Below are 253551 nucleotides of genomic sequence, written 5' to 3'. Positions count from 1 at the left end.
TAGCCTTGAAGCTTTCTACTTCTACTTGACATCAAAAGTCTTCGGTATCAATACCTTTCTAGAACTAAAGCTTGCAAAGAATATAATCTCTCCAAACAGTTGCAATAGGCTAATTGCTGCTGGGAATTTTATATACATAAAAGTACAGAATTGTAAAGAGATCATTTTAAGCTTTACCAGTAATGAACATCTAGGAACAGAGATTCGGGCACAAAAGTTCTTTGCATATAAATGATTTAACACGTTGAAAATATATTTCATATTAAACAAAAAAGTTTGAAAGTTCCTTTGTATCTGCATTAATAATGTAAAGTTATTTATCGCTTTGTGTGTCACAATTAAAACCATTGAAAAGTGAGAAAAATGTAAAAACAAGGCACACGATGAGATAATGAATACAGTTGTTTAAAATTTATTTGCTTTATTAATTTCCCTCATTTTGATTAGAATGACGCACTAGTCCATAGAAATTTCTTCCATGTTTTTACCCGTTTTGTGTTTAAAGGCAAATCGATATAAAAGCAGAGTAAGTACCTTGCCCGTGTGCTGGACATGTCTTTATAAATTGAGACCGCTTCCTGAAGCCGGAAAAATTTTATTATATTCATGGTCTGCTTCCAGTCAAGGGGTGGGGACTTGGGCACTGCCTCCTGGTTCTTGTCCTCTCCCTGGCCTGCTGCGGTCTCGTCCCACTTCTCGCACATGCGCAGTGCAGCTTTCTCCCTCTGCGTACATGCAGGTTCAGAGCATAGGGCTCTACATGGTACTTATTGTGGTTTTATATTTATTTGCCGGGTGACAGGTTCCCTTTAAAGTGTAACTTTAAATTTGTGATAATTGTTACAATATAAAACTTAGAATTTTACATTATTATTATATATCAGAAGTAGGTGGAGAATATATTGTAGTGATTTGTTATTTCTACAATGGGGCCCTTGCATGCAGATTTTATACATATATTTATTTTACTCTTCTGTTATACACCATTCTGGTAGAAGGATCGTCAAAACGTTCCATCCGAGAGAAGTTTGATCCCAGAAATTGGGGGACGGGCCGTCGGACGATCCGACTGATTCGACTGAACGCTGGATTTAACTTTCAAATTGTGTTGCAAGACAATGCACTTACATGCACCAGGAAGAAGAAGGTGAGCTCTGTCAGACTTGAGCGGGGACGCGACACATGCAGGATGTCTATTTTTCTTCTTCACCTTTGTTGAATATACCGGTGTCCCTACAGTGGATCATAGCCTTCGGCAGTCCTAGGAAACATCACTTTGAGGCACTAAAAGCTGCTATGTGCTCAGCATAACAGATAATAGTGAGAGAACACCCTCAACGCCCACTTAACCACTCACCAATGATCTAGAGAGGCTGCCCTATGAGGGCTTGACCCCAACTATTTTACTATCTGACAAGTGTAAACCCCACCTACATCAGCTTTCATCTCATATTGAAAGATAAGAAGTTGATAACATTTCTTAACTTCGTACTGATTGTCACTGGACAGTCCACTCACCTTAGAGCTGAATCATTGTTAAAATAATGAAAGGAAAATGTTTTGGTTGTGCTCACTTACTTATCAAATTGTAGGTGCCCCTGGTATTGAAGGGAAATGCTCGAGTGCTCGTCTCGAATAACGAGCCCCATTGAAGTCAATGGGAGACTCGAGCATTTTTTTAATAAAACTGAACAGTAAAAGAACAGTGCAAAAAAATTTTTTTCAGATGTTTGCAGATGTTTTCCTTGTAAGAACACACTGACATAACACTATTCTTCACTTTGCAGGTGTTCGCGCGTGTCTCCCGCTAAGTTAGGAGATGTGCACGAACATCTGGAATGTGAAGAATATTGTTCTTTCAATGTGTTCTGCCCTTAAATGTTCGTGTTTTCACTGTTTTTAATGTTTTAATTCTATTCTTCACTTTGCAGGTGTCTTCCGATAGGTTCGGAGATACGCGCGCACAGCTGCAAAGTGAAGAATAGAATTAAAACATTAAAAACTGTGAATACAGGACCATTTAAGTGCAGAACACATTGAAAGAACAATATTCTTCACATTCCAGATGTTCTGAACATCTCCTAACTTAGCGGGAGACACGCGCGAACACCTGGAAAGTGAAGAATAGTGTTATTTCAATGTGTTCTTACAAGTAAAACATCTGCAAACATGTGTAATATTTTTTTTTTACAATAAAAATACTTTTATTCAATTTATTTTATTAATTTACTGCTCGATCTCGAGCCGGCGAGATACTCGTCCGAGTAACGAGCCGGTCCGAGTATGCTAATATTCGACCGAGCAGTATACTCGGACAAGTATACTCGCTCATCTCTAATAAGGACCATATATTGTAAGTATTGTATATATATATATATATATATATATATATATTGTATTTTATTCTTATATATAAAATCATGCCTCATCTTTTGGCAATGACCACTTGGTGCTGTTCATCTGGTTCTTACCTCTTACATCCATTCCTCATGTGAAAGCAAGGCTTGGCTGGTAGTGGAGATGAGCGCGATGTTTATACGTTCGACATGCGTAGTTGGAGAACTTCGACCTCACAATCCTCATACCAGCTGTGCTCCAACTACTCCAAGAAAAACTATATTTGCCTTACAATATATGACCCTTATTAGTGATGAAAAAAACAAAAACAAAAAGAAACAGTAACACCTGCTGGGGGGGGGGGGGGGGAACAAGTTCATACGAATGGCAGGGGAGGTGGGGGGTTTTGAGCTGAGGCCAACCCTGAACTTCTAATGACCTTTACGGTTCAGATCCACCCAACAATAGTCGTTATCCATCTTTACTAGAACCTTATTGATTTTATCTATATACGACATGGCAATCCAAAATCAGCCCTTGTGGAAGTCCATATAATATCTAAACAAATATAAAATGTTTATAGATTGTGAGAATATACATGTCATGCAGCACCAATTATTTATAACAATTTGTTGAATGATTCTGCGTGGGCCTCGCGGAGAGATTTTATTTTGTTATATTTATTGTCTTTTGTATTGTATTTCATGTCATTTTAAATGTGATGTTAAAAACAATTTATATTTAGATTGTAAATTTATTGCAGATGCAATGTAATTTACCAATATAATTTTTTATAATAAACGGATGTCATTCGGAAGTGATAGAGTTGCTGTTGCTACAATTATTATTTGATCATTGGAATATTCTCTGGCTAAGTATATAGTCAATATTTAGCCTCTATTTTTCCAGGCTCCACAACTGCGACTTGGCTCCCATTTACCTGGGTAAGAGCTAAGCTTGCAGTTATGGTGTTCAGCCCCTAGAGCAGGAATAGAGAAGTGTGACTTCAGCTCCATACACTATTTCCCTAGGTAAATTGTTGGACTTCCTCTACAATCTATTCTTAACAAAGCAGCCAAGCCTATTTTTAAAGAGGACTTGTCACCCTCACAAGGAACCCCACCAAATATGCCCCCCACAATCCTCTCCCCAGCCCCTTTCTATATATGCCAAATTTATTTTAACAGATTTACCAAATAAGAGGTCAGATCCTCGTATCCCCTGCGCTAGCAGTCGGCTTTATTCATGGGGGGGGGGGGCGGCTGACACTTCCCCAACATGCCCATGTCAGCAGGCATGGCTCATGCGGCCGCGCCGTGCTTATTGACAGTGCCAGCCGAATAAATATATCATTCATCTGACAGGGGCGTGGTGGGGGAGTGCCGGCCGCCCCACTCCTGAAATAAGCCGACTGCCAGGCAGGGGATACGAGGATCCGACCTCTTATTTGGTAAGAGGTCATATCTGTTACAACCAAATTTACCAACATAAATCAAAATAAATTTGGCATATATAAAAAGGGGCTGGGGAGCGTATTTTGGTGGGGGCCTTTTTGGGGATGGCAGGTCCTCTTTAAGACCAAACGCGACATGGATGCCACTAGTCTGTATCAGTCACTGCACTGGTTGCCCATTTGCTTACAAATACAGTTTAAAAATCTCCTTCATCCACAAAAATATGCACAATGGCACAACTCTCTACCTCTCCTCTCTCGTTTTGGATTTTCACCCAAACTGTGCTGCTCTTTGATCTTAAACGAATCTTTCACTCACATCTCCAGGATTTCTCCCAGGCTGGACTAATTCTGGACTAATGCCCTTCCCTAGACTACAAATGAATACCCAACCTCTAAAGATTCAAATGTGCTCACATATATTTAGGCAGGTCTATCAGATTCCTTAACTGCTTGAAACATGAACTCTCTTTTTACTAATCCATTGTTAAATATTATTGATGAACAATATTCTAATTTGGGTGTGAAAATAAACTCAAGAGTTGATCAAACACAATATGGTCAATGAGATACAAATGTGAGGATTAAAATACAAATGGAGAGTAAGTGTGTACTAATCATGAGTGTAAGATCAGGACCATACATGGGCAGCATTGGTGTTGTATGTACATTCTTGACATATAGCTAAAGACCTATGGAAGGAAGCAACCTTCCCCCAACCACATCCTATCACATGGCATTAGTTATCCTTTACCATATAATGGTCTCTGTGTTAGCTGGTCATAAAGGAATGTTACCATATATGGTTATGGACAAGGCCAATGGAGGAGTTTGGCTCACAATGTAACTCTATAGGACTGTAGTCTTTATAAGTGACTCTGTCCAAGGGGGAGGAGAACATTGAGCATATCACACACACCAAGCTCGCTCACAAGCTGACATATGGAGGAGATTTAAGGACACAAGATGGAGATGAATCAAAGGGAAGAAAGACCAACACAAGATGATGAAACCTTCACCAGAACATAATTTCATGGACTGACTGACTTTACCACATGACTAATAATCTGCACAAGTATTCTGTATTCTGCAACCTGGACGACAACAATAAACGTAACTTTTTATAATAATTATCCTGAGTCCTTCTATTTTTGGAAGAACAAGGACACGGGAAAGATTTTATATTCAATACGATAATTTATTACATTTGGCGAGCCAGCCTGCGACTTTGTTTTTTTTATATTCTCCTAACACTTGCAAAGGGGGGAATTCCAATTGACTCTCATGTTGGTGCAAGTGTCAGAGAAAAATAAACAAAGAAGAATCTAGAGGAGTGATGCACGTGATCTTTCCCAGACGTACTACAGACGGCGGCCTGAGGAGGACAATAGGTGCCAGGATTCCAAGGTTGTAAGTATGGAAATCATTGATTCTTTTACTAAGAAATGTAACTTAGAGTTTAAGTCTGTGCCTAGTGATCAGTCAGATCTAGAAACTGTTTGGTTAAGTTTATATGATGAATGTGGAAAGGAGAATAAAAAGATAGAAAGTAAACGTGTTTCTGTCAGAAAAGACAAAGAGAAATTGAGAAACATTCTGCAGATGGTAAAAGTCTATCATCAGGCAGTGCTGGACAGATCCATAGTCAGGAGCACAAGTTCTACTCTTAATACAGATAATGTGATCTATGAGGAGATGGATAGTGAAGGTAATACATGTGATGATGTAACTCAGCAGAATGACCAGGGACAGGTCTGTGTTCTCTCTGCTGGAGGCGACTCTGTGTCTATAGACATGGAAGAGTCTTTTCAGAGACAGATATTGGAGATGAAAGAATCGAGTTTAAAGTTAAAAATGCAGAAGCACTTATTAAATCTGAGCAAAGAGGTTCCCACATATGATGAAAAAATCCATGTGTGCAGGAATCATGAAATCTTTGAGAGTTTTGTGGAGAAATTTGATTTATCAACTGAACAGAAAAATCAGTTGTTTAAAATTTGGCTTCCTCTAAAGTTTATGAGACGATTAGAATCAGAAGATTTACTTGATGACGAGTCTAGGGAGTGGTCACATGACAGTGACGTAGACAGATTGAAGAAGTTACTCTGGTGCACTACAAGTGACGGCATGCCCTCATATGAGATTTTACGTGAGCTGAAAATTGGTAGAAAGGAATGTACCTTCTCATTCCTGTCAATGTTTGAGAGAATGTGTAAAGCGATTGGAATTTGTAATCCTCGCTCAATAGTGAGAGAATTTATTAAGAAATTTACATTTCTTAATGCTGCTGCACTTGTATTTGCTTCAGATAAACCTTCTTTATTAGATGCTACAAAATTTTTAGATAATATTAGAAAGTATCAGAGAAAGAACAAATCACAGGATCAGAGAGAGAGTATAGAGAGAATAGAGGCAGATGGTTACAGAAAGTCATACAAGAGAACCCTGCCTGAGCAAAAACAAGAAGAATATACTCCTAGAAGAAAGGTATATACTCCTAGGAGAAAGTGGGACAAAGTCTGTGAGGAACATAGAAGAGAAACACAAGAAGTATATACTCCAAGGAGAAAGTGGGATAAGATATATGAGGAGCGTAGAAATCTGCATGTAGCAAGGAAACCTTACAACATGATTACTGAATCTGCTCCACCTAGTAGTTCCCTGTTGCCTGTTGTAAGTAAAGAAGTTATTCAGTGTGAACATTCAAATTGTAAAGACAATGTAATCGGAGAAGAGAAAATGCCAGATGTACTGGAGAGATCATCAGACATATCCAAGGCTTTGGGAAACAAAGCTAAAAATATTCAGGAGAAGGAAGTCCCCAGAAGTGAAATATCCTCAGTCATTGAGAGCAAATTAGACAAAATACAATATTGTGAATTTATGCCTGAATCCACCAAATCCATGTATCATAGGAAGGACACATTGATGAGGATATTCAATGATATTCTAGAGGGAAAGATTTTTAGACATGGGTTGGGTATTGGCTGAGAAGATACCCCTGTATATTACTGACTACTATTGGTATAATGACTACGGCTTGTTAATGGATATGGTTTTAAGATAAGGAGTTTGTCGGAAAAAAAATATAGTTCTGGGATTTATGTGACAATAACCTTATCAGTGTATTGTGCACATTATTCTATTTTTTATATATGGGCCAAGTAGTGTCATATATGATGTTATATTGTGGCCTGAATAAGGTGATGTGATAGCAGTATCATGTTTTAGTTTGTAAAGTCTTAGTTAAGCATTTATTTCATCTAACACTCAATATGTAAAATGAATGTTGTATTGAATACATTTTTAACATTGTTCCTATTTTTTCTTCAAAAAAAGATACAGGAAAGAAGCAGCAATGCAGTAAAGATCTTCTGATGTTAATATGATAGAGAAATTGATTATGGTGATTGAATAAGAGAAATAATCAATTGAAGACAATTAGAGATAAAAATGATTGCAATGAATTAAACAATGTGTAACTTTTACATCATACAGAGATGCTGCTGCCTGGTTTACTCTTCTGCATGAGCATAAATAACACATACTAACATCTTGAGCTCTGGCCATACATATATGTCATTGTCTATGTGTGTCTGTGATTGTTGTATCCTGTGATCTGCAGATCTGTGACGTCTATTGTCAGGCCTGAGAATAAAAATGGTTTGTCTTTTATGTTATTTGTTGTCCAAAATGAAGTACTTCATGTCTAAAGTGAAATTGTGGTTAAATAATGGTAAATGGTAAATTTAAGACTTCATTAATGGACAATGAACAAGTCCATATACATCAGTATATGAGGAATGTGTGAAGACTCTGTATAATGATGGCAGCTGCAATGAAGGATGAATAACAGGAATATAACCTCTATGGTAGTAGGAAAAATGACGTGTGATGGAATATTTTTGAATTTGTTTTTCATCTATTTATGTATCAATTTATGGATTTAAGTTTTGGGGATTTTACTTTTATTTTATTTTAATTGGTTTTCTATGACTTACATAAATGAACACACACAACACTTACATTCTTATACATACACACAACGTTATATATGGACATTAAGGGAACATATGTGATGTATCTTTGTTTTTTTGGGGGGTATATTTGACAAAATATGTAATGACTGACCATCTATAATATTACAAGGATGCTTACCCGCTGAAATTCAGTAGGATTAGGTTTCAGCCAAGAAGGGTCTATGGCAGTGATGGCTATCCTATGGCACTGGTGCCAGAGGTGGCACTCAGAACCCTTTCTGTGGGCACTCAGGCCATCACCAGAGAGGACTCCAGGCATCTTCCTACAGTCCCAGACAGCCCAGGTCTTGCTGTGCACAGAGATATTTTAAAGTGACAGCGCTACCTGGGACTACTGGAGGAGTGGGAATGTGTGGACAGATCTGGATTTTCATTGTAGCTCCGACCATGACAATTCTTCCTGTTTATGGGACCCTGGAGGAAAGCTACAATGATCATCCAAATTTCTTCTAATTTCTGCTTTATTGGTGTCCTCAGGGTGGTGGTATCAATCACAAATAAAATTTTTGTGTTGGCACTTTGCGATAAATAAGTGGGTCTTGGTTGTAGTTTGGGCACTCGGTCTCTAAAAGGTTCGCCATCACTGGTCTATGGTATAATACATGGAGTAAGATCACTGACAATGCATAAGTTTATTATTCTGAGTAACTGAAGGTTCATTGGTTGACAGGGATGAATAATATATATGAAGGGTTATCCATACTAAATTCAGTTTGGAATTAAAGAATAAGGGTAGGATATTGCATTTGGGGACAATACAATATGCAATACAGTAAGAGAATGGTTTTCATTCAAAAGACAAAATGGTTGTTCCGAAAAAGAATGGAACATTGAAGTGTGATTAAATAAATATTTGGGTTATATGCATATTTGATTAAAGGTATTAGGGTAATCCTAAGGTATTCATTAAATAAATGGCTCTTGTTCTTGAATTCAACTAATAAGGAATCACATGATGTACCGAAAATCCAACAGGATTCCTAACATTTGTCAATATTAATGTGATGGTTATTGTTAATAATATTTGTTATTTTCAGTAGTAATTAATAACAATGTTATATTAATTAGTTATTAGTAACAACAATGAATGATATGGTTCACTGTGATCGTTATAAGTTAGGTATAATCACCGATTTTGGTGTAGATTTAGGGCAAAAGAAGATTACTTCAATCAAGTCTCCAAATAAATGGAAAAGACTTTGAGATTTATTATGGATCAAAGACTGATACTTACAATTTCAAGTGCTATAAATCCCATGAAGGTAAAGAATTGATGTGCAGATGTCTTAGGTAACAACATGAAGGTGCTAATGTTACACCTTATGGACTTATCTGATGGACTGTGTTATCACTAAATGAATGACAGCTGATTATTATAATGCATCCAGATGACAATAATTGGACTGAGATTGTTTTGGTCAAAGATGTCACCAAACCGGTGAGAAAAGGGTTATTGATACAACTGTGACTAAGGACTGTTATACTTTGACTAAGGTTACACTTTGCTACTGAAGGAGACATTGTCAATGTTAACCCTTGCATTGCCAGCACAGCTGTTTCAGTGAAGAAGCACTGATGACTCCCAGAGGGAACTCAAATTACAACAATTATTTTGAGTCAAGTATATTCCAAGGAGGTGACTGCTGTACGGATATCATAAGTACATGTTCCTTCTGAAGAGTTTGATTTTACATCTATATCTTTCTAAGACTTTGTGCTATATACTGGAAGAAACTAACAACAAGGAAATGTAATTAAAGGTTTTTGCACATAATAATCTATCAACATCTACATTCTAAAGACTGTAACTAATCCTACTACTGGACAAGAAGATGATGATGACCATAAGAAGATGACAAGAAGCTTCATCTAGTTTAGATTTAGTATAGTCTATCAATTTATTTGTATTTTGATCACAGTACACCATAACATTTATTAATATCATAATTTATAGTAATGAGTTAATATTGATTGATATTCTTATAAGGACAATTAATTATTACAGACATTCTAAACAAAAGAAAGATCATCCAATGGTTTATAATATATTTGAATATTGTTATTGTATTTTGAGGGATCAAACAGATGTATCTCACCCTCAAGAGGGGGAAATGTTAAATATTATTGATGAACAATATTCTAATTTGGGTGTGAAAATAAACTCAAGAGTTGATCAAACACAATATGGTCAATGAGATACAAATGTGAGGATTAAAATACAAATGGAGAGTAAGTGTGTACTAATCATGAGTGTAAGATCAGGACCATACATGGGCAGCATTGGTGTTGTATGTACATTCTTGACATATAGCTAAAGACCTATGGAAGGAAGCAACCTTCCCCCAACCACATCCTATCACATGGCATTAGTTATCCTTTACCATATAATGGTCTCTGTGTTAGCTGGTCATAAAGGAATGTTACCATATATGGTTATGGACAAGGCCAATGGAGGAGTTTGGCTCACAATGTAACTCTATAGGACTGTAGTCTTTATAAGTGACTCTGTCCAAGGGGGATGAGCATATCACACACACCAAGCTCGCTCACAAGCTGACATATGGAGGAGATTTAAGGACACAAGATGGAGATGAATCAAAGGGAAGAAAGACCAACACAAGATGATGAAACCTTCACCAGAACATAATTTCATGGACTTACTGACTTTACCACATGACTAATAATCTGCACAAGTATTCTGTATTCTGCAACCTGGACGACGACAATAAACGTAACTTTTTATAATAATTATCCTGAGTCCTTCTATTTTTGGAAGAACATATTAAAGGACACGGGAAAGATTTTATATTCAATACGATAATTTATTACATCCATACTGTGTCCTCCTCCCATCTTTTATCCAGAAAACACCAAATATACAACAAGTTCATAGCTTTTCTGCAGTCCCTTTTACCTTGGACTTTGTGTATAAGATGGTGGCTGATGACTAGTTCAAGCAGCAGAATCTTTATTAAATTATTTTGTTCTGTTTCCTTACAAAGAAGGACTGTACCATTATACAACCTCTCATACCTATTGTGTCAACCCCTTCATCCTCATGGACTCTAAGCTCTTATGTCTCCCCTTCATCTTCATAGACTGTAAGCTCTTGTGTCATCATCTCATCCTCATACACTGTAAGCTCTTGTGTCACCTCCTCATCCTCATAGACTGTAAGCTCTTGTGTCCCCCTCATCCTCATAGACTGTAAGATCTTGGTCACCCCCTCATCCTCATAGACTGTAAGCTCTTGTGTCACCCCCTCATCCTCATAGACTGAAAGCTCTTGTGTCACCCCCTCATCCTCATAGACTGTAAGCTCTTGTGTCACCCCTCATCCTCATAGACTGTAAGCTCTTGTGTCACCCCCTCATCCTCATAGACTGTAAGCTCTTGTGTCCCCCTCATCCTGATAGACTGTAAGATCTTGGTCACTCCCTCATCCTCTCTGACGAGTAGGATCAGGTATAAGGGAAGCCTTGGTGGTCAAATACACATAGCATATGTGTCCTGTCTTGCTATCATAGTTAGGCCCCCTACCTAATAGTACCGCACCTGGATAGTGCCAAGTCAAATGCTCAAATAGAATCCAAAATTGCCCTTTAAAGGAGAAGGGAAAAAGGCACTAATGTAATACACAAGTAGTTTAGTCTTAAAATGTCAAAAAACATAGACTGTAAGCTCTTGTGTCACCCCCTCATCCTCATAGACTGTAAGCTCTTGTGTCACCTCCTCATCCTCATAGACTGTTAGCTCTTGTGTCACCCCCTCATCCTCATAGACTGTATACTCTTGTGTCACCCCCTCATCCTCATAGACTGTAAGCTCTTGTGTCACCCCATCATCATTATAGACTGTAAGCTCTTGTGTCACTCCTTTATCCTCATAGACTGAAAGCTCTTGTGTCCCCCCCTCATCCTCATAGACCTTAACCTCTTGTGTCACCCCCTCATCCTCACAGACTGTAAGCTCTTGTGTCACCCCCTCATCCTCATAGACTGTAAGCTCTTGTGTCACCCCCTCATCCTCATAGACTGTAAGCTCTTGTGTCATCCCCTCATCCTCATAGACTGTTAGCTCTTGTGTCACCCCCTCATCCTCATAGACTGTAGTCTCTTGTGTCACCCCCTCATCCTCATAGACTGTAAGCTCTTGTGTCACCCCCTCATCCTCATAGACTGTAAGCTCTTGTGTCCCCATCATCCTCATAGACTGTAAGCTCTTGTGTCCCCATCATCCTCATAGACTGGATGCTCTTGTGTCATCCCCTCATCCTCATCCTGTTTGTACTGTTTAGTATTTAATTTGTATGTGTCCCTTATGATTTTTAAAGCGCTATGGAATATGATGGTTCTGTCTAAATAAAGATTATTATGTATTAGAGCCTAGAACCGGTGATTGGTGCATGGGGTGAAGTGTTTATTATATATTAGGTAATACTAACAATATAATGACAGCCTATCTTGATAATAGTTTGCAGACAACCCCTTTAAATGTGACTCTAGGAGCTTTCCCAGTCTGTCTACCCATAGCGCCTGATTCACGATCACTAAATATTAATCTTGTCCTTGTTTACCCCCCTCTTCAATGTAAATTATTTTTATTGTTTCGCTCCATTAGCTTTGCACCCGTTGTTGTTCATACGGTGGGTGCACCTTAGCTAATCCCGACATGATGCGAATGTAGAGCGCGTCTTCCTATTAAATGAAATGCATAACCTTCATACTCGACTTTAGAAGACTGTTTTGTATGTGAAACCGATATGTTAAGGCATCCGGTATCTGCATGGATTATTCGGAAAGGAACGCGCCGCAGCTTCCAGGAGATATGTTAATGTTATGCAGAGAAGCCTCTCCACACTTTCATTATACTTTCATTATAAGTACAAAGAAATCCTATGTTGTCTTTGCTTTACATTTCCTCTACTTGAAATGTACATAATGAATTTTAAGTGTCAGTAAATCAACATTGTTTGCCAATTATTGCGCTGAAAATGAAATTGTATATTTTGGCTTGCTGTTCCGTACAGACCAACTCAGAAGCATAAAAGATTGTTCCCCGATGCTTCCAGTCCGGAATATTATTCCGACTTTATTAAAGTCGACACAATATTCCACGTCCAAGGATCATATTTACTTTGTTCTGTTGAGGGGGGTTTTTAGATTTGGTTAAATGGCTTGATCTTGTCTCCGCCGAGAGGGGAGGGTTGTGAGAGGTTACATTATGTAATTATGGGACATCGGCATTCAGAATCTACAGAGGACAAAAGACTTTTAATACATTTAGAAAGTTTGAAAAATTCTAAATTACCGGAAACTCTCAAACTGATTTTTTTTATTTTTTTTGTGTTACTTTTATTACTTGTAAAGAGATGAATTGCGGAACGCTTGCATTTTGTATTTCTTCCACAATGGGTTTGTTTCGGATTACAATGAAATTGTATTTGCAAAAAAAGTACATGTGCTGTATTATTGTTCTGTATAGACTGCAGGGTACTGCCAGACAGCATGGTGGGAAATAGTCCTACTGAAATACACACAGGGAATGTGTTTGTTCTCATTGTGCATATTAACCCCTTTTGACATCTTGTTTCTGCTCTCTGTTGCAAGTATTTGTCGGGAAGATACCTGATGTATCTGAACAACACAGGTTAGAAGAATATTCTACTGTATGCTTATAATATTTCCTTTATTTATATAACACACACAGATTACGCAGCTCTGCACAGAACTTGCCAAACCAGTCCCTGTCCCATGGGGCTCACAATCTAATTAACCTCCCAGTAAGTTTTGGAGTGCGGGAGGAAACATAGGACCAGGGGAAAACCCACGCAAACACGGAGAGAACATACAAACTCTTTGCAGATGTTGACCTGGATAGGACTTGAATCCACGACCCAAGCACTGCAAGGCTGTAGTGCTAACAACTGGGCCACCGTACTGCCCATAGAATGGGCTAAAACGTTTCAACTAAACCCCCACTAAAAACAGGAGGGGGAGCCATCATTGGTTGCAGGTAGCGATTTGCTGATGTTCAGGGTGTCTCCCCAATTAAATGGTAAAAGATAGATAAAAGCAGCTCACCCCAGCCACCGGAAGGCTGTCCACCCAACACCCCAGAGCCAGAGATGGTTATAGCATCAAGAACCAAACATCTCCATCAGCTCATAAAAGGGCAACAAGGTGTCTAATGGTATCACAATGTTTTTCTTCTTTATTAGATTCTTTAAAATGCAGCATACATGAGATAGGGCATAGCAGACCCATGCGTTTTGCCTCTAGTGAGTCTTAGCCATGGTCACAATTTTTATATCATTCAGGTCAATAAAAAAGTGCTGGATTTCATATTATATGAATATGAAGCCTTGATTTTTCTAAGGTGGGTTAAGATTATAGAAAATATAAGACTATTGGGCACATGTATCATAAGTCTGGCTTTGTCAGTCTGTTTTTGGGGACTTTTCTTGGCATTTCTGCTGGTCTGCTTAGAGGGTTTTTTTCTTTTCTTTGATACATGTGGCATTTGGTCTTTAGTGAACTTCCGAATTTTTAAAACAAAAGTTGCAAAAAGTCTCCAAAACTCGCAATCAGTTCTAAGCTAATTTCTACGTCTGGTCTGAGGCAGCCGGAGATTTGTGCCAAAATTCGTGACTTTTGAAAGATCTGGATTTAGGTGATAACTCAGGGAACACTGAAAAAAAGACTAGACAATGGCAAACTTTGAAAGGAAACCGTAAAAAAAAGTCTCAAATGCTCCATGAAAAGTCTCAAAAATTAAGAAAAAGATTAGCCAAAAGTTTCATACATGTGCCCTTATGGGTCTTTATTGGATCCTTGTCTATTTATCCTTTCCCTATATGGATGTTCAGCCACACTTTTTTTGTACTATATATGGAAGTCAGGGTGAAAAATCTGTATCTCAAGTTGTGATGTCATGTAGGGTGATGGATCTGGTCTCAACACTAATTAAGGGTCCAGGGGCACACAAAGGTAAGTCTAGATGATAAGAAAGTGACTGGTCCAACATTGAAGGACTTCTTCAACCTTAAAGTAAAGTATCTGCCTGGTTGTGCAACTGATTTGAGTTAAATGTTGGGAGTGAAGTGTGAGATCCTGGTTTTACAACATCACATGCATCTGAAATTGTCAGATTTTTCTAGACTGAAGAGGAAAGCCAAAAGCAAAATATTAGTGCATAAAACAATTGGTCTTACATGATTTTTTTCCCTTGAAGACCAGCAATCTTCCCCATGAGTGGAAAAGACAACGATCATGGGTATTAGCTGGTTAAATACAGATGGTTAAAGACGCAGGCTGCATTTAAACTACCTATATCCAGAACCTAACCTGAGGAGTAACAATCTTCAAAATGGCAGCGCCCTGCACTGCCGGCAACTTTGCCCACACAATTTAAAAAGTTGTTGCCCGTGATCGGTACTGGGCAATAACTGTTGGGGGTTGAGCCCAACCTGGCAAAGGATTTTTAATGAAGTTTGGAGTTGGTTCTGGTGAACCCATAGCCCCAAAGTTCAGTAAGTACCTGAACTTTGCTGTTCGGGTCTACTCAATAGGCTGTGGCCAGCACATCCTGAAGGTTCTCCCATGGCTTTCTCCTGTAGTCAGAGCTTTACGTCAATAACTGTGACCCAATGGAGGCACATACAAAGATGCCTTTGCTTTATGGATTTTATTTGGAATAGTATCAGACTCCTTATGCTGACAATAATAAGTACAAAATGGACACTAGGCTGTTAAAATGGTGCGCCTCAGGTGGCTGCCCAATCCGCCTCTGCCATAGTCTGCCCCAAACTCCCTTACTAGTCTATTGGTCATCTTCCCACACTACAGACATAGCTGTCAATTACTTTTTTTTTAAAAGTTGCCCCTGCAGCTCAACATGACCCCCCCCCCCCCCCCAACAAGAAGCTATGATTCCACAAGCAATGCTGACATAATAGGTAAAACATGAAGGTTACAGATTAATTCGCTATATTTTGTGCTATATGGGCAGATAAAATTTAGGGCGATAACGAATGAGAATTTCATATTCAGTCTTTTTGACCATTTACATGTTACAGTTTAGTTTTTTCGCAGGATTGTCTAAAACCCCGAGTCTTCTTAATGGTGTCAAAAAAGTCTTCTTAACGCTGCACTTTTCATTGTTGTGTCTAGAATGACAAACAGGTATTCAGAAATATTTCCAAAAACAAGTATTATTTCAAATGTCACCGTCTGACCTAAACTGGAGAAAAACTCTGAATAAACCATGAAAGAAGGAAAGGAATATGTCAGCTTTCTGTCTCAGCAGGAGTCACTGAGTACAATTCTTACCAATAGACTGCAAATGCATTTCTGGTTTTAAAAGATGACATCTGTTACTATGGCCTCATCTCAATGACAACTGCCTGCTGAGTGGCAACCACAAGTAGCAGTCAGTACAGAACTGAAAGGGGTAGTTAAACGATTCCCAAACGTCTTAAAATAATTTTGTATTTGTATGGATATTCTAAATGAACACTAGGAGAGAAGGAGTTATAATTAGGGATGAGCGGAGCCTAATGTAAGCTTCCTGGGGTCTGGCTTAACTACCCCATGGGTAACACCCATGGTCAGTGCTGCAATTGATCACAGGTGTAAAAGGACATCTACCATCAGGGTGAAAGACTTTATGCAAATGAGCCTGGGGGGCTCCAGGCTCCATTAACACCTATATAGCCCGCAGCCCCTCTAAATGAACACTAGGGGAGACAGGGGTCATCAATAGGGATGAGTGGAGCCTAATGTAAGTTCCCTGGGGTCTGGCTTAACCACCCCGTGGGTAACACCCATGATCGGTACTACAATTGATCACAGGTGTCAAAGGACATCTACCATAAGGGTGGAAGGTTGTATGCAAATGAGCCTGTGGGGATCCAGGCTCCGTTAACACCTATAGAGCCTGCAGCTAATTTGCATTCAGTCCTTCACCCATGAAGTGGGGCTGAGAATGACATGTTTTTTCTGTTCTTAATCATCCATACCTAGTGATCTCTTGCCCATCCAGGTTCTAGTGTTGTCCTGGTTCTAAGAAGAGGCTGAAAATTCCTAGTCTACGGTTTATACTACAGAGATTTTAGCGAGTAAAACATGGGGGCAGTTTTGCAGAATTACATAAAAAGAGGGCAGTGTCGTAAGCCCATAAATTGGGAGACCAGACATGCCTGGGCATTGGCCACTCACACTGCCTTGGTGGGAGCTCGGTAGGAAATTTTCCGCACTATAACCACAAGTGATGTGGATGTTACATTTAGGGATCCAGACAGGTGAACGTGGGCACGAGCCATTCTGCTGAGTAAGCCGTATTTTAATTTAACAGACCTTTGAATTCTCAATTTCATTCTGAGCTCATAATTGTGTTTTTGTAGTGGAAATCTCAGGGTAACTCCACTCAGATACTGTTTATCTCTTTTTATTGAATTTTATCAGTTGATTTCACCGGTTTAATCTTTAACAATGACTGTCAGCGGTTACAAGCTTCACATTATTATTTTTTTTATCTCTTTGTTCACGGAGAGAAACCTCAAAGTTTCTGGTGTTTAAAGTTTAGGTTTAACAAAGGTGAATCTAAACTTCGACATTGGATTCGCTCAACCTTTTTTTTTTTTTTGCTGTGTTATTGAATTATTTTACCAATAGAATATTATTATCAGAACCAGGACCAGGACTGAAAATACTGTAAGATATTTTAATAGTTAAAATTAATCTTTTATCATATTTCCCTTTCATTTGACTATCTATACAGTTGCATGTTTCGTACCTTCGCCTTTCTCATAACACTACTCATCTCGGGATATCTCAAGCCAATCGAGTGTTAATAAAAATGTCTACATTTTTGGTTGGGTTCGGCATTCAGGTCCATATTGCTGGGTTGGCGGCTGAACTACCAATCTGGCAAATTGGGATATTTGTGGCCAAACAATGGGCCACATTTATCACTTTTGTGCGCCTAAGTGTAGTAGTTGCGCCTAAATTCGGGCGCACTGTTTTGCCAGAATTATCACAAGCTACAACCATCTGTGATAAGTATATTTTCTGCCTCTTATTAATCACTTTACTTTAACACAGTTTATGCGCAGTTTAGGCGCAGTTTAGGCGCAATGTTAGATTCGGGCACTTACATGTGAACCTGCTACAAGCTCCTCTCTGCTTCTCCCACAGCCCAGAATGAGAATAACACTCACAGCAGCACCCAGGTGTGTGACACCCTGCACCCAGTGACCTCCTCATCAGGGGCTTCTCCTGGAGGGGATCCCCCAGTGCTGGTCTCCTGCTGCACCTCTGTAATTCTGCACAATATCCCCCTCAGACACTGTGCAGAATTACATGGGGGACACTTGTTTGTAGTATCTGCAAACTTCTGCAAGCTTCTGCAAACTTGTGCAAACTTCTCTTGCTCTTGCTGTGAGCTCAGCGTTTTGCTGAATATTTTGTAAATAGAAGGTGATGAACTGTAAATAGAGTCTGCAGCTCCTGTCTGCAGAGTATCTCATGTATCTATTATATGTTCTAGTGTCTGGCTAAGCTTTGCTGCTAGAAATGAGCTCTTCTGCAAAGGGGCTCAGTGCTTTCTTCTCAGATAACGCCACCTTCGGGCTGGAGTGTTTTTGCGCCCGTTTTTGCGCCTAAATGCAAAGGTCGCACGTGATGAATATCATTAGGCGCAGCAAAACATCTGGAATTGAACGATAGATGAGGGAAAGGTTTTTATTTTAGCTGCGCGGCTAATTTGATGTTTAATCGCAAAAATGGCGCAAAAACGGTGCGCCTGAATGAAAAGGCGCAAAAACAACAGAAGAAATGAGTGATAAATGTGGCCCAATGATTTATATACTAGTTATATAATGTTTAAGCCAGTTTTACTACTTTAGGCCAGCTTTACTTTATCTACTTTGACAGCATATGCAGAACTGAGTGTGTATTTGCAAGGGGATTAGTAGGAATATTTTTAAGGGATTTGTCCAGCTGAAAGTTAAACATACACAGTAAAAAGCTGGAATAAACATTTCAATAATAGCCTTTGATATCTAATAGGCCTGGACATCCAATCAGTTCAGGAAACAACAAATTAATCCTCCTTCTTTCTTACTTATACACATTGGGTCACATTTACTTACCCGGTCCTGTCGCAATCCTCGATCCGGACTGTCTGATGAGGATGAAATCTACCTTTGTTGCTTCCCCACAGAGGTCCACCGGACTTCACCTTATTTTTGTGTCTTGCGACACAATTTGAATTTTAAATCCGTTGGGTCGTCCGACACCCATGCCCCCGATTTGTGTCACATGAAAGTTGGAGCGATTGCACCAAAACCTGATCCCGTGCGCCAAAAACCCCTGTTAAATGCGTCGGGAATTGGAAATTGTCAGGAAACCTGATGGAAATGGGGTCCGTGGACCCTTAGTAAATCTGACCCACTATGTAAGGCCCCATGCACACGACCGCCAGATCACAGCCCCATAGACGTCTATTGCACATGTTCACAGTATGGTGAGCATACTGTGTCTTACCGTACCAAGCCAGGTGTCCTTCGTGCATGCTATGTCCTATATTTTTCCATATCACTTAGCTTGGCTTTCTATGGATAATAAAGGTTTGAGGAGCACTCACCCCTCCTCTCTCCTACACCCACCCCGGGTTACAACCCGGTTGAACAAACATGCGTGTGCAAGGGGCCTTCAAATTGGCATAATATATTTGTTTATTCTCCATTCTAAAAAAGATAACATTACCTATCTTAAAGGGAACCTGTCATCCGGAGCCCCATGTGACATGTGATCAATGGAGGTGCTAGGTTTTGTATCAGCATCAATTTGATATTTAGCACCTACCCAGTAGATCCTCTTCTTACCATAATGAGCAGTCATCAAGAGGTTAATGCCCAATCACCTACATCAAAAACAACCACTCTTAACTGAAATAGTAAACAAGAAGAAAATGAACGCAGCGAAAGGTGTCGAGAACGAGCCCGTCTTATCTGAGACAATTATCTTTCCCTCCGCACAGATGTCACGTTTCACGTAATTTGAACATTAACAAAGTATTGCTTGTCGAACAAATTCTATTTCACGTCTCCTGAGCAGTGAACACCATATGTGGAGGACACAAGGGAGGCCTTTGATGGAAGGAAGTCACACACCCACCAGCCAGAGCGCTCACTTCAGTGTGAGATGCAATTTTATTCATTTACTCGGGGTTCTCATTTATTTACATTGTCATGCTATAGCCGAGAAGAATACAACACACGAGACAGTTTCATTATATCCGTCTCTGGTCTGCTAATCTTCTACTTCTTATCCCGTGTTATATCAAAATCAATCTCTAAGCTGCCTCACCGATAGGACGTGATTCAAGCCATAGCCATTTTCCTATGTAAAGTTAAGGTTTCAGTCACTCGGCGCTGTTCATTTTACAGATAATGACATTTCTCTTTCAGCAGTGATTTCTGTTGCAGGAAATTGCATCTTCTCTTAAGAATGGCTCGAGATAGCTCGTCTGCAGTCACAGACACATTTAATACAGTTTAACACAGGACGGCTACAAGTTCTATATTCAATCGGCTCTTAAAGGCAACTTTAAGGATATATTTTTTTGTCACTGGACCTGAGATTGTAAGTTTTCAAACTTCACTTTCTCTGGTTGTCCAATCTTATTGGGTAAGGAATATGCCAAATAACTACAATGCTGTAATGTCCTGACGCGATGCAAGGACATCGATATGGCGCTGTCTACAGCTGTGAATTTGACTATCATCCCACGTCACTAGGAATCCTGATAGTCAGGTATTGACGTAGAGTCTTATTTAAGTTAGCACTGGAAGAATTATTTTCTTTTTCCCACCCTTTGAAAACATATTTACATTTTTCTTTCTAAGAAACAGGATCGGATTAAGATAGGTGGGGGCCCCAGGGTGCAAACTGTGATGGGGACCCCCATTGAATGTAGCCCAGACATGGTACACATTACTATACTAAATTATTATTATAAACCTTCTCCTACTGTTAGCCTAGCTGCTGGCCTTGTTGGCACAATGTCAGTAGTATTGAATGCTAGTCTGAGTCACCATGTCAGTCCCATGTGCCACTGCTTCCCTGAGTGTTCTCTCTCCTCCTCTCACAGATCAGAACAAATGATCTGTGAGGAAGAAAACCTTAAACTGATTGCCTTCGACTTGGCTGGTAACCAGTTTAGCCAACCAAGGGGGCAGAGGTCAGGTGTCATTCGGCATGCAGCACAGCACCTGAAAAGCATGCTGCATGCAAAGTGCAATTTGAGTATGGGCTCAATGAGTTACTATCACAGCTTGAATGCGAGCCCACAAGCCACCGCACATCATTCACAGAGTTGTGCGGTGACTGTCAGTTTTCTTGTGGGGGTCATTCTGACTGTCGGATTGCTTGTGGGGGCCCCTGTATGAGTAAAGTGGTAGGGGCCTGGAGTGCGAGCCCCTGAAGCCCTTCCTATAATCCGACCCAGCCCAAAACCCTGGGAAAAGTATTTGCATATTCCTTACACAGCATAACCAAAATTATAAATGCATCCTTTTATATAAATTAATGCTTAACTCTTTCTCCTGGCAGGTTTAGATTTTATTTTGTACTGTTATTAAATGAATGGTCTCTTTAACATTTTTCATATTTTCTTTAAAATTATCTAATATATTGTGAAAAATGGACTTCTGCAAAGTTTTGCCTTTATAGAAATAAATATGTCACAGAAGAAATATTGAGTGCAATTTTGGATGTTTTAAAGGAAACCTACCATGTGGAATTTTCTATCAGAAGTAGATCTCATGTTAGGTTCCTCCTGCATCTGCCCTAATCTGTAATTTAATAATCCTGGAACTTGTTAAAGTACTTTATTTTAGTAATACATAAATTACCTGCAAGGCTCCGGGGACATGTACTAGCCTTAGCTCCCGGTGCCTGGCCAGGCTAGTAAACACCCCAGTCGCCTCTGCAGTTAATTTATATATTACTAAAATAAAGTTTTTTAACAAGTTAGGTTAGGTTCCAGGATTATCAAATTACAGATTTATTAAATTGCAGATAAGGGCAGAGGCAGCAGGAGAAATCTTCAATCAGATCTTCTGATTGTAGATTCCTCATCTAATGGTAGGATTCCTTTAACAAAATAATGGTTGGTAGAGAGCTTTGGGACTATATACAGTACCAACGGTGTCATTTAAGAAAGTGCAGATTGTAGTTACACTCTTAGGCCTATAAAGTGTTTTCTTCATATGACGAGATCATCAATACTTGGACAATTTATCTCAAGAACTTCAAGTTTTGACTTTGGACAGTTAATAGATCTTTATACTTAACTATACTATACTAAACATGGCAAAGGGTATCTCTTTAAGTGTATAGGAAAGAACATTCCAACATCGCCACATTTCCAAAAATAAAGGTGATCCTTTTCTCATTTTAAGAAAAATTGACCTAACCCAAACATATGTTATATCTGACAGTTGTTCTCTGAACCACTTGACCTTGAATGCACAGTTGACTGTGAGGTTTGTCACTTTGAATGATAATTGCATCAATTTAAACAAGCTCCCTTGATCTATGGTCTGGTTGTGGCAAATCGGTTGTTTGACGTTCAAACTATTCTAGGCATCAAATGAAAAAAAATTCTTCCAGATTTTGTTCTTCGACAAAAAAAGGTCTCAAGGTCTTCTTAATTTCAAAATCTTTGGAATATGGCCCGCTTCAGACTGGTCCTGTCAATAGTTATTTTACAACACCATTCTCTAGAGATTTCATGAAATTGTTCAAATTTGGGGAGATATTTTTCAGCAAAAGATAGTATCCCATGGATACGGGTATGTCGGTAATGTTTGACATGAGCATCTGAATAAAAAAAATTGCGCAAAGATCATTGGGTCAAGTTCAAAAAGAATCGCCTTGCCAGAATAAGTTTTCCATGGAAACTTTTATAGTCAAAATTTGTAAAAGAACAATCAATGATTCAGAAATTCCTATTTTCCCCAGAAAGACTGAGATAAAGAAGCAACCAACTGAATTTTGATACCAGCACTATAACATCCATAGCCACATGAAGAAAGTTTAAACCACTCTCCAAGTATAGTTCTTTTGATTTTTGATCTTTATCATTGAAGATTTACTGTTTTTCAAAAAGGGAATTGAGAACGGGAAGTAGCTTATCGAAAGTGCTTTTCTTATATAAAAATGTCCAGTAGCTTAAGCCATAGAAGGATTATTATTGTAACTACACAGTTCATATTTGATCTGAGAGATTTCAGAATGAAAACTACAAAAACCTTTGGTCATACTTAAAGAAAGGATTGGGCTATAAACACAATTTATTAGTTTGTATATGGATTTGGAAAAAAGCAAAAGTTCCCCATAAAAATACATAAAAAGCTAAAAATGTAAAACAAAAAAAAAACATTTATTATGGAAATAATTAATGTAGTCTACAGGGTGGAACAGTTTGTTTGTAAATCTAAAAGGCGCAACCTGGGGGGGCGTGGCCTGACTGTGGACGGAGATGGCCGCACACTAACTTCTCTCCTGCCAGAACCCTGCTGAGACGCCGCTACCTACACCAAATCCAGTCCGCTGGCCCTCAGTAAATGGGAGCGAAGAGAAGGGGGGGTACCCGGACCCCAGCAGCACCTCTCAGCCGGTCCACAGCCCGGGGAATTGGCCGTTTCCTAATGGCAGCGGCCGCTGCCACTCAGCCCGCAGCCGCGGTGAATACCCCACCAGCTCCAGACCCGGAACCAAGGGAAACCCCTTCAGATGAGCACCCGGGGGTCTCCTTACCTGCCGCGGAACCGCCGCCGACAAGCCGCGCAGACGAGGGGCCCGAGCCCGAGGCTCCCATGAAGGCTGCAACCCTTCAGCAACACGTGGCCAAGATGGCGGACGGCCGCATGGAAGTGAGCGCCGCGACACAAATACCCGGCGCGACGCATCCCACCGGCCAGCCGCCAGTAGCAGGAGAGGTGCAGGCACGGGGGGCCACGTCTGGCCAGACCATCACTGGACACCAGCACAGTGGGGGAGCGGAGGACCTCATCTCAGGGGAGGCGAGGGCCGATGCGGAGGCCCCGGTACATCACCATGTGGCCAAGATGGCGGCCGGTACAGGTACTGTCGGGCCAGGAGGGGGGGGCGGACTACCAGGGACCATCCATGTGGTGGCCCAGGTGCACAATACCCCACGAAGCTCATTGGGGAGCGGAGATCATGGGATACCCCATACGCAGACACCCAGGCCCTTTGAGTCTGACACCCCTGTCCGGGGTGGCAACACTTCTTGGGCTGAGCAGGTGGAACTACAACAGGAGAGAGAGGGGGGTCAGGAGAAGGAAGGGAAGGCGATCACATCTGCGCCCCATTCCCCGGTCCTGTGGCCGGATTCAGGGGAAGAATGGCCAGTTACCCCTGTGACCCATACTCCATGCCCTTCTCCAATGTGGTCAGCGTCACAGCCGTCACAAGTTAGGCCTCATCAGGCCGAAGCATTATCTGGTCATATTGCATCTAATACAGTCTTCTCTCAGGTGGGAGTCTTTGAGTCTCAGAGGAGCATGTTATCTCAAGAATTTGGAGCCCTGGCTGAATTACGTGCCCTCAGCTCCCACCTCCGCACCATCCCCACCAGGGACGATATGGAAAGTTATGTGGCCAGGTTAGAACAATCTTATACCGCTGAACTTCATGCAGTGAGGGCGGAAGTTCAGCAGTTGGAGAACCGGGTAACGTCTACTGAGGCCACTCAGAATGATCTTAGTGCCCGCTTGGAGTCACAAGCTTTGACCATTGCTTCCCATTCTTTTCAACTTCAATACTTGTCTGACCAAATGGATGACGCAGAAAACAGGGGAAGGCGCAATAATATCAGAGTCCGGGGCCTACCCGAGTCAGTAGAAAACCCGGAGCTCCATAATACCCTGCGCCAATTGTTTAATTCCATTTTGGAAGTACCGATAGCCACGCCGGTGGAGCTGGACAGAGCACATCGTGCGCTGCAACCCAAACCTGCAGCGCTTGAGCAGCCGAGAGACATTATTTGTAGAGTGCACCGATACCAGCTAAAGGAGGCAATTATGTCTAAGGCAAGATCAGCGGGTGATATCGTATTCCAGGGATCCCATGTTCAGCTCCTACCGGATTTATCAAAGCTGACACTTCTTAAGCGCAGAGCATTAAAACCCTTTCTGGAAGAACTACGACAACGAAGCATTCCCTACTCGTGGGGCTTTCCGTTTCGCCTTCAGATCCGCCAGGCGGAGCATAGATTCGTCATCCGGCACCCGGGGGAGATTCCAGCCGTGGCAGCGGCATTACATATCGAAATTCCCGACTTGCCGGAGTGGCCGGGCTTGCCGTTACCTCCCCTGCGTGGGGCTGCCCCCCCACCGGGAAGACCCCCGAGACGCCGGGCTAGGCGGGGCCGGGGTAGAGGGGGAGTACAGATGGGCCGCGATCCGGGGCCGTTGCCCCCTGAATAAGTATCATTTAACATAATCGTTTGTTTCAAGATATGTCTTCTTCCTCAGGGATAATGTAAAGGGCAGAGAGGTGGTCTGTGTGGACGAGCTTTGGATAGCCGATTAGGCTCCTAAGGTTGGAGTTCAGTATTACTGTCAGTGCCATACATTGACAGCAGGATCCTATGGGCCCATTAGTTGCTCACGGACCCATAGCCACCCTCTCTACCCTCCAAATGTTCATTATTGTCTTGATACTCGAATGCTGTTTTCTCTTCCTGTTTATATTGTTCTAACAGTACTGGATTTGGTATTTTGTTTTATAGCAGACTAAATGTGTAACAGGCGGTTGTCGGGTGGGGGGAGGGGGAGCCTTCCATAGTCAGCACACTACCCACCGGGGAATCCGTGGCCAGCAGGTCTGTCTGCGGTATTGTAAGTGTTGTCTCCCCACTGATTTGTGTGTGTTTGTTTGAGGTTCGTATAATTCGTTAGTCAGTGTCCTGTTTTAACGTATAGTCTCTCCCTTCTTATACCCTTACCCCTTCCCCTCTCCTTAACACTTGAGGGTCCTGTAAAAGCCGCTATTATCCTGGTTGGGCGGCGTGAGGTCACCAGGAAACCAGGAAGGCTATGGATTCTTTGCGCCTAGCCTCCCTCAACGTTAGGGGACTTAATGTCCCGCAGAAGAGGTCACAGATCTTATATGACATGCACAAACAGAAAGTTAACATCCTTTTCTTGCAGGAGACCCATTTCCGCTCCACTAGCATACCAGACATCCGAGATCGTTATTTTGCGCATTGGATCCACAGCGCCAACCCCGAAGCCAAATCAAAGGGAGTTTCGATTGCATTCCACAAGTCACTGCCTTTGGAAGTCTTGGCGACAAAGGTGGATGACTATGGTAGATATGTCTTTGCGAAGGTAAGAGCCTTCGGGCTGGTGTTCACTCTCGCCACCTGGTACCTCCCTAACAACGGCCCAATTCCTGCTTGCAGGACAATGCTGAGCTCACTGTCTGACTTCATGGAGGGACATCTAATAGTGGGGGCGACTTCAACTTCCCCTTAGACCCTTCAGTTGACACGTCAGGGGGGCGGGGTGTTGTTCCGCTCAACCACCTCCGTGGCTTGCGGAGAGACTTACACGCCCTACAGCTGGTCGACATTTGGCGGACATTACATCCCCGAGATCGGGACTATTCCTACTTTTCCCCTGCGCATGGCTCTTATAGCAGAATTGATTTTTTCCTTTTGAGCCACAACGCTCTTAAATGGGAACCCACGGCAACAATCGGGAACATCCTCTTCTCTGACCATGCCCCGGTCTTTTTGACTTTGTCCTTGCAGCGTCATAGCCGCGGTCCCTGGCGGTGGAGATTAAATGACAATCTCCTCAGGGACACTATTTGTGCAGAGGAGATCAGACAGCATTTGGCCTCTGCCAGCAGTGGCCCAGAGTGGAGCGAATCGACTCACTTTCCTCGGAGGTGGGATCAAATAAAGGGGGAATTGCGGGATATCTTTGTTCGGCATGGTACCCGCCTTAAAGCGGAAAATAATGCACGAATTGTGGCCCTCACAGAACAGATACAGACACTGGAGTTGCGACATAAGTCCTCCTTGTCCGCATCCAATTTGGCTGAGTTGGCAGGGGCTAGGGAATCCTTAAGGTCTCTTTTGGACCAAAAATACCTGCAGCAGCGGGCGCGGTTTCAGAGTTATCTGTATGACCACGCAGACAAATGCGGGAGACCTTTGTCCCGACTATTACACCCCCGCTCCCAGGCCTCCTACATCCCCAAGATCAAGGGTCCGGGGGGGGCTGAGGTTTTCCACCCGGATGAGATAAGCGACAGCTTCGCTTCCTTCTACACCTCGCTTTATGACATCAGGGGCACAAGGGGACCAACACCACCCTCTTCCCAAGCTTCCCCCATAGACTTGTATGTGGCGGAGACAGGCCTACCTGTTTTACCCATGGAGGTCACCGATTCCTTGGAGCAGGATATAGAGGCGGCAGAAGTCTCTGCGGTAATTAAGGACACACCCGCTGGTAAAAGTCCTGGGCCGGATGGGTTCACCCCGGCCTTCTTTAAACAATTCAGGGAAATGCTGTCCCCTATGCTTGCCAAGGTGTATGGTGCCATATCCGCGGAGTTGGGCTTCTCTCCTAGCAACATGGAAGCTCACATTAGTGTACTACCCAAACAGGGTAAGGACCCCTCGCTCCCAGCCAGTTACAGACCTATATCTCTCATAAATGTGGATGTGAAGCTATTCTCTAAGGTTTTGGCAGACAGATTGACTCCCCACATCCCGACAGTGATACACACTGATCAGGTCGGATTCATCCCGGGGAGGGAGGCACGGGATAACATAAACAAAACTATCCTCTTAATGTCCCACGCGCAGGCGCGCTCCATACCAGCATGCCTTCTTTCCGTGGATGCAGAGAAGGCCTTTGACAGGGTTCATTGGGGATTCATGGTGGCGGCTCTTAGACAGATCGGGTTGGGACCTAGGTTCCTGGGAAAAATCATGGCCCTATATTCTAACCCCACTGCAAGGGTGAGAGTTAATGGGAATCTTTCCGGGTCCTTCCCCATAAGGAATGGTACTAGACAGGGGTGCCCGCTATCCCCACTATTGTATGTCATAGTAATGGAACACCTAGCTACAGCTATCCGGAAAAACCCCAACATACACGGGATCACGATGGGATCCAGACAGTGCAAGGCTGCGCTGTACGCAGATGATCTGTTGCTGTATGTCTCTCAGCCTAGGATCTCCTTCCCGTCGCTCATACAAGAGTTCAAGAGATACAGTGCGGTTAGCGACTTTAAAATCAACTACACCAAGACAGAGGCACTCAACATATCACTTCCTGCGTCAGAGATTGACCACATTAAGGACAATTTTCCCTTTCAGTGGCGACAGACGTCTCTCAAATACTTAGGAGTTACGATACCGACAGACTTGTCAAAGTTATACTCCCTCAATTATTCTCCCCTTTTAGATCGCACCTTGAAGGACCTCCAAACTTATGATTGTAAACGCCTCTCGTGGTTCGGCAGGATTAATGCCCTAAAAATGGATGTGCTCCCACGCTTTTTATACATTTTTCAGGGCGTGCCGATTCTGCCTCCCGCAGGTTTCTTCCGCACCTTACGGTCAGCCATGCTGCGATTCATTTGGGGATCTAAGCGCCCCAGAATAGCCTGGAAGACTCTGATTAGACCTAAGTCAATGGGGGGGGCGGGCCTCCCTGACCTCAGACTGTACCACAGAGCCTCAGTACTTATCAGATTGCTCGATTGGACGTATAATACGGTTTCCAAACAATGGGTAGCCCTGGAACAAACATGTTCATCGTCACTCCTTAAATTGTTGCCTTGGGTTCCAGCTGGGACCTTTCCCGCTCCGGCACCTCAGGCAATCTTGCTTAGGGACACGCTACGCCTATGGAGATCGCTAATAGCGAAGAAATCCTTGTCCAGGGAGCTGGGCCCCCTCACCCCGGTCCTCCGGAATCCGGGATTCCAACCGGGAATGGCTAAACTATCCTTTCTGGGCTGGGGGGTATTGGAGGACCCACGGATGTACGACCTACTGCAGGGATCACCACTGCCTCTCCATAGGGATTTTACTCCGCGCCAGGGACATACAGGTAGTTCCTGGTTTGAGTACTCACAATTACGGTCATTCATAGTGGGGGCGGGCGACTCGGCAGCCTTTGCTGATTCCCTTACGGCCTTTGAGGGGTTATTCCGACTGGACGCAGCCCCACCACATGCTATTTCCCAAATCTACTCTATCCTAACGGGCGACTCTAAGACTTCAGAACTCCCATTTGTTAGGGGCTGGGAACGAGAGCTGGGAACCCCCCTGTCCCAGGAAGACTGGGACAAATCCTTTCTTTTTACGCACAAAATGTCTTCAGCTTGTTCAGCGCAGGAGAAGGGATATAAGATAGTCACGCGTTGGTACCGGGTGCCGACAGTGTTGCATCTAGCCTTCCCATCAGTCTCGGACATATGCTGGCGCTGTGGATCTGTTAGAGGAGATATGCTGCACGTCTGGTGGAGCTGTGAAGTCCTTAAACCCTTTTGGAACCAGGTGTTCAGCATGTATCAGCGAATCTCGGGCAAATCAGTGACCGCGTGTCCTGACGTGGCTCTCTTCTCGGTTCTTCCTGGCCAAATTGGAGCTCAAAAAAAGGACATACTGCGTTTTTGCTTAATTGCAGCCAGGGCGGTAATACCGCGCCATTGGCGGTCCACCAGCTGCCCCTCCCTCACTGAATGGGCTACAGAAATGTCTCACCTATTCCGCATGGAGGAACTAGCTATCTTGACACCGGAAGCTCATGAGAAGTTTCTTCATGTCTGGTCTCCATGGATGAGTTTTAGGGATTCCCAGGACTTCAAGGCCCTTTTTGAAGAGCAGTCCCCAGGTTAGACCTCCATATGACCCTGGTAGTGACGGGTGTACATAGCTTAACATTGGGAGACAGGGTCTCCATGGAGTCCCCCTCCCGTCATACAGAATGCTCTCCACAGGATCCCCCTCCTTGTGTTTCCTTCCCTTATAGTTTATGTCTAATCACCTGTCTTGTCGTGTTTTATGTTTTAGTTTAATACCATGTATATACCAGGCGAGCAATCCTCTGCATCCCATGGAACTAAATTGGGATCCCTTCCGGAAAGGAAGAGGTTGTCATATTAGCGGGGATAGGGATGCGAAGGCTAAATAGTAGGCACTTCTCAGAGTTCATCTGCGTAATCCGCTCCCTTATCCACCCGGAAGGCCTTCGCGTTCTTTTCAGAGCTCCACTGGAGTGTTAATATGTGACCTGGATATGTTCTTTTTTACCATATATTGTATGTTTTGCACTGCTTATTGTAGGCTTGGCCTAATGTTCTGTTTGTGATTCCTTTTGTTGTACAATGTTTAATGTTTAATAAAACTGATTCAACATAAAAGGCGCAACCTCGACAAATCTTAATTTTATAGTTATATTAGTTAGACATAGCAGTATGCATTAGAATATGTAACATACTATAATTATAGATCATTTCTTTTAAGCCAATGTGCATTTTAATTACAGTACAAGATCTCCAAACAGCGAGATTCCATTACAAACTGGGCCTTCTGGATCAAAAAGAATTTGTAATATCTATATCAGATTTTAAGTATTTTGTTACCCCAGTTCCCTTTCATAAGAATAGTAAACTTATTGAAAACTTTACTTATGTGGATATAAGAAAGTATAGAAGAAACTATAGTGTAAGTAACAAGTGTAGACATACGTATGTAATGCAATGAGGAAACAGGAAAGATGAACTGAAAGGACAGACAAAGACAGTGGTCCCTAAAACTAAAACCACTTCACTGCTGTTCCAACCTAATTTCCCAATCTACCCAAAGTGGTAGGTGACAACTGGTCAAAGGTCCCTTCCTACACTAAAGTACGAACATGGAAACAAACAAAAAAGACTAATTGACAGACACACATCACAACCCAAGGGACAATATAGTACAGAATGCATAGGCAAAGTGAAGGGCCAGAAAACAGGCAAAGGGTCAAGAAATCTAGAATACTGTTGTCCAGATAAATGTGAGCAAGCTCCAAATAAGGCTTATAGCAAGCACAGATGAAATGGCAGTCAAACCTTATATTAGATATACAGTGTCTTGCGAAAGTATTCGGTTCCTTTGAACTTTTCTACCTTTGGAACACAACAACAATTGGGACACAATTGTGAAGTGGAATGAAATTTATTGGATATTTTAAACTTTTGTAAAAAAAAATTATAAACTGAAATAGTGGGACTTGCAATATTATTCAGCTCCCTTAAGTGAATACTTTGTAGTGCCACCATTTCCTGCGATTACAGCTGTGGTCACTTGGGGTATCAGGTCTCTATAACTTTTGCGCAACGAGACACTGAAATTCTATCCCATTATCCCTTGAAAAGCAACTGGAGTTCAGTGATGTTGGATGAAGCATTTGTGAACAGCAGTTTTCAGCTCTTCCACAGATTCTTGATTGGATTCAGGTCTGGACTTTGACGTGGCCATTCTAACATTTGGATACGTTTTTTTGTGAACCTTCCAATGTAGATTCTGCTTTATGTTTGGGATCATTTTCTTGTTGAAAAATAAATCTTGTCCCAGTCTCCGTTCTTTTGCAGACTCCAACAGATTTCTTCCAGAATGGTTCTGTATTTGGCTCCATCCATTTTCCCATCAATTTTAACAATCTTTCCTCTCCCTGATGAAGAAAAGCCCAAACCATGATGCTGCCCCCAATATGTGTGACAGTGGGGTTGTTGTTTTCAACGTGATGATCTGTGTTGCCGTTACGCCAAATATATAATTTGGCATTGTGGTCAAAACGTTTTTTCTTTGGTTTCATCTGACCAGAGCATCTTCTACCACATGTTTGGTGGCTTTTGGCAAACTTTAATATAGACTTTTTATCTTTGAGAAATGGCTTCTTCTTGACCCTTTTCCATAAGGGTCAGATTTGTGCAATGCACAGACTCTCCCACTTCAGCTGTAGATCTCTACATTTCATTCAGAAGGATCATGGGCCTCTTGGCTGCAACTCCGATCAGTCTTCTTCTAGTTTGAGATGAAAGTTTAGAGGGATGACCGGGTCTTGGTGGATTTCAAGTGGTCTGATCCTCCTTCCATTTCAATATGATCACTTGCCCAGGGCTTCTTGGGATGTTTAAAGTATGTAAAATCTTATTGTATGCAAATCCGGCTGTAAACTTCTCCACAACATTATCACAGACCTGCCTGGTGTGTTCCTTGGTCTTCATTATGCAGAACCCTGTTGTGCAGAGCAGGGGTATTTGTACAGAGATTCTGCCCATCTTAGCTAACTACACTATTAGCAACCCAAAAAAAACTCAATAGGAGACAGATGGGTGCGGTTGAGAAGAAATAAAATAAACAATTGTTTAGACTAGTAAGGACAGAAAGTAACCTAGGAACAAAATCACACTCATAAGCGCGTCTGCAGACATACTTTACCGACAAAAGAAGGTGCTGAGGCCCATGCGGCCACAGATGTAATGGGCTTTACAGTTTTTTCACACCTGCCTCAAATTTGTCCCTAAATTTTTCAGCTTGTCCCTAAAGCAGTGTTTTTCTCTAAGAATCTTCAAACATTTTTGGTACAAAATTACACTAATCCTCTTTACTAATTTACACTAAAGCCCTTTCAAAATTTGGTGTTTTGTATTAAGTAAGTATTAAAGTGCAACATCCTTATTGAGCTTAATTAATCAACTTCCTATCCTTTCTGCTGGTTCAAACCTTGAGCCATCTCTGGAATGTAAGAGATAAAGTCAGCATAATGCAACAGGCAAAGTTCAGTAATTCAGGACTCTTGATCCCTACAAATTAGAAGGTGTTTCCGATTCATGGGCAACACGTAGGTAAAAAGTCGGTTTCCATTCTATTTGTTAGTCATATGAAAACAAAATATTGTAATAAGAAGCTTCTTTGAATTATTCAGAAATGTCTCCCATGTCATCCTATTTTACAGAGGCCATAAATGGGAGATAAAGCTATAGATCTCACGTGGAGCAGGACAACATTATCACATGAAAGGCCTGCTAATGTGGTCAGATCAATTAAGTATGCACGCAGTCCATCAGGCTATGACGTTTCCAGTCACTTATCTAGTACCTTTTACTGAGCCATGTTTTCATGGTAAAACATTAAAATGTCTAATTAATAATTACTTTCTCTTATCTTTTAATTATACATTTATAGCACTAAGGAAGTTAATCTGATTCATCAAAAACTTCAAATCAAAAAAAAAAGTTTCAGTCTCTTATTCCACCAGCTGGCTTTAATGAGATTAAATTAGAAATTCATTTTTTTTGTTTTATGATATGCCACCCATTAACTTATGTGCTTAATAGCTGAGTCCACCTTCTTCTTGGCTCAAATGCTTAGAAGTTTTTTTTAATAAATCAGATTTAATAGAATGCAGACGGTCTCTGACTTAAGAAGATGCCCACTTTGGCCTCCGGTGAAGCTGTCTAGATGCCAGTCTCTCACTATTCCTTAATCCTCGGTTGCAATGATCTTTAGACCCTTCACTTTTAAGCTTTATGTAGAGGGTCAGAGTTACCCCTGGGCCTACAGATCATCTCAGTCTGGGGCTAAAGTAAATTTCAGTTGTCGTGTCCAGATTGCTTCACTGGGAGGTCTAAATTGTAAGAGTTGCGAAAGTGGGGTTCAATGGGGCTCTAGTTTTAATCCTTGTTCCCATTACAACCAAAATTTGTTATAGGGATGAAAAATTTGTAGCTATCCAGAAGATCGGCATGTCCATTAGAGTTATTAGGGAGACCTTTATATACAGGAACTCTGTCACGTGGGATGAATATATCCAAATGGTGAAAACATATAATCAAGCACTAACCTTGTGGAAGGCAACCGGCCGTTTTCAAAACATGAAGCCCACCAGGACTGTAAGTGCACTTACCTTTTTTATTGGCAGACTATTTTTCACTCCATGTGAGTTTGTTTTACTGTATTATAGTCTGTTAAATTTTATTTATCATTTACATAATCTGTGCATTGTGTTTACATTGTGGAAATTGTATATACACGGTTTCTATGAATATGTTGAGGTTGACCATCTACAGCCCAACCATATATAGCTTCTTCAAATACTGATTTACATAAAAAAACATTAAAGACCTCAAATAGGACCTCAAATTCATTTTATTTATTTTTTCTTTGTATCTTATATGTCTGATGTTGTTGAGAACCGACAGAACTGTTCTTATCTGTAACACAGGGACTGTTTGAAAATAAAAATTATCATAACATACTTCTTGTCGTATGTTATGATAATTTATAAAATCTGTAGGTCCTTATGACAATATCACTACATCACATCTTGAAAACTACACACCCTGACACAAATATCAGGCTGTCAAGCCTACTGTTAGAAACGACACATAAGTCAATGATTTGAAATGAGGAGGTCTGGCTCACAGTTGATAATGATCTCAGACATTTAAAGGATTTAATGAAATTAATGGAGTTTTCCAATATTCTAAAAAACTATTCTAAAAACTTTGCCATTCATGACTATAGAAACGCATGTAGCTGTAATACCATATACTACCTATAGTTGGATGTGGAGCGTGGAAGAAAGTAGACATGTTTTTCAAACCCTTGAACAATGACTTCAGAGTTCTATGTACCAGTAAAAGTGACTGCACATGAAATCTATGAGGATATGTCTTCATGGACATTCCTTATTAAAAGCTATTTTGGGATTATTGGCATTTATTGGCTATAGACTGAATGAAACTCTTTAGATGCAGTAAATAGCATTCATGGGGTTGGGCACGAATAAGAAAGTAAGCAAAATAAACTTATAATGCTAAACTTTTCCTCTGCTGGCAGTTGGAGCCATAGGTGATGTGACTCACCAGCAGCCATTTTGGGGACTTCCTCTGGTGTCCCATGCCCTGTCGATGGTGGGTTAGTAGAGTAGTGCACTATTTACTGAATGCATGTCCTTGGCACGCCTCACCGAGTGACATAAGGGTGGTGACAGTGATGTCAAGCATATGGTAAAATAGAAGTCCACAGGACGCGGGACTTCACAAGAAACCTCAAAAGAAGCTGCGAGGAGGTTATGGGACCCTTGGCTCCAAAGGGCAGAAGTGGAAACTTTACCAGGTTGAATGCAATATGGGTGACCTTGTTAGTATTTTTACCTCTTAGTACCCCTTAGTCTCAGCACACAGCAGCAATAGTGTAAATAATGTGATTTATTCTCTGAATCGCAATTTTAATGCTGTAAGGAGGAGGAATCCCTATGGTAGAAAATAGTGGTGGTGTTATCCGAATCCTATGGATCTATCCATATAGTAGCCTATAGTATATGTATGTATATAACCAAAAATTGCAGGTGTGGCTTTTGAAAATTGTTTTACATGACTTAAAGGGGTGTTCCCATATAGGCATTTAAATATTATTGTTTGTATAATGAAAAGTTCTACATTTTCCAATATACTTCCTATTTTACACAGTTTTCTCGCAATCTATTCATGTGATGTCACACAGGTGCATGGATCGTTATATTCCTGGTCATGTGATGTCACACAGTTGCATGGCTTATTATATCCCTGGTCATATGATGGCACACAGGTACATTACAGAGAGTAATCAAAGCTGTGTGTTATATAACGAGCTGTGCACCTGTGAGACATTACATATTACAAGTCGTGCATGCACCTGTGTAACATCACATGACCAGGGATATAATGAGCCATCTGTCTTAAAAATATGACATAATAGGCCCGGGATGCTTTTCGTACACAAACCCTATTCATTCGATAAATCTGTCAATGACCAAAAGCCTCTTCCTCATCGTTCCTCTCCCCATGGTTTTGTGTGTGACAGCGCGAGCTACAATAATCCTGACTAATCTGAGCCATTGTCAGATCACACTATAAGGCTCCATTAGATAACCAGAGCTTCCTCCAGGTACCATCACCGAATAACTGAAGATTAGAGAAGAACACAATGGCCCCGTACTGCCTAGCTAATGTATCAGACATGGGATGTGCACCAAGAGGTGACGGAGGATAAAGTGATTATACATCTGTTGAACCTCTCAGAATGTAATACATAAGATGAAAACAGATAAAAGGAGTAATCCCTAAAGTTCTAGCGTTAGATACAGTATGGAGGAGTCAGAGGATGTAAACCTGTAAAGCATCATTATATAGAGATGCTGTAGTAGAACTGAATTTCTTCTGTGATCCCCCGATGCGCTGCGATAAAATACTGTAAAGCGAAGCCCTACGGAAAATAGTAAAATACAAATGGTACAAATTCAGTTCTAGTTCGATTTATAGGAAATTTCGTAAATCAAAGCCTAGACATTTGGGGTAATTGTTGGTAGGATTTAGAACATTCCATAATAATATTGTTTATCACTGGTTATTGATCTGATTACATAAATAGTGATTGCTGAATTGTCCTCCGATACTTTATTTTACTTCTTCAATTGAATACAAAAAATAAACTGGATATGGTATGATGTAGTATGTATACAGGGGCACAACTAAAAGGGGTATTCTCAGATATAGTGATATATATGATTAACTAGATATGTCAGAAATAGTGTTTAACAGACCCGAACCGCAAAGTTTGGATTTGCACTGAGCTTTGCAGGTTTGTATCCCCTAACCCAAACTTGAGCCAAAAGTTCCACAATCAGTGCTGGCGGCTTTTTAAATAGATTAATTTAAAGGGTTAACACCAGTGACTGGTATCGGTGATGTAAGCGGTCCAATTAGGTTTGAGTACCAGGCCAAACTTTTTTAAAGGTTAAGCCAAATTTGCCAAACAAGAATGGATCCAATCATCACTAGTCATACATATATAATTGATGAAGACTCCCTCCGTCCTGCAGCTGTTTCCACTGGAGGTCTTCTTTAAAGTGACATTCTCAAGTATATCATATCCATAGGATATGTCATAGATTCATTGGACATGCCGGTTGCACTTCAGGGACCCACATCTGCATTCTCTATTCAAGTCCATTGGAGTACCCAAAAAGCCAAGCAAATAAACAAATAGCAATTAGGCTTTTTTGGCAACCCCAAATATTTTAATGGAGAGTAGACACATATCCCGACTCTCCATTCAACCCGGCTGCAGGACGGAGGGAGTCCTCAACAATCATATATGTATGACTAGTGATGATAGGTGGTCAGCTCGAATACCGAACTTCTGGCTCAAGTTTGGGTTAGGGGATACAAACCCCTAACCCAAACTTGAGCCAGAAGTTTAGCGTTCGGGCTGACCACCACTAACTTCTGCAATCGGTGCTGGCAGCTTTTTAAATCCTGCAGCTGGGCTGAATGGAGAGTCGGCATATGTGTCTAATCTCCATTAAAATAATTGGGGTTTCCAAAAAAGCCTAATTACTATTTGTCTATTTGCTTGGCTTTTTGGGCACTCCAATGGACTTGAATAGAGACGTGGGTCCCAGGGGTGCGACCTACATGTCCAATGAATCTATGACATATCCTATGAATATGATATACTTGAGAATGTCACTTTAAAGAAGACCTCCAGTGGAAACACAATCATACAATAATAAATTATACCTGTCTTCTGCCCACCAAAACTAACCAATGATACAATCACACTTTAAGATCACCAGGAACATTACTCTAACATGAGCACCGTTACTGCCCATGGCCATGTTGTAAGGTAAAACTGACCATGAGTCCATAGGTCGCCAGAATATTTAACATTGACTTTTCTGCCACTTCTACTATGGATTGGAGGGGGATCCTATTGATCACAAAAAAAAAATTTGATGAGCAGACCAGTTCAGGTTTGGGGCTTTCGATTTCGGACCAACTTTGAACAAAAGTTTGGTTCTGGTACTGGTATCTGGTATATACTGCACTACTACATTGTGTATTGTGTATTGCCTACAAACCTGGAACAGTGTTCAATCAGCACACCGTTACAGATCACATAGAATGACAGGTCTTTAGTCTAGTAAAGACACCAGGCTCTCATGGGTGAAGCAACCACCCAACTAGATTCTGATAAACCATCTCATGCAATAAGCAAAACACATTGGGAGAGGTTTATCAGAATTGTCTGAGAGTAGAACTGTTCTAGTTGCCCAGGACAACCAATAAGAGCTCAGTTTTCATTTCCCCACAGCTGTTTATAAAATGAAAGCTGAGGTCTGATTGGTGACAAAACTACCAAGAGGCTCTGAATAACAACAAAACTGCTCAGTGGCCACGTAATAGGTAGACATTTTGCCAAAACAGCTAAATAAAGTTTTTGTAAAACAACTGGTTATCTCCCTCTTTATGTCTTTGAAACGGTTTAGCTTAAACAAAACAACACAATTGTATGATACTTATATTCTATATTAAAGAAAATGAACAGTGGCTGTCCAGATGGGACAACTTATATTGGGCTTCTGCAACCTGTCATTAGTGAAATTTGAGGTCCCTGGTGACAAGTTCCATTTTAATCGAATCATTTCAAAATTTGTTGAAGCCCCTACAAAGTGAATCTTGGATGATTTGCTCATCTCTACTTGCTTCCGATACCAATTTTTGTCATTTACCCAATATTGGAATTGGTCTCGTTGACCTCATCGATGGATAAAATATACAATCCTTATGACTGTATAATCTTCCTTTGTGCTTGATATTCAGTAACTTTACTGCAGAATTTTTATGTAGCACATGAACATAGAATCTCTGTATCTCTGGTACCTTTTGACCGGCGTCATGAATTACCACTGTTATGATCTATTGCATGACAAGGGTTGTGTAATGTGTGCTGGGCTCTCATAGGACACTTGCTGCTTGGCCTTCAATGTGTAAATAATGGTAGCACACTGACAGCAGCTCGATAAAAGGAGGAATTCTAATTACGGAGCTTTATAAGATGTTTTACAATACAAAGGGCATTTCATCTTTGGATGATAGAAATGTATCTGGTGACCCATACTTAATGGATTACAACAGTTGAAAGAAGGCGGCACCGGGGCATGGCACATCAAACCTACCTATTAATTAACCGCTCCAAATCGGAAAACTAGCAAAACATCATCTCCGCAAAGACAACACTCGATAAAGTAAATATGAAACATCTCGCTTTTATTTGTTTCTAACGGAAGCATTTACGGTAATGAACTATAATGAACTTATCGACTTTTTCTACATTTTCCAAAAATAGTCAAAAGCAAAATCAAAAAGGAGACATGAAAAAGAAAAATTCTTCCATATAATACTGTAATTATTTCTAATGTGTGTACTATAAAGCAGAGAAAGGCAACTTTAATGAGGCGGAGATCTACCGGGATACAGAAGGCACTTCTTATCTACTGAGATAAAAATGTGTTTTGTTTCACACATAAATGAAGCCACAAGCTGCGCTTTTTGACAAGGTGCTTAACATTTTTTAAATAATAGTTTTCTTCGTGAAGGATTTTTCCTCAATAATAACAATTAGTTATACATGGTGATTTCTTTTCGTTAATCATACTACAATACAACAATTAAACCTGCAGATATTTACTCCAACATCGAAAAAAAACTTTTATAGAAAATGTATTTCTTAGAGCAGAGAAATGAAATTTGTAGAAAGTTGCATGCTGGGATTCATACTTTTTATGTAAAAGCGCATTCAGACCAGAATTCAGTCACAATATGTGCTTCAATAAATTGGTTTAGTTGTCATGCCCTGCTTCTTATGTACTTTTTTACTTTTATTTCATACCCAAAATTTTTGTGTAATTTTTTAAAAAGTAACAGCTTAAATGAACATGGGACATTGTGCACCAAATTTGGTCAATCAGTATGTTGGCCATAAACATCTAAAAAGTAGTTAACATGTCATAAAATTAACACATTTAACAAATAAGCTAGAGGTCTTGTTGTAGTCTGTAGACTGGCTTAGTTTTATTCGTCTCTTTGGCTGTAGAAGTTTAAAACTGCGTAAACAATGCTCTTTACAAGCAATTTTGTGCTTAGAATTGGGATTGGTCTTTGGTCAAGCACCAAAGATCTGGAGATCTGGAGTCCAAGCACAACAAAATGCAGAAACAAATTTTTATTAGGACTTATGGACAAAATTCACTCATGAATTTTTGCGGTAAGTCCAAATAAAAAACAGTTTCTGAATATTGATGTGCTTGGATTACATTTTCTACATATGCTTTGGAGTTGAATCCCTAATCCTCAAGCACCCTCCCATTTATCTGATGTGCACTAATACCTATTGAAATTAGGGATCTGGAGTCCCTACTGTGGTGAGGGAAGAGCCTTAGAGAACTACTTGTAGTAGCACTTGTTGTGCTTATTGCTTTACAGTGACCCTTGTTTGGTATTGGACTATTCTTTGACTTATGATTTTGTACCTCACTACCATCTTGGTTTTACATAATTTAACTGACAATGTGTGTGTCTGTCTTTGTGCCTCTCTGTTTGTATGTTATCTTTTCTGTGAGCAGACCCAGAGTAGGGGCAATTGTACAGTTGCCACCTGTAATTCATTGCAGGACATTGCAAGTAGGCAGAGAGGAAGGTTCTGGGTAAGCTTAGAGCCTATATACTTTCTTTATCTTGAAAGAATATATCCTTACCTTTTACCTAGCTCATCATCTACCATCAACACCCACCTCTATCCCTATATATGTCACTGCAAAAGCACACTGTCACCACTAAGACTTTGTATACCAACAGTGGTGGGGGGTGATGGTAGGTGACAAGACCAGAAGAGATGGGAAGTTCTGTACTGTACCAGAGGTAAGGACTGAGTTAAAGGGGTTGTCCACTTTCAGCAAATATTTGATATTTTAAAAGCTTCTTTCTTTACTTCCAGTTGATAGAAATCTGTCCATGTGATGTGATGGACACACAGGTGCAGGAGCCGTTACTATCACACAGCTCCTTTTACTCTCTGTGATAATAAAGGTTGTGCACCTATATGTCCATCACATCACATTGACAGATTTCTATCTACTGGAAGTAAAGAAATAAGCTTTCTTTAGCAGGACAGCAAGCAGAGATCTTGAACACTGTAAGGAATTGATACAGAAAGTATATTGAAAACTTTTACTTACACAAACCATATCAAATATTTGCTGAAAGTGGACAACCCCTTTCTTATTTTAACACCACCAGAACCCAATAATAAAGAATGTATTGTACCTAGAGATGAGCGAACATACTCGTCCGAGCTTGATGCTCGATCGAGCATTAGCGTACTCGTAACTGCTCGTTGCTCGGACGAGTATTTCGCCCGCTCGAGAAAATGGCAGCTCCCGCCGTTTTGCTTTTTGGCGGCCAGAAACAGAGCCAATCACAAGCCAGGAGACTCTGCACTCCACCCAGCATGACGTGGTACCCTTACACGTAGATAGCAGTGGTTGGCTGGCCAGATCAGGTGACCCTGGGATAGACTAGCCGCTGCTCGGATCATTCTCTGTCTGGATGCCGCTAGGGAGAGAGCTGCTGCTGGTCAGGGAAAGCGTTAGGGTGTTCTATTAGCTTACTGTTAGGCAGGAGTGATTCTACAAGAACCCAACAGCCCTTCTTAGGGCTACAATAACGTTATAATTTTTTTTTTTTTTTATTTGCAGCTAGTACCATATTGTGAGGAATTTGCAGGGGGACTTGCTACCGTTGTGTTTAGCTCTTAGTGACACACATATCCACCTCAAACACCAAAGTGGGAAAATTTATTAGGGGTTTGAGTAGAATTAGGCACAGTCTGCCAGTTTCTTTTTATTTTACGTTTATTGTTTTAATAACTCAGTGTCATCTCATCTGGCATAGTAGTGTGCTGTAATGCTTGGCTAGAAAATAGCCATAGGAGAATACAAACGGCTTAATTACGCCTACAGTAGCGTTATATATATTTGATTTCTGGTTGATCTGCTGGTGGCTGTAGTTGTTGCAGTGCATCTACTAGCAAATTGTGAGCAATTTGGAGTCAGACTTGCGACCACTGTGTTTTAGTGACACACATATCCATCGCAAAGACCGAAGTGGGAAAATTTATTAGGGCCCGGGGTTGTATTTCAATTAGGCACAGTCTGCCATTTCCTTTTTTATTTTACGTTTATTTTTTTCATAACTCAGCGTCATCTCATCTGGCATAGCAGTGTGCTTTCATACTTGGCTATAAAATAGCCATAGCAATAGGATAGCATCGTTTGGTTTTAAAAACTAAAAAACACAAAAAAAAAACAAACAAAAAAAAAAAAAGTTAAAAAAAAAATTCAAGTTATAACTCTCATTTTCAAAATGTTTAACCCGAGGGCTAGGGGTAGAGGACGAGGGCGGGGACGTGGGCGTCCAACTACTGCAGGGGTCAGAGGCCGTGGTCCTGGGCGGGGTGAGACACCACCTGCTTATGAGGGAGCAGGGGAACGCCGCAGAGCTACACTCCCTAGGTTCATGTCTGAAGTTACTGGGACTCGTGGTAGAGCACTGTTGAGGCCAGAACAGTGCGAACAGGTGATGTCGTGGATTGCCGACAATGCTTCGAGCAATTTGTCCACCAGTCAGTCTTCCACGCAGTCCACCCATGTCACCGAAATCGGCACTCCTCCAGCTCCTGCACCTCAGCCTCCTCCCCCCCAGTCTGCCCCCTCCCAGCAAAATTTGCCATTTGAACCGGCATACTCTGAGGAACTGTTTTCTGGACCATTCCCACAGTCACAAACCACTTGTCCGGTTGCTGATGAGCAATTTTCCGATGCCCAGGTTTTCCACCAGTCGCAGTCTGTGGGTGATGATGACCTTGTTGACATACTGGAAGAAGTGTGTAAAGAGGTGTCCGACGATGAGGAGACACGGTTGTCAGACAGTGGGGAAGTTGTTGTCAGGGCAGGAAGTCCGAGGGGGAAGCAGACTGAGGGATCGGAGGATGATGAGGTGACAGACCCAAGCTGGGTTGAGAGGCCGGGTGAACACAGTGCTTCTGAGACGGAGGAGAGTCCTCGACCAGAACAGGTTGGAAGAGGCAGTGGAGGGGCCAGACGGAGAGGCAGGGCCAGAGCTGGTGCATCAGCGCCAAATGTGTCAACTAGTGAAGCTCCCGTGGCAAGGGCTCCTGCGGCGAGGGCTAGATTTTCAGAAGTCTGGAGGTTCTTTAAGGAAACACCGGATGACCGACGGACTGTGGTGTGCCACATTTGCCAAACCAGGATCAGCAGGGGTTCCACCACTAATAGCTTAACTACCACCAGTATGCGCAGGCATATGAATGCTAAACACCCCACTCAGTGGCAACAAGCGCGTTCACCTCCGGCCGTGCACACCACTGCTCCTTCCCCTGTGTCAGCTGATAGTCAGCCCCCTGCCCAGGACCCTGCCACAAAAACCCCATCGTCGCCTCCACGATCCTCCACAGCATCCACCAGCGTTCAGCTCTCCATACCCCAGACGCTGGAGCGGAAACGCAAATATAGTGCAACCCACCCGCACGCCCAAGCCCTTAATGTGCACATCTCCAGATTGCTAAGCCTGGAGATGCTGCCCTATAGGCTAGTAGAGACCGAGGCCTTTCGCAGCCTCATGGCGGCGGCCGCCCCTCGGTTTTTGGTCCCCAGCCGCCACTACTTTTCCCGATGTGCCGTCCCAGCCCTGCACCAGCACGTGTCAGACAACATAATCCGTGCCCTGACCAACGCCGTTTCTGACAAGGTCCACCTGACCACGGACACGTGGACGAGTGCTGCCGGGCAGGGCCACTATATATCGCTGACGGCACATTGGGTTAACTTGGTGGAGGCTGGGACCGAGTGTGACCCTGCGGCTGGTCATATACTGCCGACGCCGAGGATTGCGGGGCCTACCTCGGTCCAGGTGTTTCAGGCCTACTATGCCTCCTCCTCCTCCCACCCCTCCTCCACCTCCTCCTCCGAACGACCATCCGTGGGCATGGCGCCATCAGTCGGTAGCTCTAGGCACAGCAGCAGTGCCGTCACTAAGCGACAGCAGGCGGTGCTCAAACTGCTGAGCCTAGGCGATAAAAGGCACACCACCCAAGAACTATTACAGGGCATCACGGCGCAGACTGATCTGTGGCTGGCACCGCTGAACCTGAAGCCAGGCATGGTTGTGTGTGACAACGGCCGTAACCTGGTGGCGGCTCTGCAACTCGGCAGACTGACACATGTGCCATGCCTGGCCCATGTGTTAAATCTGATAGTTCAGCGTTTCCTCAAGACATACCCCAATCTGATTTGCTCACGAAGGTGCGCCGCATCTGTGCGCATTTCAGGAAGTCCAGCACAGATGCTGCCACTCTCAGGGCAGCGCAGCGCCGCCTCCAACTGCCCGCTCACCGACTGTTGTGCGACGTGCCCACGAGGTGGAATTCAACACTGACCATGTTATCCAGAGTTTACCAGCAGCGCCGAGCGATTGTAGACTGCCAGATGTCAACTTCCACCAGAACTGGTAGTCAGGTCAGTCAGCTTCCTCAAGTCTACAATGAGGAGTGGACGTGGATGTCTGATATCTGTCAGGTGCTGAGTAACTTTGAGGAGTCAACACAGATGGTCAGTGGCGATGCCGCCATCATCAGCCTCACCATCCCGCTGCTTGGCCTGTTGAAAAACTCTCTGGTCAGCATGAAGTCGGAAGCTTTGCGCTCCTCACAAGAGACGGGGGAAGAAGATTCCCTTGTTGATAGCCAAAGCACCCTTAGGTCTGTTTCTCAGCGCATATCGGAGGAGGTGGAGGTGGAGGAGGATGAGGAGGAAGAGGAGGAGAATGTTGGCGAGACACAAGAGGGGACCATTGTTGAGTCCTTCACTGTTGAGCGTGTATGGGCAGAAGAAGAGGAATTGGAGGAGTTGGAGGAGGAGGAAATGGACAGTCAGGCCAGTGAGGGGAGCGAATTCTTACGCGTTGGTACTCTGGCGCATATGGCAGATTTCATGCTAGGCTGCCTATCCCGTGACCCTCGCGTTCAAAGAATTTATTCCAGCACCGATTACTGGGTGTTCACTCTCCTGGACCCACGGTACAAGCAAAATCTTTCCACTCTCATCCCTGGAGAGGAAAGGAGTGTGAGAATGCATGAATACCAGCGGCCCTGGTGCACAAGCTGAAACACTATTTCCCTTCTGACAGCGCTAGCGGCAGAGTGCGTAGTTCTGCGGGACAAGTAGCGAGGGAGAGTAGGCGAGCAGGCAGCTTGTCCAGCACTGGCAAGGGTACGCTTTACAAGGCTTTTGCCAGCTTTATGTCACCCCAGCAAGACACTGTCACCTGTCCCCAGTCTCGGCAGAGTAGGGCTGATCTTTACAGAAAGATGGTGAGGGAGTACGTAGCTGACCATACCATCGTCCTAAATGATCACACAGCTCCCTACAACTACTGGGTTTCAAAGCTGGACATGTGGCACGAACTGGCGCTGTACGCCTTGGAGGTTCTTGCCTGCCCTGCTGCTAGCGTCTTGTCCGAGCGGGTTTTCAGTGCAGCTGGTGGCATCATCACCGATAAGTGTACACGCCTGTCGACTGACAGCGCTGACAGGCTGACGCTTATCAAGATGAATAAAGCATGGATTTCTCCTAATTTCCAATCTCCAGCAGGTGAAGGAAGCTCAACCTGAATAATTTATCCACTCCTCCTCCTCCTCCTCATTTTCCTCCTTCTCCTCCTCTTTGTACAGTAAAGCAGAGGAAACTGGCTATTTTTTGACAGGGCCCACTGGCTCTACCTATAGTACTTTATGCATTTAATTTTTCTGGAGGGCCACCGACCCGGTCCTCAGTTTTAAACAATTTTTGGGAGTGCCACATACAGGCACTCAATCTATTCAATTTTTCTGGAGCTCCACCTACCTGCTCCTCTGGTTTGAAAAATTTTTTGGACTGCCACATACAGGCGCTCAATCTATTCCATTTTTCTGGAGGGCCACCTACCTGCTCCTCTGGTTTGAAAACTTTTTTGGACTGCCACATACAGGCACTCAATCTATTCCATTTTTCTGGAGGGCCACCTACCTGCTCCTCTGGTTTAAAAACTTTTTTGGACTGCCACATACAGGCACTCAATCTATTCCATTTTTCTGGAGGGCCACCTACCTGCTCCTCTGGTTTAAAAACTTTTTTGGACTGCCACATACAGGCACTCAATCTATTCCATTTTTCTGGAGGGCCACCTACCTGCTCCTCTGGTTTAAAAACTTTTTTGGACTGCCACATACAGGCACTCAATCTATTCCATTTTTCTGGAGGGCCACCTACCTGCTCCTCTGGTTTGAAATATTTTTTGGACTGCCACATACAGGCACTATCCAAATTGAATTGTCTCCATAGCAGCCTCCACACGTTGTCTCCATTGCTACCTCCAAAAGTCGTCCATATAGCTGCCTCCATACATCGTCCCTTTATCAAACGAGGTTTGTCAGGCCGAAATTTGGGTTGTTTTCATGGATTCCACATCAAAGTTGTTAACTTTGTCGCCACCCTGCTGTGTTATCCACAAAATACACTGGCAAACTTTTACCATTTACGGATATTATTTCAGCGCTTCTTGCGCATCTGTTTACATTCCCCTCACCCGCCATATCCCAAACTTATAAGAACGCTACTACACTTGATCTTATACAAAAGGTTCTTAGAAGTGCTGTTTGGGGAGTAGCCTAGAGACAGGGGCTTGGATTGGCGAAAGCTCGCCTGGCAGCGGAGCGCCAGCTCCATGCCAAGAACCAACTAACATAGTTTTAACTGCAGCACCTTTAATCTACTACTAGTTCACTGCCTCCATACATGCCCGCCTTATCAAACGTGCTGTGTCAGGCAGAATTTTGGGTTGTTTTCATGGCTTCCACAACAAACTTGTTAACTTTGTCGCCACCCTGCTGTGTAATCCACAAAATATACTGGCAAACTTTTACCATTTACGGATATTATTTCAGCGCTTCTTGCGCATCTGTTTACATTCCCCTCACCCGCCATATCCTAAACTTATAAGAACGCTACTACACTTGATCTTATACAAAAGGTTCTTAGAAGTGCTGTTTGGGGAGTAGCCTAGAGACAGGGGCTTGGATTGGCGAAAGCTCGCCTGGCAGCGGAGCGCCAGCTCCATGCCAAGAAACAACTAACATAGTTTTAACTGCAGCACCTTTAATCTACTACTAGTTCACTGCCTCCATACATCGTCCCCTTATCAAACGAGCTGTGTCAGGCAGAATTTTGGATTGTTTTCATGGCTTCCATGTTAACTTTGTCGCCACCCTGCTGTGCAATCCACAAAATATACTGGCAAACTTTTATCATGTACCGATATTATTTGAGCGCTTCTTGCTCACCTCCTTTGGTTCCTCTCTGCTACCCATTGGTTTGAAGCCTGAGTCCATTTAGGGTATGTCGCCATGCCACTCTCTAGCCTTCCGCTGCTGCCGCTGCCTCTGCATGCCGTCCCCTATAGTGTCAGGGTCAATTATTGGATGTTTTAGATGCTATCTAGCTTCATTCTGTCACTCTGTCATGGCCATGCTGTTGCCCATAATTTTGGCATAATGGTGCATTTAAGCAGCCTCAGAGGCATCCATGCATGCTGCCCCTGCTGTTTCCTGTCCATTTCCGTGGTGTTTCCATCCTTTTCTGAGGTTCCCAGGTGTTTGGCCAAGCTTCCCTGTGCAGAGCCTTGGTCCCCTTGAAAAATGCTCGAGTCTCCCATTGACTTCAATGGGGCTCGTTACTCGAAACGAGCACTCGAGCATCGGGAAAAGTTCGTCTCGAATAACGAGTACCCGAGCATTTTAGTGCTCGCTCATCTCTAATTGTACCCTGTAAACCCCTTTCAGCTTTTCTACTACAGTGTTCAGCCATAGGTATTCCTTAGTAGAAATCAACATGACATTTGACTATGTAAATAAAAATCATCTTGTATACCACTGCTTAATTTTAATTTAAAAAATCTAATTTTAATTTTATTTTAATTTTAATAAATATTTTATTCTAAGTTTATGTATTGGTTTGTGTAATAAAAGTGATTGGGACAGATTTACTTACCCAGTCCGTTCGCGATCCAGCGGCGCGTTCTCTGCAGGGGATTCGCGTCCGGCCGGGATTCACTAAGGTAGTTCCTCCGCCGTCCACCAGGTGGCGCTGCTGCGCTGAAGTTCCCCGGAGGCGCGCTGGAATGCCCTGAAATTCACTGGCCTATGCCTGGTGAAGGTAGGTGTAATTTTCGCAACACATTTTTTGTCTTAAATGCAGCGTTTTTTCCGAATCCGTCGGGTTTTCGTTCGGCCACGCCCCCCGATTTCCGCCGCGTGCATGCCAGCGCCGATGCGCCACAATCCGATCACGTGCGCCAAAATCCCGGGGCAATTCAGGTACAATCAGCGCAAATCGGAAATATTCGGGTAACACGTCGGGAAAACGTGAATCGGGCCCTTAGTAAATGAGCCCCATTGTGTTTTAGTGTTCAAATATTGGGGCTCATTTACTAAGGGTCCGAATGCCGCACTTTCAACGGGTTTCCCAAATATTTCCGTTTTGCGCCGAATTGCCCCGGGATTTTGGTGCATGCAATTGGATTTTGGTACATCGGTGCCGGCTTGCACACAACAGAAATCAGATTCGGACAAACTGTGGAATTTAAAAAAGGAAATGTGTCGCAAGATCAAGCACTCACATGCACCAGGAAGAAGCAGGTGAACTCCGGTGGACCTCGGGGCAGAAGCAACGGATGCAGGAACTCGGGTTACGATCTTAGTGAATCGCGCCAAACTCGAATCCTCATCGGACAATGCACGGCGGAATCGCGATGGGCTCGTAAATCTGCCCCATTGTATTGTCTACTCTCTATTGGTACAATGTAAATTAAAAAAACGGAAAATTAATGTATTCTATTGTAGGTAATAGCTTAAAACTTACTTATCAACTTTCCACAATATTCATATATTTCACAGGAAACATTAATACATGGGATCAGGTTTCAGGCTGGACAAGTCAGCTGCTGGGAGCAGTGTCCATGAACTCCTTTATATCTGACCAGTTGAGATTAAAGGTTGCTGTTAAATTTTTCAGTCTTATGACATTTGTCTACAACCATTGCTATTACTATTCTGTGTATCTGAACTTTGCTACGTTTACTCAAATGCCTCTTGTATTTGTACTTTGCCGTCATCTAGGTTTTGACCCAATTCTGCAAACATTTGCTCATCTGTCATCTCTGTTGTTTGTCCCTCTTTGTTTCATCATCTTTCAAGGTCACCCAATCAGTGTAGGAATTGTCATCTAGAAGTCCTTGTCCTCTAGGGTTTGCAAGACTTGTTAGGTAAGTGTCGGGTTGTGGGTGGGTTCACGGTCTGCACCTCATTCTCTACCTTGACAAATGTTCTGCAAAATCAATACAAAAACAGCAAATATTGTGAGAATAAACCAAAAGAATAATACAAATTAAAAAAAACTGGAATATGATAAAAGCAAATAATATCTCTCAGTGGGGAGCACACTTCACATGATAAATGGCATATTTTGTTCTTTTCTCTGTACTGTGCACAGTTCCATTTGTCACTATTCATCACAGGGAGCAGATTTCTCAACACTCTAAATAAATAGTCTTTTCGTCAAGTGTGACTGTTTCAAAGGGGCTTTTTTTATAGCAATTATTCAATATCAATTCATAGATGTGCTTCAAACATATCTGCCGAATTCTCTGCACATCAGGCTTGTAGACCATTCACTTAGAGGAAATTAAATTTCTACCTTATTGTCAAAAAGTTTTTTTTTCTTTTCATTCAATTTTGAGGCTGCAAATTATCATAATTATTAGAATATTTCTATTACTTTAGGTAGAACATGCCTTTCTAATGACCTGAAAATGATATCAGGAAGATGCTAATGTTGAGTGTTTAGTGAAAGAGGGAACTTTTTTTCATGTAATCACCTCTCATTACAGTCACATATGTTCTAGGAGGAAAACGGGACCTGTACAAGGTGTTTAGTCATGTTGTCACCCACCTTTCCAGAACACCCTCCAACTGTTGGTTTTCCTTTGTACATCCCCTGTGAACCGGGAATGTATTAAAATGGCCGTCTATGCGGCCTACATATGCCCCCATGCATTCCAATGGGCAATACGCCCATCCATGGTACATGGTCGTATTGTCCACCGTACCAAAAGTGGGACGTTTAAAATTATAGAGCATTTCCAATTTTGCACAGTGTTTCCTTATATGCATATGGCTGTGCACCATATGCTGCTGTATATACATGCAGAATCAGAACCAGTGGGAGGGGCATTCTATCAGCCACCCAATAAACAGCCATCTATTATTTGCCAGCCCATTTTTTTTTAACGTATACAGTACGGATATGGTGCTGTACGTTGCCAAACAGTGGCAAAATGTCCCATATTTACAGCCTCAATACAGCCCTATAAAGACATAACAGAATAGAGCATATGGTCGTGTGCATGAGGATTTTAGTCTCCATCCCTGTATATCCTCCAATGGTCCTGGGGAAAAAAATCTTGACCCTTCTTTCCTGTCACTGTAATTACAATGTTTTCTTAAAACCTACCATAAGCCAGGTGAAGACTTTTCTGCAATCATGGCCTTTGGTTATTGGCATCTCCCACTACATATATGGTCCAAAAGGAAACTGTATAAAAACCTTTGTTCATGCTATCATCCCTATCATCGTGCCTGCGATTTTACTTTTTATGACTCCCTGTCAACCATAAATGAGCAATAGTGGGGAATAAAACAGCAGTGTGACAACGGATCTTTGTCCAGAAGTAGGGTGCATGCCTCAAAGAAGCTAGCTCCAAAGTGCTTGTAAGTCACAAACCTGGCTCCAAAGTGCTTGTAAGTCACAAACCTGGCTCCAAGGTGCTTGTAAGACACAAACCTGGCTCCAAGGTGCTTGTAAGACACAAACCTGGCTCCAAAGTGCTTGTAAGTCACAAACCTGGCTCCAAGGCGCTTGTAAGTCACAAACCTGGCTCCAAGGCGCTTGTAAGACACAAACCTGGCTCCAAGGCGCTTGTAAGTCACAAACCTGGCTCCAAGGCGCTTGTAAGACACAAACCTGGCTCCAAGGCGCTTGTAAGACACAAACCTGGCTCCAAGGCGCTTGTAAGACACAAACCTGGCTCCAAGGTGCTTGTAAGACACAAACCTGGCTCCAAGGTGCTTGTAAGACACAAACCTGGCTCCAAGGTGCTTGTAAGACACAAACCTGGCTCCAAGGCACTTTTAAGACACAAACATTGCTCCAAGGCGATTGTAAGAAACAAACCTTGCTCCAAGGTGCTTGAAAGTCACAAACCTGGCTCCGAGGCACTTGTAAGTCACAAACCTGGCTCCAAGGCGCTTGTAAGTCACAAACCTGGCTCCAAGGTGCTTGTAAGTCACAAACCTGGCTCCAAGGCGCTTGTAAGTCACAAACCTGGCTCCAAGGTGCTTGTAAGACACAAATGAATGATCCCCGAAGCAGCGCACCAATGCAGTATAAATGGTTTATTCTCCAACCATGAGAAAAATACGTTTCAGCCCCTCCATGGAGCCATTTTCAAAAATAGCTCCATGAAGGTGCTGAAACGTTACATGTTTCTCACTGTTGGTGAATAAACCATTTATACTTCATTCGAGTGCACCTTTTCTGCAATCACATCCCGTTATGACTGTCAATTCTAACCTGTGTATCTTCTAAAGAACCTGAGAGGAAGAGGAGAACTTTTCTTCTTACCCATCTTTCCAGTCATGACCTTTATCTGTCATCTCTTCTTGGTGAACCTGGAGAAAGATCTTTCTGCAATCTGAGCGTCCTGTTACTATCCTCTCCTGTATAACCTCTAATGATCCAAAGTGGGAAACTGGACAGAAACCTTTCTTCACCTCATCACCTTTCTTTCTAGTCACAGCTGTAATTGCCATCTTTTTTTTTTTTTTTCAAACTACTGTGTACCAAGAAGAAGACTTTTCTGCAATTTCAGCCAGTTGTTACTGTCAGGTCTCTGTCTTCTCATCCTCAAGTGAACTTAGAGGGAAGAGGCTGTGCAAAGGCGTTCCTCATGTTATCACCTTCCTTATCAGTCATAATAATAAGAGTCATTTCGCAACCAAACAGCTTCCAAACCTTAGACTCCAGCTGGTGCTTTAACATTTGAATCATGCTATCCCCCATTTAAACAATTAAGCAGAATATGTGATGTTTGTCACATTCAGTATTTGTGTACAATAGGTACTATAGATACCCTTTACCTTAAGGGTGGTTATTTTTTCATCAGACCAGCTCCTTGGGACAGTTCTATGTCTATTTTTGGAGCTCGGCTGCCCATCAGATTCATTACAGTGGCTTTGGCTCTTTTAATAAATGTTCTTATGGTCTAATTTTCTGTCTGGGATTTTTTTTCAAAAAGTCCCCAAAAAGTAGCAAAATGCTTAAAAAGTCACAGGACATAGACCATCAGGGGACTGGAGTAACTATGAGACTTTTTATGAGACTTTTTGCAAAAGTCCCAAGTCATGAATCTGGCTGTGCATAGTGTTGTTCTATGCACAGTAGTTGCACAGTAGTTCTATGTTCTGGGTCAACATCTGCTAAAAGTTTATATGTTCTCTCCATGTTTGCGTGGGTTTCCTCTAGGTCAGTGATGGCGAACCTTTTAGAGACCGGGTGCCCAAACTACAACCAAAACCCACTTATTTATTGCAAAGTGCCAGCACGGCAATTTAAGTAGTTATTTATTGCTCCCTGTTTTACCACAACTTTCAATCATATTGGCCTCTTGAGGACAACAAAACAGTTGAAAGAAGAAGGGCAAATTTTGACTAATGTTAGTCGCTATGGTCCGAAGAAATGTGAGGCATAGAGGAGCTCTAAAGATAATCCTCCATTTTCCACATGTTCTACCTCTGCCTGTAGTCCCAAGCAATCAAGAATGTGTTGCTTTAAAATAGCGCTGAGAGCAGCATTTCTCAAGTCTCCTGGGACTGCAGGATGATTCTTTGAATTCTATGTCGTGTGCTATATTGATGGCTTGGGTGCCCAAACAGAGGGCTCCGAGTGCCACCTCTGGCACCCATGCCATAGGTTCGCCACCACTGCTCTAGGTCGTCCAGTTTCCTCCCACATTCCAAAACATACAGGTAGGGTGAATAGATTGTGAGTCCCATGGGGACAGGAACCGATTTGGCTCTGTGCAGCGCTGCAGAATCTGTGTGCGCTATATAACAAAGGAAATATTATTATTATGTTTACACCAGAGTAATGAAGAGGTGGAAATAGTCCTGTGAGACATTTTAGCACTAAAAAGTTTCAAAAAACTTCAATGCGGCCACTTTGACACTTTTTCTACACCAAAAAAGCCCAGGAAAACTGATGATACATAACCCCCAAGGAGTCTATTTCTTAGATTTTTTGCCTCAAGTGTGCACTAGCATCACATTCACAAATTTTGCACTACATTACACAAGTTCTGGTTATAATACATATGATGCCCTGAAATGTGCACAATTCCTAGCACAAGGCAAAAAATTGTGAACATTTCCTCCATTATGCCACCTCCACACTAATTAGGCATGGAGGGGTGTGAAGGGGGTACGGCCAGCAGAAAAGTGGTTCGGCGTGGGCCGTTGTTGCCCCGTGCTTGTGCCCTGCCCATAGCCTGTGTCCATTCAAGTGCAGACTAGGGTGCAATTCTACGTCAGGTCAGGCACCATCATATGCTAAATGTGTCCCATAGAGTATGTATCACTCTGTATTTTAAAGAGTTCTTGTATATCTCAAGTTTTCATTTTTCAGACAATTTTTGTAGCTTTAAACATGAATTTTAATGCAATTTTTTTCTTATGAAACATAGTGCTGCACAATGTTTAGGGAGATGTGTATAACCTTATTGTGAAGGTCTTTTATGAAAGAATATTTCCATACTAAGTGCATCGCTGTATAGTCTCAATGCGCTTGCCTTTTGCTGTAGTGCTAGGGCAATTAGTTTAGCATATAATGATTCCTAAGGTGTCAATGAGTTTTATAAGGTAGCACAGCAGAGTACATGATTTTTCCCATCAAATGAGCAATAAAACTCTTAAAGAATGGACCATTTTGGGAATCTGAACAAAGGTCTAAGTAGGCTAGAACTACCATGGGTTGATCCATAACGAGTCTGCATTTTTGTTTCATGTAGTTCAGCCCCAACGACAGAAATAGTGTCACGCTGTTATCACCAAGGATTATAGAAGCAGCGAAGCAGAGATTGCTGCAAAGAGAGACCTTTGACATGTCTGAGTTGTCAGGTAGCCGAGTAATTGATCAGCACACTTGACTCTTGAATTTGTACGTCTTGTTACCGAGAAGTATGATGTCAGCTGATAGACAGCGCAGTGACATGTGAGGAGTTAATGTTTCTCTCCGCACTAATTGTCTCCATTTACATAGTTTGACAACAAATCTTTTTATATGCAACCTGCAATTAAGATTTATGACCCCAGTGGATGTTTGAACAGTTTTTCTTCAGCGATCCACACCGGGAGCTTAATGTTTTCAGAACTCCTGTGGTCTGTCTGCCAAGTATCAGCCACGATTAATGATGGGATTCCTTTAAGTGGTCATCTGTATATATATCTACCTTCTGTTGTGTGCGGTTGTCATAAGGAGATTGTATGACCCAAAGGACATTTACACCATGAAGTCGAATGAGAAGATAGAGTTGTCAGAAAAAAAGAGCAGGAGAAGACCTCTGACCAACTTGGAAGTCTGGTTCATCACACTCCTGGTTATGTTCCTATGTGTCTGTGTTGGGTTGTTGGTGTTTGCATGGGTTGTGGTTACAGAAGTGCCTCCAGGTAAGACCCCATCTACTGCTTCAATACTAATGTATTTGTTAAAGACTAAAGCTTATAATGATAATGTGTATTTGAAAGATATACTACACTAAGATAATGTAATTACCTACTGTAATCCAGGGGCCTAATTATAGCAGCTGCTATGGGGCACACAATGTCAGGGGCCCCGGCATCTAGGGTATTAGGTATGAATATGTTGTATGTGTGTGTTGTGTATATAATGTACTTGTATGTTTGTATATACACTGAATATCTGTACACAGTATAGTATGTATGTGTGTATTTGAAGTATGTATGTATATGTGATGTGTATATGCTGTATGCATGTATATAAGGTGTGTATATACTTTGTTAATGCAATTCACATGTGTGAATATATAAATATGTACATTTAAGGGAGAAGGGGGACCCATTCAGAAGTCTGCTATTAGGCCCTACATCTCCTAGTTACAGCCCCTGCTGTAATCTATATACATTAGATATGAGAGAAGTGAAAACCACTTGTTGGACCTTTTAGATCAGCATAAACTTATGCCTATTCTCCCCCCATGGCAAATATGGCTGAAAGATTAATTGAGAATAGTTGTTTTTGATCCTACATTGTTAACTGTATTTTCTTTAAAAAAAATTAAAAAATAAAAAAGTACTATGCCCCATTCACTTGCATGAAGGTTGATGGACCATTCAAGAGGTCGTAGTAGTAAGTCAAAGTTCATCATGTGGTATCATCTTTGTATTTCTTCATTGTTCTCTCACATATAAGTTGTAGATAAGATTCCACTTTATTGTCAATCTTGATGTTGCTGCTCACCCCTTCCCTCTCCATAGAGAAGCGAGTGGCCGGAGACGTTGTGCCACTAAATATAGTACATGTCCTATATATTTACGTTCACGGGCATAGTACGGTAAGACAGCATCTGCTCACCACACTGTGACCGGGTAACATAGGCATCAATGTGGACCGATATCCAGGCGGAAACTGTGGCCGGATATCTGCCCCCCACACATTAGTGTGCATGAGACCTTTTACTGTGTTTCTTTGTAGTCTCCCCATAATCTTTCTTATTTTCAGACATGCTCCAGAGGTTCAATGAGAAGAGCTTCAGTTTGGGCATCGGGCAACTCTTTTATAGACTAGGAGCCAATTGTTGGATAGGGCAGAACTGCTACTTCTGGGGCCCCAAGGAAATTTAGGTTTGGAGGAACCTTCTTATAGGTACAATAACTGGCAGGGCAAAAAGTATATTGTTCCCTGTTCTGCTGTATTCAAGTATTAAGGACATCAAAGCGAGGGCCCCTCCATCTTGTTTTTACCATTTAAAATGTATAAATCTGTTGTCTTTTGCCCCTTATACACCAGGATACATATGATAACTACTTTTTAAGCCATAGAAACAAAGATGAACCTAAATTCTCTGTTGCCTGAGGCTAGCTGTAGAATAGCGCCCCCTCCAACCCATCCAGAAGTAATATATTGGGTTATCTTTTTTCAGTAATTGGGTTTTCTATGCAGGTTTTCTTACACCCGTGCTGACATTGGGTTTGATGAGACTATTTTTAGGTGTCAGGTCCTGCTTTATAGGAAGTGACTGCGCCCCTGAGGCTACCCCCCATCTTGCCGTCGTTTGTGCTGTCTGGGGCAAGAGGCTCAACCTGAATCAGGGATGGTGCACCCCTGCATAAAAAAGCTATGCTCCTTGTATAAGCTATAATTTTTGAAGCTACATAGACTATGAACGATTCCATAAAAGTAATACCAGTCCATCTCTCATCATTCAATCTACAACAAAGAATTAGCTTTTAACGGTAAATGGAACTTCCACATTTGCTTTAATTGACAACATTAACATAGTTTTTGTTATTTCTTTCCATAAAGCATTGACCTTGTACATTTACAGAAAACCTCCTACATTTTGGTACCTTCAATAAGGACAAGGCTTTCTATCTCGAAATGTAGTGTATTGTCACTTTGTCATTGGATATAGTCTATGAAGTGGGCAAAGTAAAAAGTGCATTTATGCCATCACTTGTTAATACATGAATAAAACAAATTATAATATTACAATGAATGAATTCAGTGACTCTTCAAGAGTACACTTATACATAGACTTAGTGCATTTTTAATGCTACCAATTATTTAACCCCTTCATGACTGACGATCATTGGTGCCTAATAGTCCAAGTCATGCGCTTTTGTAAATGACAATATCTCTGGAAAAGCTTTACATATCATTGTTTTTGTTCATGGAATGTTATTGCAAATAATACGTTTTTTAAATAAATATTTGACATTATTTCATCACCCTTTCCCAGGTTTAGCTATGGATGCAGAGGGTGCATGTACTCCTGCAAAATAAAAGTGAGAGTCTTTCCTGCATACAGGCTGGAGGGGCGAACACTTCAAACAGCTATATCTCCTGAACCCTTGTGCCTAGAAACACAACTCTGGTGTCATATTAAACAGGAGAGTCTCCGCTTTCATATAATATGATTGTGTATGGATGATTAACAGAGCCGGAAATATCCACTCTTAAAGTTGCAATTAGAAATAGCAAGTTGTACATAAATATTAAAAATGTTAGTACAACTTTGAGGGTGGATATCTCTGCTTCTGTGAAGTATCCATAATATATATTAAAAGGTGAATTCTTCTGTTTAATCTGATACTAGAATTGTGTTTCTAGGTGACATGGGTTCAGGAGATATAGGCATTTGAAATTGGCCACTGTCATGACATTTATCATGCGCAAATAGGACATATCTATCCATATGGAAGATTTTAAGGGGTTAATGTAATAAATATAATAATATACTCTCATTTGGGTAATTAAAGACTGGTTATTACAGTACTGTAAAGTAAACCTGCACCACTGATCTTTCCGACAAATCTCAAACAGTAGCTTTTAGTGGAGATTAACCCCTTCCCGCTCAGCGGCGGATGTATCAGCCCCTGAGAGGATGCCGACTCAGCTCTGGATCGGAGCCGAACCGGCATCGGCAAACACGGGGTGACGGCTGTAGCATATAGCCGGCACCCCAGGGTAACACCTGCGATCGGAGTGGGCTCCGATCGCGGGTGTGTAACCCGTTAAATGCTGCGGTCAGCATGACCGCGGCATCTAACATGCCTCTGGGGGGTCTTTTTCCCATGATCGCCTCCCACCCCCTGAGCCGTTTTTGGGGGGTGCCGATCGCTGCTATGGCATCTCTGTGGTCCAATCGGGACCCCAGAGATGCCTGCAGGCACTGCTAATAAGATGGCGTCTGTGACGTCTTACTGGCATAGTGCCAGCCTATGCAAGTGCATAGGCTGACACTGCTAATACCCTGCAATACATGAGTATTGCAGAGTATTATCATGAACAAGCAATCAGATGATTGCTTGTTCATGTCCCATGGTGGAGAAAGTGAAAAAGTAAAAGAAAAAAAATGTTATTCAATAAAAAATAAAGTCATAAATCAATAAAAAAGCCCATAAGCCCCATAACATATAAAGAGACATAAAACCCCAAAAAGTTTTAAGAAAAACCCCACATATATAGTATCACCGCGTCCATAACAACCCGTAGAATAAAAGTAAATCATTATTGAACCCGTACGATGAACGCCATTAAAAAAACTGTTAAAAACCCACCAAAAATTATCATTTTTACTTATTCAATCTTACTAAAAATGCTATAAAAAGTGAAAAACATATGTACTCCAGAATGATACTGATGCAAAGTACAACATGTCCTGCAAACAACAAGCCATCAACCAGCTCCATAGCCCAAAAACTAAAAAGGTTATGCCACTTGGAATACGGCAATGCAAAAATGATAGATTTTTTCCCCACATTACGTTTTTATTTGACAAATTTAGTAAAATGTAAGAAAATATATTCATGTCTGGTATTCCCGTAATCGTATGGACCATAGAATAAAGATAACATGATTATTAGGCTATACGGTGAACATGGAAAAAAAAAGTCGAAAATCCAGTACAGAATTGATGCTTTTCTACTCCTGCCCTCAAAAACGAGTTCCTAAATTTTCAACAATAGGTGATACTGCCCCAAAATGGTAACGCTGGAAAAAGCATCTCATCCCGCAAAAAAAGTGCTAACACATGGCCCCAATAACAGAAAAGCGAAAATTTTATAGCCTACAAAAGGAGGCAACGAGAAAACTAAAATTCTGGCAGCTGCAGGGCTCCTTCCCTTCTGCGCCTCGCTGTGCCCCCATAACACAAGTAACAGCCACATGTGGGGGGTCTCTGTACTCAGGAGAAGTAACGGCCACATGTGGGGGGTCCCTGTACTCAGGAGAAGTAATGGCCACATGTGGGGGGTCTCTGTACTCAGGAGAAGTAACGGCCACATGTGGGGGTCTCTGTATTCTGGAGAAATTGCAGAACAAACTTTATTGTGGGTTTTCTCTTTTTATCCTTTGGAAATGTGTAAATTTTAGGGCTAAATGAACGTATAACTGACAAAATTTCTAAATTTCACCTCCATTTTGATTAAATTACAATGAAGATCTCAAGGGGTTAACGATCTTCCTAAAATCTGTTTCTGATAGTTTAAGGGGTGCAGATTTGAAAATTGGTTCCTTAAATAGGGGGTTTTTGAGGCTAAATATGTAAAATTTCATTTAAAAACGGTATTTATGCCTAAAATGGTAAATTCTGAAAATAAGGAAAATCGATATTCGATTTGTAAGCCGCGTGACATAAAAATAAATTATCCAGACATTTTAAAAATTATGAAAATGTAAAGTAGACATATGGGAAATGTTATTCAGCATCTTATTTACCTATGACATTACATTGACCTTATGGTCTCTATCTCTCACATGTGAGAGAGGAAGGTGCTTGGAAGATGTGATCTGTCCTTTCAGCATTCCTCTGTATAATGGTCAATATTAAGCCTACTGCTACTTACTGATCTGTATACAAACACTGTATACAACACAAACCAGGATACCTCTGTTTAGCCAGGATACATTGTTCAGCCAACAGCAATGTCTCCTAGCTCTTACAACCAATGGATCAGGCAGTTGGTCAACAACTTGTTCAATCCTCATCGACCTCCAACGTTTGCCATTCGAATAGAGTTGGGAGAACTCAACTCAAAAATGGGGAATTTTTTCAATTTCCATCAGATGTGTATTTGGGCACTTTAGACTAAAGACATTTAAAAAATACTTGAAAAGGACTGAACCCTCTCTTGGTCTATCTATACTTCCATGGACAATCCTTTGTTAGTTGGATGTTTTTTTGCATAGGCATCATGATAGTTACTATAAAATATAAAAAAAATTATTTGCATCAAATCAACATACTATATTCTCTATGTCACTAGTTTTTACTCTTTACCCATTTCTGGTCTTATACATTTCTATCATTGAAGAACAGAAGGATTTTTTTAAATTACAGAAATGATGTAGTTTTGGCAAAGTATACATATTTTGTATCCGGAAAGTCTGTGGATTTTTATTGTAGCATAAAGTTGTTTAGTTAAAGTATTTAATGTAACAACAGGTATTTTAATGTCTTTCCTTATTTTGAAAAAAAAAGTTAAAATAAAGATTTCAGAAAAATGTTTAAACAATTGACTTAAAGGGAACCTGCCATTCAAATTCACCCACCCAAAATAAATACTTAATTAAAAACTATGGTTAAAAAGCATTGGCCTTAACCTTTAATGGTTGCTTTCCATGGTTATAATCTTTAAAAAATCTGTTTGTAAACTTATACGCAACTCATTGGGGCAGATTTACTTACCTGGTCCATTCGCGATCCAGCGGCGCGTTCTCTGTCGAGGATTCGGGTCTTCCGGCAATTCACTAAGGTCGTGCGCCCGATGTCCACCAAGTATCGCTGCTGCGCTGAAGTCCACCGGAATTCGCTGGAGTTCACCGTCCTATCTTGGGTGCAGGTAAGCGCTGAGTCATTTTTTTAAAAAAATACAGCGGTTTTTCTGAATCCATCGGGTTTTCTGACGGCCACGCCTCCCGATTTCCGTCGCGTGCATGCCAGCGCTGATGCGCTACAATCCGATCGCGTGCACCAAAAACCCCGGATAATTCGGCACAAATTGGTAATTTTGGGGAAACCCCACGAAAAATAGCGATTTGGGCCCTTAGAAAATGACCCCCATTGTTTATTGCCCTGCCCTGGCTCCTTGTTCCTGATTGACAAGTTTTACTTATCAATGCCTTGTACAGTGGTAATATGACATCCCTATCACGAGAGTCCATATCACTTTTGATACATGACAAGATACTACTAGCTTTAGAGGCAGCTAATTGACATTGCATGCTGTTATTCAATTTATGATCTACTAGTACCCCCAGGTCCTTCTCAACCAGGGACTCTGCCAGATTTACTCCCCCAAGGACATATTTTGCCTTTGGATTATTGGCCCCCAGGTGCATAACCTTACATTTATCCACATTAAACCTCATTTGCCAAGTGGATGACAAAACACTCAGTTTGTCCAAGTCCCCCTGCAGCCTATATACATCCTCCATAGACAGTATCACACTACGCAGCTTGCACTACTACTCCCATCCTCCATATACTGTATTACACTACACAGCGTGTACTACTCCCATCCTCCATAGACTGTATTACACTACACAGCTTGGTGTCGTCTGCAAAAATAGACACAGTGCTATTAATTCCTACATCTATATAATTAATAAATATATTAAATAGTAGTGGGCCAAGCAAAGAACCCTGGGGTACACCACTCATAACTGGTGACCATTCCGAGTAGGAATCATTGACCACAACTCTCTGGATACGATCCTTCAGCCAGTTCTCAATCCAATTGCATATGATTTCTGCCAAACCAATAGACCTTATTTTATCCATTCATCTACAAACATATCCTGCTTCCCTTACATTCCCCTGCAGATACTCTAGGAAATTTTACTCAGTGTCTTGCTGGAACACTGAGAGATCGAGTGAGATAGATAGGGGTTGTGTGTGACACAGAACTGCTACATCATTTACCACTTCCTCAAGAAGGTAGTGGCTGAGAGGGAAACCAACCATTAGTGTTAGTAGTGCCCGTGAGGTGTGCATGAACTGTATACTGCAGCTTCTCATCTCTATGACTGAAACAGAGGGCATCAATTAAAGTGTCTTTCAGAAGAATGGTGGCTTTAATCCCATGGGTAGAGGCATCAGTGGAATATGTATTAAGACATCTGAAAGGTACTGAGTGTGGTTTCTAGGGAGGTTTGCTGGTGACAGGTTCTCTTTAAGCGTAAAATCATACAAAGAAAAGTTGACAAAAAAATCAGATTGTGGACATTTAGGCCTCTAACAGAATTAGAACTTAAAACATTTGCTTACATTGAAAAAACACAGTATTGTATGGTGCAAATGTGAGCATTGGGAACGCTATACATTTTTCACATCCTCATTAAGTTATTTGGATAAAAATGGGGAAAAAATGACACATACATACCCTGTTTCCCCAAAAATAAGACAGTGTCTTATATTAATTTTTGCTCCTTAAGAGGCACTAGGTCTTATTTTCAGGGGATGTCTTATTTGTCCATGAAGAAGAATTTACATTTATTGGTGAACAAAAAATCATCTTCTAAAACATCCTCATAGCTCTCCAAACACTGAATTATTGGAATATTTGGCCCTAACCTCTCATATTTAGCAATAGCACTTTCCTTAAATGACCACTTCATGTCCAGTAGTTGCTTGTAGCTTACTGGTCCTGCAACAGTCATTTATTTTATTCCGCAATTCTTCACCCATGTCACAACCTATTGCAGCATCTAAAAGATCTACTAATACTAATATACGGCTTGGGGGGAGATGTAGCAATGTCTGCCACTAGGTCTTATTTTCAGGGGAGGCCTTATATTTCTAAGATTGAGCAAAATTGTACTAGGTCTTATTTTCGGGGGATGTCTTATTTTAGGGGAAACAGGGTACATGTTTTCCTATAAATATAGTATATAATAGAATCCTAAGACTAAGTCAAAGCATTACAGAAGGTTTGGTAGCAAATTCTTTGTTCTTCACTTGCAACACAATAGTGGAGCCATTTATCTGAAAAATCTAATGGCTACTTTCTCATTGTCCAGAAAGCAATATCTCCCGCTTTAGACTGTTATGAAAGGTAGTCTTACATTTGTAACATATCACTCGTACATTCCGTTTCTGGCAGCTGGCTCCTATATAAACCAGTTCAAGGTTTCTGTGACACAATTCATCTATTTCTTGTACAGTCTGTACTAATGAACAGTATTGGAAACCATCATGAAACAGGCTGTGTAATGTATGGCCGTGCCATGCAGTCAGGTGCCAAAGGGAATAAAATACATGCTGTACATTTTACCCAACTGAACCATTTTTTAAATTTATATTTCTTTTTTGAGGCTGAAGCATTGGATTTAAATGGCTTGTCACAAATCTATGAAACTTTACCCATAAACGGGCATAGCATTGCCGTGACCACCATTTATGGTGACCACCTTATGTGTATAAAATGTTGGCTTGACATGTGATTTGTAGATGTCGAGTGTCAGAAGTGGTCCCATGACCCATGTCTCCGATCATGGGCTAACCCGTGCCCTCCCCCCGGTGTGCCCCGCTCTTCGGCACATCAACTTACCCGTCCTCGCTCCTGCTTCCGGGTACTCGGCCATGGAAGCACTCCCCCATTTCCTAGGGCATGCGCTCGCCGGCTTCACAGGATTTAAAGGGCCAGCGTGCTGTTAATTGGTGCTAGCCTTACCGAGAATTCTATTTAACCTAGCCTATCCCCACACACCCTGCCGGATCTTTGTGCCTCATAGCCTTAGAGAAAACTTTCCTGATGCCCTGTGCAATTATCATGATTTTAGGTTGTCACCTCGATTACGTTCCTGACCTCGCTCCTGTGCTACCCATCCTGACCTTCCGCTACTTCCCCGACTCTGATCCTATGCTGCTTGTCTCGACTTCCTGCCTGTCCCCGACTATGATCTTGCATTACAACTCTGTACTTTGCCTTGGCCGCCACCGCAGTCACATCTGTGGAACAAGCTGGTGGCACCATGCTGCAGCCAACCCGCTTTGCGGCGGTTTCTGGTGAAACTTAGGTGATGGCTTACGTTATCATCTGCGGTGGTCCAGAGGATCCACTACCACTGATCCTGACATCGAGAAGGAAAAAGGAACGGGAATGTCTGGCAGAGGTTATTTTCCTTTTCCCCTACAAACAAACACATGAATACTAGGTTGAATCGAGGTTACATGTCTCTGTTGACTTCATTAGGAATAACAAAGTAATCTGTCATGCTGAACTAGTGTTACAAAATTAGCTTCAAGTTATGCTTCAGCATTTGATTTATCAATAGGAGGATTTTTACAAATTGCTATACTGTTGGTAAATTAGAAATTAGAGTAGCTTCAAATAATGTGTGAACTAAATTTACTTTGATAAGAAGAACAAACATTTGTTTATTTTTGTGACAGATATTTTTTGCATAAAATTATAATATAAAGTGTCTTAAAAGGTGGTTATCTTTTAATTACTATAGTGTAAGGGTTCTAAATATTAAGCAAATTTTGTTGCTGTATAAATGTAATTTGAGACATTTCTCATTTTTTTGTTGGGGGAGTGCTGTGGTTTTAATATAGGTAATTAACCAATTTTGCATAATTTGTTGACATTAAAAAACTGACTGTAAAGTCTCTCCTGAACAACACTGTAAAAGAAGGTTGCTAAGGAGAGCATATTTAGCCTGTATTGTATGTGTCTATAGAGGATTAATATGCCTTACAGATGCATTGGTTGTCTCTTTAAAGGAAACCTACCATGAGGTAGGTTCCCCCTGCCTGCCCTAATCTGTAATTTAATAACCTAACCTAACTGGTTAAAAACGTTATTTTAGTAATATGTAAATTGACTGCAGAGGCTTTGGGGCATGTACTAGCCTGGATGGGCCCTGGGAGTTAAGGCGACTCCACGCCACAGTAGCCTCTGCAGGTAATTTACATATTACTAAAATAAAGTTTTGAACAAGTTAGGTTCCAGCATTATTAAACTACAGATTAGCGCAGAGGCAGCAGGAGGAATCTACCATCAGGTCTACTCCGACTCCTTTAACCTGCTCTCTCTGCTCTCCTACTGTGTGTAGAACCAGGCAAACCTATTATTAACTTTTTGCTACACTTTACATCCTACTTCTAGTTTGCTTTTACCATATTGTCCATAGAAAACATCTTATCCTCCTTGTGTTTCTCCATATCTAGCTGAAAGTGAAATTGAGAGTCAAAGTAAACAGGGAGAGATAAGTTGTATTATTTGGAAACTAAACTCTATGTTAGGTTAAGTGTTGCTAAGGAGAGACTTAAGGGACAGTTTTTTTTAACAAGGAAGGAACTTTCAAGAAAAAAGTATCTCAAATGACTATTACATTTTAAGATCTGTTATTTTCCATGATTTTGGGGCTCTATCTGTGCAAGAAATGAAAAGTAAAAATATATTGAAGTTTTGGATAAGCTGATTTATCTAATTCTATATATTAAGAGTGTTTGTCAATCTGTTTTTAGAAAAAATGCCTACACTCCCCGTTTATAGATTTTTTTTTTTTTTTTAATTTCAGAAATGAAAGTTGATAGACTTTGTAAATCAGGTTCTCTGCCTTTTTTCTGCTTACCCTCCTGTAGTGAGCAGTATATCTCAAAGCCCTTTGAGTTACCTCCACTTGGAAAATATTGAAAATATTTCCCTTAATGATTGAGATTTCTGGGGGAGGGGTGTTTAAGTCATTAGAGAGTTTAGTCATTAGACTCAGGTATTTTTATCTCACAGCTGTCAGTGGATACAGAACAAAAAGCTGATTCACACAAATTGCTATAAACATATGCACTTTTAATTTATGCAATTTTGTTGAAAGTTTAGTTATACTTTAGACATGATAGTCCATCACTATTTTAAAAATTTGTCAAGGTCTTGTAAAAAAATGTGGAGAAAAAAAAATTTGACTAGTCAAATGGAACTAACCATAAAATAGTTTCAATTTGGTAAAAGACTACAAATTTTCATGAAATAAATGTAATACTGAATGATGACATGCCAGCCACATGCCAGCTAGAAATCAATGGATTGCCACAGAAAGACATAAACCGGATATTTCTTTGTGATGCACATGAAACAAAGTAAAAAGTTTAAGAGAGATAACTGCTGTCTTTTGTAACGTAGAACTTAGGCTATATTCACACGACCGTATGGGGGGCGCATACACAGCCGATGTATATACGCCATATATACGTCCCCCATAGACGGCAATGGGCTCACGGTGCTCTACAGGAGCGGTACAGTGACATGTCCTATCTTTCTCCAGAATACATCGCTGTGGAGAGGGGTGGGGGTGAGCAGTGCATCTCCCCAGTGCCAATGTGTGTCCGCCGTGCTACGGTACAGCGATTGCACGTCATGTTAATGTAGCCTTAGAAATTTGAGTGGCTAGTCAAAGTTGAACCCATCTAAACTGGCGTTCCAATTTGTAAACATCCAAAATGTTTATTTTATGATGAAATATTTGCATATTTTGGCAGCCTTGTGCATATCCAGAAATACAGTGCAAGGAGGTACAACTTTATGGAGAACTTCAAGGATGAGGGTCAATAGTTCATACTGTAAGCAGAAGATGAAATCAACGTGAAGTGCGTAGAATGGAGTCATCATTGTAGCGTTAGGATAGAAACATAAGTCCGACTGCTGCATTATGTTCAGATTGTAGAAGAGAAAGAGTAAGTTAAGTGGAACACCACTTGGTGGACAGTTCATAATAATCAAGGTTAGAATGACATGGAAGGTTTTGGAGGTTAAAGAAAGGTAAGGAAAGTGCAGATTCTATATATATTCAGCATAGTACCACAGGACGTATCAAAGTAGTCACTTTATGTTCCATTTACGAATTCGAAAGGGTAGAATTAACCCAAAGGTCCTCATACAAAAAACATTGCTCTGATGGAAGATAATGGAATAAAAGTTTATCTATTTTCAGCACAACTCTGTTTGTGCTGCCATTTCTTTGAATCTATAATAGGAGGAGCTGAAACCTGGTCCTTTTAGTCTGTGCACCCACCGTACTGCTGTTGTTTTTGTTTTTTAAATGTTCGAACAATTGATCACATTGTAAGGGCTCTTACACATTGGTGTGCTGGGCCCCCATTGTGCATCCATTCCGTTTAGTCTCCAATTGTGTCTAAGTTTTGCTTCCGTGTTGTTTCCGCATAGGCAAAAAGGTTTAACATTGCTTTGAAAACCTAACGCCTTGTTTCTCAGCCTTATCAGTTTTTTTGCAGACTCATTGGGGCTTATTTACTATGGGTCCACGAATCTCACTTTTGTCGGGTTTTCCAAGGTTTTCGGGATTTGCGCCACTGTGACAGGTATTTAACTGGGGATTGTGTCACACGCAATCAGATTGTTGCACAATTGCACCGGCTTTCATGTGACAGAAATCGGGGGGGGCGGGCCGTCGGACGATCCGACTGATTCGGACTGAGCCTGGGATTTAAGATTCAAATTGTGCCACAAGACAATGCACTTACATGCACCAGGAAGGAGAAGGTGAACTCTGGAGAACCTGAGCAGGGAGGCGATGGATGCAGGATATCGGGCGCACGATCTTCATGAATCACGGCCGAGTGCATTCCGGTCGGACAATGCACTTTCGGGGATCGCGACAGGACAGGTAAGTAAATGTGCCTCATTGACTTCTTGAGATTCCATGATCTGCATCAGTGAAAAACAACGAATATGTTTTTAACATTTTTTCCCAGTACATGGCATCGAAAATTAAATACCACCATTTTGAATTGTAATTTGTTACGCAGAAAATAAGCCATCACACAGCTCTGTACATGGAAAAATGAAAAAGTTATAGATTTTTGAAGGTGGGGAGTGAAAAATGAAAATGCAAAAACGAAAAAGGGCTGCGGCGTTAAGGTGTTAAAATAGCCAATGTGAAAGAGTCCTTAGTCTTTTAATCTTGATCTGCAAATACCCCACTTTTTCCAACATTTATTGGTAGTCTAACCCTCCAACAAACTGATGACCGGTAGCGCAAGTTAGAACAAAAGGAATTCCTGAAACAAATAAATACAATTAATGTAAATAAATATAAAGATATTTATGCATCATTTTCATGTTGCAGTTTAAATATACAATATGGTACACCAAAACTGTTATAATTAAAAATAGTAAAAAATATAGTAATTAAGAAAACATAGAAATAAAGAAGCATTGTGGCTGCTCATTTCATATGTATCCATTATAGAAAAAAGAATAAAGGGGCTTGTGATAATGGAGCAGGTGACTATAATGGAAAGAAGCTAAAAGCCGAGCCTTGAAATAGCTTCTACTTTCTTCACACTGAGTTCATGTATAGAATTCGCAGAGGTTATCATGGCAGCACGCGTGTACACTACATGCTATGCATCAGCTTCTTACCTCCTTCTCTTCCATAATGAAAGATAATTATAGACATAGTAATGTCATGTCTGGTAACTGGAGTCATAAGCTCCTCTGATCTACTGTATAGAGATTTTTTTTCTAATTTTTTTCCCCTTTTTCTTTATTTTTTTTCTACTTCCAGATGTCACGCTCAGCAATAGCACAACATGGGGAACCTTTAAAATACTGTCAGGTGCAACATTCACATCGAGTTTGCAGGAGAAGAACTCAGACGACTTCAAAATTCTTGCTTTTGATGTACAAAAGATGGTGAGTGACATGAATGTCTTTTTAAGTGATAGTCACCGATTATTAGTTATTTTCTCCACTAGTGACCATAAGCACTCCATCCATATCAATGGGACAGGTAAAGCTACATTCATCCTCAGCCGTTACCAGGAATGCTCACAATGTATGTGCTGAGTGTATAAATAGATATATACTGACTGTATACTGTGAAAATCACAGGATATAAAAGTGCTATAGACTACCCATTTCCGCCCTGTTCCCTCCTACTTAGACCTATATGCTCAGCGGAGCCCTTTGCAAAGTACTGCATCCCTCTCCCATTGAGGGTAGCAAAGGGAGGTCCCCAGAGATGCAATTGTTTAAAAAATGACCACAAAAAAGAAGTATTGAGGGTACTACCCGTTTAGGGCTTTCAAGGGATGTCGAAAAACCTTCTGTTTAGGACACAGTCATTAGATTAGTGCGAAGCATGTAGGTGGTGCTCAGCTATGTATACATCATACATGATATGTCTTCACAAAGAAAAAACAAAAATGAGACAGAGGACTTCACCTCGGGTGATACCACTTATAAAAGCCCTGAAGAAAACCAAACCCCTAATTAGGAGGGCTCAACTAGTCGCCACTTGGATGTAAGCCAAATACCCCAGAAGGGGTGGCAAAAGAATCCACTGGTCCGCAATGTCAAACTTTGAAGGCAGGAGACGTATTGCTGAGCTGCCACTAGCCAACAACCCGAGAATCAGATAATAACAGGGGTTTGGTAATAGTATAAGCAATGAAACCAAAAAATGTGGAGCTACGGTCTATACAAAAGGAGTATCTACAGCGTCGGACTGGCCCGCCGGGGGACCGGTGAATCCCCCGGTGGGCCCTGACACCTGCCACCATGTCGGCGCCCTCCGTTTCTATCCATAGGAGGCACCTGCCGGCGATCGCAATAGAACTCAATGCGGCCGGGAACCGGCCGACTGAGTTCTATTACGGCTGCTAACACAGACCGGCACTGTTAGCTGCCGTCTGTGTGAGTGAGACATGGCCGGGAGAAATCCCCTGCGCACGCCGCACTTTGACCCTGGATGCGCGGCAGCGCGGTGACGTCATCACGCTGCCGCGCATCCTTTACCAGTCAGCGCGGGCGGCTCCAGCAGCAGCAAGAAGATGGGAGAAAGGACAGGACAATGGGTGTCAGCGATAGGTGAGTTGAAGAGGGCAGTATAGAAAATGCTGGGGACCGAGAGTGGGGGATCTCCTGTATATAAAATGCAAGGACAGGATAAAAAAATGCAGTGTGAGGGTCCTAGTATGGAAAGTGCAGATGGGGGGGGGGGGGACCTCATGTGAAATACAGAGGGACCACGGGAGGGGGAAGGGGCCCAATATAAAAAATCAGGATGGAAGTTACAAAGGGTGAGGGGGGAGTACTAAACATGCAGGGGAACAGGAGGTGGATTATTCCAGTATTATTCCAGTAAGGTAATACAGGTTGGAAGTAAAGGGGTGCAGTATCAAAAATACATGGTGATGGGTGGGGGCAAGGGGGGTATGGAAAATACAGGGGGACTGTGGGAGACAGGATGGAAAATGCAAAGTGGGGGAGCAATCCTGGGAGAGGGGACATTACTCCACTGAGGAAAATAGCTGTGGGAAGAGATGTGGAGGGGCAGTAAGGAACACACAGAGGAGGCACTATAGAAAATACTGAAGGAAGAGGGTGCCCAGGATTAAAAATACTGTGAGGAAGGGGGCACAGTATATAAATTGCAAAGGGGTGGGGACAATAAATAAAATGTATTTTATGTAAATAAACAATTAACCCCTTAGCGTTGCAGCGTTTTTACATTCAATTTTTTGCTCCCCACCCTCAAAAAGCTATTACTTTTTTTTTCTGTGTACAGAGTTGTGTGTGGGCTTATTTTCTGCATTACAAATTTTACTTATCAGAGATGTTATTTATTATTTAATGCCATGTACTGAGAAGCTGGAAAAAAATTCCAAATGTGGTGAAATTGGCAAAAAAAACGCATTTGTGTCACTTTCTTGTGGGCTCAGTTTTTACAACTTTAACTGTGCGCTCCAAATAACACATCTACTTTATTCTTTGGTTTGGTACGATCACGGTGATACCAAGTAAATATAGGATTTATTTTGTGTAAATACATTTTCAAAAATTCAAACAATGTATACAAAAGAAATAAATTTGTTTCGCCATCTTTGATGCTATTAACTTTTTCTTACTTTGGTGTACAGATTCAGAACTGATTTAGGCGTAATTTTTTGTGAGATGATCAGCTCATTTAATTTTCATTGCTACCATTTTGAGGATTGTGCAACCTTTTGATCACTTGTTCTTACAATTTTTATGTCATGTAATATGGTGTTTCTGATATTTGGACGCTATTTTCCGCTATGGGGTTCACTACTGGCAATAACCATTTTATATTTTGATAGATAGGTATACGGCGATACCTAACATGCTTGTGATTTTTACTGTTTATTTAATTTTGTATCAGTTCTATTTAAAGGGGGGTGATTTGAAATTTTAATTGTTATTTATTTTTTTTAGACCCTCTGGAGTCTGTATTTCCTTTTTGTATATACAGTATTGTAAAATATGGCATTTTTGCATAGAATTTATTACAATGTGCCATAATCTGCAGAAACCATACAGCCTTGGCAATCGATCGCTGCTCCCTCATGACGTCAGGGGGAGCGGCGATCTCAACCAAGATGGCAGCGCCCATGTAAATGTCAGCGGCAATCAAGGGGTAAACGTTGATAGCGATGGTTGTTTGCTGCAATATGCAGCACCCTGTAAGCCCTCTTCATAAATTCTTAACAGCTTGCTTACTGAAATATCCGTCAGTGAGTGTTAAGGAGCTGCACTGTTGCAGCAAGAAAAATGTTAGTGTAATCCATGTGATAAGGAGCATGAAAAGTCAGGGAGGGGGTGTAAAGTGAAGTTTGGCACACCCAATCCACTGTGATTAATGCCTCTACACTGCCTGAATTTGAGGAGCATTCAGCTCCCTGCCCCCTAACTTTGTCATGCTCCTTACCACATGGATTATACTAACGAACGGGTTGAATGTGTCAAAATACCTTTCATAATTTTGGGGGCTCTATGTTATAATACAATCAAATAATGTCAGGAAATTATGTATAAATTAATAAGTAGGTGATTGGAGGGCACCACATTTTAATTTATTAGGGGTACAGTATAATTTATTCAAGGGCTATAGAGTAATGATAAATTCAGGGTCGCAATATAATTTTTGATATATGCAGGCGGCATAGAGTGGTTTTATTATGGGGGTATATTTGATAATGGAGGGGGCAGTGTGGTCAATTTGGTTATGGGGATAAATATTATCTAGGAGCACAGTGTGGGACATTTCTGTTAGCCAGGTGACATTATAAGTAAGGGACTGTGGTTTTTTTACTTGCACAGTGTGGAGATGTGCTGCCAGAATCTGAAAACATCTGTTTGAAAATTCTGCAGCCGTAAGTCATGGTATTTCAGGACATAAAGTAGAAGAATAGAAGTCCTGTATTTTGTCAGTTAAAAGATCAAACTTCTGCCTCTTTCTGATTATTCCTGTAGTAACTGACTAGACTTTCTAGCATGAAAAAGCTCTTATCATGTATAGTGCTTTATCAATAGAGTCAGTAAGCCAAGTCTGACTGGGTGACTCATACAAAGCAGCTGCGGGATTTGCAGCGATTGATTACTTCTGCCTGTCATGGACAACACAGTGAATACAGTGTTCTCTAGGACCACTAAGTACAGGGATTTAACAAGATATGTTTCTGCATCAGTGTAGCTACAGCATTCTCAAGATATGTTTGGCTCATAATGCATCAAATCAAATGGTGGAATTAGTGTCATCCATGCAGACTTAGTTTACAAACCAAGAGCCATGCACTAGCAGAGAGGGGAGGAGAAAGCGGAACTTTATATCATATTCTGCTACTTCCCCCTCCAATGCCTACGCATTTCTAGACACCATGGATATAGGTCGTATTTCTATGTAGTAGTAGTAGGGTGGGCCCCCAGAATCATTTTCACCTGTGGGCCCCTGGTACCCCAGTCCGACCCTGAGTATCTACATTAAGGGCCTTGACTCAACTCCATATAAAACAATGAATTTATTGATAAAACATATATTATAGTGACATATATAAATCTAATTACTTGTAGTAAGCCCTTGTTAATGTGTTAAGGGATTAAACCCCCTTCTCCAAACCTTTGTCCTAAGGTTTGTTTTACATTACTTGGCTCCCTGCCAGCAGCTTGTGGTGAGTCCCGGGGGTAGAAGGCAGCTGCAGCCTGTGTCAGCCTCCTCTCCTTCACACATATCCAGCTCCTTCACCTCTCTTCAGAACCGCCACTAGGAAGCTCAGGGCTCCTAACTAGCAAATTTTGTGGGCCCCCAACAGAATGGTCATCCACCCCTGTGTACACAGTGTGTTCCCCGCACCTGGAAAAATACAAAGGTTTTCTTCTCCTTCTTTGGGGTCCCCTGAACACAGTGACACTACACTACCCCCTCATGGCGGTCCTGCCCCTTTTTACTTACAGTCATGTGTATTGAGCAGTCGGGGAGGGGGATGGTTTGGAGGAGAGGAAGAATGAATGAGGAGACAGACACACATTGCATGTTGATAAAAATTGTAATCAAACAGCATATAATACAGTATTTATACAATTCATTTTGGCCAAGCCTTCTATTTTACTGGGGCCGCCCATATTAGCAGTGAGTCCTTTATTTCCAAAAAGATTACTTTTATTCATAATTTTATTCTAAAAAATATAAATAAATGTCTGGTGGAAAATACTATAGAAACCTGGATTCCTGAGGTCATTAATCTTTCTTGTATACAATTTCACTTTACAGTTAAACGACATTTTTCAAGCCAGTCAACTCAACTTGGAGTATAGAACATCAGACATTTTGGAATTCAGGTAAGAACATCAGGTAGCATATTAGATGCTGAAACTACTCACAAACTATGCTAATTAGGGTTCCTACTGTCAAATGGCTGGTCCTGGGATAGTATAGACTGCTTGATACAAACCATTTCACTGTGGGAACTTAAGAAAAAATTCCACCAAGGTCATAATCAGTGAAGCAAAGCCTATTAAAGGATGCACGAAGTGTCAAATATTTTGTGAATTATGATATTATGGGGTGAATTTTGCATAGGGGATTTAATTTTTAAGGTACATATTTGACTTCATAATATTTAAACACTATTGTCTGATGTATATATTTAAAAAGGCCTCACATTAAAGATTAGAATGAGTCCTCTTTATAGTGTTGGGCTTTTCTCTACAACCATTAGAGTCATATCCATATTTCCGTGTCTGGGACTGATTCATTCAATCCATGGGACTGAATTAGCCCAGGCCCTTCTCTTTATCAGCAGAAGCTAATGGGGCGTGGAGAAGCCTTTGCTCCTACAGTCTGGAGGGGCTACTCTATGCCCTAGTAGCCTTAGCTACATTGATAGGTAGATTACTGATGGTAGGTTTCCCTTAAAGTGAACCTGTCATGAGGGACCTCTTTTTCACTAAAAACAGATGGCAAAAGCCCATCACAGCTGGACTGCAAAGATGTCTTTCTGCTTTTTCTGTGCAACTGCAATGCAATATATTTTTAACTTACTGTGTGCCATAACGGAATCCTGTTCTGAGTCCCAGGTGGGCTTTGGTTTGGATGTATTAAAAAAAAAACACAAATAGTCTGTGCTGCTCACTCACTTCTCAGCTCACAGCTCCCACCCTTGTGCTCCTGTAAAGCTCCTCCCTCCCCTACTGATGTCAGCTCTCCTGGCTGTGACCTCTGTCCATGTGTGAGTGAAGGATCAGGAGGGAGGAGCTGTACAAGAGCAGAACGGTGGGGACTGACAGCTGAGGAGTGAGCAGCACAGACAAGTCACATGTTTTTTTATTTTTTAATGCATCCAAACCAAAACAAACCTGGGGCTCAGTACGAGATTCTTTCAGGGTGCAAGGCAAGTTAAAACACACAATTATGTTGTAATGCAAATGCACAAAAAAGGCAGAAAAATATATTTGCACAGCAGCTGTAATGGGCTCCTGCAACCTGATGAGGTCCCCGGTGACAGGTTCCCTTTAAGCCTCTTACTGCAGCTATGTGTTCCCCCCTTTATAGTGTAGATGCCATTGACAACTATTGTTAGTTTTTGAGTTATTCTCATAGCTATCTAAACTGTACCCTGAAACGATAGACTTTTTCTACATTTCTCGATGGGACATTTATTACGCAGCGTTTGATTATAAAGACTCTCTGGTTGAAATTTTGCTGTGAAGAAACTTGTTTCTGTCATAAAAATGTAGGTTTCAAAGAAAACTTTTTGAATGGTTTGAGATTTTCGATGACCTCCATCAATTTGACACTATTAATCTTGGGAATTGTGCTGTACGCAAACGCTTTTGTTTGAGCATTACATCCCAGGAATCCAATTTGAGTAAAAATGTCAGCATAATAATCCACCCTTTACAGAGATAATGGGCTGGGAAAAAGTCAGAAATTGCAGAATAGCAGCAAACTATTTATTCAATAGGCAACGACACTGTAGGATTTAGCAAACATAAGTAATTTCGTTTCACTTCTCTAAATTAGAAGCTGCTTATATTTGTAAATGCAATGTTCTTTCCAGTTTCCTCGTTACAATGGAATTAATCCAGACCTGACTTAATTGCATTTATATTTTGCACAATTGACAATCATTATTTTCAGATGTTACCATTTACTAATAGTATTGGGCAAAACGTGAGAGGCTGTATTATACACCACTGTCTGGGAATTGTTCTGGCCTCATTATGGGTTACTGTATCTATCTGGATATTTGTAGATGTAGCAAAGTTTTGCTAACATCTCGTAGAAAGATATAACATAATCAAAACCACTGGAAAAGTTTTCTGCAACAATTTATTTTCCATGGGCCAGATTTATCACTTGTTTTTTCTTCTGTTTTTGCGCCTTTTCATACTCTTGTACTGTTTTTGCTCCCGTTTTGCGACTAAAAAACAAACTAGCACCGCAGCAAAAATAACCATGTTTCCCTCATTTATCTTTTCAATCCAGATGTTTTGCTGTGCCTAATAATATTCATTATTTGCAACTTTTCATTCAGGCGCCAAAACAGGCGCAAAAACACTCCCTTCCTAAGGGCTCATTCACATGGCCATCTGCGGGGACGTACATGCGGCCGCAAATTTGAGGCTCCATGTACGGCATAGAAGGCAATAGTGACACGGCGCAGATACGGTGCCACACATGTGTGGCACCGATCTGGGATGCACACCGCAAAAAGATAGAGCATGCTCTATCTTCCGGCGTGTGTGCGGCAGTGTGCCGCTATTCTCTATGGAGGGAGGAGGGGTCACCTCCTCCTCCTCTCCGCACGGCGGGCATACCGCATATGAATGTACCCCAAGGTGGCGTAATTTGAGAAGCAACACTGAGCTCTATTGCAGAGGAGCTTATCCCCAGCAGCAGACACTACAGACACTACGTGCAGCCTCTGTTTACAGTTCATGACCTTCTATTTACAAAACAATCTGCAGAAGCCTCAGCTCAGAGCAGGACAGAAGAGAAGATTGTAGGATTTTGCAGATACTACAGAGAAGTGTCCCCTGTGTAGCAGGATGACCACACTGGTAACCGAGGAGGAGACTGGCCAGAATTACAGGGGTGCAGCAGGAGATCAGCACTGGTTGATCCCCTCTAGGAGAAGCCACTGCTAAGGAGATCACTGGGTGCAAGGTGTCACACACCTGCGTGCTGCTTCGAGGGTCATACTCATGCTGGGATGTGGGAAAGTAGCAGAAAGGAGCTTGTAGGACGATCACATGTAAGTGCCCAAATCTAACATTGCACCTAAACTGCACCTAGATTGCCCCTTAAGTAAAGTGATTAATACGATGGTTGTAGCTTGTGATGATTCAGTCGCAACACTACACTTAAAGGCAGAAAAGTGATACATCTGGCCACATGCTTTCAAGTTACACTTTTCTACACATCTATCTACATATCTATTTATCATCTATCTCTCCTCTGTCATTTGCGGTTTCTTAAAGGTGTTGTCTGGAATCATAAAATGTTTGATATTTGGCTTGAATATAGTAGCCAGTGGAGATGTCACATGGACAGCCGTGCACCACACCTGAATGGGAACTATGGAGAAGATGAGAATGTGAGGTTTACAAGCCGCATATCATAAAAGGTGTAATCCCAGACAACCCCTTTAAGGCTTGTGTTATGTTGTTATGATATTTATTTGTACATTCCTGCACTAACATCCCATCTCTCTCATTCTCTAAAATCATAATAGATATATAGATATTCTCTACTTAAATGGATTGGAAACTTCACCTCATGTTTTGTAGTGTGCTTGTAAGGGCTCTCTTCACATTGACGTTGGTGCTTTGCTTTAGTCGTGCATCCGTTGCGTTTTGTCTCCATTTTGCCTCCTTGGAGCATCCTTTTTGTCTCCGAGTCTGCAAATAAAACTGAAGTTTTAACGAGGTTTTTCAGCCTCACCAGTGAAAAAAAAAACAGATGTTACATATGGACTTCATTTAGTCATTTTAAACCACAGTACAGTAGTCCGAAACGCGTCAGACTATGTGACTTTTTTTTTTACATGTTTTAATCTTTGTCTACAATTAATACTAGCTTTTATATATTAAATTTTGGCTTGAGTTTCCGTTTTTTTTTCCCGACTATAGACTTCTATTGCCTTCCGTGATCTGCATCCTTGAAAAAAATAGGACATGTTTCATAATATTTTCCAATAGATCATGGAAATAACCAGCCAGTGTGAAAACACCCATAGAAATCAATGGGTTTGTGAGGCTTCAATTGAAATCACTGAAGCACGGATGTGAAAAACAATGCCAATGTGAGAGAGACCTAAGTGTGGGGGCAGGGTATAAGGTCATAGAGGGTCATGTGATCTCTATCTGTCCATAAACAATCACCATGCCAGGACCTTGATCTTATATTCATCAATAAGGTCCTGGCAGGGCGATTGTTCATGGACAGTTAGAGATCACATGACCCTCCATCCGCGGCCATTTTATGGTCAAGAATGTCTGGCTGATGAGGTAAAAGACAGGAGGTGTCCCTTTACATATCAGTATAGTTCTGCAGAACAATTAATAGATGTATATTGGTAAATTATCTAGTATCCTGCCCCGCCCATAATTACACACACATTACAAAAACATGGGGTGCCCAACCCCTTTAACTATCCTTAGACCCTAATGGCCACATGTCCAGCATCTTCATTCACATCTTTCTCTCTCAGATATTAGTGAGGAGGCAATGCATTGTCATCCTAACCGGAACTAGAATCAACTTCAGGGTCAATTCTGACAGTAAGGCATGTGTCGGTAACTTTCTAAACTACTTTCTGCCTCCTTCTGTCATCCCCTTTCTCTGTTGATGAATGTATAGCCAGAAATATGGATTGTCTGAAGACAAAACCCCCTCATCATATGTAGGAAAGGGAGAGGATGGCATGTGACCCTAATGGTATACAATATTAAAGCATATTGTAACATCAGACTACACAAGGATTGCTGGTAGTCTGTTACCATAGAAACAAATACAATACATTTGCATGCACCTGTCTATACTAAACATTTCTGCTTGATACTTTAATTTTTTTCAGTTCTAGATGTATTGTATCAATTAAAAATGACTGTTTCAAAATCATGCCATCATGTCATATAACGAAATACTAATTAGATTTTGTCTCGCAGAAACGGTAGCGTCATCGTTATTTTCATTGCACAATTTACACGAGCTCTAACTCCTGCAAATATTCAGAAGACTCTGGTTGTAGGGATTCAGGAAAACCATTCACCAATCACTGCAAAGTATGAAATAGACATCTCCACTATAATGATCACAGGTAAAGAAAGTCTATGACTCCATTGTCTATTTAAGGGTAATTCTTCCGTCATCATCATTACTATGTTACTTAAATTAATTTAATTTTAATGTTTCTTCCAGGAATTAATATTGAAAGTACATACCCAGGATTGGCCATCAATTTCTGATTCGTTGTTGGCCGGTTTCAGTTGCAGTTACGGCTCTGGGCCACTACAACTGGTTCTGCTCTTTGTTTATGGTGGACCAAATATCGATAATAATTAAATATCAATTTCTTATTACGACTGATAATTCCTAGAAAACCTATTTAAGACTTTACCATACAGTACTATAATAATCTTTATTTATATAGCGCCATTATATTTCGTAGCCTTTTACAAATCATAAGGGAGATATACAAATATAATATTACATTACAGAGTACAAATAGTCATATGGAACAATAAACTAACAAAATCAATACAATGATCTGATAACATGTCTTTATAATATCAAGAATTTTAAGACCATCAATGGTCTATACCTAAACCAAACATATAATCTATCAATCACAGTCCCTGTATAGATGTACACCCAAAAATTTATACCAAACAACAATGTGTCATAGATCAATATTTATTAATTACAGACACCAAATGACATAAAAAATACCCCAAATAAAAACATCATATAAAAACATGCAAGTTATCAGATATATGCAGGGGAAACAGTTTGCTAATGTTAGGAGGCTAGAGGACCTTAGATGATGTCACACTGGTCACATGACATTATTGCTAAGTGCGAAAAAGGGATGAGAAGGAGCAGCTGGATTCAGCCTGAGGAGGCCACCCCCAATCTGACTCACTCTAGAGATCCCTAGATACCATGCAAGATTATAAATTTGATGTCAGGGAACCATTTTTAGCTAATAGAAGGGTGTCAGTTAGTTACTAGGGCTCTATGGGTACCTGCCACTAGCTGTGTTTGTGAAAAATGTTGTGACAGGTTCCCTTTAAAATACAGGAACATAGCCATGGGGAGCAAACTCAACCAACAAATACTGACAGTCATGTCTTAGTCATATTTTGTGTAAGTGATGAACTGTTGAAACACTTTGGTTGAGTTTGTTCCCCGAGACTAAGTTCCTGCATGTTAAATTTGAAGAATAGAATATTTTTTAGCTAAAAGAAAGGTGTCAAATAGTTACTAGGGCTCTATGGAAACCTGCCAAAATGTGGTGACAGGTTCCCTTTAAACTTGAAGAATAAAACAAGGGATTTTATAATAACCTTCAAACTTTTCCCTCTTTGCCTCGGAGGTTTCTCCATGCACTGACTTTACCCCTGCAGGTGAGCTGCATGCAAAACTAATGTTTTGTGTTGTTATTCTAATGTCACCATGTAAACTGATCCTAACTTGGCTTTTATTTCTCTTTATAAAAGGGTTGCTCCAAAAATCATCCTTACCCCCTATATGAAGGGTACCGGATAAATGTTGTCTTGTTTTCGGGTATCAGAATACTTGCAGTCCAAGTACTTTTATTCAATTGAAGTGGATGGAAGTGACAAATTTTTATTGTTTTGAATCAAATTAATGATATGGTTTTGTTTTTCCCTCAATGCATTTATTTTATATTTGTTTTGTATTTTGCAGATTTACCACCGCTTACTACAGCAAGTCCTACTACAGCTTCGAGACAGACGCCAGGCCCTACCACATCTACTAGACCAGCAACAAGCCCAACAACAACTAATAGACTCACAATTAGCCCTACTACAGCATCTAGACTGTCGACAAGCCCTACTACAGCTTATACTGGTCCAACCACTGCAGGTGATTAGTGAAACAGTATGTGTTAGGAAACTCTGTATATATTCAGACAGATTGAGGCACATTTACTAAGAACAGTACAAAATGCACTTAATGCATTTTGTCTGTGTATAGTGCAGGGGGCACCAGATTCAGGATTTCCGAAAGACATATTTCATGAAAATGACACTCTCTGCACTGCCTCCACTTTTTTGGTGCATCTTTAGTACAGTAGGACTTTACATGTTAACTTTACACGACCGAAACGCCACCTTCAGTGCAGAAATTTGTGTCACATAAAAACTACAAGCAGTTTGCACATAAAGGAATTTGCAAAGTTCACCAGAAACCTGGCACAAAGCGCTTAGTAAATGATGTGCCCCATTATTTTTATAGTAGCAGTTTCTCTTGTCAAAGCGGCATGTTTCTGCACAGTCTGTATTGATTGAACAGTGTTAGACTAAGCACTGGTATCTTGACATCTGGTACATCTGGTAACACCCAGATGTCAATTGATACATAATATTCTAGAGAAAATAATACACAAAAATACTTTTTGAAGGTCAGTCATACACAACCCCTATTTCCTGCTTGCCATTTGTGCACTAGTGTTCCTGGATCTACTAAGAAACTCTAGCTTCTAGTGATCTCTGCCAGATCAAACAAGTGTTGACCTGGTTGAGATTTCAGCTATAGTCTGTGATGGATTTCCACCTCCTGGTTCTCCCGTCGCTGCAGTGCTTTTGGTCTTCAGCACTGATGATGCAATCAGATTTGTCAAGGTCCATGGGGCCTGTTTCAGCCAGCCTGGATCACAGGAAATTACTAGAGACAAGTGGAACTGACTTCCCATGCTCCGTTGTGACCACTAATTGGCCAACGAAGGATCAAGGATCACGAAGGTTTTCTATGCTGAAGAATGGCACAGCTCAGGAACTGGAGCAGGGTAAGTACAGTCTCTTTTTTTGTATTGCCCTGACCATCACCGAACTGACCAAAATTCCTCAAAAAACACCTGACACACAACCCCTGCATTAAATTCCTTATGGATGAAATAGAAGTGAATCATAGATACAGTTGGGATTCAACACTTGGGGCGATCACTGATGGGCCTCTTAATGCTTTGGAATAGAATCATCACAGACTGAAGGGCTGATGATCTATGATGATCTATCCCAAAGAAATCTGAGCTCCAAATTCTTTTCTATTCCATAACTGATTAAATCGAGATATTTCGATAAACCTACATGCATCTTTAACAATTTCAAAATGATTTTATTCAATTATTAAACTAATAAAATTGATTCTTCTTTCAATAGAAGGCAATAAATTCTGTCGTCTAGGGCCGAATGATTATGATAAATGTAAGGTAGGAATGAGTAAGGATTCTCACATCACATGCCGACTATGAGATAAACACCGCTCCGGCAGAACGCCCCTTTAAATTTAAAGGATAATCAGTGTTAGGAGGATACATGACGGTGATGAATGTGCAGACATTTTAGGACTCCATGCTCCGCGCTCAGCCTGGCTCCAGTAATCTGGGAAATCTGGTATAAACAATATAAAAGTGCCTTATAAAAACTCTGATATTTACAGCGCGGAGCAGAGGAGGACAAAATTGCCCAATTCTTTAAAAAGATATGCTACAGTCACACTCATGCATACTTAGATATATCGCTATATAAAATTACTAACATTTATATGCCGCCGTACAGATATTTTAAACCCGATCCGGTGGCTCTTTGCTCTACCAAGTGGTAATATAATTTGACATTCCTTATCCGACTATAAATGGCTAAATGTGAGACTCGCTGCTCAGATATCATCATTTAGACTCGTCCTGTCACACAATTAAATTTATTTTAGAATTATTAGTGAATGCAGGATAAATGCACGCTCCTCTGCAGCTGAAGATCATTTCTGCCAGAATTGGAGTGACTAAACCAAAATGCTCTTTTTTTGGTATTAGAACCTAATTTTCCCTCCAGTATTTTCTTTTTTTAATGTGTCCATCTGGTTATCCGTTGTTTCTATCTTTGTTCTTAATTGTATCTTTGAGGTAATAATTTTTTTTTATTTGGTTTTTAATTATGCTTAAGGGGGTTGTGCAGGGTCAAATCATATTTGTCCGTTAACTTGATATGCTGCAAAATGCAACATGTAAAACCTAAAAGGATCCTGTCAATGCAATTTAGGAAACTGAAACATGCACTGATCCTTATGGACCTATGGTTTAATGGGGGAGATTCAGTAATGTGTCTCAGTGCAGAGGTGAGCACTTTTCAGGATCACTGGTAGTGGACCCTCTGTACCACCAAGGACGATGATGTAAGCCGACACCTGGGAGCAGAGTCTAGGTGGCACCCAGTTTTCAACAGAACCCACCGCAAATTGGGTTGGACATGCTGCAGCGTGGTACCACCAGGTTGCTCCACAGGCGCGACTTGTCCCCAGTGGCGGCCAAGGCGAAGAACAGAATTGTGAGACAGAATCGTGGTCGGGGCAGGAGGTCAGGACAGGCGGCACAGGATCAGAGTCAGGAGCAAGCCAAAAACTCAAGGCAGGGTCTGGAGTCAGGAACGGAACCGGAGTCACAAAGGGAATTCAGCAAACAGTTGCAAGGCATAGGGATATAGCTTTCTCAATGGCAATGAGGCACAAAGACACAGGAAGGGGCTAGGAATTTATCAGGGCCACCGCCAATTATCTGCATGCTGGCCCTTTAAATCTTACCGAGCCAGCGTGCACACGCCACGGAGACTACCTCTGGAGCCAGGGAAGGTGAGTAGAACAGCAGGTTGGCTCTGGGGGCAGGGAGAGGTACTCGGGTGCACCTGTGACCCGGGAAATAGGCCGCAGGAGCACCTGTGACAGAACCATTAATCTTGTGCTGCACCAGATTCATTATTGTGATGATGAAACCAGTCTGTCGAGTTCTACTTTTATACCTGCTTTAGCTGGTCTAAACTGTATGCCACATTTTTGCTCACGCTCTGTGATTTTTGTCTAATTTCCATATGGCCACGCTCCTTCCTCTGGAACCACTCCTTGTTCGCTAGGCCGTGGTCCTGTTTCCAGGCTAGTTGGAAAATGGCAAAAAAATGGTCTAGAAGCCTTCATAAATGTGTCATAAGGCATTTTAGACATTTTCTTTTGGCTGTAAACATAATTTTCGGTGCAGAAGAAATCATGTATTCCCCCCCAATGTCTCAAATCGCTCTTCAAACTCTCTATCAAACTTAGGTCTTATTTAGCTTACTAGACACTGGGGCTGATTTACTTACCCGGTCCATTCGCGATCCAGCGGCGCGTTCTCGGCAATGGATTCGCGTCCGGCCGGGATTCACTAAGGTAGTTCCTCCGACGTCCACCAGGTGTCGCTGCTGCGCTGAAGTCCGCCGAGGCCCGCCGGAATGCACTGAAGTTCACCGGCCTATTCCTGGTGAAGGTAAGTGCGAGTCCAGCGACACTTTTTTTTTTTCAAATTCGGCGGTTTTTCCGAATCCGTTGGGTTTTCGTTCGGCCACGCCCCCCCCCGATTTCCGTTGAGTGCATGCCAGCGCCGATGTGCCACAATCCGATCGCGTGTGCCAAAATCCCGGGGCAATACAGGGAAAATCCGCGTAAATCGGAAATATTCTGGTAACACGTTGGGAAAATGCGAATCGGGCCCTTAGTGAATGACCCCCATTATCTCTGGTGCTCCTGGTACATGCGTACTGTATCAGTACACCTTGGCCTCATTGCGCATGTGCCACTGGTCTAACCCATTTGAATTGAAGCCAGACTGTACTATGCTATCATAGAATGACTGCATGGGCATTGAGAGTAATGGATCCAGTAGGTTTCTTTCAGTGTGGAGTCACTAGGTCATAAGTCAAAAGTACTAGTGTAATTGACTAAAGAACTTGACTAGTATGAGCGATTCTCAGGCAAAGGCTTGAAATTATAGCCGAGGTCAATGCAACTCGCTTCCATGAACATATCAGGTGCATGTGCATTAAAGCAAGATTTTCTCACCCACTACAACAAAAGAGAAATTTTGGGACCCTACACCCCATTTTTATAAATGCATGCTACTGTTGTATGAGCCCTTAACCTATTGACAGGATCACTTTAAGGAGCTACATAAACCTGTGATCAGCTATATCAAATAGAATTTGGCCTTCCTGACTGTAGTTTTTGGCTTGATACATCCAGAGTTAAGTTCAGGGAGATGCCCTTTTTTAAAACAAAGAGAACCAAAACCTTTTATATGTTATTGGGAGCAACACAATTTTTTTTTCTTTTTGGGGGGGGATATTTATCAAGTTCTTTCTCATACTGCTCTAGTGCTTGCCCCTCACAAGCACGCTGGCTATATCTACAAGCTCCAGCCTCCTGAAATATTCGGCAGGCCTGGTTGTGCCTGATGTAGTATTGTGCTATAACTTGCAGCAGTTCCTAGCACTCCAAATGGTAGCAGATGTGATGTAAGAGCAAAACAGTCTTGGCCGTGAGCCTATCTCAAGGCTTGTGTGCTAAAAAAAATTGGATACAAGCCCCTCTAACATCTTCAAAGTTGGCCTTCTTGTGACACTAATGCCCTTTCTTGCTGATTTTTAGGAGGATCCTAGGATTACCCTACATAAACTTATTATGCAAGTCCCTCTTCCAAAAAAACCCTAGTTGAAAGACCACAGTAGCCTCACAACTAGGTTCCAATCCTGTACTGGGATCCATTACTTGGTTAGTGGTTGAACCAGCTGGTAGATCCTTTGGTACTTTATTGGGTCATTCCAACAGTGGTCATAGGGGGTCATTTACTAAGGGCCCGATTCGCGTTTTCCCGACTAGTTACCCGAATATTTCCGATTTGCGCCGATTTCCCCTGAATTGCACCGGGATTTTGGTGCACACGATCGGATGGTGGCGCATCGGCACTGGCATGCACGTGACGGAAATCGGGGGGAATCGGAAAAACCACCGCATTTAAAACAAAAAATCTGTTGCGGAGCTTGCACTTACCTTCACTCAGCCCGAGCCGGTGAACTCCAGCGCGTACCGATGCTTTTCAGTGCAGCAGCGCCACCTGGTGGACGGCGGAGGAACCAGTGCAGAGAACGCGCCGCTGGATCGTGAATGGACCGGGTAAGTAAATTTTCCCCACAATGTTAAACTTTTACTAACTTCCTAGAAACTCGAGAACTATCCTAAGGGTACTACAGATCATCAATATATATAAGTCCGCGAAAAAATGTTTTAAACAAAGTTGTCGGGTAAGTGGTAGACATGGATATTGTGTGCCAAGAGGTTACAAAAGAAAGAATGGATTTGTAATATTACCATGACATTTTCTGCTCCTAGATGTTTTTAGAATATTTATTCCAGTAATTACCTTTATAACATTTTTAACTAAAATCGGCGCTCAAGACAATGACTTACGTCGTTCAATAAAAGATCTAATCATGTATCCTGTTTGCTTCATATTTGTGCCGCATAGAGTGCCTCTTCAGAGTCGCTCTTCGCTAGGCAACCATTTAGTAACAGAACAAATAATCCGAATGTTTCGTATTTAATGGCTGAAAATTAAGCGCATGTTTTAATATAATTGTGTTTTCTCGTGGAGCTCGATATAATGATTCTGCGGCTTGGGCAACGATGACATAAATAGTTCAGATAAGATAAAGGGGGCTTTTAGTCCATCACTTTTATGGCCTCTTTGTTCTTAAAAAAGTCAATGCAGGATTGTTTTATGTAATTCTTAATCACTGTCTCTTCTGCGGTTTGAGTGTTTCGGTAGTAATAAAGCTGCATCGATATTATGCAGGTAGTTTTGTCCATGGGGATTTATTTAGTATTTTTTTTAAATATATTGTGCTTCTTACTTTTTATAGAAATATATATTTTTAAAAGAACTAACATTAACTTAGTTGATATTGTAATGGTTCTTCAGATTGTTAGAAGTCCCCTTAAAAAATGTTTTAATAATTTGTAATTTATTCAATAATTATTTATTTACATTGTTTACTTCTTTGAGCAAAAGGGGTGTGGCTTGCTTTAATATCAGAAACAGCGCCAACCTTGTCAATGGGATTTGTCAGGAAGAGCGGAGGTATTCCATGATTAAAGGGGTATTCCATGACTTTTTATTTATAATCTATGCTCAGGACAGGTTATTAACCACTCAAGGATGTAGGATGAGTATGCTCGTTCTGAATTTTCTCATTTAGACAAGCGTACAGGCAGGGGTTCAGCAGCCATGAGGCAATTTGAGTCTCTTTCCTCAGGCAGCACCACCTGCATCAAGATGGGGGGCAGAATCAGGGGTGTAGTAATCTGCTACAAAGCAGGTCTTGACACTTAAAAATAGTGTCTCTTTACACCTGTTGTCAGCATGGATACGACACTGCAATATTGCTACTGGATAGGGCAGAGGGGGTGCCATTATATAACCTGTCTCAGACAGCAGAGTTTAGGTTCACCCCTGCATACTAGTCATACAGATTGTGTAGGCACTGCAAATATACCAGTGTGACCTGTATCATACAGCCCCCGCTGCATCTGCCCTAATCTATCCCTGTTTATCCCCTCAAACGTCATTACAGCAGCTAAGGAAGCTGCTCGAGTGAAGTGACTTCCTTCTGTTGACATGACCGAAGCAGCCAACTGTGAATGTGCCATTCATCTCCCCGGCACTGACGGAGATAGGCACTGATGGCATTTGTCTATCTCCATCAGCTCTATAGAGATCTGTTGTACCATGAGCAAAATGGACCCCCATTCTCATGATCTGTGGGGTGCCATCAATGAGACCTCCACCGATCAGCAGATTAAGCCATATCCTATGACTAGACAACCCCTTTAACAGTGTTTATAGAATTTTAAATGGTTAATATATACAGATTGATTTTGAAAAAAATAAAACCGGAATTTCATCTATAGTTACTTATGTAAAATTCAATCTTGGATCCATAATTACATTTTTTTCATTGCATTATTTTCACAGCCCGATGTCCACCCTACCAGAAATTGTGTAATGATGCTATAACCTGCATACAAGACTCTCGCTATTGTGATGGATTGCCTGATTGCCCAGATGGGTCTGATGAATATAACAGCACATGTGGTAAGGAAATACAGCTGGAAACTGTGTCATTGAATTATGGGCTACATACAGATATCATTTTTTACCCCTCCAGATCCATATTAGGTGTAGGTGCTACATTTTCTGAATACTATTTATAACAATACTTATGATAAATTATATCGTTTCATTGCAACTGGATAATTCGTTCAAGGCTGTTAATGTAAGTGAATAATAATTGTGAACATATATGAATAATAATAGTCATTTAGGTTAAATTATGAAAACTGTAATTGTAATAATAGCAGATACTTCGAGCGTTCCTCCCATGCTTAGGCACTTTCACCTTTATTAATGGCCCCAGCTTGTGTGCTAGATAGGAAAATCAGATTATGACCCCTACTGAGAACAGAAATTTCTGTGGGAGGGTACAATCTGAATGCACAACTTCGGGATATGTTGGCTTAATATGTGCATGGAATAGATATGTAGTAATATGATTAGTATTCGTTTTATAAATATAGACGTTAGAGATGTGCAAATCATTTGATTTTCCGAAGTTTTGCTGAATTTTTCGAAAAATGTTGCTCCAGCTGTACTGGAAGTTTGTTTACTAGGCTCTCCAGTGCTTTTATAAAAAGGGCATATCTTGTGTCATCCTTTTTCTATCATTTTTTCTTTTACCCAAACCCTTAAGCTTACTCTAACCCTAATCCTTTGTAAATATAAACGGTTTGTTGGAGTACATCCAAACAATGGCAGAGACTGGCTGAAGGACCTCCATGTGTCTAATTCTTTTGTCCTCTAGGGAAAGCAAAACTGATTCAGCACACATTGGGGCACATATACTTACCCCTCCCATTGTGATCACCGAGTTGCGTTGTCCGACAAGGATTCGGAACTGCCGCGATTCACTAAGGTTGTGCGCCCAATTTCCTGCATGTGCTGCTTCCCCACTCAGGTCCGCTTAGTTCACCATCTTCTTCCCGGTGTATGTGAGTGCTTGATCTTGCGACACAAATTGATTTGTTAAATTCCGTGGTTTGTCCGAATCAGTCGGGTTGTCTGATGGCCACGCCCCCCAATTTGTGTCACGTGAAAGCCGGCCCCAATGCGCCAAAATCCGATCGTGTGCGCCAAAACCCCAGTGCAATTCAGGGCAAATCGGAAATATTCGGGAAACCGGACAGAAATGCGTCCGACGGACCCTTAGTAAATGTGCCCCATTAGCTGTGCCAAGTGTTCCTGTATATCCAAAGTTGAGAGGAATAGTTTTCTGTGAAAGAAGGCCATAACTGTCTAAGGCAGTGATTTTCAACCAGTGTGCCGTGGCAAACTAGTGTGCCGCGACACTTGGTCAGGTGTGCCGCGGGGAAAGTTTCCCAAACTATGGTCCCCCCTGTGTTTTGTTTCCTGGCAATGCGCAGCTTCTTACAATGTAGGTGACGTGTACAATAACACATGCGCAAGCTTTGAACCTCGTGCAACAAAATGACGTCACCAAGGCCGGCGCATCATCCTGAGAGCGGAGAGACTCTCGCATTTACCCACCGCCAAGGTAATGCCCACCAATAATGCTGACTATATGAGCTTTTGCCTGAGTACATGAACTGTTGGCAGAATACTCAGCATATGAGCTGGTACTTGTAGTACTCCAGCAGTATACTGCATATAACAATGAGAAATACTATAGTCATGAGGCTGGAGTACTACAAGTACCAGCTCATTTGCGGACTATATAAGCTGGCACTTGTACTCTGGCCTCATGGCCATAGTACTTCTCATTGTACCCATTTATATTGCAGTATATGAGCCACATAATAATCAGCACCATATACTAAAAACAGGGAGAAACTGAGAACTGCTGAGGAAGAGCTTCGTGTGTGTCTTTCCACCATTCCTGCCAGGATATCCCTTTTGTGTTTATCGAAACAGGTCCAGGTTTCACACTGAGTGAGTTAAATAAATTTAGAATCTATATTATTAACTATTTGTATAATATGACTGTTTTAGTGTCATTTTGTGCTATTTTGGTTGGTGGTGTGCCCCAGGATTTTCTAAGTATAAAAAGTGTGCCGCGGCTCAAAAAAGGTTGAAAATCACTGGTCTAAGGCCTCGTGCACATGACCATATGGACCCATAGAGGTTTATGGCACATGGTCACAGTGTTGTAAGAACAGATACTATATCCTGAGATTTTATGGTGGAGGACTCTCCTCTTTCTCTGTAGAGAGGAAGGTTGTGGAGCCCTCAACCCCCCCCCCCTCCCCCTTCCTCCTTCCTCCTCCTTCCTTCCAGACAAGAACACGGTCATGTCCATGATCCCTAAAGATGTCTAATTTCTTGTTTATTCTGGAGAATGTTTTGGAAAAAAAAGTAGTTGTTTAGCTCATTGTACCATCTATTATCCATGAATCTATATAAAAATTCCTAAAATAACATATAGCACAAATAAAGTCACTGTAAAATTTTCTAAAGAAAACGTACAGTAAATGAATAAAAAAAAAATACATTTTACCAGATAAATAATATTTTTTTTTTTAAAGTGCAACATTGCCACATGACAAAGTATTAGCAAAACATTAGACACTGATAGGGAGCAAATAGTAAAATCTATTAATTGTACAAGATAAGTTGGCACAAGGACATAGAAAATTGTTATGTCATAATAAATTATATTTTTAGAATATATGGTGACACTGATTATCAGAAAAATGCAATATATTGGGGATGATAAAGAGTACAAAGTCTCCAAAGACATGTTTCCACTACAATTGACTATTAGAGGACAGAGCTGTAGTCAGGAGTTCTATAATAAGGACTGCATGACTTTTTGGTGCTATTTTGTGAACTCTGAAGTATTTCCTGCAATTCTCCGGTTACACTACGGTCAGCAGGATCAAATTACATGTAGTTGGGGACAATAATAGGAATATCTTTAGTCTCATATATACCACTATGATCTGGTTTTGGGGTCCCCCAATGATTTGCAAAAAAGATATTTATTAAAATATGGATGGACATTTGCCTTCTGTCACGCCAAGGCAGGGACATTCTCCTTAGTGTTTCACGACCAGTCCTAACCCCAAGGCAAATTTACCACATTGCAACCAACAGCAAACCAACAACAAGGGACATTGAACATATTGCTCAACTGCTGGTGCCTGCTGTAACCAGCATTAGGTGATATGGCAAGCACATTAAAAACCTGGCATCACCTGCTCCTTGAACATCTGCTGTGTCAGTCGTGGTCAGGCATGAGAGCATCAATATGATCAAGCCTTGTGTGTGGGCCACATAATACGAGGCAGTGGATCTGATTCAGTCCACAGACCTTGACGTTGAAAATTAGTTTTAGTGATGTCACGGGTGTCCCTGCGATCCATGCCTCCGATCGCAGGCACACCCGTGCCCCTCTCCATGGCACTGCCCTGTCTTCTGGCTCACACTCACCTCTCCATGCTCCAGCTCCCATTCTGGCTAGGCCACTGCCACTCGAAGATTTAAAGGGCCAGCACACCTGTGATCGGTGCTGGCCCTTCCTGGTTTCCCATAAAGATCCACTGCTACTCTACCCCGCCAGATCTTTCAGACAAAAGCCATAGAGAAAGCTTCCTGTTCCTTGCGTTTGTTCCCATTCTGTTCCTGTTCCCCCTCTGCTTTGATCTCCAGTTGTGACGCCGGACTTGACCTCCCACCTCTGCCCTGTGCCTGACTCCAGGACTGCCCGCTGATTCTGTACTTTGACCTAGGCTGCCACCGCAGGCTAGTTGCACCTGTGGAACGACCTGGTGCCACCACGCTGCAGCTAGACCATCCAGCTTTGCTCTGGTGAAGACCGGGTGCCACTTCGATTCCGTTCCCAGATATCGACTAGTACCATCGCCCGTGGTGGTCCAGGGGGCCACTGACCCTGAATCCTGACAAGGGAAACATGTTTTCTGGAAAGCTCATCTTCTCATTTTTCACATTTTGGTCCTGGTCAGTTAGACTCTGTAAGGAGATTTTGACATTTAAGGTCTCCTCTGCAGACATGTGGAGACTAACAGCCTTTGAATCTCCACTGGAGAATTCTGGAAAATATACAAATATGTTTTACAACATGGAAAAAAAGAAAACATTGCATCTTGGCATCTTGTAAGGCAGGCCCTTAAACAAGTTTTCCCATGAAATAAAATTCTCAAACCTCAATCCTCAAACCTCAATAAAATTCTCAAACCTCAATCCCCACAATTAAGATCATTTTAACCCCTTACTTTACAATTTTATCCAGTGCTATTGCTGTTTTATCTCCCATCACTCCCTAGGCTGATCAGTGCAAAATCCCAGGGTGTGGGCGGGGACTCTCTAAGCAGACACTTTATTATCCATCCAGTTCAGATCAGAGATGATGAGATGCATGAGATCTATTACACAGATGCATGACACACATAGGCTGACACACTGTCAGCTCTGCTACATCTCTGTTCTCACAGATATGTGCCTGCCTCCCCCTTCCCTCGGATCACATTTATGCTTTTAATTTGCAGCTTCTCTTTCCTCACAATGTGCTGTTTGCTGGTAGGAGGTTATCAGTGTGAGGCTCCCTGCTAGGACTGTGTGGCTACAGGCACGGAGCAGAGAGATACAGAAACTCAGCTCGCGGCCATCTCACAGGAATCCAAGATGGCGGCCACCTGAATTTACAGAGTAAACTGAAATTGTGTATACCATAGACAGGTTGGAATTTTATCTGTGAAATTCTGTATTTTTGTTAATAACAGTGAATTAGAGAATGTGTTATTTTGTTATCTTTAGTACATAAAAGAAACTTGTTTTCGTGGGAATCCCCCAGGGGATTGGAGTCAATTGTAATGAGAGTTCATGTTAGTTTTCTGTTAGTATGAAATATGTTAAATCTAGAGAAAACCGATAGCCCCTTTGCCACAAATTTTGGAAAGCGGAAAGAACTTTGCACCATTTTCTGTGTCAAAAACAAATAATAAATGCAAAGCCAGCGCCAGCACTGGGCATACCTGGGCAAGTGCCAGGGCCCAGAGCTGCTAGGGGGGGGGGGCACATAAGGCTGTATGTAAATAATCCATGGGGATGAGGGGCTGCATCTTATAACTGAGGGAGCTATTTGGGATGATAAACTTGGGAACATTTTAGGGAACAGGAGACTGTTTTAGTTTCGGAATCTTTAATGCCACCACGTGATTTCACCACAAAGGGACCTACTGAGGCTGTGTCGCCCAGGGGCCTACTGAAACCTGGAGCCGCCCTGAATAAATGTCCTATCAACTATAATATATTTGTAAATTTGTACTGAAGTTTGTATTTTAAAAAATGCATCAGGAAAATGGGTATCCAAAGGAATATAAAAAAAAGTTGCTAAAAATCTTATAAATATCTAAAAACTTGTAAAACTGATGTAATTTCAAGAGGAACACGGAAACGGAGATCTATATTCTGCAACTAGGTATTTTTTCTCCTGATCAGTGAGAATAACAGTGCCAAGTCCTATATATACACCAGTGATTGCAATGTAATTTATCATATTACAAATCCATTTACTGCCTTTCTAAATCGGATTTCATGGGGACATGAAAACATATTGCAGGATTCAGGAAGAAGTAGGCTAGTTAAGGAGCAAAATGTCCACGCAGCACAAGATCAATTGGTCAGAGACTGCACCAAATTATATTCTCACAAGTAACAGCTTTTCCTTGTGTTAATCCACAAGGCGTCCCGTAAAAGCCCCTCTTCTGGCTTCTTCCCTGCCGTAGACTGTAGGATGTGAGTTTATATATATCACAAGGACGTGCAACATACTCAATGTCATAGACGTCGATGGAATATCTTGCCAGTAATGTTATCTTCAGTGATTGCATTTGTGATACGTTGAATAATGATGTAAATACATAGAAGAAAATGAAGGTTGTCCTCCTAAAAACCTTCAAGTGAGAGGAAAAGGTCAAAAATTGTTTTATGGGAGCAGAACATCCGATGGGCAAACATGTATTTACTGTTGTTTCTGTATTTGCTGTCATTGGGGGTATTTGATTGGAGGCTTAACCCAAAAATAAAGTTCGATAATTTTCCACTATAGTATTTCATGGTACATCATTACATCAGTTTTTTACTTCAAAATGTATTCCAATTGTTGATTCGTACAATATTTGTGCCAATTTTTTGCCAAAACACTCCACTTTTCACGAGAGACAACTTACTCCAGATCTGTTAATGGAATCCAGATGTGGAAGGCTAATTTATGAAGTGCAAATTTAGGAGCAAACTCCCTCTTAGGAACTATCTGCAACAAATTTGCAACTTTTGTTGACTTTTTTAACTAAAAACTCATATACCCATACAGACATTATCACGCCCTGTGCCACATTTATAAAGCTTTTTAAAGGAAAACTACCATCAGGTATCTACCTATTAAGTAAGATCTGATGGTAGGTTGCTAGTAACGTGCTAAGCCCGAATCAATTTTTACCTTATCCTAAAATGCTTTCTAAACTAAACTCAATGTTATCTAACTAATATGCTAATTACCGGCAGAGGCTAGTGGGGACTGGATTAACCTTTGCTCCCACTGCCCAGAGAGGCTATTCCATTTCCCAGTAGCCTCTGTTGATAAATAGCATATTAGTTAGATAAAGGGGGTCATTTATTTTATTTCCCCCCTCAGTCTATTTTTTGCACCTCATTTGTCTTTGTTGTTTTGGCTCTTTGTCAAATGCAGGGTTTTTTTTGCGCCTTGTAAGGCAAACGTTTTATTTTAAAAAGGCACAATAATATAATAAATCAATAAATAATAGGCGCAATATAATGACAAATAGGGTGCAACAACACACGGCAAATTCCAAAAAAGTGCACAAAAACACCAACGGAAGGAAAAAATAAATGACCCCCAAAGTGTAGTTTAGTTTAGGAAGTATTTTAGGATTAGATAAATGATACTAGCATGATACTAGCAACTTACCATCAGATCTACCTCAATAGGTCACAAATTGACTTCAATACTCCTTTACTCAGATTCACTGTGGCAAAAAGTTGCAATTCCATGGAATGGAATTTGTGACATTCTGACCATTTTGCACCATGTATCATACACTGGTGCGCTTAAACCCCTTCATGTATTCAGGTGTACAGGTCACCCCCATGAGGGCACAGTTTGGCAGGGGAACATGAAGTGCCTTGGAGGGGAGCTGAATTTACTATAAATTGCTCCTAAAAAATTGGACCTGACTTAGATTTCACTTCATGTGCACAGATACAGACCAGATCCCGGGTGAGCACAGGGCTGGGAGGTGGAGGGGTGAGCACTCTTCACCCCTCTTCCCTCTGTAGACAGACGAGTGGCTGCCCGGTGATACAGCGTGTACTCAGTGCAAAGTCCCTGGAAGCCATAAAAGTAAATGGGGGACATTTTTTTTTTCTTTCATGAATTTTTGAGACATTTGGCAGCTTTTTTTTGCGCCTTATGTATGATCCTGTCTTTTTATTTGTGCTACATATTCAGCTTTTCCTATCCTGGCATGTTCAAATTTTGGCTTCTTTTGAAACTTTTCCTTGCAAATGTCTAAAGTCCATATGGACACAAGCCAATTGAGGGGGTTATATGCAGGAGTGGACACTACTGTTAATTTTGGATTTGAGTCCGTGTCCTGCATTTTTCAGCACTGTAGTCACACCCCAGGGAGATGACGATATATGAGTCTGCGGTCACACGTTGCGTTTTAATTGCTTTTTGAAACACATCACAACAGCTGAGTAGAGGTGATTTACCTAATTATATTACTGTTAATATTAAAGCATTGGTTACTGTTAGCAGTAACCAATAAATTAAAAAAATAATGTAAGTGAAAACATTTCAAAATTCAGAAGAGTTTACCGTGCAAAATTTTAAACATTTGCAGCATGTGAAATAATTGCAATTTACATGTTAAAATGTCAATGAAAAAAATCCTTCCTTTGCACCTGCCCTGGACCAGCTGCAGATTTGGAGCTAAAAAGTCACAAAAATAAGCAAAAAAAGTGATACATAAGTCAAAAGTCGCATGGAACATCTGGAAAACAAAGACACAGAATGCACTGCAGACCAAGGCGTACTTGAAAAACGACAGAAAAAGTTGCAGTGAGAAGCCGCAAAAAATACAAGAATTGCAAAAATGAGACAATTTGACTAGCAGAAATAAAGATATATGTCCGACTATGGGTGCCAGATCACTAACCCCCATGGTGGCTGCTTGAATGAGCCCTTAGGCTCCATGTGCATGTCCAGCAAATGTTACCGCTAGCTGGCTACAAAAACAGTAGTTGCTCACACATTTTTGAGCCGGGCGGCCACAACGCGAAGGAGAGGGCAGGTCTTATTTCTGCCCGGTTTTGCTACCCAGCTGCTCCCTCCCTCCTTCTTCACCTGCCATGCGGCTCATGGCAAACGTCTGCTCACACGGAGATGTGTATGGAGTCTTTCTGTTCTTACATAAGAAATAAAAATGGGTACCCAGCCCCTTTAAAAAGTTGAATAAATTTACAGCAATCTCCTAGCACCCTGTGACAGCATTCAGCCTTAGCCCTGCAGTTCCTAATGTCTTCTGATGTATTATTAGACTACTTTGAGTGCTTTCTTATGCTTATCCCTTTTTTACTGATTATTTGTTATTTCTATTACCGTCTCCGCGCCAGTTACGGAGGAATCATACATATTTATGGGCTCTGTCTTTTCCTTGTCCTTTTTTTATTTGTATTAGGCAGATAAGCCCTACTTAGTCAGCCGGCAATATGTAAGTCATTGCAGTTGCTATCATTTCTGACATTCATACAAATCTTGAGATTTAACTGCTTTGGAAGGTTCAATAACGGAGCTTTTGTGATTTTAGCCAGTGGCATGAGATTGGAGAACATCTCTACATATCAAGCCTGTGTATTTCTGTGAAATGACTTCCTTCCAGAGTAGTGCAGCTCCCAGTACCTTTTCAATTTGACATACTCTCTTTCTCCCGCTCCGTGATTGCTTGAGCCTGACTTGCAATCGCTACAGGATGTTTTTTCCTGTATTAGTGTTGCTCTAAGATCTTTTACTGATGCATCACATTGTAAAACTAATGACTCGTCTTGCTTCTAATGTTTCACGAGACTGGGCTGTTGAGGCTGTTTTATTAACTCAAGCCATGCTCCCTGTCGCCTCTGGTAGCTCGTCTTTATCTTACTTGTGCTACCTTCTGCTGGGACACGTCGGTAGAATATGTGAATATGTAATAGAGGTGACGCCATTGGGCTAAGTTTACATCTGCCCTTCTGTTCTAGCTGAAAAAATAGCGCAGCAGCTTGCATACATTTTTCCACTCGATACATAATCGAAGTCGCCCTTCCGTTCATGGAACCATGTAACAACCTGAAACCTTCGTGTTTACGATGCTCCCAAAAATTGTAATGTTAAAGTGAACGTTGAACTTGAATTATAAAATAAAGGGCCAGATTTATCAAAATATTAAGACAGAATTCAGATTACCATATATACTTGAGTATAAGCCTAGCTTTTCAGCACAAATAATGTGCTGAAAACCCAAACTCGGCTTACACTTGAGTAAAAAAAAATATCAAAACTCACCTTTCCGGCTTCCCGCGCTGCTGGCTATATACTGGGGCAGGGGGCTGGCTATATACTGGGGGATATGGGCTGGCAGGCTATATACTGGGGGGCAGGTGCTGGCTATATACTGGGGCAGGGTCCGGCAGGCTATATAATGGGGAGGCAGTGACCAATGCATTTCCCGACCTCGGCTTAAACTCGAGTAAATAGGTTTTTTTCAGGTTTTTGTGAGGAAATTATGGGCCTCGGGCTTATAGTTGGGTCGCCTTATACTCGAGTATATACAGTAAATTTGCCCCAAATGAAATAAGCCAGTTTTAGATGTGTTTACAACTAATTTTCCAAAAGGGATGCGGCCTACTAAAAAAAAAGTTCATGGACTTTTAGACTCCTACAGATTGGAGCCAAGTTAACTAAAACTGGCATCTTAGTAAAAAAAATGGACAAGTATTGTGTCTTAGACATACTTTTGGGATCCCTTGTGGTCTGGAGAACAAGGCCTGCAAGTGCCCCCAAGGGCTTTATATGAATAAAGGGCCAAGTTACTGCATGTCTAAATATTGCATTGATTTCTCAATTTGATTTACTAGATATGGGTCCAAAACTAAGATGAAGCATGGGTGACACATTTGTATTTTGTTCTAAAAATTGGAATAGGGTTTTGTGGCATAAACATTACTTCAACATAATTTTAAATAGTTTTTTCTTTTATATAGGATAGACTTTCAATATGTGTCTAGCCTGTGATGTTTACCCACCAAATGAAGTCATTAGTGTGAATACAGGTTACAGCTGGCTATACTGTTTGGATTGATCAGTACCAGATCCATCTCTGGTCACTGACTACTCCTACTTGGGGCAGGCCATGTTACTACCGTGTTTCCCCAAAAATAAGACAGTGGGGGTCATTTACTAAGGGCCCGATTCGCGTTTTCCCGAAGTGTTACCCGAATATTTGCGCCGATTTTCCCTGAATTGCCCCAGGATTTTGGTGCTCGCGATCGGTTTGTGACACATCGGCGCTGGCATGCACGCGACGGAAATCGGGGGGCGTGGCCGAACGGTAACCCAACAGATTCGGAAAAAACGCTGCATTTTTTAAAAAAAATTGGTCGCACGGGCCATACTCACATGCACCACGATGAAGACGAACTCCGGGGCACCTCGGCGGACTTCGGCGCAGCAGCGCCACCTGGTGGACATCGGGTGCAGGACCTTCATGAATCGCCGGAAGACCCGAACGCTCGTCAGAGAAGCCGCCGCTGGAACGCGAATGGACCGGGTAAGTAAATGTGCCCCAGTGTCTTATAGTAATTTTTGCTCCTAAAGAGGCGCTAGGTCTTATTTTCAGGGGATGTCTTATTTTTCCATGAACAAAAAAAAATTAATTTTCAGCATCTTTGAATTTCATGCTGAATTTCTTGTGACTCCATTTCTATTGGAATGATTGGACAGAATCTCTCATGTTAGACAATAGAAGTTTCCTTCTATAACCCCTTCTAGTCTGGGTAGCTGCTTGTAGCACATTTGCAGCGTAACAGTCAGTGATTTTATCCCATGATTTCTTCACTCATGTCACAACCTCTTGTGTTATCTAAATGTTCTACTAATACTAATGTATGTTGTGGGGGGAGCTGTAGCATTGACTGTCGCTAGGTCTTATTTTAAGGGGAGGCCTTGTATTTCTAAGCCTGAACAAAATTGTACTAGGTCTTATTTTTAGGGGGTGTCTTATTTTAGGGTATTAGCTACTAAGGGCAAGCACTGTGACTACTGCATACTGGGGGTAAGCAATCTGACTACTGGCTACTAGGGGCAGGCACTGTGACTACTGGTTGAGGGGGGTCGATACTGTCACTATGAGTTACAGGGGGCATCACTCTGACTATTGTGGGCATCACTCTGACTACTGGCTATTGTGGTAGCTGCTGTGACAACTGGGGAAAGGCACTACGACTACTGTGGATGACACAGGAGAAAGCCAGAGAAGTGGTGAAAGGCTAGGGAACAGGAAGATGAGTAGATAGTGTGCTCTAAAATACAGTAGTTTATAGTGCTCTCTTACCCCCGATAAATAGTGAAGCCTCTGAGAGCTGGGATTGCAACGGACCAGTGATAGACAGCAACCTGGTGCCGCCAATGAAAGGCCATGTTATTTATAGCAATCATTAGTCCTTATAGTAAAATCTTGTATAACTAGGCTCTAATTCAAAATTACCACTAAGGTAATTCAGGATTGTCTCAGCCTCCTCTTAGACCTCTATATATTCTCTATCTTGGTAGAAGTATCCACAGACTTCTTAACTGAGAAGAATTATGAAAACTGCAAACACACTGTGGTAGACATTGCGGCAATGAACATTGGTAGATGATATCTCAAACATATCCAGCACAGAGGATGTGCCGCACCACAGCGGCCATTACACTAAACATTTATGTTCATTCATGGAAGATTGGAGACTATATAAAGAAACTAATGTGACACCGGTCTCATAGATTGCTGGTATTTACACAAAATAATCAGATCTAATGAACTCTGGAGGCTGAGATGCAGCTAAGTAGAAAAAGCCATATTTGTTCCATTATCTTCTATGGTTTTCTGAGCACAAAACATGTTACAGTCCATAGACTAATGTGCATATTTCTGGAGAATTATATATAACTTCATGCAATGACTGCAATCTGTATATATATACGCTACAATATTAGGGCTAAGAGTTGCAGTTCAGTATAATAGGAGGTGCTTTCTGTAGTGCAGGTAACAATGCAGTGAGACTGGATCTTCCCAATCTTCCCTCCAATTGTTTTGATGTGGCAGGTGACTAGAGCAGGAAACCCTAGGCATTGGATCTAATGATCCAAATTGGAAGCATCCACATCCCATGCCCAGGATGCAATAGGTCAGCAGAATAAAGAGGTCCTAACCAGTAAGCCCCAATTCTGAACCCACCCATCTTGTCCTACCTACTTACTCAAAACGAACATAGATGGTGGCCAGCAACTGGTTGATAATACCTCCTAGCCCCAAATTGAGGAAAAGAAGAAACAGTAGAAACAGATAAGAGCAATACCTAGAGTAAGGTAACAAAATAATCGGGTAAACTAAAAACAAAATCACAAGAGAGTAGAGTAGTATGAACAAGAGCCATGTTAGGATACCAGTAAGAAGGTCAGTATACAAGGAAAACAATGATTAAAGATACAAGCAAGAAATGGGAATAAGACAAAAGAAATTCTGTAATCAGCATCCAAGGAAGTTTGGGCATGACTCTTATGTGATCTCAGACCCTCGGTCTCAATAGTAATTGGGCAGGAAGCAGTTGAATAGTGTGAGAAGCTGTTAATCACAACGGGTTAACTTCTGATGGACCAGAGCTAATGCCTCAAGTAGCCTGTAGTTACAGTGATTTTCCTAATAGCTAGTAGTCACAGGGTGGCCCCGAGTAGCCATTAGTCACAATAATGCCCCTAGCATCCGATATTCAAAGTAATACCCCAGTAGCCAGTAGTCACAGTGATACCCCCAGTAGCCAGTAGTCACAATAATGTCCCCAGTAGCCAGTAGTCACAATGATACCACACTGTAGCCAGTGATATGAAAAAATTATACTTATTTTTTTCCTCTCTGTGCATTCTCTTTTCTCTTACTTACTTCTAACTTCTTACTTCTTCAAACCAGTGCTGGAGTTGCAGAACATGCAATGTGTGGTGACATCACACATTAGCCCAACGGGTCAACTTCATCATCGCTCGCTGCCTGTTTCGCATCTAGCATCACACAAGCTGCTCACATGGATGGAGAGCAGCGGAGCAAGGAGCTATAAGCTCCCATGCTCCACTGCAGCACGTAAAGGGTAAAAGTCGACTCTCTTCCCTGCTATTCTGAGGTTTGCTGAGCTGGTCATGGGTTTTACAACAGGTTTGCTAGACCCGCGGAGAGGCAGTTGGATACCACGCCTACCACAGAAGGATTGGGATCCCATATGATCATGAGTACAAGGGTCCCTGTATGTATGGAGAAGAGCATGTGTACCAACAGTTAATTCATAGAGGCAGCATAACACGGACGTGTCTAGGAAATAAATATTTGTTCAAATTATATGAATTAAAGGGTCAGTTATACAAGTGTTGTCATGCCATTTACTTCTATTGGACTTAAAGAGCACAGTTATATGGAAAATGGCCTATTAAGAGGTAGGAATGGGACCCCCACTGATTGCGAGACATCTTAACAAGCCTGGTCAAAACAAATATGGCAGTGAAGTACAAAATGATTAAACAACAGAGGGGTCAATGTACAGGCAAATCAGTATTACAGCTGATTATCACATGAAAATTCCATGAGCCACTTTATATATTTGGGGAATCAAGGGAACACTATTTTTGTGGTTGATGGGGGTGCCATTGATCAGCCACCATCTTTCTAGCTACTAGTGAATGGGGTAAATCCTCAAATCCTTATACATGTAATTCATCTTATTCTGCACCATTGCACCATTTTTGAGCACTAATAATGTTTTCTTTCCCTCAACAAAAGTCTAAAAACAAATGTTGTACATGAGGACGTCTGTGTGTTGTGTTGCAGTAAATAGCCATAATGTTAATGTCTTATTAGTCATGTAAAGCTCCGTCTTGTCCTCAGAACACATAGTGCTGCGTCATTTGAAAATCGCTTCCAATTCTTAGTCACTTCTTTCTACTTATTCATTTAGTTACTTTAATTTGCTTGGTGCGGTATAAAAATAGCTCCCGACAAAATCCGGCATAAAACTAGGAAGTATTATCATTTCTTTTATATATGTATCGTTTTATCAGATGTGGTGGAAGAGCAAAGCGGCGCTCTCCCAAATCTAATTAAAAGTTAATGTTCTTATATTAAGCGTTGCAATTAGTTAATGCTGCACTGGGCTCTTATTGCTGGATCCCACACTTCATAAACACGTTGGTGGCACGTTCCGACTTCAAGTGCTTGACTCGTTTGTAGAAAAGTTTTATTAAAGCGAGACTAAATCATGGAAATTGTGATGTGAGCAAAAGAGTCTTGTGTAATCAGTCATTTAGAAATGATCAATTCTCATAGTCAAGCATGCAGTTCATTAATGGCACAGTTATTACATGACATATGGAAGCAAAGATAGGAGTTTGAGCATTTTTGGTGTTTAAGGTTTTCATGGTACCCTTACAAGAGTTGGTCGACTGTGTGGACAAAACAAGTAAACATTTTGGTCAAAAAACATAAAAATGATTGAAGGCATTATCGTGCTGTGTTGTGGTGTTTATTATTCCTGGGGTGGTAGTTTGTGATGTACTGTAGTAATTGGGTCTTCTATGGTGCTGGTTACAAGTCCAGCTCTTTGAAGTTGAGTGGTATGACATTACAACCCTTGAAACTATAAAGGTTGTGCCCATCCATCTTAAGGCAACTAATGTTTATACCAAGGGTGCACAGCACGAGTCCCCAGAATTTTATGTTTCACCATTCACACAAAAACCAATAATCGTTTACATCATTGATGGTTATGGGGTGGTATTTAGTTCTGTGGTGTGGTGTTTATTATTCCTGGGGTGGTATTTTGTGCTGTACTGTAGTAATAAGTGCTTCTTGAGTGCTGGTTACAAATCCAGCCCTTGAAGTTGTGTGGTATGACATTATAACCCTTGGACCTATAAAGGTTGTGCACCCTTGCCTTATGTATCCTCAGTTCAAATGAGAGATTATGTGTTTTCACAGAAATCTCTGGTAGAAGGGAGTCTTCAATGATAGCAATATATTTCCAAGCAAATTAGATTGTTGAGTATTGGGGTCCTGTTCTCACAAATTGATAAGAAATCAGGTTGGTAACACTCCATTCAATACCACAGGATCATCGAAATTGGATAGTGGCCTCATTATATTGATTGGAGCTTCAGATTATGATCGGTTGGGGTGCCATTAGTTGGATTCCATTCAATCAGATATGGGTACCCCCATATACTGTGGAGAGTCTAGAACAATAAAACTAAAAGGAGCAAGTTCTGCAAATTAGTTTACTGACTGTGGTTCACAACCAGGTGTGATGCTTGGTTGGAGGCTATTGATTGAATGGTCAACAGCCTCTAAGTCTTATGGAAGTGTTGGAGTGAAGAGTCATTTGGCTTATGGGAAGCATCTGGTCACTCCATTTTTACCTGAAAGTTCTTAATACCTGTGCCTGTTGTTGTTTTTGCTTTCACTTGGCGATTTTTCTGATTTTGCCTGTACATTGACCTCTCTTTTGCCTAAGCATTTAGTACCTCACTGCCATCTTTGTTTTGACCTGGTTTGTTACATTATTCTTTGATGTCTATCTTCTGTTTATCTTATCTGTGCCGTGTGATGAGGCCCATTGCCCAGTTGTAGCTTGTGGTTTAGCCTAAATAGGGCAACTCGGCAAAGACAGAGGTAGCAGGAAGTTCATGGTTCACATATTCTTCTATGTCTTGACAACAACACTTAAAAAGTCTATTCTCAAATTGTATTCAAAAACTTAAGAACACAATCTAAACAGAGAAAAAGAACAAAGATTTTGATTACCAAATCTTTGCACATAAATTGCATATTGTCATGTCCATAGTAAATATTGATATTTGAAGCCAAAGTTACTAAGCTCCGGATTATAGTTCACAATCAATACAGATTTCTATAAAAATAACAAAAATCTTCCGTAAGATGGAAAAGCAAGAAATTACTGTTTTTATCCTGGCACAACATGTAATCTTATTTAAACAAATTTAAGCTCCGATGTATTTCCTTTCTACTTTTTTATTTTAAATCCTGTGAATTGTAAAGGAAAAAGAATTATCTTTTTTTTGCTGAAAGATATAGTTTGTGAAAAAGGGGTGAAAGTGCTCAACTTTACCATATTGCAGACATAGCAGTTGCGTAAAGTGGTGCCATTTTCTGCTATTCCAGCAAATCACTAAGGCATTCTTCATCCGCAACAATTTGTCTGTAAAATATACAACAGGAAAAGTTAAATGGAAAGAGTAAGTATAATATTAGCTTTTCATGTAGTCCATTTCATACAAAATATATCACCTTTCCTTGACCCGAAACCATTTTATATGACAGTTGTTCTACAGAACATCTACGGGAGAGACCATACAAACAGCATAGTACATAAATACGTTAAAACAAGAAAAAAATGAAAAAAAAACAAGACTTTAAAAGCATTAATCTAATTTTATAACAAAAACAAAATACAAAATTAAAAGAAATAGCTATAAACGCAAAGAAAATTATAAAAAACGGTGTATAACTCTTAATGCACATTGTTAAGATAGACATGTGCATCAAAGCATGTATAATGAAGCCGAAACGCATATGAAAACAACAGCAAAAATCCCTCATGGATATGATTTCTCTGAAGCCATAACTACGCTATTTTGTATCTACAGACACAGACATATGGGCTGAGGTGGAAAAAAATAATAATAGCAAAACATCGATTCCCCAGATGATTTCTATGCTAATAATCAAACTGTGTACAGATGTTTTTGGATTGTTAATCCGTGATATAATGATTGGTATTAACCATAAAAATAAGAATATGTCTATTCTTACGTGACGGTAAAAAAAAAAATACGGAAATAAACAAAAAAAAAAGTCCATTCCTGCAACCAGAAAAAAATGCAACGTAGGCAATATAAGAAGTTTGGTGAGATTTCGAGTCACATTCGAGTCACACAACATGCGAATGAAGATTTTCAGTTTGCATTTTGGGGTTATATCCTAATTGTTCCCTGTTTTCACAAACCAGACTCAAGTCTATGGGGCTGTAGAAATAAAAAACACCCATTTTTCAATGGAAAAGGTTGTGCACATAACATCATTAAAGGACACCGACCACCAGATGTACTGATTGTCACCAATGCAATGCTCTTAACCATAGGGGTTAACTGGAACTATTTTTTGGTGGTTCCGTTTCATCTCAAAAACAACTTTATAAAAATAGGCTAATGAGCACTCAGGCCTCCATCATCTGAGTGCCATCCGCTAATAAATTATACACGCCCCTTAATTAAAATTCTTCCTTTAAGCCTCCCCCAAGCTGCATATATTGCGGCCTCTGGCCGTGTAGAGCCATCGTACATGTGCAAGATTTGTAGGCAGCCGGGTGACATCACCACCTGTTGAAGCTGGTTGAAAGGATGAATTTTTATGAAGGGGGCGAGCATAATTTATTATCGGATGTCTCTGGCTCATTTTTCATAATTTTATAAAATTGTTTTTGTGGTGAAATGGATGTTCCAGTTAACCCCTAAGGCAGTGATGACAAACCTTTTAGGGATTGAGTGGCCAAACTACAACCAAACCCCACTTATTTATCGCAAAGGTGTAGTCTATTGCCTCCCTCTGCTCTGTCTCAGCTTTTAATCGTATTGGCATCCCGAGGACACCAATGCAGTTGAAACTAGGAGGAGATATTGGGATGATCATTGCCACTTCCCTTTAGTTTCCTGACCAGGAATGATCACAGGGCCTGGCGTAAAACATCCAATGATAATCTAGCTCTGCCCACACCTTCTATTTCTTACTGTAGTCTCAGGCAGCCAAGCATAGGTCACGTTAAAATAACACTCAGTGCGGCACATCCTGGGATTCCTCAGACTGCAGGAGGTAGGCTTGATTGCTGGCTGGGGTGACAGCCTGACTGCCCACAGAGAGGACTCTGACTGCCACCTCTGGCACCACAGGTTCGCCACCACTGCCCTAAAGTAACGCGCATTACATTGATGACAGTCTCCCACCAGTAAATCTGGTGGTAAATGTCTTTTTATGGAGAAAATACTAATTACATTTGATTGGTAGGTGCCAAGCTAGCACAGAGAAGGGTAGCAGCCTTTGAAGCTGCAGCACTGAGGGGCTCCGGTAATACTCTCTGGAGCACTTCTGTCTCATTAGCATGAATTGAAAAGTTGATTTTAGAAGGAAAGAGGTCATGGATAAGAAATATAAGTAGATTATGACAGTCATGGGGCATAAGTGTCCCAGGTTTATCATGCTGGATTTATGATGGTAGATTTCCTTTAAGAGGTTTAAAAAGATTATTGATTTTTTTTACCTATTCAATGGATAGGTCACCAATATCTATCATTGGGGGTCCGATACATGGCTGCCAGCTGCATTCTCTGTTAAATGGCCGTCTACTATCCACAGCACAATTTACTACAGATCTATGGATTGTTATTAATCCAATAACTGGAGGTTTCCAGAGTCATTTTGCATTTTGGGCTCCAATCAGATATTGATGACCTTTCCAAATGTTACATATAGATAAGTGATACATATTATTATCATTGAAAATCTCTTTAAGACTATCGTTGTTAACTATTCACTGCATATTTCTGTTTGTACCTCTGCATTTATTATGTTTTCCAAAGTGCTTTTCAACAGTTTCTAGTATTCGGTAGTTTTGGTAACATTTCATATTTTTCTGACAGCAACAATATGTGATGGGCAGTTTTTATTAATGGGAGATTCTGGGACATTTCACTCCAAAAATTATCCCAATCCTTATGAGCCGGACTTGTCATGTCGCTGGATAATAAGGTAGGTGTCAATATTGTTTCATGATATGTTCTAAATAGGTAGCCAATTTTTTGTTTACATGTTGGCCAAATTGGGTGATTTCAGTGGAGCCAACTAAGCCTCTTATTTATATGAAGATGTCAGGACTCTTTACTCAATGGTTTATTCCCCAGTACATTTGCAAAACGTGTTTGGCAGTCGCAATTTTGAGAACATATGCACAGTTTTAAAGCAAGCACAAGTATGGAAAGCTGGAAGTCATAGCTCTTGGACAACAGGTCGAAGGATTTTGGTGGTGTATCACTGGACAAAAACGGCAATTCACAAATGCTTAACGAGAACCTACCATTTAAATTAACCCACCCTAAATAAATACTTCATAAAAAAACTATTATTAGTGTATGTTTAGAGAGATGCTGGCTATGGGAAGATAAACCAACTTTCCTCCTCACCCCTCCCTCAGAAATTCTCTACAGTAACTTACGTATACTGGAGCTCTCCACCTCTGGGACTGGATCAGAGAACATAAATGAAAATCTATTTTAGAAGAATGGTGGCTCTAATCTCTTGGATAGAGGCTTCAGTGGAACATGTATAAATATATATGGGGGGGGGGGCACTTCCACCAATTCTGTGGATCTCAGAGAAGCACACTGACTTGTACTTTAGGCTTGTGACAGAGCATGAGACAGAACTTATCCCACAGGATAAGGGATAAATGTATTATTGTGGGAGGTCTGACCACAGGTCCACTGACCAGCTTTGTAAGAGCAATACTTTAAGTTTTCTGAACTTGCAGAAAAGTCAACGGAGCACATGTTTTAGATTGACTTCTGTAGGACCTTTGGATTGACCTATAGATCAGGCAAAATACAGAGGTGCCGCTCGTAACAAGAGTTTCAGGAATGTAAGCTGAATAACAAAAAATGGGGATTTCACTCTCTGTACACTAATTCTTTAAACAAAATATTGGGTAGCTCCAAGTGCCCCTAAATGCTCCTTATAAATGGAGCAGTGGTTCACACATTCAACTACAGCAGTGAGAGTGAACCTTTTGGAGATTTTGTATTTGTGCCTCTCACTTGTTGTTAAAACCAAATAAAAATTATGAGAGAGAGAGAGCTCTATGAGAACTCCATTAGAAGTAAGTAAATCACTGGTCACATAGAGGTTCCCTTTTGAGAGACAAACAGGCAGAGTAGCAGACCCCTATTTTACAAACGAATATGGGTTTCGCAGTAAGACACCTAACCCCTATCCTGGGTGAAAGGTTTAAGTTTACTAGGGGGCATTTATTATTGACTTTAGACAGATTTTTGTCATTTTTTTACGTGCCTCATGCACCATATTTATGAAGTGTTGGTGCCACAATTTGCTCCTTTTGCGACAATCAAATATTTTTCTTAGTCGCTCAATCTGTCGGCAACTTGTGAATCCTGAAACTTTTTCTGCTCTTCTAGTTTTTTGGGCGCAATGTTTGTTGTCTACTTAGTTCTATTTTTTGCTTCATGAATGTGGAGTCATTTCAGACCATTTTCGGCTGTGCACCAATTTCTTTATATCTTGTGCCCCAATGTAACATCGCTATCTAACTTACTGCAATGTTTGTGCGCCCAAGAAATGAACCCCGAGACACTATTCATAAATACCCCCCACTATCTACGCCGAGAGCTGGAGAACTGCAACAGCAAAACACATTCCCAGATGCACTGAATGTTGTACCTAGAAAATTTTTTTTGCTGAAAACATACAAGTCAGTATATGTTCTCGGTGGAAGGATGGAAGGAACATGCTCTTTTGAAGATCAAGCCTTAAATATACATCAGGAGCCCTTGTACAGGATAGGGAGTGACACCGCTGATATCCGCAGGGGTCCGGACGCACGCGGTGTTGCCGGTTGACACTTTGAACATAAACCAACGATGTCTTAGAAAGCGGAGAATAAAAATATTTTGATGAATAATTACAATGGAAAATACCAATACATAATAAATGGGACCCAGTGGAAGGATCTAACGTGGCTTTGTACTGGCGATAAAACCGGAGCTGGATCCGTATTTTTATTTATTTTGACGTGGGATTTTGTATCACAATTAATTATTGACGGAGCCTGCTAAATGCTGAAGCGTCTGCAGGACAAGGCGGCTCATGTGAACAGCTTGTACTACATAACAAGCCACATTCATCCAAGAGTGAATTTCCTTTCAAGTGAGAAAAGATCCAGAGTCAAGCCGCGCTCCTCCATGGGACTGATTCATCAAAGTTTGTAAAGTATCTGGCGGCTTAATGATTCAGCCCACGTAATTACAATGCATGAAATCGATTTTAGAGGATTGTAGAGGAAGAACAGAAAGATTCCCTCTGATTAATCTTTTTCCTCATTCGCCATTATACAGATTTCTTTTTTCCTATAGAAACATTTATCTGACCAATTTTTACAGCAAAGTATAGATACATCAATCTATAGATGCACATTGACCAATAGCAATGTATTGTCTGACATCCTATTAAAAAGACCCTATGGGGGAATTATGATTCTTATATTATTATTATTATTATTATTATTATCTGGATTATTTAAAGAATGTTCATTGGTTGTATGGAAAGCACATTTATTTTATAGGGAACCTATCACCAGGGACCTCATTTACACTAAAGACTGGTTACGGAAGCCCATTACACCTGCATTACAAATATTCCTTTCTTCTTTCTCTAACCATTTGCATTACAATATAATTAAGTGTTTTTTTAACGTACCTTGCACCCTGACAGAATCCTCTGTGCAGTCCCAGGGGTTGGGCATTGGTTTGGATGCTTTTAAAAAAAAACAATGACACATGACTTGTCTGTGCTTCTCACTCCTCAGCTCTCAGCCCCCAACATTGTGCTCCAGTACAGCTCCTCCCTCCCCCACTGATGTTAGCTCACCAGGCTATAAGCTCTCTGCTTTTTTATATAATGCTTTTTTAAATGCATCCAAACCAAAGCTCAACCCCTGGCACTAAACAGAGGATTCTGTCAGGAAGCCAGGTAAGTTTAAACACACAATTACTCAATATTGTAATGCAAATGTTTAGAGAAAGTAGAAAGGCATATATCCAATGCAGGTGTAATGGGCATCTTTAGTGAAAATGAGGTGCCTGGTGACAGGTTCCCGGTAACCATTTGATGACCACAGTGTCAAATGACACTTCTACTTTGTTTTTTTCGTCGAGCCAATATATTACATTTATATGTTTTTTTTTTCATCTGTCACAAAGGGAACCTGTTATCAGGTTCCCACAAAATTCTTCATAATGCCCCCCCCCCCACAATTTTTAAATGTTTTGTATAAAAATACATTCCTCAAATCTAACTAAGATCCCTTTAAAAAAAAAAAAGTAGCTTGCCAGCGAACTCACTGGGGCAAATTTATCAAGCTGTCTGAAAGTCAGAATATTTCTAGTTGCCCATGGCAACCAATCACAGCTCAGCTTTCATTTTACCAGGGCTCATGAAAATTTTCAAGGGGAGCTGTGATGGGCAACTAGAAATATTCTGATTTTCAGATAGCTTGATAAATCTGCCCCACTGAGTTACATGGGGGGTATCCGATTCAGCTGGATCATGAATTCAGCTCACATCTTCCCCAGCTCCCTCATTCCCCCCTCCCTCTGAAATTCACTTCAGCTGAGTCAATCAGATCCCTCAAAGGGAAGTGTGGGAGGTGAGACAGATGTTGGTTGATTTGGCTACAGAAAATGGAAATGGAGAAGTGACATTGGCTGGGTCATGCAGAATCGGCTAAATAGGATCTGCCCCCTGTAACTATGAGTATGTTAGCAAGGTGCCAGCTACTATTTTTAAAAGTTATTTTAGCTACATCTGAGCTATGGACTTTTATACAAAAAAAAGGATGGGGCGCAGTATGGAAACTTCTCTTGGGACCTGTCATTAGTCATCTCTATGTAGTCTGACACATCAATGAGCTTCTGCCAGTTAAGCTATAAAGAATTGCTTCAAGAGAAATTTTGGATTGAAAAGTAGAGGTGGGAAGAAGGCAGGATGATAAAGCACAGAGTTAAGAGGAAAAGGAAGTATTGTACTCTGACAATATGTGTCATAAAGTTTCTGAAGATTACACACACTATTTATTTATGCTAAGTTTTTGAAAAGTTAAAGGAAACCTACCATTTTATTTGATGCATTGTGAACCAAACATAACTAGAGAATGCTGTAGTGACAATGATGCAGAAACATATCTTGTTTAATCCCTGAACTGAGTGGTTTTGATGAAAAAACTATTAGACGATTATGCTAATGAGACTCTGTCACTCATGTGGCTGCCCCAGCACTTTTCCTCATCCTAATTATGCACTGCTTCAGCCTTGTCCTGCCCATCATAACCAGAGAATATGTCATCACTGTGTTGTCCCTGACAGGCAGAAGCAATCGATCTATGCACCATCCACCAGCTGCTGTGTACCCAGCTCAGGTCATCCAGCTCAGGTTGATTAATCCTGTCTGGACAGTACAGGAAGCTTTGTGTGTAATGTGTTTATGTAGGCACCCAGCTATCCCAAGGTCCTGAATTTTACAATTGTTTTTTTTTAGCAAAACCACTCAGTTCAGGGACTCAACAAGATATGTTTCTGCATCAGTGTAGCTACAGCATTTTCAAGGAATGTTTGCTTCATAATGCATCAAATCAAATGGTAGATTTCCTTTAATGAACAAATGTCCAATTTTTTTAGTCATAGTCAAAAAACTTAAATAATGGGAAATTACATATTCCATAAAAATTAATTGCAATAATAATCAGAACAATTTTTCACAATAAACTGCCCGGAATTGCGTAGATTTCCCCCTTTACAAAACATCCACACCAGGTGGGCATGGAGGGGCGTGAAGGGGGCACGGCCAGCGGCTATCAAGGTCGTAGTGGGGCGTTGCTGCCCCCTGCCTGCTCACGAGCTATAGCCTGCACTTCTTCAGGACTGAATGCACACAGGTTATAGCACGATAATACACTGGACATAGAATTATACTGCAGCACAAGTCATATTTTCTATAAATTTTGCTTCTGTTGATGAAAGTCTTTTTTCTCCACTTCCAGCGTCAGGAACGGCTCTTCCATTAAACTTAATTTCACATCTTTTGAGACTAACAATTACTTTGACGTCGTTAATATTTATGAAGGTATTGGACCTGACCGAATTTTAAGAGGTAAGTTCTGCAGTTTTCATTTCCAAATTAAATGTCAGACACAAGCCTCATGTCTGAAGGAGCATTATGTTAATAGATTTCCTTTACAAGGCTTCGTTGTGCTGTGTTTGGCTGATATGAAGTTGAATTGGAAGTTTACAGGGGAGAAAAACACATTAAAAATTTTACAGGACCGCGTCTAAAACCAACTTTTTATATCCAAACTTTGCGCTAGAGGTTCAACAACTGATATTATAGGGTGTCCTAAAGTTCCTCAATGCCCCCCAAACCAATAAACGTCCCATGTAGGAGTCTATAATAGAAGAAGTAACAAACCAGGTCGTTATGGAGATGCAAATAAGCTTCCAAGTGGACCAGATTTATCTACAGACAACGGCAAGCAGATTATTCATAGTGTCCTATCTGCAGGCAGCATTTTATAGAGCAGGAGGAGCTGAGCAGTTTGTACATAGTGTCCTATCTGCAGGCAGCATGTTATAGAGCAGGAGGAGCTGAGCAGATTGTACATAGTGTCCTATCTGCAGGCAGCATGTTATAGAGCAGGAGGAGCTGAGCAGTTTGTACATAGTGTCCTATCTGCAGGCAGCATGTTATAGAGCATGAGGAGCTGAGCAGTTTGTACATAGTGTCCTATCTGCATGCAGCATGTTATAGAGCAGGAGAAGCTGGGCAGCTTGTACATATTGTCCTATCTGCAGGCAGCATGTTATAGAGCAGGAGGAGCTGAGCAGATTGTACATAGTGTCCTATCTGCAGACAGAATGTTATAGAGCAAGAGGATCTGAGCAGCTTATACATAGAGTCCTATCTGCAGGTAGCATGTTATAGAGCAGGAGGATCTGAAAAAATGTATATAGTGTCCCTTCTGCAGGCAGCATGTTATAGAGCAGGAGGAGCTGAGCAGATTGTACATAGTGTCCTATCTTCAGGCAGCATATTATAGAGCAGGAGGAGCTAACCAGTTTGTGCAAAGTGTCTTATCTGCAGGCATCATGTTATAGGGAAGCAGAGTTTTATCAGGATATCTGCTAATGGGCCAATACACACTTCTATAACAGACATGAAAAAGCGTCACGCAACATGTCCGTTAACAACAAAGCTGTTTTGCTTCTGTCTTTTATCCTTCTGTTTTTTCATGTCTGTTATCTTTCAGTTCAGATTAGTTTCACATCCATAAAAAAAAAAAAAAAAACGGATATTCCTCATTGGATAAAAAACATAACGCCTGCTTCCCTGGAAATCATCTGTGAACACAAACATCCTGTAATCATAGACTTCTGTTTTCTTCCATAACCCTTGAAAAATGTGGGACAGATTGGTTGTTTTGAAAAAAAAATTACAATCAGTTGAAAAAAACCCTCTAATGTGAGAGAATATGGTACAGTGAGGCTTCTGTAAAAATCACGGAATCACGGATAACGCCCGGATGAAAGAGTCCTTATTGCTGAAGGATAATCAGCAACCACCTAGAGAAATTCCATTAATATCCATTCATCTCACAATTTAGCGCTGCTATGTTTTATTTTCTATTGCGGAATATATAAAGTTAATTAGTGTAGAATCTAGGTAATAGTTTCCAGGGTTCCTGGATAAATGTCATTTGGGATAAGTAGAATTAGTTATTTCTGGAGAATATCACTACACTTGTTAATGACTGAATGGGGAAGTAATTCGTGGATCTTCATTATTAGTCATAGAAATGTCGGCACCTATATTATCATAAATAATACATCTATATTATCATAAATTGCATAATGAGATTGAATTTTCTGTATTTGCAGCATCATTATGGGGAACAGATCCTGGAAATTTTAGGATTTTTTCACATCAAGCCACTGTGGAGTTTATAACTGATTCTATATACAGCGGTCTTGGTGGTTTTGAAGGAATATATTCGGCATTCAGCACCAGTGATGTGCCGAGTAAGTATTCCCATTGCCGATTTGTCGAATAATAATGCTCACTGATTGGGTGGATCCATTGCTAACCTACAAAGGTAGGTAAGTTACTGGCGCATGGTGGGTTTAGTGGATTAAAAAACTGTAAGTTATATGGATGTATGTATGACTGGAGGTGGACCCAATAAACAATCGGCACCATCTGTAAGCAACATCCAATCACCGTATATTAGAAGATTGGACAAACACTCCAGTTGGACTTTGTAGTCCATGACAAGTCCTTATATTGTCTGTAGTGGACCGTCCGGGCATGAAGCCAGACTGATCATGATGGATAAGTGATGATATGACCGTATTCAATCTGGTCGCCAGGACCCGGGTGAGAATCTTGTAATCTGTGTTGAGTAATGCTATTGGTCCATGACAAGTCCTTGTAGTCCATACAAATGGTAGGACATGCTCCGAGAAGACACTTCTCACATTCTACAGAATTATCAGAAATGTTTCAAACAGAATCTTTGCGTCATCTGTACCAACAATATGAATAATCCCACTAAATAAAGTAGGAAAGAGGATATTATATGATATGGCAAAACCCAAATCAAGGTTTCATAATTGGCCTAGCCCCAAAGCCCCTGAATTTCTAGTAAAAAGTTCAAGTTTCAACACAAGTTTTTCTATTTAGCTTCAGCTATGGCGGAGTAGGATTGACCTGAAGATGGCCATTGTGTGAACGATTAGGTGTCTTCAGCTCAACCATGAACTACAAGGTCCAACTGTGTATGAGGCCAACTGGAAACAACTTCTCATGGAGCCACCACTGTACAGCTACCTACAAATATAAGCTGATTCCTAAAACAAAGCCGACCCATAATTTGCTTTCTAGCCCTTTCTTGGACTATTAGGGTCCTAGGAATCCTGTCAATAACCTGCTGACTAGCCTTTCCCATTAGCTCAGAACCAAATTAGCTATGTGAGGAAGGAATAAATGCCCATAAGGTCTCAAACAGTAGAAAAATGGGGCAACATGATTGAGAAGGCCCAGGCAGGAAGGACACTGGTTGGCTAGACATTATATTTATATGTAATATAAGTCAACCATACAGTGTAGAAAAATACACTATGGAGTTTGGTAGATAATCTACCCATATTATAGGTTGAAATTTCAGAATAATATCTATATGATGTACTGTGAGAATTCTGCAGAACTCATGTAGGCTCTAAGGGACCCACCAAGATCAAGGGCACACCAGTTGTTTCACCTATTTACCTCTGGCTTATTCTAAGCCGAAGTAAGAAAAGGAACCTTTGTCTGACTCAAAATTGTCTATCTTAATTTTGCTGGAGGCAAATTGGCCAGAATATTTCCAAACTCCATTGATCCCAGCTCACCGTTGTGAGGAATTAGTATGGAGTTGACAACAGCCAGGCACCTTAATCCTCTGAGAATAAAAGATTTGGGAATTGACAGTGTGAACTGGGCCTTACTCAATACCGTAGACTTGAGTTTTCTAACCTGTATTAAACCTTAGAACATTGGTATCTCATCATATGCTACAGTACACAATATATTAAACAACTATTATGTTCTTTCTTCACATAATGAGACTTAACAGAATTTTTATATACTTTGTCTTTTGTTATCTTTGTTTACAAGCAGATAAAATGTGACATTCACCTGTTGTGTTCTTATTAAAGGGGGTTTTCCATGAAAGAACATTATCAAATTTTAATCCCTAGTGATGTTTACACAATAAAGCTAATTTTTAACCCATTGCTTGACAATTTTACTCAGTTTTATTGCTGTGTGCTGACAATGTGCTTAGATTGTCAGGGTTCAGGGTTTATCTACACTTTTATTTAGCTTCTGAATATTCTACCAGTATCTGACACATAAAAAAAATTGAGATGAGAGATCAGAGTCACTAGATGTATATAAAACACAATGACCTACTCAGATTTGCGGCCTCACCTATAACACACATAGTCAGCACTGCTATATGCCTCCCGCCTGGATAAAGACCGTATCTTGTTGGTAGCTAGTAAAGTAAGTCTTTGCACACTACTGCTTGCTGGCAGGAGGCGTTTGTGTCTCATCTGGTCTTGTAATGCAGAGTGGAAGGGGGCTGGAGGCAGAGAGCACTGCAGTGTGCAAACGAGAGAAGCTATTCATGAGAAGCATCCGACTATAGACAGAAGATTTATGGTCATAGCTAGAGGCAACCAGATTTTTAAACACCAGGACTGATAGAGACAGGTTGGAATTATATCTGTGAAATGCTGTATTTTTGTAAATAACAGTGAATTAGAGAATGTGCTTTTTTGTTATGCTGAGTATATTTAAGAATCTTTTCTTTGTGGAAATACAGCTTTATTCTGATTTTTGCAGCTTTTATATTTATCATTCATTGATTATCATTAACCCTGAGTTAATACTCATGTAGAATATTCCACCTCTTTAGAAAGCAGTAGTGGATTGTTATACAGTAACATTTTCCTGATCGGGCCTTCAACAAGCTTTAGATGAGGACATGATGTTCTGGCATTTGCTACTCCAATTTCTGAAATAATCTTGCCTCCTGCACTTTGTAGAATTGCTTTGCACAGGAAAGCAATAAACTTCACATTTTCAGTATTTTGTATTTTTGCCTCTTTGACATACCAAAGACGAGAAGCCACTATTTTTTTCCACCTAGAATGGAAATTGTGAGTAATTTGAAGAAGAATTATCCATATTGTCTATAAATTCAAAAATGGCTCCAGTATGAAAAACTTGTCACAACAACCTAGGCTTGTAAGCAACAACTTCCTTCTCTATAATACTTTATGACAGGCACCAAAATAATGAAATCTAAAGAAAACATGTTTCCTATTATTTGTTATTTTCCATTATATATTTATATATATATATATATATATATATATATATATATATATATATATATATAGTATTTTTCGGACTATAAGACGCTTCTTACTATAAGACGCACCCAAGATTTAGGCTTCCAAAAAAGGAAAAATATATTTTCCACCTATTAAAATATCCCTGTTGGTCGCACTAAAGCACAGCTCACATAGACATACATTTACACACAGAGCTCTGCATCATCCATAGTTACACTCACACAGCTCTGTACCATCCGTAGTTACACGCACACAGCTCTGCATCATCCATCTTCTTACCCTGTCCCTTCCCAGCATGTCCCCATTCTCCTAGTATCAGGTCCTGTGGTGATGTAAGAAGCATGTGATCAGTCACATGATGCTGACATCACCGCAGGCCCTGTACCTGTAGGCAGAGGGAGAGAGCAGTACAGAGCTTCTCCTATCTTGGAGATCGGGTGCAGCTCTATATCAGGGCATCACCCGATCTCCATTACAGTGATCAGGAGGGTCTGGCAGTGCTGGATACTCCTGACCTTCGCTCTGTAATACGCAAGCGTTTTTTAGCAAGATTTTTTCTTGCTAAAAAGTGCGTCTTATAGTCCAAAAATATGATATATTTATGCAGGCGGTCCGCTTCCTAAGGACACCTGACCTACAGATGACCCCTAGTTAAAGAAGGACCCCTCTGTCTACCGTGACTTCTGGTGAAGTTTCTTAATGCTTTACCATAGTCCCAGAATGCAATGATCAATTGTAGAATGTCTGTAATGAAGCTTTATTGATCATCCCTGGTGCAATTAAAGCAACAATTTTTGAAACTCCAATTGTCACCGGGGCAAAAAAAAAATTGTCCGGATCTAACATTATAAAATATACAGTTTCGACTTACATACAAATTCAACTTAAGAACAAACCTATGGAACCTATCTTGTATCCCGGGGACTGACTGATATATCTATATATATATATATTCTCTGTGATTGAATCAACCCAAATAATAAAAGGGACCTGTCATTTGAAGTGCACAGTGACAAGCGTAAAAATAGAGCAGAGCCCAGAATATGGTGCAAATTTGCTTTTTCATCAAAAATATATGCCTAATGAAAAAAAACATCTTTTCCCCACCTACACAATAATTGTTTTTCATTTTTTTTTGACTATGTAAAGATTGCCATTTCAAAAGAAACTGCAAAAAATAAGCCCTCATTATTGGGTAATAGAAAGGTTAGGAAGATGAAAAAAGTAAAAATAAAATATTGCCAGCTCCCAAAGTGCTTAATTTCTTAGCTTTTATCAAGCACTTGATGTAAACCGGTAGAACATCATCATATGCTGTGGTTAAGGGTATATTTAATAATATTTCATATCACAGAGTAAAAGCGGGAGAGTAAATAGAATCCAGTTCTCTCCCGGGCTGCGGCCGTAACACAATTTTTATGGCTGTGAAAGCTGATTATCCTTTGATATTCTATTCATATACATTGCAAATTGAGAACGGCGTTTTCGTCCGGCATTCATTCTTGCAGCAAACAACATTTTAAGTGCTTACAAGGCAAAACTTTATAGTCACAGTTGAGATTTATCAAAAGTCACTTAAATTGGAGTTATGGCCCTTAGAATTTTTTTCCTTATTTTATTTATGTTTATTTAGAATTGCTCAAGTCTCGACTCTGCGGAGGCGATATTACGCCGCTGTATGATTCCATGTGATAAAACTATATTGTGGAGTTAATAGAAATTCAAGTTTCAACCTTTTTTATATAGTGGGGCACTAAAGTTGGTATTGGTATACCATCAGTTATCCTCTTTATGGCTCCTAAAGTGCTTTTAAAACAAATACAGCACCATAGATTTATTCCAGGGAATAGCATTACCGGTGAAATATACGCGCTACCATGAAAGGTTAAAATAAACACAATTCTGCAGAGAAGAAATTTTTTTACTCCCAATAGTAACTACTTCTTACTCCATTTTATTAGGTATTGTATTGTTATAAACATGTCTATATTTACTGCTCTCTACTTTTAAAGACTCCCAGTTTGAGGCTGATGTCTTAGTCAAACCTGGATTGTCATCGCAACAAAGGAATGTGTCACCAAATCCCTCCGTAGGCTTTAATCATAGATGCAAATCAATGTACAGTTATTTTCAGCGCATTTTTTTTTTATAAAGAAACTACTTTGAGACATTGATTATTTTGAAAAGACATTGTTGATAAAGAACTAAAGTTATGGCAGAGAAAAGTTGAATAAAGTTGAGTAAAGCCATAGTAGCCATAGTAGCCATGTTATCGAGGGCATGTGTAGTGCAGAGTAGAGTTTTGTTTTTTAAGGGAACTATTTACTACCTTCAACAACTCCAATTGGTTGTATCCTGATTCAAATTTTCTCTGTGGATAAATGGCGCTTTTGTTTGGGGCCCTTTTGGGCAGAGCCAAGATATTTATTCTAGTCCTGGACCATTTAGTGGCTGAATCTATGCTTCTTGGACTTTACTGTGAAATGCGTATCCTTGACTAGATAAAAAATAATGATGTTGATTACTCACAAGTCACAAATAGTGATGAAAGGACCGATCAAAATTTGGCTCTGCCAAACCTGAATTTTAGAACCTTGTTTGGATCCCACCACCACCGCCACTGACACCCGCGATCGATGCCAGCTCCAATCACGGGTGTAAAGTCGCCAGCAGCATTTAAGTTACCCCGACCACACATGATAGTGGGTTTTAATGGTGGGAGGGTTTTAGCTGAACCCAAATCCAGTCACGAACTTCTACTGAATTTCGGGGTCGGATATGGTCGACCCGAACGAGAAAACATTGGTACAAACTTTGCGGTTTGAATCTGCTCAACACTAATCACAAACATTAGAGGCTCAAATCTAGAATCAAAATTTCAATCTACTCCAGAATCAGTAGAACAATATGTATCCCTGGTACTTGCTGTGCTTGTATTTTATCACACAAACAATATGAATTATATATATATATATATATATATATATATAGGTGGACAGTGGGGTTAAGGGTCTGTTGGAGAGCCTAGGGTTGTTATAACTGAAGTGGAGGCATAGTGTGCTCCTTAATCAGTGGGGGGGGGGGTAGATTTGTGAGCTTGAGATGTACATACGACCCTGCCAAAACTACTGTATAATCACTATATTGTAGACTGCAATACAGTAGAGTGTTTCAAACACCACAGGAGGCATTTATTAGGGCTTATATACCAGAAAACTGATGTAGACAAAAAAGCCCGGTATGAGGGGTGGATAGTGGATAGTGGAGAAGCAAAAGAGAGGAAAACAAAAAGTGCACACCTTATATAATATTGCAAAAAAAAAGAGTTTAGAATCTGGTGATATTTACAGGACTATCACCTGAAAGAAATGATGTTTGCGCTTTTCTGATATTTGCGAGTCGGACAGCCCATCCAAGGTGGACAAGTTCATCCGAAGACCAGGATCCCTGTGGCGTGAGAGCATGCACAAAGGCCTGAGTTAGGTTGTAAACCGGCGCCGTTAAGACTCATACGAAACAGAAAACTGGTGTAGTAAGACCAAAATAATCTAAATGCCTTGAGAACTGCCAGGAATTGTGATTATTGTCTCCTTTACAACAACTCCATGCCAAGAGGGCTCGGCTGCAGATGGAGTGGACGTTCCTGTCTCCCGTCCACGCACTATCTTGACAAAACTGCTATCAAAAGTTTCTAACTTGCATAGTTTTGGCCACCAGAGCAGCTACCCCTTGAGGGGTGGGGCTTCCATTATATGATAAATCTCTCCCATGTATCTTTATATTTCCTGTCTGCCTAATGTAAAGAATGGACTTTAGCTATTCAGTATTCTACAAATGAGGCCAATCATAAGTTCCCAATCATAAGTTTCAGAGGATGGATATTCATGTGATAATGATTTACTCAATGATCCTTGTTGAACAAGTATAATGAATATTGAAGTATAGCCTGCAGGTGGTGATTATAGAATAACACCTGTTGAATTCCGCCATTTCCATAATTTATGAGACATATGTTTTCCCTTCCTTTATATAAGATGAAGAGAAGATCGACTGTAACTTTGAAGAAGGATTTTGTTATTGGATTCAGGATACAACAGATGGAGGAGAATGGGAGAGATTACAAGGTCCATATCATCCACCATTTTCGGGGCCGGACTACGACCACACGTTTGGCAATGAGTCCGGTAAGTGGAATTTTTTGTAGCATATTTTTCATGTCTGTGACATTGTTACCATAATGGAGAAAAGTGACTGGTAGAATATGAGATTCTGTCATTCGGCATGAAGAGCATGAAGCGTGTTAGTGGATGATACAGTCGTGTGAGTGACGCTGTTATCTACAGCTATTGAACACTGGTTCATGCTCCAATTTTACAAAAAATGATTTTTGCTGGATTATTCATAGGATTGATCTCTTGGTGTACACAGCCTGTAGGGATTGTATAAAATCCGCTTGAACTGTGAATGAAAGGAGCAGCAGGGAGCACGGAATTGATGTTCTATTCGCAAAGCATAATACACCATTTCTAGGGTTAATTTTGAGAAACTCGGATCCAGTAAACAGTGTACAGTATGTGCTTGAGAATCCTTTATAAGTAGATTATCACAAAGGTCTATATATCTATAAGTTATTAGAACTTTTCAAAAGTATTATATTTCAGAGGATATTAGAATTTTAGAAAGTTATTTTCTGTATTTGGCTAATATATATATATATATATATATATATATATATATATATATATATATATATATTTTTTTTTTTTTAACCCACAGTTCCAGAATATTATATTTAAAACAGATTTAGCTTCTTAATACACTAATCCAACAGCTTTTGGGTCCTAGCGCTAGTTATGTTCCTTGGACATCTATACCTCTTAATGCTGAACAGACCCTTAGTCTAAGTGCACCAATCACCACACTATGAGGGTAATAAGGCACCGGGCTGGACAACATGGCAACAAGTGACTTATAACTTATCAGTGGTTATTGAATTCTCTTTAGAGGTTTGAAAAACATGGCTGCTTTCTTCAGCAACTAATCTCCATTCATTTCTATGTAGTATGCAGTGTCAGACTTGCCCACCAGAGTACCAGAGGATCCTCCGATGGGCCCTGGTTCAACCTAATACTTAACCCCATTGATCCATCAGAAAACACCACAATTTGGATGGGCAAATAACCTAGGGAATAATGAAGAGTGGGGCCCGAAATTGATTTTCTCTGGGGGCCTAAGGAAACCCAGTCCGACACTTGTAGGATGTGAAGGTCTTCTACTACTCCCCCAACAACCTTCTAAATTGCTGTTTATATGCAGATGTCATTGTGACTCTGCAGAGTTAGATACCCCCAGTAATTGTTGTCAGACTGTGCAGGGACAATGGTGACATCTATTATTTTAACATTTTTAGATTTAAAGGTGTAATAACAGAAGAAAAGATGCTTCAGAATTACTACAGTATTACTATGCCATAGGAAATGCAACTATTTATCAAAAACAGACATGCAAGGAAAGGTGACATCTAGAGTGGACCTGTCACTAAATCATCTCCGGGGCTGTATAAAAAGAAAAAAAAATTACAAGGGTTCGCTGTATTGATTGCTTTTGCCTTGGCTGAGTGGAATTAGAGTAGGGAAGTAACGGTTCTTCTTATGGAGACTTTGCCACTTGAAGCCACCTTTTAGGCGCATGGAGACTTAAAGCTATGGACGCTCCACTAGGGGATTCTGGAAAAATAGGCAAATAAGTTTCAGGATGGGATAAGGAAAACCATGCCTCTTTTATTAATGCCTTCGGGTTTCATAGAAAACAATTGTGCAATTTCCTGCAGAACTTGATCAGATGATCAGACTAATCTCTAGATGACTAAAGATGTTTGTTTCCGTTTTTAACCTCACCCCTGGACACTCAACCAGCAGTCTATAAAGGAAACCTGCCATCAGTAATTTATGAACTGAGCTATTCCTGATGATAGATTCCTTTCTCTGTTCTAAACCCCCACACTGTCTTTATCTAATTTGTTGTCCCATCTTACTACACAAAAGCTTTATCTTTTATGTAAATTAACTTCAGAGGCTGCTGGGTTGTGGAGTAGTCCGGATGAGTCTCACCTTGCTATCTGTCCCCACAGTGCTCTTCGGCTCTGCAGTCCGTGCACGAGCAAGCGCAGTTCCTTTTGGCTCACTGCCCTCTGCTCTGGAGCATGCGCAGAACTCCACAGAAGAGCCAGAAGCTACTACGCAAGCATGGGCATGGAATGAAGAGCGCTGCGGGAAGAACAGAGAGATGAGACTTTAAAAGAAACAGGGGTGTAAAGTAGCCTTTGCTCCCGACTAAGCCTCAGGCTACTCCATGCCCCTGTAGCCTCTGAAGTAAATTTACATAAATTGGGCAAAAAGATTAGATAAAGTGTAAGGCGAGGGAAAGGAAACTTAATGGGGGTCATTTACTAAGGGCCCGATTCGCATTTTCCCGACGTGTTACCCAAATATTTCCGATTTGCGCCGATTTTCCCTGTATTGCCCACGGGACTTTGGCGCACGCGATCGGATTGTGGCACATCGGCGCCAGCATGCACGTGACGGAAATGGGGGGCGTGGCCAAGCGAAAACCCGACGGATTCGGAAAGACCGCCGCATTTAGAAAAAAAAAAGTGTTGCGGGACTCGTGCTTACCTTCACCAGGAATAGGCCGGTGAATTTCAGGGCATTCCGGCGGGCCTTGGGGAACTTCAGCGCAGTAGCACCACCTAGTGGACGTCGGAGGAACTACCTTAGTGAATCGCCGGAAGACCTGAATCCACCGCAGAGAATGCACCGTTGGATCGCGAATGGGCCGGGTAAGTAAATCTGCCCCAATGTATTCCTGATGGTAGGTTTCCTTTAAAGGGAGTCTAGCAGCAGTTTTGACCATGCAAAAATTTGGATAGTGTTAGCTATTTCCCATTTTGGTATGTTTTAAGTAGCAACAGGACTGTGAGAACATTTTTTAATATTTTAGAATTGTAGCTAGACTTGGAGTACTCTGGTGCACTGGTGTGTGAGATCTCTTCTCTATATTGCTGCACGGACTCTCCTTCTAAGTATTCAAACAGTAGTCTGTTACAGCCGTGATTCAGAGCAGACGGGAGAGGCAGTGCTGTCTGTGTTCAGTGAATAGATCTCACACACCAGTGGGCCAGAGTGTCCAGCTACAATCATGGAATGTACATTTTTTATAGTCCAGCTGCTACTAACAACACACACATAGGTATGATTACACAGCTCTCCATTAGCAACACCTGTCTCCAAATGTATAGCCGGTAGACTCCCTTTAAGTACTTGTAGGTGATTTAGTGTCCCAAATGGCCCTCACAGGTTTCTTTCAAGGAAGAAACGGTAAACTTAAATGTTTTTTGCCCTTCTTACATCATGCAATAAGACTGGGGGCACTTACCTTCAGATTCCTGTTTACCCGTGCTCTGCCTAAGTTACTTATAACAGTTTCTTAGACTGATGGAAGAGTCGTGCAAAATCTCCCCCTTGCCGGACCTTAGGTCATTACAGATATGGGTTTCACAGCACAGTCCAGCTCTTGCCAGAAGCCGATTGATTAGATCTACTAAATGCCGTCCAATCAACACAAATAAATAGTCAAAAGTCAAAATTTTCAACCGAGAAAACAGAATAGTAGAAATAACAGATAAAAAAAGTGCAGAATAATTGCTCAAAAAAAGCTTTTTCCGACTGGATGAAAAGCTCGAATTTAATGAAGGAGCCTCTCGGGTTTCATCGAGAAGAATAAAACACATCAAAATAGGCAGCAGACAGCAAAGTAGTTATAAAACAAAAATTATAACAAATCTAAAGTGTCCTTATAATTTATGTTGGTGCATCAGAGGTTTTAAAACAAATCCAAATTTTTCAGCTATTTGTTCACATGACGAACAACAGGCAGAAGCAGCTGGTGGACTCAGATAAATTGGATCCTTGAGAATTTCTGGAACTGTATTCAGAGGGAAAAAAATGCGGCCGAGTTTGTGGAGAATTGATATGTTTCTCATCATTCGGAGCCTAACTAGGGGGATTGTGAGGAAGCTTGTTATAAATACATAAAGTGTTGTCAGATAAATCAATGTCATCCTCACATCCCAACACCCCAATTAGATCACCAAAATAAGTTGTTGGTCTTCATGAGCAATCGTGTAAGTGATTTTGATTCTAAAAGCCTGGCTCCCTCTAAGGAGGTCATACACCTTTAGAAGGAAATCTACCATCAAAATCCATCCTGATAAACCAGGGACACTTACTCATCGATCCAGTCACGGGGATTGGTGAAATCTTCTCTTTCTAGTGCAGCCAGAATTACTGTGTTTGAGGCGAGTGTTGTGTCCCCAATGTGGGTAGCCTGGTATGGGGAAGGGTTAGCAATGACTAGGTGGTAGCACAGTTTTGAAGGGGGTTAGCACTGTTTCGGGGGGAAGGGAGGTATCGCATTCTGGGATGGGGGTCTTGGCACTGTCTTTGTTCAGTAAGGTAGTAAGTAAGTAAGGTGGTATATTCAGTCACTGGGCCACATTTACTTACCTGTCCTGTCATGATCCCCAAAAGTGCATTGTCCGACCGGAATGTACTCTCCCGGGATTCACGAAGATCATGCACCCGATATCCTCCATGTGTCTCTTCCCCGCTCAGGTCCGCCGGAGTTAAACTTCTTCTTCCTGGTACATGTAAGTGCTTTGTTTTGTGACACAATTTTAATCTCAAATCCCGCGCTTAGTCCAAATCACTCGGAACGTCTGACGGCACGTCACCCCGATTTCTGTTGCATGAAAGCCAGCACAAGCGCACCACAATCCGATCGCATGCGACACAATCCCCAGTTAAATACCTGTCACAGTGGCGCAAATGATGAAAACGTAGAAAATCCATTGAAAGTGCAATTTGCGGACCCTTAGTAAATAAGCCGCACTGTGTAGAGGTCATGGACAATGTCATGGTTTGGGGGTATTATTCTGTATTAGTATGGTGGTATTATTCAGTCACTGTATAGAGGTAATGGATGATGTCATGGTGTGGTGGTATTATTCTGTATTAGTATGGTGGTATTATTCAGTCACTGTATAGAGGTAATGGATGATGTCATGGTATGGTGGTATTATTCTGTATTAGTATGGTGGTATTATTCAGTCACTGTATAGAGGTAATGGATGATGTCCTGGTGTGGTGGTATTATTCTGTATTAGTATGGTGGTATTATTCTGTATTAGTATGGTGGTATTATTCAGTCACTGTATAGAGATAATGGATGATGTCCTGGTGTGGTGGTATTATTCTGTATTAGTATGGTGGTATTATTCTGTATTAGTATGGTGGTATTATTCTGTATTAGTATGGTGGTATTATTCAGTCACTGTATAGAGGAATGGATGATGTCGTGGTGTGGTGGTATTATTCTGTATTAGTATGGTGGTATTATTCTGTATTAGTATGGTGGTATTATTCAGTCACTGTATAGAGATAATGGATGATGTCCTGGTGTGGTGGTATTATTCTGTATTAGTATGGTGGTATTATTCTGTATTAGTATGGTGGTATTATTCTGTATTAGTATGGTGGTATTATTCTGTATTAGTATGGTGGTATTATTCAGTCACTGTATAGAGGAATGGATGATGTCGTGGTGTGGTGGTATTATTCTGTATTAGTATGGTGGTATTATTCTGTATTAGTATGGTGGTATTATTCAGTCACTGTATAGAGATAATGGATGATGTCCTGGTGTGGTGGTATTATTCTGTATTAGTATGGTGGTATTATTCTGTATTAGTATGGTGGTATTATTCTGTATTAGTATGGTGGTATTATTCAGTCACTGTATAGAGGTAATGGATGATGTCCTGGTGTGGTGGTATTATTCTGTATTAGTATGGTGGTATTATTCAGTCACTGTATAGAGGTAATGGATGATGTCCTGGTGTGGTGGTATTATTCTGTATTAGTATGGTGGTATTATTCTGTATTAGTATGGTGGTATTATTCAGTCACTGTATAGAGGTAATGGATGATGTTATGGTGTGGGGGTATTATTCTGCTTTAGTATGGGGGTATTATTCAAATACATGTACAAGCAGTTTGCACTTTCTTTTCAGTGCAAAGTCAAACAGAAAACTGGCACAAACACTTTAATAAATGTGGACCTCTATGTCTGTAGGAAGATACAGATGTGTCCCCCCTTCCTCACCTAAATTTACTCTAGTTTGGTTTCTAATCCCTCCAGAAACCAAGTACATATTCACAAAACCCCTAAATGACTACAATTCACTACCCAACCACATGTGCAGTAATAGGACATAACTGATACCATAACAGAAATTATATTATCACAAAATTCCTATCATCTTGTTAGAGAAATATCTCTATCTCTGATGTGATGTGGGTCCAAATTGTGTATAGTAGGAGCTGCGCGGTGAATCAATCTCACTCTCACATGTTCCAATTTTATTTAGGTAGCAGAGAGTTCTTATAGTTTTTTGAGACAAAGAAACTTTACTGGGCATGTGTCACATTCCTTTGCCTTGGACCGGATAAATAGGCAGTTTGTTCTTAGGTTTGTTCTTAAGTTGAGTTTTTATGTAAGTTTGAACCGTATACTTTATTATTGTGCCCCTAGTCAAAATTTTTTTGGTCTCTGGGACAATTGGATTTCAAAAATGTTGGCTTTTGTCATAAGAACCAGGATAAACAATAAATCTTAATTACAGGCACCATTGATAACTGATACCGCTGTTTTTGTAGCCTCGGACTAAAGTACAGTAAATTACCAAAATCCAGAGGTCCGTTTGTAACTAGGGGCAGTCTGTAAGTCAGGTAGTGGACTGCCTGTATCTGTGTAAGATGATCTGTGTGCGTGGGGGATGGTACTATGCACAGATGTCTTTTCTAACAATAAAGGCAATGTAAAGACACATGGGGGGGAGAACACATAAGAAAATGCATTCTGTTCCCTCACAATCTCATCATAAATGTTTTTGGACCTGACCATTTTGAATGAAAGTAAGGGAGGTCATGTTATCAGAAAACCATGAAAATACTTCTACAGAGGCTTAAACGGGTAGTTGTGCTGTTACTATACATTATACATCAGATTTTTCAACTCATAATTTTTTTGTAGGTTACTATATATCAACACCAGCCGGACCTGGATTCGGACAGAATATTAGACTGGTTAGTCTTCCCTTGACATCACCATCAGCCCCTCTATCAGAGCCCCTGTGCCTCAGTTTTTGGTAAGTGGGTCAATCACATACAATAAATGATGCCAAAGAATAACTACCAAGTATATACCTCTCCATACAGACAATTAATCACCATAATATAATAGTAAGTGGTATAAACCGATCAATATTAGAAAGGGATTTAGAAGCAATAACGTAAAACCCTACTGATGGTACGATGCCTATAAAGTCAGTCAAAAGTCTATCCAAACTTTTCTTGTTTGTTTTTTTTCTACATACATTGTATATTAATGTTGGAAAACATGGAATTAAAGGGGTTGTCCACTTTCAGCAAATAATTTAAATGCTTTGTGTAAGAAAACTTTATACAATTTTCCAATATACTTTCTGTATCAATTACTCACGGTTTTCTAGATCTCTGCTTGCTGTCCTGCTATAGGAAGCTTCTATGTTTACCTCCAGTGGACAGAAATCTGACCATGGTCACACAGGTGCATGGCTCGTTAGTATCACAGAGAGTAGTCAGAGCTGTGTGATATAACGAGCGGTGCACCTGTGTGACCATGGACCACCCCTTTAAACACATCCTTTAACTGTCTTTTTTTTTCTAGGTTCCACATGTACGGTCCCAGTGTCTATCGATTGTCTGTTCTCATTATACTCACAAATAAAACTGAACAACTTATATTCTCAAAAGAAGGAAATTATGGGCCGAATTGGAATTATGGACAGGTCACGTTATATGAGACGTCTAGAACTGCGGTCAGTATAGATTTAGCATTTACACAGTCGGACCATGTGCCACATTTATTATGCAAGTCCAACATAAGTGTGTCACACACATGTTAAAGGTGCACCAAAAAAAGTGGTGCACTCTATTGGAAATTTTATGTTGGAAATTTGAATTTTAAATACCGCGCTTAGTCCGAATCAGTCGGGTTGTCTGACAGCCACGCCCCCCGATTTGTGTCACGTGATTTTGCGCCAAAATCCAATCACATGTGCCAAAAACCCCTGTTAAATGCATTGCAAATAAAATGCAGAAATAGTCGGGAAACCCGAAGGAAATGAGGTGTGCGGACCCTTAGTAAATGTGCCCCAGTGTCTATAGGGTTGAGTGCTGAGCTCTGCTGCTGGGGATAAGCTGCTCTGCAAAAGAGCTCAGTGCTGCTTCTCAGTTTACGCCACATTCAGGATGGAGTGTTTTTGCCCCTAAATGAACAAGTTTCTAATGATGAATATTATTATTATTAGGTGCACAAAACATCTGGATTGGTAGGAGAAATGAGGATAACTTGGTTATTTTTGCTGCACGGGTAGTTTGGTGTTTAGTCGCAAAAGGTGCGACAATATGAAAAGGAACAAAAACAGAAAAAAGAGTGATACCATCTGGCCCATAGAACTGACACAAGGAGTTGGTCTAATGATAAATGACCCCATAGTGTAGTGCAGTTTTCACTGGTTTTGATAAATGTGGGGTGTTGTTTGTAATGTTTTAAGTTCTGCATCTGTAAACTAAAGGAAGGATGAAGACAACTGGTACTACAGAGCAACACACGCGGTCTCCTACTTCTTGATCTGTCCTCTGCCGTTGACACTGTTGACCATTTTCTCCTTGCTATGGAGCAATTTATCATCTCCGCCCCACTCCCCATGCCCCACCGGATACATCAAAAGGTGTAAACCTCTCGTATCAGAAGGGGGCCGTGGCAGCCTGGTGAAACTACGCCAGGTCTGAACAAATGTTTGCAAGTTTTTAAAAAGCAGGTTCCGTGCCCGCCCACTCCACAGACCGCCATGCCCCTCTACGCCTCCTCCATGCCCACATGACGTGGAGGTACTGTAGTGGCTGTTATAAAAACACTTACCAACACTTCTACTCCAAAAACTGGCATAGAATCGTTCTTAAATCTCAGTGTTTATTACTCTCACCTGTCTCCTCTCTGTTGGCATCCTACAAGTTTCTGTCCTGGGAACCCTACTGTTCTCTATCTACACCTTTGGCCTATGACAGTCACATTGCATCTTTGGACCAGACATCTCCTCTCTTCCAGCCAGAATCCCAGAGTGTCTATAAACCTTATCCTCCTTCTCCTATTCTCTTTTTCTAAAACTTAATATGGACAAAATGGAAATCATAATCTTTCCTCCACCTAACACATCCCTCCGACCAAATTACTAGTCCCTTCCCTCATCATCTCCTGCTTGGACTATTGCAACCCTCTTCTCTGTGGTCTCCCATCTAACTCCCTTACCCCTTTCCAATTCACCCTAAACCATGCTGCCCGGCTAATCCATCTGTCTCCTCACTTCTCCTCTCTGCCGGTCTCTCCACTGCTTTCCCATTGCACAGTAAATTCAGTTTAAAATACTAACCATAACTTACAAAGCTGTCCACAACCTGTCCCCTCCATATACCTTCAGCTTCACTCTACTACCATCTGATCTCACAACCGGCATCCAGGACTTCTACATTCCTTGAACTCTGGAACTCTCTACCAAAATGTGTCAGACTCTCCCCCAACTTCCCAACCTTCAAACATAACCTGAAAACCCACGTGGTCAGGATTGTCTACAACACACAATAACTGCCCTGCTCCCTTACCTCATGTCTCCATTTTGTCTGCCACATCGATTGTGAGCTCTCATGGCCAAGGTCCTCTTTCTGCTCATCTGCTGATCTCTGTAGTCTTGTATTTTGTACTTGCATTGGTTTTTGTCTTTATGTAATGAATGTGAATCCCTTGGAATAAATGGTTCTCTATAAATAAATAATAATAATAACAAAAATTGTCAATCACAGCCGGCCGACCATAAAATTGTTCTCGATAAAGGCCCACATTTACTGAGCGGTCTGTGCCAGTATTCGGTGGCACGCTGTGACTTCATTTTGTACATGGCAAGTTCCATGGCAGGTTCCCAGTAGAGGATATGTATTAATATGGTTTGGGTGGACGGTGACCATCTCCTTGCACATGGGTAAAGCCTCATTAGTGCCGTAATTCTTCACTTTAGGGCTTGGAGGATCCAGCTCCATTATACTGTAGATGGTGTTATACGGGTGAGGCACAGCTGACACCGCGCTCCTGCCATCTGTACTTGCATTGTGTTGCTCATTACAGACATAGATATTCTCAACATAAATTATCTCCTTCTTAATCACCAGGTGGCATTTGAGGCCATAAAAAACCCAGGTTTCAGCGACATCGCATTAGACGACATCAAGTTATCTGCTGGGAAGTGCAATGATAGCGGTTACATTGAACCAACTCCTCCCACCACCACCGTTCAGCCAGGTAAGTGCTATGTAGTCTGGATTTTAGAGGATTTTTAATTACATGCAAGGCGCTGAGTGTCTACTTGGTGTGATTATGATGTCTTGTGACAATTCTCGGGCACCGCCGTGCATTTGAATGGTGTTTTAATACCAGTGATTTTGACAGATGGAAGTAGTGATTGGTATGAGAAGGCAGGGAGGATAATTGGCTGTGCTGTCGAGTCAATTCACTAAACAAATCTGTTATCATGTATGACTGATAATATCTGGAGCTGTGCACTTTGCTGTTATTTGAGCAACGGATACCAATGCCTCATGGGACTTGTCGAAAGTTTGGCTTGTTTCAAAAAAATTACCTTATTAGCTCATTATGAGTTTTCTCATTTTTGAGTTATTCTCATTATTGTTTAAGTAATACTATTCCTTATTATTTCATTTATTTTTATTAACCCCTTAAGGACGCATAACGTATTACTATGTCACACTTTGTCTCACAGCCTGAGCCCTCTCCATAGCCAGTGAGTGTTTGCTGCATAATGCAACAAACACCCACCAGTAACACCTGCGATCAGTGCTGCCATTCAATCGCCGCCAGCACGTGGGCGCCTCCATGTTGGCAGTGTAACAGCTTGTGAAGCTACAGCATAGAGGGACTCAGGTAACACTCGCCATAGCGCTCCTGGCTCATTTGCATGATTTTAAAAGTTGATTTTAGAAAGAAGGAGGGCATGGATAACAAATATAATTTATATTATCGCCGCATCCCAAAATGTCTGATCTATCAAAATATAATAACAGTTATTCCCGACTATTAAGAGGGAGAATATGTAAATAGTGTGGATACCGACTTAAGGACACATGACTTACAGATGACCCCTAGTTACAGACGGACCCCTCTGCCCTCTGTGACCTCTGGTGAAGATCTCTGGATGCTTTGCTTTAGTCCCAGGCTGAAATGATCAGCTGTAAGGTGTCTGCAATGAAGTAACAGCACAACATTTAAAAAATCCAATTGTCACAGAGACAAAAAAAAATTGTCTGCAGTTTTTTATGCAATTATTACATATACCAATTCCAATACAAATTCAAACTTCCTTAAAGGGGTATTCCCATCTCAGCATTTACATTTAATTTAATTCATCTGCCATATATATACATTTCTTCAGTTGCATGTTCTTTAAAAGAATATTCCTGTGTGAAGATAATTTCCCATAAATGCAGCCATGTTGTCCCTTGGAAACAAAACAGCTGGATACGACCACCACTGCACTCTGGCAGCGGTGACTACACATGCACAATTGATGCCCGCCTGGATTCAGTGTTCATCACCACAAGACAGCAGTTGGACATCCAGGTCGTTTTATATGCAAAAACAATTTGTTTCTTTGTGCAATCGCTCCAGCAGCGGTGGTCATATCCAAGGACAACAATCTCGTTTCTAGCAGACCATATGGCAAAATTTTTATGAAACTATCTTAATAGAGGTACATTTTTTTAAGAACATCCAATTGAATAAATTTATCCATATGGCAGGTACCAGATGTAGGAAGTGATTTCCAGCCTTGTAGGGGCTATAATATTCATACAGCCCAGAGCCCATGGCAGGGTTAATCCACCCCTGATTTGTATTTGTAATCCCTTTTATTTGTGGATAATTTATTAAAAAGTCAATTTATTCTTCATTTTAGTGGGTCAACGCTTCTCGCTTTTTTTGTGGTTTTTTGTTATTTGTAGGTAATAAATGGTTAATGGCAGCAGATAAATGACTCTGATTGATTGAAGTCTTGGATCCAGTGACATGTAAAGATGTTTGGCACCTCATGTTATATTTCTATTACGCTCCCTAATTATAGAGGGGGCTGATGGATAGATTTCTATATCTGCCATAATACAGCAGGAACATGTGTGGTAACAATGGCGTCTCTATATAGCGCTGCCAGCGGGTTTGACAGAACAGCACTAAACATGATCCTGATTAAATCCTGTGTATTTCCCTGAACATCGCAATCGTCACATCTGTCATTTTTATGAGATTAGCTTTTGTTTCATTTTTTTCTTGTCATTTTTTTTTCTCCCGTCCTAACACCTACTCGTGCGCTGTATGTAATCACTAGTTATTACGTGTCACTCACGCTGGAGAATGATATCTGTCTCTTCTCGCCTAATCTTCTCTATGTGCTATCTTTTTGTGTTTAGAGATTGAGAATTATAAATGTTTGCCTGATGGAAAAAGGTCTCGGAAACCTCACGGGAGACTATTTTTAATTGGTAAAGTAGGAAAATAGATGATCTAGGATGGAAGATGCAGGTAGCAGCGAGTGATATAAAGTCGTATCGGCAGGGAAACTTGTGTAACAATGAAACGCGGTAGCGAAAGAAAAGATTTTATACAGGTAGTCCTCAGATTATGTACAAGATAGGTTCTGTAGGTTTGTTCTTAAGTTGAATTTGTATGTAAGTCGGAACTGTATATTTTATAATTGTGACCCCAGCCAGAATTTTTTTAGTCTTTGTGTCGATTGGAATTTAAAAATGTTGGGTTGTCATAAGAACCAGGATTAACAATAAAGCTTCATTACAGACACCTGTGATAACTGTTACAGCTGATCATTGTAGCCTAAGGCTAAAGTACAGTCAATTAACAATAGCCAGAGGTCTGTTTGTAACTGGGGGTCGTCTGTAATTCGGGTATTCTTAAGTAGGGGACCGCCTGTACAGCTGTGTCCTTATCTACCTTCCCTCTAGGCTCAACATATAACTCAATCACCAGTTCACCAATGGACTTTATTTCCACATCCAAACTCCTTGTATTCAAAATAAAGAACGCTTTGATAGTCAATTTTTGGCTGTTCCATAAAAATGGTCCATTTATTTAAATTTATTCGGGAATTCATATGTTACCAAAATACGATCAGCACCTATTAAGGAAAATCTACCATCAAAATCCATCATGATAAACCAGGGACACTCATAGATCAAGGCAAATCTGCTTATATTTGTTATCCATGCCATTCTTCCTTCTAAAATCAACTTTTAAAATTATGCTAATAAGCATAGGAGATAACTTGCTGATACGGGGGTCTCAGTGATGGGACCGCCACAGATCACGAGAACGGGTGTCCATTGCACCCACTGCTAACCCCAGACAATCTCGCATGCACCCTGCTGCTCTATTCATCTCCATGGTGCTGGTACAGTACTCAACTCATAAACAATGAATAGAGTGGGAGCGGCAACTCCATTGTATTGCGGTAGAGCGGTAGCGGCGGCTCCATTGTATTGCGGTAGAGCGGTAGAGTGGCAACTCCATTGTATTAGGGTTATAATGAACCCCCCTATTTAATGATCCATGGGGGTTCTATTTATGAGACCCACAGTGATCAGTAAGTTAGCCTATACCATGTGGATAGCGGCTAACTTGTTGCCACTGGACAACCCCTTTTAAGATTCATGTCTTACTGTGTACAGCCAAGAGAAAAAGACATCTGCACCTTGAGTAGAATTAACTCGAACCTACTTTTCCTTACCAGAGGCACTTGCAAGATTCACACCTACAGGTTGCAGGTGGTATTGTAGCTCAACGCTATTCATTTCAATGGAATCAAATCAGAACTCAAACTAGATGAGCAAGCCAGTGGAAGAATAGTCAAAGGGCAAGGCAAGAACACAGTCAAAGATTAGAGCAGAATCATTACATGGGATTTTTCCCCATTGCCCTTGAGGGAGTTTGTTCTAATAAATTCACTCCATGTCTGCACTGGATTTACGAGACTGAACCAATAACTGCTGAATGGAACAGCATGTCAGTTTAACAATTCTAGGTCAAGTCAGTTAAGTCATGAACCTAGTGGGGGTTTATGAAAGCAAACTTGCTCATGGGCAATGGGCCTTACTATGGATAATATAGATTTTACTGAGTCCAAAACAGAAATTAGTATTCAGGAAAGGGTCAGAAGGTCCATTAATATCGGTCACCAAAACTGAATGTGGAGAACCGGCCAGGATGGTGGTGATGAGTTGGCAAAGATGTTATAGTTGATCATGTAACTTTCTTATTGATGACCCTACATTTCCTTCTGGGAGGTTGATGTCTCTTTCATTGCGTCTGAAAGCAAAGAGTTTACATTCTTTCGCACTTTAGAAAAAAACCATCAGTAAATAATAGCACTCTGCGTAAAAGCTGAAATAACCGATCCTCATTGTAAAAGTATTAAGTTGTACAACAAACAAACAAATATATTTTCATTATTTTTCACACAAATCCAATTATAGAGGAGAATTGGAAATCACTTAAAAGAGAATCAAATTAGTGGAATCACTAAGAGAAGAAGTGTAAGAAGAAAGCTTAAACATCTACAATGGGCAGCTTAATTATAGTGAGGGATATTATCCGTGGAGATTGTTCTAGAAGAAAGATAAAAGAAAGCAGTTAAAGAACTAATAAGTAATATTAGCCGTAATATATTGTAGTCGTGCGAGCCGGATATTTGTCTGTAAGAGGCAAATTAGCTGACAATATACTGAGGTCACGGCACAATCAAGAGAACCGCCTATGTAAGATAGCGCCTGGTATAATGTATTATATATTGTCTAGATAATTTGGGTTAATAAAATGAAACATTTGCTTTAATAGGCTTTATGCTCCCAATACAACAAAGCTTCCTTTCCTTCCAGCTGCCATCGCCAGCTGTTAAGTTTCTTAAGTGATCATGAAATGGAAATTGACGAATAGAATTTTCAAAGTTAGACTGTAAGCTCTTGAGTACAGGTCAGTACAGGTCAGTGAAGGTTATTTTTGAGGCGTGAAACACAATCTAGTGAAAATAGCTTTAGTATTGACCCTGTACCCCCAAATAGGAAAATAAATAAATGGGTAACAGATGGTATTGTGAAGGCTAAGTGGTAGGCACCACTGACCTGCAAACACTAAGGGGGTCATTTACTAAGGGCCCGATTCCCGTTTTCCCGACGTGTTACCCGAATATTTCCGATTTGCGCCGATTTTTCATGAACTGCCCCTCGATTTTGGTGCACGCGATCGGATTGTGGCACATTGGCCCCCGGCAAATCGGGGGACGTGGCCGAACAAAAACCCGACAGATTCGGAAAAAATGTTGCATTTAAAAAAAAAAAGTGTTGCTGGACACGCGCTTACCTTCACCCAGCAATGGATCGTGGACTCCGGCGGACCTCGGCGGACTTCAGCGCAGCAGCGACACCTGGTGGATGTCGGAGGAACTGCCTTAGTGAATCGCTGGAAGAGCCGAATCCACTGCAAACAACGCGCCGCTGGATCGCAAATGGACCGGGTAAGTAAATCTGCCCCTGAGTGTTTAACTTCCTGTTAGGTCATTTCCAGGTCATTGATTCTCAGAATAGCCATAGGTTAGTGGTATAGGTAAATGTAAAAATATTATAGAAACCAATAGTAGTGTTAAATTACAGAACTTACATCTTTTCAATAAAGGTCAAAATACTTTGTCACGGACCAGAATGTAGATTCTCTGAATACCTATTTATATCTGTAATGTTTTATGCACTGGTTAGACCTGGACATGGTGCTTATTAAAACATCTAATTTTTGATGATAGTCTCAAAATTTATCAAGTTGCATAAGAAAATGAATACAACTGGTCTTAACAGTTCGACTAGCAAAGTAGATATTAAGTCTTAGGCTACATGCATACAACCATAAATGGGGGCCATTAGCTAGCCTGAAAATGTTGTCATAGTCATAAATAAGGCCAAGAGTCCTTGCCAGAAGACTAATACCATAATCGGACCAATACAATAATCGGATGCAGTATCTAAGGGTTGAAGTAGGAAAGTAATCTGGAGGGTCAAAAACCTTGAACACCAGGCATGGAATTACAAAACTGGTTGGAATTACATGGTAGGTTACCAAAAACAAAACCGGAAAGATTATATTACAGGATTTACATCCAGGAACATATACCTAAAATGTCAAAAATTGGCCTTATTATAGGACTGAAGTGGACACCAGGTGTAGGAAGAGAAAAGGTAGCATTAAGTTGTCTCGCAGTTGGACTTTGTTCTGTTGATGATTTTAGTATAGGCTGACTTTGTCAATATCTCCCTCCCTGACCTCTGGCTTGTACCTTGGATTCTGTCTGCTTGCTATCAGCCCTGACCTCTGACTTGATTTCTACATTTTGCTTGCCTGCTACTTGCCCTGAACTAGGATTGTCTCAGATCATTGAAGGCCTAACTCCTGATGCTTCACACCTGCTTACTAAGACACACCTGCACAAGCTGTTAGTTACTCCAGGACATCTCCAAGGAGATGTAGCTTATGATTTCATAGCAGCGTAATCCTGATTCCTGTTTAGGAATAAAAAGATAAAACTCAATGGGGCTCATTTACTAAGGGCTCTGCATCCGCACTTTCGTCGAGTTTCCCGGCTTTTTCCGTTTTGTGGCGAATTCGGCCGGGATTTTGGCGCACGCAATTGGATTTCGGCGCAATCACGCCGGCTTTCAGGCGACAGAAATTGGGGGCGTGGCTAACTGAAAACCCGCCGTATTTTGAAAAAACGCGGAATTTAAAAAAACGAAGTGTGTGGTAAAATCAAGCTCTCACATGCACCGAGAAGAACCAGGTGAACTCTGGCGGACCTCGGCGAACCTAGGCGCAGCAGAGACACCTGGTGGACATCGGGTGCACAACCTTAGTGAATCACCAGAAGACCTGAATCCTCGTCAGACAACGCACCACTGGATCGCGACAGGACCGGGTAAGTAAGTCTGCCCCAATGTGAATATCTGGAAAATGCCCTCTGGATTAATTTAATACTAAACTATGTAGGGGGTCCAGTTGGTCTATTTCTGAAAATAGTGCAATATCTTTCCACATTTTGCCCAATTTACTTTACCTTCTATAGAACTAAGCAATTTTGGATATAACCCATGGCCAGATAAAGCAATGTCTTTGGAAGAAAGTGGACATTTTTTTCTTTTTCTTTACCAAAATAAATTAACTTGTTACAATGTTACTCTACTATAAACTTAATTCATTATGACCAATATTCCTTTTTTTGGCAGCAATCTGTGAAGAACCTATAGAATTGTGGGAACCAAACAGTGCATTTTCCTCCCCAAACTACCCATTGAACTATCCCAGCCTGGCTTCATGTAAGTTATGACCATTCCACCATTTTCCATCTTTCTAATTAACTTTTAAATATCAAATATTTAATTAACCTTAAAATGGAATCAGCATTTGTCATTTTTCAGGTGACTGAGTTTTCAGACAAAATTGTAAAATAAAGTGATTATGTTAACCATAACTTGATACGACTCTCCGCGGACCTTAAGAAGAAAAATAAATTTTAATTAACTTTTTAAAATGTTCAGTATTAATAGAATACACTTTATACTTCCATTTTAGAAGCTCTCACCAGAGTCTCATAAATACTTCAAGATAAGATGCGGCTGCATTGAATTGCTAATAAGATGTGCCAAAAAGAAGGTGCAAGTTTTATGTATGGACCTTTGTAGCGATGAAATTCAATGTAAAAAAGATAATATAAATAATAGTAGTGTTACATTACAGAACTTACGTCTTTTCAGTAAAGGCCAAAGGACTTTGTCACGGACCAGAATGTAGATACTGTGAATAACTATTTGTATCTGTAATGTTTTTGGCGCTGGTTAGACCTGGTCATGGCGCTTATTAAAACATTTAATTTTTGATGATAAAATCTCAAAATATATCAAGTTTCATAAGAAAATGAATAAAACTAACATATCTAACAAAATAGATATTAACTCTAAGGCTACATGCACACAATCATAAATGGGGGCCATGAGCTAGCCATACAAACACCAGCTAGCTTGCGGCCCCCATTGAGGTTTATTTTGCATGGTCACGGTGCTACAGCTGGTGACCGAGCCAGAAGACTGCTCCACAAATTATAGAGAAGGTCCTATTCCTGACTCAATTTGAGGCAATGCTGCTGCACAACCCCAGTAGCCATTGCTGAGAGTGAGTATGAATATGAGAACTGTGGAATAGCCAGCCTCAGGCGCTGGTCACAGCAGGGACAGCAGAGAGCTTCAAGAAGGGTCTAGATGCCTTTTTTACACCTGAATAACATTGATGGTTATGTTATATAGAATTGTTTCCATAAATCTCTTCCTCATCCAATTCCTTCTCTTCCTTGGTTGAACTTTATGGACATACTATGACCTGCTCCTACCCACTCGTGTCCGGCATCCGGCCGGTCTCCAGTATTATTTAAGCTATGCGCAAGCGCAGCAGCTCACTGTCGCTTGCGCACAGGTCAAATAATGTCGGAGACAGGTCAGATTCCGAAGTCTGGTGGGTAGAGGAGGGTCAGTGGTGGCTACTGGGGTATTGACAAATTAAACTTTTTTTCTGGAGCAGATGCATCCCTGGATTAGTGAAACGTTATGCAGCTGCTGTCTGGACAGGGAATCTACCGTGGGACATCACTCAAAGTAGATTCCCCATGGTAGATTTCCTTAAACAGTAAAAAATCTAAGGGTGTTACCAAAACTAGAAAAACTTAACTCCATCCCTCCCTAAATAGACAGATGTGATGCTATTTTTGAAGAATACAGCGATTGATTTATCATCCTGCAGAACCCCTGTAATTTTGTTAGGGGATAAGTGTCAGGCTAAAAGTTGGTGGAGCACATGCCACATCCATTTACGTTTACAGGACTGCAAGATATAGAGGTGCCAAAAGCTCCATAGAAGTAAATGGAGCACAACGTAAGCATCCACAGCATCATTCGATAGACAATGGGGGTCATTTACTAAGGGCCCGAATCACTCTTTTTCGTTGGGTTTCCCGAAAATTACCGTTTTGTGCCGAATTGCCCAGGGTTTTTGGCGCACACGATTGGAATGTGGCGCATCGGTGCCGGCATGCATGCGACAGAAATTGGGGGGCCTTGCCGTCGAAAAAACCCGATAGATTCGGAAAAACCGCAGAATTTTTAAAAAAATGTGTCGCTTACCTGCACCAGGAATAAGGATAGTGAACTTCAGTGCAGCAGCGACACCTGGTGGACATCGGGCACACTACCTTAGTGAATCCCGGCCGGACCCGAATCAGCGTCGGAGAACCTGCTGCTGGATCGTGACTGGACCGGGTAAGTAAATGTGCCCCAATGGGCACAAGGCAGAGGTTAGATCCTCAGTTATCGGGAACCTTTTACTATTCATATGGGAATAGTCTAATTAGTGGCACAATCCCTTTAATACTTTCTTTAATGATAGTGTCCTGGTTTTATTTACTGATGACTCTGCATCCAGGGATGTCACTAAACATATCTCCTAGAGTCGGGCACATGCAGAGAAGGTGTTCTGAGGTGAGGAGAGCTGGACTTCAGTGCTAAACTCTCCACCTCCATGTCTTTACGCAACCAATTTACATATTACTTCAAAAGTGATATTCTGGATCATGCCGCCACATTGGGCTATAAAACAAAACTGATCTGGAATATGTTAAGCTGCTACACAATATACTAGTTGTGGTTTATTAGGTTCAGTTTTCCTAATTATTCTTATGTCAGTAGGGGAAAGATCTCATCATCAGTATGATCCTTTTTTTGCTTTCCTAAATATTTCTCCCCTGGTAGTATGCTTAAAGGGGTGTGAGCGAGAAACAAAGTTCTCAAATGTAGATCTCCAAGTGATGGTGAATGGCATAGAGCAATGCAGTGTGCAGTCATGAGAAGCTATTCATGAGAAGAATCTGCCATGCCCAACCATAGTTTTAGACTTATGATATGATCCCGTGGCAACCAAAATTGCGTTCACCAGAACTGATAGAGACAGGTTGGAATTATATCTGTGAAATGCTTTATTTCTACTAATAACAGTGAATAAGAGAATGTGTTATTTTGTTATCCTGAGTACATTTAAGAATCTTGTCTTTGTGGGAATACCCCTTTCGCTATCCTTGAAGACTTGTTGAAGAATCTGGGTGGAATGCCCACATCGGACATTCTTCAACTATTCTGACCACAGCAAAAACAGCTATGATTGTTCTTGTGGTGGTCGATGGAGTTAAACCTTTGTCTTATTATGGATGAATCCATAAATAGAATCCACAGCAACAACTGACTTGCTGTCTTACACTGCTGGATTTGTTTGCAGCACGTGGATGGGATATGTATAAATACTATCCACTTTTCTTCTGCAATGCCGCTACGTGAGTCCAGGGCCATGGAGTTGGCAGACCGCTTTCTTCTTCATTCCAGAGAGGAACTTGGACGCACAAGGGAGGAAAGAACCTTTTACATTCAAACAGTGAAATATTGAAATGTGTCTTTCCATGCGGAGTGCGGAATGATCTAATTACAAAACAGTCGTCAGATAATACATTCTCTAGATCAGCATGAGAGGAGATATTTCGGAAGAGATAATTAAGTAGTATCCGTGGTTTCCACATTCCATCAAATCGATATATTTCAGACTAGGAAAAGCCATTAACTATTCCATCTATACGAACTAAGAATATCTGATCTGCAATAAATTATGTAGTCTATTATAAAACACCCAGTTTATGCCTATAATAAGAGCGGTTAAGAACTCCACAATATTTGTCTTTTGAACTTTTGACATTTTTGGAATATCTTTTTTTTTTTTATTTTGGAATAATTTTATCTTGGGATAAAAGACTAGAACATAGTTCGTAACTTGACTGAAATATCTTTTAACAAAAACTGAACCCAAAGGTTCTATTTTGTTTCAAGATTTTTCATCTTCCTAAATAGTTAGTGGCACGGTGCTCTAAAGACCCATTGGGGCAAATTTATCATATGCTGAAGCTAAGAGTATATGATGTTTCCCTGAACCCACCTTACCAGGTGGCTGTGCTGTGGGGGGGTCTACCCTGCCACAGCTCTATAGCCTGCACCCGTGCTGAAATGTCCAGTGCCGGCCCACTCCACAGCTGCGTTTTTCCCATCCTTCTATGCCAACTATGATTGGTGGCATAAGGGAGGAAATAAATACAATTCACATATTGTGCCTATTTCAGGACTTGTATGGCAGATTTTGGGCATAGAGGCCCTGTTTGATTTGGCCCATTATTTATACCCTTCAAATTACAACACGGGGGAATGGAACCAGACAATGTGGTGATGAAGTCCCCCACAGTCCTTGAAAAAAAAAATATCATATGTAGGTACAGTATAAAATAATGCAATTTTCTTGTTAATGTGCACGACTTTTAGTGGATAATAAAGTAGACTTCCTGTCCAAGGTCTATTAGTTTACTACTCACTAAGCACAAGGTAGTAGATGTTTGATACTATGATAATTTTAGTAGGGGATTGGAGACCATAACCATAATTACCAGAGACTTAAAGGGGTTTTCCCACCAAACAAGTTAGGCCCTATCCACACGATAAGGCCTAACTAGCTGGTCAGTGAAGATTTAAGTGATCAGTGATGAAAGCCCCACTGATCATTAGAATGGGGGGTCTGATGGGGTCCGAGGAACATACATCTGATCCATCGTCGCTCCCCGAGATGAATGGAGTGGACGGTGCACTCGGTATTCCATCATCTCCATAGAGATGAAGAACATATATGTACGGCCGTCTGCTCCATTCATCTCGGGGAACAACGTGGGGTCAGACAGAGGTAACTTGTAACTTGTACCCCATCAACTTGTACCCCATCAAACCCCTATGTTCTTGTGATCTGTGCAGGTCTGATCACAGAAACCCTCACCAATCAGCAAGTTATGCCATATTCTGTAGATAGGGCCTATCTTGTTTGGTGGGAAAACCTTTTTAAACCTACCAGTGCTTCATGGATATGCGATACTGGTAGACAGTGATGAAAATAACTGTGTCTGAAAATAGCCATCCTAGAAACCCCATAAAAGTGCATAGAACAATGGCCAACCCTGCATACTATTGTTCAATTCACATGGAACACTTAGAAACACATCTATCTCCCTTATTATCTGGAAGGTCCCAGCAGTCAAGCCATCGTTGGACACATATCTATTATTTCACAGGTTTTAGATATAGTGCTAAAAACTATTCTAAACCATTTAATTGTATCTCAAACCAAGTCAATTGGAATCCCAAAACAATTTGTATAGTTATTATTCCTATACAGTATATTGAAATGGAAAGGAATGCTATAGCACATACCTGCAACATGTATTTGGAGGCAAAATATATACTGTAGTTACCTGCCAAGGGTTAATATTGATAGATATAAGGTTGGCAGTCCATACACTTCAAATAACTGTATGGTGAGCACTCGTTTGGCCAACAATCTCTACTTACAGCATTGCCCCATACACATGCTGGATTGGTTCACCTAATAATATAGGCAGATAATTCTAAGAACACAAGTACAGGCAGTCCCCGGGTGTCATACAAGATAGGGTCTGTAGGTTTGTTCTTAAGTTGAATTTGTATGTAAGTCGGAACTGTATATTTTATCATTGTAATCTCAGCCAGAACTTTTTTGGACTCTGTGACAATTGGATTTTAAAAATGTTGGGTTGTCATAAGAATCAAGATTAACAATACAGCTTCATTACAGACACCTGTGATAACTGTTATAGCTGATTATTGTAGCCTAGGGATAAAGTACAATAAATTACCAATATCCAGTGGTCCGTTTGTAACTAGGGGTCGTATGTAAGTCGAGTGTTCTTAAGTAGGGGACCGCCTGTATTTGGTCTGTTCAAACCCTGCAACTCAATCTTTATTTTCCTCAATATCTGCCATTGTAAAAAAGTCAGGAACTGAATGCAATCATAAGTCGCACTGAAAATCAGTAGGTTTGTCCGATTGAATGTAAATGTGAGTCTGGTTGCTTGAAAAATATAATTTCTCCAAACAAAAAGTTTTTATAAATATTATAAAGGGGTTGTGCAGCTAGACATTGACCCATCAGTGACGTTTCAGTTGTGTAGAGAACATCATTGATCATCATTGGCTGCAACAGTGACCTAAAAACACCACTTTTTATCCAACAAAAACTAGTGAAAAGGTAACTTATTACCATTAGCAATATCAATGAAAACGATGAGTGTAATATCTGTGTCAGTGTCATCTTCGGTCAAAAGGGTGTGGTCATCTGTGGATGAGCCGATAAACGGTATTCTGTCTTTACTAGAACACTGGTCTGTTTCTTTATGACATGTTTGATTAATTATACACTACACCTATCAGTTTCCTTTTAGCTCACTAACAGTAAACCTCCTTGTTGGGTATAATCATTGTCCTATCAGCATTGGAACCAGGATTCTGATATTACATAAATGGTCCTGGGAACTTATTCTCAGTGCTTATTATAGTTCATGCTTGACCATGCAAATGTGTATTTGTCTGCTTCTATCTGTTATCTTTTTACCCCTTGGTTGTCTTCCTGGTTATCCATTTTGCCTATTAATTTGGTACTTCGCTGTCCTGTAGGATTTTACTCAGCCCTGGCGACTTTTCTTATTTTTTTGTCTTGTACTTTTGTCTGTTGTAATCACTGAGTTAAACAGGGACTGTCACCCAGCGTCTGGTCATCAGGGAATAGCGCCCAACTTTGATTTGTGGGAAAATCCCTTTAAAAAGCTCACATCTTGGTACTATGGAGCATAAAAAGCAACAGCTGTCAAGCCTGTAAGAAAATGAAGCAACTCTCAAAATTTTGCTCAATTTTGCCTCATTTGGGATTTTTTCACTCTTTCTAGTACAATGCATAAACTACAATTTTGGTTCCTCTAGGGAGTAAATGTTGTTTCCTGGAAGACAACCCTTTAAAATGGAAAAATTGAAACATTTTAAGATATGGGGAATAAACACATAAATCAAACACAAAAATTTGCTGCAGCCATAAAAGGTTAATATAACGTCATAAATATAAATTTTCCTATTTTCTTTTATCCAATTTTTTACATTTCTTTCCTCCCTAGGTATATGGTATCTGAACGCAGCAGAAGGACACAATATCCAACTTCACTTTCAAGCATTTGATCTGGAGAATATATATGATGTTGTTGAAGTGAGAGATGGCAGAGGATCAGATTCCTTGTTGCTGGGCAAGTATCCATTCTCGGTTTTTCGGAAGCTTTTGTTGTAGATGGTAGATTTCTTGTGAGTGCTATGAATTATTGCAAAGTAACAGTTAGCTGCTAGATTTCATGCTGTCACTGATGAAGAACTGAAACAAACCACCAGACACTGAAGTGCAGAGTTTGCGGCTGAACTTCAACTCATAAAAAGCAGGTCATGAAGTTCAGCGCTCCTTTGATTTGCTCACTTCTTAGAAGAGGCCTGTTGGAAAATTATCATTCAGAAGATGTGAGACTCGTGGATAACCTGAAAGTCTAGTGGTGTGTTGCATGTTAACACAGCAAAATAATAGCATCAGAAAATGGAGAATGTACATGTTTATGTGACTCCGTGACCCAGCGAGTCCCTCGGGGGGGAAAGAGTTCAAAGGACTCGGCCAGAGAGACTAATAAAAAATGTTTGCCATTTTTATTATTTTATTTTATTTTACAGTTTTCTGTCCACCATAAAGCTGAGACGCATTTCTCCAGCCATCAATTCTATTTGACGTCAAATATTCTAAGGGTTTCTTTTGTGTTGTTGTTCATAATGTATCATTGTAAAGTGCAGTTCAATATTTTGTGTGTTATGAACCATAATGCGGGACGTGGTCAATATATTTTTGTACCATTTGCATATGTGTACTTTATACATTTATACATTTTTTTTGCAAATTGCGGTATAAAATTTATTTAGCATAAGAGACTTGGGAACCTGTCATCAGAAATTGACCTAACAAACCACTATGTTGTCAAGCAGCTGAACACCTTCCAGATCGTGTTTCTCTCATGGCCCAGTGTGGTGGCATCATCCAGAAAATCAACTTTGAAGTGAGATTTAAACTGGTCAAGGAGGTGGAGATTTTAACCCTGAAGTCAAGCTCACTCTTCCTCAGAAACCCTTCTTCACTGTAATTGATGGTCCTGCATTCAGAGACTTCACTAAAAAGATTTCCTGAAGTTTGATGCATTGGGGGGGGATGTATTAACGCACTTGCGCCACAATTCTGGTGGTTTTGCTCCTAAAACAAAGTCTAAAATGCCTTGTGCCACATTTATCAAGGCTTTTAGACCTGTTTTAGCCATTTTCCGACTTGTCCGACTGAGAGGGCACGGCCTCCGTAAAAGGGGTGTGATTTGGTCCAAAAGGGGGCATGGTCGATTTGCATGTTCCGCGCACCAAAAATTGTGGCGCAGAGTTTAGACCACTTTAAAGTAGTTCTAAACTGGAAACCGACAGTCTTATCCTGCACCAGATTCATTAACACAGTGATAAATCTGGCGCAGAAAATGACTAGGGTTTTCCTCCACTAAACCGACGGAACCTGGGACACATTGATACATCCCCCCCAGTATGTTAATCACAGGAGGCGTTCAGCGCTCCCGATCTTGACTTCAGTGTTAAACTCTACTCCTCCTTGACTTTCTACAACCAATTTACATCTGACTTCAAAGTTGATTTTCTGGATGATGCCACAACACTGGACCATGAAAGAAACAAAAACTACAAGGTCTTAGGCTGCATTCACACTGCCGCAAGGGGGATGTATGTACGGCCGATATATACGTCCCCCATTGACGGCAATGGGCGCATGGCGCCCTAAGGGAGCGGTACGGTGCAGCACACGTGCGTATCCCTATGTATCCCTATGGAGAGGGACGGGGTGAGCAGTGCTCCTCCTCTCCCCGCGCGCTGCCGTGTGCCCGCCGTGCTACGGTACGGCGGGCAACGGTAGTGTGAATCCTGACAAATGACTAGTAGTGGTTTATACGGCCAGTTGCTGATGACTGGTTCCCTTTAATGAATAAAATTAATAAACCTGTACAAATAGTAATGTATAAATATATAGGTAGATAGAAAGATAAAAAAACTTGTTTCTGGTTGTAGCTTTCAATAGATAATATGACCCATGGATACAAGAGTAACTGCCAGGTTCATTCCCCTGTCGAAAATAATTTGTGGCACAGACCCAAAGATTTTTGTTGGGCCCTCACACCCACAAAATTTATGGGGGAGATTTACCATACGCTGGATGTCTTGTACTGGAAGGCAAAGCTACGTCAACCTTTCTTTTGTAAAAACCTTCTGAACATTCTGCAGTGATTGTTTGTAAGGTTTTGGAAAGTATGCAGGTACAGGCCAGCAACGCCACACGTAAGGCCACTCTGCCAGCGACTTGGCCCCTTCAAGCTCCGTCCTCGCCTACATGATGTGGAGGTGGCATAGTCATGAGAATAATTGCAATTTCTTGCAGTGTCGCACTGATAAATGTCACCAATGTGTATATTGGAAACAGCATATCAAGAAGATATCTTCTCTTTCAAGGCAGCTTAGATACAGCAGCACAGCTTATGTAAAGTGGATGCCAATATAATGGCATATTAGATACAAAGGGGCACATTTACTTACCCGGTCCTTGGAGTTCACCGAAAGTGCATTGTCCAAGGATTGGACACTAAGATCGTGTGTCCAATTTGTTGTGTCGCTTCCCCGCTCAGGTCCGCCGGAGTTCACCTTCTTCTTCCTGGTGCATGTAAGTGCATTGTCTTGTGACACAATTTGAAAGTTAAATCCCGCTCTCAGTCCGAATCAGCCGGCTCGTCCAATGGCACACTCCCCAAATTCTGTAGCATGAAATCCAGCGCAGCTGGGCCAAAAAACTATCAAATGCACACAATTCCAGCGCAGACACCTGTTAAATGACAGTCCAAGCCGTGCAATCCCCAAAAACAGTGCACAGCCCAACGAAAGTGAGCAGTGCGACTCTTAGTAAGTAAGCTCATCAACTCAGCTCTATGTAAGGTGGATGTCTTTTGTTTTTTGCGTTTTACACTCTACATGTTTAAAAAACAACTTTTACATTTTTCCCATGAACAGAGCTGTTGGAGATCTTGTACTTCATAGTGATATTTTCTTTTCAATGCCATGTACTAGGAAACTGGAAAAACTTCCAAGTGGGATTCATTTATAGAAAATACACTTTTGCGCCATTTTCTTGTTTTTACCCCTTTCACTGTGTTCTCCAAATGACACATCTCATGTATTCGCTGGGTTGGATATTATGGGGGATAATAAATTTATCGAGGTTTATGTTTTAATAGATTTTAAATAACTTTTTCATACTTTTGTAATTTATATTGGTGAATTACTTAAAGAGAACCTGTCACCCAAAAGTAAGCAGCTCCTAGTGCTTGAACAAACGCCGCAGTGTTAGAGTGATAGCGTTACCGGAAACCTATCAAACACTGCGGCGGGTTACAGTGTAATTGTCGGACAGCTCACAAAGCTGTCCGATGTATTCATGAAGGGGCGGGGTTGGGGCGTGACTAGGGGCAGCAGTCACAGCCGGCCTATGGAGCGAGCGGGGTGGTCCGGGGAAGAGGCAGCGCCTTGGACCGCCCCCTCATGAATACATTGGACCGCTTTGCAAGTGGTACGATGATTACATTGTACTCCGCCGCAGTGTTTGATAGCGTTACTGGAGGTTTCCGGTAATCCTATCACTCTAACATTGCAGCGTTTGTTCAAGCACTAGGAGCTGCTTACTTATTTGGTAATTTCCTATGAAGATAAGGGCTAAAAATCAATAGTTGGGGGTTCAACCATTCTGGAGCCTTAGAAATTCATCAGCACAGCGTATTAATGGTGTAGACGGTTTTGACATCTATCAGCACTCCCATATGTATTAAACGGAGTGGCAGGATGAATTCTGGACATGCTGCTCCATACTATAGTATGGCCAGGCCCCGTTCTTGTTACCATTTGTGATGACCATCACCGACCAGATGGTTATATCCTCTTCTCATGTTCAGCTTTAGATGTTTTTTTTTTCTTTTTTGGAAAGCAGTACACAAATTGCATACAAAATAGTATAAAAACGTCAACAACATTATTAAGGTACTTCAACTTCAAAATGTGTTACTTGTACAAATCAATAATGCCACTTATTTCCTGCATAAAACATTACCGAAGAAAGATGTAAAATACGTCCTTTTCATGCAGAATAACTTGAAAGAAAAAGAATATTTGTTGATGTCCAAGTTGATAAAAGCCCATGAAAAAATACACAATTGGACAAAATGTAAAACTAAATAACATGAATGATAAATCAGTAGAACGCCATAGCTCAATCAGAAGGTTCTTACAAAGACTTTGTATGTTAATAGTGGCGAATATGAAAAGCAAAGCTTCAAGAATTCATCTAAGCCACTTATTCATTTAATGTAAGTTTTTTTGTGTGTATTTACATAAACAACCCACTTATGGCCCCAAATGGGTCCTTCATGTGTCATTTTGTGAAAAAACAAAACAATTTGGTAAGCGTGAAATTTTTATTCCCTGTCTTAAATGTGTTGTTAATGTGCAAACACTAAAAGTAAACTCTTTTGAATAAAAAACGTCATCTGGATGAACTTTTGACCATCTCAGAAGATGGGCCATTTCTTCCATTGCATGCCTGGCATCCAGGGATTGTCAGGAACCACAACAATCAATAGATCCACACATTTCATTAGCGTTTAACATTCTAGGGCAGTGATGGCAAACCTTTCAGATGCAGAGTGCCCAAACTACATCCAAAACCCACATATTTTTTCGCAAAGTGCCGATGCGACAATTTAAACAGTAACTTATTACTCCCAGTTCTGTCACATGTGTATAGGCACCTGAGGACACCAAAACAGTAGAAAGAAGGAGAAAAAGCTTTGGTTATCATTGTAGCTTCCTTCTAGGGTCCTGGGCTGCCTGGGACTGCAAGAGGCCTTGAGTCCTGTCTGGCGAACTCTGCGGTGGGGTGATGGCGCGGGTGCCCATAGATAGGGCTCCGAGTGCCACCTCTCAGTTTTCAAGTGACTTTGAGAGAGGCCTTATATAAGTACCATATATACTCGAGTATAAGCCGACCCGAGTATAAGCCGAAACCCCTAATTTCAACACAAAAAAATGGGAAAACCTATTGACTCGAGTATAAGCCGAGGGTGGGAAATGCATTGGTTACGGCCTCCCAGTATATAGTCTGTCAGCCCCTGTAGCATACAGCCTGCCCAACCCCTGTAGCATACAGCCTGCCCAGCCCCCGTAGCATATAGCCTGCCCAGCCCCCGTAGCATATAGCCTGCCCAGCCCCCGTAGCATACAGCCTGCCCAGCCCCCAGTAGTATACAGCCTGCCCAGCCCCCAGTAGTATACAGCCTGCCCAGCCCCCAGTAGTATACAGCCTGCCCAGCCTCCGTAGTAGGAAAAAAAATAACACTGTACTCATCTTTCCGACGTCCCCCATAGGTCCTCTTCTGTCTCAGACTGTCTCAGACAGAAGAGGACCTACAGGTGATGTCAGAAAGGTGAGTTTTGACTTTATTTTTTTAGTTGACTCGAGTATAAGCCGAGTTAGGGTTTTTGAGCACAAATTTTGTGTTGAAAAACTAGGCTTATACTCGAGTATATAAGGTAAAACCATATAATTTACCCCATTATAGAAACTACTCCCCTCAATGTATGAGAAACCAACTTTAAGAAGTTAACAATCTTTCGGTGTTTTACAGGAGTAAAAACAAAATGGAGGTGAAATTTACAATTTGTAATAATTTTGGCCCAAAATTACAAATTCCCAACAGATTAAATGACAAAAAGCTCCACAAAGTTTGATCCCCAATTTCTCCTGAGTATGCCGATACCCCATATGGGCACACGGCCAGGCATAGAAAGGAAGGAGGCACAATTCAGAGTTTATTTTTTTGTAACTCGGACACATGGGGGATTATTATTTCCGGGAGGAGATCCGATTTTCAGGTGCATCATTTAGGGGGTTTCAATAGCTAATTGATGAGATTTTATTAACTCTTTCTTGGTGGTGATAAGAAAATAATTAATTCTGGTTTAGGGTTTTTTCTTTATAAGCTGTTCACTGTACCGTAAAAATAATACATTATCTTTATTCAATATGTCTCCACAATTGCAGCGATACCCAATTTATATAGAGGTTTTTTTTGGTTGCCTCGTTTTGCAGAATAGAAACCTCATTTGTTGAGAGATGTTCTAAAAAGCATAACTTTTTTTTATATATATGGAGCTGTTTTAGGGCTTGTTTTTAGCGGGACAAGCTGTACTTTTGGTATTATGTCAGGGTAAAGGTTACTTTTTAGTCAGTTAGTTGGATGTGAAAATATTGTCATTTTTGCGGCGTTCACCATACAAGTTTAGTAACAATTTTATTTTATTCTATGGGTTATTATGGAGATGGTGAAACCCAATGGGGCTAATTTACTTACCTCGTCCTGTCACGATCCCCTATTCGGACGGTCCGACAAGGATGAAGTCTGGAGCTATTCATGCGCTCGTGCACCAGAGTTCCAGTAGCTGGCACTGCTCACACCATAATTAGCAGACACAAGTTAGCAGAAAAAAATGCTGCACTCACCGGAGTAGTGTAGGACAAGCTTCTTTTTATTGTAGCAGAGGTAACAAGACAGAGTGAGGAGCTGCCCCTGTTTTGTGCATACACACACGCTTTCTCAAGCCTGCATCCGTCGCTTCCCCGCCGAGGTCGGCCGGAGTTCACCTTCTTCTTCCCGGTGCTTGTAAGTGTGTGTCTTGCGACACAATTCTAAATGTTAAATCTTGCGTATTGTCTGAATCCGTCGGGTTGTCCGCAGCGACACCCCCCCCCACCACCATTTCTGTCACGTGCGGCAAAATCCCCTGTTAAATGCGACAAAAAACGGAAATCGTCGGGAAACCCAATGGAGATGTGCTCCACGGACCCTTAGTAAATGAACCCCAATATGTTGTGTTTTGTGGTGATTTTCACTTTTTTTAATGTGCACTATGATTTTTATATGGGAAGGGGCATTATTGTTTGGTGTGATGAATGTTCTTGTATATTTTTTCATTTAGCCGTTTATACTGGGCTGAATCAGGTTCCAGACGTCTTCTCTACAACCAATCACATGACTGTGTATTTTACATCAGACGATTCTTCAAACAGAAAAGGATTTCAGGCTAATTTTACCACCGGTTTTCGACTTGGCATGCCAGGTAATAAATCTATTTTCTTCTCTTTACAAGGTTCTTCTTGTTTTCTAAAATCATTACATTACATCAATGTTGTCTGCTGGGAAGTCGGAAAATATGTGATTTAGAGGTTTGGGTGGTGCCAAATTTTAAGTATTTTAAAGTAGGCAGAAACAGATCTAAAGTCTAAAAATGCAATATGTTCCCCAATTATGCAGACTCTACACCGGGGGCGACAATAACAGCTTAAAGGTATTTTCTGGAAAACCCCTTGAGGCCGGGGTGTAAAAAAAGACAATTGTACTTACCCTATTTTGCTCCCAGTTCCCACATCACACTTCCATTCTTATTCAACCTCTTCCAGTCAGTATGGGGTCTCCTTGGACCATGGGACATCTCGGCCAATGTAGAATTTATGACCCCCGACACTTCTGGCCTGACACAGATGTCAAAGACCATAAGTTCAACGGTATTACACTTTGGTTTTCATCGTAACCCCAGCCCTTTTGTATGGAGCTTTAAATTATGGAGCTTTTGTAGAAGAAAATTGGATCTTAAAGGGGTATTCTCGCCTAGGCATTCACATTCAGTTTGATAAATATGCCATACAGTATATAAACATTTCTTCAATAAGATGTTATTTAAAAAAATGTTCCTGTGTGAAGATAATTTCTCATAAATGTAGTTATTTTGTCCCTTAGAAACGAGATAGCTTCCTCGGATACGGCCACCTCTGCCCGAGAGATTGCACAAATAAACATAAAGGTTTTTGTATATGATGTGTCCAGGAGTTACTTCATGTCGCACAGCCGTCCTGTGGTAATGAACGCTGAAGCCAGGTGCTCAGGCAGGACTCTTTAGCGCGAGTCTGGCCACCGCTGCCAGAGTGTGACGTGGTCGTATCCGAGGAAGCCATCTGGTTTCTAAGGGACATCATGGCTACATTTATGAGAAATTATCTTCACACAGGAACATTTTTTTTAATAACATCCAATTGAAGAAATGTTTATAAATGTACGATTAGTGAAACTGAATGTGAGTGCCCAGACGAGAATACCCCTTTAAGGCTACATTTGTGTGTCTTAATTTTGTACAGAAGTATCAGAAAGAAAGTCAAGTTTTGGGAATAGTAAGAGCCAGTCTAGATTTAACTAATTTTATGTCATGGACAAAGTCTCTCATAAAATTTTCCTGGTCTTCTGCTTATGTTCTTCCACACGTTGATACAAACACAATCAAAGCATCTGTACTAATGTCATGACACCTGACTAGAGGATGAGAAGATCGGAACTTACCATTCAGCTTCAGGGTTTGGGTTCAACCCGCGTGACCCACGTGTCGAGCAGCAAATCCAGCAAATTAACACCCTTAGTAACTTGCTATGGCTATCATTGGCCAGGGATGTCCTCTTGACCAATCACAGCCATGGCTAGTAGGTAGAGATGTAAATTTACCACACTGGCTGTCGCTCAGCCAGTCTGGCAATATGTTTTGGTTGCACCGGGGACACTTGGGAATTTCGGGTCTGATCATCCTGACACATGCCCCACCATATTCTCATGCCTTCCTTGGGCATTAATATGATGGAACATCACCAGGGCCTACAGTTATGTGACATGTTACTCTGTTTTTCATACGTTTATAATAATGATATGATGTAATTTCTTGGTGGAGGAATATATGGAACTCATAATGTTTTTGGTTTATAGACAATGGTCATTTTGACCCGGCAACTCAAAAATGTTCATATATTTCATCTAGAATTATATTTAAAATAAATTCAATGATTTAATTTTAAATGTTCTATAATGAAAGGGAAATCCTGTAATTACACTCCGCCACATCTCCCCCCATCTTATGTTTATTCATGTACGCTCGTTGTCCAGATGAAAATATTGAAGTAGGACAATGATTCACTGGTAAACTGAAGTTTTTTTTCTCTCTTTTTAATTTCTGCAAACAAAACTGTAAATGAAAATCTTCAGAATAATCTTCTTCATGTTAGAACAGATGGCTTTCAATTTGCTGTCGCACAGTGTAACATAAATGTGTTTGATCTGGGAAACTTGCTGCTTTCTGTCATTGATAGAAAATAGAAAATTGACTTCTATTACGGCATTATTTATATCACAGCCAGACTGACACATAGACAATCACATAGAGAGAGAAATATGCTGAATGCTAGTAACAGAGGCCATGGAGCCTTCAGCACATCAATGAATAACCTCTTAAAAACCGAGCTGTGAGAAAGGAGGAGGACGGAGGAGACAAAAGTTGTAGACGAGGATTTACTTACTTTGTCTTGGGTAGAACAGTACAGTACGTAGGGTGATATTGCTGGGGGGGGGGGGGGGATTTATCTTAGAATTTTCTATTTCTTTTCTATAGTTTTTGAGACTTTTCTTACATTTGCGCCTAAATTGGCGACTTTCCACTCGCCAAGCAGAGTTAGCCGCACATGAATTTGCAATGTATAAATAATAAAGTTGAAAATGGGGAATATATTGGTATTTATTCATTTCTGTAAAAAAATTAGTGATTTTTTATATTATATTTTATTTGCCTTGCTAACACAAGTAACCATCAAAATCCATTCTGATAAACCAGGGACACTTACTCATAGATCAAGGCACCGCGACTGTGGTGATCTTCTTACAGTTGTTATTTATGACCTCCTGCCTTCTAAAATCAACTTTTAAAGTTATGCTAATGAACCAGAAGGGCTCTGGGGGTGTTACCTGTGGGGGAGCACTTGCCACTGAAACTCCCTGCTGCTGTGAGATTGTGAGCTGTAAAACCAGATCACAAACGGGTTAGGGTTAGCATAATTTTAAAAGTTGATATTAGAAGGAAGGAGGCCATGGATAACAAATATATGAAGATATAACACAGTCACGTCGCCTGGATCTATGAGTAAGTGTCCAGGGTTTATCATGAGGGATTTTGATGGTAGGTTTCCTTCAAATGTAAATGGAATAGCTTTGATATACAGGCAGTCCCCAGGTTACGTACAAGATAGGTTCTGTAGGTTTGTTCTTAAGTTGAATTTATATGTAAGTCGGAACTGTATACTTTATAATTGTAATCCCAGACAAAATTTTTTTGGTCTCTGTGAGAATTGGATTTTAAAAATGTTGAATTGTCATAGGAGCCAGGATTAACACTAAAGCTTCATTACAGACACCTGTGATAACTGTTATAGCTGATCATTGTAGCCCAGGACTAAAGTACAGTAACTTACCAACATCCAGAGGTCCGTTTGTAACTAGGGGTCGTCTGTAAGTCGCATGTTCTTTAGTAGGGGACTGCTTGCATATTATAATATATATTTTTTAGTTTTTGTTACAAAAAAGCTTTTCTTTATAATTTTAATTTGTGTACGTGAGTTTGAATTGTAAAAAATATTTGTTGGAAAAATATCTTTTAATTTTCTGTACATGTATGTATATATGTTTATATAATATTTTATTTTAGTTCTGTAAAATAATAGCTTTATTGTATATTGTTATTATAGTTTGGGTGCAGTATATTATGTCATTTAATGATTCTTTATGAAAAAGTAACTTATAACATGTTGGAGTTTATTTTCTCTAGCACTAACAAATCTTCCTCTTCCTATCATGAAACCATTGAGTTCAATTAATAAATTGTGACTTCTTGCAGCCACCACTGTGGGTTACTTTCCTTACTGGAGAGTATTATTGAGTTTAGAGGTAACGGTATAAATCATAATGCAGTTAGCAACTCGGAACGGGGACTGCAGACATAACAGGAGCTCGTCTGGGGAGGCGGTCACCATCACTTAAAGGGACAATTGTAAAAAGTTGTAAAAATAAAAGACTAAAAATGGGCTACAAATACAATAAAATCAAAAATAGTACTAATCACTTCTTTAGCCTCTTGCTGATCCAGAACTGTATATTTTATCATTGTAATCCCAGCCAGAATTTTTTTGGTCTCTGTGACAATTGGATTTTAAAAATGTTGGGTTGTCATAAGAACCAGGATTAACAATACAGCTTCATTACAGACACCTGTGATAACTGTATCATTGTAGCCTAGGACTAAAGTAGAATAAATTACCAATGTCCATTTGTAACTAGGAGTCGCATGTAAGTCGAGTGTTCTTAAGTAGGGGACCGCCTGTATACTCGAGTATAAGCCGACCCGAGTATAAGCCGAGACCCCTAATTTTACCACCAAAAACTGGGAAAACCTATTGACTCGAGTAAAAGCCGAGGGTGGGAAATGCATTGGTCACAGACCCCCCCAGTATATAGCCAGCCAGCCCCCTATAGTATACAGCCTACCCCCAGTAGTATACAGCCTGCCCCCAGTAGTATACAGCCTGCCCCCAGTAGTATACAGCCACCCCAGCCTGCCCCCAGTAGTAAACAGCCTGCCCCCAGTAGTATACAGCCTACCCCCAGTAGTATACAGCCTGCCCCCAGTAGTATACAGCCTACCCCCAGTAGTATACAGCCAGCCCAGCCTGCCCCCAATAGTATACAGCCTGCCCCCAGTAGTATACAGCTTGCCCCCAGTAGTATACAGCCACCTCAGCCTGCCCCCAGTAGTATACAGCCTGCCCCCAGTAGTATACAGCCTGCCCCTAGTAGTATACAGCCTCTCCAGCATTTAAAAAAAAAAAAAAACTTATATACTCACCCTCCGGTGGCCCCGATGTGCAGTGCTGCTCCCCCGATGTCCGCGCGGCTCGTCTTCTGGCTTCCGCGCCCGTCTTCTTTCTTCCCTAACATCGTGTTGGGCGCCGCCATTGCTCTCTCCCGGCCGGCGCCTAGCATGACGCGCTGCTGCTGCTGACGTCATACTAGGCGCTGCCCGGGACAAAAACATGGCGGCGCCAAGCATGATGTTAGAGAAGAAAGAAGACAGGCGCGGAAGCCAGAAGCCCGCACGGACATCGGGGGAGCAGCGCTGCATATCAGGGCCACTGGAGGGTGAGTATGTAAATTTATTATTTTTAAGTATTTTTTTATACTTCCCCAGTCGTATTGACTCGTGTTTAAGCCGAGGGGACGTTTTTCAGCACATTTTTTGTGCTGAAAAACTCGGCTTATACATGAGTATATACGGTATACTGTATAATACTTCGCAACTACATGGATGCAGCACTGGTTAAAGGGGGTTGTCAGAGAGTATGTAAAAATAATGTGGTGGCCAGGGAGAGGCTGCACTTGTACTTGCCTTGTCTGACGCTCAAAGTGTCCCGCAGCATGGTTCCTCTGTGTTGTGCCCATGTTTGTTTACAGAGGCGTGGAAATTCTGCTTGGACAACTTCCAGGCTGCCCGGCACACCCACCCGATGAGTGTCCAAGCACTGTATGAGTGTTGCTCAGTGTGTGTTACTATTTATTGGTCAAGAGCTCTGCAAGAGGGGCCATTTGTATATGTATAAAAAACCCATGACCTCTCTGGTCACATTGTGACCTCAGCAGCGATGTTGTCACAGATACTTGGGAGTACCGGGACAGAAAGATTCTCTTTGGGAAGAGTCTGTGCACCCTCTGGACCACTGTGAGAGATGGTACTAGCCGATAACCGGGACCAGGACAGGAGCGCCGCAGAGCGGGATGCTCTTGCTGCGGTGGGGTGCCACCAGGTCGTTCCACAGGTGCGACTAGGCCCGCGGTGGCAGCCAAGGTAACAGGGAGCTGGAGGAGATGCAGCCCACAGTCCGAGCCTGGGGTGACAGCAAGAGTACGGCTTGGAAGCAGGAGCAGGCACACGACACAGGCAGACAGGAAAGGACAGGCCCACGGAGGAATGCTGGTGGGAGAGTATGGGAATGCTGGAGACACAGGAGCATCTGGGAACGCTGGACACAAAGGAGATACAGGAGCGTCTGGGAATGTTGGAGACAAACAGGATCATCTGGGAACACTTGGAACACAGGAGGGCTTTCTTTTCAGGGAAATGGCTTGAAGATCCAGTGAGGCAGGAAGGGAGGTGCCGGATTATAAGGGTCAGCCAGCGACAATCAGGAAGATTGGCTTTTTAAGTCCAGGAGAGCCGGCGTGCATGCGCCCTAGGAACGGGGACGCGCGACCTAGTTGGATGGGAAGCAGGCTCATGGAGAGGTAAGTCAGGGCCGGGGGGCACCCCATCACATGGAGAGGCACGGGTGTTCCCGCGATCTGCGACAAGTACCGTGGGTGCATCTGTGACAGTATCCCCTTCTTCTTCCTCCGCCTCTTCTTACGTCTCCTCTAATTCTTCATGGTCACGGGACACCTCTGGAGAATGACAGGAACTGTCAGATGTGGAGACACCATATACATACCCAGGGAACTGTGCAGCCGAAAGCAGGAGTGGCTTCTGGAAAGCCAGAGACTGGAGTGGCTTCTGGAAAGCCAGAGACTGGAGTGGCTTCTGGAAAGCCAGATACTGGAGTGGCTTCTGGAAAGCCGAAGACTGGAATGACTTCTGAAAAGCCAGAGACTGGAGTGGCTTCTGGAAAGCCAGAGACTGGAGTGGCTTCTGGAAAGCCAGAGACTGGAGTGGCTTCTGGAAAGCCGAAGACTGGAATGACTTCTGAAAAGCCAGAGACTGGAGTGGCTTCTGGAAAGCCAGAGACTGGAGTGGCTTCTGGAAAGCCAGATACTGGAGTGGCTTATGGAAAGCCAAAGACTGGAGTGACTTCTGAAAAGCCAGAGACTGGAGTGGCTTCTTGAAAGCCGGAGACTGGAGTGGCTTCTGGAAAGCCAGAGACTGGAGTGGCTTCTGGAAAGCCGAAGACTGGAATGACTTCTGAAAAGCCAGAGACTGGAGTGGCTTCTGGAAAGCCAGAGACTGGAGTGGCTTCTGGAAAGCCAGATACTGGAGTGGCTTATGGAAAGCCAAAGACTGGAGTGACTTCTGGAAAGCCGAAGACTGGAATGACTTCTGAAAAGCCAGAGACTGGAGTGGCTTCTGGAAAGCCAGAGACTGGAGTGGCTTCTGGAAAGCCAGATACTGGAGTGGCTTCTGGAAAGCCAAAGACTGGAGTGACTTCTGAAAAGCCAGAGACTGGAGTGGCTTCTGGAAAGCCGGAGACTGGAGTGGCTTCTGGAAAGCCGGAGACTGGAGTGGCTTCTGGAAAGCCGGAGACTGGAGTGGCTTCTGGAAAGCCAGAGACTGGAGTGGCTTCTGGAAAGCCAGAGACTGGAGTGGCTTCTGGAAAGCCAAAGACTGGAGTGACTTCTGAAAAGCCAGAGACTGGAGTGGCTTCTGGAAAGCAAGAGACTGGAGTGGCTTCTGGTAAGCCAGAGACTGGAGTGGCTTCTGGTAAGCCGGAGACTGGAGTGGCTTCTGGAAAGCCAGAGACTGGTGTGGCTTCTGGAAAGCCGGAGACTGGAGTGGCTTCTGGAAAGCCGAAGACTGGAGTGGCTTCTGGAAAGCCGAAGACTGGAATGACTTCTGGAAAGCCAGAGACTGGAGTGGCTTCTGGAAAGCCGGAGACTGGAGTGGCTTCTGGAAATCCAGAGACTGGAGTGGCTTCTGTAAATCCAGAGACTGGAGTGGCTTCTGGAAAGCCGGAGACTGGAGTGGCTTCTGGAAAGTAGGAGACTGGAGTAAAGTGAACTGAATCTAAGGAGAAAACCGTATTAAAGTATGAGAAGAGTTGCAATTTCTTTCTTCTCCTCCCTTTCTCAGAAACTATTGGTCAATAGTTAAAATAGAATTTACATTACAGAAATTACATTGTTTTTAGGCCGCTTTCACAACTTTAAAATTTTAGGAACTGCAGCAGTAAAAATGCAGATAAACATAGTGTGGCACATTTACTTACCCGTCCGGAGGAGTTCACAGAAAGTGCATTGTCTGGCGATCATGCACTGTGCTGCCATTCACTAAGATTGGGCACCCGATATCCTGCATATGTCGCTTCCCCACTCAGGTCAGACAGAATTCACCTTCTTCTTCCTGGTGCATGTAAGTGCATATTCGTGCGACACAATTCGAATGTTAAATCCCGAGCTCAGTCCGAATCGCGTGCGACAAAATCCCATGTTAAATACTTGTCCCAGTGGCGGAAATCCCGAAAACGTTGGAATGTCCGGTGAAAGTGCGTCCACGGACCCTTAGTAAATAAGTTCCAGTGTATCGTTCATTGATGTGTTTTGTAAGGGCGGTTGATTCAAGGTTTCAGCTACCTTTATTTTCCTTATGTAGACAAAAGGCTATTCATGCCTGATTACATAATCGAAGAAATTGTAAACAAATTGTCATTCATTTTTTCAGTACATACACAGGGCAAATGTTACAGGAATAAGATTTTAAGGCTTTGGTGGTGTCAATAACCCAATTAGTGGATACTTACGTCAATTACGGCTCAAGATAATGGTTGGACTTCGGCAGAATGTGTTTATTTTTTCAGAAGAAATGTTATGTCTATATTCAGCTTAAGTCAGACTCTAGGGACAAGTACACATAGGTGAGGGTCATGGGCAGCACTTAGGTTAGTTCCATTGGGAAAGTTTATTTTGATGTGTCTTTGATATTTTCCCTTTTAAGTTCATGAAAAGATCCTGAATATAAAAGCCAGATGATGACTGCGTTTTCTCAATAAAAGAACAAATAATACCCAATAAAAAACTGATATATATATATATATATACACTCACCGGCCACTTTATTAGGTACACCATGCTAGTAACGGGTTGGACCACCTTTTGCCTTCAGAACTGCCTCAATTCTTCGTGGCATAGATTCAACAAGGTGCTGGAAGCATTCCTCAGAGATTTTGGTCCATATTGACATGATGGCATCACACAGTTGCCGTTCCACCACATCCCAAAGATGCTCTATTGGATTGAAATCTGGTGACTTTGGAGGCCATTTGAGTACAGTGAACTCATTGTCATGTTCAAGAAACCAGTCTGAGATGATTCCAGCTTTATGACATGGCGCATTATCCTGCTGAAAGTAGCCATCAGATGTTGGGTACATTGTGGTCATAAAGGGATGGACATGGTCAGCAACAATATTCAGGTAGGCTGTGGTGTTGCAACGATGCTCAATTGGTACCAAGGGGCCCAAAGAGTGCCAAGAAAATATTCCCCACACCATGACACCACCACCACCAGCCTGAACCGTTGATACAAGGCAGGATGGATCCATGCTTTCATGTTGTTGACGCCAAATTCTGACCCTACCATCCGAATGTCGCAGCAGAATTCGAGACTCATCAGACCAGGCAACGTTTTTCCAATCTTCTACTGTCCAATTTCGATGAGCTTGTGCAAATTGTAGCCTCAGTTTCCTGTTCTTAGCTGAAAGGAGTGGCACCCGGTGTGGTCTTCTGCTGCTGTAGCCCATCTGCCTCAAAGTTCGACGTACTGTGCGTTCAGAGATGCTCTTTTGCCTACCTTGGTTGTAACGGGTGGCGATTTGAGTCACTGTTGCCTTTCTATCAGTTCAAACCAGTCTGCCCATTCTCCTCTGATCCTCTGGCATCAACAAGGCATTTCCGCCCACAGAACTGCCGCTCACTGGATGTTTTTTCTTTTTCGGACCATTCTCTATAAACCCTAGAGATGGTTGTGCGTGAAAATCCCAGTAGATCAGCAGTTTCTGAAATACTCAGACCAGCCCTTCTGGCACCAACAACCATGCCACGTTCAAAGGCACTCAAATCACCTTTCTTCCCCATACTGATGCTCGGTTTGAACTGCAGGAGATTGTCTTGACCATGTCTACATGCCTAAATGCACTGAGTTGTCGTCATGTGATTGGCTGATTAGAAATTAAGTGTTAAGGAGCAGTTGGACAGGTGTACCTAATAAAGTGGCCGATGAGTGTATATATATATATTAGTGGGAGATTTGGCCCAGTAGAGATTAAGGTAGCGAGGTTTGTATGCAGTTTAAGACTGGAACATAGCTCAGGACTCTTCCTGCTGCTGGCAGGACCTCTCCTCCAGTTGCTGGAACATGGGTTGCTGCTGGTGGGACCTCTCCTCCAGTTGCTGGACCATGGGTTGCTGCTGGTGGGACCTCTCCTCCTGTTGCTGGAGCATGGATTGCTGCAGCTGCCGATTAGCTCTGGACTCCTCTTGCAGATATTTAATAAAGTCCTCCATATTGACTTTATCCTGCAATTTGCCTGCTGCTTTTATCCAGGCCATGCAATGTTGCAGGATCTAGCTAGCCTTTTCCGGTGTTTGTCTTTTGAACTGCCCGCATCCTCGACCATATGTGGGAGCTTTGGCCCAGTAGAGACAGAGGTAGCGAGGTTTGTATGCAGTTCAAGACAGTGACACCAAAGTTCCGTCCAGACAGGTCTCACCTGTGTTTGTTCCAGCAGCTGCTACAAAATAAAACAGCCTACACATACAGGCAACAAAACATAAACAAAATCCTACCTGTCTGGGGTAAACAGAGTTCCTCTAACTCACCACTAAAACACAAAAGACGTTGCTGCTCCAGGAGCAGGGGTCAGGACTGTGTGCTTTCCAGCCTCCTCTCAACTCTGCTCAGCAGCTTTATGCAGCCTGATTAGGCTGCTAACTCCACCTGTGTCCGAGGTGCTGGACAACACAACCTCAGCACTAAGGCTGGTGCCACATGTAGCCCTTTGTCTGCGCTTGCAAACGCCGGTGTTTTGTGTTAATTTAACGCAGAACACCGACGGCTCGTTCCCGATCGCAGGCGTTTCCATAGAAATGCCGGTGCGATCGGGCCGAGGTCCGCCCCGGTGGGTGCGACTTTGTCTGCGCTTGCGTTTGCAAGCGCAGACAAAGCACTACGTGTAGCACCAGCCTAAGGCCTTGCATAGTAGGAAAACCCAGGGGAAACATATCTCCCATCCACATCCAAATAAGGTACTTTTACTCCAATGTGTCCATGCAGCATTTTAGCTTCTTCACACCAGAGCCTTTCTTAAGGCTATAAAACAGTGATCAGGGCCGGCCGGGGAAGTGGGGCCCTAAAATTAAACAATTTTATGAATGGTTACATTCAGTTAGAGGCTCCTTTAGCCCTGCACAATAATAACACTTTGTAGCTACAAGCAGTATTATGGTAAGTATCTGTAATATGGGACTGTAGGGGAATTGTATAGGAGAGTGATAGACCACATTGGCAGAGGGAAACCTTTGCCTGCTAAAAACCTGCTAAATACCTGTCCCAGCGGCGTGATATCCGAAAACGCCAGAAAACCCAACGGAAATTTGATCCGCGGTCCCTTAGTAAATAAGTCCCTATATGTCACTGCCATCCATAGATTGAGAGACGTGTGATGGGCATGGACTAAAATAATTCCCTACACCCCATGTTCCCCTTCATCCTGTTCCCCATGACCCTGTGTCCCACCTTATTCCCCACAATCCCATATTTTATAAATGCTTTGGCAATGCTAACTTGTATTTGGTCCTGCTAATAAATCTTATTTGAATCTTTATTTAATAGATAGATGAATAGATAATAGGTATATAGATAGAGGTTATATAGATAAATAGATAGACAAAAAATCTAGATAGATAAATGGTCAGATTCATAGATACGAAATTAACAAATGAATGCAGATTGATGACTAGGCGATAGGTTCCGATAGGTTCAGAGATACGCACGCACATCTGCAAAGTGAAGAATAGAATTAAAACATTAAAAACAGTGAATACAGGAGCATTTAAGTGCAGAACACATTGAAAGAACAATATTCTTCACATTCCAGATGTTCCAAACATCTCCGAACCTAGCGGGAGACACGCGCGCACACCTGGAAAGTGAAGAATAGTGTTATTTCAATGTGTTCTTACAAGTAAAACATCAGGAAACATCTGGAATATTTAATTAAGCGCTGTTCTTTTACTGTTCTGTTTTAGCAAAAAAATGCTCGGGTCTCCCATTGACTTCAATGTGGCTCGTTTTTCGAGACGAGCACCCGAGCATCGGGAAAAGTTCATCTCGAATAACAAGCACCCGAGCATTTTAGTGCTCGCTCATCTCAAATAGAAGGATACCCTAAAACCGGTGGCACAACAGGAAGCACTGAGCATGTGAAGACCAGTGCTGCCGGATTCGCAAACATCTGAGCCATGTATGGGGGCGTCTCTGTAGGGCCACTGGGTGCTTGTAATAGCCATAGACAGTATAGACCAGTGATGGCGAACCTTTTAGAGACCGAGTGCCCAAACTACATCAAAGACCCACTTATTTATCGCAAAGTGCCAACACAGAAATGTAATTTGTGATTTATACTCCCTTCTCTGTCACAGCTTACATTGATACCAGCACCTGAGGACACCAATAAAGCAGAAAATAGTCCCAGGTAGCGCTGTCACTTTAAACTACCTCTGTGCACAGCAAGTCCTGGGCTGTCTGGGACTGCAGGAAGATACCTGGAGTCATCTCTGGTGATGGCCTGAGTGCCCACAGAAAGGGCTCCGAGTGCCACCTCTGGCACCAGTGCCATAGGTTAGCCACCACTGATATAGACTATGCTGATCCTGCAGTAGGCCCTGTAGCAAATGAACAGATTATAAAAATTTTGGGGGACCATTCCCAGCTATATAAAACACGCATTATGAATCACTCTACCCTGGGGAATCCGCCTATGGATTTACTTCAATAAGTAGATTTCAGATGGTAGATTCCCTTTAAATAGACAAAAGTCCATATTTTGGGAACCAGATTTGTCCAATGGGCTATTAATCAAGAGGAAATACAATATCATTCCACCCACTATAAGCCAATTGGAATCAGCCTTATGGAAATTTTGCCTTGATCAACAGGAATTAAACACAGTTGAAGTCATATGTCTTTATTCAACTGTTTTTCATATGATAACATGTTGGGCAGCAGGTAACAGTAAGTTCTCATACTTGATGGGGCACATTTACTAAGGGTCCGAATCGGTCTTTTTCGTCAGGTTTCCCAAAAATGACTGGTTTGCGCAGAATTGCCCTGTGTTTTTGGCGCATGCGACCGGATTGTGGCGCATCGGCGCCGGCATGCATACGACGGAAATTGGGGGCGTGGCAGTTGGAAAACCTGAGGGATTCGGAAAAACCGTGTGATTTACATGCACCAGGAATAGGTTGGTGAACTCCGGTGAACCCCGGCAGACCTCGGCGCAGCAGCGACACCTGGTGGACATCGGGGGCACTACCTTAGTGAATCGCCAGAAGATCCGAATCCTCGACGGAGAACGCGCCGCTGGATCGCGACAGGACCGTGTAAGTAAATAACCCCCGATGTGTTGATGGCATCTAAAAAGGGCAAAAGAAGAATCAATACAACTCTGACCAGGACCAGTAGACGATGAACAGGTATCTAGGTGGAAGCACCTAAAACGGTATTTCTAGTGTGACATTCACAGTTTGCAGTGATTGGTCCTGGACATAATAAAAGTGTCCGAAGAAAGGGATACCTAAAGCTCATTTTTACGTGTTCACTCAAGACCTGAATGTGCAATATAAATATCTGGCTGTCAATCTGGTTGTCAATTACGTTTCTTAGTTGTAGGTTATGACTTACTCCGTCTCTAGTTATCCTGGAGTTCGTTGGCGGAGATAAGATGTTATGATGTCTGCCATATACAACTCATCAAAAAGCATTAGACTAGGTTCCATAAATTTCATTTATGCACTCATTCATTTATTTGGAAGGTGTATAAAAAACATTATAGAAAAGTACCTATCAGTATTGATATGAATGAAGCACTTGGGGTGAGATAGAAAACCTACCATTAGCTCCAGCATTCTCATATATGGACATATGTAATGTAAAACTTCAGTAGGCTGAGAAGGCACCTTAGTAGACTGAGATAGGTGTAGCATAATGAATGTTAGTTAGGCTATGTGCACTCGACAATATGTGGGGCTGTGAGCTAGCATCACAAATTGTGGCTAGATCACGACCACCATAGAGGTGGTCATAGTGCAGTGAGCACAACTGCACCTTGGCTACTCAGCATCTCTGAGCGGGCATAGATTGTATTAGAGCCATGGATGTATTTTTACTAATTATACGTTTGAGTACCTCTGATGCTTGATATGGTGGAAGCCTTTTCAATAACAATATGATATGATGAGTAATTATAATACTCATTATATACTCTATTGTGCCATTTATTTATATGGATTTATGGAGCAGAACTTTGCTTATAACCGGTAACGATCAGGAATTATAATCCAATGAAGTCACCTTACAAATTAAGTTAGGCATCACACCATCGAGCTGCAATTCTAGTTAATTGGCTAAGTGAAATGGTGTGTTTCCAGTTGACAACACAAGATAAAGGGGAAGCAACTGAGCATATTATACAGTATACTGATCCTTAAAAAAAACTTATAGGTAATAAAAGGGCGATTAGATGGTAAAATACTAGAAAACTGCAACATACAACAATAAAATCATATTTAAGAAAGTATGATGGCATCTGATTGATTTGAATGGAAATTAGCCACCAGGATCAAGGAATGATTTGCATAATTTTTAAAGCCTTTTTTGTAAAAGCAAGGACAAAAGAAGTTAAAAGATGATCAGATTCTGGCAGAAGGGGCACACATCACTATGCCCGTGTGCTTGGTTTACAATTCTTCATCCTGGTGGTCGATTTCCCAGGATGAAGATTGTAAACTGAGCATGCTGACATAGTGATGTGTGCCCCCTCTGGCAGAAGCTGCTTTTCTTGTAGCTTTGTGTGCCTTTGTTTTTTAAAAAAATAGGTTTTAAAAACTATGCAGATGAGCCTTCGGGGCTCAAAGCTCCATTGGCATCTATAGAGTCTGGAGCCCCTGAGGCTCATTTGGATCATTTCTGAAACTTTTTTTTATCATAAAAACAAGGTCCTAAGAAGCTAAAAGAACCTGCTAGAGGGGGCACTCACCAGTATGTCCATGTGCTTGGTTTACAATTCTTTATCCTGGTAGTTGATTTCCTTCAAGTCCAGTAGTTAGGATGAATTAGGGTTCTTCTCATAAATTACTTATATATACATATCTGATTGTGAAGATTCTAACTTTTGGGTCCCCCTTGTGATCAGCAAATTGGGGGATCATGAATCCTCCCTAGTTGCTTAGTTTAAGAGGTTTGTCCTGTGAACCATAAACCGCTAAAGTCAATGGAGTTCACAAAAAGTTTTCATCGTGATGTCCATAGATTACTATGGGTCAAAACATGGCAAAGGGAGATCTGTTATACTTAATTCTGCCAATCATGAAGCGTCCAAACAGCTGACCACAAGATATGTTAAAAATAGTGAACATCAACATCTGCAAAGAGTTCTCTCCTTGTTTGTGTGGGTTTCCTCCGGGTCCTCCGGTTTCCTCCCACACTCCAAAACATACTGGTAGGTTGATTAGATTGTGAGCCCCATGGGGACAGGGATTGATTTGTCGGGCGCTGTGCAGTGCTGCGTAATCTGTGTGTGTGCTTTATAAAAAGAATATATATAAAGAATTATTATAGTGATGAGTGGACCCGTTAAAGTCTGAATTTAAAATCCTGTTCCAAAGCCCAAACCCAGACCCAACCAGTAATAACTGAGGTTGGAGCTGGCACCATTCACATATGTTAACAGTTTGAATAATGCCAGCAGCAATTACACTACACGCAGGCACTAACCTACCAGCGGTGCTGAACACTGACTTTTTGGGGTTCAGGTCAAAAAATGTCAAATGTCAAAAAAGTGGCAATTCGGAAATATTTCCCATCACACATTTTTTTTTGATAGAATGGGACTTGGAGAGCTCTGATACCTAACACGTGTTTATTTAAAATTAATTCTAGGGAAAGGGGATTTGAACTTTTAGGCGGTCCCCTACTTAAGAACACTCGACTTACATACGACCCCCAGTTACAAACGGACCTCTGGATATTGGTAATTTATTGTACTTTATCCCTAGGCTACAATGATCAGCTGTAACAGTTATCAAATGTATCTACTGTATAATGAAGCTTTAGTGTTAATATTGAATCTTATGACAACCCAACATTTTTAAAATCCAATTGTCACAGAGACCAAAAAAGTTCTGGCTGGGATTACAATGATAATATATACAGTTCCGACTTACATACAAACTCAACTTAAGAACAAACCTACAGACCCTATCTTGTATGTAACCCGGGGACTGCCTGTACCTGCAGACCCCTTAGGGTACTTTAACCCAAGAGGGTCTGATACTTCCTGCCATATACTACAATGGTGCTTCATTGCAGTATATGGTGTTTTGCTAATGATCTGTTTTAAGTGAAGTATGCTTGAAGAGGACTCAGTCTGTGAACCTTCTTCAAATATCCTTAACGGCACTGTGATTTACTAGTCATAATTTTAATGGACCATACAACCAATCCGTTATTAACCTCAAAATAATTGTAGGAAAACTAATAGGCTACATCTTTTAAGGACCCATGAAAGTGGGTGACAGTTATGCAGTTTGGCACTAAAAAACTGAACAAAAAACTCACATAGAATTTACTTTAGAGAAAACTGTATTTATAACACACATGTGCCTTAAAGTTGAACACAACGGGGGACACGTATCTTTATTTCTGTTAGTTAAATTGTTTTATTTTTGCAACATTTGTCATTTTTACGACTTTTGCTGACGTACACCTTGGTCTGCACCTTGTGCAGTGTTGCCTTATGATTATTTATTTTCCCAATGTTCTATGCAAGTTTTCACTTACGTATCACTTCTTTTGCTTATTTTTGCGACTTTTAGGCAATTTGACCTGATTTTAACATGTAAATTGGAATTATTTCACATGCTTAGAATTTTGCACATTAACCTGTTATTTTTTGGTTGCGTTTTAAAAGAGATTACAACAGCTGAGAATTTGCATAATAACATTACAGTTAATTAATATTTGCTTGTGGCTTGTGTCATCTCCTGTATATAACCCCTCACATGGCTTGTACCCTCTCCTGTATATAATCCCTCACATGTCTTGTGTCCTCTCCTGTATATAACCCTCTCACATGGCTTGTATCCTCTCCTGTATATAGCCCCTCACATGGCTTGTATCATCTCCTGCATATAACCTCTCACATGTCTTGTGTCCTCTCCTGTATATAACCCCCTCACATGGCTTGTATCCTCTCCTGTATATAACCCCTCACATGGCTTGTATCCTCTCCAGTATATAACCCTTCACATGGCTTGTATCCTCTCCTGTATATAACCCCTCACATGGCTTGTATCCTCTCCTGTATATAACCCCTCACATGGCTTGTATCCTCTCCTGTATATAACCCCTCACATGGCTTGTATCCTCTCCTGTATGTAACCCCTCACATGGCTTGTATCCTCTCCTGTATATAACCCCTCACATGGCTTGTATCCTCTCCTGTATATAACCCCTCACATGGCTTGTGTCCTCTCCTGTATATAACCCCTCACATGGCCTGTGTCCTCTCCTTTATATAACCCCCTCACATGGCTTGTGTCCTCTCCTGTATATAACCCCTCACATGGCTTGTGTCCTCTCCTGTATGTAACCCCTCACATGGCTTGTGTCCTCTCCTGTATATAACCCCTCATATGTCTTGTGTCCTCTCCTGTATATAACCCCTCACATGTCTTGTGCCCTCTCCTGTATATAACCCCTCACATGGCTTGTGTCCTCTCCTGTATATAACCTCTCACATCACTTGTATCCTCTCCTGTATATAACCCCTCGCATGGCTTGTATCCTCTCCTGTATATAACGCCCCTCACATGGCTTGTATCCTCTCCTGTATATAACCCCTCACATGGCTTGTGGCCTCTCCTGTATATAACCCCTCACATGGCTTGTATCCTCTCCTGTAGGTAACCCCTCACATGGCTTGTATCCTTTCCTGTATATAACCCCTCACATGGATTGTGTCATCTCCTGTATATAACCCCTCACATGGCTTGTATCCTTTCCTGTATATAACCCCTCACATGTCTTGTATCCTCTCCTGTATATAACCCCTCACATGGCTTGTGTCCACTCCTGTATATAACCCCTCACATAGCTTGTATCCTTTCCTGTATATAACCCCTTCACATGGCTTGTATCCTTTCCTGTATATATCCCCTCACATGGCTTGTGTCCTCTCCTGCATATAACCCCTCACATGGCTTGTATCCTTTCCTGTATATATCCCCTCACATGGCTTGTGTCCTCTCCTGTACATAACCCCCTCACATGGCTTGTATCCTTTCCTGTATATAACCCCTCACATGTCTTGTATCCTCTCCTGTATATAACCCCTCACATGGCTTGTGTCCACTCCTGTATATAACCCCTCACATAGCTTGTATCCTTTCCTGTATATAACCCCTTCACATGGCTTGTATCCTTTCCTGTATATATCCCCTCACATGGCTTGTGTCCTCTCCTGCATATAACCCCTCACATGGCTTGTGTCCTCTCCTGTATATAACCCCCTCACATGTCTTGTATCCTCTCCTGTATATAACCCCTCACATGGCTTGTGTCCTGTCCTGTATATAACCCCCTCACATGGCTTGTGTCCTCTCCTGTATATAACCCCTCACATGGCTTGTGTCCACTCCTGTATATAACCCTTCACATGGTTTGTATCCTCTCCTGTATATAACCCTCACATGGCTTGTGTCCTCTCCTGTATATAACCCCTCACATGGCTTGTGTCCTCTCCTGTATATAACCCCTCACATGGCTTGTTTCCTCAACTGTATATAACCCCTCACATGGCTTGTATCCTCTCCTGTATATAACCCTCTCACATCACTTGTATCCTCTCCTGTATATAACCCCTCACATGGCTTGTATCCTCTCCTGTATATAACGCCCCTCACATGGCTTGTATCCTCTCCTGTATATAACCCCTCACATGGCTTGTGTCCTCTCCTGTATATAACCCCTGACATGGCTTGTTTCCTCAACTGTATATAACCCCTCACATGGCTTGTATCCTCTCCTGTATATAACCCTCTCACATCACTTGTATCCTCTCCTGTATATAACCCCTCACATGGCTTGTATCCTCTCCTGTATATAACGCCCCTCACATGGCTTGTATCCTCTCCTGTATATAACCCCTCACATGGCTTGTGTCCTCTCCTGTATATAACCCCTCACATGGCTTGTATCCTCTCCTGTAGGTAACCCCTCACATGGCTTGTATCCTTTCCTGTATATAACCCCTCACATGGATTGTGTCATCTCCTGTATATAACCCCTCACATGGCTTGTATCCTCTCCTGTATATAACCCCTCACATGGCTTGTGTCCAGTCCTGTATATAACCCCTCACATAGCTTGTATCCTTTCCTGTATATAACCCCTTCACATGGCTTGTATCCTTTCCTGTATATAACCCCTCACATGGCTTGTGTCCACTCCTGTATATAATCCTTCACATGGTTTGTATCCTCTCCTGTATATAACCGTCACATGGCTTGTGTCCTCTCCTGTATATAACCCCTCACATGGCTTGTATCCTCTCCTGTATATAACCCCCTCACATGGCTTGTATCCTCTCTTGTATATAATTCCCTCACATGGCTTGTATCCTCTCCTATATATAACCCCTCACATGGCTTGTGTCCTCTCCTGTATATAACCCCATCACATGGCTTGTATCCCTCCTGTATATAACCCCCTCACATGGCTTGTATCCTCTCCTGTATATAATCCCTCAAATGCCTTGTGTCCTCTCCTGTATATAACCCCCTCACATTGCTTGTATCCTCTCCTATATATAACCCCTCACATGGCTTGTATCCTCTCCTGTATATAACCCCCACACGTGGCTTGTGTCGTCTCCTGTATATAACTCCATCACATGGCTTGTATCCTATCCTGTATATAACCCCCTCACATGGCTTGTATCCTCTCCTGTATATAACCCCTCACATGGCTTGTATCCTCTCCTGTATATAACCCCTCACATGGCTTGTATCCTCTCCTGTATATAACCCCTCACATGGCTTGTGTCCTCTCCTGTATATAACCCCTCACATGGCTTGTGTCCTCTCCTGTATATAACCCCTCACATGGCTTGTATCCTCTCCTGTATATAACCCCTCACATGGCTTGTGTCCTCTCCTGTATATAACCCCTCACATGGCTTGTGTCCTCTCCTGTATATAACCCCTCACATGGCTTGTATCCTTTCCTGTATATGACCCCCTTACATGGCTTGACGGGGTTGGTCTCAAAAAGTAGCCAAAATTTACGCCTGCCAGGACAGGAAAAATTGAAGTGTCTCAATTATACAACAAAGGAAAAAAACAATGATACATGTCCCCCTATGTTTTATGACTTTGAGCATTAAAGACTTGTCTATTTTAATTGTGCTACAAAATATTATGATGTCTTTTATCACTAATTAGCTGACAGCATGGAGGATGCCATTACTCACTTATGTCTCTCTTTATGCTGAAAAATAACTGAACAACTTGTGTTTTTTCTTTGTGAAATATTATCCTGTTGTCAAGACAAAAAAAATAAAAACAAAACTTAAAGCAAATCAAAAAGCATCACATTACTTATACTATGCTTTGTGCCGCCTCGTTCTACATAAGCTGTTCTTTAACTTGTGGCCTCATTTTGGTTAAAAAAAAGTTTAAATAAAAAAATATTTAAAAATATGCAAATTAGCTGGGGGGGCTCCGGTGGGAGTGGCTGGAGCCCCTCAGGGCTCTGTCTTTATTTAATTATGAATGCCCCTTTGTAGGGCTTACTGCCCTCTTACTCCCTCCTCTGGCCAGCTGGTGACATCACCTGGCTCTCAACAATTCCCGCTCATGCACGGCCATTTCTGAAGTGGGTAGTCGCACTGAGGAGCAGCCAGATTTGCTTCAAGGAGACAACTGCACGTGTGTGGGAATTGCTGAACTCTGGTTGACCACAGCTCATCCCGCTGATTTGCATATATTTTAAACTGTATTTTCACTTAAAGGAAACAATAGAAAAGTTAAAGAACAGCAGATGCCAATCACGAGGGCACAGGGATCATGTAAGTGACATTCATATTACAGGATACTGCTGGTAGATTTCCGTTCAGATTGGGGCACATTTACTTACCCGGTCCAATCGCGATCCTGTGGCGCCTTGTCGGATGCCGGGATTTACTAAGGTCATGCGCCCGATATCCAGCAGGTGTCGCTGCTGCGCTCGAGGTCCGCAGGAGTTCACCTTCTTCGTCCAGGTGCATGTAAGTGCTGATCTTGCGACACAAATTCTTTTTTAAATTCCACGGTTTTTCCAAATCCATCAGGTTGTCCGACGGCGTCGCCCCCCGATTTCGGTAGTGTGGAAGCCGGCGCCGATGCAACACAATCCGATTGCGTGCACCAAAATCCCGGAGCAATTCGGTGCAAATCAGAAATATTCGAGAAACCCGGCAAAAGTGCGGCGTTCGGACCCTTAGTAAATGAGCCCTATTGTGTATAACAAGGATGTAAACATTTGCCCGATGCATGTGATGGCTATGCAGCTGCAGAATCATCTGTGTCATCTATGTTAACATCTAGTACTTACAATAAAGTAAAATGTGCGCTGCGAGATAATACGGGCAATTTTCTGGAACAATACTCTATTGATACTTTAATGGTCAGTGTGGACATGTATCTGTATCTGCTGTTCTTTTTCTAATATTTTTGAGATTTTTTGTTGTTTTGCGACTTTTCAGTGAAACTTTTGTTCTATTTTCTCAAGTACACCTTTGCCTATGCAGAGCACCTTATGTATCTATTTTTTTCCCGATGTTCCGTGCAAAATTTGCCTTATGTATCATTTTTTTTCCCTCTATTTTGAAGACCTTTTTGGTGCAAATCTGCACCTGGTTCTATGCAGGTGCAGAGGAAGTAATGGGGGTCATTTACTAAGGGCCCGATTCGCGTTTTCCCGACGTGTTACCCGAATATTTCCGATTTGCGCCGATTTCCCCTGTATTGCCCCGGGATTTTGGCGCACGCGGCGCATCGGCGCCGGTATGCACACGACGGAAATAGGGGAACATGGCCGAGCGAAAACCCGACGGATTCGGAAAAACCGCCGCATTTAAAAAAAGAAATGGTCCGGGTCGGTGAACTCCAGTGCGTTCAGATGCTTTTCAGCGCAACAGCGCCACCTGGTGGACGGCGGAGGAACTACCTTGATGAATCCCGGCCGGACCTGAATCCAGCGCAGAGAACGCGCCGCTGGATCGCGAACGGACCGGGTAAGTAAATCTGCCCCATTGTGTCCACTATTAAAGTACAGATGCACAGCTAGTTGCCACGCTGGGGCATTATACAGCGTATAGCACGATATGACAAGCTTTTTCTTCCTTGGACCCTGTTTTAACATGCAAATTGTAATTGTAAATGACACAAATTTTGCACATTTTAAAGTTTGGGCTTTTTTTGTATATTTATACATTTTTGCATTCACAGTTAATTGAAATGTATTAGTTATTTCAAAATTCAGCTTGTATCTAAACTTTATTTTCTGCCCCAATTACTTGTGTTCATGTAATAAGTTTTAATTTCCAGGTTTAGTAAATTTGCACTGCGGCACCATTCAATGTTTATGGTAGAAATAGAAGTTGGCGATGGTGTGATTAGTTATCTCAGTTGGTGTCATAGCGATAATTAGATAAATAGTTGCATCATCACCAGTCCACTTTATACCACTCAACCAGGTAATCATTCGGGACAGACAACCTTGGTTCTTCTTCTAGAGACCAAGTTAACTTTATTGGATGTTAGGCCCAGAGACCCCCTGACATTGACAATTGATTAATTGTCCAAATATATATTGTCCATTCAGCCCCACATAGGAATCAGCCCTTCTTGTCTTCAGTGTGGTATCCCTTACTTCCCTCTGTATCCTTCCACCCTCCTTCCTTGAAGGGGTTTTCCCACAAATTCAAGTTAGGCCCTATCCACAGGATGAGGCCTAACTTGCTGATTGGTGGGGGTCTCAGTAATGAGGCTCCCACAGATCACAAAAACAAAGGGTCCGATGGGGTCCCACATACCTCTGTCGGACCCCTTGTCGCTAACCATGAGAGTAATGGAGCAGACGGTCGCACATGACCGTTCTGCTTCATACATCTCAATGGAGCCAATGGAAATTGCCGAGATAACATTTGCACATGAAAGTCTAAGTCTAGAGCATCGTTAAGAGATATTTGCAATATCTGATCTTTGCACCTAGACAGGAATTAAAATAATATGCCTACAAGCTGGTGTACAGCAGACCTCCACTCTCATGATCCATCTCAAAGCTCCACCATTCAAGTTATCCCCTATCAGGCAAATAGTGTACAAGAGGTTCTAAGCCGACAGCCTTTTTAAATTGACTTGGCAGATCCACCCAATGGGGGTCATTAGGTTGCAGTCAGATTTATTAAGGTGGCTTTGGCCCTTGAAAAAATCTGCTGGCAGTGTCTTATGCTATGAGGGGTTGTATGCGACAGTTGCATGAAAAATCGGAAGGGAACCATCAAAAGTCGCCACACAGACCAGGGCAGAACTTTGCACCAAAACTTGCACCTAAATGGAAATTTGCACCAAATTGCAAATCATGAATTTAGTTTTATTGTGAAAACTTGTGTATTAATTTAACTAGTCTAATAATGAATTTGGTGCAAACTGAGTCTATGGGGGTCATTTACTAAGGGCCCGATTCCCCCTGAATTGCCCCGGGATTTTGGCGCACGCAATTGGATTGTGGCGCATCGGCGCTGGCATGCACACGACGGAAATTGAGGAAATGGAACGAAAACCCGACGGATTCGGAAAAACCGCCGCATTTTTAAAAAAATGTGTCGGGAGCTTGCACTTACCTTCACTCAGCCCGGCTCGGTGTATACCTTAATAAATCCCGGCTGGACCCGAATCCAGTGCAGAGAACACGCCGCTGGATCGCGAATGGACCGGGTAAGTAAATCTGCCCCTATGTCTAAGTTACAGGAAAACAGTGATAAACCGGCACAACACGACAGACTTCACATGGGTACGATGCCAATGCTTTTCTTCTTTATTGGTTAAAACGCCATATACATGAGGATACAGGTAGGTTGACGCGTTTCGACGGGGAACCGTCTTAGTCTAAGTTACCTTGCACTGTCATGTGTTCGTTGTGCAATGGAAAGTCTCAAAACAGCATTTGTACCACAACTGCACCAAAACATAAACAAAAACAAAACAATTATAAATCCCCCCCCATTATTCTTGTGTTAAAGAAAGTTGAAAATATTCATCTTACATCTGCATCTTCTTTTCTTTTTCTACTTTTCTTTTATATGGTTTCTGATTTTAACTCCACAATCAAACCCCAATTACATCTCCACTAGTAATCATAACAAGCATGGACTCATTGATTAAAAAGAGTGAGACATTGCGCCAGCCACACCCAGATATCGAATAGCAACAAATACAAAAAATATTTTGGCTCCTGTTTTCTAGTTTTATCATCTAAGGTCCTGACCTTAACTACTTATAACATATGAAAAAAGAAATAGGTGACCAGAAAGTCTATCATGCTTAATTTTCTTTATATTTTTCTTACAATGTGACATACAGAAGACAATGGGGGTCATTTATCATAGTGACTATTGTCAGAGTTCAGGATCAGTGGACTCTCTGGACCAACATGGGAGATGCTACTAGCCGATACCTGGGACCGGAATCTAAATGGCACCTGGTCTTCACCAGAGCCCGGCCCAAAGCGGGATTGACTTGCTTCAGCAGGATGCCACCAGGTTGTTCCAGAGGTGTGACTAGCCCGTGGTGGCAGCCAAGTCCGTGGTACAGAATCGGCGTTCAGGCTCACCAGCAGGAGCAGGCTGGTAGTCAGGACAGGGAGCAGAGATGCAAGGTCAAAGTCCAAATCCAGGGTCAGCAACGGCAGATCAATGCGGAGGGAAATGGGAACACAGGAACACGGAACACTAGAGCAGGAACATGAAGACACCGGAGCAGAAACACGGAGACACTGGAGCAGGAACATGGAGACACCAGAGCAGGAACACGGAGACACCAGAGCAGGAACACAGGAAGACTCAGGAACGTAGGAACAGAATAAACACAAGGAAGCTTTCACTATGGCATAGGTTCAACGGGGAGTGGTGGGAGCCGCCGGGTTAAATAGTAAACCTGGAAGTGACCAGCGGCAATCACTAGGGAGCAGGAACATGCAGGCGGCCTAACCGGGATGAGAGCAGGATCGTGGAGAGGTAAGTGAGGGCCGAGGGATGGAGCAGCGGCACCATAGAGAGGGGCACAAGTGTGCCTGCGATCTGAGGCATGGATCGCAGGGACAACCGTGACAGCTATTCTTTGTTTTCTACCCATTTGTACTTTTTTGTGCCTATTTCAATGATTGTCCAAAATTGGAGAAGGTGTTTTCTTTGTTAAACAACAATAAACACATTGATCTATAGGTGAAAATGGACCAGCTCTCACCCACTCCTTGATGCTCAGATCCCCTGGGTAGATTGGTGCTCGATGATAGTCCACAGACAGCGGAAACATAAACTTTGTAAGTAGAAAGGAAATATCGGCACCCACTTCATACTTTGGATGATCTTCCAGTTTGAGCTTTATTCCAATATAAAATCATACAAACAACACGGCATGGCAGTAATCGACGCCCGTAATAATAATCAGACTTCCGTGGTCTTCAGTGAGGGTTTGGACTCTCTTGATTCAGGTCAGGTGACTATTCCCTTTGCTTTAATCCTTTAATCCACCCCTTTGCTGGCAACACAATAGGTGGGAGGTTTAAAAGATTAACAAAACTTTGTGAGTTTATAATTATGACTGAAACACTGTAGAGTAGAAATGTGTTGGATACTGCCATGCTGTGTTGTTTGTATGTTTTTATATTGGAATAAAGTTTGGAAGATCCCCTGAAGTGTGAAGTGAGTGCCGATATTTCCTTTCTACTTACAAAGTTTTCTCTGTTAGGTTCGCCCTATTTATCTTAGCAGGACAGATGTGCTTGTGTAATTTTCACATTATTTGGTTCAAATCTGCTGAATTGTGCAAATAAAAAATAGATACAAAACTATGTAAGAAAAACTGTGGTGTTCAAAAGCCCCTTCAAAAAACACATAAAATTGCAACGTCTTGGTAAGATGACTTGCACCTATTAAATAAAAAAGGAACACATTGGGGGTCATTTACTAAGGGCCCGATTCGCGTTTTTGCGACAGGTTACCCGAATTTTTCAGTTTTGCGACGATTTTCCCTGTATTGCCCCGGGATTTCGTCGCACGGGATCGGATTGTGGCGCATCAGCGCCGGCATGCATGCGACGGAAATCAGGGGGCGTGGGCGTAAAAAAATCCGACGGAATCGAAAAAACCGCCGCATTTATTAAAAAAAAGGACCGCTCGACACGCGCTTACCTTCATCCAGGATGGCACGGTGAACTCCAGTGTGTTCCGATGCTCTGCAGCGCAGCAGCGACACCTGGTGGACGTCGGAGGAACTGCCTTGATGAATCCCAGCCCGGACCCGAATCCACCGCAGAGAATGCGCCGCTGGATCGCGAATGGACCGGGTAAGTAAATCTGCCCCATTGGGGCTCATTTACTAATCAGTCCTCTGGAGTTCACGGAAAGTGACTTGTCCGACGATAATGCACTGTGCCGTTATTCACTAAGATCGTGCGCCCCGATATCCTGGATGTGTCGCTTCCCCGCTCAGGTCCGACGGAGTCCACCATCTTTTAAGTGGTGCATGTAAATGCATGGGCTTGCAACAATTTGAAAGTTAAATCCCACGCTCAGTCCGAATCAGTCAGATCATCAGACGGCACGTCCCCTAATTTGTGTTGCATGGAAGCCAGCAGAGCTGCGCCAAAAAGCATATTTATTTTATCCAATTTAATTTTTTTTTTAATTTTAAAATTTTTAACATTTTTAGTATTGGTGGGCCAAGTCAAACTCCTGGGCTTTACACCCACTTACATTATAATTGTGCTGCTTTCTTCCTTTTTACTATATGTACTATATGTATATATATACACCCCTATTTAAATGTTAAATTTAGGGCTTAAACTTTTTTCAAAGCCCAATTAAAAAAAAACCTTTATTGATACTATCACTATACCATTTGAAACATTCTAAAGTGGAGTAGTTTCCGAAATTTAGTTACTTGGGGACTAAACTCCATTGTTTTTGCACCGGAGGGGCTTTCCAAATACATCATTGCACCTGAAAACTAAACCTGCCAAATCGGTAAAAAGTATTTAGTTCTAGTTAATTTCTTTGCCCCACCATGTGCCCACACATCAGTTAACTGTGGGCCCAGGCTTTCAGAAAGGATTTTTTTCCTAAACTGATTGCATCCATGTTTTATCCATCCAAGCACAGATGGATGTGGATGGATGAAGAAAATTCTTCTGTTCCGTTCTGTGTCTATGGGCCGATATCTTTTTTTATAATAAACCAAAAACTGCCCAAGGTTCTCTTTTTTTTCCAAATTACAAAAACAAAAAAAAAATATTTAAAACACTGTAATCTAAAATCATAAAAAAAAAATTACATTTTAATCCAGCATTTTTCTGGAGCATTCGTACAACTTTTCAAACATGTCCCTGTATGAGGTCTTCATGCGCGGTGCTCAGGTTGTCACGCCGGAGTGTTTTCATCTGCATCACCAGAAAGTGCAGAAAGACACCGAAGAATAGAATGAAATTAAACAATTTTGAAGTTCATTTCTGCACAATGGGCGAAGTAATTTGCCTTTTCATGCTTAGGCATTTTTAATGTAGCTATCTACTCAGGCTGAAACAAATGTGTCCCTCCAGAGATATATTCTTTTTAAGAAGACATATTAGGTGTTGCGTGACTATATATTCCCTTAATTTGTCCTCCTCTCTTTTCTGAAATGCATTTACTTTGTTCAGCCAAAATATGCTTTCCTTTTGTGCTGTTTCAGCTCCTTTGTAGTTAATGTAGCTGAGAAAAGTCAAGCTTATTCTTTCTGCTTCATATATCATCAACAACGGTGGGTGGATAGCAGAAGTGATTATCAATAGGAGGATGATTATATTTGGTAATGATGTATGAAAAGAAAAAAAATATGTGTGTAGGGTAATACAGTAATGTTCCCATTGGATGGTATGGGCCAAGTATTTTATTTAAAAAAAAACCTGAATTTTTTTTTCTAGAAAGCAGGTCTATGTGATATACTGCACACGGGATAGACTAATTATTAGGTGAATGCCCCCGAACAGATCTTGAAGAAGTCCGCGATGACTGGATAGATAGAAGCAGTGCCAATCCAAAATGGAGGAAGCCCTGCCATTGAACAAATGCTGCAAAAAAGATAAAAAATAGGACAGCACCCCAAAAGAGTACAGGGCAGCACGGTGGCTCAGTGTTTAGCTCTACAGCCTCGCTGGTCAACATCCTGGTAAACATCTGCAAAGAGTTTGTATGTTCTCTCTGTGTTTATGTGGGTTTTCTCCAGGTCCTCCGGTTTCCTCCCACACTTCAAAACATGCTGGTAGGTTGATTAGATCATGAGCCCCATTGGGGACTTATTTGGTAAGCTGCACTGCGTAACCTGTGTGCACTATATAAATTTAGAATTATTAATGCAATTCACGTTTCATATGTTTGCATAGTTTACTGTATACCGTATATACTCGAGTATAAGCCGACCCGAATATAAGCCGAGACCCCTAATTTTACCACCAAAAACTGGGAAAACCTATTGACTTGAGTATAAGTCGAGGGAGGGAAATGCATTGGTCACAGACCCCCCCAGTATATAGCCAGCCCCCTATAGTATACAGCCTGCCCCCAGTAGTATACAACCAGCCCAGCCTGCCCCCAGTAGTATACAGCCAACCCCCAGTAGTATACAGCCAGCCCCCATGTAGTATACAGCCAGCCCCCATGTAGTATACAGCCTGCCCCCAGTAGTATACAGCCACCTCAGACTGCCCCCAGTAGTATACAGCCTGCCCAGCATTAAAAAAAATAATAAACTTATATACTCACCCTCCGGTGGCCCCGATGTGCAGCGCTGCTCCCCAGATGTCCACGCGGCTCATCGTCTGGCTTCCGCACTCCGTCTTCTGTCTTCTCCAACATCGTGCTGGGCGCCGCCATCGCTTTCTCCCGGCCGGCGCCTAGCATGACGCGCTGCTGCTGACGTCATACCAGCACGATGTTGGAGAAGAAAGAAGATGGGCACGGAAGCCAGAAGAGGACCTGCGCAGACATCGGGGAGCAATGCTGCACATCGGGACCACCGGAGGGTGAGTATGTAAATTTATTATTTTTTAAGTATTTTTTTTACTCCCCTAGTAGTATTGACTTGTATGTAATTGCAATATTGCTTGCGCCCATTACAGCCACAAGGCATGTCCTCCTTTATGCCCCTCAACAGGTATCATAGAGGCAGAAATAAGGAGGTTCCTAGTTGTGTGCAAAAAATTGCATCTATTTCAGGGCTGGTTAAATTGCACTGATAAATCTCCACTATATAATCATGTTCTCCAGGATTGTAACTTTAGATACAACACAATAACAGTGAACGGTGAAAAAATGATGTGGCATCCATGAAGTATATTTAAAACTCATTAGCATTTATTGCATGACCCATTTTGACTTAGTACCTAGGTCTTCCTCAGGTGCATATTCATAGGTAGATACATATATGATGTACATGCCTATTAATATGCACTCAAAACAGAGAACATGGCCTGCAGCAGCTCCTTGCAATCGGAGGTCAAAGAAACACTCATTTTCTATGTATATTTTTTTGTGCATACTGAGAGCCACTCTTACAATACAGCACTTGGAATGGTACTGTTAACTGCTTTGTGCATTTTCTTACATCTTCTCTACTTACTGTTGAGCGTGCACCCCACTGGGAACACCCAGCTCTCCCGGTTATAGAGCGAGTGTCACTAGGAAAGGCTGAGCTCCATGCAAAAATGTGGTTGAGGCTCCCACCACTCAAAAGGATTTCTGACCTCAAAACTTTTAGTCTACCTTCAAACCTTTCACAGTATTTCTGTGTGGTAAATCTGCATTGTAACAGTGTTTTGTACAGGATTTACAGCAATCCATTGGAGAAAAAAATCTGCAGCAGTCTAATAGATAAGGATCCATGGCAGGACTACGAGTACCTACGAGACTGTAGACTGTCATGGCAAATGATTAGCACCCTCCAATGACATCAAGAGGGGGCGACGATTGGCCATCCAAGATGGCGGCACCCACCGCCAACTCTGTTAGATGCCATGGTCAGGCTTGTCATGGCGTGCAAAGAGGTTAATTTACTTCTTATTCCATATTGTAATGCTACTGGGAAGAAGACAGTCACAGAGAGTCAGCCCTTAAGCTATATCCACCCAGCTCTCCCTACTTACTTGCATATCCTACACTAAGTGGTAGGTGACAACTGGTCAACATTCCGTATCTGCACCAAAGTAAAAACACAAAGACAAAACAGTGGACAAACACAGATGTCTGGTTAACGAATATGGTTTAAAACCAAGAGGACAGTGCAGTACATATTTAAGAGACAAACAGATGGTCAGAAGACGAGCGAAGGGTCAGAAGATCAATGAATACAGAAGTAAAAAAAATTATAGCAAGCTCAAAAAAAGACTCATAGCAAGCTATACGAAATGGGCTGACAATTCATGTATAAGATATTTTTTTCCGGCCATTTTATGTGAAAAAAAATTATTTGTTTCTTTATGCAATCCCTCCAACAGCAGTGGTCGTATCCAAGGACAGCTGTCCTCTGTTTTTAATGGACCACCTGACTAATTTTATTCAATAACATCAAATTGAAGAAATGATTAATTAAATTAAATGCGAATGTAATTCCCCTTTAAAGACATTTTAACACTTTAGAGTTCTCTACTTTCTGACCTTAAGTTTCAAATAACAGAATAATAAAACACAAGAGACAAAAAATAGGAAATAACATTTTATGTAAATGCTAAATGAGTTCAGCGAGTTGTGAAACTTTTAACTGTGTGAAAAATGTCAATCATTCCCAGGCAAATTTAGACTTGTATCTAATGTGCATTGAAATGGAATTGTGCTGAGAAGCAGATCAAACATGTCAATAAAGACAAATAAATGGAACAAAATAAAAATCATCATAATAAAAAGTACATTAGAGGCATTTTATGACTGAATCACTTTGATTCTTAATATTATCTGACTCTATGGCACAATGTCTATGGACACAAGTTCAAAACAACAATGAAAAAGAAAAATCATGAAAAAGAGTAAATCAACATTTTACGTAAAATGTTAACCTGAAGTTATAAAACTCCAGAAGTGTGAAAAATGTCAATCATTTCTGGGCAAATTTAGACTTACGCCTATTGTGAAATGAAATTGAATTGGTGCCGAGGAGCACATCTAAGAAATGTTTGGAGAATGAATTTTCTGAAGTGAGCGATACAACAGATCTATTATGGCTCCTATATAATGTTATCTGTGCAGTTTGTGGCTGGATCTACAATTAGTGGAGATGAAGGGGAATAATACAAGTCTGAGTGACGGTCACAGGGAGTCTCATCAATGAGTCTATGACAGTTTAATTTTTGGAGCCATTCAAGTTGGGGTAATTCTATCAAACGTAAGACAGTCCCCGGTTTGACTTCTTGAACTGCACTAAATTTATCCAAGAGTCTACTCATGGAACATAAATGTGGAGTAGTTTCAGACTACTAGTATATCTGTGTACTATCTATTGGTTGGCTTGGTTTGTGCCAGAAAATTGTGCCAAAATTTCTGGTTCAATGATCCGTTCCTGCTAAGCAACGCCCCGTTTCTAAGGCTCCTTTGCCATACTTTTTGTTAAAGTACCTAAACATCTTTCTTAAACCATTAATAATTTTTAAGATAATTTTTTTGTGTAAGTCTCTAAAGTTTAATGTATATCTCTACTTTTTCAGAGCCGTGTAATGCCTCTTCCTTCCAGTGTAGCAGTGGGGATTGTGTGTTATTAAGCAGAGTCTGTGATCAACATTTAGACTGTCCTGATGGTTCAGATGAAGCAAAATGTGGTAAGTTTATTCTGGTAAGGGTTTGTTTAGACCAGGGTGAGCACAGGGCCGGGAGGAGGAGGGTGAGCACTCTTCACCCCTTCTCCATCCACAGGTAGAAGAGCAACTGCCCGAGATGGTGCCGGTTCAGTGATAAACCGTGTTCTCACCGCACCCTCACCAGAAGTCAAAGATGTCTAGGGGAGGGGAGGGCATTATCTGGTCCCAAATCATGTGTCCAGGTCACAGCCACCATAACAGCCACCATAACAGCCCCATTTAGACTGTCCTGATGGTTCATATAAAGCAAAATGTGGTAAGTTTATTCTGCTAAGGGTTCATTTAGACCAGGCTGAGCACAGCGCCTGGAGGAGGAGGGTGAGCACTCTTCACCCCTTCTCCCTCCACAGGTAGAAGACCAACTGCCCAACATGGTGGAGGTTCAGAGATAAACTGTTTGCTCACCGCACCCTCATCAGGAGTCAAAGATGTCTGGGGGGGGGGGCATTATCTGGTCGCAAATCATGTGTCCAGGTCACAGCCACCATAACGGCCATCTGAACGCACCCTATCTATGTGCTGGCCGTATGTCATAGATACAGATGTAGCAAACACTGCAGTATAACATCACCTAATAGAAGCCATTGAAAAGTCAAGTTGCGTCATTAGTCACTATTTTGGACCCTAAGGCCACAGTTTTACGGATTAGACATTTCACTTAGTTCTCCTTCTACTCTCTGGTTTCTGGAGGTGGACGCATGGGCCCTAGTGTTCCCCACTTCAGCAACTAGAGTTGCTTCCGCTTTTTTTCTACTCTTGCCATCTTGAGAGGAGCCTCTCGGTGGGGGATCTATGAATCCATCTCACGGTTTTAGCCACCCAGTCTTGGGCTCCCTTAAATTTCCATGCCAAGCTCAGTTGAGGATGGCTTTTTTTATATATGGGAGTAGATTTCAACACATGTAGTTTATGACTCCTATTTAACCTAACACAGACTCATTACATTGTGACAGGATACAATTCACATCCCAGTCACTAGGTGATTACATATTCAGTAGATAAATATATTCTCACATGTTGATGGAAACCATATATATGTAGATGATGGATATATATATAAAGCATGATCTGAGGTTTTTTTTCCATGTTCCTCTTCTCCAGTACAACTTTCTAACACTAGCTCCAATGGACTGGTTCAGATCAAGGTGCAGGCGGAATGGCATTCGGCATGTGCCGATCTCTGGACTGAAGACATCTCCAATCATATATGTCATCGGCTGGGATTAGGGTATGTGGACAATCTACTTTATATGCAAATTCTACAGAACATTGATATTTATATCTGATAATAACAATCAGGGTTTGATTAAGAGTTACATAAGTCCAGAGTTTCATAAATATTATAGACCCTACAAGTTCGGAATTCACTTTTTACATAAGGTACTAGGATCAAGTTCTTGGGGAATGGAGTATGTTCCCCCTTTGCCGTCTTTCAATTTGTGGTTTCAGGACCTCTAGAGGACCATCATGTATAATGAAAACAAGAACAGATGTACAAGGATTTTATGGGTGAAGGTCCTTCTGGGTATAAAATTTAGTGGGAGGTTTTGGTGGCAATGGGTCCCCTAGAAATATTTCCAGTAACACATCCTAAATTTCAGATATAGACTTTGCTGGTTTTCTGACAGACATTATAATAATAGGGGTGTTTGTGCCCCACACTCCACTTCACTACCACATTTAGAAAAAGTGAAGTGCAGAACAGAAAACCTATATTAATGCCAGTAATTCAACTTTTTAGATGCCATGGCAGACAAGGATTGTTAGATTCCTCATTGCGCTATTAAAAGCATCACCATAGTCATCCCATTGCCCCAAGACAATACATATCGGGGCAGATTTACTTAAATGGTCCATTCGCGATCCAGGGGCGCGTTCTCTGCGGTGGATTCGGGTTTTCCAGCGATTCACTAAGGTAGTTCCCCCAATGTCCACTAGGTGTCGCTGCTGCGCTGAATTCCGTCGTAGTGCACTGAAGTTCACCAAGCTGTCCTGGGTGCAGGTAAGTGCGTGTCAAGCGACACATTTTTAAAAAAAATACGGTGGTTTCTCCGAATCCGACGGGTTTTCCGACGGCTACACCACCGATTTCCGTCCCATCACAATCCGATCGCGTGCTCCAAAATCCCGGGGCAATTCAGGGAAAATTGCTGCAAAACGGTAAAATACAGGTAACCCGACGTAAAAACGCGATTCGGGCCCTTAGTAAATGACCACCATCATGTATCTAAATGACCACCTCTCAATTTTAAAAGTCCTTAACATGTGTTAACTTTTAACTAGCCCTATGTGTCATTAAAAAGTACTGCAAAAAATCAGCAAAGAAAAACAAAAACTTATGTCCCTTAACCCTTTCAGCTATTTTTTATCTATGCGTGAAGGCTTGTCATCTGTGGGACAAATTGTTTTTTTTTTTGTGGCGCCATTTAATATTCCATGGACTTTACTGGAAAGCAGTAAAAAAAAATTCCAAGTGCAGTGAAATTGACAAAAAAACCACACTTTCGTTCATGTGGGCTTTGTTTTTACAACTTTCTTCGGACCCTCCAAAGGACACCTGACCTTTATTCTTTGGGTCAATATGATTACAGGGATACCAAATTTATGTAACTTTTATTAGGTTTTAGTAGATTTTAAAAAATGTAAATCTTTTGTGAAATTTTTTTTTTTTACCAGTAACTTTTTTACGCTGGCCTCAGAATTTTTTTTTGGGTATAGAGACTTATGTAAAGTGTCATTTTTTGTGGAACGTGCTGGCGTTTATTAATTTGGGACCTACATGTCAGCGGCAGTTAGAGGTGGACACCTTCTGTATATGCATAGAGTTCAGCCAGTGAGCTCACTCCAAACACCCCCTGCAGTCCCACAATGTTATAGTAAGACGTGGTTAAATCAATAAATACAAAATGTGCTTGTCACGGGTGGTCCCGCGGCCCATATCATGTCTTGTTGGACCCAGTTAAAAGAAATTTTTTTTTAAAGAGTTTGTATGTTCTCTCCAGTGTTTGTGTGGGTTTTCTCCGGGTCCTCCGGTTTCCTCCCACACTCCAAAACATACTGTTAAGTTGATTAGATTGTGAGCCCTATTGGGACAGGGACTAATCTGGCGAACTCTGTGCGGCGCTGTGTAATCTGTGTGCGCTATATAAATAAATAATTATTATTATTATATTGGGCACATAGGGAATTGGTAAAGGGCAATTTGGGACACTTAACCACTGGTCCAAAAGGAACTGTGGTTGGTTTAGTTTCCCAAATTGCCCTGACAGGTCAATCTTTAAACATCTAGTAAATTGTATTGGTTTTTGAGCTTGAAAGTGAAGTAGATTGGTGTTTTTAGCTCTTGAATGTCCTATAAATAGTTACACTAAGTAAACAGACATACTGAAAAGCGTCAATGGATGCTTCATTCTGAGTTTTCCACGAATGAGACATATTCTCATGAATTCCTAGAATAGCTGGAACGGATGCTTGACTCCCTGCTACTCATTGCTTCTACAAACTAGTCCAAGCACATACAAGTATCATCTACACATTCACCGTGAAGTCCTGGAAGTGACACTGATGTGGAGTCTAGACTATAAATACTTGCACATAAAAAACAATCTAAAACACCAATCATCACTGCTACACATATATTTATACAGTATACAGTGTTTATACACTACAGTTATATTACTAAGGGGGGAACGCTGTACAGTTAACACCATGTAAAGAATAAATTTCATATCCGTTAACAGTATAATATAAATGTATTAGACAGTCACAGAAATACAGGAATACAGAAAAATACAGTAAGGCAGCATAATTTTTGAGTTGCTACCAGTGCAGCCTGTTTTATGGACAGGTAAATTTTTGTGTCAACATATTTAAATTTTGATTGGTATTTACATACGAATTCCATACAAAAGGGAGAAAAAAAGATTTATTCTTTTAATATCTCTGGTGATATTGCTAGTATAGCTAATGTTAGTGTGGGTTTGTTGTTTATAGGACAGGTACAATTTTTATATTTTAGTGTGCATAATGCTTTGATTAATGGGGGGGGCAGAGTATTTTTAGAGTTTTTTTGATATGTGTATATTTTAAAGTTTTTTAGCCCGGCAAGGTATTTGTATTCGCTAGTCTACTTGTATAATATACTAAAATACTATTTTACCGTAACCTAATGCAAGATATGCTGGGGTTGCTGGTTTTATTTGCAAGTCTCTTGCTCCAAGGGAGCTATGGTGGCCCGGGAGATGAAAATGGAGTATGTTCCCCACTTCCATCTTGATGACCAATCCAATTTAATGACCTGCAGAGGTCGCATTAACGCCTGTACAAGCATCATAGATGATTGAACAGGCATTTTTTAAGCTTTTAATGGCCACATGTGTATAAGTCCGTGTGTGGTTTTTCCTTTACTGCTCATGAAAAAGCACTGATGGAGGAGCAGTATTGGCAGTAGCCAGAGCTGAGGCTACATGGCGCAGCTACTCCACGCCCCAGTAGCCTCTTTGATCCTCCTACCCAGATATCTTCAACGAGCAGCTCCTCTGTGCATGTGCAGAACGCAGGCCACCGGCTATGTGGTCTCGGGTCTAAAGCCGGAGCTACTGCGCATGCACAGAACGCCAGCTTTGAAAACAAGGGCGCTCAGCTCCTCGTAGCTGCGCGCTGAAGATATCTGGGTAGGAGGATCAAGGAGGCTACTGGGGCATGGAATAGCCACGCCTTGTAGCCTCAGCTCCGGCTACTCCACGCCCCAGTAGCCTCTTTGGTAAATTAGCAATTAAAGATTAAAAAAGATAAAGGGGACTAAAGGATTAGACCTTAAAAGGGCTATCCTTACATACATTAGAGGCACCTACCACAGGATCTATCTTGATAGGTAGATCCGTGGTGGTAGGTTTCCTTTAAGAGAAATTAAAGGGATTTTCAGAACAGAAGTGTTATACAAGCCGCAGACCTACACAAACGAGATAAACTATTTTAATGTGATACACAAAATAGACAACAAAGAGAAAAGAATCCTAAATTAGATGTAAGGCATAAAACTAGATAAATGTCTGGGGGCGCCATCGTGTAGTAAGTCTGAAGGAAACAAATACCTTTGCTTTACTTTTTAAACAGAAACAAGTATATTGTTCATTTTTGCTTGAACTTGCCTTAAATTTCTTTATTGTTGTATTTCATCTTGTCCCATGGGCTTGCACCAAATCTTTGTGCAGGTTGGTTCATATAAAACTTGTCTCTCCCACTCAATACAGCATTCCCAATTCTGTAGATGTCTCATGCCTCAAAAAGCCTCATAAATCCTTATTTCGCACATCGCTCCATTGTCTTGTACAAGGTGCAGTCCTTTTGAATGATTCAGCAGCTAAGTAACAGAGAAGTTTTTGAGCAAGAGAAATACATTTGCTATCTTGTTGAAAATGTCTGCACTGTATTATAGAGAATCTGTGTTTATATGGAGCAGATTGTCTAAAAGAATCCATTGGAAATTGGATGAGTTTTCCAGGATGGGAAACCTAGTAATGCAGCCCCCTTGACATCAAGCATGACCTTCAGGAAGCCTAATGACATGAGAGACTAATGACATGAGGTTGAGTGAGAGACTTTTGACTAGGGTCAGGAAGTAAGAGTCCTCCTTACGGAGACTTTGCCAATTAAGGCTGCCTTGTAGGCGTGTGGAGACTTATAGCCATTGACACTGCACTAGGGGGATTCTGGGAAAATATGCAAAGTTATTCAGGATGGGATAAGGAAAACCACACCTCTTTTAGCTACCCTGTAAGGCAGCTCCCTTGACATCAAGCATGACCTTCAGGAAGCCTTTTTAAAAGAATCAACATCCATTCTCATGAGACTTTTGTGGCTTTTCATGGCACTTTTTATTTACTTTGAGTAATTCATTTTTGGAAGAGAATCTCCTTTAGATAAGATAATAACAGGGGGTTCTAGATTTTTTACAGCTATTTTCTGTCATTTGCAACCTTCAAGGAAATCTACTGCTAATTTAGTGTCAAATGAACCCTTAACTCTTCTGGTTTAATCCCAGCAGCGTGATTATAACTGTGGGGGAGATTTATCAGGAGTGCTCGTGGTAAAACTGTTCGAGTTGGCCACAGAAAGCAATCAGAGCTCAGCTGTACTTTTATAAAGAGCTGTGGGAAAATGAAAGCTGAGCTCTAAATGGTTGTCATGGGTAACTAGAAAAGTTCTGCTCTCAGACACTTCTGATAAATTTCCCCCTTTATGTTTATTGGGAGTCGTACACCTGTATTTATATAAGTCTTTATTTTTATATAAATTAAGCAGGGTGTCAGCAGGGCATTTCGGAGCTCTGGGGGTCTGATTCTAACATGTTCCCCTAGAGCCCTTCTCCCCCACCTCCCTGCTCCCTCTGCCTTCCCCCTCCTGCTTTAAATATTGCAATAAACTTCTAATATTTCTGACAGACAGTGGAAGGCAGGATCGAGAAAAGGAGCAGGGAGGCGGGGAGAAGGGCTAAGGGGAAGGGGGGCAGGAGCATGTCGGAGCCAGTGCCCCCGAAGCTCGGACAGGTTCTGGTAAAAACTAATTGTGGATCCAACACTAAATAAGTGGTAGAGTTCCTTTAAAAGGGTTTCTAGGTTAGTAGGTCAAAATATTATATAGGTGGGGCCCAACAACTAGCATCAGATCAACTCTTCTGTAATAAAGCACACAGGAAGCAGACAGCTCCATTCTCTGTGCAGTGGTCGGACCAGGTAATTGCTGTTCCCTTATCATTCAAATAAATTGGAGCTTATCATCAGTTATCTGATCAGAGTTCTACCCCTACCCAGAGCTGTGTACTTTACAGTCGGTCCCCTACTTAAGAACACCTGACTTACAGACTACCCCTAGTTACAAACAGACCTCTTAATGTTGGTAATGGATATCTGATTATCATCTACTAAAAAACTTTACTAACTGGGAGTTCTGGATGCCATGCCCCCATGCCCCTCATCCCCTGCCCTGGTATTTAGCCCAGAAAACCCATATGACTGTAAAATACAACATGCATATGGAAAATCCCTAGAGGGCTTGGGCTATGGCAGGGATAAAAAGAACACAGAATTGCCCTGCTCTGGCTCACGTTCCATGTGTCACTCTGGGACTTCCATTTTTTGAGTCTGGAGAGTTACATGACGTGCTGTCCCCAAGGTCTCCTCAGACGTGCCAGTCCAACTAGGCCATTAATTGGATGAAGCAAGTCCAGTGACCCTCTCCGACCCTCCAGCTGGGAGAAAGCCCAAAATTGACAGTATTGGAGCAATATGGGAACTTATCCATTCTCGTCTTGCTACTTTTTTCATGACAGAGCCGAACACTGAAAGCTGGACTCAGATACGGCATATATATCACTTTGCCCTGTCTAGTGCAACCCCAAGAATCAAATAATGTGCTTTCACAGTCCTAGAAATAAAAAACTATGTACATTTTTGGGACCTGCCACGTACCAGTGGGTGTCATAGTAATACAGGAGCCCCATGTAAATGCCCCCTCGCTACATTTACTGAGCACTTTGCTTTTTAGACTTGTTATAGTAAAATGCCAGCAATTTGGTCTGCAGTTGATATTATCCACTTTACAAATAGCCCATGTTCATGGATCATTTGGTTCTGTCACACTGAAGGATACATCATTGTAATGTAAGTAAAATTCTACTCACGGAACGCGCCTCTGAGGATACCTGAGGCACAGCTTTCAGGCAACAAGCAAAGTGTCAGAAACATGCAGACAATGTATATATATAACATGTCTTCCAGCCATTATAACGATACAGTGATATGTTTGGTGCTGCTCTACATGATGTTACAAGGGTCTCTTTTTATAGATTTTGTTTAATCTATTTGTAGGTCATAGTAGATGGTTATGAAATTATTACTATGCATAACAACTAAAAGGGTAGCAATTGAAAAAAATCATAAAATGAATAAAATGTATATTCTGTTGTTAGGCAGATCTTTGTGTGTCCATGGTAACAGACAACAAACCTTGTGTAGTCTGATCAACCTCTTTGCTCTTCCACTCTCATTTGTTTTCGGATGTTTTTATAAACTACCCAATTAATGTAACTTTAAGAAACATATGCTATATGGGCTGACAGTAGTGATCGTACTCAAACCGTAACTTCAGTGATCACAAACCCCACCTTTCCCCGCCAGTAACTGCAAACATTACTGCCACCGATCAGGGTTGTTAACTCTACCACTTACTCTATCATCGTTGCTACACGATGCAGTCATAGGGACCAAGATGGTTTTATGGCTAAGATTGTTATTTTCCAATGCCTGGATCTTGTGTTTGAGTCTGATCCAACATTTGTATAGAGTTTTTTTTTTAAGTTTTTTGTGTGTGTTTTTCAATGTAAGATATTCCTCATTTAAAGGAAATCTACCATCATAATTCATCATGATAAACCACAGAAACTTACTCATAGATCCAGGCACTTTGACTGTGGTATCTTCTTGTATGTGCTATCCATGACCTCCTTACTTCTAAAATCAACTTTAAAAATAGTGCTAATGAACCTGAAGGATTTTTGAGGGTTTTACCTCTTAGCTTCAGACTCACAGGCTGTTATTAAGTTTATGAATCACTCATCTGTTGCAGTGAGATCACATCAGGCAGCGGAAGGGGAAGTGCTAAGGGACCGTGGGATGAAAGGGGTGGTGGTTGGGTGATACAGTATTACAGACCATGAAGCTGAAGCACAGATGAGCTCTGTTAACGCCCCCTGAGCCCTGCAATGTAATTGGCATAATTTTCTATGATTCTAATTTAATGATTTTAGAAGGAAGATGGCCATGGATAACAACTATTAGAACAACTATTACTATTAGAAAAACTATCCCTTAAAAGGGATTTACAGAAATCCTAGAAAACCCCATGGGGGCGGAGACGGGGAACCCGAAAAACAAAGCATAGACACCCTGCTCCAGCTTCCCGTTCTTGAGTTACACCAGTAATCTCTTTGGACAATGCAGTGGCAGAAAAAGATAACGGCACTCACCGGTTCCAATGATAGGAATGGCGTCCTTTATTGATGATTAAACATGCAGGGAGGTAAACAAACAAACTTCGGCAACTGGGCCGTTTCGCGTGCTGCGGCGCTTGAGAAAGCTGTTCTTTGTAAACAGAGATTCGCTATGTTGCATGTGTCTGGGTACAACAAACCTCATTGGTTTGTTCCAACTATGCACAATAGCAGAACTATGCATTGTTTTACAATAGTCAAACTTGGGAAGTTCTTCATTACTTTCTATTCATATATTGCACTTCACTACACAATTTCTTAGTAAGTTTCCGGAATATAGACATGGAGAAGAGCAGTCTTTCAGTATACGACATTGGTTTGATGTCTTCACTACCGTATATAATAACTGGTCACTGGAGTCTGCTTTTATTTTTAGCCAAAAAGTAAAGAAACCGTCGGATCACTGGTTCTTCTGGTGTTAATCCATTGTCCATACGCCAGGTAACGGCAGGTGCTTGGGAAACTGTACTCCGTCAACGGACAAACAATAGTAAAAAGCTTACGAAGAATCCGGCACTCTAACCAACCAGAAAATCCGATGTACAGAAAAAAAATTCCATGCAGACAAATAGGCTGTGTTTCGACACATTGGGGGTCATTTACTAAGGGCCCGATTTGCGTTTTCCCGACGTGTTACCCGAATATTTCCAATTTGCGCCGATTTTCCCTGAATTGCCCCGGGATTTTGGCGCATGCGATCGGATTGTGGCGCATCGGCGCCAGCATGCACGCAACGGAAATTGGGGGGCGTGGCCGAACGAAAACCCGACGGATTCGGAAAAACCGCCGCATTTAAAACAAAAAATGTGTTGCGAAAATTACACCTACCTTCACCAGGTATAGGCCGGTGAATTTCAGGGCATTCCAGCGTGCCTCCGGGGAACTTCAGCGCAGCAGCGCCAACTGGTGGACGGCGGAGGAACTACCTTAGTGAATCCCGGTCGGAGCCGAATCCACCGCAGAGAACGCGCCACTGGATCGCGAACGGACCGGGTAAGTAAATCTGCCCCATTGTGTCTTAATCATGATCTAATTTGAGCATAATGCTGGATTGTCATCCAGCTAGAACCTTTCCAGTCACCCCTCCCTGGTCTCCCCAAGTGATATCAAACAAAAACAACAGACATGTGAACAGGCCTATAGAAATCAGTTGGTCTGTATGCTATACATAAAAAATTACATATTGCATACTGATGTCAACACCCAATCGAATGAGTCTTTAGAGACATACATGTACAGTAGGTTTATGTTTTTTATTCCAAAAAAATGTGGCTCTTTAAATAACACATTAAAAAAATAATAATATTGAACAAAATCTACTGGAACATATCTGAAGATCAGCATACCGATCCCGATGTAATTTGAGTCCTGTGAGACATCCCAATAAATGTATATAAAATAACTTCCATCATACATAATGTTTTGAACATATATATCTAAATATTACAAAAAAAATTGGAATAAAGTTCACCTTTTTTCACAGGTCTGACGAGTTCTGACGAATTTTTCTTAATGTACATATATACAGGCACCCCCCGGGTTACATACAAGAAAAGTCCCATAGGTTTGCTCTTAAATTGAATTTGTATGTAAGTCGAAAATGTATAAATTTATAATTGTAGATCCAGACAAAAATTTTTTTTACCCCAGTGACAATCGGAGTTTCAAAAATTTTTTCTGTAATGGGACCAAGGATTATCAATAAAGCTTCATTACAGACACCTTACAGCTGATCATTGCAGCCTGGGACTATAGTAACATCCAGAGAGGTCACCAGAGGTCACAGGGGGCAGAGGGGTCCGTCTTTAACTAGGGGTCGTTTGTAGGTCGGGTGTCCTTAAATAGGGGACTGTTATAAATATATATTTTTTGTCAGGTCATTTTGTTTAACTTTTACACAATTAGAATTTCAGTATCATTTTCTAGAGTTCCAGTTTTATTCAAGGAATATAACTTAAAAGCTTTGAGTATCAAAAGTTTACATTTTTCTTAATTTTTTTTAAAATGCTTAATTTTCTATAATTACAGTATTCCATGCATCAGTTCACATTCACCATGTCATTTGTTTAAAATAAGAAGAAAGGATTAAGTATAAAATCAATCAGAGTGTTTCTCTTACATTTCTCTAGTTATACTTCTCTAGCATAAATTTAATTTCTCTTAAAATGACTACTTAGACACTACTCAGACATCGCACTACTCACACATTTTCTACAATAAACTATTTTAAGTCATATTAATGTAACCAGGCCCCTTGAGTCATTCAACTTTTTAAAATTCCTTTCATCTTTTCGTGCTCAGGAAGAGTAAGAAATATCAGGAGCAGAGAGTCAATTTATTTGGCTTAAATGGACATTTTGTGATTAATGGAGAAAATTAACATATTTCTTGATCTAAATATGTAATTAGCTCTTTTCTTTTTTTCCGAACTTTTTAATATTTAATTACAGAAGGAAAAAAAAAGAAATCCGGAACTTGAAAGAGAATTAAACATCAGTAAAACTACAGAGTCGTTATTATTCATTAATTGTTAATATTCCAACTAATCTTTCCTATTAGTAATATGTCTTGTGTGAGTTCTTATTATTTGACCTTCAAGATTCCTCTTAACATTGTGTTGTAGAATTTTGTACTGCTCCGAGCCATTTATTTCAAATTTAACCAAGGGAAATCACTTTGTTCATGAGAAACATTGTAGAGTTTGGGAATCTTCACGCAGTCTTTGCGGATACATTATCATTTTATATTGACATGAAATATTAACTTGTTTCAAGATTAACTTATGATATTTTGCAAAAGTGTGATTGCTTAGGAAAATCCAATTATAATAAAAACTAGAAACTTTATGGATGGTCCATAGACAAGCAGCTGACTGTGGACCTATGAAACTGATGTGGCCTTAAGCTGCACTAGTGGATGTTATCCAAGTGACCCACTTGGTTTTCACTCTTTATGCCTGTTTCAGGGATCTTAAAGAGAACCCATCATATCAGAAACCGCCCACAACCACCAAGCAGTACCTTATAGAGTATCCAAGTATGCCTTAGGTGTTTCCATATGTTGTATGCACCAACGCATTTCCTCCAAAATGACATTTATTAATGTCCTGTATGTCTTGAGGTCCAGTCAAGGATGCAGGGAACTCAACTACATAGTCAAGAGCTTCCCCACTACAAATTTAAACTTCTAACCCGCCCCCTTCCCGGATGTCACTGTTCTTTTTAGAACGTAGTAGAAAAATAGAAAAACTGTCCGCTCACCCAATCAGGCTTCTCCTCCTTGTAGTAACTGTCCCGTGTGAGGGGTGCAGTAGCGCAGTAGCGTTGAAACGCGTAGGTCCTTCCTGTATCCATCCCATTTTAATTTGTGATGCAATAAAAGAAGGCTTTTAACGGTATCATCCGTGTGGAGGTATTCTGAGTGCTGCCGCACCGTGTTTTGTTTTCACTGTTCTTTTTAACATTATCCTTGTACAGGCGCAGTGTGCCTGTGAGTTCAGTGCTGGTTGGCTCCATAGACATGCTGTGCATGCTGCGTCTTCAGTGCACATTGCGAGAGTTGAGGTCGGCGCATGCACGGTATGTCTGGAAAGACATCCAGTGCTAGCAGGGTATGTGCAGGACCAGCACTGAACTCACATGCACACTGTGCCTATGCAAGGATCATACCAAGGAGGACATTAAAGAGGACCTGTCACCTAAATTTTCGGCACTAGGAGCTGCTTACTAAAGTAACTAGCTCCTAGTGCTTGAACAAACGCCGCAGTGTTAGAGTGATAGCGTGAATACGTCTTTGCGAGCCGTCCGACAATTACACTGTACCCCGCTGCAGTGTTTGATAGCGTTACAGAAGGTACTGTGGCGTTTGATCAAGCACTAGGAGCTGCTTACTTCAGTAAGCAGCATCTAGTGCCGATAAATTGGGGGACAGGTCCTCTTTAACATCTGAGAACGGATCGGTGTTAGAAGTTTAAACAGCAGGGTGGAGTCGGGGTAGTTCTTGACTGCATGGTTGAGCTCCCCACTTCCTCGATGGGATCTCAAGACAGACAAGACAGTAATAAATGTAATTTGGGAATAAATGCATCAGTGTATACAAAATATGAAAACACCTTAGGATACTAGTCTATAAGGTACTGCTTGGTGTTTGTGTGTGTGTGGGGGGTCTGATGTAATAGGTTCTCTTTAACTTGGCTGTGATGTGGTCACAGGACAACTACTTCTCATTACATGGGGCAGCTAACACTGGATGGTGTAGAAAGGTAGAAATGGTTGAGGTATTGGACATTGAGGTCTAAAGTCCTGTCAGCAAAGGCTTGCACACTGGGACCCTAGTCCCCTCCTTCACAGTGCTGTTCTACATTCACAGTTGGACATTGAGGTCTAGGTATAAGTCAAAGGATAGGTTGGGTAGTAGATATATAATGTCAGGTTAAATTCAGGACAACATCAAGAGAAAGCAACTGGAATGCACCTAAGAGAAAGAGTTATACACAAGGGGAGGTCAGGAACATGGAAATCCAACAGTAGCAGAACACCATAGCAAGGAACAAGTAGACTAGGAACCTAATATTCAGGCACCAGAGACTGACAGGGATTAATTGTCCCCACACTTTTGTTGTTGGAAAATTGGAATTTCAAATCCTGAAAAGCATTGTTTGTGATTGAAACATTTTTTTAACTCATAATTCAGTCCTTCGTTAACATTCCATACCGGACATGTCCAAATGAAGTCACAAGATGAGCAACTTTCCTCGAAATTCCTTTGCAAAGTGACATAATATCCTAGCTACCTGGATATTGGGGAATATATGTTGTTTCTTGCAATTTCCAACAGTCCCAATCTATGAAATGGAGTGGAGTACTGCTGCTCCATCAACTAGTGAGAACAAGACCCTTGTTTTAAGAATCTGTGGAGGTTCACTCTTGTGATTTGCGCGGTTGTACCCTCTCCAATCAGATTGTTTTCTACTATAATGTGGAAATTTGGCTCATCCCCTCTGACTTACAGTTAAATAACTGAGGTCACCACAACAGAACACCCTGTGATCAATGTTTACATGTAAGGGTGATCCTTCTAAGACCTACGAAAAATGGATTTCCCAAGGCAGATAAAAACTTTCTAGTATATTTAAAAATTAAAACAACAAATATGATGCCATGTTTAGGTCTTCTTATATGAATCTCAAGTCCTAAATAAACAGCTTTTAAGATAAACAGAGTAAATCAGGGGCGAAACTACAACGATAGCACCCATAGCGGCTGCTATGGGGCCTGCAGTGTCAGTGGGCCCCGACACTGCCATTCAGAATCCTGCCCCTACTAGTTATGCCCCTGGAATAAATCCCCAAAAATCTGCAATAATACAATTTATTGCTTCCAAAAAAGAATAAGGAATATAGAGTGAGTATAATACATCAGCCTTTTACCACTATGTTCTGTAGAATCATGGTGTGACTTAGTTGAGATTTTCCCTTGAGAAATTTTTTTTTTTTTTACTAGCAGAATGAGCAGTTTTAAGTTGTCACTTCTTACACTAGAACATACCTCCAGCTGTTCCCATGCAGGATAGAGGCTTTCACAGTGGAATACATGAAACAGAAACCAGCATCAACAGGTGAACATGCTGCGTCCAAGTAAGATGAAAAACACCATATTCAGGGAGCAGAATGAAGCGAGTTTTATATTCTAAAATATATTTCATAATTATAGTAATTTTTATAGTTCCATCAGATTCCACTTTACAGATCAGAGGGTTCATGTACAGAAGAAAAAGCAAAAAAATAGCCAGAGCAAAGTAGCAAACTAAATAAATCAAACACTTTAAGTCAGGGCTCTGTGATGAATTAGGATACCAGTTCTAGAACCAGTCCAGTTCTAGAACACTGAACCAGCCATATTTTGTTAGAGAAGCTGAAGAGAACCCGTCAGGCAAATTAACCCCCCAAAACTAAATATATTTTCATAAACTGCAATTGGAAAGCATTAGCCCTATCCATTCATTGTCCTTCTACATGTCTGTCTGTCTAAAACAATTAGGTCCTAAAGCTGTGTGCAAACATCCTGAAATGGGTTCAATGAGTCATTATCATATTGAGCAGTCCAGCTTATTCATGAGTGGGAGGCACAGCCACACCCCCAATGCTTGACTTTCAGCCTGTATAATGATGTGACACTCCTGGTGCTGGCTCCTCTATGTGCTACCTGGTGCTGGGGCCCCCTGCAGTCTTTGTGTACATGAGATACACCTATACACATGACTGACAGCCTGTATAATGAGGAGACACTGCTGGTGCTGGCTCCTCAATGTAGTTTCCGCTGCTGGCGCTCCCTGCAGCATGTGTGTATGAGATACTCCTATACACATGACTGTCAGCCTGTATAATGATGTGAGGTATAATGGTGTAATGTCTCCTCCATGTGCTTCCTGGTGCTGGCACCCCCTGCAGTCTGTGTGTGTATGAGATACTCCTATACACATGACTGCCAGCCTGTATAATGATGTGACACTCCTGGGCCTGGCTCCTCTATGTTCTTCCTGCTGCTGGTGCCCTCTCCAGCCTGTTGGTATATTAGATACTCCTCTACATGTGACTGACAGCCTTTATAATGATGTGACACTCCTGTGCCTGGAGCTATGTACTTCCTTGTGCTGGCGGCACCTGCAGCCTGTGGGAGTATGAGATACTCCTATACACGTGACTGACAGCCTGTAAAATGATGTGACACTCCTGGTGCTTGCTGCATCTCTATACTTCCTGGTGCAAGAATGCACAGGGGGGTGAGACTTCAGAGGTTACAGGGGCGTGGAGTAGCCTAAGCTCACTTACTTAACGCCGCAGTAGCCTCTGAAATTAATTTATGTAAAAGAAGGATACATTTGTATTTAGTTAGATAGGGCAAAAACATTAGATAAAGACTATGTAGGGCTTAGACAAAGGAATATCTCATTTAGTGTTTTCCTGATGGTTGGTTTCCTTTAATACAAATAGAAATACAGATGCCAGCCACAAGCCAGTATCTGTGAAAGGCCAGATGCCAAGTGCATTTAACGGCATGGTTCACTGGGTAACAGATGGGGTGAAAACCATCTGAGGAATGAAGTAAATGGGAGGAGTGATTACAAAAGAGTTAAAAAAGGCTAAAGATTTAGACTAAGAAATGTGATAGCCCTGCCTAAAAAGATATCTCTTGCAGTCATGTTTAGAAGTGTGAACATTATGTATTGAAAGGTAGTGCATTCGACGAGCAGGTGCAGCTTGAGCAAAGTTTTGGAAGTTTTCAATGTAATGTTAACCTTTTATCACTGGCAGAATGGAAAGCAAGGGTAGCGAGGTAAACTGAGATAAGGTGGGGAGGCACAGCATTCTGGAGAGCTTTGCGGATAACGGGGATTAGTTAACATTGTACTCTGTGGTCAATGGGCAGCCAGAACAGTGAATGGCACAGACTGGAGGTATATGTGTGTAACATTTACATTAATGAGTCTAGAAACTGCAATTTGATTGAAGAGGGAAGAATTTAGTGACCAAAAAGAGAAATTGGTAGGAAGATATCGTAGTAAATATGAAAAAAAATTTGAAGACAAAAAATTTTAAGTTTTTTAAGTTCTCCCAAGTTTTTTAAGTTCTCCCATTGTCAGATTTCTCCCATTGTCAGATGCTGGAGTCTTCTAAGACTCCAGGCTGTCTTGGAAACAGATTGGAGACAGTAGCAACGATCCTCCCAAGATGGTGGTGCCCACGCAACACCAGGGATTTAAATTCAACCACCGACTTTGCCAGCGGCATTTAAAAGGTCAATACCCGCAATCGCTTCCTCTGGGTGTTTGCTGCATTATACTGCAAATCCCAGGTCTGCATGACGAGGGCTCATTGTGTGCGTGAGTGAGCGTTAAGGAGTTAGCATAGAGTGCACAAATAATTGAATGAACAAATAAAAGGTTAAACATGAGTCCCCATGTCACAAATTTGATCAAAATCTGAAAATTAGTAGCGCATATGGTGTTCAGAAAAAAAATGACCAATCAACACTTTTTTGCCATTCTACCCCAATACAAATTTGACTAAGAAGTGATCAAAAAAGTTGTACAGTTCTCAAAATGATATCAAGGAAAAATTATACATCATAATACAGCTCAGAAAAAAAATCACATGTGTCAGTACATAGCGTTAGAATATGTACAGGCGGTTCCCTACTTAAGGACACTCAACTTACAGCCGACCCCTAGTTAAAGACGGACCCCTCTGCCCACTGTGACCTCTGGTGAAGCTCTCTGGATGTTACTATAGTCCCAGACTACAATGATCAGCTGTAAGGTGTCTGTAATGAAGCTTTATTAATAATCCTTGGTCCAATTACAGCAAAAAAATTTGAAATTCCAATTGTCACTGGGGCAAAAAATTTTTTTGTCTGGAACTACAATTAAAAAAGATACAGTTTCAACTTACATACAAATTCAACTGAAGAACAAACCTTTGGACCCTATCTTGTATGTTACCCGGGGACTGCCTGTATATCGTGTTGCAAAGTTTAAATTGATTTAAAAAAGGTATAAAAACATTTAAAAAACTACATTCATCTGAAATCTCTATAATTGTTCTGCACTAAAGAATAAATAGGGATGGGTCACAAAAATACAGCAAAAAAATTAGGCAAATTGTGGGTGTTTTTTGCCATTTTTGACAAGCTCCCATATGGCTTTGCACATAAGAAAAAAAGATACGTCTTTTGAATGTGAAAAAACAGAAACTCAAGGGGTTGGAGAGGTTGTTTCACGCATTTGGTGCATTAGTGTACAGTATATCGATGTCACAGGAGTCAGAACACGCTCTATGCATTAAATGGATGACCATTCACTTGAATAGCTGCCATAGAGTAGCACATTTCATTTCGGTTCTTCCATTTAGACTACTTTCACGCTCCCTCGTAAAACACAGACGGCCTCTAAACACTTTACATCTCTCGCAGCATTTTAATTTATATTTTGGGAAATAATTTTGATAAATTGACTGCAGTAACTTCAGCATTAAAGTCCCTTTCATTATTATACGCGGAGCCGAAGGTTTTTCGATAGACGTAAATTTATCGAAAACGTAAACCGGGGTTTAACCGGTGTCTATAAAACAGTAGAAAATCCTGAAATAAATTATTTTAAGAAAATATTGGATATGAGCAATACATCATTTTACCATATAAAGTAATGCAGATAAATACACGGTGGGGATTGCCAGTGTGTAATCTCTAAGCCTTAGATAGGACATATTACAGCTTTAGAGTAAATGTCAAGCTGTCTCCCTGCTTATTAGCTCGGTGGAATAGTGGTCATTCCATTTAAATTAAACATATTTTCTTATACCTGAGCTTACATGAGCCTGTGCCGTATTATCCTCAAGAGCAGCACTACAGTAGGATTAGTGACAAGGCAGCGCTCCTAGCAACATTCACCTCCCTGCTGCAAAAACCATTATTTGGAATATATTTTGCAAATTGACAATCACCTCGAGCCTCGGCCGGTTATCCAAGTTAATCACTACTTTTGGGAGTGTACACACTAAGTTGATCTCAGCCATAATTAGGAAAAACTTTACTTGAATAGTTTAAAGGGAATCTGTCAGCAATTTGGACTATGCAAAGTTGCGTACAGAGTTATGTGCACACAGGGCCGCCATGAGACGGTGTTCAGTGTGACTGTGTTCATGGGGCCCCGAGGAGGAGAAGGGGCCCCTAGTCACAGAAAACTCTCCACCATTCCCGGGAATTCACTGTGCACACAAGACCAGATTATCATTCTGTGGGAAGCCCACACAAGTCAGTGGCCCCAAACTTACTAGTGGCGGCCTGGGGTGCACCAGCCATGAGGCAAGTTGAGCCTCTCGCCTCAGGCAGTAGCTCTTGCAGCCAGGTAGGGGGGCAGCATGAGGGTTAAAGTCACCTGCTACAACACTTAAAAATTGTTTCTCTTCACACCCAATGTCGGCAAGGGCGTGAGACATACCTACCTTCTATAAATACTTACCCGGTATATTTGTACTGGATGGGGCAGACAGGGTGTCAACTGTAGCTTGCCTCAGGCCTCATAAAGTTTAGGTTCAGCCCTGGTGGCATCCCTGTGTGTACAGCGGGCTATGAAATGTGGGTACACACTATGCATGCGCGGGAATTCCAGAGAGCCAGATTACTGTAATGGTTCTCTGAGAGGAAAGGGGGAGTTACAGATGAGTGAAGAAATGCCTAAAGCTTCATGAATTACCAGTTGATGGAACAAGCTGGGGTTATTGTGACATAGACAGTAGCCCTACAACCTCATAGCATGTGTCTAAAAGTCTTTCTTCTGCTAAATGTGACAATTTCAAGCTTATTCAAAAATGGATGAGGTTGTCACGAGGACCTGTCAGGAGATTTTACTAATAAGTGTAATGACTGTTTTCTATTTTTAGCTACAAAAATGCATAGCTTCTATCCCCAAAAAGGTGACGCATAGCAAAGGTCAGGCAAAACTCACCTAAGTACTCAGAATTAGTGTTGAACGGACCTGATGTCAAGACGTTCTGGCCAGTTCTCTACCACTGTGCTATGTAGCTTGATTGTTTTTACCTGTCTTTTTGTTGCTGGTGTTTCTGCATTACCAGTTGGTGGTTTTTTACTTCTCCCCTGTGTTAATTTGTATTATCCTATCAGGAGTAGTTGGGCTCCATTTAATGCTGGTTTTGTCATTCAGTATTTGCCAGGTATTGTTGTATCTGCAGTGTATCCCTGACTCTGTTCTGTAGGAATATTTATACTTATGAAGTGTCTTGTTTCTTTGACTGTGGTGAGAGATTCTGTTAAGTTTGTCTTTTCTCTTGTATTCATTCACCACTTTCCTATCTGTTCTTCTTTGTCTGTGTTTATTTTTAGTGAGTGTTTTTTGGAACTGCACTGGTTGTTACCCACTGTTCCTATCCACTCTTTTGCCCTTCTTCCTGCATTCATTCTCCCTGTGTTTTTGTGTCCATGCAGGCATGGCTTGTTCTCCAAGTTTTTACTTGCAGCAATTGTTTCATTAGCAGGGCCCAAATTTAGTACACCAGAACCAAGTATCCATTCGTTCTATTCCCTGGAAAGGTCTTCGTGTTCAGAGAGAGATAAGTTGTCAGGTTCGGGGCTAGCCCGGGTAAGCTGACCATCACCAGCAGACAGGGACTAGCTTGTCCTTAGAGTAAGGGACAGTTTTCCCTTCATTGCTTCCCAAGTTCTTGCTGCTCTTTTTATATGATTCCCTGCTTCCTTGTATGCCATGACACCTAAAACGCAATGTTCAGCACAGACTTGAACATTGTGGTCCCCTACGGAAGTTTGGGTTTGGCGATCGAACTGTTTCGACCCCCCGGTCATTGGCAAAGCATTCGAATGCTGCAGCAACCTTTGAGATTATCCTGTAGGTAACTCTATGGACAGAGGGTAGGTACTGCTGTCCACTGTTCACTCAGGAGGGAGGAAGGAGAGTTCATATGATTTCTGTGGTCTGCTATAAGGTGGTTTAACCTTGTAATGAATTGTAATTGGGAAAAAAGTGGACTATTTTTCAATTTTTTGCGTAATTATAATATTATGTTTTTTTTCTTATATTGTAGGACGATGAAAACAACAGCAGCTGTACCAGCCAGTGGAAATGGGTCCTATGTTAAATTAACTGAAGTCATTGGAGGTGGCCTGAACTTTGAACCCAGGTAGATCAATTATAAGCATCTCACTGTCACTAACTGAAGCATCTTCATCTGTGTAGAACCAAATACTCCTTATTTTAACATGGAATCTTATTTTTCTTAAACTATTTCACTTTGTCTTTAAAAAGCGTACATGCCTGAATCCTGCTGTGGCCATCTTGACCCCACATTTTAAATGCTTTTATGCCTTTTGTTTTGTTCTTTCCTTAAACAAGATGTCTTTAGATGTTGGGTCACCAAGTGTCCTCTTTCAAGATGTTGTAATATTGCATTATTAAAATATAGGTCATGTAGCAGTGTGGCTACCCCGAAGGGACTGAGTGTAATAATTGAATATTTCAAGTTTAGATTGTTATTGATTGGCCTTGTTTTAACCCCGAAGTATGTAACTTTTTTCTTGCTTTATTATAGACCTTTCTGAATGTATCTTATATCATAAAACTATTGTCGATTTTCCTCAGGCACATGACTGAGTGCGTCAATCATGAGCCAGTCGCACAAACTGTGCCTAAATCACAGCGATATAGCCTTCAATTGGGCATGTTCACAGTGGATGTACCGTGGCCTCTCCGCACTGCCATTTACCTGCAGCATGATTTTTAGAGCAGATCCTCCTCCTGCTTATATTGCAATTATTATATTGATATTGGCAGGGTAAACAATGCTCACCCACCAATGTTGGTTGGGACACAAAGAATTGCAAGTTGTTTGTGTCTCCCAATGGACACACTATCATGTCCATGAGGCCTTAGAGACAGGCAACCTGAATGCAGACACCAACATTGCAACAAAATCCAGATTTTAGATGTGAATGGGTTTGTGATGGGCAATGGTTTGTTGGCAGTTTATAGTTGAAAGAAGTCAAGATTGCAAGTGAGAGGCTTAAGGGCAGGGGTTGTTGAAGTGGTCTAAGGGTCTAAGGCCCCTTCTACACTGCAAACCGGAACTGAACTCAGCATGTCAGTTCAGTTCCAGTTCATAGCGTTTGGGCCGTGCGATCTGAGCAGCACGCGTTGCGAGTGTGATGCGAGTTCATCGCATCACACTCGCGAGTGTAGAAAGGGCCTAAGGGTGCATAGCAAGTAAATGGTGATGCTTAATCCATTTTTGATATTTGAGTTTGGCTACATTCACTTGATTGAGACTGAGTTGCAGCTACCCCATAGCATGGAAGCAGAAATGGCGCTTACAGAGACTGCTTCTAATTGGTGTCAGACCCCCCCAATTTGATTTCAGAATTATACAATAAAGGGAAAGCATTGATAAGTAACTCAAATGGAAGAAGGGGGAGGGGAAAGAAGGGGAACAGAAAGGGGAGGAAGTTGGAGAGGGAACGGTGAGGAGAGTACATACCAACATTAACAGTTAACAATAACCATAACAGTAACTTGTTCCCTGAATGCTTTCACCTCTGTGCCATACAGCTGGTTGGACTACTCGATGACCTTTCGCAGGAATGTAATTCTATAGAAGAGATATGTGTAGCACCAAATCTCTAGAAGTTATGTGAGATGGGAAAAGGTTAAGGTCTGATCCACCTGGGTAGATTGAAAGCACAACATTTGGCCCATATACGATTGTACTCGGGTAATGAACCTGTTCTCATAGTGATGGGCCTTTCCATAGTTACATTGAACTGTATCCCCTGCACAATCTCCATAAGTAATAGCTTTTTAGCTGTGTGTATTCTGGTGACGGCCAAGATGGGAAATTTCAGCAATTTGTCCTCTTTGTTAAGGTCATCCAATTCCAGGGAAGGGGAGCTACCTGAGGGCCCCATGGGGGAGGGGACAGGAGGATTCTTTTCAGGAAAAATAAGACAGAATGCCAAAAGCGACCAATAGGATAGGATCCACTTCTTGAAAAGGAGAGCACTGTTGATGGAGGGAGGACATACAGAACCTAGGCAGAACCAAGCCACTGTTTTATATGAACTGTACCGAGTTTTGGGAATGAAAACTCAGTCTGTGGCAGACTGGATTAGTTCTGGGTTCACATATTGGGCTATTTTAAAATTAAATACAGATTCAATTTGCCCATCCCATGCAACTGTTACTGACACAACTCAGTCCCCTGCCACCCACCGCTAAAACTCTATGTCCCTCTGAAAAGGGTTGTCTGAAATGGCCTATTGATGGCTTGTCTGTAGTAGAATTCAATATGGCAGACTAGTTGTGTACATAGCATGTAAAACTGGTCCACCATACAGTGGCCCACATTTACTAAAAACAGTGCAGTCTGTACTATGTGCAGTTTGCCTGTGTCGTGTGCAGGAGGCGCCAGATTCAGGATTTCTAGCTCACATTCTTTATGAATCTGGTGCCACTTGTGTTGCTCCCGGCAAAGTGCACCAACTTTTTTTGGTGCACCTTTAACATGTATCGTGTGACACAATTCTTTTGGACTTTGCTTGATAAATGTGGTGCACGATCCGACTGAGCAGAGGAACTACCCCTTCCATTTAGAAATTTGTTTTGCATGAAAAATAGTTCAGCCGTGCCAAAAACAGTCGCATGCAACACAAATGTGGTGTGGACCCTTCTCGAATACATACACAAAGTCCGTCAGAAAACACGTCAGAAAACACGTCAATGGCATTGTATATTCTCATGACTGTATATATATATACATATATATATATATATATATATATATATATATATATATCCGTACAAGTGCTGATCTTACTGTTTTTACTTTTTGCGCACTTTTGCATGATCAAGCACCTGGGGTAGAGCAGATTTTCCCCATCCTGTTTTTGCGGAGGTGTTACTAGGGTGTTGGATACCCACTGACCGCCAAATGTTCACCTATTATTATTTTAAGCTATTACTACTCAGTCTTTTAAAACCCCTTAAATAACGTTTAGCCATAATTTCGATTTTGATTATATCTATAAATATCTTCTTCAATTCTAAGAACAAAGGATTTCTTCTTTTATGCAGATTGTGAATCCGTCATTTGGTTGTCTCTCTTCCAGAGGTGACATAGCTGAGCGCTGTATTATTAGCATAGACAGAATATTACACATTCTTACTGATTGTTCTTCCCCATTCTACATGTAACTGTAACATGCCTTCCCACTGCATGTACTGAAGAACAAAGCTAAATGATCATCAACAAGGGGGGAACGGGAAAATCTTCTGAATATGAAATTTGCATATTTTATTGTTTGCATATCTTATCATGAATTGCATTTGACTCACAAATGAAGTGATAAAATGACATGTAGATTTATTAGGAATTTTGTACCTTTGTTTCTACATGGGATTTTCTATAAATAGATGGAAAGAAAATAGGTGGATGTTTCTGCATTTGAATTGAATATAACAGTGCACTACAGGTAACTACATACTTTAGACAGGGGGCATCCTCTACACCTAGAGGTACAGAGGTTTCACCATCACCATAGAAAGGAGGCATCCTCTACACCCAGAGGAGAGGTGGTCCTACAATCACTATAGACAAGGGGCATCCTCTACACATAGAGGAGAGGAGGTTCTACCATTACCACAGACAAAGGGCATCCTCAACACCTAGAGGAGAGGCGGTCCTACAATCACCATAGACAAGGGGCATCCTCTACACCTAGAGGAGAGGAGGTTCTACCATCACCATAGACAGTGAGCATCCTCTACACATAGAAAAAAGGAATCTATACCATAGACAGGGGGCAACCTCTACACCTAGAGGAGAGGAGGTTTCACCATCATCATAGACAGGGGCATCCTCTACACCTAGAGGAGAGGAGGTTCTGCCATCACCATAGACAGGAGACATCCTCTACACCTAGAGGAGGTTCCACCACCGCCATAGACAGGGGCATCCATTACACCTAGAGGAGAGGCAATTCTACCATCACCATAGACAGGGGACATCCTCTACACCTAGAGGAGAGGAGGTTCTACCATCACCATAGACAGGGGGCATCCTCTACACCTAGAGGAGAGGAGGTTCTATCATCACCATAGACAGGGGACATCCTCTACACCTAGAGGAGAGGAGGTTCCACCATCGTCATAGACAGGGGGCATCCTCTACACCTAGAGGAGAGGAGGTTCTACCATCACCATAGACAGGGGACATCCTCTACACCTAGAGGAGAGGTGGTTCTACCATCACCATAGACAGGGAGCATCCTCTACACCTAGAGGAGAGGAGGTTCTACCATCACCATAGACAGGGAGCATCCTCTACACCTAGAGGAGAGGTTGTTCTACCATCACCATAGACAGGGGACATCCTCTACACCTAGAGGAGAGGAGGTTCCACCATCGTCATAGACAGAGGGCATCCTCTACACCTAGAGGAGAGGAGGTTCTACCATCTCCATAGACAGGGGACATCCTCTACACCTAGAGGAGAGGTGGTTCTACCATCACCATAGACAGGGGACATCCTCTACACCTAGAGGAGAGGAGGTTCTACCATCACCATAGACAGGGAGCATCCTCTACACCTAGAGGAGAGGTTGTTCTACCATCACCACAGACAGGGAGCATCCTCTAAACCTAGAGGAGAGGCGGTTCTACCAACACCAAAGACAGGGGGAATCCTCTACACCTAGAGGAGAGGAGGTTCTACCATCACCATAGACAGCGGGAATCCTCTACACCTAGAGGAGAGGCGGTTCTACCATCACCATAGACAGGGGGCATCCTCTACATCTAGAGGAGAGGCGGTTCTACCATCACCGTAGACAGGGGGAATTCTCTACACCTAGAGGAGAGGAGGTTCTACCATCACCGTAGACAGGGGGAATCCTGTACACCTAGAGGAGAGGCGGTTCTACCATCACCATAGACAGGGGGGATACTCTACACCTAGAGGAGAGGAGGTTCTACCATCACCATAGTCAGGGGGCATCTTCTACACCTAGAGGAGAGGAGGTTCTTCCATCGCCATAGACAGGGGGGATCCTCTACACCTAGAGGAGAGGTGGTTCTACCATCACCATAACAGGGGACATCCTCTACATATAGAGGAGAGATGGTTCCACCATCGCCATAGACAGGGGACATCCTCTACACCTAGAGGAGAGGAGGTTCTACCATCACCTTAGACAGGGGGCATCCTCTACACCTAGAGGAGAGGCGGTTCCACCATTACCATAGACAGAGGGCATCCTCTACACCTAGATGAGAGGAGGTTCCATCATCACCACAGACAGGGGCATCCTCTACACCTAGAGGAGAGGTGATTCTACCATCACCATAGACAGGGGGCATACGCTACATGTAGAGGAGAGGAGGTTCTAACGCCACCATCGACTGGGGCATCCTGTACATGTAGAGGAGAGGAGGTTCTACCATCACCATAGACAGGGGGCATCCTCTACACCTAGAGGAGAGGAGGTTCCATCATCGCCATAGAAGGGGGCATCTACTACACCTAGAGAAAAAGGAAGCTCCACCATCGTCATAGGCACACTCTTTTACTTTGAGAGCAGTACAAGAGGAGCCTGGATGCCTTTCTTGAGGACAAAAATATCATATGTTATAGGAAGAAAACATTTTGCTCATTTTATGCACATTTTATGTGCATGAGTTCTAGAAAGAATTTGTGTGTTCTCCTATATTTTGTGTCATATGCCCTGCAATGAATTTACATCATATCATATTTAATTTATAAGGCAAGCATAATATATGAGCCCAATTAAACAAACCAGATGCTACATCAGAACCAACACACACGAGTAATAAGGACATATCCAAGAAGCCTTTGAAATTAGGTTTCTTTTCTATTCTTTTTTTAGTTCTCATACAATACATAGAAACTAGATATCTAATGTTTGTGTAGTCATTGTTTCTTTACTCTTACGTGCTATATTGCAGTTTAAGATCTGATCAGAGTCTCTTGAGACAAACAGGTTGATCTTAATATATCCTTGACCTCATCCACCTCTGAATTTCTGCAGCCAAGAATCCATGTTTGCGATCCACAGACTCAGTGATAGGAATGCAGTCAAGATTCTCAATAGAAATGTCAATAATCTCGTCAACTGGATTCCGGTCACTAGGGAGATGTCATGTAATTCTACAGGTTGACTACATGGAGTCTAACGTGACAATATGCTCTGTCCAATTTCTAAGAAATAATTGGCCACCTATGACCTTCCCTGAGATTGTGAACATACAATGAAACCAATCTGTCACCTGTGACATAGAAACGGTATGATGATGTTCATCGCTCATGTATCTCTGGTGAGGTTGGTGGATTATATGGGGCACGATTAATCTTGTCATTGACTGGTATTGGAAATTAGGGTTTGTTCAAGTGCCACAGATTATAGACAGCTACCTCAATGGGGGTTGTAGAACTCCCTGTAAAGCCTGTAGGGATAGTAGTATTTAGATTGGACATATTAACTCAATAAATCTTTCGTATGTGCCTTCTGCATGGCCTTAATGGTTCATTGAGAATTTATCAAAAACAATGTTGCCTTAGGCCCATCTGTAAAATTAATTCTCAGGGTCCATATTCCATTGTTCAAATCTTTACATATATAGCTCACTCTTAGATTATGTAAAAACATTATGTAAAAAATAAATGTTGAGTCTGTCTGTAAAGTTGACCTAAGCATTTGAGGCAAATGTGAATTATGCAGGTGATAATAATAACCTTCTAAATATACTCAGCTAAGGAATTAAACCGCTCTGTCCCGTTCTTCTGCTTCTTTCTTCTCCTGTAGTGAGTATTATATCGGAAAGCTTTCCCAAGCCTGTATATAGTACATAGATAAGGACAGGAGTCGAATAGTTAACTCTTTAGAAACCCAGATAACATTTTGCTCGATAAATCATCTCTGTAAGGAGTAGACCATCCTGTGACTGTAAAAAGTTTAGTCATTAAAAATATTATCAGCCATTTGTTATCAATAAGCTGTCAAGATACTTATGGGAGAGAAATGTAAGTTATACACCCTGCTAAAAGCAGGAGAGAGGAGAAAAATGGAAAATTAAGAATTAATAGAAAAATAAAGTATATTACAACGATTACTATCATCATCTGTATGTGGACTGCTACTTTCTGCATTTTGACTTCACAGTTTAGTTATGCTTTAAAGGGGTTTTCCCACGAAGACAAGTTAGGCCCTATCCACAGGATAGCGCCCAGCTTGCTGGTCAGTGGGGTTCTCAGTGCTGAGAACCCCAGAGATTGCGAGAACGAGGAGTCCGACGGACTAATGGAGCAGACGGCCATGCATGACCATTCTACTCCATTAATCTCTATGGAGCTGATGGAAATTGCCAAGCACCGCGCTCTGTTGGACCCCTCGTTTTCGCGATCTGCGGTGGTCTCACTACTTAGACCCCCTCTGATCAGCAAGTTAGGCCCAAAAGATTGTGACTGGCTCAATCACTCAATCACTGGCCGAAACTATGATTGACCTTAGCTAATATTTTCAAAATTATCTCGCAGGAGTCTTATAGGATGAGTAGATCAGTTCAAGTTTGGGCTCAGCCAAAGCAGAAAGTACCCAAAGCCATACCCACTGATAACACCAATCATTGGCTTCACCCTTGAAATGGAAGCGGCAAATCCGCCAGAGGCTCTAAAAGGCTGGTGGTGCGCCAACATTTTCCAGTGGATCGTCTTCAGAAAACAACAATCATAGAATTATTGGGAGCATGCGCTGGCAATGAGATGGCGAAGCAAATTTAAATAATGCCTCTGGCTTTGCCATTGGCATTTAAAGATTTAAACTCCTCGATTGGCGACAGAATTGACCACAGATGTTACCGACAGGGGGTGAGCCTGATCACCGAACCCAAACCTCTTACTGAAGTCCTTGGTTTCGGGATACCTAATCATGGTGGTTCGAGTCCACTTCTTACTACTTACAGGCTATACTGTCTACAACATTTTTATGTGTTTTTTTTTTATCTAAATATTTTGCAAGTACAAGAATGTCCAATAAAACCCAAGAAGATTTGTTCTTTTTATGTTTTTTTATGTTGGGATGAAAAACTTTTTTTTTAAGGCTCACTTTATCAGCTTGCTGAGTTTAGGATCTGGAGCTTGAAGCCTTTTATCTTTCCTCCTCTAGTAATTTAATCTATCAATTGTTCAAGGGATCAGCATTTTTTAAAAAAAGGCGACTTACTACAGATAGGGATATAGTCGCTTTATCTGTCTCCATGGAAACCTGCCCGTCCAGATCAGTATGACAAAGTTGTAGAATTTTTTTTTTCGATTTAGAAGCTATTGTTCACTGAAATCCGGGGGCTTTCACATGGGCCGTAGCGAGAGGGAGGCGAGCGCTCCGTTTATTATGAAATTGATTCGGTTAAGATGATGTGTATATTAAGTTTAGGAGCTGTGCAGCTATTTCCATTTAGCTCAATTATGTGCTGATAAGAGAGAAAAGGGAGGAGATAAACACAACAAATTGTGTTAGCGAAATCAAATTTCTCCGACTAATGCAATAGACGACACTATCTGCGGAGACTTAGAAGATGCTTTGTTCTACGGGGTTGTATTATCAAAACACGGTAGCTGCAATGTCGCAGAATCCCACCTGTGGTATGAGATTGCCTCGTAACTCAGATAAACTTCTATGATGTGCAATATTTATTGGGGCACATGTATCATAGTTTCAGCTAGGCAAATTGTCAAATTTTAGCGACTTTTGCCGTTTTTGCGCCATTTTTGCGACTTTTAACTCTGTTCTGTTTCAAGTACAGCTTGTCGGCACCTTTGTGCCGTGTGTCTTATGTATCATTGTTTTCCAGATGTTCCGTGCAGCATTTTGCTGTTTTTGCGCCATTTTTGGCGCAATTCTGCACCTGGTTCAGGGCAGGTGCAAAGGTAGTTTTTGTTGCATGGACCCGATTTTAACATGTAAATTGGAATTATTTCACATGCTTTAACTGTTAAACATTTTGCACAGTGACCTCTTTTGTCAAAATTCTTAATTTTTTTTTTTTTTTTATTGGTTGCTTCTAAGGGTGAAGTCGCATGTAGCGGTTTAATTGCGTTTTTAAGGCATTTTGAAACCAAATACAACAGCTGTGGAGGTGATTTGCCTTATTTCATTACTGTTAACATTTGCATTTACAAAATGCAATATAAACGCCACGTTAACACATGTGACAAAATTGCATTTACTATAGGTTTTGTACATTTAAATGTTAACAGTAATGTAATTAGGAAAATCACCTCCTCAGCTGTTGTAATTAGTTTCAAAATGCATTAAAAATTAAACATGTTAAATCCCAAATTAACAGTAGTGTCCACTCCTGTATATAACCCCCTCATGTGGCTTGTATCCTCTCCTGTATACAACCCCCTCACGTGGCTTGTGTCCTCTCCTGTATATAACCCCTCACATGGCTTGTATCCTATCCTGTATATAACCCCTCACATGGCTTGTATCCTCTCCTGTATATAACCCCCCACATGGCTTGTATCCTCTTCTGTATATAACCCCCTCACGTGGCTTGTGTCCTCTCCTGTATATAACGCCCTCACATGGCTTGTATCCTTTCCTGTATATAACCTCCTCACATGGCTTGTATCCTCTCCTGTATACAACCCCTCACATGGCTTGTATCCTGTCCTGCATATAACCCCCCACATGGCTTGTGTCCTCTCCTGTATATAACCCCTCACATGGCTTATATCCTCTCCTGCATATAACCGCTAACATGGCTTATATCCTCTCCTGTATATAACCCCTCACATGGCTTGTGTCCTCTCCTGTATATAACCCCTCACATGGCTTGTATCCTCTCTTGCATATAACCGCTCACATGGCTTGTATTCTCTCCTGTATATAACCCCTCACATGGCTTGTGTCCTCTCCTGTATATAACCCCTCACATGGCTTGTATCCTCTCCTGCATATAACCGCTAGCATGGCTTGTATCCTCTCCTGCATATAACTGCTCACATCGCTTGTGTCCTCTCCTGTATATAACCCCTCACATGGCTTGTATCCTCTCCTGTATATAACCCCTCACATGGCTTGTATTCTCTCCTGCATATAACCGCTAACATGGCTTGTATCCTCTCCTGTATATAACCCCTCACATGGCTTGTGTCCTCTCCTGTATATAACCCCTCACATGGCTTGTATCCTCTCTTGCATATAAACGCTCACATGGCTTGTATCCTCTCCTGTATAAAACCCCTCACATGGCTTGTATCCTCTCCTGCATATAACCGCTCACATGGCTTGTATCCTCTCCTGTATATAACCCCCTCACATGGCTTTTATCCTCTCATGTATATAACCCCCTCACATGGCTTGTGTTATCTCCTGTATATAACGCCCTCACATGGCTTGTATCCTCTCCTGCATATAACCCCTCACATGGCTTGTATCCTCTCTTGCATATAACCGCTCACATGGCTTGTATCCTCTCCTGAATATAACCCCCTCACATGGCTGTGTCCTCTCCTGTATATAACCCCTCACATGGCTTGTATCCTCTCCTGTATATAACCCCTCACACGGCTTGTATCCTCTCTTGTATATAACCCCTCACATGGCTTGTATCCTCTCCTGTATATAACCCCTCACATGGCTTGTATCCTCTCCTGTATATAACCCCTCACATGGCTTGTATCCTCTCCTGTATATAACCCCTCACGTGGCTTGTATCCTCTCCTGCATATAACCCCCTCACATGGCTTGTATCCTCTCTAATATATAACCCCTCACATGGATTGTGTCCTCTCCTGTATATAACCCCTCACATGGCTTGTGTCCTCTCCTGTATATAATCCCCTCACATGGCTTGTGTTCTCTCCTGTATATAACCCTTCACATGGATTGTGTCCTCTCCTGTACATAACCCTCTCACATGGCTTGTATCCTCTCCTGTATGTAACCCCTCACATGGCTTGTGTCCTCTCCTGTATATAACCCCTCACATGGCTTGTATCCTCTCCTGTACATAACCCCTCACATGGCTTGTGTCCTCTCCTGTATATAATCCCCTCACATGGCTTGTGTTCTCTCCTGTATATAACCCTTCACATGGATTGTGTCCTCTCCTGTACATAACCCTCTCACATGGCTTGTATCCTCTCCTGTATATAACCCCTCACATGGCTTGTGTACTCTCCTGCATATAACCGCTCACATGGCTTGTATCCTCTCCTGCATATAACCGCTCACATGGCTTGTATCCTCTCCTGTATATAACCCCTCACATGGCTTGTGTCCTCTCCTGTATATAACCCCCTCACATGGCTTGTATCCTCTCCTGTATATAACCGCTCACATGGCTTGTATCCTCTCCTGTATATAACCCCTCACATGGCTTGTATCCTCTCCTGTATATAACCCCCTCACATGGCTTGTATCCTCTCCTGTATATAACCCCCTCACATGGCTTGTATCCTCTCCTGTATATAACCCCTCACATGGCTTGTGTCCTCTCCTGTATATAACCCCTCACATGGCTTGTATCCTCTCCTGTATATAACCCCTCACATGGCTTGTATCCTCTCCTGTATATAACCCCTCATGTGGCTTGTGTCCATGTGGATTTGAGACATTTGCAACAAAAAGTCTCAAAAAATTTGCGCCAGCCAGGATAGGAAAGACTGAACATGTATCACATGTAAAAAGACAGGATCATACATAAGGTGCAAAAAAGAGCTTCCAAATGTCTCTAAAATTCACCACAAAAATACAAAACTATGATACATGTGCCCCATTATTTTTTTGTTTTCACTATTATTATTTATTATTATTATTGTATTTTATTGTATTATTGTTGTTTTTACATCACAGTTTCATCCGTCTGGTTTTTTATTTTTATTTTTTTCCACATTAGGAAGCCCCTGGCACAGGCTCTCGTGGATGTGTGAACAGCCTATTGATTACTGTTGCTTTCTTTTCGCCTTCTGCGTTTACTTTCTATTCTGCAATAACATTGCAGTATTTTCAATACATGTGGGAATACAATACATGCTTTGCATTGTGCTGTAGTTTAACCTCTGTGTAAGCTGCTCTAATATCCTGCCGTAACGCAGACAATTCTTTAGGATCTACTGATCTCTAGTGGCCAATATAATAAAACATTTCACTCCGGATCATGGCTTGGAAGAAATATCAGTACATTCATATATACAGACGTCGTGGCGCTGAAGCGATCAGGTAAAGCTGCTCACATGCTGAATGAACACATAGTAGAATTGGGTTGTAGGGAATTTGCTGGATGTTCTTAATGATGGTTTTTATGAGATTTTTTTTAAAATGTGGCTGAATTTCTGAGCTAATAAGCTAAGGGAAGGTTCATACTGAATAGTGTTGTCACCAAAACAGATTTTTAGGATAGGCAGATGTGTCACCAAGGGAAGTCAATGGTGAAGAAGCTGAAAGGTACTCATATCCATTATGTTTTATTTAAACCAATTTAGGGAAATTGAAGATAGAGATTAGCATAAAGTGAACTTTAGAATGTTTCAGTTAGTCAATTTTACTGAATGTTCTTTCAATTTCAGAACAGAAACATTGTAGTTTATCTGTATTTGGTAACATGTAATAAAATAATAATAGTTAATAGATAAAAGCTAACATTACACAAGGATAAGTGTGGGGTGGGAGAAGGGGGCAATCGCTTGGATCCTTATAGACGACAAAGGTCTTGGGTTCTTCCTTTCCTTCTTGGGACTATTATGGATACTTTGACAGTCCCCTAGGTTTTTTATACAGTGGTACTGTAAACATTTCCATTTCCATTTGTTTTCTCTTTAGTTTACTAGTGTTGCCCCCATTTTTTTTTTTTTTTTTTTACTTTCCCTAATTTGTCCATAGCAATGCGAACTAACATTTTTGGGTGCTATGATTATTATAATATAATAACAAGTAAAATAATATAATAATATAAATAGTGTGATATAATAATAATTTAACAATCATAATATTACATGGGAAGAATAATAGTGCCGTTATGTCCTTGTCAATGTTTTCCTACTAGTGTGAGAAGACGCTGATTTTCCCAGTGGTTCATTTTCATCCGGCAGTGTGAACAATGTCCATATTATTCCATTCATCACACCTGTCTCTCTCTCTGCAGCCGTGCTATGGACTAGCAATAGTTAACACCATGTGACTGCCACATGTATGACTGCCAGGCTGGTAGGACCACACTTCTCTTAGTTACTCGGTGATGCTCTTTAGGCTCCTCCTGGTGTAGCTCTCCCTCCCCTGCTGGGGCTGGGAGCTTATGTGGTCATCAGGTGGTGTTGAGGCGGAGCTTGTTTCTCCTGGTCCAATCATAGGGTTATGGCATTATAGGGCATGGCCTGTCTGTGCCATCTCCAACTGGCAGTTACCCACAATCGATCACATCTCTGTGGGAGGGGCCACTAAGCACTGTTAAAACCTTAAATTTTTTGATGATTTCATCTGCCCCTTGATTTTTTTTTTTAAATAAAAAAGAAACACGCACGGTGTGTTGAATCCCAGTGTCATTGGAGCAATATAAGACCAGGAATTTAGGGGCAGCATGCAGCTAATGGAAAAGTGTCTTGCTGCATTTTGCTGCAGCAAATTAAAGGGGTTGCGAGATTAAGATTGGCTGTACATATTTTACAACTGTGGGGCTCATTTACTAAGGGTCCGATTCGCGCATTTTCGTTGGGTTTCCCGTATTTTTCCGTTTTGCGTCATTTTTCCATGGGATTTTGGCGCACGCAATCAGATTTCGGCGCAATCGCTTCGTGTTGCATGCAACAGAAATCGGGGGCGTGGCCGATGGAAAACCCAACGGATTAGTAGAAACCGCTGGATTTTAAAAAAAAGTGTTGCTTGTCACATACACTTACCTGCACCAAGAAATAGAAGGTGAACTCCAGCAGACCTCGGCACAGAAGCGACACCTAGTGGATATCGCCGCATGGACCTTAGTGAATCCCGGCCGGACCCGAATCAGCGTCAGATAACCCGCCGCTGGATCGCGACTGGACCGGGTAAGTAAATGTGCCCCTGTGTGTCCTTTAGAAGACAGTGGACTGTAGTGGGTGCGTAGAGGTGTGGTGGTCTCTATAGTTATTGCCCCCGCATTTATTATGCATTGTTATGTCATGTTTTAAATACCCCCTATTTACCCCCTATTTTTACTGTGAGGGTGTATCATGTATTCTATATGTATCATGTATCCTTTGGATGAGTCTTAAATATAAAACATTAGAATACCCCCTCAAGGCCTTGATTGCTTTTATGTCTCCTCCTTGGCTATACTGATACAACACATAAACTACAGAAGTGTTGGGTAAAGGGGTCCTAATATACAGAGGATGCTAGATAGGAAATGCCTCATCCCTTTGCAGTATAGATCTGCATTCATCTGAGAGGAATCTGAGCAGACCTGAAGTTCTGACTACAGGACTGTGTTAATGGTCGTATCCAATGCCAACCAAAACATACAACAGCAGTACTAACAGAGACAAGTTAGAATTATATCTGTAAAATGCTGTATTTTTGTTAATAGCATTAATTTAGAAATTGTGTTATCCTGAGTATATTTAAGAATGTTGTACTTGTGGGAATAGCCCTTTAAGGAGCAGGGGCAGTGTAGTCTATTCTAGTATAGGGACGTAGGGAAAAAGTATTATAAACAGGGAGAGACTTTGTAGGTCAACACATGGTTCACAAAATATATAGAAGGGGACAGTGGGTTTATATCATTTATAGGAGCAATAGTAAAATAGGAGGATACAAGATGGTTGTCGAAATATAAAAAGAACATACAAGTAATATAATATATTTTAGATTTGAAAGAGGGTCAAAGGACAATTCAGTAACAGTGTGGTGCTGTAGCTGATGAACATTGAACTACTTGGGGTCCTGTAGACTTCTGGGAGTGCAGTATTGTGGTTCAAAGCTATTTGGCATCTCTTGAAGTGCTACTTTATATAAATTGGTGTCTGTATGGTGGCTACGGGTAAGTCAATATTCATTAAAGAGGATCTGCCACCCAGTAATAGAAGTGTTAAATTGCTAGCTTTACCAGAACATACCAATAAAGCTAGAAAGCACAGCGTTTTCATGAGGGGGCGGTCCGAGCTGGTGGTGATTGCCACATGAAGCCTGGCACTCATCGCCAGCCTATGGTATGGGAGGGGGGGTCCGGGAGAAAAGCTGAGGAGAGGGAAGCACCTAGGACCACCCCCTCATGAATATGCTGGACCACTCTAAGCTTGAGGCATATTCCCTCTCCACAGCTTCTCCCCCAGAACGCTCCTCCCATACCATAGGCCGGAAGTGACTGCCAGGCTTCATGCGGCAGTCACCGCCTCTTCGGACCGTCCCCTCATGAATACCAAGATAGCAGCAGTCCGTCGTTCTAAACACGTTCTAAACGTTCTAAACAGCAGCTCCCTGAGCCAATATTTGGGTGACAGGTCCTCTTTGCAGAACACGTATAGTTTTGTATCTTACGTTCCTGCTATTTGCAGTCACTAGACGGTGGCTTCAGACCATCATCACAATGGGGCACATTTACTTACCCGGTCCAGTCGCGATCCAGCGGCGGGTTCTCCGACGCTGATTCGGGTTCTGCCGGGATTCACTAAGGTCTGTGCGCCGATATTCACCAGGTGTCGCTGCTGCGCCGAGGTCCGCTGGAGTTCACCTGCTTTTTTCTGGTGTATGTAAGTGCTGATCTTGCGACACAAATGGCTTTTTAAATTCTGCGGTTTTTCCGAATCCTTCGGGTTGTCCGGTGGCCACGCCCCCAGATTTCTGTCGCGCGAAAGTCGGCGCGATTGCGCCAAAAATCGATCGCGTGCGCCACAATCCTGTGAAATACAGTGCAAAGAGGAAATATTCGGGAAAAACCCGACGGATTCGCGGCTGCGGACCCTTAGTAAATGTGCCCCAATGTGTAGAGTTTTTCTAGCACTTTAATTGCCTGTTTACATTTTTCTTCACATCTCCAGCTTTTTATTGTATATCAAGGATTTATTTTTATACTTGGTAAGTGGTTGGTAGTCGGTGATAAAACATTTCATGCAACAAAGAGAAATAAAATAATATTTTACTGAAATAAATAGTGTTATTTCTGGGGGGATATTAACACTTTCTTGTCTGTTTTTTTTTTCCATTACAGCGACACTTGCGTTAATAACAGTGTTATTTACATTGAATGCAACCCAAGAGGTAGGTATCACTTACCTTCATATCTACCTGCATATAATGGGGCACATTTACTTACCTGTCCTGACGTGTTCCCCGAAAGTGCATTGTCCGACCGGAATGCCCTGTGCCGTGATTCACTAAGATCATGCGCCCGATATTCTGCATGTGTCTCTTCCCCGCTCAGGTCCTCCGGAGTTCACCTTCTTCTTCCTGATGCATGTAAGTTCTTGATCTTGTGACACAATTTGAAAGTTAAATCCTGCGGTCAGTCCGAATAAGTCGGATCATATGCCGGCCCGCCCTCCCCCGATTTCTGTTGCATGAAAGCCAGCGCAGCCGCACCACAATCCGATTGCATGCAACACAATCCCCAGTTAAATACCTGTCACAGCGGCGCAAATCCTGAAAATGTCAGCAAATCTGACTAAAGTGCGGCCGCGGACCCTTAGTAAATATATGAGGGGTTATAAATTCTACCATTTTGCCTATTAGAGTGCATTCAGGTGACCATTATGGGGGCCATGATCCAGTCTCCAGATGTATGGCTCCCGGTGACTGTGCATTGAGCACATGGTGTGTCACCAAACCATCACCACACTTCATGTTTTGGCAGATTTTCGGTGCAGCTGCTCATCTGCCCATGGAGGGAAGAGGGTGCTCCCAACCCTGTGCTCCGGGCGAGCATCGGGTCATCTGAATGCACCAAGTCTTGAAGCCTTCCAACACCATAGTAAAAAGCCATAATAAATTCCAAATAGTGCGCATCTTCACAGGTGTAACTTGTAGCCAATTGGCCCCAATGCAAAACCTGGATTCCAAATATTGATGTAATGTATTCGGAACAAAAACCATAAGGCTCCAGAGCCCGGGTGAAATCTCACCCTATGCACCAGCTGTAGTGCTTTTGCAAGCCTTTTTAATTTCATTATCCCCATTATCGTATACCTTTGGACTAGTAAAATATAAAAGTCATATGGCAATGTGTCTGGATGATTGTATACATAGGATTTGTTTTTGTTATTTTGTGGAAATGTATTTTCCTGCGTTGGAGCTGTGAAGACTAAATGGAATCAAAGTTCTACAATATACAAAATCCTTTTACACTGTTAATTTAAAAAGCATTGAGGCAAGATAATAAAATTTACTAAACTCTCTAAGGCTTTTAAAATTCATTTAATGGTGTGTTTTATAAACCCAATGGCACTGCAGCCAAACACCAAGTATAAATCTGTCAGAGACCCCAGCCACCTAGGAAAGAAGACAGGAGCATCACCGAATGGGGCCAAGAAACCCAATAAAGTGGCTGAGAATAATGTTCAATTAAACTCAATCCGTTTTAACTTGAAGGCCATATTCAGATAATGGGTCCATATTATACAGTCTAAATCAGGTTACAAGTCCAATTTGGAGGCCCCTAGTGTATGACGTTTGATGGAGGATGAACCCTGTGATTAACCTTCACTCTCCAGTTCACGGGGCACACTTACCCTAGGGTGTCCTGCAATTTAGCCCATAAAGTCCCACCTATCTACGCAAAATGGCGTTGTTACGCTAGATTCTACTCCCCTAGCACCCAGCACCCGATTCTGTTAGGGAAACCAAACACATCAGAATCCCTGACACTACATGGCACACACACAGCTCAGGGTCGCACAAACACATGTTAGTTACAAATGTTAGTGCACAGAGTCACACGCTTATTCCATACACCTCCTCGCTGCCACCACTCGTAATTATGGCTTACGAGATGCCCACACCAGGACTGCACACATACACCCAGATACACACTCCGCAGCCTATAGTTACTACTAGCACACAGACACAGGGTAACATGGCTTAGTGGTAATTCACCTCTCTAGAGTTATGGGAACATATAGAGCTCATTAATACGCAAAAAGCAAAGAACCTTTAAACAATAATAAAGAACATATAATGGGCATCTTAATGCCTTCCTAAAGTGTACCCCTGGATTTATAATGATTTCTAAGAAATTGCAATACCCCCCATTCAAAACAAACAGAATGATGACCATATCATGTTTTACAGAATTTTAGCTGGACCTAAATCTTCCTCAGCAGCAGGGAAGTGGGCGGAGACTAAGCTACTAAGGAGCTTAGCAGGAAGTTTAATGGGATTTCAAAAAGTGAATCCACTGAGCTGTACATTATTGGTACATATTTAATCTATATAGTCTAGCCTACAGACTTATTTGCAACATCCATAAAATCTAATTTTTTACCATGCAGCTCTGATTTTTCTCATGCCAAGATGAAAACTTATATATACATTTTTTTCCCCACAGAATGTGGAAAAAGCCGGGTGGACAATTCCAGAATAGTAGGTGGGACCGATGCTGCAGTGGGGGCATGGCCTTGGATTGTATCTCTTTATTTTAATGGAAGACAAATGTGTGGAGCGACAATGGTCAATGAAGAGTGGCTGGTGTCTGCGGCTCATTGTGTGTATGGGTAGGTCATGATTTTCTGGTTTTTATTTTATTCATTCTCTAATATGGGGTTCTGTATATATGTCATGTATCAAAAGTGGTCTGGACTCTCGGGATAGGGATGTAATATTACCACTGTACAAGGCACTGGTTCTGCCTCAACTGAAATATGCCGTCCAGTTCTGGGCTCCAGTCCATGAAATGGAAGCCCTGGAGCTGAAGAGGGTACAACGAAGAGCCACAAAAATCATAAGGGGTATGGAGGGGCTAGATTTATTTAGTCTGGAAAAGAGACCACTACGAGGGGACATGATTAATTTATATAGATATATGAATGGTACAAACAAAAAATATGTTGGAAAGTTGTTCCAGGTTAATTCAAATCAAAAGACGAGGGGGCACTGTCTCCATCTGGAGAAAACAAGGTTTAATCATCAGAGTCGACAGGGATTTTTTACTATGAGAACTGTCAATTTGTGAAATAGCCGAGCTCAGGCGCTGGTCACAGCAGGGACAGTAGAGAGCTTCAAGAGGGGCTAGATGCCTTTTTACACCTAAATAACATTGATGGTTATGTTATATAGAATTGTTTCCAAAAGAAATCCTTTTCTCATCCAATCCTTTCCCTTTTTTGGTTGATCTTGATGGACATGTGTCTTTTTGAACCGTATAAAATATGAAAAGTGCTCCTAGGTCAGTGGAGTGATGCTTTACAGGATCTTCACTTTTAGTATTTGGAGTGCTTTATTAGATTCACATGGAACACTTGTGAAGATCTTACTGGATCTTAATGGATACATGTGGCTGATCTAGGCATGGTATGTGTGATCACTTCTGTGGGATTTCATGGACAACAGTCTTCATTATTCCCAAAATAGGAAATGGAGCAGTGGCACCATTGTTATGTTCTCATAGATGTCCAAGGGTCAGACTCCCCAACAATCTGAAAATCCTGTATAGGGGATAACTTGTCTGGGCTGAGCATGGAGTGTTGGTTCAGTCTTATCTCTAATAACTCCTATAGGATTTTTTGGGAAATCTCATACTACTGGAAAATCAAGCACTGGTCGAGTAGGCCATTTTCGCTATAGGGATCCAGAGTCATAACCGGCAATCAGACTGGTATACATGAATGTGGCAAAGCTGAGCATGTGTTTTGTACTTTGCCATGGTTTTATTTAATTTTTTGGGTTGTCTGGGACCACACAGTACTTACATCTCAATAGAAGCTAGAGAGGCACTGGTAAAGCATTCCCATCATGAGCATTCAAGTGGGAAGATTAATTTTTAGGCATTTCAGCCAAAAAGTAGTCATATATTTATCTCATATTCAGAAGGTACATGTGGATACATGTGGGAGCATGGGATGCATTGTCTACCACTGGTCTTGTCTATGGGACTACTGGGAGGTCCATTCCATTTGCATAGGGCATTTGGGTCAGTTAGAGGCCCGAGTTCTCTTGATTTGTCCGGATCCAATTTTATTTGGCTTGGGGTCCTATATTAAAGATTTAAGTAGATTTTTATTCATTGGAAAACACTTTTTAAAAGAAAATATGCTAAATGAATGCAATTATACTAAAGAAACAAAAACTGAGCTTCAGAGGCTTCTGTATAATTCATTTTATGGGTCATTTATAAAGTTTTTTCTTTGACCCTGAACTTTCTGTCAGTATAAACGACTTATTTAGAACCCATAATAGTCCATCTGACAGACGCTCTGTATTCACTTATCCAGTATGGGAAATTCAATATTCCAACAGCTGCTATTGGACCAATCCTAGGTCAGGTTATTTATATTCATGTGTTTGGTTAACATATAATACCGATTTGCAGGAAATGTGTGGTTAGTAGATAAAGCCTTTAGCGATATGCAAATGATTTCCCATTTGGTTCCCCGGCAGATATCAGCTGCAGTGTTTACTGCACTTAGTCTTCCCTCATGCAGAAATGAGGTGCCAAGAACCGATCCTTCAAACCAATTGTTCCTTGGATGGAACATACTAATCATTGGCGTCATGGGGCCGATGACTAATTGGCTCGAGATTTTTAACTTAGCTGTTTAAAGTATCATTATAATTAAGTTAATAACCCCTTCATAATCGTATTGTTGTTCCTGCTACTGTTATAATTTATAGTTTTCGAGCTGGGATCGAGGAATCTGCTGATATTTCTGTGTTGGAGAACGCGTGTCCCGCGGTGCAGCCAGGAAGCATTAAGCACTTTCCAATTATAATCAAATATCTCCCTTAATCCAATACAAAGCTGAAATTACGAGTGTGTACGAATTGAGAGGTCGGAGATGAACACAAATAATACAGGGGACATCAGTCACGCTTGTCATAGGGACGTTAATAGGTCTCTTTTCTGATCCGCAGGAGGAATTTATTCCCGGCCAATTGGCGAGCCGTACTTGGAATGTATGATAGCTCCAACATGACCTATCCGCCAATAGAGAGCAGACTGATTGATCAGATTATCTTCAATCCACAATATAACCGTCGCACTAAAGATAGTGATATCATCATGATGCACCTGGAATCACCTGTTAGTTATACAGGTAGGTAAATTACTGTTATCTGGATATTTCAGTTAGGGGGGTAATCGATATATACAACTACAATACGCAATATCGGTTTAAAGGAAATCTAACCTTTTATTTCATGCATAGTGAAGCAAACATACCTTGAGAATGCTGTAGCTACACTGATGCAGAAACATATCTTATTTAATTCCTGAACTGAGTGGTTTTGATGAAAAAAACTAATATAAAATTATGATAATGAGATTCTCTCCCTCCTGTGGCTGCCTGGCACTTTTCTCTTACCATAATTATACATTGCTCCAAAGAATGATGTCATCGCTGTGTTGTCCCTGACAGGCAGAAGTAATCAATCGCTGCACCATCCCCCAGCTGCTGTGTATGAGTCATCCAGCTCAGGATGATTAGTCCTGTCTGGACAGTTCAGGAAGCTCCGTGAAACACAACAGCCAGCAAGGTCCTGAATTTACTAATTGTTTTTGAGAAAAACCACTCGGATTAGGGATTATCAAATTATCAGATTACAATACTATGTTTGCTTCACAATTCATAAAAACAAATGGTAGATTTCCTTTAAGACTGCCATGGTCCCTGGGCTGTATGTATATTATAGAAAAAGTCTGGAAATCACTTCCTTCATCTGGTACTAGAATCAAGCTCCTTGGGGAATGGAGGATGTGTCCTTTCTGTCTGCTTTCAACTTTGGGTTCTGGACCTTCAGAGGTCCTGAAATGACCATTGTGCACATGTGTATTGAGAGCAGTAACAGATGTACGAAGATTTCATGGGTGAAGGTCCTTCTTAGTATAAAATTTGGTGGATGGTTTGGGTGGCCACGGGCCCCCTAGAAGGCTTGGAACACGGGCTATCACCTAAACTGCTTGTATTATAATCTACTCATGACAATAAGTAGCCAATTCTGTAAAATCATGTAAGCAATGGTCCCCAATCCTTTTTGCTCCAGGGACCAATTTCATACAACACAATTTTTCCTGGGATCTGGAAGGGAGCCATAGGCCTCAGTCATGGTCGGCTGGTGGCCCAGGATCAAAGGATCCACAGTCAGTAGTAGTAGTAGTAGCCCGGTGGTTAAAGGGACATTACGAGCATTTACTGAAATAGGCAACAGTTACGTGGGTCTGTCTGGAGTAATTTATAGTATCTCAGATTGTCTGCACTTTGCCCATAATACAATTAATAATTATTTTATAAAAGTTTATGGAATATCAGGCCAATTTAGCAGTTTCTTGCCCAGTGTTCAGGAGTTCCAAATCACTATTCCTATCTCAGCTATGATTAACACAGATGAGAATACAGTACACATAATGGGAGTGTAATATTTAGTAGATCATAGAGAAGATGTGGCTATGCATTTGGTCACCTTTGCAACTTGGCCTCCACCTCTGACCCCTGTACCCAGTTCAAACAATATTTGGGCCAACATTTTAGCTCTTAAGGCCCAAAATCCAAATAAAATGGGACTAAAAACATAGATATAATATAACATCATATAATAAAGCGGAATAAATGACAATCTGTGACCAATAGATCTAGTATTCCATCATAAGATTGAGGTCGGATTGATCGGCTGATTGACTGAAATAGAAAGTTCTGTACATCTGCATCATGGTGGAGGGAGAATACAGCTAAGAGGTGAATTTCAGTCTTAACGCCTGGAATCAGAATAGTTCACAAACCGAGCCAAAAGAAATCCATATTCCTACAAATTGTTTTGTGGAGGCTGGTTTATGAGTGGCGCACAGTGTGAAGCTGGGATTAGTTTTCATGCCTGATACACACAACATTTATGGTGTCAAAAGGTCATAAAATTCTCTCTTCTGTACCTTCCTGATTTGCTTCGCCACAGAATCCAAGTGCACTTGGCGCCTCCGTAGCCGCGCTCCGGGGGTCTGTATGCTAATCGCTGCTTCTATCATATTTCATCTCAGTTATTGGAAACTCACAGACTCTATAGACCAAAGCGTAACAAGTCTCAATACTAAAAAGAGGAAGAAGAAGGATATCTATCTATCTATCTATCCATCTATCTTTCTATTTATCCGTCCATCTATCTATCACCGTCCAAATATTTACCTACAACCTGCACCTGTCTATGCCAGGTCAGAGGTCAAGACCTCCTAATAGATCCGGTGCATGCCGGGGAAGGGGCACCAGCATAAACTGGCGCACTTAGCGTCAATGTATGGTAGATGTGCCGCACTGTGTACAAGTTTATTCACAGGTGACCATCACAACGTTTGAGCTCCTGCGTACCTGGAAAGGCTCCAGAGCCACAAGAGCTGAAATGTTGTGATGTTGTCACCTTTTTCTTTTTGTTTCTTATCTATCATCTGATATCTATCTAACTATCTCATATCTATCTATCTATCTATCTATCTATCTATCAACTATCTATCTATCTATCTATCTATCTATCTATCTCCTATCTATCTATCTATCTATCTATCTATCTATCTCCTATCTATTTATCATCTATCTACCTATCTATCTACAGTAAGAAAAGATCCAAGCAGCACTATCAAAACAGAAAATGGGTAAACAAAAATAAAAAGCGGGTGCACGCCTAAGAGGGCCGGGCATCAGGTCCTTCAATTATAAAGACAAAGGAAAAAAAAGCAGCACACCAGATTGTAGTGAAAAAGTACCTTAATGGATTTATTCCATGTGAAAGAGCAACGTTTCGGCTCCAAACAGTGAGCCTTTCTCAAGCTGATAATCTATCTATCCAATGGCAGATCTTCATAAAGGAGGTATGGGCGGGGCGCCCAGGGCCTTTGGCCTTTGGCAACCAAGGCCCTATATGAAGATTCGCCATCAGTCTTAAAAAAAAAATCTATACTCACCTTCCAGCTTCTTCTCCCCAGCCCCGGGGCTCCGTCTTCTGTTCTTCCCGCCTGGGTGCATGACTATGATGCGGGGATGGCGAAGTCACATGATGTCATAGTTTATGTGCCACGCGGGCCCTTACACTATGAAGTCCTGCGGCCGTGACATCGCCACGTCGCCCGTTGGAGAAGATAGAGTCACGAGGAGCAGACGAAGCCGCGAGGAGAAGACGGGGGCCGCGGGGTCGGGGAGGAGAAGCTTGACGGTGAGTATACATTTTTTTTCTTTCAAGTGGGCCCTGCTGTGGACAATACTTTCAAAACGGCATCTGGGCTGGACATTTTATTAAAGAGGGCCATCTATGGTGGACATTTTGTTAAAGGGGATCATTTGGGTTGGATATTTCTGTTCTGGACGGTAGTCGGGGTGGATATGTATCTATACTTATCTATGTTTCTATTTCTTTATTTCTATTTATATAGTTATCTATCTAATGTGTATTTATAAAAGAGGACTGGCAGGACTCCAAAAACTTTAGATAAGTGAGTTTTTTTATTCACTTATGTTAAGCAAAATTTCAGTTCCCATCTAGACAGTTTTTGAAACCACTTGAATAAGCCACTTGATAAAATCCCTATATGGGCATGGATATGTTACTGAACATAAGTGAATAAACCTCCCACTCATCTATAATCTGCAAAGTGCTGCAAGTTTCTCTATTGAAAGAGATCTATTGTTGGATGAAGCCAGTCAGGTTACTCTATCTATCTACCTCGAAAACACAAAACATTCAGCTGCACCAGTAAAGGAAAAATTGGGTGCTCTACCTTGGGGTTTGTAACAGTCAAAAAATGGTGAAAAGATAGATAAGTTACTATAACACACAGTGGGCCACATTTATCACTTTTGTGCGCCTAAGTGTAGTAGTTGCGCCTAAATTCTGGTGCACTGTTTTGCCAGAATTATCACAAGCTACAACCATCTGTGATAAGTATATTTTCTGGCTCTTATTAATCACTTTACTTTAACACAGTTTAGGCGCAATTTTGGCGCAGTTTAGGCGCAATGTTAGATTCAGGCAGTTACATGTGATTCTGCTACAAGCTCCTCTCTGCTTCTCCCACAGCCCAGAATGAAGATAACACTCACAGCAGCACCCAGGTGTGTGACACCCAGCACCCAGTGACCTCCTCAGCAGTGGCTTCTCCTGGAGGGAGAGTGCTGGTCTCCTGCTGCACCCCTGTAATTCTGCACAGTATCCCCCTGATCCCCCAGTGGGGTCATCCTGATACACGGGGAACACTTGTATGTCGTATCTGCAACATTCTGCAAAGTTCTCTTCTCTCTTGCTTTGAGCTCAGGATTTTGCAGAATGTTTTGTAAATAGAAGGTGATGAACTGTAAATAGAGTCTGCAGCTCCTGTCTGCAGTGTATGTAGTGTCTGTAATGTCTGTACTTGTGTCTGTAGTGTATGTAATGTCTGTATTATCTGTACTAGTGTCTGCAGTGTCTGTAATATTTGTGCTAGTGTCTGTAATGTCTATACTAGTGTCTGCAGTGTATGTAATGTCTGTATTATCTGTTCTAGTGTCTGCAGTGTATGTAATGTCTGTAGTATCTGTACTAGTGTCTGCAGTGTATGTAATGTCTGTATTATCTGTACTAGTGTCTGCAGTGTATGTAATGTCTGTATTATCTGTACTAGTGTCTGCAGTGTATGTAATGTCTGTAGTATCTGTACTAGTGTCTGCAGTGTATGTAATGTCTGTATTATCTGTACTAGTGTCTGCAGTGTATGTAATGTCTGTGTTATCTGTACTAGTGTCTGCAGTGTCTGTAATGTCTGTATTATCTGTTCTAGTGTCTGCAGTGTATGTAATGTCTGTATTATATGTACTAGTGTCTGCAGTGTATGTAATGTCTGTATTATCTGTACTAGTGTCTGCAGTGTATGTAATGTCTGTGTTATCTGTACTAGTGTCTGCAGTGTCTGTAATGTCTGTATTATCTGTTCTAGTGTCTGCAGTGTATGTAATGTCTGTATTATCTGTACTAGTGTCTGCAGTGTATGTAATGTCTGTATTATCTGTACTAGTGTCTGCAGTGTCTGTAATGTCTGTATTATCTGTTCTAGTGTCTGCAGTGTATGTAATGTCTGTATTATCTGTACTAGTGTCTGCAGTGTATGTAATGTCTGTATTATCTGTACTAGTGTCTGCAGTGTATGTAATGTCTGTATTATCTGTTCTAGTGTCTGCAGTGTATGTAATGTCTGTATTATCTGTACTAGTGTCTGCAGTGTATGTAATGTCTGTATTATCTGTTCTAGTGTCTGCAGTGTATGTAATGTCTGTATTATCTGTTCTAGTGTCTGCAGTGTATGTAATGTCTGTATTATCTGTACTAGTGTCTGGCTAAGCTCTGCTGCTGGGGATGAGCTGCTCTGAACAGGGGCTCAGTGTTACTTCTCAGTTTTAACCCCATTGTATCGGGCTACAGGGAGCGTGACGAGCCGTTTAGAGGAGGGGTTTAGTGAGCCATCGTCTCACTGAGGTGAGCCAGCTCAGGTCGTTCACGTGAATGAGCCGGCTCTTTGTGCCGCCTCGTTTGTGAACGACCCATCATTATGGCTTTGTTGTGAGGGTCATTCTCATGCTGGAGAGTGGGAGAGAAGCAGAGAGGAGCTTGTAGGAGGATCACATGTAAGTCCCTGAATCTATTGCCTAAACTGTACCTAAATTGCGCCTAAAGTAAAGTGATTAATAAGAGGCAGGAACTCACCTTATCAGATGGTTGTAGCTTGTGATAATTCTGGTGCAACAACTACAAAGTTTTTGGAGGAAATCTACCATCAGAATCCATCATGATAAACCAGGGGCACTTACTCATAGATCCAGGCACCGAGACTTTGGTAATCTTTTTATATTTGTTATCCACTGGCTCCTTCCTAAAAACAACTTTTATTAACGTGTTATGCTATTAAGCCTAAAGGGCTCTGGGGTTGTTTCCAGAGCCACTCTGTGCTGTAGCTGCATAGGTTGTACAGCGTGCAAGGAGTACTTTCTCCCTTATGAGTTTACATCAGGCAGAGGGAGGGGGGAAGTGCTGAGGGAGCAATGTGGAGCAGGAGACAGTATAACAGCCTGTGAAGCCAGAGCACGTAGGGGCCCTGGTAACACCAGAAACTTAATTAAATGAATTACTTGTTATTTTTTACAGATTATATACAACCTGTGTGCCTGCCTGAAAGCCAGGACATATTCCTACCAGGAAAGAACTGCACCATTGCTGGCTGGGGTCTGCTAGGAAGTCAAGGTAATTATTGTAATGCACATTATGGGGGTCATTTACTAAGGGCCCGATTCACGTTTTCCCGATGTGTTACCTGAATATTTCCGATTTGTGCCTATTTCCCCTGAATCGCCCCGGGATTTTGGCGCACGCGATCGGATTGTGGCGCATCGGCACTGGCATGCACGCGACGGAAATCAGGGGGCGTGGCCGAACGAAAACCCGACGGATTCGGAAAAAACGCCGCATTTTAAAAAAAAAATCTGTTGCGGAGCTTGCACTTACCTTCACTCAGCCCGAGCTGGTGAACTCCAGCGCGTTCCGATGCTTTTCTGCGCAGCAGCGCCACCTGGTGGAGGGCGGAGGAACTACCTTAGTGAATCCCGTCCGGACCCGAATCCACCGCTGGATCCCAAATGGACCTGGTAAGTAAATCTGCCTCTATATGTCTATACAGACCCGCTTTTGGTTCCCTGATTGAGGTGATCCGAGTCATGCCCCAATACTCCTGCCAATCACTAAAGAATTTTAGTTAAATTCCTTAGTTTTAGAGGTAAGCTATACAAATAAATTATACATACTTGTTCTATGTTGCTCTGTCCAGCTTAGACCCCTATGGGGCACATTTACTTACCTGTCCTGTGCGTTACCCAAAAGTGCATTGTCCGTGTATAATGCATCTGCCGTGATTCACTAAGATCATGCGCCCGATATCCTGCATATACTGTTGCTTCTCCGCTCAGGTCCGACAGAGTTCACCGGCGTCTTCCTGGTGCATGTAAGTGCATTGTCTTGCGACACAATTTGAATTTAAAATCCTGCGCTCAGTCCGAATCAGTCGGATCATCTGGCGGCCCACCCCCCGATTTGTGTTGTATGAAAGCCAGCAGCTGCGACACAATCCGAAGTTAAATACCTGTCACATCGGCGCAAATCCCGAAACTTTTGATAATCTGACGAAAGTGCGATCCGTGGACCCTTAGTAAATAAGCCCCTATATGTCCGGTATATACCCTCCAACTTGAAAGCTGCCACATTGGATCATCAACAACGTTTTCCACTGGCAAGTCAAAGACGAGCACAATTGTCTCTTGTGGTCCAAATGTTATCAACACAAAAAGTGGAAACAACATCCAGGAAGGTTCCCTGTGATGCACAGCTATGTGACATTTTGTTCCTGGTGATGAACACAGAGGTGAAGAAACTTTTTCCAATTTCGAAGAACCTGCACTAGGGGGGGGTCATTTATTTTATCCCCCCCCCCTTCCCTGAGCTCTGTTTGCACCTTTTGTGAGTCTGTTTTTTGCACCTCATTTTTCTCATAGTCTCAGATCTTAGTCAAATGCAGATTTTAAAAAAAAAGGTGCACATTTTTGCATAACTCACACCATTGCTTGTCCTATGTATGGTATGGACAGGAACAATTTTTTGCGCAATTATTTGCTCCCTTTAAGGCGCAAATCAATGTTAAATAAGCCACAAACATCTGGAAGCAGGAGGAGAAATACAAAGATGAATTAGGCTCGAAACCAGGAAGCTGCTACACAGCGAACTGCTGGAAAATGGTGCAAAAAAACCAAATGTGCCTAAAGAGTCATTAAAATACGACCAAAAAACATGCATCAGACAAACAAAATTTTGCTGCCATGTAATCTTATATTTGGAATCCATGGCCTCAATTTTTAAAATCATGCTAAATAGCTTAAAGGACACCTGTCATCAGGTCTGTGTCACTATTTCTGTCACTACTACCTGTTGGAGCAGCTCACAAGGTTCCCATCCCAGCCTTTATCTAGTTATTTCATACATTATTCATTGTAAAATCATCTATTTTTTATCATGTAAATGAGGCTGGTCACATGGTTAGAGGCAGTGATGTCACCCCTGTTCCCCCTCCCCTCTCCTCCCCCTGCTCATGTCTGTGTGTAATGTATAGTAAAGCATTGCTAGTGTGTGTGCTGCATCTGCTGACATGCTGCATCCTCCTAATACACAGGTGAGAGACACAGACATCAGCTACACATGAATCTGACATATTCTGCTGTAACATGGCTGCCTGGAGCTGCTGTATCTCTCCTTTACACACACACAGGCTGTAGGGGGCGTGGCCACCAGCACCAGGAAGCACATCATTATACAGCCTCACATCATTATACAGGCTGTCAGTCAAGCACGGGGGGTGTGGCTGTACCTCCCACTCATGAATAGAGTGGACAGCTTGAATATGCTAATGCTTCATTGGACATTTCACAGGTCATTTGCATACAGCTTTAGGACCTCATTGCTTAGGTTTACAGGCATGTAGAGGGACAATGAAGGGATAGAGTCAATGCTCTCTAATGGCAGTTTATGAAAATATATTTAGTTTAGGGGGGTTATTTTGCATGACGGGTTCTCTTTAAAAAGCCCTGCGGGTTGTTACCGAAGCTCCTCCGTGCTGTAGCTTCACAGGCTGCTACACTGTGCAAAAGCACTTACCCCTCCCACTTTGTGAGATTACAGCATACAGAGGGTGAGGAAAAGTGCTGAGGCTTTGGTAACTCCCCACAGGAGCCCTTGTGGCTCATTAGCATAATTATAAAGGTTGATTTTAGAAGGAATGAGGTCATGGATAACAAATACAAGAAAATTACCACAGTCCCGGAGCTTGGATATATGAGTAAGTGTCCCTAGTTTATCATGATGGATTTCGATGGTAGATTTCCTTCAAAGCTGGATACTTGGTGGAATAAGGAGGACAGTAATAGAAATCCATGTGTTTGATGTAATATCCATTAGAAGTCTATGGGAAGAGGTGAAGAGGCCTTCCCGCAATGCAGCAGAGACGTCCATTGTCCTAATTCGATTTCCTCGCTTTATGTCCATAAACATTTCTAGTCAACAATGAAAAAAAAAAGTTAAAAAAAAAAAAAAAACTCCCACTAACAATCTCTAACAATCTCATCAACCTGGCCATCGCGTTTATTACGCTGTATTTCTAAATCAAAATTTATGTGAGCAAATCATTTTAATAACCCCATAAAGCGCCACTGTTTATGGCATCCATGATAATAAAACGCTGGTAATTACTGACCTGCTCAGCAATCAGGCCCCCGGTGCAGGAGCTCCACCGCTGGGAAGTGCTGAGCCAATGGATACGCCGTGTGCAATCGGACAGCTTGGAATGAGATTATCCGCATTGCCGGCAGTGATACATGTGACCAGCATTCCCACCTTGGGTTTTTATGACTTCGGAATGAATTCTTAACTGTTTTATTTCTACTGTTTCTCATCAGGTCCTATTCCGAATATATTACAGGAGGCGAAAGTTCCACTGGTATCCAATGAAAAATGCCAACAACAATTGCCGCGGTATAATATCAGCAACAATATGATCTGTGCGGGGTATGATGAAGGAGGGGTAGATACCTGCCAGGTAGATATACAACTATACAGTTATAAAGTAGATTGTTTTTAAAGGGGTTGTCCACTTTCAGAACCCACTTTAAAGGGAACCTGTCACCAAGGACCTCATTTCCACTAGGTGGCAGGAGCCTTTTACACCTGCATTGCACATATGTCTTTCTGCTTTCTGTAAGCATTTGCATTACAATAAAACTGTGTGTTATAACTTACCTTGCACCCTGACAGAATCCTCTGTGTAGTCACAGGGGTTGGGCTTTTTGGTTTGGAATGTATTTTAAAAAAAACAACATGTGACTTGTCTGTGCTGCAGACTCCTCAGCTCTTAGCCTCAGCTCCTCCCTCTCTCACCGTGGAAAACCTCTTTAAAAAGAGCAAGAATTAAAAAAAATAATAATTTAACATACCTTTAACTTTTAGTCCCTGCATTTACATCACAATGTAGTCCGGACATTGTACAAGCTGACACTTTTTGGGGTAAAAATGAAGCCCTGAACGTTCTGTCACCTTTTCTCAGTCTGGTTCCATTATTAGTCTCAAATGAGATTTACTTTGTAGGGTAAAAATTAGAGACAAATTTGGCGCAAATGAATGGGACATGCAACAATTCCAAAGGGCATTTACTAAGGCAGAACTAGATCCATCATAGATCACAAGCCAGGCGCAAAAATAGGCGAACCTGAGACCCCCTATGATTGATGTCCCCCATGATCTGTTCTGTACAATACTGTATATTCTGTAACGTAATGCGAAACCTTTACATGTACATAAATGTAGCCTTCGTTTTTCATATTATACAATGATTGTGATTGCAAGGTTGACTCATTTCTGCAGATACCAACACCAGCATCTCATCACAGTCAGTAGATGAATATTAACCCCCCCAAAAAAATGTGTCTCCAGCCCTTGTAACATCTGCTGCGCCTCCCTGAGCTGCACGTGAGTGACAATTGATCTCATCTTGGTGGCGCAGCACCCGGAGCCTCCCAGTGCATAACAATGACTGGGAATTAGCATAGCGCACTATGGAGCAGTCTATCAGCCCGAGACGCCGATGCGCTTTTCTAACCCCCCCCCTGACAATGACGTGAACTAGTCACAACACCGAGGCCTCCTTCTATACCGGCGACTTTGTAAGAACGCATTGGCGGGATCGTAATAAAAAAGAGAAAGATAAAAAGGACACAATAAATATGACAATAGAAGCTGCTATCACACAATAGCTCATTGCTGAGACAAATGAGGAGCACTTGAGCGCTGTACCCGGCTCCGCTCTTACACTACAATGTAACATATTCTATTCCCTGCCATCAGTTGATAGAAGAAGGTGTTAAATCTATTTTACGGTAATGATGGGTGTAAAGAATAAGATAAAATCCTGTAATCATCCCTATTCTACTCCAGTATAATGTTCCCAGGCGCTGTCACAGGAGGGTCTCCGCAGGAAGGGTTTTTATTGTATAAATGCAGCACATGAAACTTTGTCTGATGAGTTTTGTTATTTTGCACAATGAGGTCCGTGTATCATACACCGATTTTCTGTATTTGCACCAATAATCGTGACCTTTCTCATGTCTGCATTTCTGCAGCATGTTATAGAGCAAGAGCAGATTGTACATAGTGTCCTATCTGCAGGCAGCATGTTATAGAGCTGGAGGAGCTGAGTAGATTATATACAGCGTCCTATCTGCAGGCAGCATGTTATAGAGCAGGAAGAGCTGAGCAGAATGTACATAGTGTCCTATCTGCAGGCAGCATGCTATAGATCATTGCCCCTGGATCACAAATGGACCGGGTAAGTAAATCTGCCCCATAGTGTCCAATTTGCAGGCAGCATGTTAGAGAGCAGGAGGAGTGGAGCAGATTTCACATAGTGTCCTATCTGAAGGCAGCATGTTATAGAGAAGGAGGAGCTGAGCAGATTGTACATAGTGTCCTATCTGCAGGCAGCATGGTATAGAGCAGGAGGAGCTGAGTAGATTGTACATAGTGTCCTATCTGCAGGCAGGATGTTATAGTGCAGGAGGAGCTGAGCAGATTGTACATAGTGTCCTATCTGCAGGCAGCATGTTATAGAGCAGGAGGAGCTGAGTAGATTGTACATAGTGTCCTATCTGCAGGCAGGATGTTATAGTGCAGGAGGAGCTGAGCAGATTGTACATAGTGTCCTATCTGTAGGCAGCATGTAGGCAGCTGAAAGAGCTGAGCAGATTGTATATAGTGTACTATCTACAGGCAACATGTTATAGAGCAGGAGCAACTGAGCTCCATTGAATAGAGTGAAAAAGTAGACATTCCACCTAATACATGCACAAGATTTATGAATTATTTCTTCACTGACATATATAAATCGGCTCCTATAGCTGCAGGAACACTGGGCTTTAATTTCATAGTAACAGAATCCCTTTAAGGTAATTGACCCAGCAGGAAAGCTGAGGAGTAGAAATCACAGGGAATCTATATGAGATCCCACTTCCAGGAATCTCCTCTGTGATCGCTTACTTGGCGGTTTCGGACTCACTAAGAGAATTGGAATTTCTGAAATATATTTAACGTCATTAAATGCGATCTTTCCTATAAAGGGAGTATTCCAGCTCCACCATTCTAGTAAACCCAGGATAGTACAGAGCGCTTCCTCAGATACCTTACTTCTATGGTGGATCCTTTTGTCATTGCAGGGGGACTCTGGTGGGCCGCTCGTGTGTCACATAGACAATCGATGGATCCTGGTAGGAGTGACTTCATTCGGAGTTGGATGCGCCCAACCAAATAGCCCTGGAGTCTACGTCAGAGTCACTGCTTTCTCAGAGTGGATTCATAATTTCATTGTTTGAAAGATTAAAAATAAAAAAAATCTATAAAAGAAAAAAAAATAATAATTTTGTATGTACAGAATCTGTTGGATTGTAATAAAAAGCTTTAAATGTTAAAAAATGTGAAATCAACGAGGCAATTATGTCATTATATTTGTCAAATAAAATTGTATTTTTTAATCTAAAAATATATTCGTCACGGTGATGACAGAAATTTTTCGTATTCTTCTCAAGCGGCGCAATATTTGAAATGTAGTTAGAAGATCGTACATTTTTTAAAGGGATTGTCCAGGATAGGAAGAACACGGCTGCTCTGCATGTGTGACGTATGATTTTATGGATAATGTGGATCATTATATTTAAGTACGGTAAATGGTTTTCCTCTGCAAAGGTTTTGTAATATACAGACAGTCCCCTACTTAAGGACACCTGACTTACAGACGACCCTTAGTTACAGACGGACCCCTCTGACCACTGTGACCTCTGGTGACCTCTCTGGATGTTACTATAGTCCCAGACTGCAATAATCAGCTGTAAGGTGTCTGTAATGAAGCTTTATTGATAATCCTTGGTCCAATTACAGCAAAAAATTTTGAAACTCGAATTGTCACTGGGACAAAAAATTTTGGTCTAGAGCTACAATTATAAAATATACAATTTCTACTTACATACAAATTCAACTTAATGACAAACCTTTGGACCCTATATTGTTTGTAACCTGGGGACTGCCTCAGGCGGTCCCCTACTTAGGACACCTGACTTATGGACGACCCCTAGCTACAGAACTCTCTTTCCACTGTGACCTCTGGTGACCTCTCTGGATGTTACTATAGTCCCAGACTGCAATGACCAGCTGTAATGTGTCTGTAATGAAACTTTATTGATAATCTCTGTTCTCATTTCAGCAAAAAAAATTTGAAAATCCAATCGTCACTGGGGCAAAAAAAATTTTTGTCTGGAGCTACAATTATACAAAATATTCTCTTTTTTTTATTGTATAAATCTCTACCTTCTATGAGATCGTCTAAGGGTTCGTTTCTTTCCTTGGAAATTTTTATTTTTCACCACTGAGCTCCAGAATTTTTGTATTGCTTCTTTTTTTCTCGCCTTCTGAAGAATATTTTGGCTCCCTTTAAGTAAATAATGAAAACTTTTTCGACTCCGATCAGAGACGTTCTCTCCTTTGTGCAGCGTCAGGCTGAGGCTTCGCCAATGATTGATATGGACTGTGAAGTCCCATCACTTCTGAATAGGAAAATGAAGAACGTTGCCAATTTAGGGAAAATAATCATTTGGCAGAACGTGCGCAGGTAATGGCAGGAGAACTGTAATTTTGTAGACACTCATGAAAGGAGTCTTTGTTATGCTTAATGGCGACAATGGAGGCGGCCCATTAATATTTCAAAATATGTAATATCAAGGAAGAATGTCAAAGTAATTATTTTCCCTCTGCCATTATTTCTCGGCTTTTTGAGCAGCAGTTTTTATGCTTTAATAGATTCTCAATTTTTAATAATTACATGTCAGAATCCGCTATCTAGCAATATTTAAACCCCCCCAAAAATACATAAAGATGCATCACCATATTTCATAAGTCTACATTAGCCTCTCTCTGACGCATATTCATTGACTCGGAATAAAATTGCTCTTGTTTATCCCATATTGTAAAAATGGTCACTTAAAGGGAACCTGTCATCAGAAGTTGGCCTAATAAACTACAAGCAGGTTGTTGTGAAGCAGCTGAGCAGCTTCTAGATGATGTTTCTTTCATGGCCTGGAGTGGTGGCATCATCCAGAAAATCAGTTTTCAAGTGAGAAGTCACTTGGTTTTATGAAGTCAAGGAGAGTTTAAAACTGAAGTCAAGCTTTCCCTGCCTTAAAATGGCCCCAGCGCTGTAATTAATGGTCCTGCGTCCAGGGACATCATTGATGAGATCTCGTGAAGTCCGGCCCATGATGTCAATCACATTGGAGGCAGGGAGTGCTTGACTTCAATGTAAAACTCTCCGCCTCCCTGACTTTATACATCTAACTTCAAAGTTGATTTTCTGTATGATGCAACCAAACTGGGTCATGAAAGAAACTGGATCTAGAAGCTGTTTAACTGGTAGTGGTTTATTAGGCCAATTTCTGATGACAGGTTCCCTTTAATTGGTTCAAAAGTTTTGCAAACTTAAAGGGATTCTCCAGTGACATACAACTTAGCACCAGAATAGGGGCTAACTTGGTGATCGTGGGGGTCATACTCGGCAATCTCCATCAGTGCCATAGTGGTCAGGTTTGGAATGGAACCCCCTATTGGTGTTAACACTTTAAATTCCAAGGTAAAGCTGCACGCTGCCATTTTTCCGGTCATCACTGCTCCCCACAACATCATCGGGGACCAGCGACCTCCTGGAAAATGGTGCGGTGCACCCGCAACCATCACTTACCATGAGTGCACGTGCCGTATGTATTTAAATGCCCCAATGGCTTTGTTGGGGCATTTAAAGATTTACATCTGTGATCACTGCTGCACTGATCACTGGTGTTAAATAGCGGAGGTTCGGGTTCAGTCCCAGAGCCCCAACATAATTTTGAGGTGTGGGTGTTGGTCCACCCATTGCTACACAACATGAAAGATGATTAATCTAGTTTGAGACTCTTTACCTTTTAATTACTGTTATGTTTATTATTTTTTTAAGTATATACAGGCGGCCCCCGTATTACGTACAAGATCGGTTATTTAGGTTTATTATTAATTGTGTATTTTGTATGTAAGTCGGAACTGTATATTTTATAAGTGTTGCTCCAGACAATTTTTTCTTTCTCCCAGTGACAGTTCAATTTTCAAAATTTTGTGCTGTGATTGGACCAAGGATTATCAATAAAGCTTCATTACAGACACCTTACAGCTGATCATTGCAGTCGGGGACTAAAGTAACATCCAGAGAGGTCACCAGAGGTCACAGTGGGCAGAGAGGTCGGTCTGTAACTGGGGGTCATCTGGAAATCGGGTGTCTTTAAGTCGTAGACTGCCTGTATCGTAAATGTGTGTTTTAAGGAATGTTTCCTAATTAAGACCATCCGGATATTTAGGATATAGATAGTTTTTCAGGATTTATGTAGAATCTTTAACCCCTTAATGACATGTGACTAGAGATGAGCGAGCACAAAAAATGCTCGAGTGCGCGTTACTCGGGTCGAACTTTTCCCGATGCTCGAGTGCTCGTATCGAATAACGAGCCCCATTGAAGTCACTGGGAGACCCGAGCATTTTTCACTGAAAGAACACATTGAAAGAACACATTGAAAGAACACATTGAAAGAACACATTGAAAGAACACATTGAAAGAACACATTGCAGATGTTCCGTACATCTGCTAACTTATCCGAAGACACGCGCCGAACGGTGTTCTTCATAATAGTATGTGAAGAACAATGGGGGTCATTTACTAAGGGCCCGATTTGCATTTTTCCCGACGTGTTACATGAGTATTTTCAATTTGCGCCGATTTTCCCTGTATTGCCCCGGGATTTTGGCGCACGCAATCGGATCTCGAGCCGGTGAGATACTCGTCCGAGCAACGAGCAGTTTCAAGTACGCTAATACTCGAACGAGCATCAAGCTCGGACGAGTATACTCGCTCATCTCTACATGTGACGTAATAGTACAAAATGTTATATTCTAGGTAATATATAAAAATAATGTACTGCTGTAGCCTTATTTGTTCCCAGTATTGTACTGTGCATATGGAATAAAGTTTATATCGCATAATCCATCAAGAACTTTAGCAGCTGATAAGTCGTATTCTCGTCTTGATCACCTCTGACAGCAATTCACTTTGAAGTTTAATGTTCTCGGACCTAAATCGCAAAGTAGTCACTTCAAGGATGTGGACTTTACTGAACTTTCTTTGGCTGTAAATTGAGAAGGAATCTCTACAAATGAGAACATCTCACACCGTGCTATTATCTTACAGCAATCATAGTGAGGCAATTATATGAAATATCCAATGTCCAGGAGCAGAGCGCAGTCACAGTGACCAACTAAGTTATAGAAACCAAGTTGGAAAAAGTACAATATAGAACAGAGGTAGAAAGATAGTTAATGTTACACTTAAGCTCCTGTTGATGGAGAGTGATAGATCTGTAGAGAAATAGATTAGTGTGCAATTTTTGTTTTGTTAAAAGGTTATTTTTTTTCACAAAATGCAAAGTCAGAAGCCATTAGGCATTTTGAAATATAGCAACATTGCAAGACATGGCAGGTAGGTGGTCTTTTGCATTAACTACAAGGACAAGACAGGAATAAGATGTAGAGTATTGAACAAGACAGGCCAGAGACATGGATACAGAACAGACCAAGAGCCAGGAATAGAGAAACCAAGAACATGGTCCGATTAAATGTGGACTCTAGAGCAGAACTAGAACATGGACACTGGTGCACAACTGGGGCATGGACACAGGAGTAGAACTGAAACAAGGACACAGGAGCAGAACTGCAACATGGACATAGAATCAGACTTAAAACATGGAAACTGGAGCACAACTAGAACCAGGCCCGGCGCCAGCACCCGGCCAACCCGGGCAAGTGCCGGGGCCCCGGGGTACTGGAGGGGCCTACTCGGGCCCCCGGATCAATTGTACCAGTGTCGCTATAAGACACTGGTACAATTGATCACCATCCGGATTGATTGCGTTTCTGCCTCTATGCTGCGCTGGTCGGGAGCGCAGCATAGAGGCAGAATCTAAAACTCACCTGTCCCTGTTCCCACGATGCGGCGCTCCGCAGGGTAAGCGACGGCTCTGAAGCCGGCGCACATGATAACGTCATTGGATCACGTGTGCTGGCTTCAGAGCCTGCGCATACGGGAGGCCCAGGCCGTACCAGGAAAGGTGAATTCTTTTTTGTTTTTTCTTTCCCGGAGGGAGGGGGTCAGTGTGTCATCAGGGAGAGGAGGGAGGGGGTCAGTGTGTCATCAGGGAGAGGAGGGAGGGGGGGGGTTCAGTGTGTCCGGAGGGGGGTTCAGTGTGTCCGCAGGGGGAGGGGGGTTCAGTGTGTGCGAAGGCGGAGGGGGGGGGGTTCAGTGTGTCCGCAGGGGGAGAGGGGGTTCAGTGTGTCCGCAGGGGGGTGAGGGGGTCAGTGTGTCCGGAGGTGGAAGGGGGGTAGTCAGTGTGTCCGCAGGGGAGGGGGGGCAGTGTGGCCACTGGAGGGCGGCCCACGGAGGGGCCTACTAAGGCTCTGTCGCCCAGGGGCCCACTAAAACCTGGAGCCGGCCCTGACTAGTACATAGACACCAGAGCACAACTGGGACATGGACACTGAAGCAGAACTAAAACATGGACACCAGAACAGAACTGAAACATGGATATTGGAGCAGAACTAGAACATGGACCCAGGACCTCAACTGGAATGTGGACACTGGAGCACAACTAGAACATGGATACTAGAGCAGAACTAGAACATGGACCCAGGACCTCAACTGGATCATGGACACTGGTTCAGGACTAAAACTTGAACACAGGGACACAACTTGAACATGAACAAAGAAGCACAACTGGAACATGGACAATGGAACACAACTAGAACATGGACATAGGAACCGACCTGGGTCTTGGACACTAGAGCACAACTGGAACAAATAAACAGGAGGTTAACTTGACTACACAGTAATTGTAGGAGTTGCACTTAGATGTGATCAAGGATCAAGGCATTGCTTTGATATCGTATAAGGTTGTAAAAAAGAAATCGAGGGAAATCAGGAATATTTTGGATTAAACCATTAGGAACAAAAGGCATCTTCCAAAGAAAATTTACAAATCTAAGGGATATTCCCATCACATGTAAAAACTGTCTATTAGTTGGGATCCTAACTCTGGTATTCCTTTCCATTGGGAGGACAGCACATGAAGGAGCCTGTGTGTGTGTGCGTGTGTGTGTGCGTGTTTCTCTCTCATGTCGATAACCACAAACTAAAACCAACCCAAAAGGAAGGTTAATGCAAATCTTTTTCAAAGTTTACATTTTTGGGATAGTTTGTGGATTCTGTTAGCCAAACAAAGAATGAGATCTAAATGATGTTCCACTTCTTTACTTCATCTTCTCCTCTGTAGAAAACCTATTATTCTTAAATCTTCATTTTGATAGCTGTGTATTTCCAAATAATTTTGGACAACTAGAAGCAGTTCTGTGTCCCTGGGGTAAAACATCACACAAAATGATAAAATTTAGACAACAAGAGATATAGATAGATAGAAATAGATAGATATGAGATAGATAGATATGAGATAGATAGATAGATAGATAGATAGATATTAGATAGATAGATAGATATGAGATAGATAGATAGATAGATAGATAGATAGATAGATAGATAGATAGATAGATAGATAGATAGATATGAGATAGAGAGATAGATAGATATGAGATAGAGAGATAGATAGATATGAGATAGAGAGATAGATAGATATGAGATAGATAGATAGATAGATAGATAGATAGATAGATAGATAGATAGATAGCTATGAGATAGATAGGAGATAGATAGATAGATAGATAGATAGATAGATAGATAGATAGATAATATATAGATAGATAGATAGGAGAAAGATATGAGATAGATAGATAGATAGATAGATAGATAGATATGAGATAGATCGATAGATAGATAGATAGATAGATATTAGATAGATCGATAGATAGATATGAGATAGATAGATAGATATGAGATAGATAGATAGATATGAGATAGATCGATAGATAGATAGATAGATAGATAGATAGATAGATAGATAATATATAAGATTTATTTAGCATAATATCTACTATTTTTACAGGGGCAGAACATTACGATTTACAACTAATATCAGTTGCTGTGTAATAATTTGACGTTTTTGGCCACAAAACAAAAAGAAAAGACTCCGCTTTGTACAGGACAGAAATGAAAAATTATTGGCAGAGAAAAAAAGCAGAAATAGATCTTTTACCATCACATGGCAGTCAGGCCGCCACTGGTAAAGATCTGCTTTGTTCTCCATGACATTTATATCGATCCAGAATGTCTTTCTATAAAAACAGGTTTTCTCTGCTCGGAGGTCGGCTCCTGTTTCTGTTTTATTGAAGCTCAGTGTTATAGAACAATTTCAGACATGACAGGATCTGATATCGATATGAGGACAGGATATTTGTGGTGGCTGGGGTCACATTATTTACTATTTTTTTCATTTTAGGACCATGACCATGTGCACCTGCGCATGTTGAAAACTTATATACAGTAGATGGCTGGAAAAAATATTCACTTTGTTTTGCTGAATAATAGTTTTCTCTGAAGGCCCCTACACATCTCTACAGGGCCATCACATTGATGTAAAGACAACTCTATGAGCCGTAATGCTCCAGTGATACAATGTCAGGAGAGTTGAACGGATGCTGATAGGTTCATTGTATAATAGTATATAACGTATGGTTGAATAAAGAGGCAGATCCATGAAGTCCTCCATGTAATGCTACCATTTTGATCCAAAAGTAAATAAAGAAACCTCATTGGTCAAATGTTAATTTACCTTAAGAAGGGAAACATCTATTTGCTGGCTTCAATATGACAGTACTTGGATCAACTCCCCATCTCAAGGATCTAGTTTCCATCAAATGTATTATTTATGTTCTACAAAAAGGCATCAAGCCCTCATTTGAACAAAGCATCCACCAGAACAACCTCCTGCGACAGAGAGATCCACGGAATCACTGCTCTAGCTGTAGAGAATCCTGCCCAATGGTGATGACAGAACTACCTCTCCTCTAGATGTAGAGGATATCCCCTGTCTATGGTGATGGTAGAAACTTCTCTTCTCTAGGTGTAGAGGATGCCCCCTGTCTATGGTGATGGTAGAACTGCCTCTCCTCTAGGTGTAGAGGATGCCCCCTGTCTATGGTGACGGTAGAACCCCCTCTCCTCTAGGTGTAGAGGATGCCCCCTGTCTATAGTGATGGTAGATCCACCTCTCCTCTAGGTGTAGAGGATGCCCCCTGTCTATGGTGATGGTAGAACCTCCTCTCCTCTAGGTGTAGAGGATGCCCCCTGTCTATGGTGATGGTAGAACCTCCTCTCCTCTAGGTGTAGAGGATGCTCCCTGTCTATGGTGATGGTAGAACCACCTCTCCTCTAGGTGTAGAGGATGCCCACTGTCTATGGTGATGGTAGAACTGCCTCTCCTCTAGGTGTAGAGGATGCTCCCTGTCTATGGTGATGGTAGAACTTCCTCTCCCCTAGGTGTAGAGGATGCCCACTGTCTATGGTGATGGTAGACCACCTCTCCTCTAGGTGTAGAGGATACCCCCTGTCTATGGTGATGGTAGAGCCTCCTCTCCTCTAGGTGTACAGGATGCCCCCTGTCTATGGTGATGGTAGAACCTCCTCTCCTCTAGGTGTAGAGGATGCTCCCTGTCTCTGATGATGGTAGAACCTCCTCTCCTCTAGGTGTAGATGATGCTCCCTGTCTATTGTGATGGTAGAACCTCCTCTCCTCTAGGTGTAGAGGATACCCCCTGTCTATGGTGATGGTAGAACTTCCTCTCCTCTAGGTGTAGTGGATGCTCCCTGTCTATGGTGATGGTAGAACCACCTCTCCTCTAGGTGTAGTGGATGCTCCCTGTCTATGGTGATGGTAGAACCACCTCTCCTCTAGGTGTGGAGGATGCCCCCTATCTATGGGGATGGTAGAACCTCCTCTCCTCTAGGTGTAGTGGATGCTCCCTGTCTATGGTGATGGTAGAACCTCCTCTCCTCTAGGTGTAGAGGATGTCCCCTGTCTATAATGATGGTAGAACTGCCTCTCCTCTAGGTGTAGAGGATGCCCCCTGTCTATGATGATGGTAGAACTGCCTCTCCTCTAAGTGCAGAGGATGCCCCCCTGTCTATGGTGATGGTAGAACCTCCTCTCCTCTAGGTGTAGAAGATGCCCCCTGTCTATGGTGATGGTAGAACCACCTCTCCTCTAGGTGTGGAGGATGCCCCCTATCTATGGAGATGGTAGAACCTCCTCTCCTCTAGGTGTAGTGGATGCTCCCTGTCTATGGTGATGGTAGAACCACCTCTCCTCTAGGTGTGGAGGATGCCCCCTGTCTATGGAGATGGTAGAACCTCCTCTCCTCTAGGTGTAGAGGATGTCCTCTGTCTATGGTGACGGTAGAACCCCCTCTCCTCTAGGTGTAGAGGATGCCCCCTGTCTATAGTGATGGTAGATCCACCTCTCCTCTAGGTGTAGAGGATGCCCCCTGTCTATGGTGATGGTAGAACCTCCTCTCCTCTAGGTGTAGAGGATGCTCCCTGTCTATGGTGATGGTAGAACTTCCTCTCCTCTAGGTGTGGAGGATGCTCCCTGTTTTTGGTGATGGTAGAACTTCCTCTCCCCTAGGTGTAGAGGATGTCCCCTGTCTATGGTGATGGTAGAACCACCTCTCCTCTAGGTGTAGAGGATACCCCCTGTCTATGGTGATGGTAGAGCCTCCTCTCCTCTAGGTGTAGAGGATGCTCCCTGTCTATTGTGATGGTAGAACTGCCTCTCCTCTAGGTGTAGAGGATACTCCCTGTCTATGGTGATGGTAGAACTTCCTCTCCTCTAGGTGTAGTGGATGCTCCCTGTCTATGGTGATGGTAGAACCACCTCTCCTCTAGGTGTAGTGGATGCTCCCTGTCTATGGTGATGGTAGAACCACCTCTCCTCTAGGTGTGGAGGATGCCCCCTGTCTATGGAGATGGTAGAACCACCTCTCCTCTAGGTGTGGAGGATGCCCCCTATCTATAGGGATGGTAGAACCTCCTCTCCTCTAGGTGTAGTGGATGCTCCCTGTCTATGGTGATGGTAGAACCACCTCTCCTCTAGGTGTGGAGGATGCCCCCTGTCTATGGAGATGGTAGAACCTCCTCTCCTCTAGGTGTAGAGGATGTCCTCTGTCTATGGTGATGGTAGAACCACCTCTACTCTAGGTGTAGAGGATGCCCCCTGTCTATAATGATGGTAGAACTGCCTCTCCTCTAGGTGTAGAGGATGCCCCCTGTCTATGATGATGGTAGAACTGCCTCTCCTCTAAGTGCAGAGGATGCCCCCTGTCTATGGCGATGGTAGAACTTCCTCTCCTCTAGGTGTAGAAGATGCCACCTATCTATGGTGATGGTAGAACCACCTCTCCTCTAGGTGTGGAGGATGCCCCCTATCTATGGGGATGGTAGAACCTCCTCTCCTCTAGGTGTAGAGGATGTCTTCTGTCTATGGTGATGGTAGAACCACCTCTCCTCTAGGTGTGGAGGATGCCCCCTGTCTATGGAGATGGTAGAACCACCTCTCCTCTAGGTGGGGAGGATGCCCCCTATCTATGGGGATGGTAGAACCTCCTCTCCTCTAGGTGTAGAGGATGTCCTCTGTCTATGGTGACGGTAGAACCCCCTCTCCTCTAGGTGTAGAGGATGCCCCCTGTCTATAGTGATGGTAGATCCACCTCTCCTCTAGGTGTAGAGGATGCCCCCTGTCTATGGTGATGGTAGAACCACCTCTCCTCTAGGTGTAGAGGATGCTCCCTGTCTATGGTGATGGTAGAACTTCCTCTCCTCTAGGTGTGGAGGATGCTCCCTGTTTTTGGTGATGGTAGAACTTCCTCTCCCCTAGGTGTAGAGGATGTCCCCTGTCTATGGTGATGGTAGAACCACCTCTCCTCTAGGTGTAGAGGATACCCCCTGTCTATGGTGATGGTAGAGCCTCCTCTCCTCTAGGTGTAGAGGATGCTCCCTGTATATTGTGATGGTAGAACTGCCTCTCCTCTAGGTGTAGAGGATACTCCCTGTCTATGGTGATGGTAGAATTTCCTCTCCTCTAGGTGTAGTGGATGCTCCCTGTCTATGGTGATGGTAGAACCACCTCTCCTCTAGGTGTAGTGGATGCTCCCTGTCTATGGTGATGGTAGAACCACCTCTCCTCTAGGTGTGGAGGATGCCCCCTGTCTATGGAGATGGTAGAACCACCTCTCCTCTAGGTGTGAAGGATGCCCCCTATCTATAGGGATGGTAGAACCTCCTCTCCTCTAGGTGTAGTGGATGCTCCCTGTCTATGGTGATGGTAGAACCACCTCTCCTCTAGGTGTGGAGGATGCCCCCTGTCTATGGAGATGGTAGAACCTCCTCTCCTCTAGGTGTAGAGGATGTCCTCTGTCTATGGTGATGGTAGAACCACCTCTACTCTAGGTGTAGAGGATGCCCCCTGTCTATAATGATGGTAGAACTGCCTCTCCTCTAGGTGTAGAGGATGCCCCCTGTCTATGATGATGGTAGAACTGCCTCTCCTCTAAGTGCAGAGGATGCCCCCTGTCTATGGCGATGGTAGAACTTCCTCTCCTCTAGGTGTAGAAGATGCCACCTATCTATGGTGATGGTAGAACCACCTCTCCTCTAGGTGTGGAGGATGCCCCCTATCTATGGGGATGGTAGAACCTCCTCTCCTCTAGGTGTAGAGGATGTCTTCTGTCTATGGTGATGGTAGAACCACCTCTCCTCTAGGTGTGGAGGATGCCCCCTGTCTATGGAGATGGTAGAACCACCTCTCCTCTAGGTGGGGAGGATGCCCCCTATCTATGGGGATGGTAGAACCTCCTCTCCTCTAGGTGTAGAGGATGTCTTCTGTCTATGGTCATGGTAGAACCACCTCTCCTCTAGGTGTGGAGGATGCCCCCTGTCTATTGAGATGGTAGAACCTCCACTCCTCTAGGTGTAGAGGATGTCTTCTGTCTATGGTGATGGTAGAACCACCTCTCCTCTAGGTGTAGAGGATGCCCCCTGTCTATAATGATGGTAGAACTGCCTCTCCTCTAGTTGTAGAGGATGCCCCCTGTCTATGGTGATGGTAGAACTGCCTCTCCTCTAAGTGCAGAGGATGCCCCCTGTCTATGGCGATGGTAGAACCTCCTCTCCTCTAAGTGTAGAGGATGCCCCCTGTCTATGGTGATGGTAGAACCTCCTCTTCTCTAGGTGTAGAGGATGCTCCCTGTCTATGGTGATGGTAGAACCACCTCTTCTCTAGGTGTAGAGGATGCCCCCTGTCTGTGGTGATGGTAGAACCACCTCTCCTCTAGGTGTAGAGGATGCCCCCTGTCTATGGTGATGGTAGAACCTCCTCTTCTCTAGATGTAGAGGATGCCCCCTGCCTATAGTGATGGTAGAACCAACTCTCTTCTAGGTGTAGAGGATGCCCCCTGTCTATAGTGATGGTAGAACCACCTCTCCTCTAGGTGTAGAGGATGCCCCCTGTCTGTGGTGATGGTAGAACCACCTCTCCTATAGGTGTAGAGGATGCCCCCTGTCTATGGTGATGGTAGAACCTCCTCTCCTCTAGATGTAGAGGATGCCCCCTGCCTATAGTGATGGTAGAACCACCTCTCCTCTAGGTGTAGAGGATGCCCCCTGTCTATGGTGATGGTAGAACCTCCTCTTCTCTAGGTGTAGAGGACACCTGTTTTATGCCTGATGAATTGTAAATAAAGACTCGTTGGAATTTAACTCCTCCGGTGCTGTGGTTTTCTCCAACTCTTATGTCCATATGGGGTTCCTTTGAGCACCGGGACCCTTGGCTGCGTGCACCTTATATCGGACCTCTCTCCTCTACGGCTTGGATTGCTGCCTTTCTCCCTTTATGGGGACTTTGGAACCATTCCTCCTCTAGGCACTTGGATAGCATGAAGCATAACATGGAGGGTTTGTCTGTCAATATAATGCATGTATGTAAATAGGTTCCCATTGTAGTGTGAGAAGATTGGGAACCCATTGGGACCCTGGGACCATCGCGTGTCACAAGAGACAGACGTTCCTCGTTTTAGCCTTGAACATGCCTTTTCCTTAAAGGGGTTTATTTTAGAAAAAAAAAATTATACCCTATCCACAGTATTTGTTTGTGGGATGATCCAGAATGGGGTCTAAAAGTGGAAGTCCTGTACAAATTGATGATTTCTTTGGGACTTCTGGGACCACTTGACGGGCGACAGTAGTGAATGTAGTTTTTAAAAATATATATGTAAAATAATTCACCATAGTTTGATATCCATGTAACAAAGCACTTGGAATATCTTGTATAATTTGGCTTTCAAATTCTCTGAGGGTAACTGGGTGCACAAGTTCAATTCCTTTGCATAATTATTTCATAACACCCAATGGGTAGAAATAAATCGTTGTCATTTTACACATTTTGCATATGTAACTGGATATAACTTTTAAGCGTTGGAACTTTAGATGTAATATAAAAGTCTTCCATTAAGAACTGAAGCCAATTCAAAAGCTGTTAGTAATGAAAATAACATATGGGAAATTGTGCAATTTACGCTTAAAGAGGAGCTTTCCGCGTGTATTGTGCACATTGGATGTATTGTTATGCCAAATAATGTCACAATTTTTGCAAGAAATTTAACCAAATTAGTATAATAGTCATATATAAGCTCCTACTGCCAGGAAAAGATATTGGACGGTATCCAGCTACTATTAACAGATCTGAACTTTTATTGGAAGCGCCACAGATATCGTTCACAGTTTAAGAAAAGAAAGACATTGCGGCTCATTTACTAAGGGTCCGAATCAAGCACTTTTGTCGGGTTTCCCGACGATTTCCAATTTACGCCGAATTGCCCGCAGGCTTTCACGCTACAGAAATTGGGGGGCGTGGCCGTTAGACAACCCGATGGATTCTGAAAAACCACGGAATTTAAAAAACATTTTGTGTCGCAAGATCAAGCACTCACATGCACCAGGAAGAAGTAGGTGAACTCCGGCGGACCTCGGTGTAACAGCGACATCTGGTGGATATCGGGTGCACGACCTTAGTGAATCCCGGCAGACCCGAATCCTCGCCGGACAACGCGCCACAGGATCGCAACTGAACCGGGTAAGTAAATGAGCCCCCTTGTATTAAGAACTGCATGCAGCCAAGATCTTTCTTTTTGGTTTCAATTCCTTTCAAAATTTCTGACTTTGTGTCTATTTTTTTAAAGTGGTAGTCTGTCGGAAAAAAAAAAATGTTTGCACTCTACTTTAACTCATTAAGGACAAAGGGGTTTTTTTTGCTCATTTTTCGTTCTCCACCTTCAAAAATCCATAACTTTTTCATTTTTCTTTGTACGGAGTGAGAGCTTATTTTTTGCTCAACAAATTTTATTTCTAGGTGACATTATTTATTATTCCATTCCGTATACTGGGAAGCTGGAAAAAAAAATCCAAATGTGGTGAAATTGGCAAAAAAACACATTTGCGTCACGTTCTTGTGGGCTCCATATGCTTTACCCTTTGGTTTGGTACGATCATGGTGATATCAACTTTATATAGGTTTTATTGCGTTTGAATACATTTTCCAAAAAATTAACAAATTTGTAGGAAAAAAATATCTTCATACGTTGGTGTTCGGAGCTGTGTTTTATGCGAAATGATCACTTTCTTTTACATTTTTTATGTGATGTAATATGGTATAAAAGTCGTGTTTCAGACATTTAGGTGCTACTTTTTGTTATGTGGTTCACCGTTGGCAATAACCGTTATATTAGCAGTGGGTGTTTGCTGCATCATACCGCGTGAAAGGGTTAAGCAATCCCTGCATTCTCTCGCAGTCCGAGCAAGCAATTCTAGTGCTTATGCTGTCAGCATCAGATTGCGAACATGCGGAGATAGGAGTGGAGAAGCACCGGTGATCTCCACTCTATCTGTGCAAGCGCTGTGTTCAGCACAGGGTTGGTAGACAGTGATGCGGATGGAGGTACTGAAACTCCATAGCGAGTTGCTTAGCTGCCACAATGCTGTGTGCTCAATGAGTTGAATGAACAGGTCCGCAAGAGGATGTAGGGTAGAAGAGGCAAGAAGCTACATAGCTTTTTTAATTCAAAATCGAGGAGGACACAATGTTTGTGGAGGGTAGCACTTACTTTGAGCAACGTTGACCACGCCCAGGGGACGACTAGGCAGGGAACCAGCTAAAGTTTTATAAAAGTTATTGTTTGAAAGAAACAAGCCAGAAATCTGATAAAAACTGTTTTCGGATATGCTTGGTATTGACTGTGGGGACATGGGAGAGCCTAAAAACAGTGTTCTGGTGACAGGTTCTGCAACACCCTCGCCGATGCAATGGCGAAGGAGTGCTTGCGAATAAGCCCCACAGCATGTCATCACATCACACAGGGGACATTGCAGTGGTAGCTCCTGCCTGGCAAAGCAGGAGTTAAGTGTTTTGTATGATTCAAGATCTGTCATCCAATCACTTGTATTGCATTCTGTCTAATGTAAGCTGAGATGTAATTGGAGGAGCAGCCACCACCTGACCAGAGGAGTTACAAAACCCCTGGCCAGGAATGTTCTAGAGGGAGTCTCTCCCAGGAGGGAGAAGAGACCAGTTCCAGGCACAAGATCAGAACAGCTAGAGACTAGT

General features: G+C 41.6%; 1 protein-coding gene across 1 annotated transcript; it reads left to right on the top strand.

Annotated features, from left to right (window-relative positions):
• The first annotated feature begins 54157 nt into the window (after positions 1-54157).
• Positions 54158-238260, top strand: TMPRSS15 (transmembrane serine protease 15). Its single transcript, XM_072133217.1, has 25 exons — positions 54158-54714; positions 68321-68448; positions 73325-73392; positions 78226-78377; positions 79991-80170; positions 87138-87257; positions 106264-106372; positions 111447-111556; positions 113338-113478; positions 120393-120542; positions 127510-127624; positions 128185-128335; positions 130740-130869; positions 137913-138002; positions 144785-144910; positions 151815-151955; positions 183779-183889; positions 185030-185156; positions 204592-204687; positions 220758-220807; positions 223089-223254; positions 225611-225792; positions 231842-231937; positions 235189-235328; positions 237994-238260. The coding sequence occupies exons 1-25, from the start codon at positions 54555-54557 to the stop codon at positions 238147-238149; spliced, it is 3195 nt and encodes a 1064-aa protein (XP_071989318.1). The 5' UTR covers positions 54158-54554; the 3' UTR covers positions 238150-238260.
• The last annotated feature ends 15291 nt before the right edge of the window (positions 238261-253551 follow it).

Source organism: Engystomops pustulosus, chromosome 2 (genome assembly GCF_040894005.1).
Source record: "Engystomops pustulosus chromosome 2, aEngPut4.maternal, whole genome shotgun sequence".
NCBI lineage: Eukaryota > Metazoa > Chordata > Amphibia > Anura > Leptodactylidae > Engystomops > Engystomops pustulosus.
Note: the sequence above shows the minus strand (reverse complement) of the source record. Positions and strands in the feature narration are given on the sequence as shown.

Excerpts from the sequence above, each read along its gene's own strand:
- TMPRSS15 (XM_072133217.1), top strand. The coding sequence starts at position 54,555 with ATGAAGTCGAATGAGAAGATAGAGTTGTCAGAAAAAAAGAGCAGGAGA. Across the intron at positions 73,393-78,225 it reads TCAGACATTTTGGAATTCAG|AAACGGTAGCGTCATCGTTA; the intron begins GTAAGAACATCA and ends TTTGTCTCGCAG. Across the intron at positions 204,688-220,757 it reads GGCCTGAACTTTGAACCCAG|CGACACTTGCGTTAATAACA; the intron begins GTAGATCAATTA and ends TTTCCATTACAG.